The 221,859-nt window shown below is 48.3% G+C and overlaps 4 protein-coding genes across 5 annotated transcripts; 2 read left to right on the plus strand and 2 right to left on the minus strand.

Annotated features, from left to right (window-relative positions):
* Positions 1 to 3,639: 3,639 nt before the first annotated feature.
* LOC142560478 (uncharacterized) lies at positions 3,640 to 23,329 on the minus strand. Its single transcript, XM_075672630.1, has 8 exons — positions 23,287 to 23,329; positions 22,494 to 22,517; positions 20,563 to 21,698; positions 15,079 to 15,207; positions 13,767 to 14,033; positions 12,294 to 12,790; positions 11,301 to 11,472; positions 3,640 to 4,183 (listed from the first exon to the last, which is right to left on the minus strand). The coding sequence occupies exons 1-8, from the start codon at positions 23,324 to 23,326 to the stop codon at positions 4,079 to 4,081; spliced, it is 2,370 nt and encodes a 789-aa protein (XP_075528745.1). The 5' UTR covers positions 23,327 to 23,329; the 3' UTR covers positions 3,640 to 4,078.
* Positions 23,330 to 32,544: 9,215 nt separating this feature from the next.
* On the minus strand, positions 32,545 to 64,480 carry LOC142560480 (uncharacterized). Its single transcript, XM_075672632.1, has 25 exons — positions 64,408 to 64,480; positions 62,067 to 62,090; positions 60,020 to 60,345; positions 58,419 to 58,547; positions 56,840 to 57,115; positions 55,489 to 55,982; positions 54,558 to 54,726; positions 53,979 to 54,263; positions 53,000 to 53,239; positions 52,144 to 52,361; positions 50,816 to 50,907; positions 49,344 to 49,468; positions 47,200 to 47,367; positions 45,947 to 46,064; positions 45,000 to 45,240; positions 43,753 to 44,044; positions 42,770 to 42,979; positions 41,814 to 41,998; positions 39,461 to 39,653; positions 38,100 to 38,237; positions 37,284 to 37,478; positions 36,525 to 36,822; positions 35,484 to 35,644; positions 34,247 to 34,507; positions 32,545 to 33,351 (listed from the first exon to the last, which is right to left on the minus strand). The coding sequence occupies exons 1-25, from the start codon at positions 64,445 to 64,447 to the stop codon at positions 32,698 to 32,700; spliced, it is 5,532 nt and encodes a 1,843-aa protein (XP_075528747.1). The 5' UTR covers positions 64,448 to 64,480; the 3' UTR covers positions 32,545 to 32,697.
* Positions 64,481 to 83,004: 18,524 nt separating this feature from the next.
* Aatf (Apoptosis antagonizing transcription factor) lies at positions 83,005 to 107,618 on the plus strand. 2 transcript variants are annotated; one of them, XM_075672633.1, is made up of 13 exons: positions 83,005 to 83,187; positions 84,158 to 84,319; positions 87,570 to 87,792; positions 90,722 to 90,807; positions 91,816 to 91,962; positions 93,909 to 94,044; positions 94,999 to 95,190; positions 97,119 to 97,224; positions 98,251 to 98,343; positions 98,408 to 98,538; positions 100,016 to 100,096; positions 106,575 to 106,646; positions 107,527 to 107,618. In XM_075672633.1, exons 1-13 carry the CDS (start codon positions 83,100 to 83,102, stop codon positions 107,573 to 107,575), a joined length of 1,566 nt encoding a protein of 521 aa, XP_075528748.1. In that variant the 5' UTR covers positions 83,005 to 83,099; the 3' UTR covers positions 107,576 to 107,618. The 2 variants fall into 2 exon arrangements, with proteins under 2 accessions (XP_075528748.1, XP_075528750.1); XM_075672635.1 differs by having other exon boundaries at positions 98,411 to 98,538.
* A 3,047-nt stretch (positions 107,619 to 110,665) lies between these two features.
* On the plus strand, positions 110,666 to 209,820 carry LOC142560482 (uncharacterized). Its single transcript, XM_075672636.1, has 11 exons — positions 110,666 to 110,725; positions 126,889 to 126,933; positions 144,687 to 144,744; positions 151,036 to 151,330; positions 160,118 to 160,301; positions 162,358 to 162,448; positions 174,819 to 174,873; positions 176,182 to 176,339; positions 189,271 to 189,700; positions 193,629 to 193,809; positions 209,517 to 209,820. Exons 5-11 carry the CDS (start codon positions 160,182 to 160,184, stop codon positions 209,730 to 209,732), a joined length of 1,251 nt encoding a protein of 416 aa, XP_075528751.1. The 5' UTR covers positions 110,666 to 110,725; positions 126,889 to 126,933; positions 144,687 to 144,744; positions 151,036 to 151,330; positions 160,118 to 160,181; the 3' UTR covers positions 209,733 to 209,820.
* The last annotated feature ends 12,039 nt before the right edge of the window (positions 209,821 to 221,859 follow it).

Genomic DNA, 221,859 nt, shown 5'->3' on the forward strand with positions numbered 1-221,859 from the left:
ATTGCCGGGTGCCGGAGTTTGGAGTACTTTTCATTTGGAATAGAGTTACGTTATCGCGCCCCTGTTCTCGTCGCGACGATGGCATTCACGAGGCTGACGTAACGCCCAGTTTATGCTACTGTCGGGCCTGAATCGCCCGTGCTGTCGCTTTCCGTGTCGTCCTCATCACTGTCGCTAGTCAACACTTCGGCAACAAAACAGACAACGATGGCGAAAAGTCGAACCTCATAGCTGACACGTCTTCGCGGTCGCAGCAGCGCTGCCGAGCAACTCCTTCGCATTCCAAATGCCGCACACTGTAGTCAACAGTAGATCCCTGTTGCGTGCCAGTGCCGACTTCTTCGTGTCACATTCGATAGCACGAACAATGTCTAATTTTTCTTCTATGCTGAGCACCCAGTGTCATTTTTATCCGAGCTTCAGAACGACATGAGTCCTCGCTTGGACGTCATAACGCTCTCTGGCACGGCGTCAAAATGATGTTGATGTGGCTTCACGCGCAAACGCACAGGGCGCTTGGAGGCCGTTCTTCCAATCTCTGAGGCTTGTTGTCCTGGCGGGCCGCCCGATGGAGACGGCGCACCGCCGTGTTTTCGCAACGAAAAGTTGAAACGCTACATGTTAACTGATGCATACGCAATAAGCTGGTACGGTTTATGCGGATACAAAACACATTATGTTCAATGGTTGCTTAGTCGGGGATTTGACTTTACTACTTTTAAAATGGAACTACTGTTTAAGCGGGTACAGTTTAACGAGGTTTTACTGTACAATCTTTCTGTCCCTTCTGTTTGTGTATTGATATACCAACTTACACCGGGACACAATCCACCTATAGGTATAATCTTCCTGTCCTTTGTGTTTGTGTATCGATGTCCCGATTTACACCGAGACACAGTCCACCTATTAGTACAATCACTCTGTCCTTTGTGCTTGCGGATTGATGTGCGACTTCTGTATTGTCGGCCAGGGTCAAACTGAAATTCACTCTAGCCCGATGGAGACGATGGAGTGTGACTGTGAGCTGCTGCAGCACTTTTAAATAGATGCATTGACACCAAATTTTACAAGAATCAAAGTGATGCTATCCTGCTAAATCCCACAAATAGCTATGAGATGCATACAAGGCCTTCCATTGGTGTAGAGATATCAAATAAGTACAGTAAAACTTTGTTCCTCTATTTCATAAAAAAAATATGTAAGAAAAAATCTTAGCAACCTTTTCTTGTTTGCATGGGATTTAGCGGCCGGAAGACGGATCATGCAATCACAGTTTGGCAATGTATTTAACATTGGTACCGAAAGTTCATGTTTTCTGGGGACTGGTAACAAAGAAGTGTAACTGTAGGTAATTTTTTGTAGTCAATTGTCAACATTGGCGGCAGGAAATCGTACTTAAACGGGCCCTGAACCACCCCTCGGGCTTGGTGAAGTAACATAGTTCACAAGTAATATACGCTGCTGTGAACATCTCAGCCAAGTTTTGCTGCCGTACGCAGTGTGTGGAGCTCGCTAGCGAATCACGAAGTCACCCATCTCTCAAACGCTCTCTTTTCAATAGAACGCCCTGTCCTCACTCTCTTCTGGACGCTTGATTTCGTCATCGGATGCTTTACTTCCGCATTCCTTTAGACAGCTGCTGTTGGCCGACTGCTTATGTCAAGCTGCGATCGGCTACTTGGCGTAGATAATGCGGCCGCCGTAGGGTGCTGCCACGAATCCACCGGCTAAGCTCACTGAGGATAGCCGCGTTTAGCTTATGTTTAGCGCATCGTAGGCACCAAAGGCAAAAATCGTGGCTTCTACGCTAACATCCAAAATGAAATTTGAACTTTGCACCACAGTGACAATTAGAAGGCAGATTGCTGTGGGCATGCCCCACCACGCTGTAGCCTTCACAGTGCAAGGCATTGAACAACGAACAGAAACAGAGCGAAGGCCATGTTTGATTGCCAATAACTTCACTTCTGCTGAATGCATTAAAGTACTTTTTGCGACAAAGTATTTCTGAAATAGCCTACTTTCACTTTGAATGCCTTTTTACCACTTTGATAAAAAGTGGTGCAGGGCCCATGTAATGTGACCGTATCAATGAGGTCCTGCTGTATTGCTGGCAGCCAAAGAGGGTATCTAACTTATAACATAAGTGAAGGCAAATCAGTGCAGCGTTACTGAGGGGACAAAAATACACAACTTGGTACTACTGGCAGGAAGCACTTTACTGTTGCTTTCTTTGCAATTCAATTTGCAAACTTGGCCATGTGAACCTTGCTCAACAAGTGTCTGTATATGTGTGTCACAGGCTTGAGTAACAAGCATCTGTAGAGATCGCCTGAAAAATTTTTCATAGACAAACATTAGATCCATGTGCAGCCATAGTAAGTGTTTGATGTTCCAAGAGTGAGCATCCACGTTTTTAATTGCCCTGTGATTTACTCTGTAAAATTTTATGTGCATAGTTTTCTGTTGATGTGGCGTTCTCTTGCCGGTTGAAGTATAGTTGCCTTTGTTGGCTGACTTTTGCTTGCACTAACATGACTTTAACAATTTTCATGACATGTTAGTGCACGCAAAAGTCAACCAACATCATTTCCCCATAATAAAAGCATGTTGTCACCCCAGGTGCAATACCTGCAGGGACCTTCAAAGTGATATTAAAATTATGAGCGCCACAAATATTTATACACACCAAGCAAAAACTAGCTTTACTTGCATTAGTTTCGATGTGATTTATATGCATGAATGTTCCTTCTGTAAGAAGCAATATATAGGTGAAACGGGACAATCAGTGAATGTCAGGTTAAATGGACATTGCACGGACGCAGTTAAAAAGCTTCCCAAAGCTGTCGCCGAGCAGTTAAACGAACCAGGGCATAATTTTGATGAACTTAAACTGTACATCCTACAGTCAAATTTTCAATTTGAACGAGACAAAGTACAGATAATCATACCTCATCCATAAGTTCAAGACATTGCAAATAGGCATAAATGTTTCAAAGGGAGCTTTAGAATCTATTCGCTGTGCTAAATTTAAAGCTATAGGCAACAGCTCTTAGTTAGATGTCATTGGGCTGCTTAGTGTATTCTTTTTCGTTTCTTCTTTTCTTTCTTTTTTTTTCCTTCCTTTTATTTATATACTAAATCCATTTTAGTAATTTTTTTTTTCCACGAGCACCATTTTCTGCCGCATCCTTTATTCTCTCTTTCAGAGAGACGATAGCTCACTGACCTCCAGCGAAGCAGATAATCCCCCCCTTCCCGTCGTCCAGGCTCCTTCCAAGAAAAAAACACATGGTCGGCTAACACACGGCACTACTGCATAATCCCTCACCGACGCTGAATAGCACTCCTTTATGTTCAGTTGTACACCCTTGCCGCTAACACACCCTCGGCCATTGCCTTGCCCACCTGCCTTACCCCCTCTCCCCTTTAGAATCCTACCTATACATACTGTGCTGAGGAAAGCATATGTCGCCCTTGAAAACGACAAGTCCACTTCTTGAAATGTTGGCTCCCACTTTGTTCTCATTTTGCTCATCATCCTGGCCAATTGGGAAACTTGCAAAATACTATGCGTTCGCTCCTAGTCTACGGAAATACCAACACAGTAGCAGTTGTTTTGTGTGCACGTGTGTGAAATTTATTGTAATGAGTTCAGTCCTTGCACAGGTGGAGGCCACGGCCTGCTAAGGTAGAGGTAAGTGTATAAGACGCACATACACACATGAATGCTTTCACAACAATTGTACAGCTTCATATACTACAGGTCATTTATTGGTGTCCTGATTTTCAGAGACAGATACAGCTAACCAGAACAAGAACATGATTGTGGGTAGCAGACTGGAAGCACTTTAGTGAATTTCATTTTTAACGCAAGTCAAAGCCATGTGATAGTCTCTTTTTACCAAAATCTTAACTTGCCCTGCTCATCGTCTCAGGGCAATGCAAATAATTTAAACTATTGTTTGTAACACCTAGATGCCACGAGCAAAGTGCAAGACAAGCTGTGTGGCCAGTTGCACGTTTCTTGAGAGACTTCCAGAGTTTCGAGGTGTGGCGTCGCGGTCACTGAGCTGTATCAGGCATCATGTGGGCAACCCCGAGTCACCGCATTTCCAAGATGGCTGCATGTGGCTGCTCTGAGACGAAGATCCACAAACCCCTCAGTGCTCCTACACAGGTCCTGCAGGAGAGGAACGCCAAGGAGGTCAACTACATTCGAACCGAGGGTGGTAATTGCTTAAAACAGCCTATCTGCTCAAAGGACCCGTAACCAGTAAAGTTCCTATGCATAACCAGGGGGTGCTTTATCACGGTAATTTTTCATATTGCTTCATTATTTGAGGAGGTGAGAGGAACTGAAATTTCGCCATGCTGCCAGGAGGCGAACTTTAATGCCAACATAAACAGCCCTTTTAAAGGGACACTAAAGGTTAATATTACGTCAATGTGTACTGTTGAAATACCATCCCAGAAACCTCGAAACGCTTGTTTCGTGCGAGGAAGAGACTTATTTGAAGAGAAAATGCGTTCTGAAGCGTCCGCGTACCTCTAGCGCAGTTCAAATCACCCGCCCTCCGATCGAGGAGTATTGACGTCATGGTCTCATAGTGACGTTGCGCCGTCGGTGAGTAAAACGGCGCCCGCAGACTGCGCTACGGCTTTTATGCGCAAAACGCAAACGCGTGGCCAGAAACAGCCAAGACAGAGCCGACAGCAGCGCGAAAGCGGAACTATGGTTATGGTGGCTAGAAGGGAGAGGTGACGCCAACGGCGGATGGAAGCCGCTCCTCCATTTCAAGCCGGGCGTAGGTGGCGCTGTTGGCCGTAATGCGATGCATCGTACGCGCCGCTGGCTTTGAGCATACGCAAGGACGCCTGCCGTGCACGCAACGCGTCGGCCTTTCAGTGATGTTGCAAGCAATGGTTTAGCTCATTAAACACTAGTCGAACGTGACTACGGCTGACAGAATGCAATTTTAAGCCGTGGTGGTGCAGTGGTTAGGGCACCCGATCGTTGTGCCCAAGGATGAGGGATGGCATCCCGGCCTGGCACCCCGGCCGCGGCGGCCGCTTTTCGATGGAGGCGAAAAACAAAGCGCCCGTTTGCTGTGCGATGTTAGTACACGTCAAAGAACCCCAGGTGGTCGAAATTTCCAGAGTCTTTCATGCCTCCACTACGGCATCTCTCATAGCCTAAGTCACTTTGGCACGTGAAACCCCACAAACAAAATCATTAAAATCGAGTGGTTGCCTCTGCAATACATGTGCTGCGTATCACATCGGCGTATCTAAAGCGTTATTCGCGAATCCTTTCAGTTTCAGGAATTGAAGGGTCGGAATGAGTCCCGTGTGGTCAATATAGTGCATGATGACAGTAGGAGACACAGACCAAAAGAATTAGGATTTGATTTGATTTGAAGGTTTATTTCCGCAACTGGTGTTGCGAGGACAGCCAGGGAAAAAGCTGTATGGAAATATGTTTCGGGTCCGTGCGATTGCATTTTTTAAATAACGTTGTTTATTACCTCAGAGCATAGAGGAATATGTAAAAAGGAAATTAAAAGGGGTATTAAATGAGAGAAAAAAGGTTGGGTGTTCTTAGGCCGGTGTCTTCCACTCCTTAAGTTTCAGTAATATGACGCGTCAGCTTACTCCTAAAAAATGTGAATGGGGTTCAGAACAGGTAATACAAAGCATAGCAAAAATTTATTGCACATCGTAGTAATAGCAAAGCACTGCACATCATACATTCAGGGTAACTCAAAATACGAGATATCACATTTACACATGCTTCTGTGTATATTTGAAAGAAAAACATTAAACATTGAACACCCACTAAGAAATGGGGAGGCAGGGATATTACTTTCCTCTAAATAAAAAAATTAAGACGTTCGACCTTGAAGCAATATGCAACTTAGCGCACCCTTTTAAGTTTAGAGCACCCTCCCTGCTGCCTCGACGACACATAGCCGGACGTGCAGCCAGGGGCGAAGCAGTGACGCTGCCTCGCGTTTTTTTGCGTTGGAATTCATTTGTTGGGCGAAGTACGGCACTCACATTAACATGTCAGCAGCGAAACACATATTGCCACAAACGAGATAACACTTTGGCAGCCGCGAAGAAACAGGAACGCTGCCGCGCCGGCCAGACACCGCGGCAAGCGGCACACGCGCGCAACCGCGTGACTGCATCGCCAAGCTGACCGCAGCGCCACCGCGGCCTTTGCGGCAGCGCATGAGCGAGAGGATCGCATTTTCTCGGCGGATATGCCGGCGCTGGCGTCACCTCTCCCTTCTAGCCACCATACTATGGTGGCTAGCGGAAGGGAAAGCGCGCGATGATAAGCTTGTTCTTTATTTTATGACGCCAACTTCGATGCTCGTTGCAATGGACGACCCTGACAACGACACATTGGCTCGCGATGCTGGGCTCGAGTTCAGCGATTTAAAGGGGTGGAGACATCAAAATTTTCGTTCATGCGTTTGTTGATTCAAACGTTGCGTCATGCTTCAGGGAGCACGATACACACAGCGGGATTCATATATATCCGATAAATAATTTAATAGTAGCATTATTATACCGAGCGATTTCGGTTTCGGTTTCTGGGCTCCGGGGGATGCTATGACGTCACAGAGGAGGAAACGCAACATGGCTTGGTCACGTGGCCCACAAAAAATAGTGACGTAAAACTATGCTGCGTCGTCTGCTCGCGCATACGCGTGCTCTGCCAGCAGGGGTCAACCACTGGCGATTTGAAGTGCATGTCGTGATTATTATAATTATTGCGAAGAGCGACAACAACGGTAAGAAAATATTGCGGCTTGTGAGAGTCGGTGATTCATTCCGAAGCGCCGTAAGCTCTAGCTTTGAAGTGAACCGGAAAAGGCCTAGCGACGATATCGGCGGCGCCGAACGATCAGAGGCGGTGAAGCTGCCGTCGATGCCAGAGCGACCACTCCTCGGTCGCTGATTGGCCGCTTCGCCGTACGGCTGCCGCACAAATGGGTCCTGGGCCCGTCCTCTCTACGGCAAGGAAATCTCGCCGTTCGCGAGCAAAACCGCCGTCACACGGGAGCCCGCGAACTGCAAACGGCGTGCGGCGAGTTTCCGTGCTGGTAACGTGGACGGGCCGGTAACGTGGAAAGGCCAAGCGAAGGAGAGTCCGCTCCGAGCTGCCGAACTACGCGACTATGCGAGGAGAGAAGCAGACAACACGAACGCCGCATATCCTGGTCCCTTTCGGAGTCGGCCGGCTAGTGTTACACTCAAACGTGTAAAGGCCCGTCCGCAGGGCAACTCGCCGCACGCAGTTTGCCGTTCGCGGGCCGGCGTGCGGCGTTCGTGTTGTCCACTTCTCTCCTCTTGTGTCCGTGTCTGCACGCCTTACCCCTTCTTTGCATTAAGAAAGGATTTCTATATGCCTGTAGCTCGGTCGTAGTGGAGGCTATGCTCGGTTGCTCGGCTCAGCAGGCTCCGTAATCGGCATTTCATCGCTACTCATCATACGTCACGTTTTTGTGCTGGTGTGCTATGACGTCAATATTTTCGTTCCTCCTCTGTGACGTAGTAACTGCCGCGCTAGCGATGGGTCTCGACTACGAGAAGGAGTTTTTAATGACTCTTTGGTGCTCAATTAAAATTATTTTGAAATGTTTACAGCGTCCAATACCTCGTTCTGGGTGTCCTTGCATACGGAAGCAGCCTACAACATGCTTTTTATAGCCTCAAAATTTGGTGTCTCAACCCCTTTAAGCACTGATGAACGTGACCTGCTGCTGAGGGCTCGCGCTGCCGGCGTCGTTGCGTACCACTACGCCGGCGGCCTGCTTTGAAAGGCACTCCACTCGGCTTCAGTAAGTCGGCGTTGAACTCGTAATCTTCTGGACGAAAGTGCAGCGAGCACACTATGTGATTTTTCGGCTCTTTGCCAGCGCGCTGTGGCAGAGGTACGGCACTTAACCATTTCGAACGGAGAGGTTCATTCGTTGGCACACACTGATAAGTAACGTTGGATTCGCCGCTGCAACTGCCCTTGGCAAAGTTCCGCGAACCGTTCGCGCATCCCACGGCATCACATGGGTGGCATTCTCGCTGCTTGTTCCAAATGCAAGTTTCGCGAGCCAGCAGGACCACCGCAGCACGGCACGATAAAGAAACAACTGAAACTCCAAAGCGCGCGCGGCGCGAAGTCAAGCGCTCAGAGTCGAGCGAAAACGAAACCTTTCGATCACCCGTACTACTCAAGGGTAACGTCAAAATGTTATTTTTTCTTAGAATCGAATAGAAGTAGGCAAGTAGCATTTTCTTCCGTCTTATAATCTAATGAAATTATCTTTTTAATACGAGTAGTTGAGTACTAGTGACATAAATTGTGATGAGGAGTGCTTTCGTCATCGGGCTAGTACCGAAATGTCGCTGGGGGGTCTCAAATCGTGTCATGCATTTACCTGAATTTCTCGGTTACTAAAGCTCTGTTCGCGATAATATTGGCGCCTTAGACGTTCTAGAGCGTTGCTTTATCACTTTGACTTGACTTTCTGGTAATCTTTAGTGTCCCTTTAACGTGTAAGCATTTTTTGGAAAGCTCCCCAACCCGCCGTGGTTGCTCAGCGGCTATGGTCAACGCCTCCTATGCTGCTATGGTGTTGGGCTGCTGAGCACGAGGTCGCGGGATCAAATCCCGGCCACGGTGACCGCATTTCGATGGGGGCGAAATGCGAAAGCACCTGTGTACTTACATTTAGGTGCACGTTAAGGAACCCCAGGTGGTCAAAATTTCCGGAGTCCTCCACTACGGCGTGCCTCATAATCAGAAAGTGGTTTTGGCACGTTAAACTGCATATTTTTTTTTTAAAGCTTCCCAGCCCTGTCATGCAAAAAGTGTAATGTCTTGTATCTGCACAAAAATGCATAATTTGCAAAGTCATTTAATCGTTATGATAGTGTAAATGTAGATGATTGGTTGCTTTCGATTGATAAACAATTTAGAGCAATAAAATAAGAAAGACTACCCATAGAGATGCATAGGGCTCCTTAGAATATGCATGGGGAAGCTTATAGTAAGGGTGGGCCAACTGAAATGAAGGGGCGGGTCAGCATGAAATTTACAATTGGGTCCACTTGAATTTTTTGGAGGTGGGCCAACTTGAAATTTGTGGGTGAGCTAACTTGAAATGTGGGGTGGTCCAACTTGAAATTTGACATGGGCCAACTTAAATTTGGACGTGGGCCAAGCGAAATTTGGGGGTGGGCCAACTTAAGATTTGGCGATGGGCCAACTTAATGTTTACACCTGGGCCTACTTAAATTTAGGGGTGGGTCAACCTGAAGTTCGGGGTGGGGGATGGGCCAACTTCAATTTCGAGGTCGGCCTACTTGAAATTTGGGTATGGCACAAGTAAATGTGAGGTTGGGCCAACTTGAAGTTAGGGTGTGGGCCAACTTCAGATTGGGGTGGCCCAATCTCCAATTGAACGCTGCTAAGCGTCCTTCGCGCTACGAACACCTCGCAGACAAGCGAGTGCGTTGAGACGCTTGGTGCGTTTTGATTGGGCCTTGCCGATGCGCAGTCAAAGCGCAGGCGAGAGCTTGCGTGGACAAGGGACGCGCGCAAAATACAGGCTTGCCAGGGCGACAGCGAGGGGGACATGGCATCGCGGCGGTGCGCTCTCCCCTCGCACACCTCACCCCGGCAGTTGGTGAGCCCGCCTTGCTCCGTCGAGGCGTGCTCATGCCCGGCGCCCCGGCTCATTTGGTACGATCACTTTAAAAGGACCGGGCGTGAAGTGGAAATCGGACCAATGTCTACTAAAGCCTAAGCATTCTTTGCTGCCGGAAAGGCCATGGGTAGATGCGCATAAGCTAGGAAAAGCAAGTAAGCAACACTAAGCAAACACGAAGTCACAACTGAGCCAAATGATGCTTACGCATTGGTTGACAATTCTCAGAATTTCTGTAGCTTTCTCTGCAAGCGAACTGTGACCGCGACAACATCCCTTTTCTTCTTTTCTATTGACATCCTCCTCCCCTTTCTCAAGGCGCTGTGCCGTGCTCCCCAAAGGACTGCAGAAAATACTAGCGCCTCTTCTTCTCCACAATCTCTCGTTCCTTGCCTTCCCGCATACCAAAGCCGAGACATCGCACCACTTTTATGTCACAAGCGCTGCCTCCTTTTCCTTTTTTTTAGTGCCGCAAGGCGCACTTCAGTGGCTGTCCTGCACTTTCTGCAGTAGATTTACCGAAGTCACATGCCATACTCGGAGACATTGCAGGCAGTGCGTATGACGCAGAGGCATTTGTGCGTGTGACCTTAATTTCCGGCAGTAAGCGAGGCGCCCTTGACAGAAAGGGCGCGCGGGTTTTCGTTAAGTTCACTTGAATTTTGAGCTGTTTGCTTGGTGGCGTGGTTTGATACTTGGCAGACACTATCGTATCCGCGCACCGCGCTTGTCTGCAATGCCCAAACTTACTGAGGGGTCCTTTCAAGGGCGCGTCACCGCCAGAACCTCCTCGTCCTTTACAGAATAGGTCAACGGCAGAAACGCCGGCTCGGCAATGGCAGAAACCCTTCGGGGCTTACGTTGTCTCACAACAATAATTAGCGAGTTTTAGATTAGAGGGACGCAAAAGTTGGGGCCCCTAGCGCTTGGGGCCATGGTACTGTGCTCGCACAGGACGCAAGTGTTTCGAGCAAGTAAAATTGAGTCAAGTGTCCTTGCGTGATTTGAATTCGAAAGCATAATGACTTCACTAATTAATTGGTTACGTCCATGATACGTGATCTGTACTTTGCCACGTGACCTTCACAAATCCACTTTAATCGACCTTGCTGTAATTTGTGCCACAAGCTTTTAAAAATGTTTGCACCCTATGTGGCTTATCTTGCCCTACAAGAATTGCGTTGCTTGCGTTTCCATTCTTGAAGTCTCTGCGCTCGCTACTTTCCTGTCGATAGTGCTATGTTTCGCTGATGGCGAGCATGTCACTCATGGCTTGGAAGTGCCGCGCGCAGCGTTAAAGAAAGGAAAGACGCGAGGCAGATGACAATTATTGTTATGGGACAACATGAGCCTCAAGTGTGTAAACTTTAAGAGTGTTTCGTATGTGTATAGACCTAATATTCAAACACATACGCAGACTGTCACTTAAAACTGTTTGTATCGAAGTCTGCTATTTGTAGTTTTTTTTTCTTGCGCATTTTACGAAAACATGTCAAACAAACTGGTCCCGCATCGTGTAGTGCCCACTTCACATGAGCCTTCACATGAAATATACTATGTAGGATTAATTGTGCTCACCCGGAGCAGCTCGCGGGTGTTCGTGTCAAGGAAGGTCGCCAAGAACACTGACAGGTCGCCAAACAAACGGGCGATTTCCTGGCGGGACAGGAGCTGTTGCTTCATGAGGTGGAGGGCCATTTCGACAGCGGACCTACTTCTGGCATTGCGCAGGAGATCGATGTACAGGGCCCTGTAGAAGAGAGCAAAGCAGTGTTTGAGGTCTGTATCCATACTTCAACATCGAGCTTAACATCCGAAATCACTGCAAGCTAAGGCAGAAGCAATTCGCAGAAACTTCAGCCTTCCGCCTTGCATTAGTTGGTTAATTGTAGTTGGTTAATGGCATTATGAAACATGGTAATAGGACTAAGAAAACGGAAAACTGAACGCCTAGGAAAGTCTTGTTCTTTATAGACACCCGCTTAACTTCTCACTTGTGTTGCCCTGTGTACGATTTGAAAAGGAACCAACATCAACATGAACGGGCGTTGGACATCAACTGACTTTACTGCACAAATTATTAGATCCATGAAAGAAACACTCGTCAAAATTTGTGAATACGTCACATGATGTAAATCGTATCGCTCATCATGCGCGCACAACGCATCCTCTTGTTCAATTCACTCTTTCTTTTTGCATAATACACACACAAAATACACAGAAGGAACTTGGTATTCGCAAGTTAGCCATTTCTCTGCCCGACATTCCCATTACTTGAGCAAAAAGATGCGCGACACGAGTGTGCCTTTCATGCTCTAAGGCCAGTTGATGCTCCCTGCATGTCCTGTGCATTTGGTTTGGTCTTCCTTTATCGATGAGGGGGAATGTTCTGTTCCTGTCATCGTCTTCTTGAGTACTGAACTACATTTTACAATTTCCCTTCGCTCCGAATGATTGTTTTACTCTGAGCTGGGTCAAGTGGCACGAGATCTCGTTGCAATGAAGATCTCGCATCCGTATTCACAATGGCAGTTTCAGGCTTTTGTACTTGGGACGAGCGCAACCGTATACCTGAGGAGCTGCTCCTTGGGTTCCAGGTCGCTGGTCTTGCTGAGGAGGGACGGCGGCATAGCCTGCTTCAGCTGCTCGGTGTTGAGGAGCGAGATCATGCTGACGAGCTTCAGCATTGTCGCAGGAGTTCTCTTCGTCTCAGTGCTGATCTCGAGGCTGGCGAGCTCCTCGGCCACCTCATCGAGGAGCTTGGCGAACACTTCAGGCTTGACTCGCTCGGGGCTGCCCATGAGGTAGCCGTAGGCGTACCCGTCGAAGTGCTCGGCCACCTCGGACAAGTTTAGCTTCAGCGAGGTGCGCGGCTCTCCGTCGAACTGCACCGCGGTGTCCACGGGCGGCGCTCCGTGGCTGGCCAGCTCGAGCTGAAGGCGCGTTCGCACCAGGACCGTACCTCCGAGCACGGGCAACGTGGCGAGACTCTCGGAGAGGGCGTTCTCGATGAGGCTGCCGTTGACCCTGTAGTAGGAGACCTCGTGCGCGGTCACCGCGGAGTCGACCTGACCGGAGCGAATGCGAGCGTGCGAATAAAATACAGGTCAGGTACTATCCCTGGCATCCAGAGAAGCCGTGCGAGTCTTTTCCGCGTAGGTTGAAGCGGCCGTCAAATTCCGCCATAACGTCAAAACGGGCGTCTATCTCATCTCTGATTGGTTCGCAGGGCGGCTACGCCTTTTCTGATTGACCCAGAACGCCAACAATTAGGAATTTTGGCGTCGTCCAGAGTAGTATTCACATAACGGTATGTGCATCTTTTGCGACTCATGTTACGACTTTACGACTCCGAAATGGGACTTGTGCCACCTGCCCAAAACACGTGGATCGAGTCTTTAATCCGGTACACGCGTAAACAGCAGCTATCGGCCGCTTCTCTGGTTCACTTCGACGAGCTACACCGCTCTGAAAGACTTGCATAAGCCTTTGCCGAAACTGTATTTTCATGGCGCGCCATACAAGCCTCATTTTCTGCAAACTACAGGCGGGGCATTCTGCAGGTGTCCACCTAGCGGACATGTCCATTTCGTCTGCTGCTGGAGTTCTGATTGGCTGGTACGTGTCAGAAGTAGACAGGTTCCCCCATCCAATCAGCACTTGAGCAGCAGACGAAATGGACATGTCTACTAAATGGACGCTTTCAGAATAGCCTCCCCCCCCCCCACGAAGTCCGAACTTGAAGTGTGAGTAGGTCCATCGGCTAAATGCTTATACTCCTCACTCCAGGATTGTATCCTTGTCTCATATATGGCACGCCTACCAATTTTCTCTTTCCCGTTTCGCCAACGCAAAACGGCATCGTCCCTCCAGCTACATTCATCAAGATTCAGGTCAACCTGGCTGCCTTCTGCTGTTAATAAACGTTCTTTCTCTGTCGTATGTTTTCCGCAAAAATCGCCCTACTTAATATTCGCATCCATCGTTCGCATAAATTGTTAAGCCTGAGATTGCACCGTGGGCCAAGGAAATGTCCATGCCCACCGTGTTAAGATCTTTGGGACGTTCAGTGGAAGATTTGTTCTCAGAGGTGGAAGTGCTATCCAGTGGTAGCGGTAGTAAGTTGTTGGACAGACGCTCAGAGTGGTCGGCGCGGTATCTCTGAGCGCCGCCCGTGCTGTTCCCGGTTCGAGGCGGCTGGCAGTCGTCCAGGTTCTTGGTCTTGGTCATGTTGTACACCTTGTACTCGGCGTGCAGATTGGTTAGCGAGTGCACCTCGTAGGTGACGCGACAGTATCCGGACACACCATCCTGCGAACGAAGCAGCAGTTTACAGCTAAGTAAGGTCCCAAGAGTGTCCGTCCGGTGTGCGTGCGGCATGACCCAGTTTTGAGCCGCTCAACGGTTAACGCGGCTTGCAACTTGTAGCATTTTTAAAGGCTGCTGGGTGCTGCTGGGGATTCTAACTTTGTTGACGATTTCGTCTAGTTTTTGCTCAACGCGAAAAATGCAGCACGCACATTCGTCGCTACTTCTTCAACAGCTGCGCAACAATGTACAGCAATCACCTTTCTGCATTACGAAAACCACGGAAGCGTCACTCACGCGCATTTCTGTTAGGTAACACACACATCCTGCAGAATGTGAGCGATTGTTGTCTCGGCAACTATATATCTTTCGGCAACGATAATCTCTTCAAGACCAGAAATGAGAAACGCAGAAGAATGATGTCTCATAGGAGTTTGATTTCCTCTTAGAAGGATTTCATTTTACATGAACTAAAAGTCGTAACGCCATGCTTCATTATGTTTTCAGTCAAGCATTCAGTCGCCTTGTTAAACGGCACCGGGACCGGTCGTGCTATCTTCAAGCGCGGGCAAGCGTGAGAGTTCTCGTTTGCATTCAAATAATATAGGTTCACACCGTGAGGGTATATAGTACTTACAAACCTGCGATGCGCTCTCACCAGTGTACCACAGACACGGGCTTTCTCACTGTATATGTAACAAATCTGATCGATAGTCGCAGCATCTCATTTGCTTGGTGCCGCAGGTCGCTAGCTTTGTGTGTGCGTGCGTGTGCACGCATATGCGGGGTTCTTCATTGATCAGTCGTCCATATACGTCCTTCCGTCTCTACCATACGCTCACCATCGTCTGATTGCTATAAATTATAAGCTTAAAGAAAATAATGCTAGCTTTTTTTTTTTTTGCGAACTCGCTTTTCGCGTACACAGCTCTTGTTATATTTTGGCCTCTGAAGGTACCGGAGTGCATACCCCTCCTTTTGCATTCGTCGCGCGGCGGTGTTGGCAGACCGTGCCAGCCAAATGAACAGGTTTGTATCAGCACCTTACCTCATAGTAAGATGCCACAGCTGGGAGCTCCCGCGGCGTATCAACCTGGTTCTGGAGGAGCGTCAGCACGGACTTGTACACGTGGTGAATCCAGGCTGGGGCACCAAGGCTGATCTCGTATTTCACCACCTATCGGGGAAGGACGAAAGGGCGCGTCCCATCACCCCCTGCCGAAACCTGGCAAGGTCATCGAACTGCAGGAATACCGATAGTGTTCGGGGAGCCTGCACGAGTATACCGCTGTGATTATGCTTTAAAAAAAAAGAAGTCGCAGTTTTGCCCGAAAGGCGAAGCATTAATTTCACCTAAAGCGTGCACCTAAATGTAAGTATACGCGGGCCGTTTATCAAATCGCCCCCATCGAAATGCGGCCACCGCGGCCGGGGTCGAATAGGCGACCTTGAGCTTAGCAGCGCAATACCATAGCCACGGGACTTCCACGTCGGGTAGTTGTGTGCATCAAATACATAACGTTTGTTATCCTGCTAATGCTGGCATTCTAAAGCTAACACTAGAAATACAGATAGTAATTAGCGAGTGCCTTACTGTGTGAGCTGAGTCGTAGAGCGAGCAAATGCGTTGCAGCTAATTTAGCCGGAGCGTAGCAGAAGACAAAAGAGCCAAGTACCAAGGGATAGACGCGTTATGCGGTGCATGGGGAGAGGAAGAGGAAACGGCTGAACACCGGATACCTTTCCTATAAAGGGCTTCACCCTAAAGTTCAAAGCAGTAGGGTTTAGGGACAGTGGAAGAAACTTTGACTAAGCGTGGGTAGAAATAATCAAGCGGTTATCTGATTGGTGGCTTATATCGAGGCAAGAGTGAAATTTCACCCTCGACTAAGTACCAAATGTATTAGTCACAGCTGGGAGGCGTGTGCTGCCGCCCGATTTAAAGGTTTAGCCTTATCCACCCAGCCGTCTTTCCAGCGGAGGCGCGCGCCGTGGAGGAAAAAGAAAAAGAACCCGAAAGCTCATCGTGCAGCGCGAATCCGCTCCTGCACGGTAATGAGGAGGTAAACGCTTCTTGCGGACGGGTTGGATTCGAATTACACTACGTTCGTATGCGTAGACTGCCTCTGAAACCATGGTGAGTCCAAGGCATCCGTCGTATACTTGATAGCACTCAGCAACTCCGCTTTACAAAAGGCTCAGTATAATTCGTGTGAGCTTGCGCGTGCTCGTGCTTGCGTGCCTGTGTGTGTGTGTGTGTGTTTGTGTTTTGTGTACTCGTGTTTCGACTCTATGCACTTACACAAAGTTGTTCTGTATATAGATTCGAACTCGTTGCATCTGCTGCATTTTTTCTTTAACAGGTGGAAAAGAAAAAATCCGCAATTAGGCTACAGAGATAACATCGCTACATACTCGTTCAAAACACGTGTAAACACACAATTTAGCTGGGCTCCTGTAGTCTCTGGAGATCTGGACTGTGTGATCGACATGCCGAAAGTCAGTCCTTCCTTCGTGGAACTGCAGCCGACGTAATAAGTGAGTGTGCTGCACAGAAACTTTCTCCAGAATGGATGCAATTATTGGACGCGTGTGTTACTTTACCTTAGTTTCGAGTGAGTGTAGCGCTTACATCTCTGTAGCACCACACCCTCAGTTTTGTTTTCTGTGCGTTAAAGAAAAAAAAACACTCGACACTTCGCCTTTCTGTGAAACTGCATGAGCTAATGCAAATTTCGATAAAAGTGGACCATGTAGAAGTGGAATACTCGAAGCTGGAGTCGGTCTCCGCTGCGTATATCGGTTGCGTCCCTAGGTAACTTCCTTAGCAGTTGCTTTCACTGGACGCCCGCGATAATCACTATGCGTCAAAACTACCCGCTGTGGTTGCTTAGTGGCTACGGTGTTGGGTTGCTAAGCGCGAGGTGGCGGGATCGAATTCCGGCCACGTCGGCCGCATTTCGAGCGGGGCGAAATGCGAAAACACCCGTGTGCTTATATTTAGGTGCACGTTAACGAAGCCCAGGTGGTCTAAATTTCCGGAGTCCACCACTACAACGGGCCTCATAATCAGATAGTCGTTTTGGCACGTAAAACGTCGTAATTTTTTTTTTATCTACGCGTTGAAAAGTGTCAACCTGGCAGGGACGTGACCTCTCAATACTAGCGATAGTTAATGCATGCAACATATTCCTTTCGTCAAAAGGTTCTTTATGTTCTACGGGTGTTTCACTGCTGTCGTGTACGTATTCAGGGATTTCATGAGATATATGCATGTTTTGTTTCGCGTTTGTCGCGGGAGGCCATGAGAGTGGACAACCTTACTACACTTGAGACGGAAGGCATCAGTCTTGTGCATTTGTTTGTGCGACACTAGGTCACACGACAGTTGGTCACGCGATTCGTTTACTTCAAAAAAGTTCATCACCAATTTACCCTTGCTGCTATTCAAACACGCCTTGCGCTACACCTCCCCCTTCTTTCTGTCACGACAAACCTTGCTCAATAATCGCTGTTATGCGGCTTCTTATAGGAAATCTATGGCACTGTTTTATTTTTAAAATGTGTGTTCATTATCGAATTTTTTTTTTCAGTGTCGGTCGAACGGCGCTAAATGCTGCACTTGTACATAACCTTTTCCCTGAGCTGATGTTTATCTATTTCAATTGAGTCATTTGAATCGATCATTTGAAATCATTTCAATTTGGTTTCTATTTGCTCAAGGTTAACGGCAAGAACATGGCTTCTTGAAAAAGGAGTAGCCTAATGTGCAGTGGAGCGTCACTGGCACGTAAAGTGTAGACTTTTCAACCAACCTGAGTCTATCTTTTTCGTATCGCATTTTATTATTCGGGTATTTTACAATAAACATCACGAAATGACTTTCTGTCACATTTTATGGTATCCGGTTCCTCCCGTTCAAGAAGACCATAATTTGTTCATGTTACTTGGACTTCATTGATTATGAAGGAGCTGCATGATCGACGGACACGTTGAGCCACACGTTGGATAACGTCCGTCTTTCGAGAAGCTGCTGCTCAAGTGCGTAGCGTGGGAAATATTTGATTCCGTTCGCGAATGGCTTCCGCTTCCGCGCGCTGATGTTTTTTGCCCAAGTTTTGGAGTTTCGTATGACTGTGTAGCATTGCGTGCGTATTTTTGGGCTTGTGTGTTAGGAAATGTAAATAATGTTCGCCCTACGTTACTGACAAACTTTTTATGCAAGAAAGAAGAAAAAAATCTGTCGTGCCGTAGTGACTGGAACATCTGACTCACGAGGGTGTAAGTTTAAGTTTTGCTGTGCAGCCAATATTTTCCTGCCTTTTCATTATCGTATAAACGCGTATTACCGTTAATTTGTCATATAAGTTCATTGAAGTAATTGGCATTGAGCTGTTTGCAAATATGCAAAATTTTGCAATTTGTTTGCAAAATTCTAAAACTCTGAAAAGTTATCAGCTTCCTTCAAGGAGTTTTCTAGGCGACTAGTAACGTGGCGTTGGCACAGCTGCAGGAGGTTTTCCAGAAGTATGCATTCAAATAAAGTTTAAACTGAGACATCGTGTAGGTGTTTTGATTATTCTATAAAGAATTATTTTCGACGTTACTTAAAGCTCTTTGTGCTGCGTGGGATGTCTCCCCGCGTACTGTTGAAACCGCCTCCAAAGAACTAAACCTCGCCATCGTATTCAATGCTTTCTCTTTCGGGCGAAACTGCCGTTTTGTCTGAACTTCTCTGTGTTCTATATTTTGTTACGCGCATAACCGTCAGCGCTACATGCCATATAAGATGCTTGTAAAAAAAAAGTTAGCTTATTTCTTTTCGGGGATGCAGGTGCTAGAAAACTTTTCGTTTTTCCATCATTGAGCTTTTTTTTTCTGACATCATCACTAAAGTTACCTTCTGTGGTACCGCTTAACCACATGTTACACGTGAGAAAGAAACAGTCTACAAAGCAGTGCTGTCTACCTGGTTCCTGTAATATGTATATTGAGAGCCGGTTGCTACAGATAACCACTTGACCGTTGTTAGCTCGAATTTCTGACCTCGTGCGTCGCAGGTTGAGAAAGTAACACGGTCACTGCGGCGATTTCTGAAGCCGACTGACCTCCGCGACCTAACGTGCAGCTCTGCGTGCACGAACACCTAGTGTTCTCTCTCTGCCCTCTTAATCCGCGTTCTTATTTGCATATGTTAACCGCAAGTACATCTGGCTAATCTCCCCGCGCCTTCACTTCCTCTCCCTATAAGCAGCGCGTAAGCGGCAACCAGAAGCCATGCCTTGCGTCATCTCACACGATTCTTCTGGAACACCTTCTTTGTTATATAGCACATCGCTTTCAAATCCTTCTCTCTTTTTTTCAATATGAACTGAGGAGACCCTACGTGAAATGGCATCCCTGTTGTGAAGTCTGCAGGTGCATGCGTTGAAGTGTGTGGAAATGGTTTAATCGCATCCTTGTCGTCAGCCTTCGTGAAAACTGGCGCTAATTTTCGCCTAGACCGTCGTGTCGTCCCAGACGACGATAACCACCTGTGAGGTGCGTTTCGGATAGCGCGAGATGACGTGAAAAATACAGGATATTGCATCAACTCGCAGAGCCACCGCACGCCCTTACGTCGTCACCTCTGTGTTTAGTCGAAGAAAGAGTGGGTTTTACGGCAGCACGCGTGAGGAGACGGTTACTTTATATGTGTACTAAGGAGACGCTGTATTGAGCATTCCTTTACTGTTTATTTTTAACAATAAAAGGCATTCTGACGTTCTTAACATACCAGTCGGTAACAAGAACCGACCTGAAGAACAATTATGTCCCTGAGAATTGCCTTTCTCTCGCAAAAAGTATTAAAGAAATCATGCTGTTTTTCTATTCACTTTCTTCAACAGAATGCATTGTGAGATGCAATTGAATAGCATGCATTATTTCTCTAAGATTTCAAATCTCAGGAGGTCATCGGCGCGGTGCTCCTGCCTTGTGTACGTCCATCACGTCGTTCTCGTGCGCCTCGCGGTTTTTATTGCGTCCTTTTGTCAGTGCCAGAGAACGCTCGGCGTGACTAACCCAGTGTCCTAGATTATCACTGTTCTCCTGACACTTAAAGATTTGTTTCTTGAGAAGTCATTGAAACGTTACTTGTCAATCTCTAAAAAATGAATTGAAAGAATCTTGACCATGAATTAAAATACCCTTGAAAATTTTGGCAGATGCGGAAGATTTGCACATTGTTTTAGTTGAAATACCATCGGGACATTTCAGTTTGGTACGTTGCTGTTTTATCATTGATAGTGTAATGAACGTCAACATTGAAGGTATATATTGGAAGTCTATTGAATTACGACGCCAATTGTAATGAGCGGAGTTGAAAATAACCGCGCACTTCTCGACGAACTACAGTTGAACTTTAATGTGTTGAGAAATTCGTATTATTGACGCAGTGCTTGTATGCTGCTTGCGTATAAGCCAGCAAGTCCTCAACCATATGTCAACAAAACTCAAATTATTTTTTTAAAACAGGAACGCGCGTTCTCACCTTGCCAGACCTGAGAACGAACTGAACCGGGTAGCTGAGCACCTGCGAGTAGTCGATATCGCCGACCGCGTCCACCAGCGGTTGAAGTCTTTCGGGCGGCGCGATGATCAGCGTCTCCAGGCTGCAACCGGGGCAACCCGTTAATGGTGTAGACTCATTCTTGACCACCGACCCCTGCAGGCTGTCAAGATCCTCGGCCGCATTCGCAGGTGGGTAACGCCTTTCGGGTGGCGCGATGATCAGCGTCTCCAGGCTGCAACCGGGGCAGGCCGTTAATGGTGTAGACTCATTCTTGACCACCGACCCCTGCAGGCTGTCAAGATCCTCGGCCGCATTCGCAGGTGGGTAACGCCTTTCGGGCGGCGCGATGATCAGCGTCTCCAGGCTGCAACCGGGGCAGGCCGTTAATGGTGTAGACTCATTCTTGACCACCGACCCCTGCAGGCTGTCAAGATCCTCGGCCGCATTCGCAGGTGGGTAACGCCTTTCGGGCGGCGCGATGATCAGCGTCTCCAGGCTGCAACCGGGGCAGGCCGTTAATGGTGTAGACTCATTCTTGACCACCGAGCCCTGCAGGTTGTCAAGATCCTCGGCCGCATTCGCAGGTGGGTAACGCCTTTCGGGCGGCAAGATGATCAGCGTCTCCAGGCTGCAACCGGGGCAGGCCGTTAATGGTGTAGACTCATTCTTGACCACCGACCCCTGCAGGCTGTCAAGATCATCGGCCGCATTCGCAGGCGGGTAACGCCTTTCAGGCGGCGCGATGATCAGCGTCTCCAGGCTGCAACCGGGGCAGGCCGTTAATGGTGTAGACTCATTCTTGACCACCGACCCCTGCAGGCTGTCAAGATCCTCGGCCGCATTCGCAGGCGGGTAACGCCTTTCAGGCGGCGCGATGGTCAGCGTCTCCAGTCTGCAACGTGGGCAGGCTGTTCTCGCTGGAGACTCGTGCTTGATCACCGAGAAGTTGAGGAAGCGCGCCTGGTACGTGTCCTGTCCGACGGGGTAGAGAGCCAGCTCTCCCGCGTACTGTAGTTCCGTGCCATTGGCCACGTTCGGTTTGGGGCTTTCCAAGGACACGGTGGCGCGAACCTCGTAAACCACGTCGCCCGGCGATTGGTACGTAGGCACCGGATCTAGAACAGCGGAACTTGTTAGCGGTCACGCTGTCTCTGGTGTGAACGGGTACCAAGGGAACGTCTTTTGGCTGATGGGATACTTGTAGATTACGCTTTTTAAACAGTTCTCACCGTGACGAGAGGTCATTGCATGCCAGACGAATGCGTTGAACTGAAAGGTATGTGTCGACGTGATTAAAATTTTGACACAGCTGTCTGTGACGTTACAGGAACCACTGGCTAAGTTTAGTCAATCGTTTATTGCCGGAGAAGAAAGTAACTGCATTTAGAAAACGAGACCGAGGACCTTCGCTTGATTTTAGCCCAAGGTGCAAAGATTGAGAAAACTTCGAAGTGTGTGAGGTGTCGGTGACGTCACTGGTGCCGTGGTGTCGCGGCGAGTAACGTAAGAATGAAACTTTTCTCGCATTTTCTTTTTCTATATATATCTAGTCCAGATTGACGCATAGATTGACGTTTAATATATAAATGAAATTTGGAAATGTTGCTTCAAAGGTTGAAGCATGCTAGGCGTTTCATCTAGCAAGCTTGTGTGAAACTTTATGTAATATACTGCGTGACGTTAGACACATTTATAGGTTGTCTCTTGACAACACGTGACCGTATGGGACGCGTTCAGGTGTGTTCAGTCCAAGCTAGACTTAAATGAACCTGCTCAGTTGTGCACTGTCATAGCCTTACACATTACTGATACCTTACAGTGGGATCAAGTGAGCACCATTTGCTTCCTTAGAATAATACTTGTTCGATATTAGATTCTGACAGGGCGTTCCAATGCGCTCGAGCACTTACCCGAAAGGATGGCACTCGCCGCAGCTGGGAGAAAATGAGAAAGAATATTGTCACGTGGTGGTGACGTTGAAGAACACAGTAGCAATACTGTGAACGACAAAACTAACTTTTATTGGGCGAACCTGTGCCCACAAAACAGGCTACAGTTATAGCACAACGATAGCGGCGAACACGGTCGGCGATCGTCGAAAATCTGATGAGCGGGTCAAGCGCGTCGGTTTTTATACATCAGTTGTCGAATGTTCCAGAGTAATCGCTGTTTCGCGTGCCTTCCACAAAGTTCTACATTATTCGCGTCGCGCGCACATGCAATCAGATTACACAAGGTTCGGTCACAGACAGCGGATGGAACCATCGGTAACATTCCAGAAACTTCCGATACATGCAGGCGCGTCCTGCGCTGTGCGGTAACATTTGTTAGGTGGTGAAACGTGTCGCCTGACAAAGACAAGTACACGTGTCAATATTATTGGCATTTGAATGACAAACTGCTCAAATAATTTGTGACGCGCCTGACAGCGAGGTGATAAGAGCCTTGTTATGGATAAGAGGACTCGTTTTATAAGAACTGATAAGCGGGCTTGTTTTCGGTGAAGCATACTCGCCGGAAACGAGTACCGGCGCGTTTGTGACGAGCGTGAAGGGCGCCACGGTGTAGACGCTTTCGCGTAGTGTCACTACGATGCGCTACAGGAAATGACACCATACTTTACCAAAGCTGTTTCTTTACGTACGCTACACTGTCGCATACTTGTACGCGCGACCCTTAATTAACGCGAGCGGCACGGCTCACCTGCTAGGAGCAGCAGCAGGAGGGTGCCGAAGGCGCGCATCTTTCGGCCGTACAACTGGGAGCAGGGAGCGTGTTTACTTGTTTACTGTGCCAGGCGGCGCGCGGTCGCTTATATAGTATCGCTCGGTGCGCGGCCGATACGAGCCTAACGCTGCCCAGCTCAGCAGCCGAGATTAAGGCGGCGAGCGAGGCGCGCGCGGTCCTTTTTTTTTTGCCTATTCGTGCGGGTTGCGGCCCGTGGCGAAGATGAGCCGCCGGCTCGTTCGCCTTCTCGAATACGCTGATCCGTGGGAGCTGCTAAACGGCGTCGGTGTGTCATAGCTGGAACCGAAAACTTGGTCCTCACGTCTTCGCAAATGTCGGCGCCACTTCGCCTGCTTTACTCGAGGCTCGTGGCACGTCGGCTCACTCGAGGTCCGCGCAAGGATGCTGGCCCCAGGGCAGGCGTGGGTAGAAACCGCGAAAAACCTTACTCCTGTTGTGTCAAGGAAAGTTGAAGATTGGGACTTGCGGATATATTGTTACGGGGATGTTGCGAGTATAGAAAGACTATATTTGCAATATATATATACAGGCTGAGTCAGAGTAGTTAAGATGGCTGACCACCAACAACACGCAGCAGCCAGCTTCTCCGATCTTCTTCGTCCTGTCTTTCATCCTTCCGTAACAGGACCCCCGGGTGGCGAAGCGCTGTCTTGGCGCATGGTAGGCGAAGAGTTGCGAGCGAGATATGGCTTCAGCGGCGAAACGTGCGCGACGTCAACAGGCGTCTGACTTGAGGGTGCATCACAGTGTAGCGGCGAAATCTCGTAATTTACGTAGTTAACTTGGCATAGGACTTCATAAGGCCCTGTGAAGCGAGAGAGAAGCTTCTGGGAGAGGCCAACCTGATGAAAAGGTGACCAGAGGAGCACCCAAGCACCTGGCGCGAAATTAACATCGCGATGGCAGCGGTCGTAACGCTCTTTTTGTATATGCTGCGACGCTAATAAATGAGATTGGACGAGTTGACGTGCCATGTGAGCGCGATCGATGACTTCGCAAGCGTACTCACTTGCAACACGCGGCACAGAAGGGAGGATGGTGTCAAATGGCAATGTGGGGTCGCGAACATACAAGAGATAAAAGGGCGAATATCCCGCGGTGTCATATCGGGACAAGTTATACATGAACATCACGTAAGCTAGCGTGGCGTCCCAGTCGCGGTGATTGTTGGTGACGTACATCGACAGCATCTCTGTGATTGTTCGGTTGAGATTTTCCGTAAGACCGTTCGTTTGGGGGTGGTAGGCGGTGGACAGCTTGTGCTCAATGGCACAAGAGTGGAGGAGGTCGTCGACAACTCGAGATAAGAACGAGCGAACGCGGTCTGTAAGTAACTGTCGAGGTGCACCGTGATGGAGAATGACGTCGTGGAGGAGAAAATCGGCGACGTCTGTTGCGCAACTAGTCGGCAACGTCTTTGTTATCGCGTAGCGTGTCCCGTAATCAGTAGCGACGGCGATCCACTTATTCCCTCTAGTCGTCGTCGGAAAAGGGCCAAGCAGGTCAAGGCCTACACGAAAGAACAGTTCAGAGGGAATTTCAATTGGATGGAGTCGTCCGACAGATGCCGGGGGAAGTTTCTTCCTGCGCTGACACAATTCGCAAGTTGCGACATAACGACGCACAGAGCGGTAGAGACGCGGCCAGGAGAACCGGCGTCGTACGCGGTCGTATGTACGCAAAACTCCAAGGTGTCCCGCCGTCGGTGCATCGTGAAGTTGTCCGACAACGACGGATCACAGATGACGAGGAAGGGCAAGGAGCAACTCAGGGCGGTCAAGGTTGATATTGCGGCGGTAGAGGATGCCGTCATGCAGCATGAACATGCGGCACGTGCCGTCGGTGCGGCCATATTGCACTCCGGCGATGATGGACTGTAAGGATGCGTCGCGTTGTCCAGCGCGCATGTCGGTCATGTCAGTCAAAGCCATCACGCAGGTCACCGGATAATACGCAACAAGATCGGGAGGATCCACAGGGTGACGCGAGATGCAGTCAACGTCCCTGTGGAGGCGTCCAGTCTTGTAATGGACACTAAATTAATATTCCTGGAGCCGCAAAGCCCTGCGACCAAGCCGTCCAGTCGGATCCCGAAGGGAAGACAGCCAGACAGCCACACCAACGGCTACTCCTAAAACTTTCCCGTCTCAAGATTAATCCATTTGTACTAGACTGGATTCGTAGCTTTCTCACTAACCGATAGCAGTTTGTATTTGCTAACACGCAGTCATCTAAACGATCTTCTGTCCTTTCGGGCGTACCGCAAGGCACAGTTCTCGGACCACTACTCTTTCTAATTTACATTAATGATCTTCCTACTGAGATCTCTTCTAACATTCGCTCGCTCGCAGACGATTGTGTAGTTTATTGACGCATAACTAACACTTCAGACATGGATTTGCTTTAAGATGACCTAAAACGCATTGAATTATGGTGTAACGAAGGGTTGATGTCTTTAAATACCAAAAAAAACCTCGCTAGTTTCTTTCCATCGCAGACAGCATCACCAATCAGGGAAATACACCATATACTGCGCCGAAATCTCATCCGTAGACTCATGTAAATACGTCGGCATAACCTTTTCAACTACCCTAAATTGGTCACATCATGTCATTAACTTAGCCAATGCCGCGAATCGAACCCTCGGTTTTCTCCGCCGGAATCCAAGACTTGCTCCCCCATCACTAAAATTGTTAGCTTATGTTACATATGCCCGCCCTAAGTTAGAATATGCATGCTCTGTCTGGGATCATCATCAACATAACCTATCTAATACACTGGAATCAATTCAAAACCGTGCGGCCCGGTTTATCTACTCTGAGTATTCTTATCATGCAAGCGTGTCTGAACTAAAAACCCGTGCCGGTCTTACTAATCTAGAATCGCGACGTCTTATTTCTAGACTTTGTCTTTATTCACAAATTCTATCATTCACCACTCCACATTCAAGCTATATTACCAGCTCATCGTCAGTCCAGCCGCATTAACCACAGCAAAGCCGTGTATCCTCCCCCGGCGCAGACTGCCTCTCATCTACGATCATTTTTTGTGAAAACCGCCAGGGACTGGAACGGTCTGTCTGCCGACGTCACGCACCACTCCGACGCTCATCACTTCAAGGCTGCTCTCGAGTCACTGTTTTGTTAAACTAAGCCCATCCCTCATGTAATACCCCATCACCGGGGCCTTTGAGGTATAATAAATAAAATAATAAAAATAAAATAAAATAAATGTTATCGTATGCAGAAATAAAAGTGGGAATTATACAAATAAGTTGCGACTCCATCTTCCTTTGCGGTGTACGCAAGTTTCTCTCTATGGCATAGTAGTGCATATTGTGGACTTAAAGATACATACAGGGACATAGTTTAGTTCTCTCATACTGCCCTTGTCCAAGTAGTTGATATCTCGAGCGTTATGCAACCCTTTGTTCGCGGGTGTCTGGGCGAGAGGGTCATGCTTTTTTTAATTGCGGTTTAGCATTTTGCAATTTGAGTATACTTGTTTCAGACATTCTTGCTTCGTCATGCTTATTTTCGTTTTTTTGTGTGTCACGCTGAGGTTGCATTGTGGTTGATGTAGTAAGTTTAAAGAACTTGGGTAAAGCAGGCATATTTTCTATTTCTATGATTCGGTAGAACAACCACCAAGCACCTACCTGGTCACCGTTTCGGCAGGTTGGCATTTGAGATGACCTTTAAAATGACCTTTAAGTTTCCTTACACGATTTCCTCGTGTGTGTGTGTGTGTGTGTGTGTGTGTGTGTGTGTGTGTGTGTGTGTGTGTGTGTGTGTGTGTGTGTGTGTGTGTGTGTGTGTGTGTGTGTGTGTGTGTGTGTGTAAATCGGTTTAAGCCGCCGCCGGAAATGATAATGTTGCCGTGTTAATCTTTTGAAGGCTTCGCTTGGGGATTATTAAACTGTCAGCCCAAAACGTCTACTGCAACTGATGTCACGAGCTAAATGACCTAATGTCACCTACATGATTTGAGCGAATATTTCCTTTTACATTTGCCGTGTTGTGCACTTGGCGACTGCGATTCATGCGAGCTACTGTGTAAACAGCGTTGCATTAACGCTGCAACGTCGTTGTTGGCATTGGCGCCGTCGCGGCTGTCTTCCTTGTCTCTCACGAACGGCGTAATTCTTGGCGTATACTCTACGTGACCATATGCTGTGTAACTCGTAACTGTCATCGTAACTGTAAATCGTAAATTGTAACTGTCATGTACGCCTCGTTTGTGGCGCCGACGTTGTTTCCGCGAGCATGACGGCGCAGAATTTTTACGGGAACATACACCGCCATCTGGTCGAGAACAATTTCTCTTCGATGCAGACAATGTCGTCTTCGTTCACTACAGTTTGCTTGTTCGGATTTTGAAATATAAATGCACAGGTGCAACTGCTCTCAGAGTCTGTGTGGAGCGCGAAATCCTGCAGCACGGCCTTTGCGCGGTAGCACGTGAGAATTTGAGCAAAGTTAACATTCCGCTTTAAAAGGGTGGTAATTTAGGATATGAGCACCTTCCCGAGCTGAGGTATACCAGTGCATGTGAAGGTGCCTCTTCTCTGCGTGTGTGACTGTCATTGTGCCCGCCATTCTGAACTATGCACATTTTGTGAAGGTTTCATTGCGCTACTGTGCCAGGTCATTAATGTCACTTATGTACTAATCCGGTGCCGTTAGTTTTACGCGTTAGTATAAAAACTACGATGAAAGAGGGGAAAAAACAATGTTGGTTGGTCCCTATTTCAGAGGAGTTGGTCAGAACACAAAAGTGAAACGATTATTCTAAGGAGGAGTGGCAGCTGTCTCGCACATTCACATATACAAGTCCGTATATGTGCACGGTATTTTATTAATGGCAGCTTCGCTCGAAAGGCCAAGCAGTGACGGCGATATCAAGCACCCGAGGCTTGCGCTGCGGCGCAGCCTAAACAGCACCCCGCAGGCAACCAAGCGTCGGAGGTATATCTGACGTCACGGCGAATGCGTATGTGGCGAAACGGCGTCGTTAGAGCTCCGATGGCATTGCACGCGCGTGCCTGTACATATGTTTAAAGGTGAGGAGACGCGACATTGAATGATGATGATAATAACCTATCGTCATCCCCTTTCAAACGGGGTGGTGACAAAAAGTCACCTGTGCTGCTTGAGTTAATCATGTACGCTATACATGCTTTTCATTCCAGCATTTTGTATACATTCCCTTGCTCTTTTCTTTCTGTACCTTAAAACTTCTATGCCTACCTCGTACCGCTACCTATGCATAAAGCGGATCCGGTTCTATCAATCTCTTCCCTGTTTTTTTTTTTTTCATTGATATTCTAAACGTATGTTACTTATCTCGACTGATTGACCGGTTGATGCTTGCATCCATCTTAAATCCAAGCGCTTTTGGAAGGGTGTACGTTACCTACGGGCCTCGCTGGATGCCCGTGAACTCCCACGTGTACTCCCCAACTTTGCGTAATGCGCTCAACGCTACTAAAGGACCTTCTGTTTATCCGGCATTCCATCGTGAACAAGGGATCCGTAAGGATCCCGAAAGGTCATTTTATTTTGTATTTTGATCTTGGTCATATACCTGCTTAGTTTTTAGCAATACTTTTACCTGTCCAGATGGTATTTCATCGAACTCGTGACTAGAGCGGTTAGCATACAGCATGTTACAGAAACCATGGTCCCCGAGATTGGGTTGCGCACGCCACCAAATATCGCACACAATGTAGAAAGGCGCTGTCGACCGTTGGACTAAGTGGTATTGCATATTGATCGTTGTGCTGAGCGGGAAAAAAATGTGCTGAGCGGGAAAAAAATGTGCTGAGAAGGGGAAACAAAGGCATCTTGCTATGCGAGCCTTTTCACAGAGAGAGAGAGAGAGAGAGACAACTTCATGTAGTTGCCTGCAGAACGACACCATGACTAAATGGCGCCGTGACGCGGGCCCTGACGTCTTCTCAGCGGGTGGTCTCTACTCAACTCCAGCGCGTGTTACTCCCGCGGTTGGTCGCCCTGTGTGGCAACGTTCCGTCGGTTTCGCTCGGCCTTTGTCTTTCAAGAGCCGCCGAGACCTGCTGGACGGCCCAGGTTTGGCTTTCGTGGTCGTAGCATTCCGCCGCAGCCGCGAGTCGCGGAGGAATCGTTGTACTTGTCGAAGCCTCATTGGGGAACTTGGTGCAATCCCATTGGATGTGCGTCAAGGTGGCCCTCTCCCGCTGGCACACGCGGCACACATCACTCACATATAATTTAGGGTATAGATGAGTCATTAATACTGGGGTGGGTAAAGAACCAGTTTGCAATTGTCTGAACAGCACCGCCTCCGCTCGGCTCAGCCCCGGGTGCGGGGGTGGGAAAGTCCTTCGAGCCAGGCGGTGGAACTGGGTAAGTTCGTTGAACGTCGTAATGCGGTCCTTGGCACTACACCACGTTGGACGGTCGGTTGCAGCGGCGCGTTTGGTTAGCGCTCGCGCCACTGCGTGTGCCGTCTCGTTGTGGTTATCGTGCTTCTCGGACGCATCGTTGCCCGCGTGCGCCGGGAACCACTTGATTCTAACACACCGATTCTGTCGTTGCAGGTCAGCCGAGCACAGAACGCGCACAGCCTCACCGCACACTTTGCCCTTTGCATAATTCCGCACTGCACTTCGGGAATCGCACAACACCGTCTGGCACCCGGGGCCGGCAATGGCCAGGGCAATGGCCACCTCCTCCGCCTGACACGCCTCGCGGACCCGTAAGCTCGCCGCTGCCCTCGTCGCGCCGGACGACGCCTCTTCATAAAAATTGGTGAAACGATGGATCGCCAAGTCGTGCCTCAGATCAGCCATCTAAAAGTCCTGTATGCACAAGGTTGGCCATAGCTCTCAATATCAGGTTTTGCGCCTGAGCAGCGCGGGTTTCCCCTCCAGTGTTCTCGTAGCTGTGGGTTGTTCCTTCAGTAAAAGTTCAAACAAGGACTCAGGGCGCCTAGGAATTATGTAGTGAAGCTGTATCTTCATGCTACATCACACAACTTAAAATGGATAGGGCACAAAAACTGAGTGAACCTCGTGTTCACTGCGCCTTTCAAGCTCTCCAACTTTTGTTGCCTGTGCTACTGAAGTTGTGTACCAAAGTTCCGCTGACATGCGGGACGTTATACATCGGTCAAACGGGCCGATGTCTTGACGAGATACTCGGTGAGCACGCAACTTTTTTGAAGGCTTCGTGAGTAGGCACGCATTTACGCGCGCGTACGAAGAGAGAGAGAGAGAGAAAGAAAGAGGGAATATAAGGAAGGCAGGAATGTTAACCAATCAAGAGTCGGGTTGGCTACCCTGCGCTGGGGGAAGGGAGAAGGGGAAGAGAGAGAAGGTATGGAGACGTGTGCGGACAGTAATTGAGTTAAAGCCGCTCGCGCAAACCGGATGTTCTGTTCTGAGAAAGCACAAAAGACATACCAAGGCACGTGGCTGAAGCCTAGCGTTTCAGCAAACTTCGGTTCTCAGCAGGAGCAAGGATACGCTGGAGAGGGAAATTTTGGATACTGCTCTTATTAACAACCTTATTGACTGGTGCATCAGTGTGCCTTCAATGCACCTGACTCGAAAAGAGCTACGTTATCGTAACAGATGAAAGGAAATGGGGAAAATAAATATGCAATGTTTCGTCTCCACGTACACTAGATCTCACGCTAGTTTGTACGCTCTTATCGGCGATGTGACGTGCATGCTGTTTCTTTCGGAATTGTCCAGTGCCCGGCCGCGGTCCACGTGCATGATTCCCAGCGCGTGCGTACTTCTGTTGCTCATGTGCGGTAGGTTTCAATAAGTTATCAATTCCTAGTGAGCGTATTCCCTGTCCTCCTGCCTCTCTCTTGCCGACAATTTTTCCACTCAGTACAACGGTCAAGAGAAGTGCGCTCACGCAGTCTCGGCGGCGCGCGTTAATAGCTGCCTGTGGGCGTCGTGCCGACAGAGAGAGCCGGCGAGTGAGCCCCGCGCGCGTGCTTGTAGAGAGATGAGACGAAGAACGCTCATTAATTGATCTATGTACTCATGCTCTCTTCAAGGTGTATTTGCCTTTGTTCTTTTTTAGGTTGCAACTTACTATATAGCTCGAAGCTTGCCTTCAAGAGACAGCTGTACCATCGAAAACTGCATAGCCAGGAAAGTACACGTCGTAGTGTTCAAGTTTTAGCATAATTTTCGTAGCTTTCCCACAGGCACCTCGCTGATGATTGCATCCAAGAGCCTTCATTCCGGGGTCTGCATTGAAGAGAGAGGTTGTCACGCCACCGCGTCGCTAATTTCCGTCAATCGTCGTGAACCGCGATCGGCTTCTGCGAGCGGCACACGCCACCGGGTTCTGGAGGGGAGGCTCCCAACGCGCCTCTGAAAGGGCAGGTCCGTTCCGAGGCCCGCGTTATTCGTCCTCCAGAGTTGGGGACACACACTGCAGCATTGACGCGACAAATTGACTGACGATTTTATTAGACACAGTGCCAGGCCGCCATGCTAAAGCCGCCCGACTGCTAGAAGGCGGCCTCCAGCGGCACGCACATTTCGGGGAAGCGCACCCTCTCCTGCAGCGTTACAAGGTAGTTCGACGGAAGGACGCCCAGAGAGCGGACCTCGCGAACCTTGCGGGTCCATTCCTTGGCCAGCGCGCTGTGGCGGGGCAGGCAAGTGAAACCCACGGTCAACTGCGAGCTGCCCTTAGTCTTGCGGCAGTCGCTCTTGCAGGTTAAAATCGGGAACACGCTGTAGCAGATCTCTTGCTTGCGATCGCGCAGGATGGTGCGCTTCTCAAAACACCTGTCCTCTGCGGATGGAACGGGGCGAGAGAGAAGGACGACCGGAAGTTGTCAAACTTCTCCCTGTTTGCCACACCAGCGTCAATGATACGGTGTGCACTGTGGATACACCTTCTTATTCTCGGCAAGCTTCACGTAAGCACCGCAAACTTAGTCGGCGACGTACACTTCTCGCCTGCGAAATTTCTAATGCACGAGGCACGCTGCTGTAATGAGTTCTTCTAGAACCTGCAGAAGCGGAAACGCTAAAAGGAGACTTTCCAGAGCTCCCTTTGTCTGTTCGGTAGTAAACTACTTAAATGTAAGCGAAAACGAAGTGATGCAGAAGAAAGTGGTGCCAATGTTAAATGAATGTTGTGGTCAAATGTGATACCACATCGACAGCATCAAAAGCGACGATTCGTCAAAAACTTGTTCTCTGTCAAACCGAGTTTGAGTTTATTTTCCAAAACAAGTGCAATACACGCAAGAATCAAGTTTGGGCTTGTAGATGAACATAGCGACGCCACGTTGCGCCTGAAACCTATTTTTTGAAGTGATATTACCGTGTCTTAAAAAACAAATATGCTAACCTTCGCGCTGGAGGCTCGGGCTGTACGGGTAGTGTTCGCGGCTGGGAGGGTACTCGTGGTGGGACGGGTACTTGTGGTGGGTCGGGTACTTGTGGTGGGTCGGGTACTCGTGGTGGGTCGGGTACTTGTGAGTTGGGTACTTCTTGTGCGTAGGGTACTTGTGGTGGGTTGGGTACTCTTCGTGGCTGGGGTACTTGTGGTGGGTTGGGTACTCTTCGTGGCTGGGGTACTTGTGGTGGGTTGGGTACTCTTCGTGGCTGGGGTACTTGTGATGGGTTGGGTACTCTTCGTGGCTGGGGTACTTGTGGTGGGTTGGGTACTCTTCGTGGCTGGGGTACTTGTGGTGGGTAGGGTACTCCTTGTGGCTCGGATACTTGTGGTGGGATGGGTACTTCGAGTGGCTGGGGTACTCGGGGTGTGACGGGTAGCCGGCCTCGTATCCCACGGGCTTCTTCAGTTCGTCGAGGTAGTGGAGAGGGTAGACGGGAACCAGGGGCTCCTTGCACTGGGGAAGGCCGAAACCATAGCTAGCCACGAACTCGGAATAGTTGGACACGAGGTAGTTCTCGGGAGTGACGAACTCGTGGTACGGCTCATTGTCGTAGTTACTGCAGAGACCGCAGGTCTTTCCCTGGTACAGCGGGTTCACCTACAGGGATGGAACAACGAAACCGCTTTAGTCTTTGCAGTGTTTCTGAGCGCGCCGTAAGAGTGCATCCATTTGTGTTTACTTATCAGGAGGCCTGACTTTCGGACTAGTCGGTCTTGCATAATAAATATGGTAAGTTCACGTCTTTACATATGCTTGCATGTACTAATTACTTTTGTTACTCCGAAGGATTGTGCCATCGGAATAGTTTCAAATGAGGAACAACCACCGCTATCACTGGCCTAACTCGCAACTGGCACGCGAAAGTTGGCGAAGCGAAATGAGCACAGTTGTTTACATTAGTTTCTGGGTAATTCGTCTACTTCTTACAGAATTAAAGTGCGCTCGTCCTTCGAAGACAGATTTCTTCTTGAAGGTGTACTTGCGACCTTTATTCTGTCCCTTTTGCGGAAAATAGAACACTGAGGAATCATTATTGGCGATACAGAATCATTACAATTTATCGTAATTAAATGGTTATTAAGGACCGCACACTTTGCAAAAAGCGTGTTTATTTATCTTCTGCATTTGTTTCCGTCGATTGATCCTCGCACACTGTAGACGCCCATTTTAAGTTGACTCCATACCTATTCAACCACAAAGCATTTGGCGCTGTATTTACCCGTGCGGCATTGAAATGCAAATTATGGTAGACGTCCACATTATTGTTTGTGGTACTAGTTAGTAGTAGTAGTAGCAGTAGTAGTAGTAGTAGTAGTAGTAGTAGTAGTAATAGTAGTAGTAGTAGTAGTAGTAGTAGTGGAAGCAGTATTTGCAGCCGCACCAGACTTAGTAGTACGCACGGACTTCGATGTATCTGAGCACAGTAACAGCATCGATCTTGAAGACAGTTCTCCAAATCACGGCTGCGAGAGAACCTGGAAAAGAGTCTCACCCAAACGAAGAAGTTGACGCCGTCGAACAGCAGCTTGAAGGTCTTGAGCGAGGTGGTGAGCTCGACAACGGGCGGGTCGTGAGGTCCGCTGGTCGGGTACACGGTGACGAACAGTTTGCGGTCCCACTTGTAAGGCAGTACGACGTCCTGGGTGGTGTTGGCAACGTAGTAGGTGCCGTTGACCGTCAGTAGGACTTCGGCCTTGTACAGATCGGGCGGCGGAAGCTCCACCACGGTCGGACCCAGCTGGACGATGAGCTTCTGCGAATGGCCAACCATACGAGCAAGGGGGTCTCAGAAAAGCACTATACTGTACTTACTATACTATACTATACTGTACTATACTATACTATACTATACTATATACTATATATACTATACTGAGCTAATCAAATCGAGGTCTCCGTACATGGTGCTAACTTGAGGAGAAACATTAGTGGAACGTCTTGAGGGACTAATTGGTTCTTGGTTATCGCGAAAAATTAGTGCGTGAGTGGTAGAGGTACTGCACAAAGAGACACACGCAAAAAGCATGAGCGCAGCGACACTAAACAGAATGAACGCAAAGGGACAATTGGTAAGGAACCATTAATGATATTTTTTGTCATTACAGGTCTGGGAAATGGATCTGTGCATTTATTTCCGCGTTGCTTTTCAAGTTAAGCCGAAACTGTCGAGAAGAGTCCCGCGCGAAACTTACGCCAATGAAACCTTTTAGCCTATCGTTGTCGGTTCAACAGCATTTCAGTCTTGGTGGCCTCTTAAAGAGCGTGCACCTCGGTTGTTAAAGATGCGTTGACACCACTCCTTGGCAAAGTATTTAACTCGACGCTCCTGCCTTGATCAGAATTAGGCATGTAAGTGGAAGTAACCACATCTGGCCCATAGTGGGACAGTCTCGCTGCCCCCATTGCCCAACTTAAATAAGCATACTTCAAGTTAAGCGCAAGAAAGTGGGACATAGGTACGTAGGGCACGACACAAGCACTCCGTCTGTCACTATATTTTTGTATTTCGTTTGTAGTATGTGATATCAACAAGTCCGACTTTCTACCCTTCTCTAGACAGCCATCGTTAGGCGCTCAGAAGAACGTTTCCTCCTGTCATGAAAAAAATATGGCTTGACCTTCTGCCAAAGAAAGCTATCGCTTTAAAATCTTTGCATGGATCTGTTAATGTCTCACAAAACTTGCCCAGGCGACGTTGTGCACTAATGGAAACTGAGTAGATTTGTCACCTTGGTTCCGACGGCGAGGTCAAGAGGCAGAGCAACGACGGCGAAGTCGTGCTTGGCGCTGCAGTCGCTGGTGACGAGGTACTTGCAGTGAGGCCTAACCTCGAGCGGGAAGCTCACGTTGTCGTAGGTGCGGACCCAGTGCTTGCCCACGCTGCAAGGCTCTGCGAAGAGCATGAGGTAGAAATGTTTACTTCGAGGCCACCCACTGAAGGGCTCACGCGTAGGGATCAAACGGCCTTATCGTAGCCACTACGCTCCCGTGTGGCAACACAATTTTGATTTTCCCACCGTCTGCCGGTAGTTGAAAGAACAAATATTTTGTGGCCATCCTCGAAATAAGAAAGGTGACTTTGTTCGGAAGCTCCTGAGATTCACAGGAATGTCGGACACGATGTACCATCTGCGAGCCCAAATAAGCAAGTTTGCACATCCGTCTAAAGTTCTGACTCGGTTTAACTGTTGCTGTGCTAACCTATGTCATATTTAGTTTCCGTTAGTGCCCTCTTTGCGCTTAGGAGGCCGCAATAACGGAACAACTTTAGTTGGTACAGACCGCCTGACATTCGGCTGCCGCCTTCGCTATCACGATTGGCTGGCGGTTACTGTGCTGTTATAGTTCAAGGTCTGCTTTGTACTTGCGAACTAAGTTTTACGTGACGCCGGAGTATCCATTACTAAACTGTCTTAGATACATTGACTGATTTTTTTCTCTTTAAGTAGGCCTTCGGTTTTAACTTGCTGCCAGTAACGAAGCGCTTCATAAATATATTTTCTTCACTATTTTTTGTTGTTTCCTGGACTTCAGCTTTTCGTTGAATAAAAAAATTTCTACAGAGTGCGGTAAGATGCTGCTTGCACATCTCGTTCTCGTGTATCCTTAAATTATTCTCTCTCGTTCCTTGGCTAACGTATAACCCGATGAATGGTTTTTTTTAGCAATTTCGTCGATTACGTTCCATTGCCTTTGCATGCCCTGTGGCGCCGTCGCACTTTTCAATACGCGACCGTTTTCGACTTTTGATAGAAAGATGTTCCACTCACGGTGCGGGTAGCTCTTGAAGAGTCCGTGCTTGAGGCGGTCGTAGACGGACAGTAGCAGGTTGGGAACAGAGTACTTCGACAGCTTGAGGTCGTTGAGGACAACCTTTTCGCCGGGCAGCACCAGTTCGCCGTAACCTACGCTCACGTACGGGTTCACGTCAGTCTTGTTTAGCCTGAACACGACCTCGTACTCTTCCTTCTGGACGAACGGAAGGACGTAGAAGCTGGCGTACGGGAACAGCTTGAACTTGAGGAACGAGAGGACCTTAAGCGCCAGGTTCTTCACCTTGGGGCTGACCTGTAGCGGTTGGAAACAATGCGATGTCACGAACCTTTCTCGCTCGGACAGTTTGTGACTTGCTATACTTGTTTAGAACACCAGTCGAAAGATTCACAAATAACCTGAAAAGCTGCTCAGTTTATGTAAGTATCAACAAAGATGGCATGTGCGCGACGAAACTTCACTAACGGGGAAGCGTCGCTTCTTTGCAGCAATGCTGTTTGGCAGCACGCAGTTCTCCCTTGATCATTCCGGAGGCTCGGAGCCTCTGAGCAAGAGGCACCAGCTTCAATTCGTGGTGGACCTGGCTTTTGCACTGACGTTATGAGCGCGGAAGCAGCCACAGGACTTATCGCCGCACTTCACAGAAAGTTTTCATCAGCTCACGCAGCACCCAGCACTATATAGTAGGCTCACTGAAAGTCATCGGGCTCAGTGCACCGCACAGGGCAGGTGTGGATTATTTTCGAGATTCATACCTGCGCGGGCACCTTGAAGGCGACAACCTGCTGGTTGAGGTGAGCGTCGAAGACGGTGGCCAGGCTGCAGGCGTAGCTGACGGTGTGACCGGCGTGCTGGTCGGCCAGACACTGGGGCACGAACCAGTGCAGCAGCGGAGTGGCGTCGTATGCATGCAGGCCCAGGAGCTGCTCCTCGGTCTTGGTGGCGTTGTACTGCGAACGGCACGTTGCCTCGTGTCACTCGTTTCGTTCCGATAAGCAAGTTCACGAGTGCATGGTGCGCTTAGGAATTCGCTTGCGCGGGCTGTCTAAAAACTGTGCAGGCTGCAGCTATCAGCGATTTCGAATGAACGTGCAGCGGAGTTTCTGAGCTGCTCTCCTGGTGCGCCGAAGATGTAGATGGGACAGCAAGACTTCACACTCTGGCCGTCCTAAGCTCCAGATATGTCCCGGTTAATTGTATCCTTGGTCACAGCAAATTTTTTTTGTGCGATATATTAGTTATTTATTTTAATGGTTCGAGAAAGGGCGCTCATGAAGTCGCATCACAGATTTCGATGCGCCTGCCCGAACTTCCCGTGTGGCTGTGATGAGCGTCCACACCCGGTTGCCAGTGAGCGTTTACGAGGAAAGGCGAACCCTTGCTTGGCGTGGAAGAACTCAGCAGGCCCATATCGCGATACCCTTTCTTTATATGTGCACATGTTCGCGTATCTAAAGACAACCACTCATGTGAAACTAGTGCACGAGATGGATACTTTTTCGCGACGTCAGGCGCAAAAAACGAGGCAGGTTTCAAACAAAGTTTTCGCGCTTTTGCTGAAGTGGACTTACGGTGACAACGAAAGGCTCCGGCTCGTCGCCGTAGGTGAGGTACAGGGTGGCGTTCATGAGGTCGTTGCCCAAGTAGGAAGGCACGTACCAGAAGGGGCTCGGGGGAACGGGGCTCGACACGTTCAGGAAGAGAGACACCTGGAGTGGCAAAAAAAAGAAAGAAAGAAAGAAACCGAGTGTCTAAGTTTCTTGTGCGCAGCAAGATGATTTAATCCTTGCTGCGTTGTACTGTGAAGCAATTCAGCCAGAAGTACGCTCCAGCTTGTCAGAAAAAGGAGTAATGTTTCGTGAATGGATACACCCTAACTACGAGTTTCAGTCCTCGTTATTTTACTTCAACAACTAGTTTTCCTTATTTACAATCTTTCTCGTGGCATCTCTTCAGCCTTCACCCTAACGCAAGCACTATCACGCGAGGCTGGAGACGTCCCTCCGTGATTAATCTGAAACGAGCGCTATTTGCACTTTTTCATGATGCTATGGGAACGCAATTTACGTTCCGCATTATATTGGTTCTCATCGACAGTACATCATATTCAATTTGCCTTGAAAAGCTCGAGCACTCATGTCCAGTGCTCCTCACCATATATGCTCTGCCGATAAAGCATGGCCCCTATTTGTTTTATTGATAGGTCTTTCGCTCTGGATAGTCATCCGCAAATGACTGTATTTTCATGCGTACGGTCCTAGGCTAGCTTTGGTCTTGCGAAGTGCAGGGCTCCACAAACAATACCATATAAAGTATATCGTCACTATTGTTCCATAAAAGTATTCGCCAGCTGCTGCTCATATTATTTTGCTGGAAGGTGTAGTTCTTATGATGAAACCAAAGAACGGAAGCATAAAATCTTTTTTGAAACATTTAGTATATCACGAATGTATGAATTCTCTACAAAGTACTTAGACACATGGGAGTAAAGGTATGCGAACGTAGTGCGATATCCTTTCTCCGACTTCATTACTTTCCCAAAATCATCACAGCTACGTTACCTCTGCTCTTCCTGCGAGGTGAGCTTGCCCCATTGTTGCTGAGTTGTCGAAAGCGCTTAAAGCGGCACCAAGTATTCCCAGATTTCTCGCGTAAAATTCACTGAATACACGAATAAACGCAGCAGCGCACACTGAGCTAGCTTGCTATGCGAAGCTGGGCTTCACACTTCAATTGGTGTCGTCAAGGGCTTTCAAACTATACCGCAGCGCCGCTTTGCTGAGTGGTACGCAAGTCTGGAGCAAACCCTTGCAAGAACCACGCATGAAATTCTGCTGCATCCCGACGGGACGTGTATTGAAGTCAACAAAAAAGAAAAGCTCGCCGAACGTCGGAATATTTTCTATAGTGACTGTTGTGAAGGAAGACTCACCAGGGGCTTGGTGAGGGTCTTGACGTCGACGTAGTAGTGCTTGAGGGTCTTGTTGAGCGAGTGGTGGTAGGCGAGGTCCAGCTTGGTCAGCTGCTTGACGGCGCCTTCCAGCTTGCCTTCCAGGGTGACGTTGAGCACGTGCTTCACAAGGGTCTTGTTCAGCAGGTACGGGTACTCGGGATAGTATTCATAACTGCTCTCGACGAGATTCCAGAAAAGTAGCAATATATGTTAAAAGCTCCCTCAAAGTATTTATTTATTTATTTATTTTTATGGCGCAATGACCAGGGATGGCCAGAGAGCGCAAGAAACGGTATGGTGTAGTCGATGGTGTCATCATCATCATCATCAGCCTAGTTACGCCCACTGCAGGGCAAAGGCCTCTCCCATACTTCTCCAACTACCCCGGTCATGTACTAATTGTGGCCATGTTGTCCCTGCAAACGTCTTAATGTCATCCGCCCACCTAACTTTCTGCCGCCCCCTGCTACGCTTCCCTTCCCTTGGAATCCAGTCCGTAATCCTTAATGACCATCGGTTATCTTCCCTCCTTATTACATGTCCGGCCCATGCCCCCCCCCCCCATTTCTTTTTCTTGATTTCAACTAAGATGTCATTTACCCGCGTTTGTTCCCTCACCCAATCTGCTCTTTTCTTATCCCTTAACGTTACAACCATCATTCTTCTTTCCATAGCTCGTTGCGTCGTCCTCGATTTCAGCAGAAGCCTTTTCGTAAGCCTCCAGGTTTGTGCCCCATACGTGAGTACTGGTAACACACAGCTGTTATACACTTTCCTCTTGAGGGTTAGTGGCAACCTGCTGTTCATGATTTGAGAATGCCTGCCAAACGCACCCCAGCACATTCTTATTCTTCTGGTTATTTCAGTCTCATGATCCGGATCCGTGGTCACTACCTGCCCTAAGTAGATGTATTCCCTTACCACTTGCAGTGCCTCGCTACCTATCGTAAACTGCTGTTCTCTTCCGAGACTGTTAAACATTACTTTAGTTTTCTGCAGATTAATTTTCAGACCCACCCTTCTGCTTTGCCTCTCCAGGTCAGTGAGCACGCATTGCAATTGGTCTCCTGAGTTACTAAGCAAGGCAATATCATCAGCGAATCGCAAGTTGCTAAGGTATTCTCCATCAACTTTTATGCCCAATTATTCCCTCTCCAGGTCTCTGAATACCTCCTGTAAACATGCTGTGAATAGCATTGGAGAGATCGTATCTCCCTGTCTGGCGCCTTTCTTTATTGGGATTTTGTTGCTTTCTTTGTGGAGGACTACGGTGGCTGTGGAGCCGCTATAGATATCTTCCAGTATCTTTACATATGGCTCATCTACACCCTGATTCCGTAATGCCTTCATGACTGCTGAGGTTTCGACTGAATCAAACGCTTTTTCGTAATCAATGAAGGCAATATATAAGGGTTGGTTATATTCCGCACATTTCTCTATCACCTGATTGATAGTGTGAATATGGTCTATTGTTGAGTAGCCTTTACGGAATCCTGCCTGGTCCTTTGGTTGACAGAAGTCTAAGGTATTCCTGATTCTATTTGCGATTACCTTAGTAAATACTTTGTAGGCAACGGACAGTAAGCTGATCGGTCTATAATTTTTCAAGTCTTTGGCGTCCCCTTTCTTATGGATTAGGATTATGTTAGCGTTCTTCCAAGATTCCGGTACGTTCGAGGTCATGAGGCATTGTGTATATAGGGCGGTCAATCTTCCTAGGACAGTGTTCCCACCATCCTTCGACAAATCTGCTGTTACCTGATCCTCCCCAGCTGACTTCCCCCTTTGCATAGCTCCCAAGGCGTTCTTTACCTCTTCCGGCGTTACTTGTGGGATTTCAAGTTCCTCTACATGATTCTCTCTCACCTTATCGTCGTGGGTGTTACTGGTACTGTATAAATCTCTATAGAACTCCTCAGCCACTTTAACTATCTCATCCATATTAGTAACGATATTGCCGGCTTTGTCTCTTAACGCACACATCTGATTCTTGCCTATTCCTAGTTTCTTCTTCACTGCTTTTAGGCTTCCTCTGGTCAATGTCAAATGGTGTATGGGACGCGGCTGTATAGTGGCCTTAACGTGCAGGCACACTGAAGGTGACAAATTAGTCCCGGAGAAATTCGCTGGGTTGCGGAAATTTCTCGAAAAGAAAACTTTCCATCCACTTGATAGTAGCACGAAGCAGATTCCACGTCCCTGCGGGTTTCCGCAGGCCTGATTTGCTATATTTCGGTGGCAGTTGCCGGTTCGTGTCTCCTTTTTTTTGCCATTGGTATGTATTTGTTTACGTGATTAGAATATCAACTATGATTTTACTAAGTGCACCCACCTGTCTTCTTCTTCGTAGGCCGCGTAGGTCGTGGGTCTAGGTGTAACGTGCTCGGAGAGCATGTAATCGTAGGGCGTCTCCTGGTTCTCGTCGTAGGTGGTGGTCCTGGCCGCGGTGTAGACCTTCTTCAGAGTGGTCTTCATCAGGTAGTCCAGGTTGTTCTCGTACTTGAAGGTGGCCACCCACTGTATTGTAAGTCGAAGCATGGATGCTTAGCAAAGCCGGTTACAATACGGAAACCTGGCGGTTACTACGCAGTTGAGTAAACCACCTCCGGTAAACCTAGAGGCCAGCAACGTGCAGGGAATGGCGGTTGCAGGTGGGCTTGTTTTTAAGGGCTCTCAATAGATCAAACTTTAAACGAAAATTATATCCTGCGGTTTTACGTGCCAAGATCACAACCTGATTACGAGTCACGCTGTAGTGGGGAACTCCTGAATAACTCTGAACACCTGGGGTTCTTTAATGCGCACCTAATTCTAAGTGCACCAGCAAACTCAGGTTAAGCGATTTTGCTGCTTCGTTGCATCTGGCTTCATTTGGTACCAAAACCGAAATCTCCAACCTGTAGACGATTCCTATGAGGGTATCTGGTGCAAACAAGTCCCATCTTCTTTACTCACACATACATCAAAAGACCCCCATTTATCACTATCTCTTTCCACGCTTCACACGCAGTCGTAATGAAAATAAGACACTTTCCAATAGACATTAGCGTGTCTTCGATGAAGAAACGCGCACGTAGCTGTTTACTTGCAGTAACCGATATGGTCTTGTTTATATTAAGTTGGCACAGCATTTGGAAGTGCTAATTTTTTCCCACGTCATCGGCACGCGCGCTCAGCCGCGTCATCCTGTACGTGCGCGGTGGGGCCGATGTACTGGTCTCGCATTCCTTGTTGCCTGCCTTTCTCCAAACTGGTTGATCGCACACCTGTTAGGCGTACGTGACTCACCTCGCTGACGGGGTCCTTCTCGTAAGGCTTGACGTTGATCCTAAGCAGGTGTTGCTTGCTTGCTTGGTGAGACAGGTACTGGAGGAGCTTCGGCATGCGCTCGGAAGACAAGTGATACAGACTTCCGTACAGCGGCAGAGGAGCGAACGGACCGTGGCTGACGGCGTCAACCTCCAGGTTCACGACCTTGGTCTCGTAGACGCGGTGGTACTGCGAAAGTGACCGCAAAGCTGCTGTGGTCTACTATGTCCTCTCCAGATGTCCACAGTGCATATATATACACACATAAATGGAACTGACGGTGGTCTGCTCTGGACCACCGCCAGTAGCACTTCGCTTCTGGAAGAATCAGGACGTGGGTCGAGTGAGCTCCCCAAAAACACTTTGCAATGTGGTGAACGCAGTTTAAATCATGGACCCGGGACTTCCAATCGGCGCCACGTAATCTTATGGCATTTTCTCACATTTACCGCTAAATCGCCACTGATTTTTTTCTTTTTCTCAATTTTATCCGGTGCATAGGGTCTCACCTCTTAGTTCCCTTGTACGTAGGTATCATACTTTCCTTCTTTGCAAAGCTACCATGTCACTCTGTGCGTGAGCAGTTGTGCTCAGGCGTTCCCGTGCGCAATCATCCGACAGCAGACACGGTAACACCTACCACCGACCTCCGTTACTAAGCTGCGAACTTCCTTCAGATTGAAGTGCTTCCTTGCAAGGACGCTCTCTACAGTGCGCGTAGGCGAAGAGGTGAGCTGAGCCGTTATAGATACGCGTGATTTCGTTCACGACTTCCACTTACCAACAGCTGTGCATAGCGTTTCACCGGTGCCGTGCTGTCTTGCGGGCCACGACCGCGACAATTTCGACACAAATTATTGACGTTGTTAAGCAGACCTCTAGGCCACGCGACGCTGCAGAGATTGTAAATTTGCTAGCGAAATGAGTTTCCGGTTGTGTGATTGGCTAGAGTGTACACGCACCACGAAGGGCTTCACGATGGTGTCCATGACCTTCTTGGGGTCGACGGCGTGCTTCTCGAGCAGGAGGAACGGGCTGGGAGTCTCCACGACGTGCTCCGTGCTGACGGCGCTGAGCAGGGCGGGGCCGAAGGTCGGCTTGACGGTGACCTTGACCTTCTTCTCGTACTTGTTGAAGCCCAGGGAGAGGTGAGTCTTGAAGTGCAGGTGCTTGACGCTGGTGTGGACAACGCTGGGTGACTCCTCGGTCAGCTCGGCGGGCACGAACACTCGGTGCTGCTTGACGCTCAGGACGCTGTGGTCAAGAAAAGAAAAAGGAAGTGGTGGGTACGCTCGGATTGGTGCGACTATATGCGGCTTAGAGTCATGGCTTCCTACCCCTGCTCACGCTTCTGATATGCCATGAGGCCCGTTTCATTATGAAAAAAGAAAAACTCGCGCACCCATAGAGAGACTATTTCGGCCACAGAAACTTGGCGTTGGCCTAGTCTACTACTACGTGTGTTAGCTATAATTTGTTAATGTGACCTGGAACTTGGTACGGCTGAACTTCAGTATGTGCTAGGTGTGCAGTTGGTGTGGTGCTCGTGATCTACAGCGTGTACACATCGGGTACTGTGCTTAAATCTTAATACACGTGTTAAGCTGATGCTCACTTTGTTCTATGCTATACTTAATGCTTTTTCGTATTGAACGAAAGCTATTTTTGTTTGGGCCTCGAAAGTTTACCACCTGTATTAACGGATGCGTAAGTACGTATTCAACACCCTGCTGCTGAGTCGTGCGCGCAGAAGTTCGCGTGGTGTGTTCGCTATAGCTTGAAATTCGCTACATTTGTTCCCCTGTGTGATTTGATTTTTTCGCGAGCTCGCTTTTCATCTGTCACGCAAATGCATTGCCAAGAAAAACTTTTTTTTCTGTCTGGGCTGCGCATTGATTTGGTGAACAGTATTATTAATCTGCGTCTCCGTAAATAGCGTCAGCATAAGGTTCCTAACGTGTATACCTTTTGTGCGAGGCATAAAGTTATTGTTTGCGACGGTATACGCTTCGCGTTTACTTCTAAATCGATTCTTCCCTCCTAAGAATCACCTAACTCGAACACGATTGCGTGAAACTGTTGAAGGGACTACGCGCCCCGAATGCACCGGCTTTGACAAACAATGTCGGCAGCATTAGCATCCTGTCGCGGCACAGGGAAACTGAAAAAAAAAAAATAAAGGCAACTGAACCACCGACTGGCCACTTACAGGGGCTGCACGGTTCCGGTGACGTTGAGGGTGACGGGCAGGAGAGAGTCGACTGTACTGTCGACCTGCAGGGAGACGTCCTTGAGCTTCAGGGACACAACGATCGGGTGCAGGACGGTCTGAACCACGGGCAGACCGACGACGGTAGGCTCGACGTGGGCGACCTTCTTGGGCAGCAGCACGCGCACGAGATGCGTGGTCAGCGGGCCAGTCGATGAGGCCTTTTGGGCGAGCTCCACCACTGCAAGAGCGGCAAGCGGAACGGGTGTTGGTTACAGTTGACGCAGAACCCCTACTGATTTGCGTGTGGCTATACGTGTCGTGCACGCGATTCGTTAAAGAGGTAGGGTCGTCTGGGTCGGGGGCTGCGGGGAGGTTTGCGATATTCAAGGGGGCCTAGCTTCATACGCTGCCAGCATGTGTGGCCCGTGAGCAAGTCTTAGTTCACGGGTTTAATCGTCTCATACTACTTTTGCTCAGTCGCACCTGTGCAACAGACGCATTACCTCTTCAGTCGTCTCGCAAAAGCCATTGTTTTACGGCGTGGTGTTGTTTTTGCATGCGGTATGCGGCACGCGTACTCAATGAGAAAAATATATCTTGGTGGCTGCAGCTACCTAGGCATCGGCTGTGCGACTCAGCCACGGGGTAGCAGACATAAAAAGAAAATGTTCGAGGATGACGAGTAAGTGTTTGCTGTTTTCAGCGGAATTGTAAAGCATTGTGGAAGGAGCGGTAATGTTCGCTTCGCGTTATCGCGTCCTGTTTTCATTGCCATTTGTGGAGTATCGCAACCGATTCTATTCGATGCCTTCGGTGACGGATTGGCTTAATTCGCCTCATTAGATTGACACCTAGCCATTTAGGACACTGCTTTAACATTTAGTCATATCCGCATTCTTTATCCTGCCCGCGAGTTTCTAAACGTTCGCTGCTAGGCCTCTTACATTCGTTCTTGAGTTGCTCAAACAGCTCCTTGTCCAGGGGCAGCACAGCGTCTCCACCGAGGAACTTGGCGAACAGCACGGCCTTGGGGGACTCCACCTTGCGAGTCTTCAGGTTCAGCTGAAAAATAACATTGTTGAGAATCAGCTGCTGGCGCTCGTGAATGATCGTCGCTCGAGTAATCAGAGCCGATTCTTTCATTTTTACAACGATAGCTGTGTTACGAGGTGGGAGCAGGCACAATCGTAATTTATTATTTGTTTATTTGAAAACACATATACGCTTGGCAAGAAAGGGAAAGTAAGGAGCAGGCTGGCAACTGCCACCGGAAGGGGCACAACGCCTGCCTACTCTTTAGGAAGGAGGAGACAGAAAGGTAGAAATGGAAGATAGCAAGAAGGGGAGGAAAGAGCGAGCGAGCTGACAAAGGTCAAAGAACAAAGCAGAACACACGCAGTGCAGGTCACGCTACTAAAGAATGTTAAAGTCGAAGAAATGATGTCTGAGGTCATGTCATTTTAGAATAGAAAAATCTACAAACGTGAACCCAAGTTAGTTGCTTCTAACAGAAGTAAAGAGAGCGCGATGTGCCGAGATCGCGTCGAGACGCGTGAATGCAGCCTCGAAGGACGCAAGGAGGCTCAAGCCGACACCTTAAAATACGGCGATGGAAGCGCTAGCAGTGACAGCTCAGCTGCGTCCTCCGTTGTCTCAATAGTGTGCTAGTCCTGGTCTTTCTCAACGCGACGCGACCCGCGCCAGTGATGGAGCGCCCTCCCTGAGCAAGCTAACGTGGCCCAGCAAACGTGCTCACGCGCCACTTCAAGTGGGCGACATGAGGGACGACCGGTTGTCGGCTGTACAGCTCACGGGCCTTGGTCTTCGGGAGCAGTACCGCAAGCGGCATCCAAAAGCAGTCGTGTAATTCGGTAAGCGCTAGTTTAACGCGAGCAACAGTTACGGGTTCTGTTCCATCCGCAGATTGCTGTCAGGCGACAGCTGTCGTCGAACGTAACTTATATAAGTCAGATATCTTCACTAAACTGCAAGCGCATCTTACTGTGAGAGTGTAGTGTTGCTTTCTTGAAGAGCGTACCTTCGTAGTAGAACGGCAGCGCCGCGTGCAAATCTAAAGCACGTTTCAGCGGCTAACGTTCAAGGCTCTTAGCGTGCACACTAATGTGGTCTAAAAAGCCGCCGACCCTTTGCCTTATTATACGAGCGACTTGGACAAGACGCTCGCCGTGTCTCTTACCTCCTTGACAACGGAATACTTGGTGCTGGTTTCGTAGGGAGTCGTGTTGTAGGGGGACTTGACTTTCCTGGTGAAGGCCTCGGTGACACGTCTCAGGAACGTGGTCGTGCCCTCGGTAGAGAAGACCTCGTTAAGGAACTTCTCACCACCCTTCAGCAGGAGCTTGCCCTGGAATATGGCAAAAAAAATGCTGTGTCACAGAAGAGGCCACATTTGATACAAGTGCGAGTGCTTCCAACGGAACTGAATGATAAAACACAATGATACCACAGGTGTAGCTCTTCACGCGCCGAAATGTCAATGCAAATAGCATTCTTGGCACACCCTGCAGTTTTCGTTCCGGCTCCCTAGCTAGACCCACCTATCCCGCCAAAAAAGTGTGGGCCGATCCCGGAGATGTTGGAGTAAAAAAAATGTTTAGACCTTTCGCGTGGGTGCGTGTTACCAGGTATGTACCCGCTTTTCGGAGAGCCTTCTTTGACGGCAAGTTGGGTATGTGCCATTGGGTATGTGCCGCTCTACAGTGAATCTCTTTGACGCCAAGTTGAAGTGACTGCGCATGTACCGCTGCGCATGTGCGGACTTCATGGTGTTGGCGCCGCGTGTCTGTAGGAAAGCGCTAGAGAGGAACTCGGCTGCAGCACGCGCCTTCCACATGACGCGTTTTGGCCGTTCGCACGCACTGTCATCGTAATGAGTTCTACACGAATTTTCTTCAACGACCAAAATTTGAGCGGACGTTTTATCGCGCTCCGTCCTTGTGTTTTCTTCATCAGCAAGCATATTTAAGAAGTAGGGCCCTTTTTAGGATTGTCGCACAGAGTTGTGGGAATTAACTGCCCGTGCTTTGCATATACAGAGGAACAGGTTAAATTAAAGTGGACGCTGTCGAGAACGTCGTTGTTTTTGGATCCCAGGTAAAAATTTGAGAAACCTCGTAAGTCTTGAACTCATGCACGTAGGACACCAGTGTACATTTTTAGAAAATAATAGTTAACCTATCTGCCAGTAGTTTTGAAGAGCACGTGCAGGAGAGGAAAACACCTCGAGTACCTTCGCGCACGCACTGCGAAATGGCGGAAATATTTCATTTCCTGACGCGCAATTTGTTCACCTTTTCAACCGTTTACCGTGATAACTTTCGTTGGAATGTATTCTTAAATAAACGAGGTATCAGTTCAACAGAAATACTGAGGAATCGGTTCTTCACGTAGAGGACCCTCAGCCGAAATACAAGCTCGATGTAGACATTTCGTAAAGTGCCGAGACACTAATATATCGACTGCGCGTTGGAACAGCAGCACCTAACATTTTTCATGTCCCATAAAACGGGCTTCTTCCCCGGCTTGCGCCTGTGGCAACGACGAGGATTTTCGCCATATACTCCTAGAATGCCCTATATACGCGACGCAATGACGGCAGCTGGAACAAGAGCTTCACTCCATTGATCCTCCCCGACCTTTCTAACTCGCGAAATCGCTGGGCCTATGGTCATCGAAAATAGCACAGTGAAAAGCATTGAACTCACTCGAACATTTTTTCGAGGACACAGACATTCTTGAAAAGTACTAGATATCGCACTGAATAGACACATTATATAATTACAACTTGCTTCTGTTATTTGTATTAGCAATTGTACATTACGTGCTGTACTCAGCTATATTCTGCGTATTCTCATCTTTTTATGTGCTCATCACAGTCTACATCACGGCCGCTTGTGAATGTTTTTGACTGTTTGCAAACTCATTGTGGTGCGACTTGCCTTTGCCTTTTATATTTATATGTTAGAGGGTGTATAGGACAGTGCGCTTGCTGCGCATTTCTGGCCCTATGATGTGGATTCTTTTCATTTTCTTAATACGCATATTTTTTTATATTGTTGTTTCTGCTATGCAAAGGAGCAGCCGCCACCATTACAGGGTGACTACATATCTTTCTAATTTTACTTCCAAAAAGAAAGAAAAAAGGTTTCTCTGCCAGTGGCAGTAGGAAATACACTTTCCGCGTTTTGTGCTTCGGAGCATTTCCTCGATAGAAGGTCTGTGATTTCAGTTACTCACACGCCTGCATATGGTGAACGTTAGCGCAGTTTCATTAGGATCCTTTAGCATTTCCTCTGTGACTTCAATGTGTGTGAGTCCTACCTCGAGCAGGGTCTTGACGTAGGGTCCGAGGTTGTACTTCAATCCGGCGTGGAGATAAGTGGGGAAGTAGGAGATGTTGTTGGCCACGTGCTTCACGACGGACTCAAATCCGAGGTTCCTGGCGACTGCGAAAAAGAAAGCAGGAACGAGGCTTCATGACTCGGTCATCTTGACTTTTGATTGCCCACCTGCTTTGCCCGGCGTGCTTTTACGCAGAGAGAACGCAATGATTTTGTTTTGATCACGCCTAACCTTTTCTGGGCCAGTGGTGCATAAAGTTTTGCCGGAAACAACCGCCATCGGGACAAACGAACAACAAAATTGCTCTCAGAAATGTGCCAGCAATGCTAATTGCATAATTTTGTCGACTTTGTGCCGCAGATAAATACGGCTTTTCCTTATACCTAATAAACGGCCATGCGCGCGGCATTACTCTGGATTAGGACTTTTTGCTGCGCCTTTAAAACCTCCTGCCTGATCCGTACCATCTGCCTCTGGTGGCACAAAAATTGTCTTCAAATAATCTGTGGCCACATTTTCCCACCATTACGATAGTTAAAAAATTTATGGGGTTTTACGTGTTAAAACCACGATCTGATTATGAGGCACTCCATTATGCTCGTGAATTGAGAAGTATGAAGAATTACCACATGCTGCTAGCACCTTGAGTTGGCAGTTCACGACAACCTTCGATTCGTTGCCAAAAACTCCAGCGGGATTTTCTTGTTTATTTCCCCCTTATTTTTGTTGCCCGAATACACGTAATATAAAATTTTATCTTTGTTGAAAAAAATTCGGATCAGAAATGGTTAATTAACAACATGGCAGGAGAGAAGCGAAAGTGATGGCAATAGCATTTATCGCGCCTATTTCTTGCAGCGCTGTTTATAGTAGTCTTTGGTCACTGTTATAGCTTTTACTCAATTTCTAGCAATGCTTGTACATTATTTCATAGGTTGACAGGGTACTTGAAGATCCCGCTCCTATTTGCTTCATGAAATCATATATTATGTTTCTTCAAAAAATACTGATTCGTTTTGTCATTATGACCCTTACGATGATGTTTTTAGTATATTGATTTCTAGCACATCCGCATAGTCTGCAAAGGTAGCGATGTCATAGTTTCTTGTTCTTATGGCCTTCCAGCGGTTCACTTGCGAAAACGTCATTTTTTCCTGCTAGATACTGCCTTAAAAGGTACCCCATCTAGGACTCAGTCATTCCCACCGATAATTATAGGGCTCTGGCATGCGAGTAAATTCATGGTACTGGAAAGTAGCCGTCTCTCACGGAGTCTCTCAATCGACGTTTGGACTCGGGGTCTTGACAAGCGAATTTAGACGCATGTTTCGAACTGAGCACGACTACGCCGGGCGGTATCGCCTCCACCCCCCACCCCCCTCCCTATTGCACGATTATGGCGCCCGTTCCAGGTGCTTCGATGCCATTATGTGTCATAAATGCAAACTTACCGTCGTAGTAGGTCTTCTTGGCGTACGTGGAGTAGCGGGGACCAACGTTCAGAGCCTCGTAGTGCACGAAGACTCCACGGACACGGCTAGCACTGCGTAGGAGAGGACCGCACTTATAGGCGCACGTTTGACGAGCGCGTTACTTTCGTCTCGGTTGTAGCGATGAGCAAACAGTGTTGTATAACTGTGGGACTATCGCGAAAAACTCGCTTGTTCGTATACGGCTCTTCACAGGTGACGGCCTGTAAAGCCCGGAAACCTTCGTAAACTTGTTTTAATGCGAAACACTGCATTGTGCGTTGCCAGCATCATTGATGACTTACTCACACCGGAGTGCGGCGTCTCGAGATTGGCTCGCGCTCTGTTAATTTCACAAGCAGCAACGGAGCAATTTGGCGCAGGAATGTCGGGTTCTAATGTATAATGCATGACTGCAGAACAAGGGCTTATACGCGCAATTAACGCCTGCGTCACACCGTTAAAACAAAACTATTGACTTCAAGACGAAGTTTTCTAGATGCTATATTAAAATGTGACTGAGACTAAGAGATATTGCTTGCTACACAAATAAAACGACCCCTACTGTCGCGTGATAAGTTGGATATAGTTAACTAAAGTTTCCCAAGTCTTCGTTTACACTTATCACCCAGGTCAAGAAAGCCACTGAAGAGTCATTGCCATCGCTGTTTCAAGACGATTCGAAACATTAACATGAAAGCAGCCGTTAGAGAGGATGATGAGAATATGAGAATCGTGAAGACTACCTACGTTACTGTTGGTCGTTACCAGCGTTGTCTTCCTTCCATTGATAACTGCGGCTGACGAACCGTGCGACTGCAGTGAACTAGCGTCGTTAAAAAAAATTAAATTCTGGAGTTTAACATGCTAAGACCACGATCTGATTGTGGGGCGCGTCATAGTAGGAGACTCCGGGTTAATTTTGACCACCTGGAGTTCTTTAACGTGTACCAAAATTTAGGGACCAGGAGTGTCCTTTCAATCTGTCCCTATCAAAATGCGGCCTTTTCTTCCCGGATCGAACCCGCCACCTGTAGCTCAGCAGCGCAGTCATAGCCACTGCGCCGCTACCGTGCGGGTGCACTGGCGTTGTTAATACCTTTAAATAAGCATGACATGTCCTGGACAATTGCAATCTAAGTTCGTGAAAACCACAGCTTAGGTCATGACTACTGCATCGTGTGCACGCAAATTTAGTGTCTTTGTTTAGCCTCTCTGTCCCCTGTTATTCGCCTTCCTCCAACACCCCCCCCCCCCCCCCATACAAGGTGCAAGCGTGAAGTCGAATGCGAATGCGACAGGGTTCTTACAGAACGTGGTTGGCCGGGTGCTTGTCCTTGAGGACGGACTTGAGGGCGGTGTACACGTAGCTCTTGAGCTCCAGACTACGGTCAAGCTTGACGACGAGGGACACCTGCTGCAGGTCCCACTTGGTGGGCACGGACTTGAGCCAGACGTCGAAGGCCAGGGTCCTCACGTCAACTGGTTCACTGACGTTGAGCAGGACAGTACGGACCAGGGGGCTCACCTGAGCACCGTGTTAGGCAAGCGTTGAATGTCGTGCTTATGGATGACCGGAGCGGTCGCTCAACCGATTCTGATCGCGGCAAATAATTCGCCAGACTTTCTATCCCGCACTGCCGTGATTCAGTCACAGGTTTTAATCGATCTAGTACGAAGGCATGATTCAACTAAACTTCCTCTGCATGAGCGAGTGCTCAGCGAGGTAACAATTTAGGCAACAATCTCGGTATCTTTCGCAACACTGGCATCGGCATTATTGGCCGAGCTGCAGGAATTTCACAATCGTAGTGCCCTGTGGGAGTTATTCCTCAAAATGGCTCAAAGCACGAAGGGAAAGACACGAAAGAACAACTGACCAAGCGCTTATCCTGCGTCCATCTTGTCGTATTTGTCTCTTCGCACTTTCCTAACAGTGAAGTTCTTCCTAAAAATCCGCTACAGCTGCAGAATAGCTGAGCTTGTTTAGGGCAGTCGAAAACCGGCAACATTTGTGTTCACATTTGCCGTTACAAGGAACAATTTCATAGATGCAAGAGATTTTGAAGATGTTTTGTGCATTGCACTGTAATGTGACAGAGATGGAACGCGGCGTCCAATATTTTAGTTATCAACCTGACACTTGTACTTGTTTCATACACTGACCTCCTTAGGGAAGTACTCCACAACGTGACTGAGGGCAAGGAGGACAGCCTTCTTGACAAAGTAGACAGTTTCGTAGTATTCCTCTCCTTCCTCCACCAGCTGGTACAGGTTCTCGGCGGTGCCGTTAAGGTAGCTCACAAGCAAGGGCAGCACTTCGGGCTTGGCGACCTTGCCAAGAGCGTTCAAGTAGCCGACCAGGACCTTGAAGTCCGTGGTGGTCTTCAGGGCCTCCTCAAGAACCTGCGACAGGTCGCATCAAAATAATGTTCAACTGTTCAGAAAGTTGAAGGCATAAGGAGTAAAATGTGGGAAATATGGGTGGAACTTCCCATGGCCAGAGAACCACTATGACGAAACGACGAAATCAGATCTGGCTTAAGAAAGCCGACGCTTTTGTATGGCGCGTACATAGTTCTTGCAGGCCAGACAAGCATCAAGAAAGTGGGCTTGTAAAGTTCTATCGTTTTGAGCGAGGCCTGTGCAAAGGAACGTATTTTTTCAGCTATATTGTTTTAAGTGGTAATAACTAAATATAAATTTTTGAAGGCTGCTCATTGTCTTGGAGCAAGCAGGTAAAAGTGGTTCTATCTCAGATTTACTAAACGGCTGTTCCACTTATTTTTATTAGAGCTAGTCTTGGCAGATACACCTTTTTTCGGAGTTATCTGCTGTCGGAGGTCAAGTTCACTGGAAATAAAAGGCAGCGAGTGGTTCGTTTCAACGTAACAAAACAAAGCCGTGGCTGCAACCACTAATGTAGTCTCTACTTTTTGTATAACTGTTTCTCATCATGCTTCTGAAAGAATCCGTAGGTTATTAGCCTGTGCGCTGTCATCAGTCCCATGACCAATATAAAAAAAAAAACACATGCGAAGGTTCGCTACGGTGCCGAAGGTGTAGTTGATACTGCACCTCAACGTTGATGAGATTTGCACGCGAGTACGTGGAGTTGTGGACGTTGCTGCAAAGTTACACCTACCTTAACGTACTCCACGAGGTCAGCGACAGTGCACTGCTTTTCCAGGGGGAGCACAAGCCGCTCAACGGGCACGAACGGCAGCAGATGCTTCGGCACGGAGGGAGTCTGCTCGTAACGGGACTTGATCTTCGGTATGCGGCGCCAGCTGCTCTTGTAAGAAGTCGTGGAAACGGTGTCGTAGTGGACCCCAGTGGGACAGGCCTTCTTCACAGCCTCACCAAGAGCATCGCAGACAGCGACCTTGACGAGGGGCTTGAGAACGGTCTCGGTGGTCTTGCACAGCTCCTGCAAAGAAGCGTCGCAAGTGGTACGTCAGTCGCGTTTGTGACTCCAACGATGGGACGTCCTTGACACGCAGTGCACTTGTTTAGAGACATTATAATTACTTTCCTTAATCATACGTTTGCGAGCTGACAAGCGTGAATTCATGTTTGGTGTCGTGAAAACTGCCCTTAGGTGCCACTGTGTGCTTACGTAGAATAGTAAGTTAAGCTTGACGGCACATTAAAGGTGGCATCTGTACCGAGCATATGCTTTCCGTACATTTACGCTTGTATGAGCTTCTGTGCTCACGCTTACCAAAAGAAGCTCGACGGTCTCCTTGTCGACGTAGGCCGAGAAGACAGACAGCTGACGGAACAGGCGGGTGGCCTCGTACAGGCTCAGCACCTCCTCCTTAACAAGGTGGACGGCCACTTCCGCGGCCGACTTGCTGCCGGCCTGGCCGAGAAGGTCGACGTACAGGGCCCTGAAAAATCGAGAGAATGTTTTGGCGTTCACTTGCGTGCATGTTTAGTACCCAGGTTGAAAATACTCATCGGTGGTGCGTTAAAATTAAAGTTAGATTCTGGGGTTTTACGTGCCAAGAACACGGTATGATTATGAGGCACGCTGTAGAGGGGGAGTACGGAATAATTTCGACTACCCGGGGTTCTTTCATGTGCACCCAATGCACGGTACAGAAGCGTTTTTTTTTTCATTTCGCTCCCATTAAATGTGGCCGCCTTGGCCTGGATATCATCCCGCGCCCTCTAGCTTATCAGCTCAACGCCATAGTCCCTGCGACCCCACGGCGGGTCGGCTGTGCGTTGGAATGGACTGGCAGTCGTAGGCCGGCCGCTTTCCCCGCCGCCATGCGTGTTTGTGTCATGTTTCTCCACCTTGACTGCATTAGATAGGACTTTAGAGGTGCTACTGACAGGACAACACCTTTACTGTTGCCTAATGACTACGGATGCGACATTCGGTCTTAAAAACCAACAAAACAAAATTTGGCATGATCCTTTGGTTTCATCTCCCATTTAACTTCTTGTCTCATATTTTCTTGGATATCATTTGTGGATACGCCTTCATTTGAACTTCCTTTTGCAGACGCACTTTCTTTTCTCCATGGGAAGTGAAGTTACTAAATCAACCTTGAATATATATTTCCTAAAGGTTTGAGATTCTCGATTTAACACCACCCTGTACGGCGATGTTTGTTTGTTACTTGTGACCAAAGGAACCGCACCTGAGGACCTGCTCCTTGGGTTCAAGCTCGCTGGTCTTGGTCAGGAGGGACTGCGGCAGAGCCTGCTTCAGCTGATCGGTGTTGAGGAGCGAGACCATGTGCACCAGCTTCAGCATGAGCGCGGGAGTCTTCTTGGCCTCGGTCTCGAGCTCGAGGCTCACAAGCTCCTCGGCGACCTGATCAAGCACCTGAGTGAAGACTTCGGGCTTGACCTGCTCGGAGCTGCCCACGAGGTAGCTGTAGACCGGGAGGTCGAGGTACTCGGCGGCCTCGGGAAGGTGAAGCTCGAGCGAGGTGTGGGGCTCGCCCTGGTACTGGACGGGAGTCGTGGGCGGGACCTCAAGACTGGCGAGCTCGAGCTGAAGGCGCGTGCGCACCACGACGGAGCCGCTGAGCAAGGGCAGGACTGTGAGACTGTCGGTGAGGGCGCTCTCGAGAAGGCTGCCACTGACGTTGTAGTACGAAACCTCGTGGGCGGCCACGACGTAGTCGTACTGAAGCACGTGACAAAAAAAAACAACAGATGTTTTGATCTCGGCACTTCGACACGATGTCTCCGAAACTAACGTGAGCTGGCGGAAGACGGCAAAGGCACAACGAAGGCAGGTTAAGCTTGGCTGGTCCCCTAACTCTTTGAGGGGACGAAAACTTCTATGTGCTCCACTCGACAATACATCTCTTTTCGTAACAACAAAAAAGAAAGCTTGTCTCACTTTTCTTCAGGTGATTATATATACTATTACTAAGGGAGGATATCAATATTCTGACTTAAAATTAAAGTAAAATGAGACCGGCGAAGAAATCAAAGGTCTGTTAGTAAATGGTATTAGTCATTTTAATTGGGAGTCCGTGGTTCCTGGTCTTCATTAATGTAAAAACACCGACGAATTTCACGTGTGCTCAAATTCATTCTTGTTATACGAGACTGCCACTGCAGTGTCATCTCTTACTTTCGTAGCACAAGCACTTATTTGTAGTGCGGCTACAATTTGCTGCCTGCTATGGTACATTAGGGCAGTGATGATTACACTAAATGAGACGTGTAAGTCATGGAACGGTCAACTATATTGTCAGAACAGGCTTTAATCACCGACCAGGGCGTCGCACAAAGATGCTAATAAAGCTTTGCTTGCGGAAGCCCTGTTCCAACCTCTCACCTACTTTTTGCGAGATGCCCATATATGGTACGTTCAGGTTTTGTCTTCTCGCCTTTAACTCATTTTAGTTCTCGTGACACTGTAACAGTGAGTAATAATATCTAGGCTTTCTGTAAGAAATATATCTGGAGCGTTTGCAACAAACGTTTACATTCAGGACTGGAGCGAGCTCAACGACTGTTGTACGTTCTTACCGGGCCGAGTCCCTCGGGGCATCCGGCAAGAGGCTTGCTTTCGTAAGCGGAAGTGTCCTCCTGGTATCCTGGAAGGTAGTTGTTGGGAAGGTGCTTGGAACACACGGCGTAGTACCCCTTGTGAGCAGGACCCCGGGTGGTGTGCACCGGGCGGGTCTGCTTGCAGTCATCCAGGTACTTGGTCTTGGTCACATTGTACACCGGGCCCTCGGTGTAGAGGTTCTTGGTCAGCGAGTGCACCTCGTACGTGACACGGCAGTGTCCGCTCACACCATCCTGCGCGCGGGAGAGCGTCGGCATGAGTTACGGACTCCCCGGTTAGACGGCGCTGTTCGTGTTCGTGCCTTCTAGCTCTAACCACGTGACCTAGACTCTGCTCACGGACCCTTGTGTTCCCTGGTGTACGTGCTTCGTTTCAAGGATGCAAAAGTTTGCGTTATCTGCGGCTGCTGTTGCTGAAAAAGAAGAAAATCCAATGACGCCTAAGCACTTCTTACGAGTTGTGAATGCGAAAGCATTGATGTCCAATTGAACGCCGCTGAGCGGCCCTTCTTGCTATGAACTCCTTGCGGGCAAGCGATCGCGTTGAGGCGCTTGGCGCGTATTAACGCGACAGCGTTAAGGGCCCCTTGTCGCACACAATTCGGCGTCGACGTCCAGCGTCGACCTTCTTGCGAAGAAAGAATCGTTCCGAACGACGCATACCCAACCACACATACACTCGTGTAGCGCAAGGACGTTACTGAGCTAATTGAATTTCTCAAAGTAAAATGCGTCAGAAAAATCATAAAACACAACTTGCACACAACCTACAGACATGAAAGCGTCGGATTTTAATTTGAATATACGAGAAAACATAATTCTGTTGCGCGAAAACTCAAACACACACTCAATTTCCAGCGCTTCCACCATTCATAGAGCGGTGCCCTCGGTTCCTTGCAACACCATCCAGATGGCGCTCCCTTCCCCGCATCCGTGGCCCGCGCAAGAGGCCGCGTTTCTACCAGAACGCTCGCCTTCGTGCATAGCGTAAGCTGCCAGCGTTTCTCGCTAAACATTACGGCTACCATAAGCTCCTGTTACCGGGAAGTGTGAGAAGCAGTCAGGGGTCTTTGAATTCTATCGCGTTACTTAGGCCTCCTTCAAATTTTTCGTTTGGCCTTACCGAGGCGCAGTTAGAACGGAGGCGAGAGCTTGCGCGGACAGTGAACGTGCTGATAGCACAGGCTTCCGATAGCGAAGGTGACGTGGCGTCGTGGTGATGCCCTTTCCCGTCACGCAACACCTGGCGCACTAGCGAACACCCTTCGCCCCACTGCTCTCCCTCGAGGTGCGCTCGTGGCGCGGCGTCGCATCTAATGGGAGTTTGCCTGCCGTTTCGCTGCTACAGATTCCGGCTTTGTCGCTCAATGGGCCATTATTTGTGCAGACCCGATTTTCTTGCCTTTCATTGCTTCAGCTTCGTATGTTCCGCAGCCTTCGTTCAGGTGTCTCGTTCGCTATTCGAGTGTGATAGCTTTCGCTTGATCGGTTAACAGAACAGTTTGTTAACAATTTTCGCACTTAGGCTCCAGCTTACCTCGTAGTAGGCGGCCGAGGTCGGAACTTCCTGGGGAGTCTCAACCTGGTTCTGGAAGAGCGTCAGCAGGGACTTGTACACGTTGTGAGCCAAGGTCGAGACCTCGGGGCCGACCTCGTACTTCACCACCTGTTGGCGTAGACAAACATGCGAGCATGCATCAGCTCAGCCGTGCTATGAAGGGCCGCATGTAAGCTCACGGAGCTGTAGTGTTACTTGGGAGTCACATGACGATTGAGGTGACCAGTTGTTGTCACTGTATTTAATCTTCCTAAAAAATACATACATAAAAGAAATTTTGCTGCGTGTGCAACTACTTCCGAGTTTCGTACTTTCAAAGATTTCAATTTCGAAAAATTGCAGTGAATATAACAAACACCTTACACCTACAGTAGGAAGTCATCATCATCATCAGCCTGGTTACGCCCACTGCAGGGCAAACGCCTCTCCCATACTTCTCCGACTACCCCGGTCATGTACTAATTGTGGCCATGTTGTCCCTGCGAACTTCTTAATCTCATCCGCCCACCTAACTTTCTGCCGCCCTCTGCTACGCTTCCCTTCCCTTGGAATCCAAGGAAGTAGGAAGTACCTTTGTTCGACAAATAGCCGTGACGTAATTATTTTAGTTTACCGGCGCCTTGTTTGTCGTGCTACCGAGAAATAGCACTATCCATTTGAAACGTCCGAGTGCTTTTCGTTTCGGTTGGGTAGACCACCGTGGGCGCTCATGCATTCCTGCTGTCTCTGCGTCCACCCAAACCAGGCTCGCCCTGTCGCGAGAGTGTCACCTCTTTACTAATTAGCGCCACACGCTTGCCGCTTTCCTGCACATTTTTTTTTTTACGCTTGCTGAGCAGGAAAGCTATTGGACAACCAACTTGGCATGGCGCATTATTCGTGTAAAAGAAGTGGAGGCACCGGGACGTGAAACCGATATGGGAAGAAGCCTGATTTAGATTTGCCTTAAACGTCCCACTATACCAGCCCGACTCTAGCCCCCCTAATCATAGGGATACCAAAATGAAAAATGGATTCAGTTGTATTAGTAAAGGACGCTTCTGCGGTACCACAAAAAAAAAAAAACAAGGACTTCGAGCCACTCTTCTTAATCAAGTTTATTTTCTTCTTCTCTCGTTGTGAGAGCAGGCTTGATAGGCCACGTAAGGCGTAAAAACGAGGGACAGGGGGTGACGCCGTCGTGAAGTTCTCGCACAAGCACGCCGTGACGTCATGAATTTCGATGTCATTTGATCGGGGCCCAGTTAACCTTTCTTTTCTTTCATCGCTGAGGATGGAGTTCATTGTACACTAAAAGAGGCAAAGGTGTAACTTGGGAAGCTTTGAAAACCTTCACTGATCCGTCGACGATGGCACGAACATATGGGAAATTACTATGAAATCCGTGACGTCACACTCTCGCACCGGCGCCGCATCGTGGCGCGACATTGAAAAGAAAGATTGTCTGCTCCTCAACTTACTACTGCGAAGTTAACGAATATAGAGTTTTGAAGCAACACTTCTTCGGTTTAAGCTGATTTAGGTTTTAGCGATCGTTTCAGTGGACTTGACACTTGGTGCCTTTCCCTCGGACGCCTCACCTTGCCGGCGCTGAGGACGAACTTGACCGGGTAGCGGAAATGCTGCGAGTAGTCCACCGCGAAGGTCTCGTTCAGCAGCGGCACCGACACGTTCAGAGGCACGGCGGTCAGGTTGTCCAGGCCGCCGTACAGGTGCTCGTGCTTGACCACCGAGAAGTTGAGGAAGCGCGCCTCGTACGTGTCTTGTCCGGCCGGGTAGAGGGCCAGGTCTCCCGCGTACTGGAGTCCAGCGCCCTCGGTCACAGTCAGTTCTGGGCTCTTCAGGGTCACCGTGGCCCGAACCTTGTAGACCACGCCGCCCGATGACTGGGTCGGCGGTACCGGATCTGCGACACGCGGCGACGTGGTCAGCGGTGTAGTGCATGGATTTGGATGGTCTCCTGACCTACACGCGACAACTACCCGCCGTAGTGGCTTAACGGCTATGGTGTTGGGCTTCTAAGCACGAGGTCGCGGGATCGAATCCCGGCCACGGTGGCCGCATTTCGATGGGGGCGAGATGCGAAATACATCGTGCATTTATATTTAGGTGCACGTTAAAGAACCCCAGGTGGTCCAAATTATTCCCACTACGGCGTGCCTCATAATGAGTTCGTGGTTGTGGCGCGTAAAACCCCCGTGATTGAAGTGAATTGATCTATACGCTATTTAATGTCTGTGTGTTATCGCATGTGGTAGGCAATCGTCGTGATCACTAGTCGGTTATGCTCGCCGAAAAACCAACACGTCTCCCAGCGCCCCTCCCCTGTCCTGCGAACTTGGCACCCATTCTTCGCCAGCAGTGTCTTCAATTATTTCGCTCGATCTGACTTTCTACCTCACAGGCTGCAGTTTTATTTCCGGGTAGCCATCTTGCTTGCTTAATTGGCCATCATTTTTATCTTGTATGGACCTCGTAATCACTTTTTTCCCTCTTAATTTCAACCAGAATACGTCCCACTGTGTCCCCGCAATCCACGTTACTGTATTTGTAAGTTGCGTAAGTCATGTTAGTAACGAAGGATATCAAATGCGCTACTTTCTGGGAAGAAAAGGAAGCTGTTCTAGTTGCTAGGCAGCATTGCAAGGCTTGAGATTTTGCTCCCGTACTGTCTGGAGCCTTCCACAACCGTTCTTTTCTGTCGATTGCCTTTGTAATCATCCACCGAAGTTTAGCCTTTCACAAAGCCGCTGGCAAGCATCGGAAGGCAAACATTGTCAGCAGGGGCCGGTCGAACTGCGTGACCGTACAGCAGCAAAGACAGCCACGAGGGCTGTTGTGGAATAACTGCAAAGCACCGCAGATATCTCGAGACTACTGTGTTCAGTGATTATTGCGTGTCATGCATAACTTCTTTCTGTCATCATTACCTTTGTCCCCTCTCCTCCTTCCCCTGTGCAGAGTAGCAGGCCAGGGCGTACTATATATATCCTATAGGCCGACCTGCCTGCTTTTCCTGCAACAAATTATCTCTTCATCTCAGGCAGTCCAAGATGAGGCGAATCTCTTGCTTATTATCTAGGGTCTTCCTAATGAGCCTCGCTGTATATGCGCCATCAGAATGTATCAGTTTTTAACTGCCGCATTCGGCACTGAAGGACTGTTTCCACTATGAGAGTAGTAGGCTGTGTGACAGGGAACGAAGGAGACGTATGCTTTTCGTGCTGGTAGCGCTTTTTGTTGCTTGCATCTGCTCGAAACGATAGTCGAGCGAATCTTTCCTCTACGAGTAGTGTGGTTGCGAATTCTTGCTCTAAAACATTCAAATCTTGCAAATCCATATCTATTGAGCGAAGAATGGCATAGAAATACCGATGCTGTGTTTGACGCTCTGACTTTGCAAGCGGTGTCTAAGGATCACGATGACGCGAGAAGCTTACACATCGTATTTGCGACAAGCAAATAAGGCGAAGATATGGCAACAGCACCATCCGTGGCTTAGCTCTGCTTGTTTTTGCTGCGCACTGTAGAAATCAACCTTACCCTGGCATTGAAATTTATAAAGTTCAATCGCTCAATGTTGCAAAAACCACACAGAAGTTATTCGTAACCAGTCGAGATACTCACCGAAGAGGACGCCATTTGCCGCAGCTGCAAAAGAAAAAAGAAAGCAATTGAATTAATTAATTTATGCAACAAATAGCACAAAGCTCAAAATTCGTGTTGCACATGCATTACAGATAGCGTAAACACCTTTCAGCTTTAAAGCAAGGGGTGTGCTCGAAGTTATATATGTTTTGGAACATGCGACTAATGGAAACATTTTTACACCACCATCTGCTTGACTTGCGACCAGCTTGGTGCGTGTTTAACTGTTTTTGCGCTCATCTTTTTTGAAACTCACTTGTGTAATATCACTCTCTTTATGAATGTTTATTGCTTAGTGCTCTATTCGGAGCGTTGATCGAACATGAAAATTGCTTTGTTATCTACTGCACCGAAAGTCGACATTGTATGCTGAAAAAAAAAAAAATATGAGGCATTACAAATGCACACAATGCACTTAGGCGAAAGTGGGACCAATTTTTTTTTCATAAGCACAACACGATGCTAGTGGGTTTTAAAAATACGGTTAGCATTACGTACTAAATTTCGATGGGTAAACTTAAGTAGGGCATCGCCGAATAGCGACCAGCGTATCGCTAACGCCGAAAGTCTTCGTCAGGTGCACATTTGCTTACGGGACCTGTCGTCTGGCATCGGCGATTGTCGGTAAATCAGTTTATCTGCTTCAGTAATCTCATTTTTTCGATTACGAAATTTCCTTCCGGCCACGATACATTTGGAACGTGTCCCAAACTATTATTGTACGGTAATGGATGCACGCAAGTCCGCGAAGACTCTGTCTTCTACCCGCCGCTGTAGCTTAGTACCTATGGCGTCGTTCTACAAAGGTCGTGGGTTCCACGCCGGCCTCGGCGGCTGCGTTTCGATTAGGGCGAAAGGCAAGAACGCTTGTGCACTTAGATTTGTGTGCGCGGTAAAGAACGCCAGGTGGTCAAACTTATCCCGTTGTCTCCCACTACGGCGTCCCTCATTATCAAATTGTGGCTTCGACACGTAAAACCCTAAAATTGAAATGATTCTTGTTTTTTTTTCACGCGCAGCACTGACATTGTTATGCACCATTCCCTCACCGCCGGTACCGGTCAATCTCTGATGAATCGCAGTTACGTAGCAGGCAAGGAACGTACTAGCAGATAAGCTTAGTACCGTCGGTGTGTAGGTGATCACTGTACTCGAGAAAAACCTCCGACTAGAGTCGCATCCTTCTGAAGGCGTTCTTTTCCTTCAAAATCCTCGTTTGAAATTACAGCCACCACTCGCATGGTTTCGGTTTGCGACAAGACGTGCAGCCGTCTGCACACGCCGGCTTCGATGGCCGCTACAAACATCGCGAATTGGAATTTCAACGCAGCACTATCGACAGCACGCATGAGCGACAGCTTGCCGAAACGCGTCACTTCCTGTTGCATTAACCACTATAGACGCACTAAGCTTCGTGCGCCGCTAGATGATCGAAAGCCGCATGAAGCTGATGAACATGTCAGGAGTTTCATCTAAACAACAATTGCAGCTGCTACTCCAACGGCGTCCAGACTGGCGCATATCGAGCAACGACTACGACATCGCTTGAGATACTTCTGACTGTAGCTTCGTTAAACTGCAGCACGAGCAACTTGAGTGCAGCAACGAACAGGCTCAATGATGAAATCTTTAAGTTTGCTTTGAAGTCATTGATGCGGTAATAAACCCGCAGCCGTAGATTACAGCCTTTGCTAAGCGACGTCATCACTTCTCGATAGCAACCCCGCCTAGACTTGGGACAGGCGCCTCCGCTGCATCATGCATTCTCTTCATTATAGGACCCAACATGCCACGAGGTTACGCCTGTGACCACGTAACATATGCGACCGCCTCGAACGTCGCCGGGACCTTTTCTTCCTAACTTAATGATACCCGCCGCAGTACCTCTGTGGTTATGGCATTGGGCTGCTGAGCCTGATGTCGCTGGTTCGATCCCGTGTGCGGGGACCGCATTCCGATGGGGGCGGCACGCAAGAACGTTCGTGTGCCGTGCATATTAGATGCACGTTAGATATACCCGGAGTCCTCAACTACGGCTTCCCTTATAACCCGCCGAGGAATTTCTTGGGCGGTAAATCCCCACAATTGAACTGCTCACGGGACGGCGCCAGTACTCGAAGCAAATAACCGCTGCTAATCCGTCTATAGTCCAAGAGCGTCGACAGGCGGGTGGGGTCAGCGAGCAAAGGGACCCGCGAGCGGTGGAACGGCGGCTAGTCGACTCTCCCGAAAGCGCATCCTCCGACACCGAGCGCTCTCGATGAAGCGTGAGCAGAGGGCTTCCCCGCGTAGTCCGTGCGCCAAGCGGCGCTGTGCTCACCTGCGAGAAGCAGCAGCGGGAGACCGCAGAGGACACGCATCCTTGGGCTGTGCACAGGGGACAACCGAGCGTGCTGCCCTGTGCCGGCGGCCGCGGCCCGTTATATAGGGTCCCGGGGCCCGCTGCTGATACAGGGCTGACGCCGCGGCTGCTCGTCTCAGCAGCCGAGATTAACGGGGCCGGAGCGCGCTCGGCTCTTCTGCCGATCCGTGTGCTTGCCGCTGCTGCTGCTGCTGCTGCTGCTGCTGCCTGCCTGCGACGGTGATGAGAGCGGCCTGGCGCCTCTTCGCTTTCTTCGGGTTGGTTTGGCGTGCGGGTGGCGCACTTCAAGTGGTGCACGTTGTTGGGCGGGTTGGGTGCACTGTTTCGGCGAGGCAGAGCTCGAAGACTGGACAGTGCCGGCGCTTGATGCCAACTATGAGACACAGTTAATTATGGACGGTCATTTCCACGGAACACTTATGCAGCCTCTTCACGAAGAAACGCTGCACTAATTTATTTAGTCATAATATCCCCTATGGCAAGCCGAACGGTAAAAAAAGGGGTGGGAGGAGAGGAGTAACATAAATACGCATATCCACACCTGAAGACCTATGGACAAGCGCACGAGGTGCTTCGTTAAAAATAGGTTGTTCTTTCTTTTCTTATTTCACATCAGAATGTATCTTCAAACGAAATAAGGAAAGCATTGCTTAGCATTCATTGAGTTTCTTTTTCTTTAAGCTTTGCGAAAGTCTTTTTGTTCTGATAAAATTATTGCTGGATAGAAAGAGACTTTATATTAGGGATGGTGGCCATCTAGGACAATGTGCGCAGAACCACCTCCCGAATGAACGTGAGGCACGAATTCTTGCGGTACTCACATGCTGTGATAAGTATAGAAAGAGCCTAAAATACTTTTGAGAAGTTTTCGGGGAGAGGGCCCAGCGGGCATGAGACTTGTTGGCTTGATGACATGTTCTGGTGCTTTCGCGAAAGAACGTCTTGAAGGAAACCAGTTTATAAATGATGTCATGGCATATTGAGCGGAGATGCTATGGTGTTATCAGCATTGGTTGTTGTGATATCGGCATATAACATCTGTGCAAAGCTTGACACATGGTTTATCATACGCAAAGCCGCAACGCAATCATAACGTTTAAGTACTAATAAGTTGCGCACGAAGTTAGACTCTGGTTAGGATTGTTTTTCAGTTTGACGAGCGCCACATACCCTAGATGACTATATACAGAGGAAATTGCTGCGGCAGAGTAATATGGACAGTGGAATAGGCAGGAGGTGCGCTGGTGCGCTCGATCCTTCCTTCAATATGTTCATATGTACATGTATAGGAACATATAGCACATACAGAGGAAGTACCTTGAGTACTTCGGCATTTCTTTCCCCTTTCCGTCACTACCCCTTCGTTCTAAATATAGAATCGTGGCAACTCCACTGCAGTAGTAGTTTTTCAGAGTTTTTATTTTTTTTTTTTTCGTTCGCTTCAGCGAATGTCAAATGTGATTCATCGCTTTCCTGTCACCCTGTCAGCACATTTCTGGAACTGAAATCGTCGGCAAGAGGTTACTTTTTATTTTATTGAAATGCAAGCGTGTATTGCATATTCAAAATGAAATGAATTAAGTCTGAATCTCGACACACTCGGCGTCTGACGGCTTAAATATACACTGCGGTTCTACCGTCCGTAAAAACGTATCACCTAACTGTGTTTCATTCAGGCTCACTGTCTTGCCTGACTACTTGCAGATCGTGCCTATATGATTTCCTTCTTGCATTAAAATTTGCAGGGAAGAGGTACCAACTCCTCCTCGGATTCTTCGCTATACAGACAACAGGGCCGGTACAATGTAAGGATTCCTTTCGGTAGATTCCACTGCTTCCTTATCATCTATTGTTCTTGACCGGTCAATCCTGGTGATGATGTAAGCGGACTACCTCCCGGACCACTGACGATGTCCGAAAAGGAAAAGAATTGAAATAGAATCGTTACATTATTCTGGTTCACAACTACGAAAAGGAGCAGGTTACGCAAACCACGCAGAGGGAAGAAGCCTTACTCTTTATCTCTCAGCTCTCGATTTACTTAGTGTTGCAATCAGCGGGCTGATATCATGTACACCCGCCGTGGTTGCTCAGTGGCTATGGTGTTAGGCTGCTGAGAACGAGGTCGCGGGATCGAATCCCGGCCACGGCGGCCGCATTTCGACGAGGGAGAAATGCGAAAACACTCGCGTACTTAGATTTAGGTGCACGTTAAAGAACCCCAGGAGGTCGAAATTTCCGAAGTCCTCCACTACGGCGCGTCTCATAATCAGAAAGTGGTTTTGGCGCGTAAAACCACATAATTTAATTGACACCGTCATTGGTCTGAAGATTTGGCGTCCTCATGCGGGGAACAAAACACTAATGACGGAAATATGTTGAATTCGCTTTTCTGGCATACATTACTGCACGCACACGAGGTATAATGGCTACTGTCCGCTTGTCTTTGGGTGATGTAGACGTTTCGAAGCAGCAGCACAGGCATGCATTGGACTGTTGGTACAGCAAGGTCACGTAAGCGCGATCCAAGCTGCCTTTATTACGCCCAAAGCAAAGTTTAATTCTTTCAAACATTATGCTACGGTCTTCCTAAATATTGCCCTGAGACTCCATGCGACCGTACGTGCGACGCGGCATGCTAAGTTTAACGTATATGCTTTGTGTTCTATGCACATCAAAAAAGAAAAAGTGGAGGTGGGGATTTCCAAGAGCCATTCATCCTTTACGCGCTGTTTCTAGTCTTCCGAAATGTATCAAATCGCTCGTACCTCGATTCTTCTGTCATTTCTACGAACTAATCGGGATGGTGAAAACCGGCGCCAGTAACGGCTGGCTACTGGCGCCGGTACAACCGTGACACGTTGTAAATCGAGGCTTGACTAATGTCGTTCGCTAGGGCTCTAAAGACAGCAAAGGTTAAACACCTCTGCTGACCACTTATCCCAAGTGGCCGCACCCTTTCAAGAGCGCGCTGGAGGTGGCTTTCGTTGTTAATGACATTCATCTGCAGGTTCGACGAGAAGACGCAGTCCATTCCGCGGGAACCGGAGGACGAATCCAAAATGGCGTTCGCTGCTCGCAACACTTCGTCGTTAGGCTGTGCTCTCGGAGGCCACGGTATTGGCTATCGTGCTTAGCTGGATCACATGCACTGGGCATTCGCTTCCACTCACTTCCCTATCCATTGTCTCTTAGCATGTTGATTCGGACTTTCCCCAACTGTCAACTCACTTAGACATGAAAAAGAAGAAGAAAAAAAAAACGCCTCGGCATCTATGCTTTCCGAGGTGTTTAGCTCAACTGCATTGCCTTTTTTTTTTTTGAAGATTTGGTGCATCTTTTCGTTGTTTTAGCACCGAGCAGTCGTCATAACCTTGGCTGCTAAAATGTGACTGGCCGTCCTAGCCAAAAAGGTCTGCCACTCAGTCCGGCGGAAAGAACTCTTGCAAGCTGTAGCTGCATGCGTGCTTTGACCGGGAAGGTCTGTCACTTCGGGGTTATCGCTATTTACCGAGAGGTTGGCTGACTGACTGCGAAAACTCGGTGCAAGGTCCTTGAACGCCGGTTAAGTGAGAAGCGGCAGCGTTGCCTTTAGACACCTTCAGGAAAAGCAATCTTTTTTCCGGGCGATCTTTCTTTCTGGCCGATACGAACCGCGGGAATCTTCCCATTCAGCGGAACGTTTCCTCTTACCTTGGCTAATGGCAGCAGGGTCTAGTTAGGACAGATTTACGTTGCCTTGTTTTTTATTGATATGATATAAGGAGATGTAGACGCACAATTTAAGGTGCCGGCTACCCCTTAGCTCCTGAATGGGTCTAGCCTACAACATACAGGGTTCAAGATTACATATCGAACAACCTTTTCATACAAGCACCGGAACTTGTCAAGCAAGGTTTTTCACAGTAACACAATGACGTAAGAAATACGTGGTGCATACAATATGCAAGTTAAATTACTTCACGGTTGTGTAGAAGAAAGTCTCAAAAGTACAATCGATACTTTCGCCTAATAATAGAGTCTCTGGTCAGCGGGTGGTAGATTACGTATGGTACAGTAAGCGGGAAAAGGGTCCCGGTTTCAGAAACGAAAAATGTAAAATACAAATCTCGAAGCCGTTATACCGATTGCTTGCTTTGACGGCCCGCCTAGCTGTTAAAGGCGAAGGCTTCAATGTATCAGAATTAGCCAATGTTGTTAGTGATACATTGGCAGTGTTATGGGGTAGTAGAACACTGGTGCAACTCGAATTTATTGTTTTGCATTTAGAGATAATATCGGTGTGTGATGACTGTTGTACTTGAGGAAGGATTTAAAGATTGAGGTAACACGCGGGTTTTATAATTGTAGAAGTCTGAATTGTGGATTGCACCACGCCTCTTTCATAGTTCGAAATGACTTACTGGCTAGAGCAAATGGAGTTCTTGTTGAAGACATACAAATGCCGATGCTGACTATTCACGAATTTAAATATGCGAAAATGTAAATTTAATGTGCAACGAATAGCCACAATAATTTGGTACCTTGCATCAAGCTAATCGTCACACTTTCATCACCAATTGTGCTTACCGGCAAGAGGAAAGCTATGATCGCTAAAAGCAACACTTTCAACTTTCAAGTAATTATTTTTTGTCTCGTGTTAGGTGTGTACTTATTTCCGGACGGGCTTTACCTGAACCTTTCTTGGATTTTTTTTTTTGCTTTTGATGTCGCATTATCGTTCTTTATTCCCGCATATTTTTGCACGTGCTACATAGTCCTTCCGGGTTCTGGATAAATTGTTTCCTTTCTTATAAAAACAAACAAAAAAAGCAATAATTTCAAAGATGTCACGTAATACGTGTAGTGCGTATTATTCACAAATTAGTTTCTCAAACTTGACTTTCCCTTTGTGCAATGCTTCTACTCCAAGACACTGGGTTCAACGCCCGCTCGGACAGTTGTTCCCTGAGGAAAACGTTAGTGGCTGAGGAAAGCTTGAATTTCGCAGCCCGAAGCCGGCTTTTATATATTTTTTTCCGCCTCCACTTCGAAGCTTGTATCTGCCCAAGAAAAAACGACGGGTTCGGCGATAACGACTTAGCGCTTCGCCAGGAGCTCTGCACGTGTCCTCTGCTCAACATAGGAAAATTTCTTTTAAAAGAAAGCTTGTGGATGAAAGTAAAAAAAAATTTTGGAAGTACCGGCTTTAACAAATTATTGACTCATTGTGTCCAGGATCCACGCTCGGGAAATTTCAGCAAAATCCTTCACTTGAATTCTTTCGTGCTTTTGTACAAGCACATGCTGTCCCTCTGATAAATTATCGGCGGGCCAGGAATAACTTTATTGGGCAGGAAATTCACTGGCCTGCATCTCAGTAGCTAAGAACTTCGACGAGGCTCGTGGTTATTAGACATCAGTGACACACTACAGAATGTCCAGCTAGTAGAACGCCGACGTAGTCGATGGGGCCTCCGAGAATTTAAGCCATTCACTTGGCTTGGGCCCCCGTCTACATGTATGAATGGGCTATTCTGGAGTTTTGATTTAAACTAAATATCGCCGACAAGACGGAACCCAGTCCAATCCTATTTCCGAGGTATTATTATTATTATTATTATTATTATTATTATTATTATTATTATTATTATTATTATTATTATTATTATTATTATTATTATTTATGTAAACACCACACACAAAGACCACACCCTCTTAAAATAAATGGAAAAGAAGGAAAGGCTTAGTGGTCGTTCGTCATGACATTAAGGTAGCGCAGATTAACAAGTATTCGTAGAAATTATGCCCAAAAGCAAGAGGCAATTCAGCACATTTATCCTCAATCTATACAGCAACCCCGTGCACACACGACAGCGCTTCCGAACCCTTTTAGGAGGGCCACCGACATTGCGGGGCCCCATCCCCTGCTAATCGGGAGAGACTTTAACGCCTCGCACGGAGCGTGGGGCTCCGTGCGAGGCGTTAACGAGAGCCAAAGGCAAGGCTTTATGGCAGGACATACAGGAGACAGGCCTCACACTCATCACCGACCCCAGATCCCCCACCAGAGTGGGAACCGGGATGTCAAGAGACACCACGCCAGATCTAACATGAGTGAAGAACACGAGAGGAGCCAGTTGGAATAACACGTTCGAAAACCTTGGTAGTGACCACAGAATTCTCGAAACGAAATTAATGGAGAATTCAAAGATCCAGCCTAACAAAACCTTCACATGGACGGACTGGGACCAGTTCCGTAAGAATCGAGCCGGAATGACGCATGCGCCCATCACAGACATTCAACAATGGGCCGAAAAAGTGATTGCTGACGTCAATGAAGTAACAAAGACCGTGACGCCAGAACTTCCCGTCCAGAAGATCGACAGCCGCCTGGTGCACATGCGGGAGGCCAAACGACCGCTTCAGATCAGGTGGCAGAAACAGTAACAATAGGAAGTTGAGGAAACGCATAATGTTACTCAACAAACAAATAGAAGAACACTGCAGAACTCTTAGTAAACAGCAATGGGATGAGGTCTGCAACGCGATGGACGGACGGATTGGCACCGGTCACACATGGTGCCTGCTCCGACACCTGCTATACCTGACCAATACCAAGGCAGTACATAGGGAAACCATGTGCAAGATAATACACACACACGTCAAGGACGAGGAAGAAATCCATTCCGAACTCTGCGACAGATACGCCCTGCAGAGCCCGACTATTCAATACGGGAAATACACGGGAAAACCCAACTTCTCTCTGGACAGAGACATTGTGGAGGGGGAAATCTGGGCCGCTTTGCAAAAGCTCAACAGCAAGTCGGCCCCGGGACCGGACGGCGTAAATAATATGACCCTTCGTAACTTGGACAATGAGACCATCTCCGAACTGACCAAGTACATTAACGATTGCTGGACCCGAGGAACCATGCCGGACTAGTGGAAAAGAGCAGAAATGGGGCTCATCCCCAAACCAAGGAAACCCCCAAATATCGCCAACCTTCGACCAATATCTGTTACGTCGTCCGCCGGTAAGTTGTTCGAGCACGCCTTCCTCACCCGGATCAACGCACACTTGGACGACGTCGAAGCGTATCCGGACACTATGCTCGGGTTTCGAGCTCATCTCTCCACGCAGGATGCAATGTTGCAAATAAAACACCAGATACTCGACAACAAGACGAGAGGCACCAGGGCCATTCTAGGATTAGACCTCCAGAAAGCCTTCGACAACGCAGCTCACGCAGCCATACTACGCAGCATTGCCACACTCAATCTAGGAAACCGGCCGTACACCAATGTTCGGGATTTCCTCACAAACAGGAAAGTGTCCTTAACACAAGGCAAACTCGCATCCGAAGACAGGAATATAGGCAGCGTCGGCATCCCGCAAGGCTAGGTCATCTCGCCGATGCTCTTTAATCTCATTATGATCGGCCTCCCCGAGTGCCTCAACGCCATCGAGGGAGTGCATCACACCATATACGCGGACGACATTACGATCTGGGTGTGCGAAGGAAGCGACGGAGAAATCGAGCAGTGGTTACAGCTCGCCGTCGACGTGGTTGAAGAGTACTTCGTCGGAGCCGGACTCGTCTGCTCGCCAGAAAAATCAGAACTTCACCTTTACCGCCCGACGCTTAGGGGAAGACCCTCCTAAGCTTACATCCAGCATGCTGCATGTGAAGAAATTTGCATACGCACCAAAGACGGACAAGAAATACCCAGGGTGAAGCAGATTAAGGTGCTCGGACTCATCATAGAATCCAACGGCACCAACGGAGAAACGGTCAGGCATTTGAGGACTTAGATCACGAACACGATGAGGCTCATCAGAAGAATCACCAACAGACACCAGGGTATGAGGAAAGCCGGTCACTCCTTCATTATTAGCCGCATTACCTATGCGGCCGCCTATACCACAACTGGTACGCGGCCGAAAATGCCAAACTGAACACCCTCATTAGAAGAGCACACAAGATGGCACTGGGCCTTCCAGACAGCACAAGTACAGGACTTCTGCTACAGCTGGAAGTCCACAACACGCTCGAAGAGTTAATTGAAGCACACAAAGTCTCGCAACTCGAGAGACTAGCGAAGACACGAACGGGCAGGAGCATCCTGGACGAACTCGGGATAACTTATCACAACCAGCACGGTGACAAGACATCCCTTCCAAGCGCGATCAGGGAAAAGCTCCAGGTGGCTAATCTACCCAAGAACATGAACCCCGAATTCAGTCACGGTCGAAGAGAGAGTAGAGCCAAGGCTTTACTACAAGCCTTCTGTAGGGACAATGAAGCGCTGTTCGTAGACGCTGCAGAATACGAGGATCGACGTGCTTTCGCAGTGGCAGTCCTCAATACCGACAAACAATTGGTCAGTTCGTGTAGTATACGCGGCAAGAAACCCGAGGTAGTGGAAGAGGTGGCGATAGCCCTAGCCATCGTTTACCCCAGTTGCAGATATGTACTTAATGACTCGCAGACAGCGGTCAGAAACTATGCACAAGGCAGAATTTCGCCGAAGGCTGAGGCTATATACTCAACGCCAACACGAACTGTCTCACCTCCGAGGAAACCGAGGAACGACACATTATATGGTTCGTGGATCACATGTCTCCCGACATCCCCGTGCCCAACCTCAACGAGGAGGTTCACCGCGTAGCACGAGGTCTCACATTCCGCGCCTGCGAAGGATCCTCTCTTGGGGTTGGAAATCCAATGGAGACATGGACAGAGAGGGACAGAATGACCAGGTACTGTGATATTACAAAATTTTATCAAAACTCCAGGCGTGTTTACCCACCCCCTAACCCCAAACTCGACAGGGCCCAAGCGGTAGACTGGAGGCAGTTACAAACCTAGACCTTCCCCAACCCCGTCCATCTCAGGAGGATATATCCGGACATCTATTCAGACGATAACTGCAAACTATGCGGCAGGGCTCACGCATCTCTTAGACACATTCTCTGGGAATGTGAGGTTATAGGCAAAGAAAATGCAGTTTCTCCAGATGAAGCTGCGGCGCGGTAAACGGCCGCGTTGCGCAGCTCAAACCTCCAAGATCAACTATGGGCCATCCAGCAAGCCCGTGAGGCGGCGAGGAGACAGGATCTCCGGACCTTCTCGGGGGCGGCCTAGGCACAGGCCACGAAATTGCCGGGTTTTCAATAAAGTTGTTACCACCACCACTACCAAGAAAGAGGAAGGCACACCGCAACACATCACAGCACATGCAGAGTACGAGCATTACAGAAGAGAGTTTAGTCCCGTGTTTGAAAAGTGTTCCAGGGCAGCTTTGTGAGCCTCATATCGAGTTGAAGCACGACTTTTCGGAAGTAGGAAGTCATCGCGCGCACTTCTAGCCAAATTGAGTAGCTACAACTTGTTCAGCAGCACACAGCGACAACTGATGAAAGTTAGGCATTCTAACGGCAAGCGTTCAGGCGTTTCGCAGTGTAGCGTCCACGAGCCGGGTGCGAAATGCTTGGCGCACGTCCTTGTCGGTGAAAGCGATGTTAGGGAAATTGTAGTCTCGGGATTACCGCATCGTCTAGACCGCACTCACCTTTCAGCGACGACGTTTACCGTTTCAGAGCAGGACCCCGGTTTCGAGAGACGCCGTAGCGATGGGCAACGAATTAGTTTTTGACCGCCCGGTATCCTTCAACATTCGCATAAATTCTGAGCACATGACTATACAGGTGGCTTAAGCGACGGCTATCGCCAGTTATTTAAATTGGGGGAATTCGAAACAAAGCGATAACTTGGTAATTTTTCTCTGACAAGATAAATAAAAGCAGCGGCCGATAGACTATTTAAAAAGTAAACTTCTCTCGTTAACATTCTAAGTGGTTACCTTGTAGAGCACGTATGTCGCCATTGCGGGATTGATTCCAGTGAGTGTTCGCAGTGTCCACTGAGTGTGAATCTTAAATCTGGCGTCCGTTTTAATACTTGTGCTCTCAACATTGAGTTGAAGTACATTGATCTTACATTGTCCTCAAGCCTTAGATGGCTCATGGGTCGAAAAATCCGATGTCCGGCGTTGCGGCGGCAAAATTGTGGGCCATCACATAGCATCAAAACCCACGGCCATTGGTGTGAGTTGCATTCACGACCTTTGTGTTAATTACGGCGAAATTAATTAAAGTACATTGAATTAAGATATAGTTAATTAAGTCACTCGAACCCACGACCTTTGGTGGGAGTCGAGCCCACGACATTTGGTGTTAATCAGGGTGAAGGTATTTACAGCACTTTTGATCATGATAGAGTTAATTAAAGCATTCGAACCCGCGACCTTTTGTGGGAGAAAACAATAGAAAGTAACGCATTCGAATGAGAATGTCAAGTAACAATGAATTTCTCGTGAGCGCGCAGGCTTTCGCCTTCATCCTCTTTAGAATATGCTAAAGTGTATGTCAACTTTTCCCCCATATATAATTCCTTACTCACTGCAGGGCTGTGTAGCGGCCAGTGTTTGGTGGCGATGATTTCGAAAACGGCACTGCATAGTGCCAGGATTCGCGCGAAGCGGAGAGTCCTCGAGCACTCACGAACTTCAATTGTGCAGTTGTGACATATACAGTAAAGCGATGAAGTAAAGGATCATTATTGAAACTCGGTTACTGAGAGCCTTATTGTCGATGATGACACACCTTATCAACACCGCTAGCCTCAGCCCGAGTGCCACCGTGGCAAAGATGGGTGCTTGCCTTGGCATCAGAGCGTCATAATTTAGGTCCCGCAACGTTTTCCCACCAAATATGAATCAGGAAGGCAAAGCAAGCAAATTATCATCCTGCAGACACCACACGGGCAGTGCATAAGGCATTTATATATGTTACTATCATAGCTTCGGGGAGTCCTAGGGTTGCGAACTATTTCGAATTTTACGAATCTGCTGCGGCCCGAGTACGGGTCTGGCAATGATTAATGAACTCGTTTTAACTGTACCTCGCTAACAATACGGTTGACTTTCAAGGCGGTGCAATATAAAGCGGGGCAATTCCCGGATGCATTTCCGGACATTGTCAAATTCCACCACGTGTGTGTGTGTCTTGAGCCAATCAGAGAGGCCACGAGTAGCAGCCTTGCGAGCCCACCAGAACATGAGAAGATGAGCAGCAACCTATAGCGGAAATTCGGATACACGTACAGTAAACTGTTCCATATATGCTGACGACATATGCATATGGGCCTCAGCAGTAACGCGTCTCCAGGTGCGTGCACGGCTCCAAAAAGCAGTGACCCTAACATCATCGTACCTGCGTGCTCAAGGCCTCAGCATTTCGACCGAGAAGTGCGCCTTAGTCGCTTTTACCCACAAGCCCATGACCTGGTACCCCATTTCTATTGACCACCAACCAATTTCCTACGCAAAAACTCACCGATTCCTAGGCGTTATTATAGACAGAGACCTTTCATGGAGCCCCCACATCTCATACTTGAAGAAGAGGCTTACTTCTATCTCCCATATACTAAGGTTTCTTGCCGGTAAAACGTGGGGCACATCCGTGGCATCTATGCTTCAACTATACAAGACGCTCTTCCTAGGATACTTGCGATACAGCACACCAGTGCTGTCCAATGCTAACAAAACTAACATCCATGTCCTACAGAGCATTCAAGGCCAAGCCCTTCGAACATGCCTGGGGCTACCTCGAAATGCTTCAACTGTGGCAACAATTGCCACCGCGGGAGACCACCCAATATTGACCTATATAGCTATCGACGCACTCCGGGCGCATGTTCGCCATATATCCAGAGTGCCTGACCACCATCTCGCTCGCTTGCCTGAGAAAAGACCCAAGACAGCGTTCTCCAGATCAATTGCGGCTAACTGGCACTCTTTGTCTTTGAGGCACTCACCCGCAACAAGAACGCCATCCCCTATGTGGTGCTTGAAAAAGCCTCCTGTGTACCTTGCTATTCCAGGAACAGTGAAGAAAGCTAGCCTGACCACCGCGGCTCTCAAGCAGATCACATTGGAACTTTTGCATCGTTCATATGCTAACCGAATCCATGTTTACACGGATGGTTCCGCCTCGGAAAATTCTACGGGCGCCGTTGTTCTACGATCTCAATCGGTCGTCATCGAGTTTAAAACTTCACACGTAACGACATCTACAGGTTCCGAATTGGCCGCTCTTCGCGCTGCTGTCGAATATATTGAAAAAGAACCGCCCAACAAATGGGCAATATTTTGTGACTCGAAAGCAACCCTCCAGAGCTTGCGAAGTTTACGACGTGGCAATTATGAGCAGCTGGTATTACAAATCAACGAAACCTACCATTGCGCTTCTGAACGAGGACATGATATCATATTTCAGCGGCTGTCGGGACATTGTGGCATCGTTGGTAATCACCTCGCCGATGACGCTGTCCGACGTTCCCAAGCTGACTCACCGACACTCCTTATACCTTTATCGAAAGTCGACGCTGCAAGAGAGCTTCGTAGTCTCGCTCGTACCGTCACGTTAAGTTACTGGCATACACCACAGAACTCTAAGTGTCGTTTATACAGCCTCGACCCATCACTGGAACTTAAATTACCAGCGAATCTTCCACGACGTGACGCAACACTGCTGTGTCGGCTGTGGGTAGGAGTAGCATTCACCAACTCCTACAGCTATCGTATTGGAATGCCGGATTCACCAATGTGCGCTAAGTGCAAGTGTGAAGAGACCATCAGTCACCTTCTGTGCCACTGTTTTCGCTTCGATAATCTACGTGAGACTCTCCAGTGTGCCTTGAATAGACTGGATGACAGGCCATTTACGGAAGCGAAGATCTTGGGAGCCTGGCCTCGCAGTTCATTAGCGCAGAAAGCAGTTCGAGTGCTTTTTCACTATTTGAAGGCAACAGACTTGAGTGCCCGACTATAGACATCCTACACCTAAGTTCTCTCTCTCTCTCACTCCCCATTCCCCTCCCCACGTGTAGGGTAGAAACTGGACTCAGTCTGGTTAACCTCCCTGCCTTTCCTTCTTCCCTTCTCTCTCTCTCTGTCTCTCTCGGATACCTGTACGCCGTAATTTTCACTATAAAGTGACGGACTCCGTCTTTCCCTGCCTGCACCTACGCGACGTTGTAAGGTTAGCCCGCGTCTGTTTTCACGATCCATCGGTCTATGCAGTGCACACCGCAAGCAGAAAGCAAGCACTCTCCGCTCGGGACTTGCAGGCGAACGTGCTCTTCACCTGGGAGATTCGGTCGCCGACGTTTGCGATCATGTTGTTTTGCGGGCAAACCAAGACGTTTCTTTTCTATTTTTTATCGTTTTTCTCGAGAGGGACCCTGCGCCGAGTCCGTGACACCACACCCGAGCATATCGGCTTCTTCGAGAAACGGCTGACGCGGCCTCCACTGCGGGCCACCCATATCGCGCTGAGGGTAGGTGAGATTGCGAATGCGGGGCTTGGTTTGCCTCTCCGCTTTTACTTTTGTTTTGTTTTTTTCTCCAGCTTCAACCGCTCGCCGCGACGTTCGCGCGAAGTCGTTGGCTCGACGCGGGTGCCCTCGTATCGGCCATGAATTAAACTGCGCATGTGAAGCGACTTGCGGAGACAGCTTATCGACGTCGCACTTTCGCTTTTCTTTTTGTAGCGTATTTCTGGCCTCTGCATGCGCTAAAGGGTACAATTAAGAAGAAAAAAGTACGAATGAAAGAAACTCCCGTTGTAATGCACTCAGTTAGGCCGAATTTTCGGATGTGGGCAACAACGTGTGGTTCCCCATAGACCAAGAAAAAAAAAACGGCTTGAAACGAACCGCTAATTTGGTTAAAGCGTACTTCCGCAGCTTTCACTGGCGCCTGCTACTCGATGCTGCCCGTGTTGGTAGATTTGAAGGAGGCGCTTTTTCAAGCTGCACGGTAAGCGAATGGTGTTCCCGTGGACGTAGAAGCTCCGGCGTGGTCAATGGAACAGACGTGAACACTGCACACAGTGCATGCGTCGACGCGTGGTTCCAAGAGTATTCGTCTTCTTGATACCGATATGGTTCGACCACGATCGGAAGCTCTCCGCGTGCGAGTGGTTGGTTAGGTCAGGTTATGTTACGGCGAAGTTGCCAATGCGGCTAGGAGCGTTCGAAGACGTTATGTGGCAGTTTACGCGCTTTTCTGAAAAAAAGAAGAAAACATGTACAAGATGAACAACTTCATATTTCGAGGAAATGTGTGGAATATTCGGAGCAATAAGGCAGGCAAATTTTTTTTAGCGTCCGTGTCAAATGGGGGTTAAATTAAATTGCTAAGCCTTCGTTTTCGGCCCGTTTAGAGCAATTTTAGGAAACGCTCCAAATGTTTTTCCGCTTCCCTGGGACAAAATAATTGCAGAGTTTTTTTTTTTTTTTTTTTTGAGCAAATGGGGGTCACCTTATCATTGACGTGGGCCGTAGGTTGGAAGTGCGTAGGCTTTACATGTGCTTTGAAAATATTTATATACTATACTAGCCTTCCCCCGATTTTTCTTATATGTTATTGCGTTATACAAGGCATCCAGTCGCTTTTCCCCTGTTCCATGCTGAACTATATCAAGCACGGTGTTTATATTTCCTTCAAATAGGAAACATGCTGTGAGTCATGAGCGATAAGTGTTTTATCTATATGTAGGGTAATTACAGACTTTGCAGGAAGTTACTTGTTCAAGCATTACAAGGTGTTACACTGCCATTATTCGCGATGCATCCCACAACCCTAAAACTGCTCTATGTGCAACCAAGCTCAAGTTCGGTGAAAATGGTGGGAATGTTAAGTTTAATGTGGGGCTAAACTTTCACGTTCCTTTCTATATTACTGATCGCACCTCAAGTATTTACTGATCCCTAGCTTTTTCCTTGTTTTCATGGGGGATGCGATGCGTGTAGCTAGATTCTACGGTGTCGCCGATATGAACTATATACAACGCACTTGTTTATATTTTACGAACATTAGGGGTACGTTATTGATAATGTGTGCGTTACAAAGTTACAAATGGATGGGTTAAATGTACCTTTTGCGATAAATTACGCGTGTAAGTGCTCCAGAGCGTTATCAGTGCGTTCTCCGAGCGTCCCAAAATTCAGACCGCTGCCCTGCCACAACTTTAAAGGGGCCCTGAACCACCCCTCGGGCTTGGTGAAATAACATAGTCCGCGGGTAGCATACTCTGCTGTGAAATTCTCAGCCAAGTTCTGCTGTCGTACGCGGTCCGTGGAGCTCGCAAGCGGAGCGCGAAGTCCCCTTTTTCTCACACGCTCTCGTTTCAAAAACCCCATGATCCTCGCTCTTTTCTGTGTGCTCTATTTCGTCACAAAGCACACTCCAATACGCGGCTGCTATTGGTCGCTGCGCCCGGCTACACCGCGGCCATCGCGAGGTGCCGCCACGAGTCCAGTGGCTAAGCCATAGAGTTTCTCACTATATATAGTGAGAAACTCTATGGGCTAAGCCAATGCCTTTTGGCTAAGCGCAATGCGGCTCTCTGAGGACAGCCACGTTTGGCTTACGTTTAGCGCAGCATAGGCACCAAATCGGAAATTTGAACTGCGCGCCACGGCGGCGTGTCCGCCGTAGCCTTCGCAGTGCAAGGCATTGGAGGAGGAAGGGGAGCACAACTGAAGCCCTGTTTGATTGCCGATAACTCCGCTACTGCTGAACGCATTGAAGTACTTTTTGCGGCAAAGTGGTTCTAAAATAGCCTATCTTCATTTCAAATGTCTTTCTCCACTTCGATAAAAAGTGGTTCAGGGCCCCTTTAACTGCCAACGAAGCCAAATTTAGGGAACATGCGGCAAACGCTGTGGCAAATTTCTGTGCGAATTTAAATGCGTGTTGGTGAAATACAGCCTTCGCAAGAAGGTTCCTAATTAAGTGTTCGAATGTTCCGCGCTACTGTTATCAGCTACGCTTCCAAATGACCTCAGAGAACCCGCCGTTACACTAACGTTATTGAGTGCTATTGCATGAGCGTGCAGGTAACGCAAAAAAGTAGGGAGACAAAAGTCAATGAGACACGCATGCTTTTACATTTAATACTATTGACTATCATCAGCCAAATCGTAGCACCAAGTAGATATGGCATTAAGGTCAGACTTCTTGGTGATGACGCCATAAAGTACGCTGCTTTGGACGAAAAGTTTTGTAGAGGAAGTGACGCTCATTGAGAAACAATAGGGGACCCAAGACAGACTTCTGAAATACACCCGACTGAACGCAAGTGATGGAAAAGTCATGCGCGTTAGCAGATTTGTATTGATAGCGATTAGAAAGGAACCGCTTGATCCAGCGTAAGAATTAGCATTGAGACTAAGTTTACTCAACTTAAGGAAAAGCAATTTGTCTGCTTGTATGTTCCCTGTGTGCGTCTTTTCTTGGCTGGTTTTTCGTAATGAAATAATTTGTGGGACACTGTGTCAAAAGCATTTCAGAAATCGAAGAATATAAGATGTAACGTTAGTCCCGTCATCTGTAGCATTAAATAAGTTATCCAGCAAAATCCAAAAGCTGAGTGTCACACGAAAAATAAGAATCCTAAAACCAGGCTAACAGCTAGTGAAAAACGGGTTTTATTAAAGAAATTCGGTGCGAATAAATGACATGTCCCATCACCTTACAGGGTACGCTAGTTAATGACGTGGGCCTACAAATAAAAGGAAGCTTGTCAGTGGGACCTGATTTGTGTAGTGGGCCCACCTTCCCTCCTTTCCAATCATTAATGATTTATCGATGTCAGTGCAGGAAGAGATATTCTACTTTGTTTTAAACGTAGCGATACCAACTACATAAAGAAACAGTTAATAGGGACCTAATGAGCTACCGAGATAGTCTAAATATTGGGTGACGTAGGAGAAAAGAACGACACGAATACATTGCTTAACACATGGCACCAGTCATCGCGAGCTAGAAATGCCATTTTCATCACACATTTCTGAAACTTTGATATCACCTTCAATGCTATATATACTCCTCTCAGCTCTTCATTTGTCGAACCCGCCGTGGTCGCTCAATGGCCATGGTGTTGGGCTGCTGAGCACGAGGTCGCGGGATCGAATCCCGGCCACGGCGGCCGCATTTCGATGGGGGCGAAATGCGAAAACACCGGTGTACATAGATTTAGGTGCACGTTAAAGAACATCAGGGGGTCGAAATTTTCGGAGTCCTCCACTATGGCGTGCCTCGTTATCAGAGAGTCGTTTTGGCACCCAAAACCCTATAATCTTTTTTTTTTCGTTTGTGGACGGGGCTGGGAGTGCGGCCAGGGCCTACAGCCTCCTGGAATGAGGAGGCCACCAACCTCGGGCGAAGGCTTCGAACAATAATCTTTTATAATAATAATAATAATAATAATAATAATAATAATAATAATAATAATAATAATAATAATAATAATAATAATAATAATAATAATAATAATAATAATAATGTCCCTACCTGTTATATCACAGATGTTTCATCTTTCAATGCCTCATTGTTTCATTTTTAAAAACTATAGGCTTACATTTTTTACGCGATATACAGCCATAGGCTATGCAACAGAAACCACAAGCCACGTTTGGCCTGATAAGAAGTACTCGGATTGGCTGTAGTTAGAGCGAAGGTAGTTGTCGCTGAATCTGGCTGAACCCAGAGGTTGGCAAGCCTGGCTTACCTTGCGCGATTGCTCATGGATACCCAACTACAGGGAACTAGAAGCTATAACCCAACTAATTCTTGGATTAGCAATTCCCATCCCGCCACAGTGTAGTTTTGCGCGGCAGCGTTATTATTTAGGGATATGTGATAATAGCCAGGAAAACCGCTCTGTTTTTTTGTAAATTCTGAGCAGAGTATGTTACGCCGAATAATAGGGAATGCCGCAAATCGTTTCACCCATATAGTTGAGTCTCGCCTTCTTTTTCGGAGTCTGAATCAGTTTGAATGAATTTGTGTACTTTAAATATCTCTTTGAGTGGTCAAAAATTTCTTTCTTTTTTCTCTCTCTCTCTCTTTTCTTTCTTTCTTTTGTGTCCTTATAGTTCCATGGTTAGCACAACTTCGAGCTGACGCGGTAGCTGTGTGCTGGACGAGAAGCGCTCGCGTTTTCTTTTCCTAATACTGCTTGAGCTACAGGCGACAGAATAGTTGTAAGTTGAGTTTGTTTGTCTGTTCTCCCTTGCAATCACGTTTACTCTACATTTTCTCAGCGTGGAATCCGTGGGAATCTCGTACAAAGGAACACTAGCTGGACGCCTGCAGAAAGGCACACTACAGCAGCACATTTTCGCTTCCATAGCATTCAAACAGTTACTATTCACTACGAATAACTTTCAAATGACTACATCGTCCAAATGGACGCTAGTTTGCCGTATCGTAAGGACATGTTTCTTCAACGAGGATAATGAGCGCACTCAGTGCTGCGTGCGGGTCGTCTGCTATAGAGTAGGAAGGCAGCGCCGCCATTCGGAGATGGCGCTTGAAAGCGGTGAGGGCGCGGCGGCTCTGGTTACGTCATAGCCGCCATCGTAGTTGTCACATGTAGCCAAAGTATGGGCCAAAGTACCCTAGCCGAATCCTTGCCGAAAGCCGAAGTGGCTTCATCATTTTAAAATGGCAGCGCCCTGTAGCCATCGCATGGCTGCAGCGTTGCAGTATGTGTAAATAACGTTCTCCTTAAAGCTTTGCTTGTGTTCGCAGAAATGGCCAGTATGTCGCTATTGAACAATCTAGACGATTTACTAAACACAGCACCCGCACTTGTAGACCCAGAAGACGATATTCATGAAGGTAAGACTGCTTTTTATTGGCTGCGCGCAGTCCGCTTGTTCCATCTTGATGGGCTGAGCTCTTTGCATTGCACAAGCTTAACTGAGAGCAATGAAACTCAGGATAAAAGGCGGTGCCGGTTCAGTCGTCGCGTAAAACCTGGTGATCCTAGAATGTGTGCAACATTCAGCACTTGTAACCCACTGTATACTTTTGGCAGTTCTGCGGCTTGTGCGCATTGAACAACTGCAACAACAACAACAACAAATAATAATAAACGGTTACTAACGGTCTTTCTACACAGCGATACGAGAAATTAGTTGTGATCATGGACGCGAGCGAATCGAAAACACAAACACGCGTATCTACGGCTGATCATGCTTGCAAACGACGTCATGTATGTTAGAATGAATACACGCGTTGAGTTGTATCGGTTCCTTTCATAATATACTCTAGTTTCAACCGCCTTTAACACTCACAGCACAAACACGCGAGCCAATCAATCAGCAGACTTCAGCAAACTCGTTTACTGCGACAGCAGCAGATTTTCATAGTGGACACTACCACCTTAAGAACATCTTGGAGGTCCCAGTGGCGTCTTCGTACGGTGCTGTTGGCCCCCAATTATATGTACACTGTCTACGTGGCGCATACGAACCCCGCACAGACTGCGAAGCACATATGTTGTGTGACAGCGAAGTGGTTAGCGCTGTTAGCTCCTCCACTTCCCGACTGCTCGTTCCCGCAGGAATTGCGGTGGTGGGATAAGTTTTGTTTTTCTTTGCCGTATGGCCCGGACAGCGCTGATGATGAGAAAGTGCCCCGATGACGACCAGACGGACGAACACAGCAGACTCAGTTCGGATCAGCTTTCACCTGCTGTTGAAGTAAACTACATAAGTCGCTCCTCTTTTTGTCACCCGGGGTTTCGGATGTCTAAATTTTCTCCTTTTGCCCCACAAGTCCTTGACCCTCGACTTTTTCTTGGCAGATACCAAGGCAAGGTTGGTGAACAACTGCAGTGCTGACTACGAGGATGTTACGGTTCAAAAGCCGAAGCCTGGAAGGCGGCCTCAAGTCATATTGGGCGATCGCTATGTCGGAAAAAAGGTGTCCAGGAAGGATTTAGACGATGATGGTTTTGACACTGATGGTAAGTTTCTTGCCTTGCAACATCTGTCCCACTTTGTATGGACCACTTGTGAATGCTTTTTTGGTCACTGTTCTCACATTATTCGAGTTGCAAGGACATGCCTCGCAACTCGAATGCATGTCCCTGAGAGCCACGGGCCGGTACATCCTGCAGAAACTCTGTTTTAATTACCACATCCAACACAGTCAGAAACAGGTCATTCCACCCGACCTCAGCGACACACTGATTGTCGGCCCTGTCCCTCGAAACATGCACCCAGAATATAATGGTGGCCGACGCCAGGCCCGTGCCAAGGCACGGCTGTGCTTTTTTGGTGGGAAGGGGACTGCATACTTAGTAGATACGGCAGGATACACATGAGAACACCAATTCATGTCGTAGACGTTAACTCCCGGCTTACGCATGCATGTGGTGTCAGAACACCCAGAAACAACAGAAGGGGTTGCGATTATGCTTGTGCTTAGCGACCCCTTTTGCGCGGTACTTCTCAGTGACTCACAGTCCGCAGTTTGTAACTACGCGCGGGTGCGTTTCCTCCGAAGCTTTCTAGATTCAATGGAAAGCTGGTCGATAGCACTTGGATAGCACCGCGATCATGTGATTCCTAGCACATGCTGCCACCCCAACCGATGAGGGCCCCCCTAACTTGAACGAGGTAGCACACCGCTCTGTGCGAGAACTGACCCACCACGCAGAATCGGAGACCCCCTCTTCGAGTTCGTAACTCCCGGTTCGAAACAAGCTAGAACGCTTAGTCAGATATGACGACATCACCAAGCACTACCAGCTAGGCAGGTGGATATTGCCACCATCTCACCCCAAACTTGAATGTTGCCAGGCAGTCGTCTGGCGACAACTGCAGGCACAAACCTTACCCAGTCCGGTACGATTGCGGCACATTTTCCCCATTCAATACCCGAGTGCTCTTTGCAAGTTATGTTGGGCAACTAGAGCAACGCTCTCACACATATTCTGAGAGTGTCCTGTTATGTCAGCTAAAACGCCAGTAGCTCCGGAGGTTCCTGCGTCAAAGTGGTCCGCCGCTCTGTGCAGCTCCAAGAGTGGGCAGTCTAGCATGCCCGAGAGGCGGCGACGAGGCAAGGCTTCGAAGTCCCCTCATGGGAGACCTGAGCTCGGGTCGTTAAACTTTGACAGATTTAAAATAAAGTTGTTTCCATTCTTCTTCTCCTTCTTCACAGCCTTCTTTACCGTTAACTTAAAGCAATGTTCACATCCTAACTTTCTGTCTCTGCAACTGCATGTTATGCTGCATGCTTCATCAAGAGCACAAATGAAGCATTAGAAACAAATAAGCATTTAATTCAAATACTCGGAAGGCTTCGGAGCATACTTGGTTGTGCATTATCAAAATGAAGCTTTGAAATGCACTCTTGTGAACCTGGTAGTATCTGTGTATTGTAAATGTGTTAGTAAATGCGTATTGATTGTGTAAATGGCAAAGTGTGACAATCAGTTTTTCTCTAGTTAGAATTGGTCAGGCCAAATGGTGCCACTGTTATATCAAATAATGTTGCGATCAAGCATACTGAAAGCTAATCTGAAAAGAACACATAAATACAGCAACAGTAAAGTGTACTGAACAATACCCAGACCAGAATGCAATGTCTCAGCAAAGTTTCAGTGCAAATGATTGCAGTGTAGCTGGAAAATCTGTTCCTTTGCATGATGCAGTGAATTTTATCATATAACATCATGTTTTATGTCCTGTATGGCCTGGGTGAAATTCATTCTACTTATGTGGCATTTTCACGTTAGATAAATGCAAAGTAATGATGTGAAATATTAGAAAAGTATTCCATTTGTGACTAGTGGCTATCCAATTAGAAAACTGAATTGAATAGGATGATATTCATCTTAACCAATTTATAATTATTCGCACACCTCTACTTTGAGCCATTCTTAAAGTATAAACTCCATGCAAGCAACCTCGCACCTGATGGTAACAAGCAATGCGATCGCCATGGCTGTCATATCCACTCGTCACCTATAAGTTGAACATCAGGGGAGTGACGACTTTGAGCGATGTCTCCCCGGTGTTGCCAGTATAAGGATCATAAATATGCACCGAAACTGGCTTAACGCATGCTTTAATAACTTCAGTTGCTGTGCTTTTCAGTAAAGAGCAGCATAGAATATTTCTTAAGGTCTTGGAGTAGGTTCTTGTCCTTACACGTATGAAATTTTGGTCATTTGCTCATTCCGTACAACGATCGGTGGTACCTGACTGATGTACATCCAGTTCTGGCTCCGCACTATTGGCTAGTTGCTCACAGCACTTCCGGGCAACGAGTGATGAAATCTAGATTTCCTGAATCGAGCAACAAAAACTAGCGATCTGTTCACGTAATGGCCCGTTTCGTTGCTTGTTGCTGTCGCGCACAAAATCGTTTTCATGGGGTTTAGGCTTAAGTGCTTGCTGGTGTTTTGTCACAAGTCTCTTCATAAGAAACTTGCCCTTGAATCTGTTTTTTATTTGAACACAGGAGCTTGTGCCCCTGTTTGAAGGCCATGCATCAAAATTTTCGGCACACTTTAAAACTGATTACCAATGGCTTTGTTGCACTTATAACTTTTTGACTTTGACAGTTTATCATGAGAAATTAGCTGATATCTAAACAGTCTCTGTAATGAACGCCATCATTTTTAATATTGACAATGCTAACGGCAGCAAAACAGAAGCTAGTTGATTAGATTTTGTCAGTGACATTTCTACTGCCATTCATTGTGCATGTCAACAAGCCTTCATTCAGGGATGGAAAGATGCCTAGACAAGCTTCACCTGCTATTTGTATATTTCAACAAAATTATTTGATGGTTTGAGCTTGTTTCCTGTGACAGGAAAGGTGCAGTCAGAGCAAAGATAAAGGTCTCAACATGCTTGTGTTTCAAGGTTCTTGAAAGTGGCACCTTGAGGTAATCTATCTGTTCACAAATTTAATGACCTACATTTAATCTGGGCTGAAACATACTTTATTTGTGTTTGGTTTCCATGATCGTCAAATGCCAGTGCATAAAAACCAGAGACAGACGTAAGGAAACATGCATGTCTGTTCTTTGTTTTTTATGTGCTGGAATTTGATGATCATGAATAACTTACTAGCCCAAATTTCAGCTATGGTTGGTTTCCATGTGTATATTTAGGATTTTATGACTTCTTCCTGTTTTTCTGTTTGGTGATGTTCAACTGTTTTTGGCTATCTATCATAATATACTTTCTTCACATTCCTAGATGAGGATTTGCAAAGCAATGAAGATGACGGAGATGATATGTCTGATTTGGAAAGCAGTGGTGAGACAGAACAACTGGAGAATGTAAAGAACGAGGAGCGTGAGCCAACGGCATCTGAAAACAGCAACAATGAAGATGAGTTGGATGACGAGGAGGGTGAAGAGCATGACAGTGAAGAGGATACGCTCCTTGATGGCGAAACATCCGCCTCAAACCAAAAAAGGTCAGAATAGCAGTTGCTGCGTATCAACAGAGTGCTTTATAAATATTCAGGCCATTTATCTCAAGATTGTTGGTTTTGTTTGCTGCATCAGTAGTTAATGTTCATGAGCCGTGCTCCTGGCAAAGGTTCTGTAGTACAGATGGAGCATGTAGCTGTTGTTGGTTGTTTGCATAATGGGATGTGGCTATGCCTCAGCTCTCATAACAGCTCAGAGATCAGGGTTAATTATTTCGCTTTAGAAATACATTTTCTCTGCCAATGGCAGCAGCACACTGCAGTCATTTTCGGCAGCAGACTTGAACATGTTGTACGCAGTGATTTGTTTTGCAAGCATTTGGTGCACTGCTAGTTCACAATCAACAAACAGAGGAAAAAAAAACATCTATTTAAGTTCTACAACTTCTTCGTCTAGAATGACAGCATTACAAACTAAAATAACTGCATGTAGCACTGGAGCTCTGTTTGCCGCTTCAAAGGTATGTAGAATTTGCGGGGCACTCTTTCTTAATAATTTTTTCTTTTTTTTTTACCACTCTGCACACTTGCCAACAAAAATCACCTAGACATGTTTGCAACTTACCTCATTTCTATCTCCTACCTGTGATGACATATGGGGTGAAGGAAACAATCAAGCTGTGTTGGAAGCAAAGCAAAAAATCAAAATGTGTCCATGTCATCTCTTTAGTAACAGAAGCCTGTTCACTTGATAATGAAAGCGTTGCATGCCTTCACAATTTGAGCAGTTAGACATGGAAAACAAATACTAGAGGAACGAGGGGTTCTGCCATATGTGTGGGTTCCCTTTGTAGCTTCATGCTACAATCAAGTCGATGCCAATCTTTCCTTTTGATGAACCTTTCTACACCTTGCAGGCATCCACAAAACTGATTTGCCATATTGACACGTGTACTTGTTTACCCTTTTCCGGTAACAGCTTTTCACTGCCTAACAAATGCTAAATGCTATTGCTTGGCACAAGATGTGCCTGCATGTATCAGAACATTCTCGATTATTGTAGCTGATTCTATCTGTTGCCCGTGTTGTCACCAAACCTTGTCATAAGATTGTATGTGCGATGCGAATGCCATTGTACAGTCTGGAAGGTATGCGAGCACCAGTGATTACGCTGGAACCTTTGACGAGGCAAGTATAAAAGCCAACATGCTTGACCAGCGCATCAGACTTTAACGATCGCCGCCTGTACTCACCAGTATCGTGGTGGTTGAATGTTAATCGTTTTGTGGGCACATTTGCCCAATACGGAGCTAATTTCATGACTCAAAGTTTTGCCATCGTCTTATTCTTCAGCATCACAACAGTGTGACTATATTTAATCTCTCTGTGCTTCGAGTCATTTATTAATTTGGTCTCAATCTACAATCTGCTAGCCTCCTGGTTAGCTCAAACGGTAGAGTTACTGCCCCAGAAAGACATTGATCCCAGGTACCATCCCCAGGCCAGGATAAGTTTTCTTGCAACGGTGAATGTTTCTGCCTGAGAGACTATCGTGGGTTTCCTTTGTAGCTGCATGCTACACTTGGGCGGATGACACTGTTTCCCTTTCAGGTATCATCGTTTGCTAAATGAACAACTCCTTTGTCCACAGTACGTGTCCCATTGTATTGATCATCCTTGCAAACGAAGTTATCCTGTTATGTGGCACAAAAAACTTTTAGCTTGTCTGCGTTCTTAGGGTACCTAGCGCACTTTCCAGGGCCAACTGTCTGTTTACCTATGTATGTATGCTTGTGTGTGTGTATGTATGTGTTCATGTATGTATGTCTCTAATCATTTTCACGCTTACCTGGGTCACTGGGTAGTCCATTGTCGAATGGGTAGTGCATTGGACTGCTGTGCTGAGGGAACAGGGTTCCAATCCAACGATCGGGCAAACTTGGGTCACGGAGTATGCGGTAATGTGTACATATGTACCACTCTTCAACAAACCTTTTTCACGATGGCATGGGTCACTGTAGATGAGCGACTGGGTAGGTACCGCTGTTCAGTGAAACTCTTTGATGCCAACTTAGAGTGCTGGGTATGTGCCAGTAATTTGCCAGTAATGCCAGTTTCCCGCCAACGATTTAGCGAGCTGTGCCATGAATACGCTAGGTATGTACCACTCTTCAATGAACTTCTCGTTGACTTGGGTTGCTGAGTATGTGCCACTGAGTGCGCGGCAAGTGAGGAGACAATTCCACCATTTGCATGCACCGGCGTGCCATGAATTTCGGAGGCCACATGCAGACTTCGCAGCAGCAACTCTAGATGGCATCGAGTGTTTGTGGGGAAGTGCCAGAGAGGAATCCTGCTGCAGTACATGCCTCATACATAACTCATTTCGACAGTGGCAATACATTGTGTCGCAATATTGATTAAATGCTAAACTGCATTACTGTTGACCGTCAGCGTGAGATGGGTATTGCCAATTTCTTCCATTATTTTTTTTCTTTATCTATCACAAGAGTGTAAGTCATTTCCCACTGATGCTAACAGGTTAGTTATGGGAGTAAAAGATAAGGATGAAAAAAAAAAAAAAAGTCAGCATGAGTGTTCACTTCCAACTTACAAAAGATGCCAGAAAAGTGAGATACATATAATCTTTTCTCTTAACCTGTTATCCTGAGTTATCAGCTTGCTCAAACCAATATTTTCGCACTGATGTTTAGTCCTTTAATGATAACCTCAAGCTTTATAAAATATTAACTAACACTATATGATTAGGAGATCCACCATATAACATAACTATACTGACTGCTTTGTGTTCATGTATTGCTGAAAAAAAAAAAAGCCCACTTCCCTCAGCAATGGTAAATGGCTCTGAGGTTGCAATGAACAAACTAAATTCTGTTAAGTGAGGTAAAATTGAGTTCTATTCTTTCAACAAGTCATTTATGACAGTTGATCTTACCTGTTTTTTTATTTTCAGCTCTGAGGCGGTTGGGATGGATAACTTTTCAACTGTAGATGTCGCAGCTGAAGTCAAGAAGGGAAAGGCAGTCCATTCCCAACTGCGTGAGTTTTGACATTGACATCTTGTGACAGAAGCTTGCATGCCTTACAGCAGGGGTTTCCAAACTTTCTGGCCTTGGAGACCTTCCCATCTTTCTGATGTGGATGTGGTTATTTTAAGTGTTACATTGATACCCTAATGTAAAAATCCACCAAAGGAGAGATGGGATCAGATTCATTTTGTCCACTCACGAAACTGAGTTTTGGAACCCCTGCCTTAGAGAATGCTTTTAATAATCTCATTTACCATATCTTCTTCAGGCGTCGATTGACCCCATCCACCGAAAATTTAGTTTCGCGTTTTTTGCACCTTCAGAATCATGAAAAGCATACTTCTGCATAAAAGATTAAGAATTTTCAATTCTTCAGTGTGGCTTTCTTGAGTTTAGAGAATGTGCACTGCATGCAAGAACTCTCTAGACAGAACATTAGAGATGAAAACATCAGCCATTTCATGTGTTGCGTGCTTGGAAAGCACCCATTCCGCCATTCAATATATAAGCTGGATGTAAAACACTGTGAAAAACAAAGTGGACACACCACATGATGACATACTATTGGCATCAAGCGCAAACAGCCAGACGTCTATCCTTCAACTCATTTTACTAAAACATTCAACACATATTCAAACTTGCAGTACTGGTCCAAACAGAAGTGTTTTAAGATGTATGCAACGCATTTTAGATATCATTACTTTCTTCAGTACTTTTGCTTTTGGTGCACTACTTTGGTGTGCACAATTGAGCACACAGCACCTGAAGGAGTTTTACTACAACAGAGAGTGACTAGCTAATTCAAAATGTGGTGCGTAGAATGCCCATTCTCCCCCCCCCCCCCCGCCCACTCCCACCTGATCAAGACACCGCAGTTTGTTTTCCTTTGATTTCACTAAATTCTGCAAGTTCTGTATGTTCTCACATCCGTGAAATTGTTTCATGACCTTTAATCAAAAGTTTAGTTTTTTTTTTGGCTAGTGACTGGCATCGTTTGTCGTGCTCTCTTTGTGTGCAGAGATCTGGGACAGCATCTTAGAGCTGAGGATCCAGTTACAGAAGCTGCTGGTGCTGGCCAACCAGTTTCCAAAGCATGACCAGTATCCCCTGTTTCGGTCAGCCGCTCTGGAACAGGACAAGAAGAATGGCAACCTCATTGGACAAGGTGATGACAATGCTCGCCATGCCTGCATACTTTGGTTTGGTTCTTTCACTAACACATGTACAAAGCAGTCTCCTGCCATTTAGCATGTGCATAATGCATGGCGACTGCCAAAGAACCCAACAGTCACTGAAAACAAAGATAATCGTAGGACTTGTTTATCGGCTGTGACACCTTAAGGGGCCACCAGAGACAAAACTAAGTTTAGCTATATTACTAAGTAGCCCTTCTATAATGCCAAAAAGAAGCCAGTCATACTGTAAGAGGAGGCTTTGTGACAAGATGTTATAACTACTACCGGGCAGGCATGCCTGCAGCATTCAGCAGGGTGGCCACGCATGTAATAACGTTCACGCAAGAACGGGAACACTATGTTTAGTTTATCCAGTGACAGCATTTTTAAAGCCATTACCAAGCAGCTATGGTACTTGTGCTGACGTCAGCCTGACGTCACGGCAAATGCGGTTTTCTGTCCTCGTTATCACTTTCACTTTGCAGCACAAGGAAAGATGCCAAAAATTTCACCGGTGATTACGATACTCCATCGTGCAAATTTTGAGCGCAGCTGTACATGTGTTTTGAATTTGTTATATATCATGGCAAAGGATTCGATTCTGAATGGCAAGGTGCCCTTGGCAGCAGCACTGAGTCTCTGTGCAGGCAACTTGTTTAGCAGCAGCGGCAGACGTAGTAATTTACACCGGTTGCATCGCCGATTGTTCCAAAATAAAGCATGAATATGGGAACGCATGGCTCGTGCAGAGCTCGTTCTCTAGCGGCGGAAGCACTGCAAGCAAAGTAGTTTATGCGCAGTGGGTCCGAAGCCTACACCAGCGCTTTGTTCCCTTGCTGGCCGCGTGCCTGGTCGCTGCCGGCACTCTGCTTTCCTCCTCACCCTTTCGCCCTACCCTTCTCCAATTTCTGCCTCACGTTTCTGCTACACCCTCCTCTCCGCTTTCCTCCTCGTGCCTTTTCGCTCTCGCCGCTTTTTTAATCCCTCGCTGCATGCCGTGTTCACTCTCATCTTTCACTGTGCTTGTTCGCTCGCTGTGCTTGTTCGCATGTCCTTTTCTCATACAATAATCAACCTGTTGCTGCAAAATTAATGTTTTGAAAGAATACTTTATCAATTAATGCTTCCCTTGAGTGTCTCCATAATTTTTCATTTGTTGGTCTTGCTTACTAGAGAAAAATTATTTCATTTATTACATTGTATTGGAAGCTTTACAAGGTCCAAGCATGAGTGCCAAACAAAAGGCATTTACAACAAACAAAATGATATGGATAAGCGATATTGTTGACTGTATGAATGGAGAACGTCTTACCACGCTAGACTGACAAATAATCTTGGCAAAAATCTGTCCACAAGCTGGAACAAGGGTGGTCAACTGTCACAAACTTAGTGAGACATTTCCAGCTTTTGAGTAAATGGCCCGAGACCCGAATTGACCCAATTGAGATGGTTAAACGTCTAGATTTTTTTTCTACTGTAATGATCAGTAAACCATATTGGTTGCTTCTTTGCTCCTTCTCCTTTGTATTCTATTGAATTATCATAAACATAGATTGGATTGGATAAACCTTATTAAAGGTCCTGCAGGACACGCAAACATAAAGATCTTCTTGCTTTTGTAGAGATTCTAGTTGTGTTGTAAGGCCCTTATTGTTCATAATACCTCTATTTGTATTAGCAGTAGCATTATTCAGTTAACGGCTGCCCCTTGTTGTAAATTGTGACATGGTAGGACTAACAAAAATTTTGCAGCTTTGTTGGACGTGCAGACTGGCGACTCCTGGCACTGACAGACTTGGTCCTCATATTATCATTTTGTAGGATACATGGAGCAAAACATTCGATAATATTAATCGAATGAAAGAAAGATTTCGTGCTTTCCTGTACTTTTTATTTGAGATAAACTGAATTTGCGGTTTCCGTTTTCTCAATGCAGCCAGAAGCAGCATCGAGTTCATCATGCACCAGCTTCTCACCCTTCAGGAGCAGCTCAGGGATTCCTATCCCGAGATCCGAAGTCTCTTTTCGAATACCGGTGACAAGGAAAATGGCACCGATGAAATTGACTCTGAGTAAGTGGTGCTGCTTGTTTGCTGTACATTGTTGTTCTAGACTAAGCTTTTGCAATTGCATGTGGTGGCCATCTTTGCTTCTTGAAACACAAAAGAAGGGAAAGTTTCGAGGGTGTCAGTTATTTCAATCATTTCCGTATGCAAGAGCAAAGATAAGAAGGTGAATGCGGTATGATGTCGGGTGAATTAATCATGACAACCAGTGTAATGTAATGACATACACTTAAATGACCCAGAAAGTAGAAAATGAAAAGTTAGAAAATAATTTAAATGTTAAATCCATATGTACTAAGCATGAGTAAAGTGGCCATAAGTATGTGCTTACTTTGACGTAGAATGTTTTTATGTGCCCTGATGATATGCGATCCCATACAGTGATGCATTTTCGCATATCACTTCACTGACTGCGCCTGCAGACATTGTGGTAACAGATCGCCCACGTAAATGGCTGTAACATGCTACTCTGAAACATTGTAGAGGTCAGGTGGCATGGATATGAATGGCTGATTTCGCATAGAAGAGGCTGTGTTGGCGGGCATCATGTTAGCGAATGAGGCAGTTTGTAGTGTCACCTTCTTTAGTGCTTTTTGTGCACCTGACTGGCTTCCTTGCTAATACTATGTGCCGTCTTCTTTACTTGCGTGTCTGCATGCCACTGGAGATGTCAAGATTGACCCTCCTGTTCACATAAACACCAAAATGTTGGCTTTCTGCTAGGTTGAGCTAGCCACATTTAGAAGCGTGGGATTCAGAAAAAAAAAACATATTTGTGTTGTATTCAGAGCATTGTTCTAAACATAATGCAAGATCTAGTACTCACATGCACAAAAAAGCTCTCATGCTGTTTTTGTGCAAGTATGATAATTAAGGTTCTGAAGATTGCAGCAGAAGCCCGTTATCCCAAGAAATGTGAGTTGACGGTGAGTTCATTAAGCCTTTCCATTGTTCCGACAGAAATGAAGAAATTCCCAGTGACACTGAAGCTGAGGAAAGCTCCGACGAGGCCGAAGGTGAGCCGTCCAATGCCGATTCTGCCAAGAGGAAGGCTGCAGAACAGGCACCTACCAAGAAACCATCAAAGTGCCGGAAAATGGACGTTTGCATAGCGTCAGCTGCAGAGTTCTGGAAGAAGTTTGAACCTTACAGGTATGTACACCAGATGGCACTTTTCGAGGGGTAGAGCATTTACAAGTGAAAATCTCTCATACAAAGTGAATAATCAGGGCATCAATGTACTTACCCTTGATAATCTTAGCAGCACTTTCAGAACATGTCAGGGAATAGAATAGAGTTAAGCAATACAGTTGACTGCCGCTAATTCGATCCTGATGGGACGGACGAAGATAGTTGAATTATCCAGCGGGTCGAAGTAAACGAAAAGCAGAAAAAAATGCCGAAACACGCCTTTGATTCACTTAGCAATACTTGCCTTCAAAGTTAGCTTCGCTGCAACACAACCTTATTATGCGGCGAAGCATTTCAAGCGGTGGGGGGGGGGGGTGCCACTGGTGCCGGACATAGCTCGTGTTCCTTAATTTACACATGCACATGCGCTATCTCCGGTCACAGTACGAGCGTCGAAATACCTAATAAGTTTACTGGCAGGCCTTCAGAGTTTTAGATAGACTCCTGCTCTTTTGTTGGCTTTACACGTCCCCTCGGCTTTCGGAGTATTTTCATCTTACCACCTTCGTTCTTGCTAGCTTTCCCAAAGCAAAAATGGCTTTTTTATACTTCTTAATGCACGGCGTGTGCGCACATATATAATTAAAATATGCATATTAGGGCCCATTAATGGTCTTATACTATATGAGACACGCGTGGTGGGAGAAAGTTGGGATCAAATTGCCACAGCAACATCACAAACAGCTCTGAATAGCTGCCAGTGCGCTTATTAGGCGTCTAGGTGCTTGTACTCTGAACGGACATGCCATGTGTGCATGTATAGTGAAGGAATGCATACTAGGTCTCGTGACAGTGGCCCCTTTCCATTCTGCCCCAGTGTCCCTCTAAACTGTGCAGTTTCTGGATGTTAAACCCCACAACTTAACTTAGGGGAACCTTCAGCATTGCACGAACAAGGTCAAAAAAGATTGATGCAGACTAGTGATTGGCGGAATGTCGACTGTGATTTACCACCTGCACATAAAGAAATAATGTTCTTCATTAGGGTGCCATGGTTAGGCATCTTGCTTGGGCTGTAATCTTGCTGTCCAGCATTGATACTGCATTTGAGGGTCACGGGTCGCAGTGCAGCCCTGAATGCCCAGATAGGCCAACTGTGGCATTGCTCTGACACGTCTCTATGCGTGGAAAATATTTCTTGATCACTTACTAGGACAGCAGCACATCATCTACACCCATTACCTATTTCTCACTGTCAAGGAAACTACATTCTACAGTGGTATGTTTCTTCACCGCGAGCTCTGTCTGGGCATGACACCCAGGTGCAGTCTCTTCTGCGTCATCTGTGCATATGCTCACTCTCTGTGCCCTCCTCATATGCATTGCAATTGCAACTAAGTCCTCCGCCAGCACACTGTATCAAAAAGTGTGCCTACACCTGTGGAACATGCTTTGTATACGTGGCTAGTGCAGAATGCAAGCTACCATTCTATCCAAGCTCAGTTGCTGTGTAACGCATTCCCAGCTTATGATGTACCCATTGCACATTTCGGCTGATAACGTAAAGCACCAATGTATGCTCCAAGCTATATTTGCATGTGCACAATGCCCGCACACGTGTATTAAGCTATGTGAAGAAAGGTGTCTGATGATTACGATGGTAATACCCCCTTCTTACTACAAAAATTAGCAAATAGTTTTGCCACCCTAAAGGAAGCTGGAGTGGCTTGCCAGAAATCTGCTGCCTACAAAGAATGCTTCATTCCACTGAACGCTGCAAGATATTGTTAACTTTAGCAGAAAAACCGCTAACTTGGACTGCCATGACTACGCAAGCATGTGTCTACCATAGAGACAGTGGACCACCAATGAAAATCACACCAGCATAACCCAAAGCAGCTGTTGACAAAACAGTTTCGTTCAGATGACTGCATTCATTTTCATTGCAGGAATGCCACCATTGAGAAGTGGTACGAGAGGACACGACTCCTGTCGGGAAAAGTTGGCCGCAGTTTCGCCTCCCTCGAGCAGTCCCCTGTGAAACAGATTGAGCATGTAAGTGTACATAGCATCAAAGCTCTGTCCCATTACTACAGGCGAACCTGGATATATCGAACTCAAATGGGATTGCAAAGTAGTTCCACATATCAATAATTCTTGACAGTGGAATCACGATAAGTGGAAATCGCTCAAACGCAACTGCCTTTAAATGGAACGCCATTCTCATGGTTGGTTGGTTTTGTATTTTTGCAATTGTATTCAGGTTTGCCTCTCAGTAAATGTAACTCTTGATAAACGGAACCAGTTTTGCTGGTCCCTTGAGGTTCCTTTTAAAGAGTGTCCACTGGACATAAAATAAAAATTTTATTCAAGAATTTTAATGGAGATTTTACAGCTGTTTGTTATACACGTACACAATAATTCATTATAGTATCTCAGTTCAATATATCCGTGTTCGACTGTATAGCCAGTGAAAAGTGGAGTGCTGCAAAGTGCTAATCGGTCACAAGATGACGAGAATTGCAGCCTCCTCAACAGGATTTGCTGCTTCATTCAGTAAATAAAAGTGTGTTGATGTAGTCAGAATTTGTTTATTGTTCTCTTTGATAGCCTCAATAATTTGGCTTTGCCGATTGATGGTATTTACAATAAATAAATAAATAAATTGGATGTTCTGTTTAAATGGGACATTATTGTTCGGTCCCGTGAAATTCGAATGAATGGGATTTTACTGTAATGATGCAATGTCCTATGCAGGGCATTTGATGCATTTCTCAAGGGCTCGACGTTACTTCTGGGAACATCTCTGTATTTCCATTAGTATTTAATACTCAGTCTCTTTTGTGAGCATAGACAAACAGCCCTTCTTATGCTTGTCATCCCTATTGACAAAGCACTATGTGAACCTTTGTTAATTTCTTTTTATAGGTTCTGTCATAATGTCACTTTTAATGATTACTAATTAATTTTTTTATTGCATAAAGTTTGTTTCACAGTAAAACTACTTCACGTAAATGTGCTCTGAGCTTGCCTTGAATAGCGGTAGGCAGGTTTCTCTGACCCATTTCCAATCAACTCCAGATTTTGATGGACGAAGAACGGCTGCTTCGTAGGACCCAAACCAGACGGTCGTCATACAAAATTCTTGGTGCTGGGGAGGCGGCAGACGACGAGGTAAGAGACAAACAGCAGTTATTTCAGTGCAGCAGAAATGAGTTGCTTTATGAACTGCTTTCAGCAGGAGCAGAAGTCTGGCATGGGGGAACCGGATGAGGAGATCTTCGACGATGACGACTTCTACCATCATCTCCTTCGTGAAATCATTGAGCGGAAGACCTCCAACATTGACAACCCTGTCGCCCTTAGCCGGTAATCTCTGTTATAGTTCTGTGCAGGCACATTGTAGTGACGACAATTTAAAGCATGTGCAACCAAACAGTATTAAATTGTTGGCAAACCTGTGCCTGACAATCTGACAAGCAAACAGATAAGCTAGGGACTTCTTTGTGCTCTACGAGATGACTGTATTTATATGAACGCTGCATCTCTTTTGCCTATTGCCAGATTTCATGTCCCAGTTGTACAGCTTGATCACACGGGGTGAAGGCCCTTGGAATGTTTCATAGTGGTCTGCACGGTTCCATGCTTCACTCCGCAGGTGCTCTGCTCCAAACGTACACTGAACAATATTCAGGGCACAGAAAGGGTGGCATGTCGTTTTATTAGGGAGACCCTACCTGGCCTGCTTCTTGTATCAACATTAGGGGTGTGAATATAGTTGAATATCACCAAATCGAAAAGAATAATTGCTGTTTTCATAATTCAGTTCGTGAATCAATTATCTACTATTCGATTTTTAGAATATTTGCTATGTTCGATGAGATATCCGGAGTGGTCAGAGCCTTAACGTGAGCGACCTTTTAACGGCATGCGGTCTCAGTCGGTGCAAGATTGCCATGGCCCTCCCGACTTCAAAATTTTTGACAAGTGGCAAATGACACTGAAACCAACAATGAAAGTTCCCGTGCTCTTTACCATCGGTGCAACTGCGGATTGACCGATACAGCTTCAACTGTATGTTGTGCATATTGCCTTCACAAGTTGATGATAACCCATAAAAATCACCTGACCGTAAAGCTAGAAAAACCCTTCTGTGTATTGGGGAAAAAACTGGAAAGGAAGACCTTCTATGCAATAAAAGACTGCCATAAAATAAGGCTCCACCATTAAACTGAAAATCTTGTAAGATATTTAGTGCAACATAACTTCACTATAAAAGATTGCCATCAAACAATGTCCACTAATAAACTGAATACCTCGTAAGAAATTAAGTACAACATAACTTCACTATAAACCCACTTAACCCTACCTTTGCTTAACCCACTCCTGCTATAGCTCAAATTGCGCTGCAGTATGTATAAATAAATAAATAAATAAATAAAAGACTGCATATAACGAGGACATTTACCGTGTTTAAGGCTCGTTTAAGGGCCGCACTTTTGTTTTCCACAATTTTTAAGTCCAGCCCTTGCACGGGACTGAACCCTTTGGCAAAATGGTGCCTGCGCAGTCTTCGTGCACCCCCTGGATCCCGAGATGTACTATTGCATCAGAGGTCAACGCGCAGCTCTTGCCATCTTGTAGCAGCACGCAAAAGTACACAGCGCATGAGAATTCGCCGATGCGCACGCGTGACATCGGGGCACAGAACGCGATTGCTCCTGCATTGAAAATGTATTTTTTTACAAATTTTATCTGTCGCAGACATTAGCTTGATGTGCATATGCACGCTTTGTGTGTAAGAGTGCGATAACCTGTGCTGATTACTTATAACTTTGGGGCACAGGCAGTGGTTGGAGATCCAGAAGCTCCGAAAGAAGGTGAAGCGGAAAGTGGACACACGGGCCAGCAAAGGTCGCAAGATTCGGTGAGCAACTTTGCAAGCTGTACCTTTTGTGACTGTTGTGATAGCACATAATGCAAGAGACAGGTACAAAGAAAACGAGAACGGACACGACACTGGGTGTTCGCTCGGTCACTTCCTTTGACTCCATCTCTTGTACTGTGCCCAATGGGGATTATAAACCAACTTGTTCAACTTTCTGTAGTATTTCTGGCGTAACAGTGCTCTGTTATCTGAGGTGCTTTGATTCCTGTCTCATCTCGCTTCGGACATCTTCGATAAAAAGAAATGCATGGCTGATGGTGGGATTGAAGCTTCCAGAACAGCAGTGTGGTGCTGTAACTATATTGGGTTACAATCGCAAGCCTGCTTCTCTTCTACCAAAGCCAACCGGCTCTTTGAAACATTTCTGTAATAACCGATGTGGACGCAGCAGCAGCTTTTGCAAGATTGCTTTATTGCACAAAAAACAAGGGTTTATGTACGCACAGTGCATCGCTTATTGGCACAAGTGCGATGGGTTTAAACACAGAAGACATGCGCACAAGATAGCCAACTCAGTCACGTCGCTCTGTTATCACATCCCTTCCCACCTAGTAGTCAATGCCATGATGAAGCACTGGTCAACGTACACGAGTAGACCTACGGCATGCTTGCGGAACTTCTGGACTAGGCGATTTCTGCACTGCAGTTTCAGTCGCTGGAAGCTTTAAGCTGGGGCTAGCATGAGAGACTACCGGTACAGGATCCCATGCTCTCCGCACGAGGTTGCGATGACGTTGGTGTACTGAACCATCCGAAGTCTGTACTTTGTACATGACATGGCCCAAGCGATGCAGTATCTGTGCGGCCAGCCACTTCGGACCACGAGAGAAGTTCTGCACATACACGGAGCCACCCTGTAGAAATTCGCTCGACGATGGCTGCTTGGTACATCCAGGGCCTATCATGTCAGGGCGCAGTCTCGACAAGACAGAGCGGAAGCTCCTGCCCAGCATGGGTTCTGCTGGCATCCTCCCGATTTCCGAGTGGGGCGTGGAGTGCTGCTTGAATAAAAAATGAGAAACTTTACATGCCATTGTGCCCTGGCTCTGTTTTCAGAGCGCACACTTTAGCTCGCGAACCATACGCCCAGCCCTTCCATTGCTTGCGGGATGGTACGGCGCTGTATGCATGTAGCGCACACCATTTCTGTTCAAGAAAAATTGCATTTCGTTGCTCGAGAAGGCTGTGCCGTTATCAGAAACAACTAACTCTGGCAATCCGTATGAAGCAAACATTCTTCGCAGTTTTTCGATCACAGCTGAGGAATGAAGCGATGGCATTATCTCGATCTCGGCGCAGTTTGATAGCGCGTCTATGACAACAAGAAAGAAAACGCCCTTAACCGGCCCTGCAAAATCTATGTAAATTCTGCTCCACGGGCGTTCGGGTTTCGTCCAAAAATGCACAGGCGTTTTAGGTTCGCTTTGCCTATTCTCTTGACAGAGTTTGCAATGACACACGAAATCTTCAACCTGGGCATCGATCTTCGGCCACCACACATATGACCTTGCCAGAGCTTTCATGACCGTTATGCCAGGGTGATTTGCATGCAGAATGGCGAGGACTTTTTCTCTCAGTTCTTCTGGCAGAATGACCCTATTACCCCACAGAAGGCAGTCACGGTGAAAAGTCAGCTCTCCGCACCTCACCTGATAGGCGGCATATTCTGGGGGTACACCCTGTTTTGGCCAGCCAGTTGCGACCCATTTCTTCACATGCGACAGGCAAGGATCACGCAGAGTGGCTGATGCGACGTCTGCTGCGCTCACAGGAGGGTGCTCCACTGCTTCTAACAAAAGGACGTTGCCAGGATGTCCCTCCTTTCACCGGGTATCGGTAGCCTGCTTAGACAGTCAGCATTTGCATGATCTTGCGTCCTTCTATACTCCAGTTTGTATTCGTAAGCAGATAACAACAACGACCGCTGCAACATGCGCGGTGACAAAACAATGGGAATCTGCTTGTCTCGTTGAAAGATACAGAGTAGTGGCTTATGATCTGTCAAGATACAGAATTCTCGCCCACAGAGGTACTGGTGAAATTGACGGATGCCATAGACAATAGCTAGAGCCTCGGGGTCAATCTGGGCGTAATTACGTTCCGCCTTAGTGAGTCTTCTTGGCGCATAAGCAACAGGTTGCTCACGTCCTTGAGCATCGCTGTGAGCTAATACAGCTCCCACACCCACAAGTGATGCGTCACAAGACAGAATTAAGGGTGCATCAGGGTTGAAATGCACTAAAAGTGACTCGGACGTCAACAACATCTTTAGTCTTTCGAAAGCTAGTTGCTGCTCTTCACCCCACTTCCACGTACTGTCGCTCTGCAGTAGGTGGTAGAGCACTTCTGCAACTTCGGACCAACCCGTTAGAAAACGATTGTAGAAATTCACCATACCTAGAAAAGCTTGGAGCTCCTTCTTGTTCTTTGGTACAGGTGCTTTGTGAATCACGTCGAGTTTAGCCTTTAACAGGTAGATGCCGGTTGCGTCTATCCGGTGTCCCAAGTACTCCAGGCTCTCTTTGAAGAACTGACACTTGTCGCCTTGTATACGCAGTCCCGCTTTTGACAGTCAGTTGAGAACCTCCATGAGGACTTCGTGGTGCTCTTCTGCCGTTTCGCTGGCCACAAGGATGTTGTCGAAGTATGCCGCCATCTGGCATAGACCTGCAAGCACTGTATCAATTGCTCTTTTAAATAATCCAGGTGCTACCAACACACCAAACGGCAAACGTCGCACTTTGTACAGGCCCTTTACTGTATTTATCGTGAGCACTTCTGCTGTAGCGTCATCAACTGCAAGTTGCTGGTATGCTTGCGTCAAGTCAATTTTAGAAAAAATACGGCCTTTCCCCAACTTTGCGAAAAGTTCCTTGCTAGTAAGTAAAGGATAAACTATGTTCCTTACCGCTTGGTTTACTGTACTTCGATAATCGCCGCATATTCTTAATGACCCATCCTTCTTACGGACGATGACCACAGGGGTGGCCCATTCCGAGTACTGCGTTGGTTGCAGAACACCTTGACGTTCCAGTTTTTCCAGTTCTGTGATGACTTCATCCTTCAGTGCAAACGGAATGCATTTTATAAACTTGGGCCGGGCATCTTCCTTCAGCTCGATGTGTAGTGGTGGCAGAGCAGCGCCTGGAAATGTTTCGTCAAAAATATCCGGAAACCTTTTGATAAGGGCTTCTGCGTTTTGTTCGATGCTGTGAAGCCCAGTGACATTAATGTTCAAGACCTTGAACCAATCACGACCAAAAAGCGTGCTAGCTTTGTTTAGTACAACGAGTATCGGCAGCTGGAAGTCTCGTTCTTTAAATTTGACCGGAAGTGTGGCTTTTCCGACGACGTCCAATCTTTCCTTAGTCCAAGTTATGAGCTTGGTGTCCGGTTCTTCAAGCTCAATGCTCCTTGCCACTCTCAGTCTGCTGAACGTATTTTGACTGATAACCGATCTAGCTGCTCCCAAGTCGACTTCCATGGGCACTAGTTCACCACCTATACTTACAGCCACCATAAACTTGGGGCAACCGCTAGTCACTTGACTAATATTTAGCATGTCATCATACTCAGTTTGCACTGAGTTTGGCATATTTTCCAACTGGTGGTTAACCTGACCTCTTTGTTTCTTTCGGCACGCTTTGGCTAAGTGTCCTTTCACGGTACAGTTGAAGCATACTGTGGTTTTAAACCTGAAACGGTATGCAGCGTGGTTGCCCAAACACCGGAAACGCTGCCGTTTCAACTGCTCGCTTGAAGTTTTTTCATCTTGCCCGTTCTTATGCTGCTTCATGTGTTGCCTGTCCACTTTAGCTGTCAAATATGGGGCGTCCTGACATAGGCCACCCATAACCCTTTGATGTCTCGCCGAAGGCCATCTTGCCGGAAACGCCCTCCCCGCATGGGCACAACCGTGCCTCGTCACCAGTGTACTAACCGATGTAGACGCAGCAGCAGCTTTTGCAAGATTCCTTTATTGCAGAAAAAAACAAGGGTTTATGTAGGCACGGTGCATTGCTTATCGGCACACGTGCGATGGGTTTGAACATGGAAGACATGCGCATAAGATAGCCAACTCAGTCACGTCGCTCTGTTATCATAATTTCGCTTGTGCGTCACTTCGTGCCACATTCTCTTGTTCTTCCCACATGACAGCTAGGGCTTTGCCTTGCCATGCTGTTGCCGTCATACGATTGTCGTCACCGTCGTCACCGTTTTGCTGCTGTCGTCATGCGTTCACTTGCATCACTTGCAGCTGCTTGCTTTGTGCGAACACGTTGTTCCGCCTGGTGATGCTTTGCAGAAGCCCCAAATCGTGCTGAAAGCCAGCTACGGGCAGAATGCTTTGCATAACATCAATTCCGTCAGTGCATGGGATCTGCATAATTATTTTTTAATTCGGTTAGCATTCTTAGGTCGCCTCGTGCACTTTCCAGAGACTGTCTGTCTCTCTATCTGTCTGTTACCTACCTATCTATATCTATGTCTCTAACCGTTTTTCCACCAACTTTGGTCACTGGGTACTCCTCTGGGCTGCTGGGCTGAAAGAACTGGATTCGAAATCCACTGCCTGACCAACTTGGGTCACTTGGTGTGTGCCACTGGATGTCTCCTCAATGAACCTCGTAGACACCAACGAGGGTAACTGTATGTCACATAGTATTCGCGGCTCTTCAGTGGCAAAAAAAAAAAAAAAAAAATTACCATTTCTTTGGTGCTGTGTAGAATAAAATCATCCTCATACATAATCAGACAGCCTTGTCTGAATGTGTATTTGCACAAGTGCCACCTATGTACTTTGCAGCAGCATCGCTGAATGACGCAGAGTTTCCAGAGGGAAGCGTGAGAGAGGGGCCCAGCCACATACACGCCTTATACCTGACGCGTCTTTACTGTGGCAATAGGGTGTGTCACTACATTGCTCCTAACTGCTAATCGCATTAACGTTGACATTCATCATGAGATGAGTTCATCCGCGATTTTTTTCTTTGGTATGACCTGTGACAGCATTTAGAAGCCTGAAACAGAGTTTGCTGTGCCTGCCCACCCTTCCTGTTATGCTGTGTCATCGTCAGGCCACTTCCTTCACCCTTGGTTTCAACCTCACCACATGTTGAAGGAAAGGAAAGCTGTGTCCCCCACTGCTTCCACTGGGTTTCGAACTACAGCCCCTGTAGTAAATGTGCGGTTGGGAGCTGGTACTGAGCTAGCATGCGTCTTTAGCACTTTGTAATTTGGGTGGGGTTTTGGCTACTGCACACACACACTGTGCGAGTTGTGTCATCTGTACATGTACAGTCAGTCACTGACCTATAATTCAGACGACAGAAACTATTGAAAATTCTAAATAATTGGGAGTATGAAACACTATTGCGTTCACCAAAGAACAAATAACTTTATTCAGATGTGGCCAGGAAAGCTTGTCAACACATTGCTGTGTGCACATACAATTGCCTGCATCCTGGTCAGTCTGCATTTTGACCATTTTCATGCTGTATTGCGGATGCTAGACAAAAGTACAGTCAACGCATGCACTGAATCTCCGTCCCTTAAGACCGTAACAGGAGTCAGCCACACTGCAATAGCCGAATGACCGCATGTTTCATCACAAGTTATTATCTGGAGCTCCCCTTACTTTATAGCTGCTCTTTTTGTCACAGACATCGGGGATAAAGTTAAGCCACTTGAAGCTGCGTTATTGTACTAACCCAACAAAATTTCTTAATAGCGATCAAAGAAGCTGCCCTGGACTGTGTGACTGCTTAGAACATAAACGAATTCTGGACACGTGGAAATCATGCCACGAGCCTTTGGTATTAGCCACTTGGCTTGGCTTATCCTGGTCTTTGCGCACAGCCGGAGGCTGTTAGATTTACTAGGCTTTGCTAGTTTTGGTTTTGACAAGGCACTGGCAACAGATCTGAGGACCATGTCGGTAACCATGGGGCCGGTGACGTATCAGAATGAAAATACATGTATAGCTATTTCTGCCGGACTCTGTGGCCATGTGGTTATGCAGGTGGAGTCCAAATGACCAAATGGCACGCTGTAAGGTGTCCAAAATTTCAGTTACTATCTTATGCATTATGTCTATGGGGCCAGTAGTGGGACTGCGAAGCTGCCCAAGTAATTGAGCATATGCAAATTATTGGTTTCCTAATAATCAGTTGGCAACTTTATTTTGGAGCCTACAGCAGGCTGTAGTACTGCAGACGACGTAGACAGCATGCGCATCGCAAAGCAGACTGTGCTCTTGAGAAGGTGACTGTGTCCACTGTGAGAACCTGTTGCTGCAGTAATGTGTTCAGAGCCCGAGAAACTACCGAGGTCTACTGACTTTCTAAAGCGGGTTATGGTGCCCAAACTTTCCTACATTAGGTTGCCTGTTTAGCATTGAGCATTGAGATGCTGGTTTACTTTACTGTTTCTATTCTCTTTATTTGCACACATCCAGGTATGACATCATTCCAAAGCTGGTCAACTTCATGGCCCCACTGGACAGATCAACATACTCCGAAGAGGCCAAGTAAAAAATTCAAACAGCTTTTTGCAGAGCCATCATGCTCACATAGCCTATTTTCTGAAAAAGAAGGAAGAGTACAGTGCATCAGTAGCTGTTAATACCAGAACAAAAGTAGGATAAAATGTTTCTTGTAAATAAGGTAAAGTTTATCACAGGCAGTATCAGTGTATGATGCTGCAGTGTCATTGTAGCAGTTGTCTTGCTTGACCATAAGTATTTGTCTGTGCATAAGCTTATGTATATTCATAGATATGAAGTGCTTAGACATAATTATGCTAACTAAACTGCTGATGAGCAGAGTCTTATGTCACAAACTTACATTTCAGTAGGCAGAAATTTTTGAGAACCTAAAAGTGCAGAGGTATGGAGTGTCAATCCAGTTAGCTTAGCATGCTCTAAAGTATTTTGGTTTCGTGAACCTTTGAACTTAGATCAAGATATGGTCACGCGCACCTGTGTGCGGCTGTTGCCTTAGAGCTTCAATGACTGCATTACTACATAGAGGCTTTCACCCATATAGAAGTAAACAGGTCTAACAGGAAGCACGTGCTTCCAATCTCTCGACCTGATCCCCTTGCTAAGTCTATCTGCCTGCGTTATGCAGCCACTATCAACCAAAGCGTCAACTGAAATCGTTATCTGCCAATTTGCATGCATTCTTTTATTAGTCCAAAATTCACCAAAAGAATGTTACTGTTTACAGTTTTACTGAGTATTCTGTATGAAAAGTGATGCAGCTAAACTACAACGGTGGGCTTTGCCGAGTCAAGAAAACTGATTTGATAAATAAGCAATGCCGAGCTTCATTACTGTATGTGCTTTTTGCATGGCTACAACCACTGCATTTGTTTAACACTGACTACTGTTGTGCTTACCCTTTCAGGACGGAGCTGTTTGGAAGCTTGTTCGGACAAAAGAAGTATGCTGAATGAAGGGCTGCTAAAAATAAAGAAAAGAAAGTTTTACGTAGTTGTACTTGGGCTGCATGTTGGTCTTCTGCTCTTAAATATGTGACAGTAATCTTTGTTTTTAAGGTACAATAGTGCCCGCTTGTTATGTCATACCATGAGGTAACGGTACAAATCACTATGGATTACCTACTCATGTCATAATATTACCATGAGTCGACATGAGTGCATAATCATAAGGCTCTAGATTGCTGCAACAGCATCCGGCATCAGCCTGAATGCATGTTGATTGTAGCGTGGCCAAACAGCTCTCATTCATAACGTGCTATCAGCAGTAGAAGTCTGGATACCATGAGAGCATTGAATAAGGCATTGGTATGCAGCACAGAATTCGAAGGCATATACATTGATCACACATTTTAGAGCATTGTACTCCATTAAATTTCAGGCTGTTTGTCTAGAGTGCGCAAATGTTCCTGTTCTCTTGTTTTATTTTTTGGCAATGGCCATGGTATCCAAACTTTGGTTCTTGTGGCACATGTGAAGTGTTATTAGGAGTAGAGGTGAAGGTCACAAGAATGGTAACTGCACTCTGGCTAATTTAATACTACAGGCAATATTGGATTGTAAAGGCTGTACTTCATACAAAATTTCCACATGCAGCAGCTTTAGTAGGGGTAAACGTAAGAGTCACAAGCCTGGGTGCTGCACTTTGATTTATGTGATGCAGACACTAATGCATTGTAAAGCCTGTACGTAGTGTCGGGAAATATCTAGTACGTTCACATAATGGTTCGCATTACAAGTTGCTGACTCTGGTGCCACAGACCCTGTGCACACTTCACGGTGCCTGAAGCTGCTTGCAGATGTGGATGAAAAACATGCTGGAATTCTGAAATTCCTTTGAGCTTTTCATTGCAAGACTTCTTAAATGCAGTAAAGGTGTTGCATTTTCTAGATACCCCTCATTCCAGCACTTTCAGCCATCCTTGATTCAGTGAAGCTGTACCACTGCTACAGTCATTTTCAAGTGGACATGATCTAAATCATGCCACTCGTATCAATCAGTCACAATGCAAACTCTTGTAAAGGGATGTGAATTGAGGTTAATCATTTTTGAAAGCGCCCATGCCAATGGGGAAAACTGCCTGCTGCAACATGGCACTTTGAGCGACCATGTGTGCAGGAAGGTCAGTGAAAAGAGTGATCAAAAAACCATTGCGTGAATTAGGATGTCCTGCTTATGCCTTTTTTCCTTGCTAAATTAAGAATAGGTCAAGCACGAACTTGCCTGTATGTTTTTTCAGTCACGGCAACACGAGCAGACTATGTTCATGAGCCTCTGGCTCTTAATGTGAACATGAAAGACAATCCATTTTCTAGTGCTGTGAATTATAATGTGAAACACTATAAGGCAGGCCTTTAGCTTCTCTGCTCATTGTTTGTTTGGCAAAACTGACTTAGAAATTGTGATTACTTATACCACATCTTTGGTAGCTGGCATTGTGTTTTTGCCAAGGTTACCTGCCGTGTGTCTCTTACTGTGTGAAGTTTTTGGGCAAGATATATAATTATTACTGGCCAGAAAGCTGACCTTTGGCACAAACTTCGTTTTTTGGCAATTTAACAGTTGTCGTCACTGCAGGATCCAGCCTACACAGATTGTTCCAGGCTTGTGCAATAAAGGCTTGTCCATCAAGGCAGATAAATAATGTGTTGAAAGTAGCAGCATCTGAGGTGCCTTACAGCTAAGTTACTGTATCACCCATGAGACCACTGGTTGTAGGCGAACTTATTGGTCAAATTTGGTGAGTACAAGAAATATTGCATACATGTGAATGATAATATGGCTTTTAATCACAATCGAGGATGTCCAGTTAGAGGCGTGAATTTTTATAGCTTAAAGCTGTCCCTTCTGTAGCCAGTGGTATGAACAGCACAAATTTTTTGCAGAGTAAAACGGATGTTGTGGCCAAGAGTTCCAGCAGGTGACACTTCAGCCATGGCCCATGGGAAGCACCACAAGCTCTGTCTGTAGTTTCGGCTGGTACGTTAGAAAGGCGCGTGACGTAGCTTGCATTTTAACAAAGAAAAAAAAAAACTGCACGAGAAAGACGTAGACGAGCGAGAAACGACAAACACGTGTTTGTCGTTCCTCTCTCGCTCGTCTACGTAGTTTTCACGCAGTTTTAAGATAAGCACAGCAACTCGCCAAGGTCTCAGTTTTGTTGAGTAGCTTGCACTGCTGGTAAGCACTTAGTAGCAAGATAGTTTTTTGTCTCCATCCCAAAGCTAGTCTGCAGTTGGCGATGGTATGTCTCTCTTGAAATGAAGTGACAAAAATATTCGACTTACCGCTTCGCGAGTTTATGTTTTTCTAGCGGCATGAAAGCTTCATTTACTGGAGCGGATGAAAATAAGTTAATATATTATCTGAATATAGAAATGATTCGCTACATACCCATTTAAGTTTTAGCCCTCCGTTGCTATCGTTCGGCCATAGTCACATGCGCTATCCAAAGTGTTACTTGTATGTGACAAATACTGACTGTAAGAGCCTCTCAACATTATATGAAGTCAACGTGAGAGTAGTCCTCGTTAATTCATGCCGCAAGCGAGGTCAAGGGTGTGAACAAGGTGGAAGTCTTATATTGGTGTTTACGTGCCCTGTTTTTGGTCAAGTAAAGCGGTAATATAGCTGTCATATCTATAATTTTGTAGTAAATTATCCGCCGCACTCTACAAAAGTGCGCAATAGTTATGGAAGTTGCTTCTACGCACATGCTTAAAAGACCCGCGCGTCTGTTGCACATGGTTGCCGTTCGGTACGTCCCGTCTCCAACTGATCGCAACAAAAAAGAATGGCACCTATATCTAAACTACGACGAAAAGCAAGTGCACCTCTCGAACATTGTATTGCAGAAAGTATAAAAGCGTTGCAATGCATTACTTACACTTGTCAAACTTAATTAAGTTTGTCTTTCTGACAGCTTTTCTTTTTAGTGTGCATGCGTGTTATGGCGCGCGTTGGCTTGAAACGCGGCGATTTGCCTAGCAGACGGCAGGCTGAAAGAGTTTGTGAAAGTATTTTGTGAGGGAGCGTGTGGTTTCTGAAAGCTTGCTGTAGTGCACAGAGATGCTGCAAAAGTGAAGCTCAAGGTCTTCTTGCGGGAGGTAAGCTGACAACGACGCATTATTTTAAACGCGAGCATTGACGAACTGAAACTTTGTCGCAGACATGGCTGTCTGTGATGCTCGGTGGCAGTACGTGCGACGCAGTATTTTCGTTTTTGAGCAAGAAAGTAAGTTGAAAGAAAGTCTGCGATAGCACGAAGTATGTGCCGTTTGTGTGTAGTGCATTATTTGTACCCAAGGCTTTCTCCTGACATTGGCAGCGTTTAGTTGTCTTACCGTAAACCAGTTGCGAGCGTCCGGAAAGATACGTCACTACGCGTTTCTTTACTTGATGTTAAATGATAGACATTTGCAGTTGCTTAAAGTATTGTGTTAATGATCGTAAAATATGAATAGACTGCCATTGTGATTACTGAATCCAATCACTACGTGAGCAAGAGACCGACATATGCAGCGAAACACCGCGCGTATTGGTAGTATTGTCCAGCTGGTTGCGAAATGTATATATGAATTTATTGCAATGCTTGCATTGATAGCGGCTCGGACGGACACAAAATAATCTCACTCTATAAGAGAGTATTGTCTGACGGGGTGACAGTAAATGTAGTTTATTGCTATGTCATTGTGTACGTGCCATATGTCGCTATTGCAATTCATCGCTGCTCGTCGACTAGCGTGGTTACGACGCAGTCCATGCTCATCAGGCGAGAACACAAGAAAAATGTTGGTTTTCGGCACATTCTCTCATGAATATACGAAATGGCACTACGCTGTTACCAAAAGGCGCTTACAGCTCATTTCGCATGTTGCAAAGTGCAATGTACTCAAGCTGAAATATACCAGAGAGGTCACACGCATGAGTCGACCTTACTTAATGAATCATTTCGTGACGGTGTTTGCCTGCTTCGCAGCGGCAAAAAGAAAGAAAGAAACTGCTGCAACGAAGTAAGCAGGGTTCATCATATACTGATTTATATTTGCCCTGGATGCTCGTAATAACCAACCTAAACTTTTCCCCGAGTTATGGCGGCGATCTCTGAGGCCATGCCCAGAAATTCCATGCCAATGCCCGCAGACTCAGCCTTTGATGCGCACCAATGCGAACTTACGCGTCCGTGATCGCAGGTCCTGCTTCTGCTCTCCGCGTTGCTTGCTCACATGTTTTTTCATGTTTTCGGTGCATGGAAACGCCAGTCGGTCGCGAAAATACATTTGAAACGCGACCCCTTACTGCTATTGCGGGCAATGCTGTGTAACACCTCGCTCGGCTGTAGAGTTCGTTTGTCTACTAACAGGTGACGCGCTATGTCGACTTGGATTAAAGCCGCTACCGCTACTTGGAAAGGCAGGCCGCACAGCAGCAAGAACTTCTTGCTCTGTCTTCGTCAACACCGACAAGCTGAGGTTGGCTTTGTTCTCAATTAAGTTTCAATGTGAAGCACCGCTTGGCTGGCCCGAAAGCCCGGGCCGGGTAGAGTGATCTTTGGCGGGCCTGGGGCCGCGTATTCGGTCTTGAAGCCGCGGGCACGGGCCATGCCCGGCCCGTTCATTGGTGAGCGTAGATCAGATATTTGAACACACGCGGGTGCCAAGACGTTATCTACAAAGCGCAAGTGACAAGTTGCCAAAAACTTACGCTTACTTATTTTAGCAAACTAAATAAGAGCTTTTTTTTGTCTAGTTGTCTTAAACAAAAAAAAAACTGTTATATCAATTTTTCTTGTGAAGTGTTTTAATTAGTTTAATTGCTACAAAAACAAGCTTTGTGCTCGCGAAAGAAAACGTACTACGAAACGCTCTTGATACGGTCTGACTGTTATCGCGTTTCGCAATAGCACGCTTTGACCCGCCGTGGTTGCTTAGTGGCTATGGTGTTCAGCTGCTAAGCACGAGGTCGCGGGATCGAATCCCGGCCACGGCGGCCGCATTTCGATGGGGCGAAAACGCACCATGCGGTTCCAGCTTTACAGAACGCCTAAGGCGTTATTACTATCGCGAACACACCTTTAGAACTCAAGAAATTGAGGTAAATACAGGACGCGATTTGACACACCATCCGGACATGACGTAGGAGCTAGATGCTGATTATAATTCTGTAATTACTACCCGGCTGTATACGCAATGCCTCATAAGCTCGAGCGTACCGGAATCTTGGAAGAACGCTAACATAATCCTAATCCATAAGAAAGGGGACGCCAAAGACTTGAAAAATTATAGACCGATCTGCTTACTGTCAGTTGCCTACAAACTATTTACTAAGGTAATCGCAAATAGAATCAGGAACACCTTAGACTTCTGTCAAGTAAAGTACCAGGCAGGATTCCGTAAAGGCTACTCAACAATAGACCAATATTCACACTATCAATCAGGTGATAGAGAAATGTGCGAAATATAACCAACCTTTATATATAGCTTTCATTGATTGCGAGAAAGCGTTTGATTCTGTCGAAACCTCAGCAGTCATGGAGGCATTACGGAACCAAGTTGTAGACGAGCCGTATGTAAAAATACTGAAAGATATCTATAGCGGCTGCACAGCCACCGTAGTCCTCCATAAAGACAGCAACAAAATCTCAATAAGGAAAGGCGTCAGACAGAGAGATACGACCTCTCCAATGCTCTTCACAGCGTGTTTACAGGAGGTATCCAGAGGCCTGGCTTGGGAAGAATTGGGGATAAAAGTTAATGGTAAATACCCTAGTAACTTGCGATTCGCTGATGGTATTGCCTTGCTTAGTAGCTCAGGGGACCAATTGCAATGCATGCTCACTGAGCTGCAGAGGCAAAACAGAATGGTGGGTCTGAAAATTAATCTGCAGAAAACTAAAGTAATGTTTAACAGTCTCGGAAGAGAACAGCAGTTTACGATAGGTAGCGAGGCACTGGAAGGGGTAAGGGAATACATCTACTTAGGGCAGGTAGTGACGGCGGATCCGGATCATGAGACGGAAATAACCAGAATAATAAGAATGGGCTGGGGTGCGTTTGGCAGGAATTCTCAGATCATGAGCAGCAGGTTGCCATTATCCCTCAAGAGAAAAGTTTATAACAGCTGTGTCTTACCAGTACTCAACTACGGGGCAGAAACCTGGAGGCTTACAAAACAGGTTCTGCTTAAATTGAGGACGACGCAACGAGCTATGGAAAGGAGAATGATGACTAACGTTAAGGGATAAGAAAAGAGCAGATTGGGTGAGGGAACAAAGGCGAGTTAATGATATCTTAGTTGAAATCAAGAAAAAGAAATGGGCATGGACAGGACGTGTAATGAGGAGGGAAGATAACCGATGGTCATTAAGGGTTGCGGACTGGATTCCAAGGGAAGGGAAGCGTAGCAAGGGGCGGCAGAAAGTTAGGTGGGCGGATGAGATTAAAAAGTTTGCAGGGACGACATGGCCACAATTAGTACATGACCGCGGTTGTTGGAGAAGTATGGGAGAGGCCTTTGCCCTGCAGTGGGCGTAACCAGGCTGATGATGATGATGAACCGACTCATAATAAAGAGGTAATTTTACCGCACTGTAGGATGGAAGACATTGCTATTTCTCTGCTTATATTCAGTGCTTAGAAGAAATAGCTCGTTGACAATACCATTGACAACGACGGGGACGGTCGAACGGTTTCGTTTTTACTCGACTATGCGCCGCCCGCGCTTTCGCGTTTCAGTAGTTTCGTTATCGCATAGTGCTGGGCTGTTTTATTGCGATAGCAATTATATGGACACTCGAAGCGCATTTTTGCCGTTGCCGTCGCCGTGATGTTGCGTAAAGTCGAAGGGCGATCACACCGTCACCGCACGTCGTATGCTATATGTACGGGTGAAAGCACGCGAGGGAAGCCGACGGTGCGCGCGAACGAAGGCGGAGAGTAGAGTGTTTTAGTTAAGGAAACGCAAGCCGCTTGCGTACGCAAGAACTAGGGGCGACGGTACTGCTCACGCGCAGACCCCCTAAACTAAAACTCTTTACAGTCCATGCTACAATCGGATACAACTTTAGAAAAAAAGGGGGCGTTTACTCCTCCGAGGCGGATGCACATGAGCATCCACTCGCGCACTCTGGGCCGACGTCATGAGCCGGACGACCGGTGACCCCGCCGTCGAAGTAGATGGCCGCCCGGGCTTCGAACTGGGCCGAGTCGCGTCAGCTGTGCGCGTCAACCCCTCGTCACAGTGAATTCCCAAGCTGTTTGTGATTGCCTATCATGCCGGAAATATCACTGCGAGCTTACGACGCGGCCTTTGTGCCGCGTGCGTTGTGATCCGGCGAAGAAACATTGCAGCGAGCATCGCTGACGCTGCACTACGCTTTGCCTGAAAACGGGATCCCGCGGCTGCCGCTGCAAACACACATCCTGCGTGTTTGTTCCATTTGTTCCAGTAATAAACACGCCGTTTTTCGTCGCGCGAGAGGCTGTGGGGGGGATGGGAGGATTGGGGCGGGGGGGGGGGGGGGCGTTGTTCTCCGGCATCAGCTGGGTAGAACTGAGGTGAAACAGCGCGAAAAAGACGAGGACACAAGGAAACAAATACCACAGACAAGCGCTGACTGCCAACTGGAAGTTTATTTGAAATTCACCGCACATTTATACCTTTTTCAGCATAGGCATGCGCACATCAGTCTCTAAAACATGTGCAAATCAACATTTTAATCTTTCTTCCAAAAATGTGATTTCTTTTCCCGACAAGGCAAGAGAGGGAGTGCTTACACATTTATCTCCTTCCTTTCTTATATGAAAGGCCTCTACTATTTCTCTTTCCTTCTTACCCTTTCCTTTCCCTAGAAATTTTGTCTTTTCAAATATAGGGGTGCATTGACACTTGTTACAGTGTCCAGCTAAATGACTCCCATAGCCATTCTTTAGGTTAGTGCTGTGCTGACGAGCTCTTTCATTGAAGCACTGTCCTGTTTGACCTATATAAGATTTTCCACAGCTGAGCGGTATTTGATAGACGACGTTGCGCCTGCACTCAGTGAAACGAGTTTTATGATTTGTGGTGCACAGGTGCCTTTCGCGCTTGTTCATGCGATTACATATCGATGACAACTTACACGGGGCGCTGAAAACCATGTTAATATTATGTCTATTGGAAACTTTCTTCAGATTGTGTGACAACTTGTGTAGGTATGGCACCACGCGCACTTGTCTTTTGTCTTTGTTTTCTTTTTCGGAAGCACCGGAACTTCTTTTCTCTTTCTGCAAAATGGCTTCGCATACTGAAATGATCACAGAACTGGGAAAGCCTGCGTTCTGTAGTCGCGATATCTGATTTAAAAACTTCGGTCGCCCTCATGCTCACATGACTTACTAAGTGCTGCAGGGACACTAAAGGTTACTATTAAGTCAACGTGGACTGTTGAAATACCATCACAGAAACCTCGAAACGCTTGTTTCGTGCCAAGGAGAGACTTATTTTAAGAGAAAATGCGTTCTGAAGCGTCCGCGTACCTCTAGCGCAGTTCAAATCGCCCGCCCTCCGTACGAGGAGTACTGACATCATGGTCTTATAGTGACGTTGCGCCATCGGTGAGTAGAACGGCGTCCGCAGACGGCGCTACGGCTTTTCTGCGCAAAACGCGAACGCGCGGCCAGAAACAGAGCCAAGACAGAGCCGACAGCAGAGCGAAAGCGGGAGTATGGTGGCTAGCGGAAGGAGAAACGAATTACGTCCCACATTACGTCCCACGGCACACGGAGAGTCCGTTTTCGTTAAACTATAGGCTGCGGCGAGCTCGCAGCGTGGTCGGCGTGGTCTATGAGAAGCGACGAGCCTTTTCGCACTCGCAACAGGGCATAAAAATGTGCGAATCGACGCAAAACTCGGCCTAGAAACGTGCTTCGCCACAGCCAGGGTTCCATACGACCCAAGCTTGCACGACCCAGATGTCGTTTCCGGCACCGCCACCAGGCGCCGCTACTATACCTCAAACTCCGCAAGACGCCCATAAGCTGGTACTTCATTCTATGGCGCTAACTTCGACGCTCGTCGCAATGGACCCTGACACCGACAGATTGGCTCGCGATGGTGGGCTCAACGTCAGCGATTTTAGCACCGACGAGCGCGACCTGCTGCTGAGGGCTCGCACTGCCGGCGTCGTTGCGTACTACGACGGCGGCCTCGACACCGGCTCTCCGGAGCGGGAAAGCAACGAGGGCTTCCCACGACATCACATGGACGTGGCATTCTCGCTGCTTGTTTCAAATGAAAGTTTCGCGAGCCAGCAGAACCCTCACAGCACGACGCGATAACGAAACTACTGAAACTCCAAAGCGTGCGCGGCGCAGAGTCGAGCGCGCAGAGTCGAGCGAAAACGAAACCTTTCGAACACCCATATTACTGAAGGGTAACGTCAAAATGTTATTTTTTCTTAGAATCGAATAGACGTAGACAAGTAGCATTTTTTTCCGTCTTATAATCGAATGAAATGATATTTTTAATACGAGTAGTTGAGTATTAGTAACACAAATTATGAGGAGTCCTTTCGTCATCGGGCTAGTACCGGAATGTCGCTGGGGGGTCTCAAATCGTGTCATGCATTTACTTCAATTTCTCGGTTACTAAAGCTCTGTTCGCGATTATATTGACGCCTTAGACGTTCTAGAACATTGCTCTACCACTTTAACTTGAGTTTCTGGTAACCTTTAGTGTCCCTTTAATGCACGTTGTTGCTATGCCTCTCTTAATCAATTTAGAGTGTGCGCTGTCGTAACGCAACAAGGTTTTCTTTTAGGACAGCGTGAACAACGAACAGCATCGTGGCGCATACACTGGTCTTGGTGGGAAAGATGGTTAAACGTCAAGCTATATGTAGCGCCAGCGAAATGCCGTATACGTCTTTCCCGCTTTCCGTCTGTCTTGATCTCGCGTGCACCATAGAGGTGCCACACCATAACGCCGTCGCCGACTTTCCGCAACACCCAGCGTAGTGACGCGGCACGTATCCGCAAGGATGCGCTTCACGCTGCAGCATGAAGCGGTAGGAGGAGGCCTGCGAGCAGCGACAGCCGTGTGGACGTGTGAACCGCATAGGTCATTGTTGTGTACGCGGTTCAGCGTTTGCGCTCATCTCTCTTTCCGCTCCCTACTCGCCGCGATGACTGTTGGCACTGCGTAGCTGTGCACGAGGCCGCGGCGTTCGATCGCGGCGGCCGCATTCTGGTATAGGGACGGATCGCGCAAACGCTCGTGCACCGTGCTTTTTGTTTGCGCGCACTAAAAAAAGTCTCGGGAGGTCAAATTAATCCAGAGCCCTCCAATGTGGCGTCCGTCGCGAGTCACAGCCCATTGTGCAGTTTCAGGAAGTCAAACTCCTCAATTTAATTAAATGCGTCTTTCAGCCTTTCATCCCCCTTCTCTCCCCTCACCGTGCGGGGTAGCCAACCATGACTACCTCTTGTTGTTCTTGGTGACCTCCCTCCCTTTCCCTTGTCGTCTCTCTCTCTCTCTCTCTCTCTCTCTCTATATATATATATATATATATATATATATATATATATATATATATATATATATATATATATATCGTTTTCATCCAGGCACTTCGAAGCCCGCGCTGCTGTAATGTTGCTTTCCTTGCATTGACGTCATCCTGGGCGCCATGTTGGCGAACCGGCGTGATGAGCACCTGCGACCGTTGGCGCGTCTCACGCGGCACCAAGGCAGTCGGTATAGTGCAGGGGCCTCTCCTAAGCTCTACGTCCTTCGTGGAAGCAGGTTACCCGGGAAATTGAACATGATAAAGTGACGTCTTCATAGGCGTCATATTTGCGAACACTCATGGTGAGAAGATGCGTCTGCGACGTCACGCGCGAGCTATCGGTACAGTGCCACGCTTGAGCGCAGCGACGAAAGTGTTGACGCCCGCACTCCATTCCCCGAGCAGCTCGACTCCGCAGCGTCAGTACTCTCCCTACACACAGATACACCTACACCTACACACATATACACCTACTACGCCTACACCTACACAGATACACCTACAGCAAAATGTATCCACAAACATATCGTGGCATCTGCCCCTGGGGCGGCGACACACGCCCTACACTCTTTCACATCTCGTGGTGGCGCGGGGGCAAACCACAACACTTAAAGACGCCTAGCACGTCATTTGAGCGGTGGGAGGTACAGCTGACCGGCGATACCCTGGCGGGACAAGAAGCTCTCGTCCAGCAAGTACGTCGAGCAGCCATGGCCAGTAGAGTCCAGGAATGAGGAAACCACCCACTCGACCTCAAGGGCAACGACCTCGACGGTCCAAATAAATGTTTTTCTCTCTCTCCCTTGGGAGGTATTCGCGCATAAATGTATTTTTCACTGTAACGCTAGCCACGCGCGACAACCCGTGCTGCACGGTCACCTGCGTGCGTTTTCGTGCCCGCAACTGTAGCCGATATGAAGCGAATTCTCGCGTCCGTTTATCAACGCCTGGAAAGTATCGCGTTTTCTCCCGGCCATGACCTTTCGTTGAGAAATGTGTGTTGGGCTCCATTTGCGCTCTGCCGTCACAGTGGCAACAGTGTGCGTTCCAAGAGCTGGATCGATCTTCCGATAACCTGAGGCCGAAATGCGCTTACACTAGCCCCGTGGCAGCGGTGTGTCTGATGAGAGGGGCAGGCAGCAAGATTCGACGAAATCCTAGCCGTGGGAGGCGGTTCGGCGGCGACAGGCGGCGAGGGAGGAGAGGACAGCAAGGAGAGACCACTCCCCCGCCCCAACATGCTATAACCCCGCAACCACACGATAATAAACACGGGCATGAAAAATCAATGCCGGACGGTGCATTTTTCTTTCCACATTCGCTTGTGTGTGTGTGTGTGTGTGTGTGTGTGTGTGTGACAGAAAGAAGAATTAATTTAGTAATTAAATAATTTATAACATTCTGCAAGCAAGAAGTACGTCCTAGCACAGGCGTTGCAATGTTGTACAAAGAAGAAAAACAGAGCGTTCGCGAGCGTGCGAAATAAAACTACGAGATGTGGCAGCATTATTCAACTGCGATTCGTTCACTCGCGGTGTGCGGAGTGCGATTTGTTTCTTCACGTGTGTTGAGTTGCGGGCTAACTGAACTCTCCGCCTACCCAGTATGACTTCAGGTTCATTTCTGAGTGCAGAGTATTGCTGCACGGAACAATATCTTAGAGAGAGAGAGAGCGCGCACTTTATTGAAAAAAGCAGAGTCGTTTGCAAGCGTATTTTCGCCTACGCGCTACTCTGCTGGGAATGGGATGTAGAAGAAAGGCCTTAGAAGGAGGTTGGCAGAAGAAAAAAAAGAAGACAAGATTTCAGTTTTGTAATGTTATGGGCAGTAGAGTAAGTGTTTGATGCGATGAAGGTAGATAATCGTGTATTGCTGCACGCCACTTTACCAGGAGCGTTACCGTGTGTTGATGGGATCGATGTTCGACACGCCGTATTTCGTCAGCAATATTGAACGATTAGCTTTAGTTTTTTTACTCTCGTGTAATGCTTGCGCTAAATAACTTGTACGCGTTGCTTGAGTCGGTGATACAAAACTTTATTTGCTAAAACGCAGCATGACTGGTTGTAGACTCAATCGAAGTTTAATTACTCTGCAATTGCAAGGGCTCTGGAAAAATGCACCAAAGGATCATTCACGATCTTTGCTTCTGTGGCACCTTGGACTAAAATTGCGTGAATGGCACGTTTACTGACAGTGCGTCACACTTCTGGGCGGAAGGGGATAAATGGGAACAAAAAGTCGACGAAAAGACGGCTTCTATAAGACATGACAGGTAGAATAAGACGAGGAAGTCCGCTGTTTCCTGCATATGCGCGTTCCAGTAGAAGGGCATTCGCCGCTGAACTCTTGACCTTTCACCAACTAAGCATCTAGGCAGGTTTGCGTTCCACACTCGAAGAGTGTCGCAGTGGCCCGTTTAAGCTAATGTTTATCCGGTTACTCCGGCGTACTCCACCGCGCAGTGTCTCTCATTGGCCTCGCAACCTCGATACGCGGTGGGGCCAATCACAGAATGAACCGTGAATCAATCCGTCGCAGGAAGGCGGTGCCCTCGGCGTGGTCCGGTGACGCCAGGGCCCAGAGACTCTTGACGGCAGGTGGGGCATGGCACCACCTGGCAGACAGCGTTCGCGACGTCGCCCTGCCCTCGTGGGATTGATTGAATCTCGCAAGCAACAGGTATTGAGTGCACTGAACGGGACGCGCTGTGTTCTTTTATATAGTTTTAGCTTGTCCGTACGCGTGCAGCCTGTGTTGACGCTCCGATCTCACTTGTTTACTGATGTTTTCCCCGCACGGCTCTGAGCTTCTCCCTGAACCTGGCCTCCTCGCATAGCACATACGCGGCGCAGGGAATCGGCGTGGTAGCTATGCGGTGCGACGCGAGAATGCGCGAGTGTTCCGATGCTAGCGCCACGTAACGGCGTGGATACTCGGGCGCAAGACGGACTTGCTTCCTTTTCTGCGGCTTGGAGACGGCGTCGCGCGCGCACTGACCGCCTTTATGACAGCCCGCTCGTCAGCGCAGTCTATGGGACCGCCACTTGGGTGTATCCTAATTGCTCGAATGCGCCTCTATTCGCGGAACCGCACCCGCGATTGACTAAGGTACGTTTACGTGCTAAACTGAACTATCTCGATTCCTCAGCGTGGTTTCGCTAGCTGACATTCTCGTATGGAGATGCAATATATTGCGTTTTGTGTTGTGTGGTGATTTTTAGAAGAAAGGAAGAGAGAAGTGCAGTGCCGTAACTGTCTCTCAAAGGAGGACACCTCAACAGCACTGCACAGGGTAAGGGGAGTGGGAAGAAAAGGATCAGGAAGAGAAGGAAAGAAAGCGGCAAAAAAAAAAGAGGACAAGGTTGAAGAAGGAGCGATGCGGGGCTTATAGCCGCGCTCTCAGCTGCGTTTCGCAGCAAAAGTCAAGGAGGGCAGCAAGCACTCTTTTGACGATAGAGGCGTGCGCTGCGGGAAACAGAAGGGCTCCCTCCGTGTCGCAAGGCAGACCCACGCGACGATACGAGGCATAAAGCGCAGTGCGCTCAACATCAAGCGTTTTGTGTTTCCATTGTGTCTACTGTATCGTTTCCCATCTTCCCAGAGATCCACAAATCCTCAACTGAAAGTCGGGTCGCTGCGGAGGCGTAAATTTGAGCAACAGCGTTGATCCATGGTGCCATATTGCGGCGCAAAGTTTTAACCAGACACAGCTATTGCAGTGAATAGACGCAGTCTACTTAGCTGCGGATGTTTTTAGCGTCCGCTGCCACATGATCGTTAACATGTAGGTCTTAAAGGGACCCTGAAACAATTTTGACGATTTTCTACAAACATGCTGAGTCGTTAGAGTAGGTCCTTCTGATCATTATTTGACACATCTAAGGGCTCCACGTAAAGCGTGTAATTTATTATAAGGTTTTAAAAACGCACGTCGCTGCCGATTGCAGCACACTGCGCGGCGGAATCTCAAGCGGCACCCATATGATGCAATCACCCATATGACGTCAGTGGGGCGAGCTATCCGATTGGCTGACTAGGGCGCGTGATCGATAGTTTTTCCAACTTTATGGTAAATAAATTATGTTCGTAATAGTTGGAATGTTAGTTCATTTGTTTTTATAAAAAGAAAGTAACGTAAAGGGAATGCACAAGAACAATTTTTCAGTAAACTTAAGCACTTCCGGCACACAGCAAGGTGTCGTCTGCTTGTGTTACAACGTGCTCCGTCTTTGACGAGAGCTCCGCCGTCAGTGTCGGTCTGTCTTTTCGCGAGCGCTATGATTCGACTTTGTTGCGTTGTGCACTGCAAACGTAGCGACTGGCAATATGTCAAGCTGCGACATCGTGTCCCTCTGCAACCCATTAGACGAGCGGACTGGCTGCAGCGCATCGGACTGCCGCTATCCGATCGGCACCAGGATTTGCGCATTGCGGCCGTCACTTTACACCGGAAGATTACTAACGCAATAGCGGTTCGCGAGTCCGGTATTAAGGTAAACGCAAGCGCAAGGTGACAGGACCTGGCCGTATCCCCTTGCGTGTCGTTTCATGGATGCACCGAAACGCAAATGTGAATGGTCTGCACGGTGCAGCCACCTGGTGGCATATAGCGCAACTAGACACAGTAGCAGTAACAAAATGTATTCTTTTTTTGCTGCTGGCGTAAATGTTTCGCAGGATAGTGTAATCGTTAACATGTCGTTTTTGTGAATGTTTTAAATGTTTTACACTTGGTTAGAGCAATATTAGCTCTTTCTTTGGCTGGTTAAGCTCTTCGCCACGGGTGGCTGGACCATGGAGAGTGATCAAGCAGCTCACGTACGTCTACGCTAAGGTTCCTTCATCAGCTTACCCGCCGTGGTTGCTCAGTGGCTATGGTGTTGGGCTGCTGAGCACCAGGTCGCGGGATCGAATCCCCGCCACGGCGGCCGCATTTCGATGGGGGCGAAATGCGAAAACACCCGTGTGCTTAGATTTAGGTGCACGTTAAAGAACCCCAGGTGGTCAAAATTTCCGGAGTCCTCCACTACGGCGTGCCTCATAATCAGAAAGTGGCTTTGGCACGTAAAACCCCAAATATTATTATTAATGAGACTTTTAGCTTGTACGCTATTCCGGTAAACGGGAGCGGTTTGGGCGGATTACCGGATGGTCGGGGCGTAAACGTGAGCGGCCGGAGCGGTGAAGCCGCCTGGTGTTGTGGAGCTCAACCAGACAAACGCATAGCTAAAACTGCTGTAACTCACCATATCCTGCTTCGCCACTCGTGCAAATTTATGGCAGCGGCGTAAATGTGAACACGATTACGCCACTGTCGAAAATTTAGCCAGCAGCTAAGCAGAATATAGCAATTAGCTCTGTGTTTGTGTGGTTGAACTTTGCGCCACCAGCTGGCGCCACCGCCCGCGCTTGCTAAAAGTCTCTATTATCCTTCATCAGCTTGAGTTTATGCCTCCGCCGTTCTGTCGAATCGTTCAGCCAGTGTGTGGTTACCGGAATACCAGACACCTCGGCGCTGCGACAGAATGCTCGCAACTCACGCTGCTTCGATAGCTCTCGCTTGGGGTCGACGGCCAAGCGGCGAGCGGAGAGGTTTCACGCGGGCGGGGGCGGGCTCCAAAACAACCGGAAGTGGACGATGTGACGTCGCATCGTAGCTTAGCGCCGATCGCTCGGCGAACGAGTTGAGGAGGAAAAGCATGGCTAGGGAGAAGGGTAACTTGTAATCGCTTGTAGCTCCATTAATACGTAACGCTTCACTTAAATTGTGGTGCGAATGTTCTACTTAAGCTGTACCCTATGCGACTACAAAATTTGTCCGAACCGTTTCAGGGGCCCCTTCATTATGTTTTCTATGGTGTTGGGCTGCTGAGCACAAGGTCGCGGGATCGAATCCCGGCCACAGCGGCCGCATTTCGATGGGGGCGAAATGCGAAAACACCCGTGTACTTAGATTTAGGTGCACGTTAAAGAACCCTAGGTGGTCGAAATTTCCGGAGTCCTCCACTACGGCGTGCCTCATAATCAGAAAGTGGTTTTGGCACGTTAAACCCCATAATTTAACTAAATTTTTTATTCTGTTTTGACCGGAAAAGACGTGTAATTGAGAAACATTTACGATGCGTTGTGGTTCGTCAAAGTGTCGCAGGATGTCGCTACGAGTACTACTACCTGGCAAGTCTCCGGTAACCGCACACGGATGACGTACACGGAGAAGCCAAAACTATCTAATGCCATGGTGCTTGTTAGTGTGTGATAGTTGACGTGTTTAGTTCGACAGCGTTACAAATTGACCGGTTTCGTTGCGTTGGGAAACATCTCACCTAAAGCCTAGAGCGTTTGCCACGAAAAGTGTTCGTCCAACTCTTTACCACATAACATGGGAATTTAAGTATAACTACACATTCCATAAACATAAAAACCCGAGTGCGGAGCAATGGGAGGGCCTGCTCACCAGCAGCGAGCTCACCGCCCAAAGGGCAATGGTGCAGCACGCGTGCGAAGTGGCCAGGCTCAGTGGAGCCCTGGAATAGGGGCACACCCGTGCTGAAGAGCCAGGCAGCAAGCGCAAGACAGCTCACCGCTAAACCCCTTGATAGAATCAATAAAGTTTCTCACTATCTCTCGTCCAGCCTTCTAGGAAAACGCTCGAGCTACAAACACGCGGTGGTCTTCGACCGAGCCTTGCTGAACTTGTAGGCGGGTTCCTGTCAGATCACCCTAGCTAAGCACTCTTGCGCTTTGCTAGGGTGATTTGCAGCGCTCGTCCGTGTCGTTTCTCCCTTCTTGTCCCCGTGAATACCGCGCTGTTCTGTTTCAAATATGCCTTTTCGTAAGCCTCCAGGTTTCTGCCACGTATACGTGAGTGCTGGTAAGACACAGCTGTTATATACTTTTCTCTTGAGGGATAATGGCAACCTGCTGTTCATGATCTGGGAATGTCTGCCAAACGCACCCCAGCCCATTCTTATTCTTCTGATTATTTCAGTCTCATGATCCGGATCCGCGGTCACTACCTTTCCTAGGTAGATGTATTCCCTTACCACTTCCAGTGCCTCGCTACCTATCGTAAAGCGCTGTTCTCTTCCGAGACTGTTAAACATTGCTTTAGTCGTGTGCAGATTAATTTTTAGACCCACCCTTCGGCTTTGCCTCTTCAGGTCAGTGAGCATGCATTGCAGTTGGTCCCCTGAGTTACTAAGCAAGTTACTAAGCACTAGCGTATGGGTCTGCAAATTATTACGGAGCTGTGCACCCGCGAAAAACCGCTGAATTCCCAACCAAACGGCGCGCGTCCTCCCTCTCGAGGAAGCTCGGCTCCAAGCCGGAGAGTCACGCAGTCACGTGCACAAGTGCCTCTTTGCAGTGCAAGTCATGCCGATCACACCGTGACTAATCTTCCAATGCGAAAGGGGCAACGCTGCTGCTCTAAATACGCCGCGCAGCAAGGAAAGGCAGAGAAAGAAAAAAAGGAGGCGGCGTAGCTCGACGCCGCGGCACGTCCAAAACACCACCTAGAAAGCACAAGGCCTGCTTACTCCGATCCATGACGTCACACTACCTGGCCCCAAATTTCCATTGACAAGGCTGGCGTGATGAAAGTGATGACGTCAAAATCACTGTTGCCTATTCGGGAGCGTGCCCATTAGATTCTATGGCAGTCGGGCCTGGTAACGTGACGTCATGTATTGGAGTGAAAAGGCCTTGTGCTATCTAGGTGGTGTTGGCACGTCGCTCGGCTCCGATATGAAAGAAGCGAACGGAGGGAACAACGCTTGGGAACGCTAATGGAGACAGAGGGAGAGAGTATCTGTCGGCGTGTACAGACGAAATTTGAAATGGAGCCTGGTGAGGGGCCCCGCTTAGGCTTTGCCAAGGCTTGCTCCTGTTTATAATGCAACAGCAGCGCAAAAAACATATCACATGAGACATATGTAAAATAATATACTAACAACAAATTGCATTCTTGTATAAAAAAAATTGGTAGGACATCATTTCAGCGTGCTACAGTGCTTAAGGCTTGTATATTGTCACTGCAGGCATGACCACTCCTTTTGTTTAGTTTTTTTTTTCTGTTGTTTCTTACAGCATTTCTTCCAATTGTACATAAATGTTCAATATGAAATAACTCCCGTTTCAATGTTGCCAACCACTCTGTATTTCTATCTCGTTTAGTGTTTATTTTATGCGCTGAATCTCTTGTGCTCTCGAATGGGAGCAAGAAGGGCACAGACTCCTTGTCAGGCATCCACTTGCCTTTTGATCTGCGCCCTAGGCAACTGTACCCATACGTTGTCTGAATAAACTCTTTGACTTTGATATGGGAATATGAGCATCGCCATTTGACGGCCATAATTTGTACAGGTATATGTAGCTTTCGAAGTATGCTAAGTGCATAGCATGCACAGTCGAGTGCAAGAGCTTAAGGACCAGAGGTGCCGCTAAACTTTCTTTCGCAGCCCACGCATAAAGGCTGAAATGAACTGCCTACATGCACCAGCGTTTGACCAGCGTTATGCGTTATTACAATTTCACGCTGCACGGCTGTGCTAGAAGTAATTTCTTTTTTCGCTCATGCTGTGGGGTTTAGCTTTTTGCACTCGACTGTACATGTGTATTTAATCCCACTAGTTTCCTGCGGAAATTAGGGGGAATTAACTTACAAATGTAACTGTAACTTGAATGAACTTACATCCACATTGCTTTCCTTCTCTCTCGCAGAACTGCGAAGCTGCTGCTCGCCAAGTGGCCGTCGCGAGACTGACGGTGAGCGCCCATTTGTTTATCAGTGTCACTGATTGGCAAATTATTCGCTTTTCAGTAAAGGTGTTTAGTTTTGGAAGACCGCGCCTACAGGTTGCAGAACTTAGAGAACCTTTCGCAATGACTTAGTGGCCATGGCGTTGTGCTGCCGAGATCGAGGTCGCCGGTTCGATCCCGGTCGGCCAACCCGGCTGCACTTATATGCGGGCGGAATAAAAAAAAAAACCAGAAAGAAGAAAAGAAAAACAAAAAGCCGCTCGTGTACCGTGCATTGGGGGCACGTTAATGAATTCCAGGTAGTCAACGCAACCCTTAGACCGGAGCAGCGTAAACTCACTGGAACTTCCAGTGAATTTATGTTCCAGCAAGTAACGTCTTAGGTTTCCCGTTATTCGTTCAAGTTTATTACGCTCGAGGAAAAAGGTAAAACTTTAAACAAGAATCGTGGCAGCCCGAAAAGTTCGAGGAATCGAAACAGATTGTGCGAGTCATTTGCTTCTCTCTATATTTTTTTTTTTTTTTTTTTTTTGCGATCAGCGGGCCGGGTGTAACATCAATTCGATCCCGTACTGATTTGCTGCGCTTCGTAAGCCTTTCTTGTGACGCCGAGCTGTGGAAAGCTGACAGCCACCATATCGGGTGATTTCGCGGTCGCATTTTTTTTCCCGCGCTGTAAATGTAGCCCGCTTCGTAGTCGCCGTCGTCGGCGCTAGATGGCAGCACGATGCGCGAGTGCTTCCACGGATAGCGATAGTTTCGTATCAAGAATGTGTGCAGACGTTTCTGTTTTTGTCGGACATCGGCAACTGACGTTCCCTTTAGCGAACTTCCACTCAGTAAAGCCAGCTGTGCCTTCTTAGTTGTTCGAACATATTCTTTCTTTCTTTTTTGTTCATGACTTGGGTGACCGACCAAACTGTGATGGTGATGAAAGTCGTAGTCACCAAAAACTCTCTTACGCAGCACGAGTACTCGAGTTACCCGAGCCGAGTCGCATGAGGCAGAACAGTTCCATTAAAAGCAACATTGTGGACGACAGGACGACACAACGTTCGTTTCGGTCGCTTTTCCTGCGTTCTCGATTCGTATTCGCCGTTTGTGCGCTTGCTTAACTTTCAATTTACCCCAGCCTTTCTTTTTATTTATTTTTCTTTTGCTAACCATTTTTTTTTTTTTGTCTGCCATGCATCCTTGTTCGCAGGGAGCACTAGAAGCGACAGGCTTATGTTACCTATGTGATGCCTTAGCTGCTCTTGCACTTCTAGGATGAGAATGAATGGATGAATGACTCAGTCAGTCAGTCAGTCAGTCAATGAGTCAATCATTACTATAACAGAATCACTGGTCTGGGTGGAAGGAAGTGGGGAGGTGAGTGGACTTTGTAATGTTTTGCAGGCGACGCATTATGGTTCTGTCCCTGTCGCCTTAAGATTGTCGCCAGTTCTTTGAAAATAGGCGATGTTGCATGTCTTATGCTGTTGCTTATTAGAGTGATAGTAAAGCTTCTATCGAAGAGGAAGGGAAGTCTGCTTGAAGAATTGCGCGTGAGAAACGCAACTGCGATCACGCTGTCGCTCCCGTGAAATTACTGGACTGGAAAGCCTAGGACCCGTAGATTGAATTTGCTGCCGACCTATTTTGCAAGGCCGTGGGTAGTTTCCTTATTTCCCTTTTGATTCTTCCTTTTTGCGTGCCTAAAGTCTCTAGACTTTCTTCCTTAGGGACCTTTCTCGGTGGGGCTACGCTGGCGAATTGTTTTAACGCGGTGACTGTACCGTGCCTGTCGGTGTGCAAAGTGTTTGCGGGTTGGCAACGTTTGAAAACATACGCGGAATAGACGATGACACCTGATACGAGCAGCGCTGCGCGAATATGTCATGCGGGAATTGCACCTTGGCGAGTTCCTAAACATGACCGTTTACCTTCGTAACGTCTAGCGAAACACGGCATTGGAGCTTGAATCGCATCAACGTCATGCACGTTGGAGAACTTACGGGAACTTGAGTATAATATGCACAGGGTGTTCCAACTATCGTGCGCCAAGATTTTAAAAAAAAGATTAAATGCCGCGTAGCTGGACAGAACCAAGGGAATGTAGTTTACCGTCGCTTGGAGATACGCAGATTATTGTTTGCATTCCGCCTTATGAAACTTATCAAATATTATAATTGCATGGGGGGGAAAACTGTCAACGAGAAAATTGTAGAGCAACATGAAAAATTCCTGATGCAACTTTCTGCTGCTCAATACTCGCCACATAAAAGCGTTTCTCCGAGCGGGAAAGAAGCCCGCGAATACACGCGAAATTGCCGCGCGAGTGACCGATCGAGGCGGGTTTCAGTTTGGCCTGCCTGAGAAAATGTGGCACGGAGTGCTTGAGTTTACGCGAAAGATGGGCAACCACGGCTCGTCGACAAGATGGTTAGCGGGCAACACAAACCGAGACACTGCGGCTTGGTACTTGAAATATGTGTTGTACAGTTTTTTTTTATTTCATTTTCTTAGTTCTCTTCCTAAACAAACGCGGCAGTTTTTCGCAGCCGAGTGGAGCGATTTCCCTCTCCCCGCTGCAAACCGTGTTGGAAGGGGACTGTATTTCCGACATCGGCAATGTGCGGTTCGGCGTCCGAAAACGACGATTTAGGAGTGCGGAGTAAAACTTCCAACGAAAAGTCCGGGTTGGGGTTTACGTGTTCGGAATAACCGTGCAGCCGATAGAGCCACCATCTGGAGAGTATGCTCAGACTAATGCACCCAGACTCCCACTTTCCTATGCGTGACGGGGAGTATATTTTTCTTGTAATTTGTTGTAAAACTATACTCGAAAGAAAGAAAGAAAGAAAGAAAGAAAGAAAGAAAGAAAGAAAGAAAGAAAGAAGAATGAAGGAAGTAGGAACGAGAAGGGGAAAGAAGGAGGTAAGACGAAAAAGTTCTGGGGCGATTTAGTGGTGAATACGAAAGAAATGCGTTAGCATTACGTCGTACCTTTTTGAAGTCCCGGATCCACAATTTAAACCCCGTTCATCACATTGCCAAGTGTTGCGTAGATGCTCACTCTACACACGTGCTGACCCTTCGAAGAGTGAAGTGCAACTGATGGTGGAACGGAGGAGACCACCTTCAGTTACACGACGTATTGACAGTTGGCGGTGGTCAGTTGCACCGCCTTACACGCACACACGCACGCACACACGCACGCACACACGTACACACGCATACACACACACTTTTAACTTTGAGACTCTATAACGCTAACACCTTTAAAGATTTATCAGTCTCACACGAAGGGCAAAGCATTGACAGCGGTGGCAAGGTTTAGAGTTGCGCTGGTACCCCTGGGACGGTGTTCTAATCATATGTGCGTGAGACATGGCAGCTCCCGCTGTGCAGAAGGAACAGCGCCCCGGCTGCTACCAGGCGTCCCACAATGTTCGCGTGACGAGGAGCGCCGCCAGTGGCGCTGCAGGCGCCGCACCTTGATGGCGCGCAAGATGGGGCCGACGGGGAACCGTCGGCCTCAGTCAGCACCTAGTGATGCATCATATTACGTTAAGTTTTCTGTCCGTTCCGCTCTCAGCAGTGCATACACACGGCAACTCGGCAGGTACGCTGTATAATGTGTCTGTATATAGTGCGTGCGCACAGCGCTGGCCTGGCGGTGCCACCGAGGTGACTGAGCGTAACGTTGACGGTGGTGCGTCCACGTCGCTTCGTCGGTTTCGCAGCCAGAGGCACTGCGCGTCTTTTGAGACCGTCTAACCATCCAAACGCGAACGGCGAATACGCCTTCGAGCGGGACAGCACGAAAGTGGTGGGGGGCCGATGGCACGAATGCGCCACTAGCGTTCGTATGATCGCTATCGCGATACATAGAAGGAAATGAAGAAGCAGGAAAGATTATTGACGGAGAATGAATTAGGAAGGAGAAAAGAAACAGTGGGACGAAGGAAGGGGAAGGAAACGAAGGAAGAGGGAAGGTGCGGACTTTGTAAACAAAGAGGGAATAAATGGAGAAAGCGGGAAGAAAGGGAAAGTGAATACAGAAACGAAGAACTGGAAAGGAAATAAGGATGGTATGCATGAAGTGAAGTGAAGGAATGAGAGAGGAGGAAGTGAAAAATAAGGAAGGAACTGTTGAGTCTTCTGTGGAACAGCCACGGAATGAAAGGTCATGGCAGGTGTTGCTGGAAGGAGGAAGGCCAGGCAAAAAGTAAAGCGGAGAAGGGAAAGGGGTGGAGGAGGGGGAGGAATCGGTATTAGAGGAAATCACTCTGTGTAAGTGCGCACGGCGCTGTGTCTCAATATATGACAGTGTTGTGCGCGCCCGCTGCATGCTCCCCCCCCCCCTTTGGAATTCACGTGACGACGTCCCTCCGCGCTTGCCGATGGAAAGCACGTACCGGAAATGGCTGCCGTGCACGCAGCAGCCCGTTTCCTCTTTTGAAGCCTGACTTTGCCTTCACGCACGCACGCACAAACACACGCCACAGACAGTCACACACACACAAACACACACACACACACACACACACACACACACACACACACAAACACACACACACACACACACACACACACACAAACACACACACACACACACACACACACACACACACACGCGCACACACACACACACACACACACACACACACTGCCGCCCACTGTCGGTATCTCGCCTGTTGAGAGTTATCGCGTTCGCAAATTTTTCTCTTTTTTCCCCTCTTTACCTTCCTTTGGATTTGTTCTATCGCACAGCGTATTCAGTATTCCTGACACTGCGAGCGCCGAAATGTTCTCGATCGAAAGTGTAAGGCCTTGACGGCGGTTCGTCGCGTTGAGCTGTATATATATTTCTTTGGATAGGCACCATGGGCGGCAGAAAAAAAAAACTATATACTCTGCGTTCCCCTTGTCCTTTTCAAAGTTTTTGTTTTCCTCTTCGTCTCTCGATAAGTTATTGTTGTTTCGCCGATGAAGCCGCACGGTAAAGAGCTCGAAAATCGACATTTACACTCGATAACGGACGTGCGTTACGCAGCTGCCGAACAGGCTCGAAATACAATTAGAAGGCTCCGCGGACACCGGGGGGCCCGCGCGGAGCGGCCCGCGTTCATTTAGCGCTTCGAACTGGCAGCCCAACAACAACAACATAAAACGAAAAAAAAAAGCTTCAACGACGTCTGCGGTGCGCCCGATAAACACGTCGGTGTGATGCAAACAAATCGCCGCGTACGGTGAGCGCGCGGAGCCGTTCGTACGTTCGTACGTACCTGCGTCTGTGGTGCGTGCTCGCGCCCGTTGATAGGAGGAAAAATGGGGAACTGAAAGGGAAAATTTATTAGCGGCAGAGCGGCGGACGGGGGTCTGGAATAAGTCTTATCTGCGTGCTCATCATCATCCTTCACGACCCGTTTTTTCCCTCCGTTCCCTTCTTGCGGTGCAGAGTTGGGTGCTATAGGGCGGAGTGGTAAAATGACGCGGGCTCCGTTAATCGAATATGTTCGTAGGGAATTCACAGAAAAGGAAGACGGCAATACCGTTTATTTCAGTGACATTGGAGCTTATACATAAACCCTCGGCGTGTGCGCTTGCCACTTTTAATACTTTACCATTAGGAGTGTCGAAATTCAAAAAGTGTTAATGGCAGGAGAGGGAGGGGAGCCGGTCACTTGGTAGAGCTAAAGGGAGATGGGAGAGCATATATATATATATATATATATATATATATATATATATATATATATATAATTATGCGGAACGCAAAAAAAGAATCAGAGTATCTCCAAGCGACCTTCGTTGTTACCTTGGTTCTGTCTAGCTACGGGGCATCTGCATGTTTTTAAATATTGGTGCGGGATGGTTGGGACATCCTGTATATATATATATATATATATTGCAACGGGGGGTGTTCGCCTAGCAGCACTAGCTCTAGGTTGCAGCGGTAGGCTTAAAACGGGTCGGTGCTATCTCGAAACGGGGAACCAAGCACACCTCGTCGTCTTCTTCTCATCCACTAGCACCATGCCCGCTGCCCAGTGCCTTCAGTACAATCACTCCGCACCGAAAGAGTAGCCATCCTGGCGACCTAAGGGCAGGAAAACACAGAAGGGTCATGGCACTGCTTGAGCCGGGAGACGTGCACAATTTCCTGGCCGCGACGACGCTGGTCGGAAGGCACTTCCGTTGGCTCGATGAGGTAGTTGACCGCGGATGTTTTCTTCAGTACCCGATAAGGACCGTGGTACTTGGAGAGGAGCTTAGAGGAAAGGCCTGGAGGAGTAGAGGGCACCCACAACCAGACCAGCGAGCCAGGAGCAAAGCACGTAGCCGCAGTAGATGAATCATGGCGATGCTTTTGGCGCCACTGGTCCTGGGATGTCAACGAACGAGCGAGCTGGCGACATTCTTCGGCGTAAGCAGCCGCTCTAGAAACAGTCGTGCACTCCGAAGCATCTGGTCGGTAAGGCAGAATCGTGTCCATAGTGCATGAAGGTTCGCGTCCGTAAAGGAGAAAGAAAGGGGAGAACCTAGTGGTGCTTTGCGTGGCGGTATTGTAAGCGTAGGTGACGAAAGGCAGAATGCGATCCCAATTCGAGTGGTCAGATGAAGCATACATGGCCAACATGTCACCAAGGGTGCGGTTGAAACGCTCTGTCATCCCATTAGTTTGAGGATGATATGCCGTGGTGGTGCGATGAATGATGCGACACTCCTTTAGCAATGCTGCAATGACGTCGGAGAGAAAAACGCGACCGCGGTCGCTCAGTAATTCTCTAGGTGCTCCATGGCGTAAAATCAGGTTTCGAAGGATAAAACTGGCGACGTCTTTTGCTGTGGTAGATGCTAGGGCTGAAGTTTCGGCGTACCGCGTGAGGTGGTCGATAGCGACAATAACCCAGCGGTTGCCACTTGGAGTGTTGGGAAGCGGACCGTATAGGTCAATGCCGACGCGGTCGAACGCGCGCGCGGGGCATGGTAAAGGTTGCAAGGGACCGGTGGCATGTTGAGGTGGAGTCTTGCGTCGTTGGCATATGAGGCAGGACCGGACGTACTGGCGAACGAAGCGGTACATACCGCGCCAGTAGTACCGAAGCTGGATGCGAGAGTATGTCTTTAAGACACCAGCGTGGCCGCATTGGGGATCGTCGTGGAACGTGGCGCAGATTTCAGGGCGCAGGTGTCGGGGTATAACAAGCAACCACTTGCGACCGCTCGAATTGTAGTTGCGGCGGTACAGCAGGTTATCCCGAATGATGAAGTGCGCGGCTTGACGACGGAGCGTCCGAGAAATTGGCGCTGGCGACTGGCTAGACAGGAAGTCAAGAAGCGAAGAGATCCATGGGTCCTTGCGCTGCTCTGATGGCATGTCGGTAATGTTGAGGGCGAAGGCTCCATGTGTGGAAATAGACGAGTGGACAGGACCGGAGGGCAGGGGTGACCGGGATAGAGCGTCTGCGTCGGAATGTTTTCGGCCGGAGCGATAAACAACGCGGATGTCGTACTCTTGCAGGCGCAATGCCCAACGGGCGAGCCGACCAGTTGGATCTTTTAATGAAGATAACCAGCATAGGGCATGATGGTCGGTCACGATGTCAAATGGACGCCCGTACACATAAGGACGAAATTTTCCGATTGCCCAAATGATAGCCAGACATTCCTTTTCAGTAACCGAGTAGTTCGCCTCGGCTTTGGTAAGGGTGCGGCTGGCATACGCGACGACGTACTCTTCGAAGCCATCCTTTCGTTGTGCAAGAACAGCGCCGAGCCCGACACCGCTAGCGTCCGTATGGATCTCAGTTGGTGCAGATGGATCGAAGTGTCGCAGTACTGGAGGAGAGGTGAGAACGCGTCGCAGTTCTTGGAATGCGTCGTCGCATGCCGGGGACCAGGCTGATAGGTCAGAACTGCCGGTGAGAAGCTGCGTCAAGGGGGCGATGATAGAGGCAAAGTTACGGATGAAGCGCCGGAAATATGAGCACAAGCCGATGAAACTGCGAAGCTCTTTCATGGTGGTTGGTTTGGGGAACTCGGTTACGGCACTAAGTTTCGTGGGGTCCGGGAGGATACCGTCTTTGGAAACTACATGACCGAGAATAGTAAGTGTGCGAGCGCCGAAGTGGCATTTCTTCAGATTGAGTTGCAGTCCTGCAGTGGAGAGGCACGCAAGGACTTGCTCGAGGCGGCTGAGGTGCGTCGCAAAGTCGGTGGAAAAAACCACAATGTCATCCAAATAACAGAGGCACGTTTTCCACTTCAGCCCTCGAAGAATGCTATCCATCATTCGCTCGAAAGTGGCAGGCGCGTTGCAGAGGCCGAACGGCATGACGGTGAATTCATATAGCCCATCAGGAGTTACAAAGGCTGTCTTTTGGCGATCGGCCTCTGCCATTGGCACTTGCCAATACCCGGAGCGTAGATCCAGCGAGGAAAAGAATTCAGCTCCCTGCAGACTGTCCAAGGCATCGTCGATGCGTGGCAGAGGATAGACATCTTTGCGCGTTATTCGGTTAAGGCGGCGATAGTCGACGCAGAACCGAATGGAGCCGTCTTTTTTTTTAACAAGGACAACCGGAGATGCCCAGGGACTGTTAGAGGGCTGGATGATGCCACGCTCCAGCATGTCGTCAACGTGCTGGTCGATGACACGGCGTTCAGCGGCCGACACACGATACGGACGCTGGCGCAATGGTGTTTGTTGGCCGGTGTCGATACGGTGAACGACTGCGGACGCCCGGCCCAAGGATGGTTGGCCAATGTCAAATGAGGCACGAAAACGCTGGAGGAGCTTGATGATTTCGGTGTGCTGCGCAGGTGTGAGTTCTGCGTCGACGGCACGAGCGAAGACGTCTACAGGGGCATCGGTCGCGGCGGGAGGAGTTACGGCACAAATCGGAAGTGAAGCCGTATCACCAAACATGGTGGCCGGAAGAATGCTATCGAAAGCTTCAGCGGTACCCAGGCACTCGTCACGGAGTAGGGATGATGGGCAGGCGGACGGATTGCACACGTAAAGGGCAGCAGAACCTTCGCAAAAAGTGACGACAGCAAACGGAAGCAGAAAGTTCCGGCGGCGCGCACAAGTGGTCGACGGCGTAAAAAGGACAGATGAGTTCGCAGCAGAGCTACATAACACAGGAACCAGAGCGGCGGAGAAAGGTGCAATATCGATGTCAGAGGCGGCAACAACTTTAGGAGAATAAAGATCGTCAGGGTCAAAACACGGCACTGATAACGTAAGTTCGCAACGAGCGCAGTCGATAAGAGCTTGATTTACAGATAGGAAATTCCAACCAAGAATAACGTCGTGCGAGGAACGAGGCAGGACGACAAATTCGATAACATGCAGAACGCTTTGAATGACAACCCTGGCTGTGCACGACGCTGAAGGCTGAACGTGATGCGAGGTTGCCGTACGCAGAGAAAGAGAGGTAAGGGGAATGGTCACTTTGTTCAAATTGCGGCAGAGCTTCTCACTAATAATAGAAACGGCGGCTCCGGTGTCGATAAGTGCGTGTACGGTGACGCCGTCTACGGACAGTTCAATTTCGTTCGCCGGCGCAGAATGAGGCCTTGAAATGTTCGACGGAAACGCAGTTCTTGCCTCTGGAACTGCGACTGCTAGTTTTCCTCTCGGGCTGGGCTGGGTCGGCGAACCATCGGGGAAATGGATCGGCGACGTGGGGAAGGCGACCGGCGTGAATCGAAGGGGAGGCGACTGTAAGGGGTGTCCGGAGGAAGGTTACATTGGTCCTGACGCGGAAGTCGAGCAGGCCTGTAGCTTGAGGCACCCCCACTGTCAGGTAAACGAGGGCTGCGACGGCGGCAGAATCGTGCTACGTGACCCGGAAAATGGCATGAATAACATATTGGCCGGTTATCAGGTGTTCGCCAGGGGTTGACGACAGGGGCTCCAGCAGCCGAGTAAGGAACGACTATCGGACGCGAAGGTGGCGGCGGTACATGGAAGGTGCCGGTGGCCCGGTAGGAATCAGGAGCCGGAGGAGTGTAAGGCCGCGCGACAACGTCAGCGTACGTTAACGGTCCAGCTGCAGGCTGCGGAGGAGGGGCAGATGGCAGCGCCGCGGCAACTTGCGTCTGAATGACGTGACGAAGCGAAGGAGCCAGGGTTGTCGACGGCTCGGGTGCGCTATTCGCCAGAGAGAGTTGGCGTGCGACTTCCTGGCGGATGAACTGCTTTATCTCCGGCATTAAAGCAGAGATGTCGGCAGCGTCGCGACCGAAGTCCAACGGGGATAGATCCGCAGTGTCCTGCTGAGCAGCGCGTGTTGATGCACGTTGCTTGCGCAGCTCGTCGTACTGCTGGCAAAGCTGTATGAGCTCGGCAATCGTCCGGGGACTCTTCGCGACGAGCATTTGAAAGGCATGCTCATCGATGCCTTTCATGACGTGCTTGATCTTGTCTGCTTCATCCATGGATGAGTTGACGCGCTTGCAGAGCGAGAGCACGTCTTCGATGTAACTGGTGAAGGTCTCGTCCTGGCGTTGAGCTCGACCACGCAAGCGCTGCTCAGCGCGAAGCCGGCGAACTGCGGGACGGCCGAAGACCTCAGCCAAAGTCGCCGTGAAAGCCGACCAGGTGGTAAAATCGGCTTCGTGATTGCGGAACCATAGGTTGGCCACGTCAGTCAAGTAAAATATGACATTTGTGAGCTTGGCGCGGTCGTCCCACTTATTATAGGCGCTTACACGGTCATATTCGGCGAGCCAGTCTTCCACGTCGTGGTCGTCTGTGCCGCTAAATATAGCCGGATCGCGCTGGCGGATAACACCAGAGCAGACGATGGCCGGGGGCACGGGAGCAGCAGCCTGGGACGGTCCCGGTTCATCCATTGTAACAGCTGGTAGTAGCGTCCGACTGCGGAGTTCCAGGATGTTGAAGAGAAACCCAGCAGCTCCACCAAATGCAACGGGGGGTGTTCGCCTAGCAGCACTAGCTCTAGGTTGCAGCGGTAGGCTTAAAACGGGTCGGTGCTATCTCGAAACGGGGAACCAAGCACACCTCGTCGTCTTCTTCTCATCCACTAGCACCATGCCCGCTGCCCAGTGCCTTCAGTACAATATATATATATTCATGATATGCAGATGCCACGTAGCTGGACAGAAGCAAGGTAATAACGAAGGTCGCTTGGAGATACTCTCGTTATTTTTTGCATTCCGCATAATTAAATCATTAGTCTTTAATAATCAACTTCTCAAATATAATAATCGCATGAAAAGTGTCGATGAAAAAATTGTAGAGCAACATTAAAAAGCTCGAGATGCAGCTTTCTGGGGCTCAATATGTGCTACATAAAAGGGTTTTTCCGAGCGTGAAAGAAACGCGCGAATCCACGCAACGTGCCTGGACCAACCAGTCGCGCGGCAACTGACGGTGCGCTCTGCCCAAGACCACTCTCTGGTGAAGGCGGCTTAAATCGCGGAACCGCGACATAAAGGAGGTGCGACGTAATGGTCACGCATTTCTGTAGCATTTACCGCTAAATCGCCGCTACTAGACGTTTGTTTTTTTAAATTCGAACTGAGGGAGAGTGAGAGGATGCAACCCGTTATCCGTTGTTACGAACCGCATGCGAGGGTACCGACCTATAAAATTTTCCCTGCCAGCCGCAGCTGCGGAGGTGACGAGCTTCCCAGAAGTGACCTTGGAACCCTTCCCCACCTGCTGCGGCGACTCGTCTTGTAGGGACGAGGATGTGCCGCGTCGACACTGCCACGGCGCCGCAGTCGGCAGACGAAGTATTGTTAGTGGATTCGCCGTCGCCTTCACGGTTCGATTGGAGCGGGGGAATTTCTGGAAAGAGGTGCTTTGCAGCCGCGGTCTCACGGGTGCCAGAAGTCGTCGGTAAATGGACAGATGTGGCGGCCACTGACTACGGGGTCAGTTCTTGGATCAAGAGGCGCCTGCTCGGGTCAAGACCCTTGTCTGCAAGAAACCCACTCACCTCGCTGTGTTCAGTGAAGCCTGTGTGGAAGTGAGTGTGTAAACCCTCCCCCTCAAAAACGGGTCGATGACGATGACTTTGGACGCTCCCCTTGGTCGAAGTTGGAATGGCCGTTTCCCTCACCTAGGGATCTAGGGACGACAGAGTGTATTTGAGGAGCCGTTGGCGGCTCCTCAGTGTGCATTCCTCTTTCAGTCACGTTAGACGGATGAACTGTAACGTCATCATGTAAACACTGTAAATAAATCCCATATTCCTCGTTCTCGATACGAACAAGTCTCTCCCGTCAACAACGTCCTCAGCGTGGATAAGTAGGACGATGGCATGGGTCAGCTACTATCTATTTCATGCCCGCCCCAACCATTACACCGTCAAGACACGAATTATTGCGATAATGTAGTTTCTTTTTTTGTTTGGTTGGTTCGTTGGTTGGTTGGTTTACGTTTGCTTCGCGTGTCGTAAAGCTGAAAACCGAATTTAAACTTTAATGCCTAATATCGAAATCAATATAAGGAAATTGCGGGCGATGAATTATCTGATACATTAAATTATTGTTTCTCAATTAATTCAACGTTGAGCTTTCATGCGTCCCTCAGCAGTTCTGAGAACCGCCGTGATTGCAGGCTCCGGGACCGACCAGACGACGTGATTCACTGTCATTCATTGAAATACGCGATAAATGTGCAAAAAAAAAAAAGATAAGGCAGCTGATATAGGAAAGCGGTATGGTGTTTCAATGGATTTTTTTTTGTAGTGTGAGAACGAATGAAATTTAAATGCAGTTCAACATTTTTACAACACGATACAACAATATATATATAAGTATTATTATATTATATTGATAGTAGTAGTAATAGCAACATTAAAATGAAGAAAATTTGGAAGGCAAAGAAAAAGTTCATTAGAGAGTTTTAGTTTAGGGGACGCAACCGGCTTGCGTACGCAAGCTGCTTGCGTCCCCTAAACTAAAACTCTCTATTGACTGGAAAAGGCAGAGAGGTCGGCCGGAAAGTAGAGTATCTGGCCTGCTACTCTGCGCAAGGGAAGGGGAAGAGGGAAAGAAAGGTTCACCAAGGGGGGGGGGGGATGATGGGAGAAACGAGACGAAAGAACCCATCGCATAAGTGCTGCCATTACAAGCGCGAGTCCAGGCCCGTGTCGCCTAAGAAACGTGCAAGAGCACGCATTGGCTCTATCGTCTGCCAACTCTCCGGCCAGGCGCCCGGCAGGAGGTCCTCCGATAGTGGTCTGCTGCCTGAATGCCTCAAAGTAGCTGCCAGTGTCAGTTTTTTCGCGCGCATACACAGCACCCACTACGAGCACCTGGTCTATAGTCTCAACAACGCCACACGCTGAACAGTCCGAGTAGTCTGCCAGTCCAATGATCTGCAAGTACCTGCGCGTGAAAGCGACGCCTAAACGTAGTCTGTGTATCAAGCAGGCAATAAGGGCGTGGAATTCCACACGGAACAAAAAAAAAAAAGAATGCATAGCGGGATCCAGCCTTTTAAGGCGGACGTGGCGAGCGTCTGGCTGGGCCCGGTATCTTCTCGTCGCACTCCTCATTAATTCCGACAGGAGGCACGTGATGTCCGGTTCAACAGTTCGAAGGCGATTGCTTAGGGCGCGCCTTGCTTGAGCATCGATCGTCTCATTACCACTGAGCCCACAGTGTACCGGGATCCAGTGGAACACTATTCGGTGGTCTTGAGCGCATGAAAGGAGCTCGGTGATCTGCAGCGCCGGAGCCTGATAGGCGGTGTGGCGCAGGAAGCATTCCAAAATTTGAAGCGCGGGTTTCGAGCCCGTGAAGATGCACCACTCTTGAGGTCGTTCCCTACAGATGTGACGAATCGCTTCCCGAATAGCCACAAGCTCTGCAGTGGTTGATGTAGAATTATGGTCTAAAACGAAACTTCGGGTCGTATGAATGGCGGGTATCATCACAGCTGCTGTCGATGCCTTTGATGACGCGGATCCGTCACTATACACATGAACATAGGTCTGGTATTCTGACTAGATGTATGCCAGAGCAAGTTGCTGCAGTCCGCTAACGGGAACCAATGATTTGTTTATTATTCCGGGGACATGCAGGCACACTGAAGGTTTAACCCTCTCCCGTGGTGTTTTGACGGGGTGATATGGAAGGGCATAGCCTGCTGTTATGCGAGGTAGATGACAGCAGAGCGCACTTATGAAACTGCTGTCGGATCGCTCATGCAGAATCGATGTCAATGGGTGGCGATAGTGTCGTGTGAGTAAGCGTAAGTACACACGAAGTGGTTCGTGGGACATGAATACCGATAATGGGCAGACGCGGGCTTCCTCAGTTGTGTCTTTATTGAAGGCACGCCGTGGCGAGCCAAGGCATATTTTGAGGGCCTGCACTTGAACGCTCTGTAATGTCCATAAGCAGGAAATGCTCAAGTTTGAGAGTATCGGGAAGATGTAGCGAATGTAGTCTACGCACGGATACTGGTAAAGTCATAGTAAGAAGCCCTCCGTGGGGCCTCACTTCATGCCTCAGTAGACAGCGCTGACGAGTCGGCGTCGACGTTTTTCATGTTCCGTTGTCGTCACGAGGTCGATGACGCTGTCAATCGAAGAATATTGACTCCGCCGAAAACCGGTCATCATGCCCGGATAAAAATCATTCCGTTTCAGAAACCATTCTAGCCTCGCCTGCACCATTCGTCCCATATCTTTTCCAACACAGCTGGCTAATGCAACTGGCTGGTACGAGGTAAGCTCATAAGGAGGCTTTCCAGGTTTCAAGAGAGCAACCAGGCGGCTGATCTTTAGGACCGCGTAAAAGCTTGTTCGAGGCAAACTCTAAACAACAAGCAAATTCTCTCACTGGCAAAATATAGAACGCATGCTTCCCGTTCAAATCGCCTAAAGCAGTGCGCCGCGAACACGCGGCTGGTTAATTTTGAAAAAAGCGCGCTGAGGTCGTTGCATTCGGCGACTCGGATTGCCTCCGGGTCTCTTGCAAACATCTTGGCGAGATCTGAGCTCGCAACCGTAAATATAAAAATTATGCATGTGCGGTACACCAGAAGAGCACGCTGGAATGGCGGTTGTATATATTAAACAGAAGCTCTCGACGATACCGTAAAGGCGACTAGAGAATGCAAATAGTATTGCAGCCGAGCGAGTAAGTCGCTTTCGGCAATTGTAGGTCTAGTGTAGTGAGGAAGACGCGTTCTCTTTCGAAACTTAAGAAACGAAAGTGTAGAAGATCGAAGGAACTTTCTTTAAAAATAGATTTATTTCGATCTGGAAACATAAGCAACAAGGCTACGTCATAGCCAGCATTAGTGGCGCCTAAGCCCGAGTAACGCCTGCGCTCTCATGGATCGATTTCCGCGCCGCTGCAAGCGAGACAGAGGTCAAAGCCGTGCACGAATAGATCTCTGGGAGGCTCGTGCACTTGTGAGCACGGTGTACTGCCTCAGTGGGGTGGTACTTTTGATAAATGTGTCTGTTTGTTTTGCAACAGCAACAACAATACGTTTCGGTTAGCTTACTTGTTGAATGCGTTTTTTTTGTTCTGTTTTTAGTGTCGTTATTTAAGAGACGGAAAGAAAAATACATTCACCGGCAACTGCGATACTCCCTAACGCGAACTTCGAGCGCCAGCCCTGCACCTCTTTTCATTTCGCGAGAGATTGGCTGGCGTGAACAATGTCTCGTACGGTTTGTTGCAGACGGAGCGAAGTGTGGCGTGACTGCCTCGCTAATCGGGAGAGCACGAGGGGCAGCGCGTGGGTGACGCGTGGGCGTCATTCACAGCAGCCGCCGCAGATGGACTTCCGCTCATGCAGCGCTTTGTTTTCATACAGACGACGCGCGCTACTCTGGCGTCATCTCGTAGCCATCGTCGCCGCAAAGCACGTCTTGTGCAGTTCTTCTCACGCTTGCGCCATGCCCTCCCCTATACCGGTTTCCGCCTGATGGCACCACTGTACCCTCCTCCTCCACTTACCTCTTCGCGCTCTCTTCGCTATTGCCGTATTTTATCTCCTGGTGCGCCCCGCGTCCGCTTTTATCCTTCACTATGTTCGTTCGCTCGTTTACGAAGAACAACGCCGACGCTCGCCGCATGCAGGAACGGGCGCCTATAAACGCTTCCCTCTAAATATTATGCAGACACACATGCATGTGCATGTTGGAATTTGTGTGAAGGGAAGCTATCGGGAAGCGGTTAGCTAAATGGGATAAAACTAAATGCGACGCGTACAGTTTGTCTTTATTGTAATCTATGCAACGTGTAATCTCCCGTGCAACGTTTATATTTATGAACCGTACCTCTGTCACTGTAATATGACGCACTGTTTATGTTTGTACGCTATACCATTTATAATGTAAGCCGTAATGCAAGCACAGCTCATACGAATGTACGCCGCGAGACGTCGACGCAGTGAAGTCTCGAAGACGAAGCTGATATTGGTCCACGGAAGAATGGCGAGGACAGATGCAAGCTGCGCGAAGTATGACGCCAAAGGCACTGGTCACATTCACTATTGTTTTCTTCCCGTTTCATTCCTGGGTTCAAGGCCTAATAGAAACTGAGGTGTGGGCACATGCTCTTGGGCTAACGTGATCTTGCGCGCACGTGCTACACGACTTGAGGCGTGCGCCTTTTCGATAAGACTGCAGCCATCGGTCAGGAATATCTGGGAGGGCTCGCTGAAAAAAAAACTTCACTTTGAAAGAAAATTGTGCAGACACTATCGACGATGACTTTCAACTTAAGCGCGAGTAGCCCGAACGAACGAACAAGCGAAAGAGAAACAGCAAGCGAACGTTTTCTTTGCCGAGTCAGGCCACCGACTGACCATCGACCACCGACCGACCGTCACCATGGACCGACCGTCGCCATGGACCGACCGTCGGCTATCGACCGACTTCGAAAATGGCCAAACGAGCCTTGGAAAGCCATTTGCTTGAAAAGAAAAAAGTGTGAAGACGGAGGTCGCGTAGTACATTCAGAGGTGCACATCCGGTGATTGCAGCCAGTCACAGAGATCTGTAGACTACGGGGACCTCAGTGACGCACGTGTCGATTTCTGAGCTCGCGACGCGTGTTTGTCGTTCGTTCCTAGCCCAAATATACTTGGACGGAGCGTTACCAGTAAGGGAAAATAATGCATTACTATATACGCTGATTTAGTATTACCCTTCGTAGCACCTTCAAGACATAAAAAGGCAACAAAACTACTTGTTACGCGAGTTGCTTCATAGTGCCTAAGAAAAAGGTACTGCGCCAAAGACAGACAGTCACGAGGAGGGGGTCGACGCGTACAAGCGCAAACTGTGTCGCTTGCCCGTGTCGACATTCCCTCGATGTTGTCTTTCTTTGACGCCATATCTTCAGCATAAAAGGACATATCGAAAAACCGGTAAATGCTGGAACTCGTATATCCAATACCACCGCATGCCGTATGAATCTTTAGTAACACCCCCTCCCCCCTTCCAAAATATTATTTGTTACTGTAGTGTACCTGAATACGGTGCGGTTACCATGTATGATTTAGCGTGTTTTTTGGTATATGGGTTTAACGCCGCACATGGGTACTGTTGAAAGCACGACTTGGCAGCGCCCAAATCGTCAGCCAGACCGTAGATGTGTTCGCAAATTGTGAGCTACTGCATGACAGTAAGTTGAGAATTCGCTTATTTTGCTTGTCTGTAGATAATCATGGAACGCGTACCGCATGTACCTAGCTGCCTCCGAAGCAGCTCTGAATGCAGTTTGTAGTTCACTTCCTTTTCTTGTGCTTATTGCAGAGACCCGCCGAACGTCGCTTCAGGAACCAGCGGGAATCACTTCACGCAACGAGAGGTGGTAAGTTAAGGACGGGGCCGTACGGGAATTTCACAGAAAGTTTGAGCTAGTGAACGATATGTACTGTAAAGGATACCTAATCTGTTTCACCTCTGCCTCCCCCCGCCCCCCCCCCCCCGGCAAAAAAAAAGATAAGTCACTGCTTTGTCACCCTAAGCATAAAGTAGGGACATCTTACGATAGCTGGCACAAGTGTAGTGGTGATGAGGATCATGATGGTGACAATCCCAAAAGCGTTGGCGCGCAGCCACCAAATCGCCGATGGGGGTCCTTCGACTGTCTGCCTTGAGTACTGAATCAGAACCTTTCATTATGGGCTTTTTAAAGCGAAGCTCTTAAGGGGATTTGTGCAACAGTTGCCGTCCGGAGCTGAGGGCCGACATGCGACGGCGTGGTCGATGTCAAATGTATATGCAATGAAGCGTGTGTCAAAGCCCTCACTTTGCTTTGAAACGTAATGCAAAATGATTATACTATGAAACTTACCTTGCGTATACCGTACTGTAATATGCAACTTCTCGGCATTGCGTTCTTTTAGCTAGTAATCCTTAACTGTGGCTTCGCACGTTGCATTTTACCATCCCCACACTGGTACCATTCCCACACGTACAGATGCGGCAGATAAAGCTGATGGCGCTGTCCAGCAGGGCCGCTTACTGGGCATCGGTGATAAACCATAGGAACCGCCAGCAGATACTTAGTACTCCAGAAATGTGTGTGTGAAGTCGCTCGTACACCATTGCTGCCTTTGATGTATCAATTGCTCAAATTCGCATATATCTGCGAAGGATATTAAGTTCGTTGTGTGTCTGGGCTATGTCATGCGTCGCACTGAATACACCCGTGTCCTCCTGAGACACTGAGAGAAGCAAAGGAAGCAGTTGCTCTTCAAATCGGTTATTATGACCGAGTGGTATGTTATCAATGCAAAAATCACATCTTATTTATTTATTTATTTATTTATTTATTTATTTATTTATTTATTTATTTATTTATTTATTTATTTATTTATTTATTTGCTGAAAGCATCATCTCCGTGTTCTTGAAGTGGGAAACGGCGCGGCAAGAGGCGGACTCACAGAAAGTAGACAACACACCGCTTTCCTAATTCCTGTCAGTCCTCTGTTGTCTGCTTCCAGTCAGTCCTCGTCTTGTCGCGTTCAGTAGCAATTAGCTTAACGTCACTCACTGCTCTCCGCGTTTGTTTGGGTGAAATGCGCTTTTTTTTTTTTTTTGCCTGAACGCACGGAGGAGGAAAGGTGCAACATGGCAGGGCTGGTCTACATGTCGATGCAACATCCTGTGAATGTAATCGTCGACAATGCACTTCAGCGAGACTATTGCCTTGCACCGCAGGGGCGTCTGCGTCAGCAGGCGTTTGGTGTGTTGCGCTACCACGCACCCGCGCACATGAGAGTTGGACCCTCCCTCTCGCGGCTTTGCGTGGCCTAGCCGTGCCCGCGGGAAAGGGGATTCGGGGGTTTGAGTCGGTGCTGGCTTTTCGGACTTTTAAGCCCCCTCGGTGGAGGCACCACACCTCTTTGGCCTCTGCTTCACATAGACGGCGACTCCAGACTGACCCACCTGGAGGAAACCGGCAGTCGCCTTTTCCTATCCTCTTCTTCAACCTCGTCTTTTCCTCTAGCTTTCAGTCTTTCCTGTCTTCTACTCACGTCCTTTTACTTCTGATTTTTTGGGTGGCAGGGATTAACCTTGTGTGGGTAGCCAACCTTGGGTATACCATATTTTGTTATAGCAGTGACGTACAGCTGGCGCTTGCGGGACCTATTTTACACTTTGCGCGGCGTCCCCTTGTTGAGCTCCATGATGGGTGGCTGCTAATCCATGTGGCGTTGCTGCCTAAACCTCCAGATATCTCAATGACCAATTCCTCCCCACCACTCCTTGATCACCTTAAAGAAATCGCACCGCAGATGTGTTTTGGTTCTTTGGACGTGAAAGACAGAACTTCCCACGATTGCATGTGATCCACTTTGAAAAAAGCAGAAAAACAAGTACGAGCCATGTCCCCTTTTTTTGTTTCTAAATCTCTAACTGAGGCCCTTGGATCAGGTTATAAGGCATCGAGGTTGTCAAGTGATGATCTCCTCTTGGAGCTCCATGAAAAGCTGCCCAATCTAGTGTCCTTTGGGGACGTTCAAGTAACAGTAACCCCGCACCATACTATGAACACCACCCGCTATGTTGTCTCAGACGATCATTTATTGTAGATGTATGAGGCTGAACTGTTGGAGGGCTTCAGTGAACACAATGTCGTAAACGTTAAACGGATTGAGATGAGACGCGACAGCAAAGAAATCCAGACTAAGCACCTGGTACTCACTTTCGAAACAAGTGTTCTGCCCGATTCCATCGAGGCCCGGTACATGAAACTTCGTGTCAGGGCATACGTGCCAAATCCTCTCGGATGTTTTAAATGCCAGCGATTCGGCCACAGCTCACATAACTGCCGAGGCCGCCAAACTTGTGCGAAGTGCAATGCTCATGAACACTCATCGGAGTCTCGTGAAAACACGCTACACCTTGTGAACAGTGATGGGGAGCACGCTGCCTACTCGCGGCCGTGCCCATCCTGCAAAAAAAAAAAAAGAAAAAGAAATAGTTACAATTAAAAGTAAAGGAAGATATAACTTTCAAGGAGGCACGCAGGCGGATATCCTACCTGCCCAAGAGCACCTTTGCCGATGTGACGCGTCAGGGGGCAGCGACACAACGGCTTCCGGCAGCTGTCCGGCCCACACGCAATGAGCCAGCGGCGATTCCATGCCCCCCCCCCCCCCCCTCCCGGCGGCTGCAGCCAGCGTTGTTCCGCCACCCCAGCGGGAAGGGCCGTCGACCTCCTGGCTGGTGGCCTCAAAGGTCTCGTTCGACGTACGGAAGCCTTCACGTCAGACACAGCGCCTCGCAAGAGGCGATAGACACAACAACCAGCCAGACGGCGCCGCTAGCGCTTAAGGAGCGGCGAGATTCTCGCGATCGCCCCCCCCCCCAAAAAAAAAAAAAGAGAAAACTCGTGTCACGGCACGTGGAAAGGGCCCCTGAGCTAATCTTCATCTCTTAAACGCACACACAAAACATGTTTATCATAATGGAGACACAAATGCATTTGAATATTTTAGGACCTCTTCCTAAATTCGACGATATTAGAGACATCTTACACAAAAATATTCCAAAGTTGTTGTGTGTTCAAGAGACACATCTGAAAACTACAAACACTCGTAGTTCGTAATTACACCATCTTCAGAAAAGACTGTGAGGAGGCTAACGCCTTCGGCGGTGCAGCAATAATTGCCGACAAATCTGTAGCTTGTCGACACGTCGCCCTTCAGACGCCCCTTGAGAGTGTCAGTTCGGGCAGTCTTCTTTAATAAACTGGTCACTATGTGTTCTTTATACATACCCCCTAACTATAATATCAGAAAAAGCGATTCCTATAACCTCATTAATCAGCTTCCGAACCTCTACATGCTCGTGGGTGATTTTAACGCCCACAACGCGATGTGGGGAGACTCGCGATGCGACGCGAGAGGGCGATTCATTGAGAATTTTCTTCGACCTCTTCTGTCTGCGTGTTTAATCCTGTTTAATAAGAAGGAGCCAACCTATTACAGGTTCCAACACAACTCTTATTCATCGATCTAGCAGTTGGCTCTACTTCTCTTCTGTCACACCTGGAACGGAACGTCACCAATAAACGTTTTGGAAGTGACTACTTCGCTATAACTTGAAACTTGATAACGCAGCATGAGAATGGTCCCCGTATTCCTCGATTGAATTTAGCGTTGGCTGACTGGGGGTGTTTTAAAGAATCAACTTAATTATTTACCACGAGATTTTATAAACGATCTTAGTATAGCTAATGCTGTTGAACATTTTACCGCTTTTATTATTGATGCAACCAAGAAGTTTATCCCACAAACGAATGGTGGTTCACTTGCAAAACGTGTTTCCTGGTGGAACGAAGACCGTAGGGAGGCGCGAAAGAGGCAGAATAAAGCATGTGGCGTATTGCGTAGATCACGAAATGCAGATCGAAAATCTCATTCAATTTAAAAACGTTAAATCATAGGGAAGGCGGACACAGCGTCAGGCAAAGAGAAAATTCCGGTTGAGGTTCCTCTCGGGTAGAAATTCATACACACAGGAGGCGAAAGTGCGGAATGGCCTGAGAAACCTAGAAGGGCAACAAATGCCCCCGTTGCCTCTGGTGAACGACCAATAGCTTACAAGATTATGCAAGCTCTCTTGGGAAGCACTTTGAGCGTGTGCCAAGCTCAGTCCATTATTCACAGTCCTCCATTAAATATAAAATAGAACAATGTAAGCCAGTCTACGTAAATGCCGACGGAACGAATCGGCCTTTCAGTATTGCCGAGTTGAAAGCTGCCTTGATCGCATGCACGAGCTCTGCACCGAGACCTGACAGAGTCATTTATGACATGGTTAAAAACGCACATAGTGATACACAACTTATACTAATCGCCCTTTTCAACACTATTTGGGCTGCCGGACACCTTCAGTTCACATGGGAAGAATTGATTGTGGTCCCTCTTCTGAAGCAGGGTGAAGACACTTCCTCGGTGGCAAGTTACCGCCTGATAGCTCTCACAAGTTGCCTTTGTAAGCTATTTGAAAAATGATTAATCGGAGACTCCTAAATTTCCTTGAAATGGGCAAAATGCTTGATCCTTACCAGTGTGGCTTCAGAGAAGGGCGCTGCACAACTGATCATCTTGTGTGCATTGAAGGAAATATTGGTGATGCATTTGTACGTAAACAGTTTTTCTTATTGATGTACGTCGATATAGAGAAGGTGTGCCACAACATAGCATTACGGGGTCTTGTAAGACTTGTCGGGAATGGGCATCCGTGGAAATATGTAGAACCTAATAGAAAGCTTTTTGTGTAACCGTACCTTCCGCCTAAAAATTAGCAATGTATTGTCATGTCCATTTGTAAACTGGTGCAAGCCAGCGGCGTAGCCAGAATCCTTTTTTTCGCGAGGTGGGGGGGAGGGAGTGACACACGCACGCACGCACGCACGCACGCACGCACGCACGCACCCACCCACCCACCCACCCACCCACCCACCCACCCACCCACCCACACACACACCCACCCACACACACACACGCACGCACGCACGCACGCACGCACGCACGCACGCACGCACACACACACACACACACACACACACACACACACACACACACACACACACACACACACACACACACACACACACACACACACGCACGCACGCACGCACGCACGCACGCACGCACGCACGCACGCACGCACGCACGCACGCACGCACGCACGCACACACACACACACACACACACACACACACACACACACACACACACACACACACACACACACACACACACACACACACACACACACACACACACACACACACACACACACACACACACACACACACACACACACACAAGTTCGCATAAATAGCACTCCCACGACTGGTACGTATCCGCGAGTACCCAGGAAATTGGACAGCAGGGTGGCCGCCGGCATTGGTCAATTCATAGAATGCGGGCTTATCTCTGCCTGCGCCAAGTTTTCTTTTCATTAACTTGTTAACTCTCCCTTTGCATTGTTCTTGTTATCTCGGTGAAGCACGAGAAATAATTTCCGCTGTGCTTTCTCTGGCTTTCTTTGTCCGTTTCCCTCGTGTCGTCGTAATTAGCAAAAGATCGGACTCCCCCGGATACAGCTATACTCTCCCACTTTAGCGACCGCCACGTTTCTTTTACACTTTATCGGCGTCAAAACGTTGGCGAAGCCGTAGTGCTAATCCTAATAACCTTTATTTATAGGATCGGTAATAGTAACTTGTTTGTCGTCGCTGTCGTAACGCTTGAAAATACACTAAGGAGACACGATAATTTAAGCTGAGTTTAAGCCGGCGGCCTGTTCGTTTTTTGGTTTGTTATTTGTTTGTTTGTATTTGTCCAAGGCGCGAAGTTAGTCCTAAGTAATACTCGGCCTTATGTCGCGGGCTTTAGTGCTAGCTGTATAATCGATGTTTCCGTAGGCTGAGAATTTGACCCTCCGCCGATACCCAAGGCGCAGCTACCGTGCCAGCTACCTCGGCCGAGCTTCCAATTTATGGGAAAGTGGGTACGGGAGTGTAGAATCGCTGCAACTGCCTTAAGAGAAGCCGCGGTGGGCTGGGGTCTCCCAACAGTCGCGCCGCGTTTACTCCCGTCGAGTTTGCCCGCAGATTGTCGTGGTACGTCGCAGATAGCGCCGCTCCCGCGCCCCTGAGCCGTCGCCTGGAGCGAGACCTGCTCAGCCTGGTGTGCGAGAAACGAGACGCCCAACGCGCCAGCGCCACGCAGCGCTTGTCGTCGTCGTCGCCGGCGTCGCCGCAGCGCCCGCGGAAAAAGGGCAGCAGCCGGGAGCGCCGCCGCGGCAGCAGGGTCGAGCGGCGGAGGAAGGTCAGCGACCTGAGGAGGCGTCGCTCGCCTTCCACTTCGCCCTCCTTGTCTTCCTCCGATCGGAGCCGCGAGGGACGCCTCCCAAGACCTCGCAGGAGGTAATTTTCCTGGAAAGTGGAAGCGTTTAACACTTTCACTGTCATTTCTTTTTTTTTTTTTTCGGTGGTTACACAAGCTTATCGTGCGTTCTTTTCTTTTTCTCGGATATTGTAAAGTGAACACAGCAGTTCGTTTTTGATTATGCAGAAGGTAAGAAAGAAGACATGGTTAATGAAAGATGCATTCTTGGGATCAGAAGAGAGAGGGTGCTATGGTGAACGTACGGGTATACGTCTTTGACATAGCAGCATAGGAATGCGGAAGCGTACCTGTACGTCGGTGACACTGAAGGAGTTAAACCCGTTCCGGACAGAAGTCGAGCTGAATTCGTCATGCGCTTGCTTGCAAAAATGTCTAACCGCGATCCAGACTCGTCCAGCGCGATTGTACTTGTTGCCTCAAAACATATGCTCGTACCCACAGGGGCAATTGGCCACGTTGGGTTGATTGAAAAATTCATGTAATAAAATATCAAAAGAGGGTAAAAGCACACATTCCAAATGAAGCATTAGGCAACTAAATGCTAATAAATTTATAGAGGCCTATACGTAAATTTAGGATAACGTAGAAATTCGGAGGGTGTTATTCCGAGTTTATTCCTTTGGCGGAAAGTCGGCGTTTATCGGACTTCATTTCTTGTAAATCCCTCATTCTCCGAAATTCGGAGTTTAATTTCGCATTATTCTCAATACTCCAAAATCTCAGATGAAATTATATCTGAACACGCAAACATCAAAACGCACGAAGCGTATTTTAGTATCTGGAAGGTTTGAACGCACAAACACATATGCACACAAGCACAAATACTTGAATACAGAACACCTATGTTCGTGCGTATTACAACCTTAAAGCTTTTTGTAATATACGCCAGCATAATTTAGGAGGTCGCTGTCACTGACGGAGGACGGGGCCTCTTCAGCTGGACGTGGCGTTGTGATTGTAGATGCTCCGCAATTTTCAAGGCGCCCTTGCCGTTCGCAGTGCCAACGGTCACACGACAAAACTTGCGAACAATGACTCCTTCAGATGACATTGACTCTTCAAAGTCACTAAACTCCTTTGCGTAGTCGCTGGAAAGCTTTCGTTTCCTTCCCATTTTGCTTGCCCAAAAAATCTGCTCACGGGCTACAGAGATGCGTCATGTGAGCATGCCATGCTTTCTTTCCTCCAGCAGGCTTTCCGCACTCGATTCTGTCCCCTGGCGCTCAATTGCCGCCACGGTACCGTATATCAAGATGTCGTCTCGCGCTTCCGGGGGCGACAAGCCCTTTGTTAAATGTTCGATGGGTGCGGTCTGCGAGATACTGTTGACGTGAGGTGAAGTTCGTATCGGCCAACCCGGCCGATGTATCAATGACCGTTTGGAACATGCCCTTTATCGAAAGGCTTTCGATAAAGAACGGAACAGGGTCGAATTCGCCGTTAAGATCGGAATTTATCGGATAAATCCGAATTGCAAAAATTTTGCCATTGAGTGCTTATCGGATTTTTTTTCGGATTTATCCGAAAACACGGAGCCCTACCCATATGTTAGCACCGGTAGAATGCAGTGTTTATACACTTTTATCTTCAACGACAGTGGTAAGTTCCTAGTCAGAATCTGGTAATGCCTGCCGTATGCGTGCACTCCAGCCCATTTGAATTCTTCTGTAAATTTCCTTCTCATGATCAGGGTCCCTGTGAATAATTGACCTAGTTAAACATACCCCTGCAGAGACTCTAGAGGCTATCTGGTGAACCAGAATTATTGTTGGCTTGCCTGCTGACCATTATCGTTGTCTTCTGCATATTAATCTTCAACCCCACTCTTACACTTTTCGGGTAAGGTCCTCAACCATTTGTTGTAATTCATCCCCAGTGCTGCTGAACATTACATGTCATCTGCAAATCGAAGGTTTCTGAGATATTAGCCGTTGATCTTAACTCTTATGCCTTCCCATCCTAATAGCTTGAATATTTCTTCTAAGCATGCGGTGAATAGCATTGGAGAGACTGTGTGCCCTTGCCTGGTGCATTTCATGATAGGCAACTTTCTACTTTTCTTGTGGAGAACCAACGTGGCTGTGGAATCTTTATAGATATTTCCCAAGGTATTCACATATTGCCTCCTGTGCTCCTTGATTACGCAGTGCCTCTATGTCTACCGGCATATCAACTCAATCAAATGCGTTTTCATACTATATGAAAGCCATATAGATTGATTGTACTCCTTAGATTTCTCAGTTACTTGTTTGATGACATGGATGTGATCCATTGAAGAATACTCTGTCCTGAAGCCAGCCTTTTCTCCTGGTTGATTGAAGTCGAGTGTTGCCCTGCTTCTATTGGAAATTAGTTTTGTGAATATTTTATACAATACTAAAAGCAAGCTGATGGCCTACAATACTAAAAGCAAGCCGATGGCCCTATATTTCTTCAGTTCTTATGAATTAGTATGATGCTGGCATTCTTCCAGCTCTCTGGTACACTTGAAGTTGTGAGGCATTGCGTATAATAGGCCGCCAGTTTTCATATCTCCTCCATTTTTTATTTAATCGACCGTTATTCTATCTTCTTTAGACGCTTGTCGCCGGGTCTTGTCTTGCTAGGCCCGTCTAAATTCATCATTTCAAAAAACATCTGTATCCTGTTCATCACTACTTTGAATGAAGGTAGCGTGGCTGTTCTAGGTACACTACAAGTCCGTATAGAATTATTCTGCTGCTTTTACTATATCATCGAAATTGCTGATGACATTTCCCTGCTTATCTTTCAGTGCATACATCTTGGCTTGACCTATGCCAAGTTTTTCTTTCCCTGATTTTTTGCTGCGTCCATTTTTGACTGCTCCCTCAGTCTTTCTCACGTTATAATTTTGAATAACCCTTACTTTCTCTTTGTTGATCAGTTTTCACAGTTCCGCGAATTCTATCTGATTTCTTGAGTGGGACGCTTCCAGGCCGATCGTTTCTTTATTAAGTCCTTTGTTCCTTGGAAGAGCTTACCTACTGGCTGCCTTTGTCCCTTTAGTTTCAGTTTATTGTTCTTTAAATACAGTGAATGGGTAAAAGACACTATACAGACGAGGGTCCCAAATTCAAAGACTGCAATTGGTCCTTCGGTATAGTAACACTAGAGAGATGTACTAAATATGAGCAAGCTAACTAAAGGAAACAAACGCAATCGCGAAAGTACATAGAAAAATTAAAATAACGAAAAAAATTGTCTGTATACAAGCCTATAGTGCATAAAAAAAGAACTGTCAATAAGTGCAAATGGCAAATGTAGTGTAATGAATGACGTAAACTTTGTTATACATAGAAAGAAGCTTGAGGACATGACTAAATACATGAACGGATGAAGATTAATTAGTGTTAGATAAACCATTCCACAGTTTTATAGCAGTGAATGATGATGTAATGTTTCTATAGTTAGAATAAACCATAGGTAGCAGAAAATTGGAGCTACGTGCAAACTTGTATTATTATTATTATTGATGAGGTAACTCCCAATTAATTGCTGCTTCTGAAGGCAGCCTAATTACAGTTTCATTAATTTCCTCTATATCGTCTTCATCTCTTTGCTCCAAGGCTGCATATTTGTTTGCAAGCATCAGCCTGAATTGGTCTGCTTTTACCCTGACTGCGTCTAGGTAGGCCGGTTTCGTCTTGACTAGTTTTGCTCTTTCTCTCTTCATATTGAGGGAAATCCTAGACTTCACTAACCTATGCTCACTCCACTTTACCCTACCTAACCCTTCTATGTTCTGCACTACGCTGGGATCGGCATAGAGTATGAAATCTTTTTCGTTTCTTGTTTCTCCGTTAGGGCTTTTCCAGGTCCACTTCCTTTTACTGCGCTTCCTGAACAAGGTATTCATTATTCGGAGTCTTTTCCTTTCTGCGAATTCCACCTACGTCTCTACTCTAGGGTTTGTAGAATCGATGCCGTAGTTGCCGGTTGCTTGTTCACCAGCCTGCTTTTTCCCCACTTTTGCATTGAATTGACCCACTACCGTATACTGAGTTCCCACTTTTCTCATCGCTAATTCAACATCTTCATAAAAGTGATCTATTTCTTCTTCATAGTGACTGGATGTTGGAGCGCAGACTGGTACTGTCTTTATTCCGTGCTTCCTATTCAGCTTTGTTACGACGACTGCTACCCTCTTATTAATGCTGTAGAATTCGTCAGTGTTCCCGCTATGTTCTTACGCATTAGAAATCCTACCCCGCATTCTCTCTTATCTGGAAGGCCTGTGTAGCTGAGGACGTGACCGTTAGTCAGCACTGTATAAGCCTCACTAGCAGTACTAACCTCACTAACACTGCAAAAAGTTTACACCCTGAAGGGTGTTTTCTTTTCGCACTGGTAACACCCTTACCGTAGGGACTTACAAAAATTTACAGAAGCCGACAACGGAGTTCTAACTAGACTTGCGATGACAAAAGACGTAGTTGAAGAATATGCAATCATTATGACAGCCTTGGGCGCGCAGAAATATCCGACAGGAGAGTTTCATATCTCTCGCTGTAAAATTCTCTTGTTGGATATTTCTGTGCGCCCAAGGCTGTCAGGATGATTACATAGTTTTCAACTACGTCTTTCGTCATCGCACGTCTAGGTAGAGCTCTGTTGTCGGCCTCTAAATTTTTTGTAAGGCCCTAACGGTAAGGGCGACAGCGCCCTTAAGGGTGGAACCAGTGCGACAGCGCCCTTGAGGGTGGAAACATTTTTACAGAGTACTATCCCAGGCCATGCTTGATAATTCCTTGACGGTCCCTGCTAAGCTACCTACCAGCGGCCTCAGTCGAGAGGATCGCGTGGTAAACGTTGCCAGCTTCAGTTTCCATTGGCGGCCTTTCTGGGTACAGAGATTCATAGCACCCTATGCGGTGTCGCACTGGTCAACAACAATTACGACACTGGTCCTAACCTTGGTTACAGTTCAAATCCCGGCCGCTGCCTCTGCTTTTCGATGGGGGTTAAAAAAAACAAAAAAAAAAGCAAACAAACAAACACCTGTGTACAATGCCCGCAGTGGGTGCACGTTAAAGAACCGCAGGTATACTCAAAATTTATCCGGAGTTCGCCACTGCGGCGTACCTCATAATTAAATCGTGATTCTGTTACCTAAAACGCAGAATTTAACTTCTATTTGACGACTTTCTGTGGCAACGAAGGAAGCGCCACGAAGGCAGCGCTCGCACCGGTGAAAGCGTCTATGAAAAAAGTCTCACATTCTCGTCCGCTTTATAGTTTTAAATTGCGTAAGAGAAAAACACAGATGTCTTACTTGCAACAGCAAAATAAGGCAAAACAGAGGCCTGAGTGTTAAGTGTGACTCATTTCCCTGCTTTTTTTCCTTCCGCATTTGGGCGAACGCGAAAGCATCGCACGTGGAAGCCACGCTGATTAGCCCAACGTCTGTTCTAAGAAACCAAAAACGCTGTCAAGCGTTGCCGGAATACTTGGCTCGGTAAACACACGTGCGGACGCTGCGCCCGTGTAGCTTTCTCTTCATTGCCGCAGAAAGTTGTCCTCCAGTCTAGGCTTACAATAAATTGCATCTAATGCAAAAGTGTCATTACTACAGATAACATATCCGTTATGTGAGTTTATCATACGTTGGGCTGGTTCTTGCTGCTCTATAGATCTGAGCCAGTGAGAGCGTGCTCAAGCCTAACATGTAGCCGCTCGCCAAAATATTTGCGTGCCGGAAGGTTAAATACGTCAGCGCTCCGTCTGTCGTAAACAAACGTGGCGCCGAGGCGTCCGTCCTCCCGTTGCCGCCGCAGCCGGCGGCGGAAGCTGCAGGAGCCACGTGACCGGAACTCCACAAGGTCTCGTTCGCGCTTCCCAGTTCAAGGTGAAAGCGCCCTGCGAGCGCTTTGCGCTGGAGCGCGGAGCTTTGAAAGAACCAGCCGAGTCCGTTCCGAGCAACTCGATTTCGACCAGCCTAATGTACCGTGCGCCGCCAGAGGGGCACTCAGGAGCGCTCGAAAACGGCTAGCCGAATGTACCATTATTTGCAATATGTGCACTTATGTGCTATGTTCTGTAATTATGTCCAGCTATTTTGTGAACTGAAAGCTTTCACTTGCGCTTTGAATTATTCTTTTTGTATTCATTAATGGACTTTGTTTAATCATGCCTGCGCGGGGTTGTCCGATTCCTTTTCTACCTTGAGTGGCTTCACTGACTCGTGTGCAGAACTTCTCTATGTATGTGGGCTCCGTGACTGTGCTTAGTGTTTCTCTGCGTTTCTTGTGTTTTTTCGTTGTTTATCGTGCGGCGAGTGCGATAGCCGGTGCCGCTGAATGCCTATAATAACTTCCTTAAAAAAAAAAGAAACAAGAAGCACGCAAACTGCATCGATGGCCCATCGACCTCTTCGACCTCATTGGCCCGTATATTGATCATTATGATCATGATGACGACATCAAAGGCAGTGGGACGTACCCATGTTCCCTTCTACTTCTTTCCTCCTTCCGTGCTAGACGCTGTTATATTATTCTGCCGTATCTTCAAATTCCGCCATGTCATAACCTCCTGGCCTAGTTCACCGTGCGGCTAAATATGCACTCCGCACACAGACGCAAAGTACAGCTGCACGTAATCGCGGTTACACCGGTAGTCGGTTCGCTATATACACCACAATCTGTTTAAACCCACCACCACCACCTTCCGCCATGTCGGCACGTTTTGAACCAATCAGAGAATGGCGTAACCGCCCTGTCAGCCGATGAGAACGGTCAAGATGACGAATTTGACGTTATAGCTGAGCTTGACGGGGTTCAGAAAAGCGTTCCAGGATGTCAGCATTAGCGGTGGCAGCGACACCTTTTGGCACTTCTTTCAACCAAAACTCACTAGAAACGTATTTTTTGTGCAGCACGAGGGTTCTTCTTCGAAGAAATGCGCGAGATCCACTGTACGTTAGTGCTGCTGCCAATGCCTTTGCGCCTGGCGTTAAGCAGTGTAGGCTTTGGTTGAATTCAGCGTCACGAGGTGACGTCGACTGCAGTGCGTGCACTTACAGACTTGGGGATCTAGTAGCACGGCTATAGGTGAGAAGATGAGAAAGGTTAAGCGTCGTTGCAGTTTTTTTTTTTTTAAGTAGCTGTGACCCTAGGAGCAGCGAATTTTCGCACTCCTTAGTACGCGATCCGGCGTTAGCCCCGACTACCGGCGCCGTGGCTTCGAAACTTTCCGAAGACTGCGCCATCTGCCTGGATGCCTCCTGTAACCGATTGATGGCGATCATTCTGAGCGATAGAGAGAGTCTGAGAGATCAATGAGAGATTAAAAGAGCATCGATATAACGCCACTAGGGTAATCTCGGGGCATTTGGGTATTCAATGCCGAGATTGTTCCTGCAAACCTTTGTTTGTAAGTACTTCCATTCTGTACAGGGCTCAAAGCAGGATGACAAGGGAGATTGTGGAAGCCTACGAAATTGCAAAACTACAGGAAAGCTGCGTGAGCAAGCCTTCAGTGTCGCTATCTGAAAAAGAGATACGGTTCCTCGGTCTATCTTTGTAACCATTGCAGTATATGTTTTCACCATGCCTTGCACACGGGTACGGTTCATCGACATGCACCACAAATGCTTCCTTCACTAGATGCCTGCCGCGTGAGCCGAGAAGCTGGTTGCTGCCCCCTCTTCTCCTTCCTCCTATCCACCCGGGTCGGCTGCGAGCGCTAGCTGCGGCGACCGCTGCAAACCTAAATCACGTGGCCCTGCCTCCGAGATTTTAGCGGCGTCTTTTGTGATCCCGGAGGATGGACCCGCGGTCTCTCGTCAAGCCATTGGTCGAGCGCGCGCCAGCCTAGTAATCGTCACTTCCTCCGAAAGAGGAAGTAGGGTCGGCTGCGAGTGCCGTCTCTCCGTATACCCTGAACTACGGGAACCTTCGCCCCAATGGGAAGACTAGCGACGCGGCAGGCATCTATAGTAAAGGAGGCGTTGGCACCACTGAATGCACGGAGGAAGGAAACTAAGGAGAGGCCCTGACGTCACTCTTTGTGAAGCTAAAGTGAAGCCGGAAGTTGGCGTTGCTCATGGCGTTGCTCCGGCTATCGGGCCAGCTCTCCTCTCTTGTTTACATTTCTCGCGAAACCACGCCGCGCTGCGCGCAACCGTGCTGCTCGGACCCGCGCGCTCCGCAGCAATACTAAGCAATCGTTAGCACGTTAGCATGATTCCGCCAAAGAGGGCAAAATTTTCAGCGGATATTCCTTCGTCCGTAGCCATTGCCGTGGCGCGGTACACTGCGTACAGCGTTGCATGCGCGTTCATTTCACGAACTTTAGTTCCTCCTGTCCCACCTGGCCACAGCAGCATCCGGTAGTGCACGGTCCAGATAACGCAGCGCAACAAAACACGGAGACCAACGAAAACCTGCCCGCACGGCGCCTCTGCCACGGTACGAAACCTACGGAGCAACACGTGTGAGCGCACAGAACCATAACAAAGCCGCCATTGCGGCACGAAAGGCGTGGCCACTACAGCAAAGAAATAAAAAAAAAACAGCAAAAAAGAGGGGAACCTACTACGTCATTTCCTCCACACTTTTCTCCTAACGCGCGGAGGGGGTAGGGCCTCTCCTCAGTTTCCTTCCTCCATGACTGAAAGTTTTTCCCGTCACGTTTGTTTCCGCTCGTACGATATATATATATATATATATATATATATATATATATATATATATATATATATATATATATATATATATATATATATATATGTGCATCGATGCGTGCGAAAATAAAATCTATAGGTGAAAGTGAAGCGCTGTCCGCAGGTCCCGCCGGAGTGGTTCGTCGGACGTGCGCAGCCCCGAGGTTCGGGCCCCGCCGGCGGCGCCCATGGTTCGGGCTTCCTTTCGGCGCAGCGCTCGCCAGTTCACTCCGCCCGCCGTTCGGACCGGTGAAGTCATCGGAAGCGGCGGCAGCTTGCCCGGGTGCCGGCAGTCGAAGGTGGCGAACGTAAGCGCTCCTCGTTGCAGCATCAGCGCTCCACGTTGCAGCCCTGCCGGGTCGTCGGGAGGGACAGCGTCGCTTGCAGTCACGGTTGAAAAAGGAAATCGATAAAAAGCATGATTTAGGCAGTCGGCGGCCGGCCTACAACACCTGACATTGCATCTGTATTAGGCTGCGTTACCTGCGTTGTGGAATATTAATTTGCCTTTGAGGAAATGTTCTTAACAATAATTGGCTGAAAAGGCAAGGCACTATGCTAGCTGTGCAGTTGAACCCCGTTATAACCAAGCTTATTCGCTCGATTATTACTCGCTAAAAAAAAATCAGCATATGAACTCGATATACCCCAAGCACTTCTGTAACGTGTTAAACGGAATATTATGTTCCGTTCGTTGCATTCCAATTTATCTCGAGTAAAGAAAAAGAATCAAGGCAGGAATTTATTTAATGAAAACGAAATTATGCATAGTAGGCACTAAATAAGTGTTGCCTGTGCCTTGAGCTATTAGCGTAGCTAGGAATGGCGTAATGTCTATGCGCAAGAATGTGTAGACCACTTCCCTCAACATTAGCACTATACCGGTGGAGCACGTCGACTACTCGAGAAAGAAAAAAAAGCAAAAACAAAAAAGGAAACCGTCTCTGGGACGCTGGCTTTGCTGCATGCGAGGGACCTTGTGGCGCTGTAAGGCTTGTCCAGTGTCTAGTGGAATGTCCAGTGTCTAGTTCTCTGTAAGAGAGGCATTTTTGGTGCGTATCGGTTCGTAAATCTCGAGCGTTCGATATAGAGAACAATTCTTACTATTCGAGTTTGTTATAGTTGGATTGGACTGTAGGCAGTCTAGACACCCAAACAGTATAAGGCCTATTGTTTATAGCTTACTCCTTCAGAGTCCTTCAGCTACACGATATTTATGTAAATTCTTAATAGATAGACTACAGGTACTGCGGACAAATTTCTGTGGGGACTCAATAAATCGGAAATATACATTTTTGTAAAGGAACCGCGGAGAGGTTTTTATAGGTTTTTCCTCAACTGCATGCAACCATGGACGAAGCGAGGTGCACAACTTTTTTGTAAAACTTTTGTGAAAGAGGAAAACGCCATATCGTGACAATGTGCGCATTCTTTCTTGAAGAGCCTATTGGTTTGTTAATGTTACGACCTCTCTTGGATTCAACTCATTAGCGCTGTGCCGCAAGGCTGCTCGACTATATTCATTTCACGGATTATACATTAATTTTCCACACCTACACCTATATTTATTGACTTCTTGCACCTTTTTTTTTCCTTTACCCCTTCACAGGGTAGCCAGCGGGTACTGACACTGGCTAACCTCCATGTCTTTCATCCCCTCTTGTCTCTCGGTCTCTCTCTCGCTCCTTTGCAATACGGACATCGCATTGCCTTTTTAACTCTTACGCCATTCAGTGTCTACGCGGTTCAATGTAAGTAATTTAATCAATCACTTTTACCGACTGTCATAGAAGAGTGCAATAAATTACCAGATATATTCGTTAGTGAACAAAACCTGCTAATAATTAGGGAACTCCTCACTGCTCACCTCACCAAATAATTACTTGTTTATTGCGTTTATTATGTGTTGTAAATGCCCATTTACTTCCCTTGTACGGCTTCGCTAGCACTGTCTCACTACGTAAATATTATGTTGGAAGATTGTACGCTTCTTTCTGTTTACTCGGGGGCAAGGCGGAATCGAACCCGCGTTATATAAATACATTGAGACACTCTTGTCTGAACGTAAATTCACAGACGTGCCACGCGCGGCGGACTTCGCGGCGGCGGCGCTAGATGGCGCAGCGTGTCCAGAGGAGGGCGCGACAGTGGAGCCCAGTTGCAGTACACGCCCCATGGATGACGCGTTTGGGCGTTGGTAATAGTAGCGGTGTGTCACCGCGTTGCTTCGGAGCCAATCGCATTGACGTCGACATTCATCGTGAAGTGGGTTCTGCCGCAATATTTCTTTTTGTCAGTGATTGTCTATTTTTACACCGACGCGTACGTTTTCTTTTTTCCTTACTCTCGCACCCTGTGTCGCAGGAGAAGCGAGAGCAGCATATCCTGACGCAGAGTCTGCTGCAGCTGCACAATTCCTTGGACGCTAAGCGCCGTAAGCTGCCTTGGGGCAAGAGTAAGTGTAAATACGTATACATTTCGTTTTATTTATGCAGGACGTAGCCTTACGCCCACGAACTGCGCTTTTATTTCAGTAAAGGCGTCACCTTTCGAAAGAGGAAGGAGAGAGACCTTATTGGTCTTATAGGAACATTAAAGAGAAAAAGAAATTTTTGAGCTGTACTAGTAAGTTTAATAGAGGTAAGCGGATATAAACTTTTTCGAATACGAATCGTATTCATAATCCATTCGACGAACATCGATTACCATTCATAATCCCTCGGCGAACATCGAATTCGTTTTCCTCACATTTCAGCTTACTGATCTCACATTGTGCGATCATATGAACTGCTTTTTGCATTTCGGCATAGCTTGCGAACGGTGTAGTGCATATAAACTTAAAGATTGCATGAAATGAATGTTGGTACCTGTACGGTGCATAAACATTGCAGGAGATGAGACGTTGCATTGGATTTATTATTTAGTTTTATAGTATTTAATAAACCGGTTCCTGAACGCTTCGCTTCACGTAGATGCCAACATTTGCGTTGGACCTGCATATTTTTCTATTTGTATCCCCAGTCCCCCTGATTCGTCTCGTTTTACAAGACACATGTGTCATATCATCTTTAGCTACTCTCTCACTCTCTCTCTCTCTCTCTCTCTCTCTTTGACTGCTTCTTTTACATCTATCTTTTTGTTTTGAGAGTTGAAACCTATACTTTGGTACGACCGCAAGACGAAACGTACGTATTGTTCTACGTCTCTATAATATCCCACGAATGTTACGTACGCCATACGCCCGCCAACCGGATGACCTACGCGTTACTTACAACTCATACACGGCGTTAATGAGCGCTCGTAGCCAATTCCAAGCGAGCTACGCTCAGCGTCCCGCAAGGTCGCACCCCGCCCGTCCTCCACGCTCACACGCGCGCTCTCCTCTCGGCAAATGGTGCCGTCCTCCATTGTTCGTCGCTAAATCTAACGGGAATACACGAGAATTGCCTTCCCGGACCAGAAGCTGCACTGCGGAACCCATAACGCGGTAAGAAGGACCGCTCGCCGCGCGTGCCCTTTTATTAAACGACCATCTAATTGGCGTGCGCCGAAATCGACCCTCCTGCTATGGCAACGCACCCTTGCTCTCCAGCCTCTCTGAGCTCTTTGGCATTGCGTTTGCGTGTACACACACGCACATACATATATATTAGCCCATCGCTTCCTCCGCTAATCGTCGACGTAGCCTTCGAGACAAATGCTCATTGCCCGCCAGGCCCACTATCTTTCGTCGCGGCAGCGGCGTTACGCGCGCGGCCGTTCGGCTTTCCGATGCACTGTTGGAGCTGTAAGAAGTTTTGGCTCGCTTCTCGAGTCTTGAACGGAAAGGAGGGAGAGGGGGGGGGTGTTGCAGATCCGTGAGGCGCCATATTTTACGAGGGTCTTTTCCCGACTCTCTCCTCAAGTTTCCCACAAATTGCTTTCATCGTTCGCTGCTTGTTCCAGTGCTTGTGGCAAAACTCTCTGCAAGACTGCTTGGGGTGACGTCGCTGGCAGGCGCCTTGAAGGCATTGAGGATGCTGCGAGGCCCGACGCTAGTAGTAGAAAGGGGAATACGAATTAATAGGGATGTGCGAATAGTAATCTTTCACGCCGAGTCGAATACCAATCGAATAGTGCCAGAAGCGAACCGAATACGAAATAGTTTTAGAATAGTTATCGAATTATGAAGCGCCGTTTCTACGATTAATATAGAACGAAGTTAACATACTTCCGTACACGTAACGTTAGCAAATTTTTTCCATTACATTGCGCACTATTTAGCGTTGTTTACTAGGCGCACAAATTTTAGGATTAGGAACAAATAAGCACTTTGTTCTCATGCCCAAAACTCTTCGGTTTCGCTGAGTGCGCATGAGAATGGGTTGGCTAGAAAAATCTGGCTCTACTATCTGACTTCTCGTATTCTATGTCTATTATGGCTGGTTCGAAAAAAAATGTCGCACTTTCTGCTGTAGTTTGTTCGTTTAAAACGTGGAAATGCGCACAGCCGGTGATATTGACCGCGAACATCTGACTAATAGCGACTGTTCGATTATGCGAAGACCGAATCCACTTGGAGAAAATTTGATTCGTTATACGAGAGTTTCAAACACTCGCACACTGATACAAATTCACATTCATTGGATCTTGAATTCTTTAAATACTGCATAAATTTCAGTGGCTGTAGCTGAACACTGCGTATTCTTAAAGGAGTACCTAAATAATGTTTTTGACTCATAATTAATTTCCTTCTGTATCTTTCTTGCGCTAAACGAAGGTCCGCGACCTCGAAACCGTAGAAATAATAATGCGGCAGATCCAACGTGGCCGGTTGGAATCTGTAGTCAGCGAAGCTTTCCATAAATGCACAAGGAGCGCTGTAACACGCGTTTGTGTTTATTCAACTTGAGTGCTAAGTGAGACCGAACGCTTCATTCACGGTGGCGAAGAATGCAATGCAGCTTTGAACGCAACCAGTGTTATAGGGTCTGAAAAAGGCAAGCTGGTCTTCGCAGTTTACTCGGAGTACCCGACCTCCCCTAGGAGGCGCAGATGCAACCGTCCACACGGTTGCCAGGCGGCCCAACGCATGCGCAACGTGAGGCCACCTCCTCCGGTGCCCTCTCTCGTCTCATCGCGGCTCTGTGCGTAGCGGCCCTCCTCACCACCCTCCTCGCCCTTTCCACCACCCGCCTGCGCAGGCCGGCTTCCACCCTCTACTGCTGCTGGCGAAGTAGTGTGAGCCATCGCTCCTAGATGGCGCCACCGTCCAGCATCCGAGTGTGAGCTATTAGCGGAGAACGCACGAGCAGCAGCAGCAGCGACAGGCAGCCACGGTCGGCAAGAGAGGCGCAGGGGGTTCGCAAAGAAAGCTTCGCTTTAACATACTGACAATCCTCGGAACGCCCTAAGTATTTTGATATAATATCTATTATACAGCCAGCTTTGTTTTCGTATCCCAGTAGGTGACTGTGTTGTGACGTCAGGACGCATAAGGTGGTCCCGTGGACGCAGGACATCTGGATGTTCTGACACTCTGGCTCGCCCGTTCGTCTGCTTTGCTGCTATAGGTCGGAGCACCGTGAGAAGTAGCATAGGTGGCTACAGAGCAGAGCTGGAATGAGCGGCGAAACGTCGCGATGCCCCGCTCCTGCGTGTCTACCTTCTGCACCACCCGCCATGGTTGCTCAGTGGCTACGGTGTTGGGCTGCTGAGCACGAGGTCGCGGGATCGAATCACGGCCACGGCGGCCGCTTTTCGATTCGGGCGAAATGCGAAAACACCCGTGTACTTAGATTTAGGTGCACGTTAGAGAACCCCATGCAGGTGGTCGAAATTTCCGGAGTCCTCCTCAGCGGCGTGCCTCATAATCAGAAAGGGGTTTTGGCACGTAAAACCCCATAATTTAGTTTTTACTGTCTGCACCATGACGTCACGACCTAGACACCTCCTGAGAAACGGAACCTAAACTGGCTCTAGAAGAGCGATTATATTAAATTCTTTAGGGCGCTCTGAAGCTTAGCAGCAATTTTTGCAGGGTAACGAGGGCGCGGACCTTCACTTAATGCAAACGATCGGTTGAAGATATGATGTCGGTACTGCTTTTTACGACCTGGAGTGGACATAAAGTAGGCTGAGGATGATGATGATGACTGCCTTTGAAGATTTGTGCAGCGCCCTAAAGTGATGTCACCATTCGCAAAATGTGCCCGATCTTATATTATGCTCGGACACACGATGGTCGGTGGCGTGTTTCGCGTTTGAAATTCTGGGTAACGCCTGTCTTTCAAGCTGAGGGTATAGAAAGCCGCGCCGGGCAAGAACGCAGCAGTGAAAGAATAACAGAAAGATGAGGGAAGATAAACCATGGCTGACAATTCCTGTTACCTTTCTCGGGCAACCTCGACTCGAATTCACTCGCGGGTACGTTTCCTGCGCCCCGCCGGGATTTCACTATCGATTCCAGATGATGGGCCCGTTAAATCTGTTCTTCTTTTTTGCTTTTTTATTTATTTGTATCTTTGAACTCGTGCTCCTCGATTCACCCGCCTTTTTCTCTGGCATACACACATCTTTGCGCAATCCACTGCGCTTAGTTCTCATCGAGGCTAGAATTTCGCACATGTACTTAACAGTCAGTCATCAATTTTGCCCTGCTTACTGGATTCTTGGCCAGTCCGCCGCAGCGAATATGTGTCATGGTAAAAAAGAAAGAAGGACAACAGCAACCATCTTACAACATGGGCATCGCGATATGGAGGTCCTAACCGCTATTTTATAAGGCTGCGACGTTGCCAGCGCGTGCGTGACCGTTCCGAGCTTCCGCGGAGAAGCCCCGGAAAAACTTGGAAAATGTACTTTTTTTTTTTTCGCGCTGAACAAAATCAGTTGGCCGCTCTCGCGATAGCCTCACGTGCTTTACTTCTTCTTCTTTCGGTTTTTTAGGTCGCGGTTCCCTTCCTTCCCCGACATGCATACATAGCGGCGCTCAATGCACTGCAAGGTTTGGCAGCCCGTGTGCGTCTCTCCGCCCCATCGCCCCGTTAGCGTCCGGCCCGTTTGTCTCGCGTAACGAGCGGGGCGCACGCACGTGTGCATGCACGCACCAACCGGACGTTGCGCGCACGTCCTCGTTGCAAAGGCCCGTGAACGATTTACGAGAGGGCCCGTTATTCGGCCGGGTAGCCTGGCCGAGCAGCTCGGATTTTTCGTTTTTTTTCGCCCCGATGCTGCTGCGGCCTGCTTGAGCGCTCGGAGGCGGCGACAGGCTGTATAGGTAGGTGTCGCGTGTTGTTCGCGCGCCGTTTGCATTCTTTATCGGCGCATGCCCCGGGGTGTCGTGGGGACGTCTGCAGACTCCCCCTTGCCACCCCCCCCCCATTCCCTCCAAAACCTTCCTTTGTCTTCATTGCCTTCGCGGAGAATTCGATTTCTTCCGAGAGTCAGCGGCTGTCATTCTGATTATTCTTTTTTGTCCCGGCTCGTTAGCGTTTGTTGACGTGTGATTGCGTTGGCGTGTACTGTACGTTGCGTCGACGCGACCTGTAGGCCATTTTACGGAAGCGTTTCATTGGGCCGCCCTCTTAGGCCGTTAACGCTGCTTAATAAGCCAGAAAAAGAGGCGAAAGCAAAAGACGGGTGGCGATCACTGCCTTGAAGTTCTCGTATCAGCTAGCCATGACGACGCGAATTTTTGACGGCGTTTACTCGTACTTAGTTAATCGTTTATCGGTAAAAATGGGCTACATTGTATTACAAACGAGCCGATGACAGGTCGTAGCAATTTTAATAATCATTCACTGCGCCAAAACGGTCGGCCGAATATGAAAAAGAAATAAAGGCAGTGTCACGCAATGAAAGCTGTCAAAACAGTGAAGCTGGTGATCGTTCTCTCAAGTTCGAACTCGTGTTTAGCGCGGTTTTCATGAAAGTCTTTTGTCTCGTTGTCTTCGTTTTGCTAGATTCGAGCTTCGATTTCTAAGAAACATACCAAGAACCAGGTGATAGGCAAGCCGTACTTCATCGCTGCAAACATCGACGTTCTCGATGCCATTGTCAACGGGTCTGTGGCCGAATTGATAACGGGGTTTGCGCTGCCCGTTCTCGATCCTCGGAGGTAGCGGCTTCCCTCCGCTGGCGCTTTGCTTGCGCTTCTCGCTCGCGAAGCTCGGGATTTGCGCGACGGCGGCGCTGCCGCTCGCACCGAGCGGAATACATGGGGCGAAAGGGCGCGCGCCGGCGAAACACCTGCTCGTATACCCCTCTCCTCCCCCCTCCACCGGCGCGCGCTCTGATTGGCCCGCTCTTCCCCCGCCCATCGGCGTGCCCTCTGATTGGGCCGCACGCATCCCGGCCGAGCCCCGAATGGATGGATGAATGCTATGAGCGTCCCCATGGGAACGGGGGGGGGGGGGTTGCGCCACCAAGCTCTTGTGATTATATAGCATTGAACTAGATTGTAAAAGCGTAGACCTGTTCAAGGACCTATACACGGATTGCGCAGCAGTCGACACACTACAACACACTAAGGTCTAACAAAGTCGAGCAAAAGATAGGACTAAAACAAGGATGCCCGTTGTCCCCAACACTATATAACATGTACATCACACAGCTCCTCCAAACATTTAACAACGAGGGACCAGGCCTCCTTCCGTCCGCGATAATAACTGACAAGCACGAAGAATACACCAAAATGTCGGGCATTCGCCAACGATATTGTGCTGCTAGAAGAATCAGCAGCTGACCGCCAACGCCAGCTCGATATCTGCACCCGGGTTGCAGGAAACGACCAGCTAAGGTTCAACACTGACAAAACACAGCGACAAAGTGGATGGGAATAAACGCAAACAACAATGGTGACGAATTCCCCTCCAAGGGAACCTCATCAAGAAAAATAAAAACATCTGAATGCAAATACCCTGGCCTAACTCTCAGCGACCAGCCAAATTTTCTGGATCCGCACCAAAACGCATCTGGCATCATCTGGCACTTGGCCAGACATTCGCACAACCCATACATTATTGGACGCACACTGTGGAAGGGAATAGCAGTACCAGCGACAACGTACGCAGACGTTGCGTTGGCCTACTCCAGTCAAACCATAAAATGCCTAGAATGTCATCAAACAGAGCTAGGCCGCTGGCTGCTAGGGGGCAGCATAGCCACTGCAAATGCAGCACTAAGTGGGGAAATGAGCTGGTCCTCGTACGAGGCAATTTGGAGGCGAGGTCCAAATTACAATACACCAGCAGACTCAAATTCATGGCAAACACAAATTACAGTCGCAGAGTGTACCTGCACCTAAGATATACAAACATCAAGACAGCTTGGATTCGGAAATACACGTCCCTAGACGCGAAATACAGCCAAAATTCAAAACACCATGACGTTAACAGATACAGAGTGGCTCAAAGCAGTCATCAAGGAAATCGATGCTGAAACAACTATGTGGCGCACGACAGCGGCGAAAAAGCAAAGCCTGGCACTATATTACCACCACAAGCCGGAACCGTGCCCATCGCCACACTACCGAGGCGATAGAGGTGGCGCCCTGCTGCGCTCTCCTTAACAAACCAACGCCGCCACGAACTATTCGGCGTGGATCCGACGTGTTGCTTGTGCGGTGCCCCGGAAGAAACCCTCCTCCACGTGTTAAAGCAATGTCCGAGGCTTCCTTCAGATCCCCGATCGTGCCTCCTGTCCGAGAGCCTGGCGCCGACTGGACTCACCGAGGGCGACCGAGCTGCATACGCGCACCTCACCTCAACTACACGAGCTACTACGTCACATCACGGCCGTCCAGGCAACGACGCGTCTGGGACGCGCAGACTTGAACCGGCCTGGTTGGCGCATTGTATCGTCGTGGCTTTGGTGAAATCCGAGGCAACTGGAGCCTGGAGTACAGCGAACCGGACCACCCAGACTGCCTCACAGACTGTGACTTCTGTGACGAAACCGTGTTTATGCTCTTTCTCTCCTTACTTTGTAGCCTCACTTTATTTCGTGCATTCAGCATTTCCTGTGGCGTTGACAAATGCTGAGTCAAAAGGGATCAGTATCACTCACTCACTCACTCACTCACTCACTCACTCACTCACTCACTCACTCACTCACTCACTCACTCACTCACTCACTCACTCACTCACTCACTCACTCACTCACTCACTCACGCACTCACTCACTCACTCACTTACTTGCTCACACACTCACTCACTTACTTACTTACTTACTTACTTTACTCACTCACTCACTCACTCACTCACTTACTTTACCTAATGTCCTGCCTATGTTTAGAAAGAGGAAAGAGAAAACTCCCACAACCAAACTTTCTGAACCCCTATTATGAACGTTGTTTTTGCACGCCTCCGTTGTTTGTCGTCTCCCTACTTCCACCAATCTTCCAATCGCCTCTTACTAATCTCTACTGCGGATATGTTTCCTTTCCCCCTGCTCTCGCAGAACCCAAGGACTTCAAGGAGGCCAGAGATGCCTAAATCGACCGCTTGGCAGATATCTTCACATTCTAATACAACATGCTACATCGTTTCCCAGCTTTACCGCAGCAAGCACACCATTCTGCTTCCTTGTCTGTCTTTATAAGTGCGTGTTCTAAGGAATTCTGATCCCGCTTCGGAAAGTAATGAGCTTCCCTTTGAGTTATCATAAATTGTTTCTTTCCTGATTTCGTTTTTTCCTATTAAGCAGTACTCATGGCAGGTTTCCTTTCCATTGCGCCACCCACGAGATTCTCTCGGCCTCTCGGACTTTCCGCTTGACGTTCTCTCTTGCTGTGTTGCTCACCATACAGGCCGAATGCTTGCTATAGTAAGCTTCCTAGTTCTTTGCCTCCACTGTGAATCACTGTTATTCCTGTACAAATACCTGAAAGCTTTCCGAGCCCATTTAGTTTCTTCCATATTCCTCAGTAGTTCCTTATAATTAATTTTACTGTGAGCTTCCCTCACTTCGAAACTTGCCCAGCCCATATCACCCTGCACAGCTTCATTTGTAGTCTTCCCGTGAGCGCCCAATGCGAGGCCTCTCGCTGACATTTGGTTCCCGTCGATTCGTGATTGTACCCCTGATTTCAAGCAAGCAATCTCATTTACAAATGTAAGTCCTGGAACCATTACACCTTTCCACATACCCCGGAGCACTACTGCATTCCCATAGCGCTCTGTGTTTCATTACGGACGCATTTCTCTTCCCCTTTACCGTTATTTTTTATTCCGCACCTACCCTCAGCGTGTCCTCTGGCGGTGAAATCCGGAACTGTCCTTACTGTTTGACACCAGACAGTAGACGGCGAATGCTCGACTTAGAACAGCTCCGCGGCTAAAAATCGCCGATGATTGCGATACTCCCCTATGCGAAATTTGAGCGCAGCTGTATACGTATTTTCATTTCGTGACATATTGTCTGGCGCGGACAATCTTTCTCGTGTGACACGTTGCAAACGGAGCTTTTTTTTTTTTTACTTTGGTGCATATAGACCCAAATACCAGGACATACTTTGCAACCTATGACGTGACACTAACGGGCCGTTACTCAGCTTTCGGCGCAATATTCAGTAAATTATTATGTGACTTTTTCTTTTTTGCTCTTTTATTAACGAACGTGTTCCAGCCAAATTAACTAAAGTCTTGAAAGGGCACGTAGTATATAATTTAGATTTCTTTTCTTAGCGCCCTTTTAATATAGCTCAATAATAATAGTAATAAAACCTGTTGTTGCGCTAGCTGGGTGCGTCAGTTCTGAAAGGAGTTATGACCCAGCAGTAAGAACACGGGTGGCAGAAAGGAGATCAACAGGCGCGCATGCAGCGTGCCCTCATCGCTGCGCCATTTTTTAATAATCCTCTCGTATTTCTTTAATAATCCGATACAATCGCCGGGAAAAAAAAGAACACGCCGCGTAATACGCATAAAGTTGTCTCCATCGCCTCGCTTCGCACGCGTTCGTGCCGCCGGCTTAATTTGCATTTCGTAATGTCGCCGGCATTGCGTTCCCCCCGCAAAGTATGCGTCCCTGTACAAGTCGCGCCGCGGGTTTTTGACGCGGCGTTTATTGCTCGGTCGGAGCCCGCGCTAGTACGCGGGGGGGGGGGGGGGGGGGTCGTAAAAGCATTCCCGCGTGTCATTGCCCCGTCGAGGTGATCACGTGCGCGCTGCACCTGCGTATGCACAGTGGTGCGAAGGACAGAGCGTCCTTGACAGACGACCTTTCACTGTGAACAACGTGCTTGCACGTTGGAGGCGGTGCCGACGGCGCCATTCGCGATTTCCTTAGCGAAAACCAACTTCGTGGGTGGCGTCTGTGAATGACACTGCGTGATTCGTCTGCTCAGGCTAGGTCTTCCTTCGTTGGCTTTTTTTTTTTAAACGTTTTTATATCGCTAGCGCGTCGTGCTTTTCGCGGTCAGGTTTACGTGCAAATACGGAGGGTTGCAAATGCGTATATACGACAGGAGTTGTGGGGGCTCCCCCGCTCCTATATAGCCAGCCTTGGAGAGGATTACCTTACTATATTGTTTACATGAAAATTCGAGACGCCTAAGCACTTCATACGAGTTCTGAATGCGGTACCATTAATGTCCAATTGAACGCCGCTGAGCGGTCCTTCGAGTTTTGCGCCGTGAGCAATGCACCATAGCGGTATACGTGCTGCCCGAGCCAGCACGCAGCAGTAGCTTGCGGGGCCAACGCCGCGTGCCACCGACGTCCTGCGCGACGTGAGATCTAGGGAGCAGCAGCGGCCACAAGACCGGCTGGCGTGCGCAGCAGCTAAGCCTAGTGGGGTTGAGAGAGAGAGAGAGAGAAGGATGCAGACCGCGCGCCGGCTTCCGAGAGCGGGAGGGTGACGTGGCGCCTCGGCGATGACCTGTCCCGTCACGCAACCGTTAGCGCACTATCGAGTGCCCTTTCACCTGCTCTGCTTCGTCGAGGCGTGTCCCTGACGTGGCGTCTTAGCCAAGGTGAATTTAGGTACCGTTTCGCTGCTACAAACGATAGACGCCGACTTATTTCGCTCAATGTGGAATTTGACGCTTTCGCATAAAAAAAGTAAACAGCGTCGGCCCCTCAAAACCACAATACAACGAGCTGCTGGGCTGAGTTGGTTGAACCCGAATGCAACATTTTTGAGGGACTGGGTGTTTCGTTATTTCCTCGCTCATGCCTATGTGCAGATATGTATGGGGCATATGTGTGTACCACACTAAAATATTTATTGTTTGCGTGCCTGGGGCTTTATTAGTTTCTTTTTGCTCTTTTTGCTTTATTTGTCTCTCTTTCTTTCTTCATTCGCATCTGAGTAGTGTACTTGATGTGTTCGCGTAGCCTTCTTTAAAACCCGGCGATCCCCCCTACCCACCAAAAAATAACGAAAGACAGGCGGTTCGTGATTATTACAGAAAAGTACTACGCGAATGGGTAGAATGACTCAGCATGCAGTGCTTCTGCATGTTTCCGTGTGTTCTTTTGTGTGATTTCCCTTTCTTCCAGTCGCGGCAGTAATTCGTTGGTTCAACTTCACGAGGGACAAAGAACTGCCCACTTAGACATCGACGAGCGCAATCCCTGCAAGGAGCGGTGACTTCTAACTGCACACGTATGGAAGGGTTGAATAGTTGGGGCTGCCCACTAAAACGAAACTAGCGTTGCCGGCGTATGCGCTCTTCTGCATACTGCAAGTTAAAAAGGTGCGAAAAGATGGCGACGAAAAACGTCTACACACATTGACACGCAGGACCATCTCCGTCTGGTCCTGTGCGTAGTAAGTTGTTCGTTGTCATCGTCTTTTCGCGCCGTATGTCGCAGTATTTACCGTATGCCGCACCAACTTGCCGAAACTGAAACGCTATCTTCTGCGTGCTATTCTGCGCACAGTTCTTTAATCATATCAGTTTTACGCGACTGCTCATCGGGCTGTGGACGATCGTAAGGGTTTCTTCAAAAAAAAAAATTACTCGAGGGAGCTCTGGCGCCGCGGCCGTTCTGTTGGAAGGTAGTTCAGTACGTGGACTCGGCCAGTCTTCGTGCTTGTGGCTTCAAACGTTCTTATGTGGTTGCTTATTACGCCTTTCTGAACTTCAATCCACTCGCAATATTCTAAACGCAGCGAGGCGATCATTGAGAATTGTGGCCGTTCGGACACAATGGTTTGTTTAAAAAATACGATCAGTTTGTAATGTCCCGAAGCCGTTTAAAACCAGAAGGACGAAGCGTAGCCAAATAAATGCGATTCATTCCCACGCCTGGCTCTGCCTGGCAGCTGCAACAGACACTAGCGCCAGTGTTCACTTAGAGCAATTTTTTTTTTTGTAGGAAACTTATTTGGTAGTCATGCTCAGACGGGTCCTGCAGTATCAGCCGACAGCAGCGACACCAATGAGCGACGAAATGAAGCTTGAAAACTTGGGCGCTTCGGTGCCATGTCGTCTGGTATGCCAGACGACATAGCACTCACTGTAGGCGATAACATATGGTTGAACACAGCGCATTGGCGCAAGATGCTTCCGTTAGCGCCGTTCCCGTCAACGTCGTTCGGCGTTTGCGTTTGTACTGGTACAGGCCTACCTGGTAGCTCTTAATTAGAGCAAACCAGTTTACTATTGCTAAATGTCGCGACATTTATACCTTGCTTGCTGAAAGCTGCTGTGTGTATGTGCAGAATGCTATGTATATTGGCGAATAATAAAAAAAATTGTACAGCACCCTGAATTGCTAACAATAACGCGGATGTGCGTTGTTGTTGGCAGTTTTGCCATGCGCCCGCCTACGCTCAACTGAAACATTATGCCTCACTGTGTAGCGGACCCATGTGTGGATGTCACTTTCACGCAGGCATGCTGGCTGATGTGCGAAGTTACTGCGAGAAGATTGCTCGCCGTGCTCAAAGGTGCGCCGTCTCGTTTTCTTCTTCCTATTCCGTTCGCGTCTTCCATGCTTCTTGATTCCTTGCAGGTTTCCAGCAAGCGCTTACTTTGCACACGCTTCGTGCTGTAGATGCGTTTCGGGTCGCCTCAGCCGAAGTGTGCATACTGTGTGTAAACTCGCGATTTCGACACTTCGCGATCGCGCGTGGGTAAAATTGCGAGCAAAATGGCTAAGCCGTATGTATTGGGCGAGAATTTCGAAGCTGGTCAACACTGCGGATGGGGAGTGTCGACGTGCAGGGATGAGATGACGTCACGAAGGAGCACTTGTGTGGTTGGTTTCTTTTTGTTCGCGACCATTCGTTGCGCTGCTACATGGTGTGCTATTGGAAGGTGTTGTACCGTCGTCGCAGCAACGGGCCGGGTCACTATTCCGCATGTCGCCACTGCCGTACGTGCTTTATGATCAGTAGTTGCCGCCTGAACTGTGCACGGCGGAGGAGTGCGCTAACAAGTCGTAGATACTACGCACCTCGGTGAATCCGCTGTGTTTGCTGCGGCACGGTAAGAAGGCCCCTTAACCTTCGTAAAGTAGCGCCGCGCTTTGAAGAATGCCGCCCCCTCCTCGCGCTCCTCTGGCCGAGGCCGACGCGGCGTCGCTATTGGCCTAATAGCATCACGTGGGCCCTCGCACCGTGCTCCAGCGCCATTTTTGCTCGAGAAGCGTCCACGAAGTTAAGGCCTCTAGCCACCATAATGGAGGGGCGAGGAGCGCATGTTGGCGCCGTTTCTACGCTCGAGCGGTGTAGGGGGCGCCACGGTCGAGGAGGGAACGTGAGAGAGAGGAGAAACGAGGAGGAGTGAAAGCGGATGAGGAGAGTGTCGTTACATTAAGAAGTTTAAGGGGTTTTATGGCTCTGTATTCTGCGGCGCCATCTAGGATGCACTTGGTAAATGATGGTTGTCGCCTCCGAGATTTCGGTGAATACCGTCGTGCCTTTCTTTGTTTCCTTTCATTGTTTTTTGCTGCTTTTTTAAAAGGTTATTAGGCAGATGACGCACGAGGGACTTGCCTGGATACGTGGGTCAGTGCTAGGAATAACTATAACACGCTTCTGTAAGTAACATTTTGCACGAGAACACACTCGAGGCCACATATATAGACAAGGCCCTTCCCGAACTAACGTAAAGAGAAAGTATAATTTTCTATCACAAGTAAAAACAAAAAGAGCGGCTAGCTGAATAAACGCTCGTTGATACGGCTCCACCGCAGTTTCACGCACTACCTTGTCGCACGACAGACAGCAGCTACAACACTTTCACTTCCACAGCGAGCAGCCACCGTTGGAAGAGAAGCTGTCGCCGTCGCCTCAGCAAGAGGACATGGCGGAGGAAGAAGAGGCCGTGCCTGACCCTAATTTTGTCGTCGACGAGGAGCCGATGGAGGAAGAGGAGCTCGTGGTGGAATTGTCGTCGGAATCGCAAACGGGTGAGGGTCGAATTTCCATCTTCTTTTTTGCGTTTATGTTTCGGCACGAAAACGTATACGTGGCCTGTGCCGAAAGCCTGCGGACAAATTTCGAGCGCGGACGACACAGATTGCACGGTCGGCCTGAAAGGGCGTTAGCTCGAGCGCGCGCACGAGAGCTAGTGCGCGTGCACATGCGCGCGCGCACGCACGCACGCACGCACGCACGCACGCACGCACGCACGCACGCACGCACGCACGCACGCACAAGCACGTGTGCGCACAGACACTCGCGCGCGCACACCCACACAGACAGAATAATTTAAGTGATGCTCTGGCGTATCATGCTCGCACGGCAGCACACACGCTCACGCATCTACTAATCGCGAATTCGGAAAATCGCACCGGTTCGCACCGGGGCGCCCCAGTGCGCGCCGGTGCGATTTGCTGAATTCACCGTAAGATGGCAAACAGTGGTAGCGTGACGCCGGGTACGTGCCCCCAGGCCCTGTTTCTCGAAATTTCTGTGTATCTAAGTAGCTGGCATAAAACGACGTGCGACGACACCGGCCTGCCCTCTCTCCCGATTAAAAGAAAGAGAAGAGAAAACCTGGTTGTTGGGAACTGTAGAGCTGAGTTCTTGTGCAGGTAGGCCCGCTTCAAAGCGCGCATGCAGTGACGGCAACACGCACCGCGGTAAACGCTGCCCCAAGATGGCAGTGACGCAAACTCATGGACGTCAGCATTGGTGGCGCTGGCACAGCTGCAGCATTCCTGCGAGCTCACCTTGGTGGCTCGCGGCTGTGGCAGCCCGCAGCTGCGCGTGATCGAAGTCACCATGAAGGCCGCTGAGCCCCTATTTTGATTCGGATATGGGATTCGATAACGCTCGCGTATAGCGGCTTTTCAGTGCTCATCTGAGGAGAGCCCCAAGAAATTTAAAACGATTCGGAACTCCAGATTTAGGCGTTTCTCGTCGCCCGTGCATTGCTTCTCAGACTTTGACTCCCCCCGCAGTTCCTTAACATTCCCACGAATGCCTCGTCCCCCAATGTGCTCTTCAAGGCGTTAGTTTCGACTCTGCAGCGGCGCTTTCCAGCACTGCTTGCATGCCGTGTGGCGAAACCACCAGGGACAGTCATTGCGTTGTAAACGAGCGTGTCTGCCATACCGTTGACCCAGTAGATGTCTACAACGGGAACTTTACGAATGACCCTCGTACCGAGGTCGCGCTTACGTCACAATTTTCGTCACTCGCGCTCCGTATTTTGTTTGTTTGTTTGCTTGTTTGTTTTTGTAAGCGGAGCTTTGTTTCGTACCTCCGCGTGATTTCGCGGGTCGTCGTCTGCTTTCTCGTCGAGTAGCAGCTATGGTTATTCTTGCGACCGTACTTTTAGCTCTGGGAGATACGGTCGATTTCGCGGACGTTTCGCGTAACTCGGCACTGGACAACGTCTACGTCTGTACGAATGGCAGCGTTTCTTGCGCTGTGCCAAGCTCGACATCTCGCACGTTGCCAGGAACGCTATCGGTCGTCCGCTTCGACGCTACCTGCGAAGAGTAACGCGAGGTCTTACGAAGGCGATCGCCAAAATTACCACGCGAAAGTTTGAGCTGTAATTGCGCACCGAAGGCGCTCTTACGATCACACGGGTTAGCCCGTCGTTCGCGTGCCTTTCGCATCCCGCTTAACACGAAAAAAGTTCCAGTTTCGCCCGAAAGGCGAAGCATCAATTGCGACAGCAGAGACAGAGAGAGAGGGGAAGAAGGGAAGACAGGGAGGTTAACCAGACTGAGTCCATTTTGCTACCCTACACGTGGAGAGGAGAATGAGGAGTGAAAGGGAGAGAGAGAAAACAGGTGTAGGATGTCTATAGTCGGGCACTCAAGTCTGTTGCCTTCAGGTAGTGAAGAAGCGCTCGAACTGCTTTCTGGGCTAATGAACTGTGAGGCCAGGCTCCCAAGATCTTTGCTTCTGTAAATGGCCTGTCATCCAGTCTATTCAAGGCACACTGGAGAGCAAATTAGTGGACAGCTATAGGAAGTAACGAAAGTAGTCTTATCGGCCGTATAAACTTGTAAACGTAGGCATACTATACTCACGAACGACTTTCGGTGAGTAGGAAGGGAAAGGTGCGTGGCTGCTGCGCATATGTTACCGCGCCAAGTAGTCCGGCAGCGTTTGACAGTGCTTTTGGGTGCTCGGAACAGACGCTGAATCGATGCAGCTTCCACGTGTTACGGTTTCGCGTTGCCCAGACGCGAAAGGGAAAAGCCGCAAAATAGACAAACCTTTACACTCAGTGGTGTGTTCTGCGTCATTGAAATACTGTTGCTAATAAGGTGTCTGTTTAGTCTTCCCCAGCCTAAACTACGGTGGATTAAAACGCGGGGCTCTTTTCAGAAGCGCTATCACTAATCCGCGCTTTACCTCCGTAGCTTTCCCTTCATAGCCACAGCAAGTTGGCCACGAGTATAACTAAACTAACAAGCATGGCGTCACGCGCACACAAGCCAACACGAACGCATCTCACTCAATGACCACCGAAACTCGCTGTCAAAACTCTGCGTTGAAGAAACGCGGCAGCAGCATCGAGCGAATCGACCTTCGTGCAGCCGCTCTCATCAACGGGAACTATACGCCTTGAAGACAGCGCAGCACGGATTCCGTGCCCGTCGCAGATGGCTTTCAAAATGCAGTACCGTGGCACTTGGGCCGCCCGAAGTAGAACGCGTCCTCACTCGCCCCCCCCCCCTCCCCCCGGAGCCATGCGCGCGACGGAAGGCGGCGCGCTACCTCCCCGCTTTCCGCCGTTGCGTGCACGAGATTGAGCCGCGATCATCCGTTTCACTCTGCCACGCTTTCACTCGCGTATAAATTATACGGCGCGTGGCGACGATTTTATCGCCCTTGGACTTTATACGAAACCGATCGGCGACGCCGACGGAAGAAGTGCGCCTGGAATGACCATCTAGCAATAAAATCAAACGCCGCGGATATTAAATCCTTTGCCGAATAAACGCTGCAAGTTACATTCTAGTTGCAGTATGAAACAACGTAGAATCGCTAAGGACTATAAGCGGGGACCGCAGACCACAAAGTGACCGCCAACACTCTTAAAGCGTCCTCCGAAAGAATGCGAAAAGTTACAAAAAAACGTCGTATATATATATATATATATATATATATATATATATATATATATATATATATATATATATATATATATATATATATATATATATATGCGCGCCGCGTTGAAAGCCTAAACGTTCATGTCCTACCCGCACTCGGCAAAGAACCGCAGTTCCTGCCTGCATAAGCTACGAGCTACAGGTATATGAGAAAGGCGGGGGAGGGTGGGGGGGGGGGGTCGGGAGGCGGGCGTTTTTAATTAGGCAGGGCGCCGTCGTCGGCCAGCCGTCCGACCGGCGGTGTTTCACGGCTCTACGAGTTCCTCCTGGAAACCCGCCACGGCGCGCTGCGCTATATTATACGCTCACGCGTAGCTCACTCTAACGGCGCGTAAGACGAAGCTACTGCGCATGCGCCTTCCAGCGGCGGCGTGCGTAGGGATGGCGTTAGGAATAGGGTAAGGGAATAGAGCAGAAAAAAAAAGAAGCACGCGTGGCCGCCGGGTCTTGCTGCTGCAAAAGTTCGCCCGCACCCAAGCTCTTTTTTTTTTTTCGGTTCTACAGCCCACCATGCTTCAGGGAAAAGTTCCAGGTGAAAGCGCCCACGATGCTATTGCCTTCTTTCTCATTTTCCCCCTTCTTTATTCTACTGGTCTGTCTGGGAAAGGGCGGGAAAGGAAGGAGAGAGAGTTAGACTTTTCTCGCTTTGTTCCGGGGTTCTCAGAGAGTTGAGTAGAAACAGGAGCAAGAAATAGGAAAGCGAGGCGAAAGAAAAGGGTCGGAAGGGAACGAACGGGAAACGTATAGGGAGGAATGCGGAAAGAAAACGCAGTACAATGGGGGAGGGGATATGCGAAGGAGGCATATAGATACGGCGGGAAGAAAAATGGCGGCATATAACTTCAAGGAGGCTAAGATGGAGGCTGCGAAGAATTCCGAGAATACGCTGATTGCAAAGAAGAAAAAAATTACACCGAGACATGCGCGGTGGAAGTAGGAGCTTCGGGAAAGAATGCCGGTAAAATAAGAGAACGATAACGGAAGAAGACAATTAAGGTAAATCAGGAACAAGCTAGGGCGATAACTAAGAATGACTGAGGAATAGAGGAAAGTTGAGGAGACAGACGAACCTGGAAAGAGTTTAGAAAGAAAGAGAGTCAGAAAAAAGTAAAGTAATGAACGCTCCAGAGATGGAGAGAGCGCACAGAACCCGTCGTCCACCTTATTCCCTTCCTGGTGCCGCGGCTGCGACAAGCGTCCGCCGCTGCTTTTTGTGCTCCTGGCTTCCGGAGTTTCTTCTGCGCGCCAGGGATAAATTAGATCCGTTCCCGATTCGACAGCCATGCCAGCGGGACGGTGTGCAGAGGATCCTCCCCTCCTTCTCTTCTTGAAGGCTACGCCGCGCCATTCTTTTTTTCACCTTTTGCTGTCTGTTTTGTTTTGTTTGTGTGCACGTTCGGTGGTTTGCTGTACACATGACGAAGGCTACAACGTACAGAGCCGACCCTCCCCCGCCCCACGAGTCTTATAAGGTTGAGAGGAGGTCGGTGGAAAGGAGGGCGGCGAGGCGAGTTAATCGCCTTAAGAGAACACTGAGAGCGCTCCATTGGGGAGGGGAGGGGCTGAAGGAAATAAATATAGGAAGGAACGGGCGTCGACGAATGGAAGCGTAACGTAATTATTGTTTCTTTACTTTATAATTGAGTCCCAGGCCCCGGCCGCAAATTAAGATGGGCAAAGAGTGCGGCTGCTTCTTCCTCCGCTTCACTCTTTACGCTTGCTTCGTGCGATTTCGGATTTGACGCTTTTGTTTTCTTCAGGCCCGCCACACCCGTGGCGAGGTCACATCTGCGGCGAGCTTTGTTCTCAAATTAGGTTGAGGGCTGCCACCCCTACTCTCCACTTATCAATCGTGCTTTCACAAGCGCGCACGGACGCACGTACAACGCGCGACGACACACGGTAAAGGTGTCGTGTCCTCTTACGCTCGCGCGCCGCGTCGAATGCACTTGTCACTGTAAGTAGGCGGCGGTGGTGCTTCAGCGCCGTGCTCAAAGCTCGGGCCCGTTACTCAAGCGCGCTTGTCTGGCGAAGTGCTTGCGACGGGGTGCCACTTTGGGCTGTTTCGTGAACGCGGTACGGCGCCGTTCAAGCTGAACACTTCGCTTGAAGGCACGCTTACGTGAGCTTTGGTGGTTTACTAAAAGGCGGGCAACCTGTAGCATTACGATTGAACCGCCGACAGTACACCGAATGCCACCATCTCGGTATATCCCTTTCCTACGCTGGCGAGGCCTTGTCAGCAATGAGGAAGAGATACATATGGAAGAAAGAAAAGACAAGGAGGCTAACCGTGGGGATACCTCCGGCTGGCTACACTGCATAGGGGTAGGGGCTGTAAGAGTTTGAGGACGATCCCAACGCGGGCATCCAGTCGTGAGGATCGGGAGGTCAATCCCACCGTTCGTACCCAGTTGTCAAGATTGGAGTCGGGTATGAATTAGATGGTAGCTGGCCCATGCCGTCGTCCAACTTATCCACGCTGAGGACGTTGTTGAAGGGAAGGACTGCTTCTCATCGAGAACGAGGAATATGGGTTTATTTACAGTATCTACATAAGAACGGTGCAATTCATCTGTATAGCATGACTGCGAGAGAAAGTCCACTGAGCAACCGCACAACATCGGTTTATAAACACTCGGTCCTCTCTTGATCCCAAGGTGAGGGAAACGGCCGAACAGGCACTGTAGACGAGCTACCTCTTTGCACGAGGGATTACGCACACACACTTCCGCACAGGTTCACGGTCCTCAACCGAGGTCAGACGGTCTTCGCGGAACTCGAGGCTGACGTCAGGAACGGTGCGTGGGAAGGGGCCTCGAACTACGTTCCCTCGGGGACTCCCTTGTTCACAGCAGACCAGATCGGCGGTGGCGGGTTCCGTCACAAAGCCTGGTTCGTCGAATTCATCTCGGCAATCCCGCGACGAAGAGTGGCGGACGTGGTACATTGTCCAAGAAAAGTTGACGCCGCTGTCGCAACTGGCTGGCAAAACTTGCACCTCCGCGGGCCGTTCTTAACAGGGCATACAGGGATGAAAAAAAAAGAGAATGAAGGAAGGAAGAACTAGCGCCAGTTTAGCGCGCACGGGAAGATGCGCAGAAAGCTTATGCTATAGATGTTGCTTGCACTGACGTGATCCTGAGCGCCGTGTTGGTGAACCAGCTCCGTGATGTTGCGACGTCTGTTTCTCGAACCTCTACCGGCGTTATTATTGGGTAACGTGGCGTTGTCGGCGGGCTGCAGGCGTCCGGTAGACCATGGCGACCAGGCAAGGACGAGACGATTTCTAGTGCGAAACTTGCACTGTTTAGTATACAATGGTTTGTGAAGGATAAGAAAAAGAGAATGAATGAATTGAAAAAGTACATTGCGGGGCCCCTTGAAGAGGCCCACTAAAATCGTAGGCGGGATCTTGCTCACGTCAACGTCACGTAACATACACTGTGTTCCTTCGGTGCTTGGTGGCTGCTCCCACTTTCCTAGGCGACGTTGCACTTGCTTGCCTCCGCTGGCGGCAACCCGCCTGTCGGGGATCGTAGGCGGCTGATCCTTTCTCCCAGGTGACGTTGCACGAGCTTGCATCCACTGACGGCAACCCGCGGGTCCTGTTTGGTTCGCGGAAAGGGTCTCCCCCTGAGTCGCACAGTTTGTGAAAAGGGTTCTCCCCTAGAGTTGCACCCTCAAAGGAGGCTGTCATCACTGCAGGGCGCCTGCCAGACCGGCAACCACCCGAGACAACTATAGCAAATTATGAATCCATCCTTCGTTTCGATCAGGCATGGCCTTTGAGCATCCTTTTTGCCCGGGGTGATACACGCCAACCGTAACAGTGAGCAACTGCGTCCTTTGGCGTATCGCTCGTATCTAAGAGAGAGAGTGAGAGAGAGAGAAATGAAGAGGGAAAGGTAAGAAGGTTCACCAAGGGCGACGTGCCCGGCTGGCTACCCTACACTTGGGGAGGGGGAAAGGGGAAAAATTGACTCGGCTCCAACACTCTAACAAAATCGGTAAGCCGGGGGCCTCTCCTACGCTTCCCTTCCTTTATGCAAGCAGGTTACCCGTACCAGTGAATATGATGCATTTACCTCATCCTAGGCGCTATATTCTGGAATCGTCACGATGAGGACCTGCGTCCGTGACCTAGCTTGCAAGCGATCTATAAATGATCGCAAAGATCTGTCGACTTGAGTTGCGGCATAATTGTTCCCGTTGTTTCCTGAGCCAGCGACGCGCAGTGCCATAGTTCAAGGTACTTCGTGTTCGAGAAGGGTCTGAAGTCCAGCCTGTTGAATGCTGTCCAGAGAGATTCACGCACGATGTCGTACCAGTGACAAAGGCACGAAAGATGTTCGACAGCTTATGTGTTTCCGCAAGAGTGACACATAGTTAGTCATTCCAGCGCAGGACGAGACAGTTGTTTGTAAATGCCACCCCGAGCAAGAGACGACACTAAGAAATGCGATCGCATTACATGGCCGATCGAACGTTCGAGTAAAGGATCCTTTTCTTCCATTTTGAAGTAAGATTTAACACTGCCCCGACGATTCAGTGTATATGCTTCTGCATGAAAATTATCATGATAGAAAGGCGCTTATTTGACAGCTACTAAGTTGAACACAACTTGAAATTTCGGCAGTACTTCTCCGCACGTGTGTCCGCGAGATCTCTGAACGGGCGCTGTTATTGCCGACCAGTTCTGGGTCTCGCTGCAATACGATGACCTTGGCATATGTTATTCCCGCTTAAACGAAGCTAAAGAAAAAAAGAGGAGAGAGACTGGCTGTATTAGCAAATGGCTATAAGTATCCGCTTTGTGCCGGGTGCTCTGTGTGCATACGTTGCGTCCTAAGAGCCCTCGGTTAGTTACGTTATACGCAGCCCCCCCAACCCCCATTTTATTCGTTAGTTTCGCTTAGCTCCTGCCTCTGGTGATGCGATCGCGCCGAGCGATTATCTGCAGCGTCGCTACGTATTTGCGAGCCCCGACAGAGCGAGCGCGCTCTGCCGCGCAAGGCTCTTAGCTGTACCATGCATCGCTGGCTGTAGTTAGTCTCGCTAACGTGAAGACCGGATTGTCTACCAGCGCGTGTACGGCTGAGTAGTACGTGGACGGACGATAATGCGGCGAACACACCACGCTTAGCGCGCGTGCGAAAGCAGCGCCATCTGCCGTCATCTGCCTCCCCCTCCCCTCCCCCGTTTCTCTTTTCATGTTCTAAGTTTTTACAGTGAAGCTGTTAAGTGGTAGTTCCCTCAGGATCGTGCCCGTGTGTAGACACAAACGTGGGCCGATCCCGAAGCTAGTGCAATACCGGCCCGGCCCTCGGCGGAGGTGCAGTTCGCCATTAAGGGCCCTACCTAGACAGCCTCCCTGGTCATCCTTCTTCACAGAGTGGAAGGGCACTTTTTCTTTCTACTTTCATTTTTAGGCTACCCGATACCTATGGAAATAGGAATGTCAGGAAATAGTACGCGTACAATTTATTCACGTTAAATTGCGGAAGTTGTCGCGCTTTTATTATGTGCTTACTACGAATTGAAAGAAAAGTCGAAAAGTTAAGATCCAGCCGTTTGCAGACATTGCTTAACCAACGAATCGTTCGTGCCACTTATATAATGTTGTGTCAGTTGTCTTTTCGCTCGCGAATATGTAGTTATGTGCGTACGCGCGCACGCAGGCGAGCACAAGGGCTCGCTCGTACACGTCGTAGTCGGCGGTGATGAGGTTTAAGTTGTTCACAGAGTCCGGGCATCGAGAGTTGTGGAACTGTAAAGCTGTATCATCTTCAATAAACCGAGCGCTGCAAGAATTTGGTTCATGGTTATATTGCGCTCAGTTTTACAAACACGATATTGAGGAAGGACAGGACGTGGACGGACGAAGCGCAAACTACCAACTGTTTGATACTGTTAAAGAACGCGCTTATATACAAGGAGCTCCTTGTATATAAGCGCGTTCTTTAACAGTATCAAACACTTGGTAGTTTGCGCTTCGTCCGTCCACGTCCTGTCCTTCCTTAATATCGTGTTTGTAAAACTGAGCGCAATATAACCATGAACGTTCACCAACTAGCCCCCTTCATTGATTTACTAAAAGAATTTCGTCTCAGCAGGGGTGCTAGCTAGCTGCTACCGTCTTGATCGGGATGACTTTACAGCCTTAGGGTTCACCTTGAGAGTCTTGGCATGCACGTGCTGAGCCCGTGCCGGGAGCGGTTAAAGAGTGCGCGCACGCGACGACGGCTCCCAAGCCCGTATAAGTATACCGCCTGCAGCACCGCGAATGGATTTGTAGTCAGCCAGTAAAGCGATAACCACACTCTCGCGTCAGAGGACTAACGACACGCGTCCATCACGGTTGTGATTTGGGCTTTGCACGGTATGCGTCAGTATGAAGGCTTTTAGCGTAAACGCAACTATAGTGTATACACGGATGCAGAGGCCGTGCGTGCGTCCTGTTCTTCCCCTGCATCCATGAACTGTAGTTATACGCGCTAAACGCCTTCGTGGCACGCGTCTGTGTTCGTCGTCGTCTCTCTGTGTGTTGCCTGATGCACGCAAGTCGTAATGCGAGCTTCGTTATTACGCCTTAATCCTTGATTATCAATGATAATGATGGCTCGTTAATATACAAGCGTATACAGCTGTTCGGGGGCTTTGCTGTAGGGCGCGAGGACCGGACCTAACCAGGATTCCCAACTTGCACGAACTGTACGCGCACGCTCCTTAAGGCTCAACCAGACGTACGCGTTCCAATGCGTCCGCACACGCCGCGCTGACTCGACGTCGCGTGGCGCCCGACGGAGGAAGAGGGCGCGCACCCAAACGATGCACGAGTTGCCGCGCGTAGCCGCGCGTCTCGTCGCGGCGGCGCAGTGTTGCTAGCTTGCCATGTTCAAGGCAGTCTAGCCTTCGCTTAACGGCCTCGTTAAGCAATGTGTTACATATTAGACAGTTTTAGTTTAGCGTCAGCAACTACAGTGTACGCTATACGCTATAATATAGCGTACGCTAAGCAGCGCACGTTTTCTACAATTTTAGTTGACCGGCGATATCTTCGAATCTCAGAGGCCATATGCCGTTGTTGCGGCTATTTCGCGCCATTAGCGACAGGTGGCGTTGACATCTCGAACGTTTCTTTCGTTAGGCTTCGACTCGTTCGAAACGAGAAGCGATCTCGAAAACACCACGAGGTTATCCATAATACTCTGTCGTCGAAGCGGCCTGAGACTAAGCGAAAGCTGTTTACACAGTCATTTGCTACGAACGAAGTGCATTTTACAAAAGCAACGCCAAATTCAATTCGAAGCGGGCAGCCGGGACCGCCGCCATGTTTCCCGCAAGCTTGCCTGAACTATGGTGGCTAGAGGGGGAGGTGTCAGCATCGGCTGGGCTGCGCCGCGTATGTGCGTTGCGGCATTTTTTCATGACAGCGACAGGTGGCGCGCTCGTCGTCTCCGAGATGCCTAGCGTGATGTGTTTGAGAAAAGGCGTTGGTTTGAGCAATCTCTCCGGCTCCAAGCGCGCGTCGTGAAGTCTGGTGAAGTTAGCTTCGCGTTCCCCGCTTTTGTTTGTTTGTCATAAGGAGTTCTGAGTAGCCCTTCCTGACCCACGCCACTGGAAAAATTTTGGTCGGTATGCAGAGTAAGCTGGATGATCTCCTGGATGTGGGCCACCTAAATGAAGTTCACGAGATGGTAAAGCATTGTGATGCGATGCCAGATCATCGTGAAATGGTGGGATCAAATAGCGACTCTACTACGTTAGCGGGTATGTTACCAGGAAAATGCTAATGAGAACAAAGTACGAAGAGTGTTCTCTAGCTGTTGCTTCAAGCAAAAGACTCGCGCTTGCTTCCGGAAGAGTCGTGCCTTACCAACCACATGGATAGAGGTGGCCTACTTTACCCATCTCAGGCACTAAAAGACTTGGTTGCTGCGATGGAAGATGCCTTCGCGCATTGTTTCAGCTTTAACAAGTTGAAGGCTGACAGCACCATGGGCCTTATTTCCTGCCTGTCAATAAATAAGCTGGATATGGTTGGCTGTGCGCAGCATAGCGTAGAAATCACCAACCAAGTGATACGGTTTTTTGTCATCACTAGGTTGCACGTCCTTGTCGCAGCATAGAACGCATCGAAGCAAGGGAAGCGAGAAAAAATGAAATACCTCAAGTTGAGGCGCACAACATAACTGCAAAGTTTATATCAGCAAGACCAACATAAAGCGTTTGTATATGTCAAACAAGAATTGTTCACATCACGTTGTATGCCCAGCAATATCTGCATATCTGAACAGAATTTCCCACCCGACAAATTATTGTTTGCACTGCACCTTGTTCACCGTTTCTGGGTATATACCTCCATTATATATTGGATTTGCGCTCCATTTCGTGTCATATTGTTTGTTTGAGAGCTAACAGCCATGTATATAGAGTCGTGTGCATTATTTCATTAACAATAAATATTCTTTTTTAAGGCATTTTTGGCATTATCTGAGCGGTACTTAATATGCGAACTTAGTTCTTTGCAGGTTTCTAATATTGGAAACCAAATTTCCCTTAACGCTCTCATTAAGCTGAGTTTTGACCATTGGTGTCTACAGTTCTACCTTTCATTGCAAAACTAAATAAACTTGAAATAACCATGGTTCACTCGAGCGGCCCGTTTCAGCTGAGGCGCGCACCAACCAGTAGACGATTAGGACAAGCGCCTGTAGCTCAAGACACTATTAAAGTCACGCCAGACAGAACTGCATACGGCACCCTATAATAGTCCCTTAAAATGTTAAAGCGCCACTGGCAAACTGCAAACAACCGCCTACTGCGGAAGCTTTCTGTTTGGTGCAATTATGAGTTTCACAAGTGTTGCACTGAGCGCGAAGCTAAAGCGCGGCGATAAAATGACCAAAATTTAGTACATAGTACGTTAGGCCAGCTGCAGTGCTAAAGTCGCCCAGCCTTGAAAATCATTTTCCGATGCGTGTATTGCGCCCCAAGAAGCCGCAGAGCGAGAAAGCACTTTACAGTGGAGCCAAATAACCGCAGCGGACCTTAGCCAGCGTACGGGAGGCATCTCGGAGCCGACAGCAGCGCCGCCGCATCGTCCTGAAAAAATGCTGCCTCTCCGGTGCTCCGATGCCGACACCTCCCCCTCTAGCCACCATACCTGAACGTCGCGCGAAGAGTCGTTCCGGAAGTGACGTTGGCTTGCCGTGGTCATGTGAGGTGTGTCATGCTACTGACGCGAGCGGCAGCTTCCGGCGCGGGCGCAAAAATTCTAGCGGTTGTAGGTCTCCACGCCGCCGCGCGCCGACACGCGAAACAGCCTCCGCGCCTGACGCCGTACGCGCCCAGGCGTGGTGCGGCGCGTGCGGGCGCATTGGAACGCGTACGTCTGGTTGAGCCTTTATACGCTCAATATACGCGGCCGCGTGCGCACTTGCTAAGTTGGCCAACTACCTGAACGAACGTTCCGATTGACCGAGGAGAGCCTGCAAAAGTAAAGAAGGGTGGGGAGCATTCGCTGAACATATCTATAGGGTCGCGCCTTTCTTCACCCGTCGAGGAACAGCGCGAGGGCGCTCTAAAGACGCGTGAAGTTACGCGTGCATGTGGTTTTCCCGCGCGATCGCCTGCGACGTCAACACGCGCACGTTTGGGGGGAGGGGGGGGGGGAGGCGCGGGTTGTTATGCACCGGAGCGGGCGCAGCTACAGCGTCGCCGCGCGCATTTGTGTGTGCGTCCGTACGCGCAGCGAGCCCGGCGTCTAGCCTGCTGCCTGACTCCCCCAGGAAGCAGCAACTGCCGCCGCCGTGGTGCGAAGGAGAGGAAGGCGAGCGTCGTCTCGGACGAGGACCGGAAGAGGGGGAAGAAGTCGAAGAAGCCGCCGCCGACGTCGTCAGCGTCGAGCCCTGGCGACCGGGCGACCGACACGTCGCCCTTCCGGGCACCTCAGCCTCGTCGTTCCTGGTGCCGTGGAACCGGCTCGCAGCCGCGCAGGCTGGTCCGCGTCTAGCGGCGGTGCCGGCGCCCTGCGTCTCCTCCTCCTCATCCTCCTGTTCCTCCCGCCGGCGGGAAGCTGTCGCAGTCCCGGAACCCTGTGCCACCCCGTGGGGAAGAGGAACTGCGCTGCTGCCGACGCCTGCGTCGACTGTGGCAGCGCGGCCACTGCACCGTGCCTTCAGGTTGGCGCGCCGGAATGTTTATCCGTACGTTACAGGGAACTGACTAGTGCTTGTTGTTGTCCCCGGTTGGTATATACCTATTAATCTTGGTAGAGATGGCACAAAGCTTGGCGACAAATATGAAGTAGACGACGGGAAAAGGTGCCTCCTCTCGCCTACCCTTCTTTGTCGTCTTGTGTTTTTGTGCGATTTCTAACAGTTTAACGAACGGGCTTTTGTGCGTTAAGAACAGTTCGACGCATCGGGTAATTCGATACAGCCAAGCTCGCTCGTAGCGAACGTCAAGGAAATTCGGCGACGCGTTCGTTATGTGCGGATCTGTTATCTCTAACCGCTGAAGGATTATTATTATTATCATTTGTTTTGAAAACATACATACATTTCACCGGAAAGGGAAAAGTGAGGAGCAGGCTGGCAACTGCCACCGGAAGGGGCACAACGCCCGCCTACTTTTCAGAAAGCAGGTGACATAAATACAGAAATAGGAAATAAGAAGGAGGGGAGGAAAGAGTGAAGAAAAGAGGCAAGGAAGGAATCGTAGAAAACAGAACAACACCGTAATAAGCGGGTAATCTATGCCTCTATTTAAAATCTGACTTAGCGTAACCTAAAATAGAGTTTTCGGTGCGCTAGATCATGTAGACATGCTCCGGTTCATTCTCCTCAACGTCGGCGTGGTGCCGGAGTACCACATCCAGCTGAAGCGTCGGGTGGCACCCGGATTTCGATGGTATCCTATGCCCATTTAATTATCAGGGACTTATCGTGCGTGATTATCGGTCAGTACGTTCCGCGTTTTCGATATAGAGAATAATTCGCCTTATAGAGCACGATAAGCTTCCTGCCGAAGTCACAACGGCTTGTGGGATAGCGCCAGGCAGCTGACACTATCGCCATTGAGCACCGCTCTTGTACAGAAATAGAAAAAAAACACACGAATATAAGAAAGAAAGGCAATAGAAACGTCAGTATCAGAAACGTTACGCGTGTTAGTCGTTACAAAGAAAAGACGGCGCTGATCTTTGTCCCAAAAAATAACAGACCAGCGTCGACTGAAATCACCTGCCTGCCTGCGTCGGCTCCCTCGTAGTACCGGCATCCTTCAAGTGTGCAATTGAAGAACTCTTGTAATGAAGTGTACCTGCTCTTATACTTTTCCATTGTTGTTCGCTCTCCCACTCCTCTAACGCCTCAGGGCCTTGAGAGTACATAAATAAATAAATAAATAAATAAATAAATAAATAAATAAAAGTGCAACATTTACAACGACACAACTAAGAAATCAATAAGAAATTGACGCAATATACCTTTAGCTTGTCCACAACTGTGGCTAGAAAATATTCCTGGTATACGGCAGTTTGTTAAGAGGAAGCTTTAGCGTGGTGGCTCCTATATAAGTCAGAAAGGAGAAATCGTTTTACTATGCAACCACTGCGCCAATTTTGATGGGGTTTGTTGCATACAAAAGAAAAAAGTTAAAATGTAGTGATTGATGGTAATGAATTTTCGATTTAGGCCGTCGATTTTCAGAAAACGATACTATTGAGTTTCGATCATTGCATATGGGCGATGAAAAATAAGGTCACAATGCTGCAAGTTGCATGTAATACTACATCTAAAGCGGACAAAATTGGTGAATTATTCATGGCTCTGAAATATACCAATATGTGAGCGAAACGTTTGCAAAACCCTTATATTCGTTGTAACAAATTCATGTAGGGTATAAGTTGATATGTCAGATTTGTCCGCTTCGGATGCTGTAACGGATGCAGTTTACAGAATTGCGCGACGTCTGTTCTGGGTGAGCTATGAATTCGTAAAATTGCTTCTATTTCTTTTTCAAGCTAACCAAATTTCGAAAATTCCTCTTAAAAATTTTAGTCATAAATCAATACCTTGCTTCCAGCAGTCACTAGAATCTAAAATTTTCTCTCAGATGCAACAGAATTAATTAAAATCGACCCAATGGTTAACCCGGAAAAGCATCTCTGCGTTTTACGTGTACTCGAATAGGCGGCGTCCGAGTTGGGCCCGAGCTAGAGCTTGCCCTTATAAACTGTAGGCACGTACTATTTTCTAATGCGTTTCTGATGGTAATCTTATAGACCAAAAAAAAAAAAAAGAAAAGAGAGAGAGAGAGAGAGACAAAACACGCGCACGCACGCATGCACGAAATAATGGACGAGATGCGTCACAAGCATTTACTTCTATGTGTCGTTTTATTGAGCATGGGGCACAAATATGTTCTAGCACACATGACTTGGAAACGCAGAGCTTCTTGCGGCGTGTTAGTATTTGTGGTTTTCCTTTTCTTTACGGCGGCTAGGAAACTGGGAAGTTTCGTTGGGGCGGCGTCAAATGTGAGAGCCAACACTAGCGGGTCGATTCGGTTTGTCAACTGGCGTAGACCTCGGAAGGATGGCGGTAAAAGACAGACGAAGAAACTAAAGGAAATTGAAAGAGTAGGCAGGATCGCTCATGGTCGGGGCTGGTTATCAGCGGCTCTGCGTGTGTTATGCCGGGGCCTAATGAGTGCTCCACCGGTCAGTCTACCTATAAAGTGGCATCCACTCTTCTCTCCGTCGCTCGTTCGTTCCCCCTTCTGCATTGCAAAGTTGCAAAGTATTTAAGGCTTGAGGTGAACTCACCCAGCGAGGCCACACCGCTAATTAAAAACGGATTCCCGGGAACCTCGCGGGAGAGGTCTCTGCTGCCACTTAGCTATCGCTGAAAGAAAGAAAAAGAAGATGGGAAAAGTCTGTGCAAGTTCTTGGCCCTGGAACTCGTGCTTCGGGGCCGAACGACTAAGAAGAGAAGGAGCGCTTAGGAGAGAGATAAGTGAGATGCAAAAGACACGGAGCTTAACCGGAAGATCGATATCCAGTTTGCTACCCGGCATGGGGGAAGGGGTAAGGGAAGACGGAAAGGTAAATAAAGAATGCGCACGCATAAGAAGCGAGGCAGACGAAGAAAAAAGAAACAGAGGCCGAGCGCCAGGTCATGATGCTTCTCTCAACACAACGTGCAAAGGGATTAAAGGACGCGTTGCTAACGATGGCGCGTGAATTCGATTCCTGTGCCTTCGGCAGTCGATGCAAATGCTCTACCGTGTACTACGTTTGTTATTTGGCACGCGACGCTGCGCGTGGAATTTATGCAAGAAGTTCGGTCATCAAGATGTATCACTCTGCGCGTTTCGTCGCGAAGTCTCGTGGTCACACGCTCGTGCGAGCCTGCGCGTAAGGCTGCCCCGACAGGCTGCTAATGAAAAACCCGAAAAGCGAAACAGAGAACTACTCAGAACAATGTATTAACAGCCTTACTACACAGGTTGTTTATTATAAGGGATTTAAACTTTTTTTTATTAAAGAGCTTAAGTGAAGAACACTGTCACATAATTGCTGGCGTGAAACTCCAAACTATTTCTTGTTGCGAACGCAGCAAGAAATAGTCTTGCTTAGCCTGGGCAAGAAGTCTTGCTTAGCCTGGGCGACGCGTGAACGCTATGTCTGAAACGGAGCATAGGCCATTGCTGGTGTCACGGGGCCCGCCAAGTGGCCAGGGCGTCTCTTACTCATTAGAAGGAGCAGTTTGTTCACGGTAGAGCTGAGATTCGAACCCAGTACCTTCTACGTTCATGGTGTACTCTTTGCCATTATGCCATCGATGTTGTCACGGCGGCTGTCTCACAGTGGTCCTCTGCATGTACGCGCCGGCGTAGGTTTAGAGCTGCGACAAGCTCAGCTTGCTCCCCGGAGAGCAGAGACGAGCATGCTGAATTCACAAGCGAAGGTTAGGGAAACCCATGTACTACCTACTGTTCCCACAGTAGCCGAGCTGTCACAGCGCCACAGTTCTCTCCAGTATAATTTGCATATAGGGAACTCTCTGCGCTGATATGGGTGTTTATCTTTTCTTTTTTTCGCAGTTGGCGCGAGGAGACGTACCCGCCGATGACTCCAGCGCGCACCCGACCTTCCGTGCCGTCCTTGTCCGGCCCGTCGCCGTGGCAGGCTCTTGTGCCAATGTCCACGACGCCGATGTTTCCTGGAACACTGCAAGCGCCACCACCGCCGCGGCCGTCGCCTCCAACTTGGCAGCGCCCAGCAGTACGCAAGATAGGCCGCGCGCTGTTGATTTCTCTCTCTCTCTCTTCCTCTTATTTGCCGGAAAAAAAAAATAAGTTTGGCGAGGTTCCCATTTCGAGAGCGCTCGAGCTGGAACCTCGTGAAACTTATTTTTTTTTTTCCGGCAATTAATAATCGACGCGGCGTCGCCCGCCGTGGACGTGTTGATTTCATGCTGCACCTTGACTACGCCGCTATTAGAGAGCTTTAGCTTGCCCATAAACTTCTTACAGTTTACACGTAGAATGTGTAAGTCACGGCAGCATTTGTAATGCGTGTTATCTGGTTAGACTCTGCGTCACCAGATGGCGCCACAAGCTTCGTTGCTGCTCTGCACCTCCAAATCCGGTAGTACGTAGACGCTAATATGTTTACACGTACGAGCTAAAGTTTTTCTCATATTGGGTTACCGGATACATGTGTGGCTGTAGTGAGGCCGGTAGCGCCATCTCGTGGCGCTTTGTCCAGCCACTACTCCTTAGAAACGTTTTCGTTACTTGGGTGTTCCCGTCAGAGGAGAACTAAAGCAAAACATTGCAGGTTAGCGGTTACATCTCTGTCAATGTTTTGCATCAGCAGTTTAGTATAGCGTGGTTAGTCGCTACAATGAAGATCTTTCTCTGTATTTACATTCTACACCACAAGGTGGTGTCAGTAACTAGGCTATTCACGCCGGTATTCCGTAATATATGGTTACGGACAACCCTACCTTTTGCCGAATACCGGGCTACCAGAAGCGTAATGCGGAACACGTACTTTTCGGCAACACACACACACACACACACACACACACACACACACACACACACACACACACACACACACACACACACACACACACACACACACACACACACACACACACACACACACACACACACACACACACACACACACACACACACACACACACAAGCCTATCTATAAGGTCATTGCGATTAGACGAAGCGTCACAAGATGTCGCTACCGTCGTCATTGCTGCTGCGCACCTGTCTGGCATTCCTGTAGACTGCAGGTGGTAGGAAACTGCCGGACAAGCTAAAACTTTTTATTTGTGCTTCTTGACCTCATCTTTCACTAGCCACTTTGTCGTAGCGCGTCGTGATGTGGATGCAGCCGGGACGGACGTCGTCGCCCTGAAAGTGTGTCGGAAGCACTTCTCGCTTGGTTGCCACTCTAGGCGTCAAGACGACGTCTACGTGAAGTCCCGATTCTCGACGTTGCCTCACTGGCGGTTCGGCCGAGCGGTTCCGCATTCGCAGTGCGCTCCGTGGGACGCTGTTCTTTTGCAGGTTGATCCGACTCGCCCACGTGACCGTCGCGATGACGTACGCTCCTGGCATGTCCCTCGTCACCCTCGTGATTGATCACCGAAACGGTTTTGCAATTTCCGCTTTTGCCGTTCGAGGTCAAGTCAGCCAAGTGTGGTCTATAGACAAGACCAAACCTCGGGCAACGAGAGAGCGTTGTGGCACGAACCGCAGCCATAGATAAGCTTTCGCAGATAATACGCAGATAAGGTGTTGCCGCGAGTATTGTCGCAGATATTCACTCCCATTGCAGAGAGGACACAAAGATGATTTAGCCAGGAGTCCAGTGGAGGAGCCAGGAGTCCAGAAAGTCCATTGGAGGCGCTGGGTACTGTAGCCTCGTAATGACCGATACTTCAGTTTCCCTGGTGGGGCGGCACCACTGGTTATCCAAGGGAAATTGAGGTTTACGGGAAATCGGACGTTGGGGACAGCGATTATTTGGCGAAGTTATTTGTCGAAGTAAGTTCGCTGAATCGCGCCGCGGTGACGAAAACCGAGGTTGGCAAAATGGGAATTGCACAACCATGGTGGTGCGGTACTGCGAGTTAATCTGCATATTCATTGGAGGCTAAACCTTTGCGCCCGGGGCGTGTGTAATTTCCGTCCAGCACTTTTTGTGGGGGTCTATTAAGCTCCCCGGCCTCATCTGCATGCTGTCATATCATGTGTTCGCCTTCATCGGCTGTCCTCAGCGTGGACTGTGCCGAAAGTGTGTGTGGTGTGTGTGGGAGGAGGGGTGGGAGTTCTTCCCCGTGTGGTTCGGAATAAGATAAGCAAACCTAAGAGGGAATACCACCTTCAGCACTACTGGTCAATTTCACGACGACTTCGCGCGGCACTCTGTAAAGACGTCACTTTACGAATGAATGGTTCTGTAGCCGCAATCTACGCCACCGTGTCTTAGATCAGTAGCCTGCAGCGGTAAGAAATAGCTATTTCGCAAAAGCCGCTGAAAGCCCTGTTTCTTGCGTCTTGACTTTTCTGTCCCCCACGTGGACTATTTCTTTATCTGTGCGTTGTACGAGACATGCATTGGCCGTGATCTTTTACTTCAGCGTGGTGTACTCGTTCCCGTTTGAAAGTGCTAAAGGAAAACTTAAGTAGCCGTCTTAAAAGTGTTATGGTTGTTTGTCCTTTCTTATCATCAGTCTTCGAACATTAAACAGAGACGTTCTTTTCCTTAACGTTGGGTGAGCGTGCCCGATATAACTTTTTGTTTTTTGTTCGGGCCAGAATTTTTTTTTTCGATTTGTTCACCCTCGAGGTCTCCTGAAGCATCTATCCGCTTAGTGAAAGCCACAGAACAGCTGCCATCGTTGTGGCAGTCACTCGTTTGTAATAAAATAGAACGTCACTTTTCACCAATAAGTTTCATCGAACTCAACACAAAACATTTCTTTTACTCGTAAAAAGTGCTTCATTTTCCAAGTGTTTTCGCGAGAGACGAGCTGCACATTTCGGCTATACATTTAGTTTTTGTTCGAGTAAGCTGCTTCGGCAGCGTGCCGTGTTTATTCTTTTTCTTTTTTTTATGTGTGGTTACCGTCGTAGTTTTCATCGCCCTCTTGAGAACAAACGCACGCGAAAGCTTTGGTCAGACCGGGACAGGCAGTCCCGTGCTATAGTTCCTCGCGGAATAAAGGGCAGCTCGCCCCTGTAAGTTTCTCTTGGCGACGTCGTGTGTTGATCTGGCGCACTGGACTGATCCTGCGGGCGAGCAGGTTCGCAGCTTGTTTTGTGCGCTTTACGTTCGAGTGCGGGCGTGGGCAGCTGCTCAAAAGCCTTTGAGTGAAGTGCAAGCCGCCGCCTTTCGAAGGCCCGGGCTAAAAGCGTCGCTCGGTTTTCTTCTGCATCTTTTGTGAGTGGTCGCTGCTGACGAAAATGTTCGCGGCTAACTACTCCGTTTTTCATCCTTTCTCTCGATGTGCCAAAGTGGGATTGAGTGACGGTTTCACCTGATACCTTATTCGCTGTAGTGTTCTTTTTTCTTGCGGTGGTTGTTTCTTTGAGGTGTAATGAAATGTTCACGAGGGGGTTGGGGGAAATGAGGTGGTGGAGGGGAGGGGGAGGGATGAAGGTGCAGATGCGTCTGTGCCAAACAGGTTCTTAAGACAACCGTACAAGTAGGTAAGAAAGCGCGAATCCACAAGAGGTGACGCCGTCGTCTACTGTTTCGTTATTTTCCTTGCGCTATCGCCCCAGGTGAAAGATGTTGCTGCTAGGTACAGCCTTTGTCAAAAGCTTAGGGGCTCCTAGCGCATTCACTTATATAAATAAATGTCTTTGGGCTGTGTGCTGCGTTTCCCGTGGCGTCCCTGGCGCTCCGTACCTCAGGACGATGAGTTGTCTTCATGTCAGGGTCGTGGAACTCGTGGCATGCCACAGAAACTCGTTTAAGAAACGCAGCCGATCCAACTAGTTGGAATCTACGTACAGCGAGGCCTTGTGCGAGTGCATAGCGAGTCGAAATGCCAGTTTGTGTTCATTGGATATCTCCACAAAGTGACACGGAAGGCTTTATTCAGGCACTGCCGAAAGGTTATTGCAGTGTCTTGAAAACAAAACACACGTGCAATAAATCGCGGGACGCCCTGGCGTTTTTTTTTCTGGCTATTTTCTTTTTCCCCACCTCACTGCCGCTGCGGATGCGCTGAGGCTAGCGCCATCTGGTGGTGGTGCAAGGAACTCAGCGGCGGTGACGTCACGCGCGAGGCCTCCGTTGCGATCGATTGGACTATTCGGCGAGAGAACAGCCACCCCGCAGCACACACGTTCGCGAAAACCCAGAGAGATTCGCAAAGAGAAGCGTCGCATTTTGAAAGCCTATAGTGAGCATGGCGGTCGCGGGCAGTGTTAGCTGCCGCTCTACGTCGACGCGTTTTGAATGACGCATTGAGCGTCGGCGGATTTGCGCGTGCGACGCGCATTGTGCTTTCTCGTGTTTGCCTGACAGCGTGTGCAAGGTCGATTCAAGTGTGCTCGCGAAGCTTCGGGCGAAATAGCGGTTCAGAACAAGTTGTCACCGGTATCACTGAGGGTGGTTACGGGAGCAGCGGTTGAAGCGCGACCATGTGAGGAGAGAACAAATATTGCGAAAAAGTAAATGTTTTTAATTAGAACGAGACACAGTTTAATTCATTAAACGAAAGTAAAATGCCTAATCAACTTTATATAGACGCCGCTATCACTTGCAATGTAGCTCTTGAAGTGTGCAGAAAGGCGCGCTCGTAAAATTCACCTGTTACAATGCGCCCCTCTCACACGTTGTGTTGTTTTGCTCGTCGACGTTTGTCTGAATTTGGTTGTGCGGGTAGTTGCATTGTTTCTTGGCTTGTTCAGTCAAAAGTGGTGAGTCACAACCACGACATAATTGTTTAGCTGATTTCGTACGGCTGCGCTGGTCGACGGGTTTGGCATCTGACGACGGGACCAGCACTCTACATCCAGAGCTTTCTTCGGCCTTCAAACAAAGTATGTTCTGTGCAGGGGTGCGATATCTACACGCGCGCGGCTGACTTTCTGCTACGTCGCTTTCCGCGCTGAAAGCTCGAAGCGCGCATCAAATCGAATGGTGGGGCGTTTGAACATACAGCTGTAATGGCAGGCCACCACAACTAATTTCGCACCTCTGAGGTCAATATGGCGTCACTTCTGTTTTTAGCGGATATGACATCACATTGTTTTTTTCTTCCGCCGGAAGTGTTCCCTGGTCACACAGATGGCGCTAAACACCCATGAACCGCCACGTTCTGAACGCATGGCCTTCTATGGAAGCTTCGCTGCCAGGTATACTTTATTTACCATGGCGTGGACTTGAGCGGTGACATTTTTGTGGTAGCAAGTTGCAGAGATAAAATTAGAAAATTGGCAGGCGCTAGTTTGAATCAGTTGGCGCAGGGACAGGGTTAATTGGAGATCGCAGAGAGAGGCCTTCGTCCTGCAGAGCACATAAGATAAGCGGCTGATGATGAGATGATAAAGTTTGCTTCAGCACATGATAAAGGGGAAGCTTGGACGAGTTGGTGATTTGGTGATTCAATATCAACATGTCTGCACAGCGCGAATAGACGAGGACCAAAGAAAGGACGCAACATAGGGGCCGACTTCAACTAAGCTTTATTTGCGAAACCGCCAGAACTATTTACGTTAGACATGAGCAAAAAGTAATTAAAACGTTTGCATCATGTCGCACATGTCATGAACTCCTATCGCATCACAGCCAAATACTTGATTTCGTTTTTGGTAAGGGCAATAGATTGCATTCTGATGCAAAGGTCACCCAGTCGAGAACAGCTTACCCGTGGAATCATAGAGGCTGACACCTCAGGGACGTCACAGTCGTTGTGTCGTGCGGCGCTGGTAAAATCGTCTCTCTTTGTACCCATGAGGCGGGTTGCACGCGAGTTTCCTCGCGCTCGTTTCTTTTTTTTTTTATCATTCTTCGACGAATCCTGTGCCTCCTCATTCGCTTTTGTTTTTAACTTGCTGTGATATCGCATCCACTCGCTCTAGCTGCGCGAAGGCGCCGCTACTGCTGACGTTCGGCGGTGGCACACATCTACGAGATCTATAGTGTCCCCTTTCATAATGGGCCCCGCTTACATTCGAGAGCCCCCTCGACTCGACACGGATAAAATTTCGCATGCAAATCCGTTACATTGTCATGCGTAAGCGAATAAGCGCGACTTACTTGACTCTGCCATCTGACTTGACTCTGTACATGGCGCACGCTTTCTCTCTCTCTCTCTCTCTCTCTCTCTCTCTCTCTGTCTCTCAGCACCGCCTGCCCCGGAAATATGTAAAATTTCACGGGCGGGTGTTGGCCCTGCATGCTATCGAGGCTGTTGTGGCACTGAGCGGCGGGATTGTGCGGACTAGTGCACAGGAGACACGAATCTCGGCAGACCGTACACAGCACACAGCACGCCTACGAAACCACGCTGCCTGGCGACCTTTTCATTTGCTCCTGTGAGCACCGCCGCCCCGCATGCATTGTCCCTAGAGCGCCGCCTAGCACAGGTTTAGAGGCCTATAGATGGGAATACGTTCGCGTACGCGTTCTGTGTGTTTGTGCACGAGCACACGTACGTATCTTCAGTAGCTGCCGCTGTAGAAGCGATGAACCATGCTTGTGCTACCTAAGTGCAGCACACGGTGGAAGATAGGTGCAGCACAAAGACGGCGGCTTGAGCGGGGGGGGGGGGGGGGGAGGGGTTACAATGTGGACGCGCGAGTATTGTTTTGAAGCCTAAATACGGAGCTAAAGAAAAAAAAAAACGAGGACAGACCCCATTTTATTTAGGAAGAAGGAAATTTTGTGAAAAAGAGGTGTTGCGTGTAAGGGGCCTTCAGTACAGGCTCCCACAACAGGCTTCCACAAGGGCATGCTTGATGTAGGCCTCCAGGTACACTTGGAGCTTGGCGGTGGTAATCTACTCCCGGGGTGAGGATAGCCTGTCGAGGAGGAGCCGAGGCGAGCAGAAAGCCTGACGCACAGCTTCACACGGAGTGTTTTGCACACTCCGTGCACACCCTCATTTCTTTTTCAACAGCACATGCGCATCCAAGCTATCCTGGGTGACGTGGCCCTTATGCGCTTTACTTGTTCTCCACTGCCCTTAACGTGGAAGCTGTCGCGGAACCATCGTATCAACGTTTCAGCGAGTGGCGCAGTTTGTTTTCCACCGGCGCAATCAAGGTTCCTCTTCTTGGGCGCCCACATCCTTCCTGACAGAGCGTAACTCCCCACAACAGCGAAGTGCATGAGCCTGCATAGGGACTGATGATCAGACTTCGCCTGCTTTCACGTGTAGGAAGCGCTCCCCGTTGACTCATCTTTCGGGCTTCCGCGCTGCGGCCGCGCCCTACGTTCGAAGCGCGGTGTTGACTCACCGCGTCAATAAACTGCGCGCGCGCGCTAAACGTGTGGCTGATAAGGCAGGACGTGACGGCGCCACCGCGCGACCGTATACCGAAAGTGCGACGCAGCAACGCGACGCGCAGTCGCTCCGCCGAGCGGAATACGTGACGAGCGCGTGGTAAGCGTTCAACATTGAACGGCGAATGCGAGAGAATGAAAGGGCGCAAGCGTGATTAGTCCAAGAGGGCGATGCAGCATTGCTACACGCACATGTCATGAAGTAATGAAAAAACAATATCAGTGGCGATTTAGTGGTAAAAGTGAAATGCGTTAGTCTTTACGTCGCACCACTTTGAGGTCCCGGATCCCTGTTTGAAATCGCGTTCACCACATTGCGAAGCGTTCAGGAGCGCACTTGACAGCACGTGTCAAGTGCACATGCCCTGCCTCTTTGAGAAGTGAACTGCAATTGTTGGTGGTCTGAAGCTGACCATTGCCAGATGCACTACTGAACACACACACACACATATATATATATATATATATATATATGTGTGTGTGTGTGTGTGTGTTTCGAAACTCTCCCTTGCCCTCTCTACCTCGACCACGTGACCGGCTACACACACACACACACACACACACACACACACACACACACACACACACACACACACATATATATATATATATATATATATATATATATATATATATATATATTCTCCGTTGACACTTCTAATGCGAATGCATTAAAGAATAGAAGGGAGCGTCAGGTGACAATCTTAAGGCCCATTCAAAAGAAGAAAGAAGATAATCCAGGGGTATGCCGCGACTTCTACCAGAAACACATGATCGTGTACCATGATAAGCAAGGAGTGCGCCGCACGCCAAGCCTCAGCGCGCTCTTGTCGCCTGCGATCATGCGGGTTCCACTTTGCGGTTGTTTAATGCGATTAGTATTCTTTGCCTTCTTGGGCAGTTCTAAAGCGAAAGCTTTACTAACCGCGTCGAGGCAAGCTTCGCCGTCACCAGCAATTTGACCTTCATTTGACTGCAGCTGCGCCGTGGCATTGGCAACGCATCACGTGACTCGCTGCACCGAGCTCTGCCGCCGGCGTGGCTCATCCGACTCTCGTCACGTCTTCGTAGTCACGCTGTCGTCGTCATACAGTCGTCACGTGTTCGTTGTCATACTATCGTCGCGATGCCACCGTAGTCGTTCCGTCGTCGTCCCTCTATTATCGCCATCCTACTGTCGTCATGCCTTCGTCGTCCCCCCATAGTCATAACGCCTTCGTCCACCCATAGTCGTCGCCGTGCGCTCATCATCATCCCCCTGTCTTCATACCGTTGTCGTGCCAACGTCATCATCGAGTCGTCGTCGTACTGTTGTCATGCATTCGTTTCCATGCGTCGTCGTGATGTCATCGCGGTCGTTCCATCTTCGTTATTATAACTTCGTCATCCGACTTTCGTCACGCTGTTGTCATCATGCCATAGGTCGTCACGCAGTCTTCCTGATACCGATATCGACGCGCTGTCGTCTTAACGAAGGTTATTCCAGCATCGCCGTGCCGTTCTCATGCCAATGTCATCATTGTGTCGCCGTCATACAGTCGTCATGCGTTCGTTGCCGCACCGTCGTTCTTATGCCGTAGTGGTCGTTCCATAATCGTCATTCGTCATACACGTGTCGTCATGCTGGGGTCGTTAAGTCATCGTCGTCACACAGTCGTCGTCATGCTCTGGTCCTTATAGTATCGTCGTGACTTCAGAAACGCCATCCCACTGTCATTATGCCGCCGTCGTCGTTCCACGAATGCCACTTTTTGTTTATCATTCACTCGTAGTTATGATGCCGTCATTTAATCGTGATCATGGTGCCCTGGCATGTCATCGTCTTCATTGCGTCGTTGTCAGACAGTCACTGTCGTGCATCGGTTGTCATAACGTCGTTGTCATGCAGTCGTGGTCGTGCCATCGCCGTCATTCCAGCGTCGTGATCCGATTGCCATTGTCCGTTTGTCGTTATACTGTCATCATTTCAGGATCTTCATTTCATAGTCGTGATGTCGTCGTCGTACGGCCTGTGTCGCTCCATCGACGTCATTCTTTGTTAATCATTCTATCGCCGTCACTTCGTCGTGTTCATTGTGTCGTCGTCATGTCGTCATCCTCATGGGCAACCTTGGCAGGCGAGCGTCATAGCAAAGTGGGCCGATACCGGTTATGTCGCATATAGCCGGAGCAACTGAAGTCTCTGACGACTACAGATCTGAAATAAGCGGGATTCCGCGATGTGCTTTGTCATTACACTACTTGAATACTAATTGTGCTACTGTCGACAGTCATTGTGAGATGCGTTCTGCCGTAATTTTTCTTCTTTTTTTTTTTATTCTGCGAATACGTAGAATTTCCAGTGTGCAGCTCGCTGAACAGCCAGCGGGAAAGGAGAAAGGAGAGCAGAGCGGCTTCATAGGTAGTTGACTCGTGAATGCTAGGCGCGCTCCCTCCTAATATTTTCTTTCCTTTGCTTCATGGCGGACATGCTATATGAGTAGCCATCAAGAGGCCGTCGTGACCGGAGCCGCAACTTTGCTCAGTAGGTCCGACGTTTTCAGTGCGGAGTAGCGGCGTGACGAAAGCTCGAACGCAATGTGTAGTAGGCTGTTCACGTGACGCCTTCCCTATTCGAGTATGCGGCGTTCTCGGTTTCTATTCCAGACACGTTCAGATTCCGCCGTGTTGATATTTTGAGCCAATCATAGAGGTTGTAGCAGCCCTGCGAGCCAATCAGAGCTGAGCAAGATGACGAATTCGAGAGTATGGCGGAACTTGAGAGCGTCGAGAATCCACTATTGTTACTTCATGACTTGGGGTGCGAATGCAATGGTTTAGCGGGCTTGTGTTTTGGATCTTGTATCACTTGCTGGCTTGTTGCGATGGGGTGGAGCAAGCAGAGAGAGAGAGAGGCAAGGATAGAAAAGGCGTGGAGGTCAACCCGACGAGCGTCCGGTTTGCTACCCAACGATGGCTATAATGGAAATGCTGATGTACAGTGAAAGAAAAGAGGGAAAAAATTAGCACTCGGGAAGATACAGAAGATGACTATAAACGGTCACTCAGGTCGGTGCGCTTAAAGAACTACACTAGCCCGTGAATGGCCTCTTGCGGTGGTGACGAATGTGGTTACTGTCCCACTCCAGCTTGCTTAAAGTTGTCTGGAGAGATATGGCGTTGGACATCGCACCGAGGACAGGTGCACTACGCATGATGCTTAATTAGATCGCAACCAGAGTAGTCCAACGTCGGCATATGTGCCATTCTAGTACGGCAGGAAAAGCGTGCGCAATTATCTCTCCCAGCCATGAGCGGTGCGACGATATCGCTTGGCAGCGGGAGAGACCCGTTGTCATTTGTATGCCTAACGAAAGGTCCAGGTTACGCGGGAGGCAATTAGAGACATTCTAATAACTCCAAGAAAACGTGTGCCTCTTTGTAGGCAAACAGGCGAAGCTCCCTTGTTGCGGCTATCCACGCCAAAGGAATTGGAAGCTTCTTGGTCGTCTCCGGGTATTCGTGAGCTGACCGGGCGGCCTTATCAGCGAAGCCGTTGTCGACGATGCCACAATGATCGGGAAGCCACCGGAAAAAGATGCCGTGTCCTTTTTCCAGCGCATGATTGCTCATTTGCCTTATCTCGGACTCCATGTGCTCGTATGTTGAAGGACGTAGAACGGGTTGAAGGCTGTGAAGAGCCGATTTGCCGTCGCCAAACACAACCCTGTGAGATAGTTCAGAAAGACTGCGACACAGGTGCCGGCAGAGACGCATTAGAAGAGACTCTAGCTGTTTTTTTTTTTGCCATTTAATTTATGGCCCAGTCCGGCATTGCCCGTTGGTCTCTCGTATAAAGGGATGTTCCGGAGGCGTCATCGTCGTTATCATTATCAGCAGCAGCAGCGGCACGGAGGGCTGCAAGTTCTGCCGCCGTAGATGTCGTTATATATGTGAGAGACCTTAAAGGGACACTGAAGGTTACCCGAAAGTCAAGTTAAAGTGATAAAGCAATGCTCTAGAACGTGTAAGGCGTCAATATAATCGCAAACAGAGCTTTAGTAACCGAGAAATTGAGGTAAATGCATGACACGATTTGAGACCCCCCAGCGACATTCCGGTACTAGCCCGATGACGAAAGCACTCCTCATCATAATTTATGTCACTAGTACTCAAGTACTCGTATTAAAAAGATAATTTCATTAGATTATAATACGGAATAAAATGCTACTTGTCTACCTCTATTCATTTCTAAGAAAAAATTACATTTTGACGTTACCCTTGAATAGTATGGATGATCGAAAGGTTTTGTTTTCGCTCGACTCTGCGCGCTCGACTTTGCGCCGCGCGCGCTTTGGAGTTTCAGTTGTTTCTTTATCGCGCCGTGCTGCGGTGGTCCTGCTGGCTCGCGAAACTTGCATTTGGAACAAGCAGCGAGAATGTCACGTCCATGTGGTGTCCTGGGATGCGCGAACGGTCCGCGGAACTTGGCCAAGGGCAGTTGCAGCGGCGAATCCAATGTTACTTATCACTGTGTGCCAACGACTGAATCTCTCCGTTCGAAGTGGTTAAGTGCCGTACCTCTGCCACAGCGCGCTGACAAAGAGCCGAGAAATCACGTAGTATGCTCGTTGCACTTTCCTCCAGAGGATTACGAGTTCAACGCCGACTTATTGAAGTCGCGTGAAGTGCCTTTCAAAGCAGGCCGTCGTCGTAGTAGTACGCAACGACGCCGGCAGCGCGAGCCCTCAACAGCAGGTCACGTTCATCAGTGCTTAAATCGCTGAACTCGAGCCCAGCGTCGCGAGCTAATGTGTCGTTGTCAGGGTCATCCATTGCAACGAGCGTCGAAGTTGGCGTCATAAAATAAAGAACCAGCTTATCGTCGTGCTCTTACCCTTCCGCTAGCCACCACAGTTCCGCTTTCGCGCTACTGTCGGCTCTGTCTTGACTCTGTTTCTGGCCGCGCGTTTGCGTTTTGTGCAGAAAAGCCGTAGCGCCGTCTGCGGGAGGCATTTTACTCACCGACGGCGCAACGTCACTATGAGACCATGACGTCAATACTCCTCGATCGGAGGGCGGGTGATTTGAACTGCGCTAGAGGTACGCGGACGCTTCAGAACGCATTTTCTCTTAAAATAAGTCTCTTCTTCGCACGAAACAAGCGTTTCGAGGCTTCCGGGATTGTATTTCAACAGTCCACGTTGACTTAATATTAACCTTTAGTGTCCCTTTAAGCTTTTTGTCGTTCTTTTTTTTTCTCTGGAGCCATGAAAGCTGCCTCTGAGCTGGCAGGAAAGGTCGTACAGTCGGTATAAATAAATGCTGGCGGTCTCGGTACGCCTGGTCCCGTGAAAACAGCGTCAACTGCTATTAAGGCAATTTTAGAAGTGTCTCCGCGGGGTCATGCTTGCGTTATCTTTCGCCTTTGGCCACGCGCATAGCTTGTTTTACCGCTTTGCTGCTCGGTAATCGCTGTTTTCATTGACCGGTCAAGCCCCGTTGAACAGGCCGATAGTGCAGTCGAAGCAATCGCATATGTCCCTGAGACCCGAAGACAGGCCAGCGCACAACTTTTGAAGTCGTTTCTTTATTCACTGGTACGCTGTGAAACTTAAAAAAAAAAAAAAAAAAAAAAAAAAACCTGTCTTCTTCTTGTTCTTTAATACCGCTGTTATATAGGCTGAAAAGAACGTCTTTATGGACGTGGTCAGAGTAAACGCCACCGCATGTTTGATATAGTAGAGACAACTTTTCTCTTCGTCTTAATGCCTAAATGCAAAGGTACAGGTGCAATGTATCTGTATGCAAGGTGCGGGTTGGCGTGTTGACGCCGCATCGTGTATTTTTGTGTTACCTCGTGGTACACGAAACACGCTTCACGGGGTTTCTTTTCTTTTCTTTTTTTTTGACGTCTTCGACGATGCAATGTTCTAGCTCCAACTATAGTGTCAATTTTTCTCGGAAGATTGGGGAAACGGCGTAATCAAGCCATTTTCATACAGTTTTCCATGCAACAGACTTCATATCATGAATAGTTATTTTGCGTAATCGCTTCCGTGTTGATATTGAAAATGATGGAAGGCACGGGCAATATAATATGCAAATGACCTCAGAAAAAAGAAAAACGGCGAATGCGGGAGATGAAAATGCAAGACGATGAGCAAAACGGTAACAAGGTAGAAGCAGGAGCCAACGTTTCGACAACTGGAGTTGAGTTTTTCAAAGCGACATATGCTCTCCTGCTTTCACCTTGTTATTGTTTTGCTCAAATGGCCTCAGAAAGATACGAACGGACGGACTTGTTTTGAACTAGTCATAATAAAGGGCAATTATACTGGGCGATCATTTCCAAATCTTACAGATATATATTTCTTTTTAAATCGCCAGGGAAGATTGAATAATTCAGCTGAAAGACTAGACTTATGCTAAGAGGCACACACTACTCACACGAGAAAAGGAAACATAGTCAACTAATTAACAAAAATGTACTAATTCTTATTTAATTTACGACACACAATGCAATTTACGAACTCCAGCCAGTGAGCTTGCAAGGCGTATACAATTGGAACGAATTTCCCGGATGACACCAGTTTCGAAATCATCATCATCATCATCATCATCATCATCATCATCATCCTTTCTACGCCCACTGCAGGGCAAAGGCCTCTCCCATACTTTTCCAACAACTCCGGTGATGTACTAATTGTGGCCATGTTGTCCCTGCAAACTTCTTAATCTCCTCCGCCCACCTAACTTTCTGCCGCCCCCTGCTACGCTTCCTTTCCCTTGAAATCCGGTCCGTAACTCTTAATGACCATCGGTTTCGAAATATGCGCCATTAAACTCGCCGTAAGAAATGCGCTGTTTTCCCACTTACTTCTTAACAAGACGCTTTTTTATGCGTTGAACCACAAAATTAACTGGATCACCCTTGTTTTTTCATCCCACACTTTGGAAGTTAACATCTCGAAACTTGCGTCATGCTGGAAATAAATTCCAAGGCTACAATTCATAAATTGAAATGCGTCCACTAAATTATTTAAGATGTGAATTCTTGTTGATTAGTTTTATATGTGTTTCTATTTCTCGTTCTATTAACGTCCGCCTCTTTGAATAATCCAGCGCAAGGACTATAATTATGCTATATCTGCCACATCTGATTCTTTTTTAAGTCCTGCAATACCTAAAAACTGCTACCTTGTATATTCCACTAAAATATCTTCTTAAAGAGCCTGTTAACTTTAACAAAAGAAATTTCGTTTATAATATTCTCGTACTCGTTTTGGGAGATAAGCTAAACTGGCTAAATGAAAGAGGAGGTTTGACATCCTAAGCTGCATATTGGGCTATCAAGGAAGCCTTTGTGAGGGAGCCTGGGTTAAATTTGGCCACCTTGGATTCTTTAGCTTACACCGGAATGACGGTACTAGGGCGTTTCCGCTATCCGCTGCCATTGGAACGCACCCGCCGTGGTTGGGAAACAAACCCACGACCACGTCGGGCTCAGCGGCAGAACGCCATGGTCGCTGAGCTGTCGCCGTCAAGTAAACATGGTAAATGCCTTGAGGAAAAAGCAGCAGTAAGCTTGTAGCTTCGAGCAGTTTATTAGGACACTGCCTCGCACATGGCAACACAAGCGATAGCTATCTAATTAGCTCAAGGGGTCCCGAAGGCGCTGATTAGGCGTGCAAACTTTTGCGCTCCGGCAGTAACCGTCGGAATGCTATTGTGAAACTCTGTGATTGCTTTCTGTTTTGCCCGTCGGTGTTTCTCACGTTATCCTTACTTCTTGGGGTGCCTCCTCCTACGTGCGTGGCATCGTCGCCTGCGCCGAGCAGTCACGTGCCTTCCCTTTCTTCTATGCGCATGCGCTTCACTTCGCGCTCTCTACTCTCCTCCTACTCGCTTTTATTAGCTAAACCGGATTTTCCCTTCTGTTTAACCTTCCTGCCTTTTCCATGTCCTCTCTCTCTCTCTCTCTCTCTCTCTCTCTCTCTCTCTCTCTCTCTCTCTCTGCGGTGTTATAGCGCCGTCCGCCAGTCACGGAAACCGGGGTAATTAGCTCCTCCCCCCCCACCCCCAAGAAAAAGAAGCTGCTGCTTTTGATTATTGAAAGCCTTAATTTGCTCTCAGAAGAGTGTAGGCTTGGCCTGGTCGGTAATACATAGTTAAACCGGAAGCATAGCGCGCAACGGACGATCGCCAAAGACTAGACAGGACAAGCGCTTTCAACACAGCGTTTACTGCGGAAGAAGGAGCATATATGCGCAACTGATTCTGCCAAGGGAACGAAGGACATAAAAGCTCGACAAAAAAACGCCACGTTCCGTCATGCCACGAATTCAAGCTCTGTAGTTGATGATGGCACAGACGGCCTGCTGACGCATAGATCGCCTGCCCGTGCAATCCTTGCTGGGGCTGAACTGTTGCGTGCATTTGTCCTTTGGTTCGTGCAGGAGGAGTTCATCACCGAGATGACGCCGGCGGAATGGCGGCCGGCGCGGCGGTGCTTCAGCCCCAGCGCTGACCACGTCGAGCGTGTGCCCCGCCTGTACCAGCAGCGCCTCTACGCTCCGACGCCGCGACCGATGCACGCGAACCGAGGGGACCCGTCTGTCGGACGTCCCAGAATGGAGGGAGCGTGGCGGTTCCCGGGATGGAGGAGGTTTTAAAATTTGGAACGAGGAAGGCACGGGCAGCAAGCATGCGGCGGCGCGGTCTGGTTAATAAAGAAACGGCCTTGTGCTTCTATGTTCACAACGCACGCCGTTTTTCCCTCAGCGACAACCGTCTGGATTGCAGCAGGTTGCAGTACTGACAGCCTAACGTTCTTCGTCGACAGTCCTCGCCGGAGACACGTGTTGTAAAAGACGTGTCCTTAATTGGCAGGTCTGGCTTGGGATCGAACTTGGGTCCGCTCGTACAATAGCCTGCTGGCTCTGCCTAGTCTGATAGCTTCCGATAAGTTGTACAGATTTTGTTTGTCTGTTAGAGTTGTCCTCAACAGAAAGTCTACTTGCTTTTCGCATCATGTGGGACATCGTGGGACGTGTCACCGGACGGTTACTTTCTACGATATCACTTTCAGTGCGCGCTTATAGGATGGTTGAGTAAAACCAGGTGAGGTGATTGGCTGGTTGACCACTACGTCACATGAAAACGATAATATTTACCGAAAGGGACCGTCCGAGAAACCGTCCCCAGTAGGCGGTCCAAAATTCTGTTTTTTATTTTTTTTGTTTAGTTCTCGTGGACGCGGACAGCGAGCGCGCGGAATGCACAATGGGCAGATGAATACAAGATATTTTGTTACCACGTTCTTCCGAGCTTGCCGATGATGTTCCTACTTTTATACCAGCTGATTTAAGCATACAGTGCGGTGAAGTGGAGTCATAAAAAGGGACTGCGGTCGTCCGGCAGGTCTCGTCTGGATACTGAATAGCGAGCCAACACAAAAGCGCGAGATATAATTTTTTTTTTTTCGGAAACGTCTTTGTGCTCTCATTGCTCGTACCGTTATAGCTCGAGGGTGATCCGTTATGAGGAAGCCCCATAAGTTGGCCCAGTTATTTTTCCTTCGACCGGGCGATCAGCTCGCTGCACCATCTCGTTTTCAGAGAACCTGTAATCTTCTTTTCAGTATTTGTGCTTTCTTTATACAGTGAAGATGAAGTGTGTAATTTGCGATAATATATTGGCAATCGGATGCGCCCCTGCATGAGAAATCTTTGCATCGATCAGTGCAATGATACATCGAGTTAGCTAGGGGTTCATGTTGGAGAGGTTGGAAGCATGTGCTTCCTGCTTTGCTTAATTTCGTTTCTATAGGGGCGACATCGTTACGAGTTCTGGGAATTACTCGAAACAAGATTGGTGATAACGTTAGATAATATGAAATTTGGGCTTCGTACGCCCTAGCGCAATAGTTTTGTGAACGCACAAACGCGTGAAACAACGAAAAGTTTTGTCGCAGCCAAAATGAACCGGCCCTCGAATCGATACTTGTAGTTTGTACTTTTGTGGCCGGCGCTCTCATATTTCAGCTGAATTCTACGCTGGGATGCCAAGCCGCGAGGAGATTAAGCTTCTCTTCGGGAATTCCGTTCTCCGAGAACTTTTGGGGTTGCATGTTTGGTGGTAGCGGTTTAGTAATGACATTTTGTTTTTGGTCGCGTATTTATGTGATTAAGCCTAGCATTAACCGCAGCCGTGGCCTAGTGTACAGGGCGTCCGCCACGGCTGCGATAGGTGGACAGTTCGAAACCCACCGCCGGTACCCACCGAAAAAAAATAAATGGGTACAGGCGCACCCGGACCCGGCGCCCGGTAGTGTTCGGTGTGCACCGCCTGGGAAGTGCAACCGGCCGCCGAATTGCCTAGTTTCGAACTGTAACCCGGAAGGGTGGATATGTTCCCTGGCCGTTATGCGGGCACGGCTGCTTTAATCACTATCAAGCCTAGCGTTAGATCCTGGCAACTGTTTCGTTTGCGTGGTAAAAAACAAGCTAGAATGTAAATGTATCGTGCAATATGCTCACGGAGTGCGCATATATTTTCATATTTTTATTAAGGAAGCCTGAAACGAGGAACAGGAACCTAGCTATTGCAAACGTGGCTTATATGGGACAAGGAATGCTTCGCAATAAGAATATTAAAAAAAAAAAAACACTTATTGAAAGACGTGCTGTCCCTCCCCCGCGCACACGCACAAACACACACGCACATCTCTAAAGCGCGACCTTGCTACTTGAGCAGTACGTGTTCTAATTTTGTACGGCATAGTGCATAAGCGGTTATAATGCTGGCGAATGGTTCCATCATCCTCACAGTGATTGATGTCGTTGTCGTTTCCCACATTGCACAGAGCGCGGCATTTATGTACCGTGCTCCAAACTGAGCTTCAACTCTGCTGTCCGTTTAGACCTGCGTGCCGCTGAGTGGGCGTCTGTACATGCAGGACTCCAGCTCCAGCGGTTCATGGCTGCAAAGAGGATCCCGTATTCGTGCGTATAGCGGCGTGGACATCAGTTATATGTTGATTTCGTTTCAGTTGATTTATTTGCCCTTGGGTCCCATAAGCTAAACATAACATTACATTCGGAAAGGGGCGGGAGGGATAACCGCAGAGTGTGGTCACAGAACTAGTAGCATCGGCACCAAAATCGACATATTGAAGCATGAGGGTGCTATAGAAAGCACTGAAATAGGAAATTAATGAAATCCAATGCATCTGTAGTGGCAGTAGAAGTAACGATAATTACAAACGATATGATTAGAATAATACAACGTGCATAGCGAGTTTATATAGTCATGAAGTGATATAAGAGGAGTACTATGCATTGCATTTAACAATAGGCAGCAGTAAACAGCAGTACGATAGCATGACTGAAAGGACCGTGTTCCTCGTCGCGGCATTTTCTATACCGAGTTGTTTCAACACTTTCATTTAGTTTTGCTTTTTTAGTTCTTTTGCAGTACAAAGATAGAAACTGAGTAGGCGAGATGTTGCCTGCATTTCTACACAACCAAGGATTAATAACAGCACAACATACGGCACAAGTTTTCTCATTGCGATGTCTCCTATAAATTCGGTATGCTTGCGTTCTATCCTGTGTCTACTAGAAGGGCAAATTTCGCATTCCCTTTGATGTTCTGCGTGTGCATTATTGCTTAGGACATTCTAGTTTTCGGTCCTAACTTACATGCAGGTACTGTCAGTGTTTGTTTCGAGAGCGCCTGTCTCTTCCCGTGACTAGACTATAGGAACTAACGTCCTCGAATTCGGCGTCTGCTTTATGGTAATTCAAAGCTTAGCAAACGCCTGTGACGTACGCAGTGAAACCATGCTTTCGCGAACTTCAAGATATTTCGGGGAAGTTGTTCGCTCAAACGAAAGTTCTATTCGCAGGAAGTGTAAACTCACGGTTTCCTACTGGCGCGGGCATCTTGCGTTATCGTTCAACTGACTGGTTTCTTGTGGTCTTAGAGCAAATGGTATTTCAGTGTATTGCTAGGTTCTTAGCAACTTTGGTTAGGAAACCTAACTAGAGAGGCGACGAAGTGAATAAAGCAAGAACGTTGTAAAAATGACTCTTATTGTTAGCTAATTCACTATCTTTTGGCCAATCTATGAATACCGGACGCCGAAATGTATACCTATCCAGAAAGCGTAGAAATTTGGCAAGTTTCATTGTAGCGTGAACTATGGCTGAAATATATGTAAGAGTTCATTGCTGATGTCGCTGCATTTGGGAGCAGAAACAGCTTTCAAGTCGATTGCCGGTGGCATCTCACTCTTTTGTATACGGGACGTCTAGTTCGGTCCATGTGTAAGATGTGCCCGCGTACATCCGCCTAGTGATCACTAATAGCATTTGATTTTTTAAAGGGAAGTCATATGGATTTGTGATTTTTTTTTGTGTGTGTGTTATCATGCATGGTAATCTCAACACTCGCGCGATGTTGTATTTCACTCCGCCGAAATTAGTCGCGGTGACTGCGACTCGGAACTCGCTACTTCGCCCTCAACAACTTAATGCCGCCAGAGTTTCAATGCCAACAGCCAATTTCCACGCACATTAGTGACATAAACGGAAGGTATGCGAGGTCAGGATTAAATGGAGTTCGGGCGAGAAGTTATATGAAATATATATGTTTGCTTTTAAAAACTAAATGAGAGAAAATGAGAAAGCAAAGGACTCTCCAGCCTGCGCTAACACGAACACATGCAAGAGGGGGTGAAAGACCAAGCAACAGCGGACTGCAGGCACTGTGCATAAAATTGTCCCCGATATTTTGAGCACACGTTCGTACTTGGGAAAAGCGTTGCAATACTTGTTTCATTGATTTTATGCAAATGTGCTCAGGCAGAGTGGCCGCTGACACCATTTTAGCTTGAAAGCTCACAGGAACAAGTCATCGTTTGTAACTGTGCTTCCTGAAACTTTCGAAAGTTAGTGGTGGGAAGCTGTCTCAAATGTCGACAATCGTTAACCGTCGGATGAAACTCTGCAGGCACTTGACTGCGTAACGCAATGCCTCATCGTTGCCGACGTCGAGCTGTCGCTCTCTAGTTAACGAACCGGGCATGTCTGGTTCCCCTAGGATTTACAGCTACTCGGTATCGATTGCGACAAGTGTTCAGAATGTTTCGATCTGCAGCTGCCTGTCTCTTCATCAGATTCTCCGGTAAAATTAACGGCCAGGGAAATGAACCGCGCGTGCTGCGCGGCATGACGCCAAGTCTCGTCGCTGCCGACTTGAAACCTGCAACCGCATTGCCGACAAAGCAGTGACTTCGTTCGAGTCAGGTTGGACGTTTAAAGCCGGGTCTCCAGGGAGGTTTGAGTTTCAAATGTCGGTGGTAAAACTGACCCCTTCATCTTCTCTCTCTTTTTCCCCCCTCGGACCTTCTCAAAATTGGGCAACAGAGGCGAACAACTTGTCGAATCGAGCGCTCCGCTCCGCGCAAACTTCCTTTCGTATAGCCTGGTTCGCCATCCGCCGCCTTTGCCCATATAGCTCACGCTTTCGCTCGAGGAACCTGATAAGGATTGACTGCGTCCCCGGAGTCCGCTTTGAAGTTCGGCACCCAGAGCGGACAGCAATGTTGCATTAGTCCTCCCCCTCCCCCTCCCCCCCGTCTCTCCTACTCCCGCCGACGAGCCTGCATTGACTGGTCAACTTTTGGGGAAACGCTGTGCGACACCACCAGGCTTGTTGCAAAGCAGCGGCGAAGGCAGGGCGCATTATTCAATGTATGCCTCGTCTAAGACGGTGCTGCGTTGGCAATGTGTAAGGCAGACGCCAGCGCTAACAGCAGCCCAGTTAGCACAACGCTCTTCTAGAGAAAGTTTGCTGCCAATGTGTTTTCTCTCAGTCACATTAGGCTCCGTGAGTCCTCCGTATTTGATTTTCGTTTTGACTCTTCGTAGCCGCACGAACGTTGTGCGCAATATAGTTGAATCAAAGTGTAAGACTTTTCGCTTGCGATGCATCATTGCACCGCACGCAAATGATGCACTACAATCTGAGAAAGGGTACGAACTCAAAGTGCACATATACTGACCATGGGACACGGTGGGCGCCATCTGTGGAGTTCTATCTCATGCACTATTCACAACATAATGAAGTATGAGCCTCTGTGCTCAAAGTAACTGGTCCATGATGATGATCGGTCACACGGACACGCGCTTCGACTGCCCTACGAGAGTTTCTTGTGAACAACAACCTAGTTGTTTATCCTTAATTCTCGTTTGTAGCTTTCTTTTTCTTTTTTTGCAAACTCTTCTTACACAGAATGTTCGGCTCCCGCGTATGTTTAAATCATATAACATTTTTGTGTCATCGGCACGCTAGCCTTCCCACATATGATGTACGCGCGCGCGCACGCACGCACGCACGCACGCACGCACGCACGCACGCACGCGCACACACACACACACACACACACACACACACACACACACACACACACACACACACACACACACACACACACACACACACACACGCGCACGCACGCACGCACGCACGCACGCGCACACACACACACACACAGAGAGAGAGAGAGAGAGAGAAAGAGGCAAAATATGTTAAGCGTACAGATAAAACCAAATCAAAGCGAACAAATAAACGCATTCAGCGAGACGTTTAACACGCACACTCATAATAGTAAAGAAAGTTCACTACGTGATGCAATAGCAGCACTGTATTAACGGTATACATGAAAGGACTTACGTGCGCTACCACTCTCCTGTGTGGTTGATGACTGTCCCATGTTCTGGGCTATTCTGCCAGCGCTAATGCCGGTACAGTGAGACTATTAGCTTGCGTCTTGTGATTGGGTGCCTAGTGCACGTAAGTATTCTTTCTTTTTTCTTCATTGCTTTTTTCTCTCAATATTCTTGCCTGAGTAAGCTATTTGGAGTTTCGGTATAGCCGGCACTAAATAGTCTATTTTTGTATGTATACAAATTTTAGAAAGAACATGGACGTTGGTGATTGCAGTGCATGGAAATCCACCTACGCCTATTGAGCCAATATATGTTTATAAGCACGCTATGGACTATATATCGACTATGTAAATTATATTCAGGGGATGCGAGTTTATGGATAAATGTCTGCGAGATCTCGAAGAACGCCTCACTAGATTAAACTAGCAGCAGTATTCCCGGCATTCTGCGCCGGTTTAGTTAAAAAACTCGCTGTAGACCGGGGATCGAAAGGACAACTTTCACACGCCGCCTTTCAAGGGCAGCGAGCTTTTAGCGGCGCACTGCCAGACGCTTCAGCCGCCGCCTCAAGAAGGGGCTTTACTTCGCGCTTGCGCTTTTAGGACAATCGCTGTCGCCGCCGTGCCGAAGACAAAGAAAACAGGAAGGAGGAGATGTGCCAACAGGATGAGAGAGACGCCGCCATGTGACACGCCGCGCGCGAGGCGTCGCTACTCGAGGCAACGCGCGACGCATGTCGCAAGCGCGGTTGCGCGTCGGGAGTTGTTTGTACGGCGCGAGCAGGCGCGGAGCGCCTGGCTCTTTGAACTCTGGTTGCCTTGACCCTCCAGGTTCAAGAGGCGTGTGTGGACACCGGCGCAGCTTTCTCTCTGCTTTGCGTTTTCTTTTGTTTTGTTTTTGAGTGGCGGAGTGAATACCGACGACGTTCGTGGCGGGGATATCGCGTTTTGAATCTATGTGTAGCTCAGACACACACGAACACGCACGCACGCGCACGCACAAGTCGAATGACGGGCCATTTGAACATACAGCTCTAATGGCAGGCCGACAACAAAACAGATTTCGCGCATTCGAGAACCAAATGACGTCACTTCTGTTTTGTTAATGGATGTGGCATCACGTTATTTTTTTTTCTTCCACCGGAAGTGTTCTCTCGTCACACAGATGGCGCTACGCCCTATCAACAATAGAGTTTGATGAATTAATTACTACAGGGAACTCTGACGCCAGCGTCTGCGGGAGCTGCGATGGGAGCGGTTGAGTCAGCATAGGAATTACGGGAAGTACATGGATTTGCCTAAACTTCGTCCTTCTGGCTTTGCTAGCGGCTTCGTGACTTTGTAAACTCGTTATATTTTCAACAATGCGCTACGTAATAAATGAATAAACGTTGTTACAATTGTGGGACGGCAGGGTCGAACTATAACACAGACGCCCGTTATTGAAACCAATACGCCACAGACGTTGACGTTTGGGGTACCAGTCCCAGTGCTCCTTTGTGAAAAACAGCACGTGACTTCCGCCACACTTTCTCCAACACGCCACTGCGAAAGTGGATGTCCAGCGAAGCTGTTGGAAACCGTCACTACAACTGCGGAGGGGGAATGCAATGCTTTATGTATTTAGAGTAATGGTAGTAAAGCTGTTTAAAACTCATGGAAGTAATGGTAACTTTGACAGCACGCCGCCGTCCATAGCGGTGCTGCAACAACATTGTAATCACTTGATAGTCTGGTTATGTTATAAACGAAAGGCGAGGGACGTCACTTCCCACATTGCAAGCTGCCGTCTCCGCGGCAGCTTGCGCAACAGTAAAGTCTACCGGGAAACGTATGCGTGGAGCGCTACGTGCTCCGCATTGCATGTAGGCGCAGGCGCGCCTTTTCATCAATTATGTGGTCCGCGTGCTTGTTTTGAGTATGTTCTTTATTGAAACGTATGCTGCTCTGTATGTTGTATTTATTTTTATTTATTTATTTGTTTTGAACTCATATACACAGTTAAAAGGAAAGGGGAAGCGACGAGCAGGCTGTCAACTGCCACCGGAAGGGGCACAGCGCCTGCCTACTCTTCTCAAGGGAGGTGACAGCAACACAGAAATGGAAGATAGGAAGGAGGGGAGGGGAGAGAAAAGGAAGAGCAACAGGACAAATCTAAAGACTAAAGCAGAACACAGTACACTAGCACGTTGTTCCGCCGAGTTTCGACTCTGCAGCCGGAATTAAAGTGACGCCGCGTCGAACAGCCTCCACAATTATCAATAACATCCATGGCTAGTTCGCTATGCGGCTAATTGTGTGCTCCACGATGAGACGCCAAGTACAGCTTCACGCAATCACGGTTTCACCGGTAGTCGGTTCCCAATATACACTACAAGGTGTTTGAGCCCGTCACCTCCCATCTTCGAAGGAAGAAGCGTTAGAACACAGTAAAAATCACACACAGTAGGGCTGGTCACTGAAGGTCACGCTACTACAGAATGTTCAATGTTCACGCTACAAACGTGAACATAAGCTAGTTAACTCTAGAAAGGTTAGTAGGGCGCGATGGGCCTGATCACGTTTAGATGCACAACCACTGGGGTATAAACATTCCTCGAGTGTCGTACACCGCCGGCCAAGGAGATGATAGTTTCTCACTAGCGACATGCGCTGCGCACTGAAGGCGGGACACTCAAATATAAGGTGCTGAAGTGTCTCGTAGCAGCCACAAGACGTACACAATGGACTTGCCACACGCCCTTGTCTGTATAAACGTTCGTGCACGTTTACGCAACCAACCCTCAGCTTGAGCAGTTGTGCTCCAGCGCGACGAGGCAAGCCTCGACCGCGAACACGGGGTGGGAACCTTCCATTTGCGACGCGCTGATCTGGATGCTGCTTGAGTAGGTGGCTACGAATCAGCAGACGAGCGTCATCAAGCTTGCACAAAATTTCTGGGCAGTCACAGTTGTTATGAGCGCAACTTGAAGCGAGCCGATCAGCCTCTTGATTTCCGGCGATTCCTACGTGTGAAGATATCCATTGAGCAACGAGAGATACCCCACGTGATGTAATTTGGCTCGCAGAGTCAGTAATGCTACGCACAAGTGGACAATCAAGCTCACTGCGTTGTAACCTGCTAAGGGCAGCACGGGAGTCCGTAAAGATGACTACCTTCGATGTAGTTAACTCCTCTTGCACGTATTTCAGTGCAACATTAATCGCTGCTAGTTCTGCACTTGTTGACGAAGTTGGATGAGGTATTTGAAAGATACGCCGTACTTGAGTTGGTGGGCAGAATTGTATGCGTGATTCCAAAGAATGTATGCACTGGTTGCTTCACTTTGCCGAATGCGTGTAGGCTCTGCTTTACGGGGCATGAACCGATGATAGTTTTCTGTCGACGTTATGCCACGAAGAAATTCCGGGAGACTAGACATAGATAGCTTCGCTGGTGAAAGTTCACGGCGGTCAACTGCTTTCGGAGCCGGCTAATACATTAGTGCCAAGTGAAGTCTGTGCTACTCAGCCACCTAAGGTGATCTGGCTCTCTGCAGGATTTTCATCCGAAGGCTGCTTTAACATTCCTGTGCAGCCCAGAGCGCAAGGAGTATTGGGGAGACATTCACCATTAACATCGGTCCTTTAACTAAGAACCTGCGATGTGACTCTTGCAGCCTGTAGAACAACTTCGCCTTAAGCTCTCTTCCGGGCTAACGAGCATAGGCGCAACCGGCGCTCTGAAATTCGTCAAGACCCCCAGCTATACACGAAAGCCACATATACACATCAAAGGCTTAATTCAGCATTGATTTCTGCTAAAGAACATGGCACTGGCATCGCTGTTCCGTAGCTACCAGCTGTAAAGAAGCAAAACGGTTGCATAGTGTCTTTTCTCGTTTACATGTAATTATGGCTAACAGTTTAACTTTATTCAGATCTGTTATTTAGCTATGAAGCTTCCAGCTGCTAAGTGTCCACGCTGGAAAGCGAGCACTAGCGTTCCAGCGCGGCAATGACCCCACCGTAATTGGAGCGTGCATACAAGCGCTGTTTTACGGCGGTGACTGTTTGCCGCCAAATTTGGCGAGCCGCCATTTTGGTTCCCAATCTCGTTAGAAATTGCGGCGCGTGAATTCCTACCTTTTGTTACGCTCCGGAATCTTCCCACATGCGTACGCAGTCTTGTTAAATTTCTTCAGTTTTACAGCAATGCGCGCAGGAATACTGAATAGACTTTCGTTATGTACGTTTCATTTTACTCTTATTTTAACAGAGCAATTTGTATGTCCTGCGGCACATATAAAGCAACAAGTTATACAGCATGGTGGCGTGCTCTTTTAGTACCATCAACTCACACCAGGAATGCGAAGTGCATTAAGCACTGTCGTTGCCATTCATTTGTAGTAATATAAAGGGTACTTTCCAAGTTTGTGTTAATAAAGATGGAGCTTACTAGCCTGTTGAACCACAATCTTTTTCTTTTCTTAACAGCGAAGCTATTTATGGGGGGGGGGGGGGGCTAGGATCTGGAAAAAAAAGTGTTCCCCCCCCCCCAACCCGAGATGTTGACACCAAACAAATCATCATGTGCACCGATCCTGGTGATGGTGCATAAATGGTCCAAGCTCGCTGGCACACATCGCTGTGGGCTCGGGGACCTGTAGCGCGCCCTTGAACTACCCTTGGCACACGTGGGACCCAGAGTGGTCCCAAGCACAAGGGTTAAGAACAGATGTTTTTGAAGAAAAAAGTGTTTTGTACAATTTTTTTTTTCAGAAAGGACTGATAAAAAGTTATCGGCGCTAACCGCGCAAACACGCTAGCGTCACCGCTAGCGCGTTCGTCGTCGCCGTCTTCTTCCATCGCTGGCTCCGTTGCGCAAAAAACTGTCATCATCAGCAATGGCTCGGGCGTCGTCGTCATATGTCGTCGTCTTCTACACTGGCTCCGTTGCCGATCATTCCAGCGTATAATTTAACTTCGGTCGTCGTAATGAATAGGCCGCGTTCACGGGGGCTATGAGCCTTTGCTTAAGGGGGTATTATCCATTCATTGTTTTACAGAGGTGATAGTAACAGAGGTGATAAGCGAACGTGTGCGCCTACCTATATCGGCACGATTACCGCAGAAATATGTTCGTACCCTTGTTCACTGTTACGCGTCAACTCTGTGTCGTACGCAAACAGCTTGCAGGTCTTGCATCTTCACATAGCGGAAGGGCTCTATTTTTTTTTTTTTTTGCTTGCAAACAGAGTGCCCGGAAGACTTCTAGTTAAGCCCTTTGGAACAACGCCAGTTACAATAGCCTATACATTTATAGAACCCTCTAGCTGGCACCAATTTTGCTGTATAGTTGGAGTGTTCAAGGGAATTTTATTCTTCAGTGCAACAAAAGAAGCTCATACATGAGCTCGACGCGTGACGCATTTTCTCTATATCTGAACATATCGAGAATATGAACCTGCTGTCTACAATGCGACAAAATACATCTTTTTTGGCTAACTGGACTTTCAAAAATGCACGACGGTAAGTTTTCTAGGGCCCTGAGCACGCTGCTGCCATAGAGCGGATAAAAGCGCCCATAAGCTAAACATCTCGTGTAATGCGCTCACTTACGTTATATGTGTTTAGCGACCGAGGCCAAAGTCGATACTTGAAAAAAAAAAATGTTTTTTTCCCCGACGATTACGATACTCTCTAATGCGAATTCTGAGCGCAGCTTAAGTCTAGGTGTTTTGAATTCGCGAAATATTGTGGCAAAGAATTTGATTCTGAACGACAGGGAGCTCTCGGCTGAGGCGCTGAGCCTCGGCTCGGTCAGCTTGCTTAGCAGCATCGGCAGACAAAGCATCGCCACCGCTTGTGTCGCTCATTGTTCAGAAAGAAAGAAAGCGTGAACGCGTGGCTTGCGCGGAGCGCATTCTCTAACGGCGGTGACGTCGCAGGCGAAGCAGCGCATGCGCAGTGAGCCCGAAGCCCACGCCAGCGCTTTTGTTCCCGTGCTGGCGGCATGCCTGGTCGACCCCCGGAAGGCGACTGCTAGTTTCGGTTTCAAGGAACATGCGCGCTCTAAGCAGCTG

The sequence above is a fragment of the Dermacentor variabilis genome, chromosome 10 (assembly GCF_050947875.1).
Source record: "Dermacentor variabilis isolate Ectoservices chromosome 10, ASM5094787v1, whole genome shotgun sequence".
In the NCBI taxonomy this organism is placed as follows: domain Eukaryota; kingdom Metazoa; phylum Arthropoda; class Arachnida; order Ixodida; family Ixodidae; genus Dermacentor; species Dermacentor variabilis.

Excerpts from the sequence above, each read along its gene's own strand:
- LOC142560480 (XM_075672632.1), bottom strand. The coding sequence starts at position 64,447 with ATGCGTGTCCTCTGCGGTCTCCCGCTGCTGCTTCTCGCAG. Across the intron at positions 58,548-60,019 it reads TCGTCCTCAGCGCCGGCAAG|GTGGTGAAGTACGAGGTCGG; the intron begins GTGAGGCGTCCG and ends CTACGCCAACAG. Across the intron at positions 54,727-55,488 it reads CCCAAGGAGCAGGTCCTCAG|GGCCCTGTACGTCGACCTTC; the intron begins GTGCGGTTCCTT and ends TCGATTTTTCAG.
- LOC142560482 (XM_075672636.1), top strand. The coding sequence starts at position 160,182 with ATGGTTCGGGCTTCCTTTCGGCGCAGCGCTCGCCAGTTCACTCCGCCC. Across the intron at positions 160,302-162,357 it reads GGCAGTCGAAGGTGGCGAAC|GAGAAGCGAGAGCAGCATAT; the intron begins GTAAGCGCTCCT and ends CCTGTGTCGCAG. Across the intron at positions 189,701-193,628 it reads CCACTGCACCGTGCCTTCAG|TTGGCGCGAGGAGACGTACC; the intron begins GTTGGCGCGCCG and ends TTTTTTTCGCAG.
- LOC142560478 (XM_075672630.1), bottom strand. The coding sequence starts at position 23,326 with ATGCGCGCCTTCGGCACCCTCCTGCTGCTGCTCCTAGCAG. Across the intron at positions 15,208-20,562 it reads TCGTTCTCAGGTCTGGCAAG|GTGGTGAAATACGAGATCAG; the intron begins GTGAGAACGCGC and ends CTTCCCCGATAG. Across the intron at positions 12,791-13,766 it reads GTCCCAAAGATCTTAACACG|GTCGACTCCGCGGTGACCGC; the intron begins GTGGGCATGGAC and ends CGCTCCGGTCAG.
- Aatf (XM_075672633.1), top strand. The coding sequence starts at position 83,100 with ATGGCCAGTATGTCGCTATTGAACAATCTAGACGATTTACTAAACACA. Across the intron at positions 98,539-100,015 it reads AACCCTGTCGCCCTTAGCCG|GCAGTGGTTGGAGATCCAGA; the intron begins GTAATCTCTGTT and ends TTTGGGGCACAG. Across the intron at positions 106,647-107,526 it reads ACATACTCCGAAGAGGCCAA|GACGGAGCTGTTTGGAAGCT; the intron begins GTAAAAAATTCA and ends TTACCCTTTCAG.